This window comes from Hyperolius riggenbachi, chromosome 2, assembly GCF_040937935.1.
Source record: "Hyperolius riggenbachi isolate aHypRig1 chromosome 2, aHypRig1.pri, whole genome shotgun sequence".
Lineage (NCBI taxonomy): Eukaryota > Metazoa > Chordata > Amphibia > Anura > Hyperoliidae > Hyperolius > Hyperolius riggenbachi.
The window spans coordinates 321,188,471-321,476,828 of record NC_090647.1 but is presented as its reverse complement, the minus strand read 5'-3'; the positions used below and the strand labels follow the sequence as shown (position 1 = coordinate 321,476,828).

Genomic DNA, 288,358 nt, shown 5'->3' with positions numbered 1-288,358 from the left:
AGAATGAGGAGTAGACTACATAGGAGGTAAGTATGACCTGTGTATGGTTATTTTGACTTAATTTTCACTTCAGGTTTTCTTTAAAGGCGTACATTAATAAAGGTGGATGATAAAAAGGGGGACGAGGCAATGCCTATAGTAGAATAGTGGCAATTATACCGATATTCTAGTATCCACCTCCCCTCTGAAACCCAAGTCTTACACTAACCCTCCCCTATCTACGCCAAATATTAACATAACCTCTGTATATGCCTAACATTAACCCGGTGTCTAACCCCCTCTGCCCCTAATGCAATTACATTACCTGCCCCAGCTATACTGTAGCTGAGTGACCAAAGCTAACTTACAATACTGTGGTGCCTATAAGAAAACTGGCCACCTGAATTACCCATTTGGCACTTACCTATATTATAGCCAAGCAGCTATTTCCGCTTAATTGTGGCTCTGCCGATGGCCAGAGTTTGCCTATCCTATAGGACGAACTCCGGTTCCAAAATAGTGACCATATATTATATAGCAGCATATAGTGGTGCCCAATGTATATGGCACACCTTGTGCCCTTTTTATTTGTTTTGCCCTTGAAGAAAATCTGAGACCAAGCTAGTAAAATAATTGATACTTATCTGGGGCTTTCTCCAGCCACCTTCAGGCTGTAGGCTCCCTCACCGTCTTGTCAGCTAGCTGACTGGCTCAGAAACCTGGCTCAGACGCTCATGAACAGCATCCTTCCAAACTAGACAAACAACTGTACATCTAGGAACACCATATGGACATTGAATATGTCATTATCTATAAAAGGAGAACCGCCCTATTGAATTTACCAGTTTCATGCTGGGCCTGAATCAAACCACAACTTTAATCCTGATAAGCATGGCTGGGCACATCCAAACACAACACCTTGGTACAGGCTAAACAACAAACATGAACAATGAGCTGATACATTATAAACAGTTATTCATCAATCTAACCAAGGCCCAGTGCACACCAAAAACCTCGAGCAGATTTGCAAAACGCTAGAGGTTTTTGAAGCAGATTTCAGAGCGATTCTATGCATGTTTAGAGAGGTTTTCTAAACATGCCTAGAGTTTTTTGAGCATTTTTGTGTAGCAGATTACAAATATTGTTACAGTAAAGCTGTTACTGAACAGCTTCTGTAACAAAAAGTGCCTGGAAACCAGCTCTGATCTAGCGTTTTGCAGAGCCGTTTTCCACTTTCCTATACTTTACATTGAGGCAGAAACGCCTCAAATCTAAAAAATGCTGCCGTTCCTGAGTTTGCATTTGTGGAAAAAACGAACCTCTCTGGTGTGCACCAGCCCATTCAATTTCATTAGCCAAGCGGTTTTCCCCCTGCAAGAGTTTTAAAAAACGCTCCAGAACCGCTCTGGTGTGCACCAGCCCTAACTTCTGCTTAACCACTTGCCGACCGCACACTCATAACGTGCGTCGGCAAAGTGGCAGCTGCAGGACCAGCGACGCAGTACTGCGTCGCCAGCTGCAGCCTAATTAATCAGGAAGCAGCCGCTCGTACGAGCGGCTGCTTCCTGTCAAATCACGGCGGGGGGCTCCGTGAATAGCCTGCGGGCCGCCGATGGCGGCTCGCAGGCTAGATGTAAACACAAGCGGAAATAATCCGCTTTGTTTACATTTGTACGGCGCTGCTGCGCAGCAGCGCCGTAAGGCAGATCGGCGATCCCCGGCCAATCAGCGGCCGGGGATCGCCGCCATGTGACAGGAGACAGCCTGTCACTGGCTGCACAGGACGGATAGCGTCCTGTGCAGCCGGATCTCCAGGAGGGGGCCAGGTAGGAGAGGGAGGGGGAGGATTTCGCCGCGGAGGGGGGCTTTGAGGTGCCCCCCCCCGCCACCCACAGCAGGCAGGAGAGATCAGACCCCCCCAGCACATCATCCCCATAGGGGGGAAAAAAGGGGGGCAATCTGATCTCCCTGCCTGCACCCTGATCTGTGCTGGGGGCTGCAGAGCCCACCCAGCACAGATCACTCAAACCAGGGCTGGTCCTTAAGGGGGGGTAAAGGGTGGGTCCTCAAGTGGTTAAATAAAGTAGTTAAAAGCTAAAACCTTGAAAACACAGACAATTTGCGGCATCTTGTGGTGAAAAATAAATATTGCATTCTGAGAAGCAGTAACTTGTATCTGACAGCCTGTATGAGGAATGGTTATCCATCCTAGCAAGATCTATTGAGTTGCCAACTGGTATCTCCTCAAAGTCCAATCTGGCGAGATAATGACTTCAAATATTGCATGTGCGGCTGAGAGGGCTGTCAGAATAAATAGCCCCTCAGTTCAGACTTGTTGTGGGGCACCCAAAACAAGGATAGAGGGGTTGGTTTTAACCTGTTCTTAAAAAAAAAAAAATATGATGTGATCACTAAGCATTTAAACAGGAACTCCAGTGAAAATAATGTAATAAAAAAGTGCTTAATTTTTAGATGTATAAATGATTTAGTCAGTGTTTCCTCATTGTAAAATATTTCCTCTCCCTGACTTAAGGCTCATACACACATCAGACTATAGTCTTTGGAAAATGAAAGATGACAGACCAATCTTACCACCCTTCATGTAGTATGAGAGCCATACTCTACACAGTCTTTTCTATGGAGCTGAACTCCACATCAGAAAAAAATCTTTGCAAGATGCTGCACACACAGATGCTGTACAGACACAAAAGATCAGTATCTGCAAAAGATCTGTTCCTGCCAAATATCCATTCCTGCAAATTGCAATGATAGTCTATGAGATCTGCAGATCATCATACACACATGATTTAACTGACATTCATCTGCAGATCAAGCAATCATCCGCAGATCTGAAAATCCATCCTGGTGGATCTGATCTGCAGATGAATGTCAGTTAAATCATGTGTGTATGATGATCTGCAGATCTCATAGACTATCATTGCAATTTGCAGGAATGGATTTTTGGCAGGAACAGATCTTTTGCAGATACTGATCTTTTGTGTCAGTACAGCATCTTTGTGTGCAGCATCTTGCAAAGATTTTTTTCTGATGTGGAGTTCAGCTCCATAGAAAAGACTGTGTAGAGTATGGCTCTCATACTACATGAAGGGTGGTAAGATTGGTCTGTGATCTTCCAGTTTCCAAAGACTATAGTCTGATGTGTGTATGCACCTTTACATTCAGACATTTATCACATGGTGACATTTTTACTGCTGGCAGGTGATGTCACTGGAAGGAGGAGATGCCGCTTGATTTTTTTGGCAGTTGGAAACAGCTGTTATTTCCCACAGTGCAACAAGGCTCCAACAGTGTGATGTCAGGACCTCAGAGCTGTGAGGCGCTGACATCACACCGTGGGAGGGGTTTCACCACAAAATCAGCCATAAAGAGCCCCCTGATGATCCGTTTGAGAAAAGGAATATATTTCTAATGGGAAAGGGGACATCACCCTTGGGATGAAGTTCAATTATTGGTTACGGCTTTTCTGTAACTCCTTGACAGGAAATCCAATTGTTCCCAGGAAATACCGTAGTTTTCCTGCAAAGCAAAGAGCAGAACAGCAGTGTTCTCTTTATTACTTTAGGTTTTTACCAGTAGGATGAATATGCACATGTAAGGTGAGCCACAAGACAGTTGGCCTGGGTGTGAAAAAATAGAATCTGCCCTTAGCCAATATTTAACCACTTCACCACTGAGGGGTTTTACCCCCTGACCACCAGAGCAATTTTCACCTTTCAGCGCTCCTTCCATTCATTCGTCTATAACTTTATTATTACTTATCGCAATGAAATGAACTATATCTTGTTTTTTTCGCCACCAATTAGGCTTTCTTTAGGTGGGACATTATGCCAAGAATTTTTTTTTTCTAAATGTGTTTTAATGGGAAAATAGGAAAAATGTGGGGAAAAAAAATTATTATTTTTCAGTTTTCGGCCATTATAGTTTTTAAATAATGCATGCTACTGTAATTAAAACCCATGAAACGTATTTGCCCTTTTGTCCCGGTTATAAAACCATTTAAATTATGTCCCTATCACAATGTTTGGCGCCAATATTTTATTTGGAAATAAAGGTGCATTTTTTTCAGTTTTGCGTCCATCCCTAATTACAAGCCCATAGTTTATAAAGTAACAGTGTTATACCCTCTTGACATAAATATTTAAAAAGTTCAGTCCCTAAGGTAACTATTTATGTATTTTTTTTAATTGTAAATTTTTTAATTTTTTTTTAATTACAAAAAAAAAAAAAATGGGGAGTGTGGGAGGTAATGAGTTAATTTTATGTGTTAAAAGTCATTTATTTGTATGTTAAAAAATGTTAGGGTGTAGTTTACTATTTGGCCACAAGATGGCCACAGTAACTTTTTGTTTTAATGCGACCTCCAAGCTTCCTTCCGGAAGCTTGGAGGAAGAATAAGGAGGCTGGACACGTGAGTTTTTTCTCACAATGATCGCGCTGCCCATAGGAGAGCAGCTGATCATTGCGGGGCTTAGATCAACGAACGGGAATGGATTTTCCCATTCATTGATCTCTGGGCGAGCGGGCGGCGGCGGTTTTACTAGCGGCGGGCGGCGTGTTTACGAGCGGGAGCGCGGGCAGCGTCGGGAACGCGGAAAGTACGTGTTTCTCCGTCCCTGGTTTTTAAAGGATGGAAAAAGGGGCGGAGAAATACGTACGCGCGGGGGTAAAGTGGTTAAACAAGCTTGTTTCTTTTTGTAAAGCTAGGGATTTTTATCTTAAGTACTTTTTTCAGCTGTGACGCACAGCAATACAAAGTCTGTGCGACATTCACAGTGCACACGTTGGGTTGTGTGTAACGTGTAGAAATATTTAGAAAGTGCTGCATGCTGTGCGTTTAGCAATACATTTGCTGCATTATGTGTGTTGTACATGCTCAGTAATTTTTTTTTTTTTTTAAATGTAATGCATGCGCAGTTTTCGTTCCATCAGTATGCGACGAAAACGGTGCACCAAGAGACACATAACGTAGTACAAAATAACATCCAAATTTTATAACCTACATGCACTGCGTTAGGAGCACGTTGTGTGACTTTAACGTTGCATCAAACACAATGTCCCACTGTGAAAGAGACCTTAACCACTTTACCCCCGCCCGTACGTATTTCTCCGTCCCTTTTTCCATCCTTTAACCCCCAGGGACGGAGAAATCCGTACTTTCCACGCTCCCGCCGCTGCCCGCGCTCCCTGTAGCGCGCACTCCCGCTCGTAAACACGCCGCCCGCTCGGAGATCAATGAACGGGAAAATCCATTCCCGTTCGTTGATCTAAGCCCACAATGATCCGCTGCTTTTCCGCTAAGCAGCGCGATCATTGTGAGAGAGAAAAAAAAAAAAAAAAAAAAAAAAAAAAAAAAACTTACCCAGCCTCCTAGTACTTCCTCCAAGCGTTCCGGAAGGACGCTTGGAGGTCGCATTAAACAAAAAGTTACTGTTGCCATCTTGTGGCCAAATAGTAAAACTACACCCTAAATCATTTTTCACATACAAATTCATTACTTATACACAAAAAATTAACTCATTACCTCCCACACTCCCCTTTTTTTGTAATTAAAAAAAAAAAAAAATTAAAGACTTTACAATTAAAAAAAATACATAAATAGTTACCTTAGGGACTGAACTTTTTACATTTTTATGTCAGGAGGGTACAACACTGTTACTTTATAAACTATGGGCTTGTAATTGGGGATGGACGCAAAACTGAAAAAAATGCACCTTTATTTCCAAATAAAATATTGGCGTCAAACATTGTGATAGGGACATAATTTAAACGGTTTTATAACCGGGACAAATGGGCAAATACATTTCATGGGTTTTAATTACAGTAGCATGCATTATTTAAAAACTATAATGGCCGAAAACTGAAAAATAATTAATTTTTTCCCACATTTTTCCTATTTTTCCATTAAAACCTATTTAGAATAAAAATTCTTGGCATAATGTCCCACTTAAAGAAAGCCTAATTGGTGGCGGAAAAAACAAGATATAGTTAATTTCATTGTGATAAGTAATGATAAAGTTATAGACGAATGAATGGAAGGAGCGCTGAAAGGTGAAAATTGCTCTGGTGCTCAAGGGGTAAAACCCCTCAGTGGTGAAGTGGTTAAAGGGAACCTGAACTGAGTAAAATTATTTATAACAAACACATGAGGAAACTTCAAATGAACATTACATAGTTACCTTGCCATCAGTTCCTCTCAGAAGCTCACCATTTTCTACTGACAATGGCCTCAATTCACTAAGCTTTATCGAGCACTTTATCAAATGTTTGATAATTTACCTCATGAGTAAAATCTAAAGCAGCCCTTTATTAGAGGCAGAGCATTAAGACAGAAGTCAAGCAACTGGCATTGTTTAGAGAATAAAAATGGCTGCTTCTGTATTCCTCTCACCTCTCGTTCCCTTTAAGCAACAGGCCTAGAACACAGCAATAGTGCAGAATACATAAGCTCCACTTCGATCATATGTGACATATCTGGTCTAAACAAGAGTGTGAATCATACAACATCAACCCTAGGGTGTGTTGGGTTGTAGTTCTGTATAATGTGGACAAACTGTACTTAAAGCACACCTGAAGGGAGAGGTATACAGAGGCTGCCATATTTATTTCCTTTTAAACAATACCAGTTACCCGATATCCTGCTGATATTTCATGCATTAGTAGTGTCTGAAGCACACACCGGAAACAAATACAGACTTCAGTCAAGAAAAAAAAAAAAATTAGACTGCAGGATCTATGGCTAAAAGTATTAGAGGCTGAGGATCAGCAGGACAGCTAGGCAATTTGCATTGTTTAAAAGATGATAAATATGGCAGCCTCCATATTCCTCTCACTTCAGGTGTCCTTTAAGTGCAAAAAAATTAAATAAAAATGCAAGAGGTATGCATGGGGACACACTTTTCATCCAACCTTATTCATTTTGGATCATCCCAAATCCTCCTCTGGAATAGATCTGAATTGAACAGAGAAGGGAGGATTATGTTACATATCAGAGGCATGCCAACAGTTTGACCGTATTCTGCAGAATGGTAACCACACAAAAAAAAAGCTTGCAGGCAGCTTGTTCATTCTGGAGTTTACCTTTTTCAGTACATGTCACCAAAATACTGTTAAAAAAAACCTACTAAATAATTATTACAAAATGCATGAAATAGTTTATTTGATCAAAGTAAAGAGAAAACAACTGAATTATGTTACACATGATATAACCGCATAGGCTCCAGGTATAAAAGTGCTGTCATAAATCCATAGTTTCACTCTGTAAATAAATCCAAGAAATGCGCTTAGTTTCTTCTCCACAAAATGTTAGGGTCCTCCAACATAATGCTTTATTGTGAAGACTGAAGTCTGCTTTGCAGACTGTAAAACAAGTTCCCAGGACTTTCAAGTGTCTTGTGCATCAACACAACAGTGGTACCGAGCAGCTGTGAATGTATCAGTCACTGTGTAATACAGTGTTCTCCCATGTCCTGTGCATAATGATCACTTATGGTAGTGCGCAGATCTTCAATGTCATTCTTCAGCTGCTCCACCCCCTTCACATACCTTTCAAGAGACAGCAAGTCCATTGGTTCTTCTTGGTCTTCTGAAATTGGTGTAGCTATTAAAGAAAATAAATACTATATTATAAGAGAAATAATACAGAGGTGAAAAATATTAATATGACAGATATACAGAATGTGGAATTATACTCAAGTATAAAACAGGGGTCTTCAGTAAAAAGCCAAATCTTAATTTGTGCAAAATAGTTTGGGGTATGGAGAGAATGGAAAACATGCAGAGGCATTTATCACTTTTTTCCACATTTCCACATTTTATCTTACAACCTTATTACAAAATGGATTAGATTTTTCCTCAGAATTATTTACACAACACCCCATAATGACAACGTGAGAAAAGTTTGAGATTTTTTGCAAATTTATAAAAAAAAAAAAAAGTTGAAAAAGCACATGTATTCACAGCCTTTGCCATGAAGCTCAAAATTGAGCTCAGGCGCCTCATGTTTCCCCTGATCATCCTTGAGATGTTTCTGCAGCTTAGAGTCCAGCTGAGGTAGATTCATTTGATAGGACATGAATTAGAAAGGCACACACACCTGTCTATATAAAGATCCCACAGTTTACAGTTCATGTCAGAGCACAAACCAACCATGAAGTAAAAGGAATTGTCTGTAGACCTCTGAGACAGGATTGTCTTGAGGCAAAAATCTGGGGAAAGTTAAAAGGGAAAATTTCTGCTGCTTTGATAATCCCAATGAGCACAGTGGCCTCCAACATTCGTAAGTAGAAGAAGTTTAAAACCACCAGGACTCTTCCGAGAGCGATCATGAGATAATGGCCTTAGGGAGGTAACCAAGAATCTGATGGTCACTGTCAGAGCTCCAGAGAAAGGAGAACCTTCCAGAGAGACAACCATTTCTGCAGTAATCGACCAATCAGGCCTGTATGGTAGAGTGGCCAGACAGAATCCCCTCCTTAGTAAAAGGCATATGGCACCTGAAGGACTCCCAGACCATAAGGTTGGTTTTAATAAAATTTGCCAAAACCTCAAGTAAAAAAACTTTTTTCAAGTTGTCATTATGGGGTGTTCGGTGTAGCATTCTGAAGAAAAAATGAATTTAAATCTAATTTGGAATAAGGCTGTACCAAAAAAAAAAAAAAAAAAAAAAAAGTGGAAAAAAGTTATGCGCCATGAATATTTTCCAGATGCACTGTACATATAAAATGTTTATTTCTCCCACAGTAAAATACACTATACTTTTTCCCTATGTTGCTGTCACTTACAGTAGTTACTGAAAATCTGACAGGTTTTGCCTAGTTATCTTCAAGGGAGATTCTTATTTATTTAAAAAAAACGCACTTACTGATTCAGACACCTGAATGCCAGAAAGGTTAGCAGGTCTGCCGGGTAATTGATATTATTTGTAAGGAAATGCATATATGGCCTGCCCCCTTCTGACTCTGCTATAATGACTCAGCTATAATGATTCCTGAGCAAAGCCAGTCTGAATGCTTAGTCAGGGATTTTATCAGGGCTGATTAGAAGCAGGCTGAACAGTGAAGGATGAAACAGAGAAGGGGAGGGGTTTTCTCTGATGTTCCCACTGATATATATGGTAAAATACATGAGGGTGCTTCGTCTCTGGTTCACTTTAAAGTCCATTTTAATCTGGGAGAAAGGTGTATTTATGCATAATTTGAAATTTTACAATTTTTTTGCAAGTGCTCCTTTAAAGGGAACCTAAACTGAGAGGGATATGTATTTTTCCTTTTAAGATAATACCAGTTGCCTGACTCACCTGCTGACCCTGTGTCTCTAATACTTTCAGCCACAGCCCCTGGACAAGCATGAAGATCAGGTGCTCTGACTGAAGTCAGACTGGATTAGCTGCATGCTTGTTTCAAGTCTGTGATTCAGCCACTACTTCAGCTAAAGAGATCAGCAGGACTGCCAGGCAACTGGTATTATTTAAGAGGAAACATCCATATCCCTCTCAGTTAAGGTTCCCTTTAAGGCTAGGTTATAATGTAGTAAAAGCTGCTTGATCATGCACCAGTGACATGCAGGAGCAGAGAAGGACAGCTAGTATGGAGGTCTAGTGCAGGGTTTATACACTCAGACTTGACATGAAGCAGTTTTGAACCATGAGCAGGGCTGTGGAGTCAGTACAAAAATCATCTGACTCCTCAGTTTATGAAACCACCGTCTGACTCCAACTCCAGGTAACCTAAATGGCTCAGACTCCTCAGTCAAATACTTACCAGAGCTGTGGATTTGGTACAAAAAGCATCCGACTCAGTTTATGAAACCACCAACTCTGACTCCAGGTACCCAAAATTGCTGTGACTCCTGGACTCTACCACCCTGAACATGCGGATCTTGACTGCCAACAAATTTCAAATTGCACCGCTAATGCTAAAAAAATGTATGTGTTCATGTTCCTGCACCAGTAGGAATGCATAAAAATGTACGCAATGCGGCCTGCCGACCCAGAGGTCGTCAAAAATTAAACTAGCTGGCGGCGGTGGACTGGAGCAGCAGTGAGTGACTACGAGGACACCGGATGGCTGCATGGGGCTGGTAGAAGCCCCAGGTAAGTGAAACTTTTTTTTTTTGCCTGACAATTCCTTTAAGAAAATCTGTTTGCATCGAATAGGTAAATCACCAGTCTTTCTACTCTATTCTACAAAAAATTTCAGGGCCAGCTACTCCCTCTATTAGCCAGATAAGTGAACTCTTCCTCCCTTAACTTATACACAAACAGCCGAGCACCAATAAACTTCCTTACATGTCTCAATGGGAAAACATTTTTGAGCATCCAAACAACAACAGATTGGGGGGGGGGGGGGGGGGGGGGTAGCGACTCCCTTGAAGCACTAGCTAAAGGTAACCTAAACAATATGGCCATCAAAGTCTCCCTTCACCTGCTGTATAGGACCTACCTGACCCTGACAGACTATATCTCATGGGGAATTCAGATTTATCGCCATGCTTCAGAGATTGTGGGGCCTCACAAAATCTAGCACACATTTAGTGGTACTGCCCGCAGGTCTCCCAATTGTGGGACAGAGCTCTCTAAGATCTCCAAGGTCTTTCATAGGGCCCTCATGAAAGACCTGAAAGTCCTACTCGTAGGCCATAAAAGCCCCAGAACTAGACACCCAAACCATAGGCTAATACAACATGTAGCAAATGCTACTAAAATATAAGTTGCAACCTACTAGAAATCCAATAAGCTGTCACTTAACTACTTCAGCCCTCAGTCGTTTTCACTTTATGCATCCGAGCAATGTTCACCTCCCATTTATTAGCCTATAACTTTATCACTACTTATCACAAAGAACTGATCTATATCTTGTTTTTTCCGCCACCAATTAGGCTTTCTTTGGGGGGTACATTTTGGTAAGAGCCACTTTACTGTAAATGCATTTTAACAGGAAGAATAAGAAAAAAACTAAAAAAAATTATTATTTCTCAGTTTTTGGCCATTATAGTTTTAAAATAATACATGCCTCCATTATTAAAACCCACGTATTGTATTTGCCCATTGGTCCCGGTTATAACACCATTTAAATTATGTCCCTATCACAATGTATGGCGAAAATATTTTATTTGGAAATAAAGTGCATTTTTTTTCCATTTTGCATCCATCACTATTAACAAGCTTATAATAAAAATAAATAAATTAATCTTTACATAGATATTTAAAAAGTTTAGACCCTTAGGTAAATATTTGTGTTTTTTTTTATTGTATTTTTTTTTATTATTATTATACATTTTATTTGGGTATTTTTGGGAGGGTGGGTTATAAAAAGTAATTTTTTTGAATGTAAATATAGGTTTGTTTTATTTATTTTTTGTGTGTAGCTGTAGTTTTACTTTTTGGCCACAAGATGGCAGCCATATTTACAGGACGTCACTTCTAAGCATAACACGTACGCTTAGAGGGACGTAGGGAGACGTAAGAGTCAGAAAAAGCGAAGCTTCCGAGAGAAGCGGTCGCTTTTTCTGCGGGGCAGAGGAATCAGTGATCGGGCACCATAGCCCGATTCACTGATTGCCTGGCTAACGAACCGCGGGCCGGGAGCACGCGTGCATGCGCACAATCGGCCGCGGGAGCGCGCCACATGGCCTCCTGGACGTAGCTAGTACGTCCAGGAGGCGAAAGTAGTTAAAGAGAATCTATACTCTAAAATTCTTACAATAAAAAGCATATTATTCTATTCATTATGTTCTCCTGGGCCCCCCTGTGCTGTTTCTGCTACTCCCTGCTGCAATCCTGGCTTGTAATTGCCAGTTTTAGGCAGTGTTTACAAACAAGACATGGCATGTGATAGGCTGAGAGGAGCTCAGTCTGTGGCTCACATAGAGACTGCAGGGGGCCTGGAGAGGGTGTGTATAGCTTCTATCCTATCACAGCAGAACAGCACATTCCAGCCTGAGTGCCTGAGCCCGACAAAGCCGTCAGAGGAAAGAAGATTAGATTATATAACATAGATAATATAGCCACTGTGCAACTAGGAAAGCCTGCAGTAATCCAGACCACATTAGAACAGGTATAGGAAGTTATAGGATAGAAGAAATAAGGCTGACATTTTTGTTACAGAGTCTCTTTAAAGCCATCATTAATAAGGTAGACTCTACCATGCTCTCAGAAAAAAAATACTAGCTAAAAATTAACCCTCCCCCCACCCAATTCCATAAAACTTGGAACCAGTGGCTAGACCACAGAGGTATTCAGGTTACCAACCTCAATATATAAAATTTGTTTCCCTGTGACTGCTGTGATGCAACCACTAGACGATTTACTATTATTTTAGTAATGTGACCGGACCGCTGTTATACCTCAACAACTGTAGTTGGTTAGTATGCTCATATCTGTACCTTAGCTACTCCAGATTTGTTTATGCCTAATTTTGTGCTTGGGACTGCTCTGATGAACTTGATCCATTGTATTGTATTTTATGCATTGAATGTATGTTATGCTCATTCATTATAATGTTTTCTACTCTGTCTATTATTTCAATAAAGAGATTGTTTGAAAACTAAAATATGTGTTTGGGCTTACCTCTGAGATTTTCATACACTTCTGGTGTCATAGGAAAGGGTTTCTCAAACCTGTCCTTCTCACTCCCCAATGGTGGATGTTTTGCAGGCAACCTCACCTATGCACAAGTGAGGTAATCAGTGTCTCAGCTAGGTGGTATCCACCTAGCTGAGAATCTAAAATTACCCCCTACCTGTGCATAGGTTAAATTGCCTGCAAAACAAGCACCATTGAGGAGTGACAAGGACAGGTTTTAGAAACACTGTCATAGGCAATAGGAATGCAGGGATATCTCCAGCTGCCATAGTCCGCAGCAATAATATACCATTTGGGAATCTGCATACGTTTTCTCACTTGTTCGCAATACAATAGGGGAGGGTTAATACCTCATTCAGTGCTGCACACCAACAGTTTCAGACCATCTTAAAAATGAATACAATTCCAGGCAAATCTTTCGACCCATAAGAACACCTTTAAGGCCCCCGGCAAAATCAGATTTGTAATACCGATTTGCAATTCCAATTTTCTCTGGATGCTAAGAAAAAAAAAAAACACCCGCATAAAAATTGCAGCATGCAGTACTTATTCAAAATTGCAAATCGGAATTGCATGTAGTGTGCAAGAGGCCTAAAACAGATTTTAGCATCAACACTGTACTTGTGATATGACTGATAAAACAATGGTTTTGAAGATCAGCAAAGGGATGGTGCCATATAGAAAGCAGACACTCACAAAAAGGGAGTATTTGATAACAGAAAAATGAGGGGAAAGCAGGGAAAATGCTGATGAACACAGCATCATTTAGCTGAGCTAGCTAATGAGGAGAGCTGTGCAGCTTAAAGGGACTCCGAGCAGTGCAGAAACTATGGAAAGATATATATCATTTTAAAGCTCTCTTTCTCCTCTTTCCAATGATTTATAAACCGCCGCCCTACGCTTTTTAGTTTTCGTTATTTTCGCGATTTAAATTGCCGCGGCCATGATTTCAATCGCGAAAATAGAGAAAACTAAAAGGCGTAGGGCGACGATTTAGGTGTCGCCAGAAAGAGGAGAAAGAGAGCTTTAAAATGATATCCATCTTTCCATAGTTACATTGTATTACACAGGACGACACTTTCCCCAGTGTCAGCAGCTCCATTCAGCAGAATGGAGCTGCTGCCCTTAGGAAAAAGTTGCCCTGTGTAATACAAGTAACTATGGAAAGATGGATATCATTTTAAAGCTCTCTTTCTTTTTTCTGGCGACACCTAAATCGTTGCCCTACGCCTTTTAGTTTTCTCTATTTTCGCGATTGAAATCGCCGCCGTGGCAATTTCAATCGCGAAAATAGCGAAAACTAAATAGCGTAGGGCGGCGGTTTATATATCATTGGAAAGAGGAGAAAGAGAGCTTTAAAATTATATGCATCTTTCCATAGTTTCTGCACTGCTCGGAGTCCCTTTAACTGAGTTGGCGCACATTTCTGCTGTGCCAAATCTTTACCCAAACCAACGCATGTTCAAAGGATTCTTGCAGCATGAAAAAAGTGTTAATATTTCAACTGTTCATTCCTCAAACTTGTATGGAGAAACTGTTGCTGTGCAATGGTGGGTTTCTATGAAGATTTAACCCAATTCCTACATGCCACACCCAAACGTGAGGTGTGCAGTGGGGAGGGAGTGCAACCATGTGTGCAATTTTGTTAAAGCCCAACTTTACCTATAAAGTAACAAGGTAATTCTAATAGCAATCCGGTTGATAATTGTCTATACTGTGTACAGAAAATACCTTTTTCATGAGAAATATGCACAAATATGCACAACATGCACTGCAGCTTGTTTTCTGCCTTCTTTGGCGGGTGGATCAATCAGGAGGAGGTGACAAGTATGGAGTATGGCAATAGTTTTCACGGTTTTGTTTTTCTTATAGTATTGTACACCACCCACCTAATCCAAATTTATATTTATTCACAAGAGACAGGTGAAAGCCTGTGGCAGTTACAATTACAGTGGGTTGCAAAAGTATTCGGCCCCCTTGAAGTTTCCCACATTTTGTCACATTACTGCCACAAACATGCATCAATTTTATTGGAATTCTACGTGAAAGACCAATACAAAGTGGTGTATGTGTGAGAAGTGGATCGAAAATCATACATCATTCCAAACATTTTTTACAAATAAATAACTGTAAAGTGGGGTGTGCGTAATTATTCGGCCCCCTGAGTCAATACTTTGTAGAACCACCTTTTGCTGCTATTACAGCTGCCAGTCTTTTTAAGGTATGTGTCTACCAGCTTTGCACAATCCTTGTCCATTCTTCTTTGCAAAACAGCTCCAGCTCAGTCAGATTAGATAGACAGCGTTTGTGAACAGCAGTTTTCACATCTTGCCTCAGATTCTCGATTGGATTTAGATCTGGACTTTGACTGGGCCATTCTAACACATAGATATGTTTTGTTTTAAACCATTCCATTGTTGCCCTGGCTTTATGTTTAGGGTCATTGTCCTGCTGGAAGGTGAACCTCCGCCCCAGTCTCAAGTCTTTTGCAGACTCCAAGAGGTTTTCTTCCAAGTTTGCCATGTATTTGGCTCCATCCATCTTTCCATCAACTCTGACCAGCTTCCCTGTCCCTGCTGAAGAGATGCACCCCCCCCCCGAGCATGATGCTGCCACCACCATATTTGACAGTGGGGATGGTGTGTTCAGAGTGATGTGCAGTGTTAGTTTTCTGCCACACATAGGCTTCAATTCATCAAGCATTACTGCATTCGGTAATGCTGAAAACAGCTGAGTTAACGGAGCACTTAAGAAAATGTTAATTCATCAAAGCTGTTACCGAATAAGAAGCTGAAATCACAGAGCAATGAGATAAATTACCGACTTGTGCTCAACACATGTCAGCAAATGTCAGTAAATGTTAATTCATCAAGGTTGCCACATTCGCTAGCACATTCGGTGTTTATCTCCAGCTCTCCCCTGTCGTTACAGGCTTCGAAAGCCTTCTGTGTGAATGTTTCACGATTGCAGGAGCAGGCAGCCAATAGAAACAGCCCCTGTTCTCCTGCAAGTGCCGCTGATAGGAGCTGATAGGTCACACAGGCTTCTTCACACAAGCTTCCAGACCCCCCAGGCAGTGAGCAGAGAGAACGGGACAAAAGATATCCCCAGATGTCCTTCGGTCGTTTAACCCTTTGAGTCCCTGTTTGAATATGCAAAGATGCAAGTGGTGAAATCACCAAGCATGGCATTTGTAATGTCTCCAGGAAGTTTATCTAGGTTGTGGCAAATAAGTAAAATGTTAAGAAACACTGATGGACAGATTCAGAGCAGCAGAGGCAGTATAAGTAACAGTAAATATAACACGTTTACATAAAGGGATGTCTGGATGCCTTCTATTGTTATCAGCTTGTAACAACACAGACATTCCAAGCTGCTCTGCACCACTCTGCTGTTATCTAACAGCCTTTGATGAACTGAAGCCTAAGTACTTCGGTAACTTAACGAACCTCTACCACATATGGGAAAATATTGATGAATTAGCACAGTGAAGTGTAAAATACCGAATGCGGTATTTTAAGGACTGGGGTTTTGTTATCGAACACCCTTTGATGAATTGAAGCCAATGTGTTTTGCATTTTGGCCAAAAAGTTCCATTGTGGTCTCATCTGACCAGAGCACCTTCTTCCACACGGTTGCTGTGTCCCCCACATGGCTTGTGGCAAACTGCAAACGGGACTTCTTATGCTTTCTGTTAACAATGCCTTTCTTCTTGCCAGTCTTCCATAAAGGCCAACTTTGTGCAGTGCATGACTAATAGTTGTCCTATGGACAGAGTCTCCCACCTGAGCTGTAGATCTCTGCAGCTTGTCCAGAGTCACCATGGGCCTCTTGACTGCATTTCTGATCAGCGCTCTCCTTGTTCGGCCTGTGAGTTTAGGTGGATGGCCTTGTCTTGGTAGGTGTACAGTTGTGCCATACTCCTTCCATTTCTGAATGATCGCTTGAAAAGTGCTCCGTGGGATGTTCAAGGCTTTGGAAATCTTTGTGGCCTAAGCCTGTTTTAAATTTCTCAATAACTTGATCCCTGACCTGTCTTTGTGTGTTCTTTGGACTGCACGGTGTTGTTGCTCCCAATGTTCTCTTAGACAACCTCTGAGGCCCTCACAGAGCAGCTGTATTTGTACTGACATTAGATTACACACAGGTGCACTCTATTTAGTCATTAGCACTCATCAGGCAATGTCTATAGGCAACTGACTGCACTTAGATCAAAGGGGGCCGAATGATTATGCACACACCACTTTGCAGTTATTTGTAAAAAAATGTTTGTAATCATGTATGATTTTCGTTCCACTTCTCATGTGTACACCCCTTTGTGTTGGTCTTTCATGTGGAATTCCAAAAAATTGATTCATGTTTGTGGCAGTAATATGACAAAATGTGGAAAACTTCAAGGGAGCCGAATACTTTTGCAACCCACTGTATATCACAACATGCTGTAGACTTGGAATTCATAGGAAGTCTGAACTAAAGACCCCACTTTCTGAACAGAAAACCAGCAAACCAAAAGGATCTTGTGTCTGTAGAGATAGGTGTGTACAGCTTCAGGTAAACCCAGCAAAAAATTTTCACGCTTTGACCAAGTTACTGAAACGTACATACGGTTTACAGCTCCATCCCTGCCACAGCATGGATTTCAATCTCCCAACGCCACGCACTCCCGCCACTGAACTTTGCTTTCTGATAGCTGAGCTCAGTATGCCGTTCAGGCACCAGTTTCCTTGGCCCCTGACCCTATGATCACTGTGAGCCAATCACAGTAATTCCGCAGTTCCCATTCATTAATCTAAGTCCCTGATTCAATGAACGCCGGCGTCTATGAGATGCCTGCATTCATTGCATCTTCCTGTTACTGTGCCACACATTACCTCTGATTCACATCCTTACAGACGTGAATCAGAAATAATGACTGAGGACATCTTGTGGCCAAATAGTAAAACTACATCAAAAAACATTTTATTCAATAAAAATACCTACATTTACATCTAAAATTAACAATTTCCCTCCCACACTCCCATATAGTACCCAAACACTATTTACATAAAAAAAAAAAAAGTTGCTTTAGGGACTGAGCTTTTTTTTATGTGAAGATAGTATATAACTTTTTTTTAATTTGTGGGCTTATAATTAGTGATGGAAACAAAACTGGAAAAATGCACCTTTATTTCCAAATAAAATATTGGCGCCATACATTGTACTTAGGAAATATTTTAAAAAGTTGCAATAACAGGGACACATGGGCAAATAAAATGTGTGGATTTTATCCACAGTAGAACGTTTTATTTTAACACTATAACTGAATTATAGCAGAAAACTGAGAAATAATGATTTTTTTACCTTATTATTCCAATTAAAATGTGTTTAGAATAAAATAATTCTTAGCATAATGTACCTCCCAAAGAAAGCCTAATTGGTGGCAAAAACAACAAGATATAGATCATGTGTTTGTGATTAAGTTATTGGTGAAAGAATGGGAGGAGCGCTGACAGGTGAAAATTGCTCTGGTCCTAAAGGGGTAAAAACCCTCAGTGGTCAAGTGGTGAAGGGGCGAGAGTCTTAGCACTGAAAGGGTTAAATTAGAAAATGCAATGCTCAAAGTATTACTTATAGCAATCAAAACGCATGCTTTCACAATTTAGCAGCTTTCATTTTGGGTCAAGTTGGGCTTTAAAACGGCTCTGAAACATATCAATACTTTATAAAAAAAAATATATGACATTTTTAGTGTTACTTACAATGTACTCCTAGTAGCATGGACAGATTGGGGTCTGAGCCCTGTGTTCTTTGTCTCAGCAGACTACAGATGGTTCTTAGGTCCTTCTGGCAACGATTCATCTCTTTATAAAGTTTGAAAAGCTGGGTAGCCTCATTCTGTGTAGGCTGCTCCTTTACACAAGATAGTCGCAATTGCTCTTGCAGGGTAACATTGCGCTCCATCAAGTCTTGGTTTTGTGCTGCCAACTGAAAAAATAACCTGCTTAATCTAGTGAAAATGTACAATGTAAAATGGCGATTGCCAGTTACTCACTGGTCATATCAGCTTACTGAAACCTGACAAAATCATTACCATAGCTGTACATTATTATTTAACCATTTCACATATAGAAATGGTTTTAAAGCTATTGGCCTTTTTGAGATGGTTTCAAAGACATACCTAGGCACAGGCCCTCATTAACAGATTTGCTAGAGTTTGTAGGTTGACGCCTACTTTCTTGTGTAATACAGCTTCCTATATAGCTCGACTACATGTTGCAAAAATAATTTGTCGCTAAGGCAGCATTTTGTGCAGCTGTGAGTAAATAATGTCTGAACTGATAGAATTTTAATGTTGCCAAATTATTGATGTTTATATTATGGGCACTTCACTAGCCAAGGTACTGGTAGTGTTTTGTGTATCACGAGGTACAGTATCCAAGATTATGACTGCATACAGAAAGACTGGTAAAAATGTATCTTACATACACCATTGTGGACTGAAATGTGTGTGGAGTGACCAAAACAAAACGGACATTGAATTGGGCTGTGATGAACGCCACAAATTGGGCACTACTATAGGGACCAATGCATTTTAATTTATATTGCGCCTGTGGAGGGTAATTTGGATGCAGGCGTCGGGAGTTCAGCAATAGTATAGCCGAACCTAGGCTGTGGTCATTAGTACCAGAGATTCGACTACTAAGTATCCAAACTCCAGGAAGCAGCAATGACCGAGATGGTGGAGTTTGGCTGCTGTGTAACTCTGGGTAGCAGTGGAGACCCTGGTAAGCAACACTTGATAGTGGCAGTGTAACGGTGGTCACTAACGGTACAATCTTTTTCATTAAATCTTACCAAATCTATGTAGTAGAAGAGAAAACTGAGTGAATATATTGAATGTTTACTATAGGAATTATGTTACATTACATAGACGTAAGATTGGATGAAAAAGATAGTATTGTTAGTGGCCACCTTTAGTGGTAGGGTAAATCTTGCATTGCTATGGTAACGCATGGATTCCGGTAATAGTGCAACACCTGCTACTCTTCTGCAGTTTGTACATGTATAATTGCCTTGAATCAGGTCTCATGTCACTTCAGACACTTTAATTGATGCATTTTACGTCATTTCATAATATGGTGTTTTACTCGGCTCGCTGAAGTATTCAGAACCAACATAACGGAGATGTGCTCAAGTAAGACTTGGATTTTCTGTTCTACGGATACAGTATGGCGGCTCATTTCAATGTTCAAACTTGTAAAGTACAATAGCCTACTAGGTATTCAGCAATTATTTGTTTGAACTGAAAAAAACTTTAAGAATTGATTAAAGAGTAACTGTCAGGCTGCAAAAGCCAATTTAAACCTCTATTCTCCTGTGTTAAACAGTTTAGAAGGAAGCCAAAAAGGCAATACTGAAGTTAAAATTCTCTCTTACTTTGATGTTTGCTGAACAGCAAGGCTGTATATTCACAAGCCCCTGAGAAGAACGACAGCCCACATAACAGATACTGCAAAGCATTCTGGGGCTCCTTCTCCCCACTGAACTCCCTTGGTCCTCCCCTTAATTTACCTATCCCACCCTAAGGCTGCTTACAGTGAGAAGTTACAGGCTCATGTTACAGCAGCTTGTAACCTCGTGCAGCCAAGCTCCCAGCACTGAAAAATCAACGTGCTTTTCACAGGGCACATTCCATTAGAGTATACTGCAGGAGTCCGCTATTGTTCCTAGCCACATTGCTAATTAATATTTACTACACAGTAGTGTTGTCCAGATCATGAACCATTTTTTGTGAGTCGAATCATCAGGAAGCAAGGTGAGGGAGGATATTACATCACATTTGGCTTCATACGAGACAGACAAACATGGAACCTGCCATGAGCATCATTCTCTGCAAATACTATATAAAAATTCTGTGAAATCCAAACGTGGACAGTGAAATGCATATGTAATGCAAGTACAGCCAATATTTAGCTACTGATATATGTGTGTTTTTTCTCTGAGACCCTATACCCAACAGCTCCTCTTTAAAGCAAATAGTTGATCTTACCTCTTTTACTGCTGCTTTTAGTTGTTGTAGAGCAGCTTCCTTCTGATGGGATTCTTCCTTTAAGACCTGACCTGTACTCTCTTCATGACACAGCTGTTCTTCCAACTCCTACAGGAAAAGGATGGGATTAGTGTGCACAAGAATAGCCTTTTGCCTGTCAGTTTTCAACTTCTATAGGTTTTTTTTCTCCTCCATATGCAGCCATCACCACTGCTATGCAAACAAAAGGTCTCCTTATTTAGGATTTGGTTAGGAGACATTTAACCACTACAAACCAAGTATACTAAACCCCCCTTAGTACCAGAGCTTTTTTCAGTTTTTAATACCTTCAGGTGCAAATATCTTGCTTATTTTTTAATCTGTCTAAACAAGTTTTTTTTTTTTAATTCAGGACAAATGTGGCTTTTTGGCACAATTTTGTTGTACTGAAGTTGGAATTTTCTCGTTTGATTTTTCTGCACTTCAAAGGCTTTATGAACTAACACCACATATATCACTTGCGCTAGTTAGATGTAAGCTAGAATAACTATTTTGAAAAAGTACATTTCTATGCAACTGTTCCGTACCGAATCAAACACTGTTTTGACAAAGTCTCTAAAATGTAAATAGTTTTTACATTTTACTGAATAAAATAATTGTTCTTACCTTTACTCTTTTGCCCGTCTGCTCTAGTTTTTTCTTTTGACTTTCCACCATCTATAAACAAACATTGGTCAGCATGGGAGAGATTTCCTCCGTGACTGTCTCTCAATGAAAGTATGTACGGTACCTTTCTAAGGTATTCCTGGTCTTTTTTTTGAGTTTCTATTTCCCGCTGTAAATTTTCTGCCTCCTTTAACAACCTCTTCTCTTCCATTTTCCAGTCTGTTGTTTCCAACTTCTTCAGGTCCTTCTGTAAACTAACACAGTATGTTCCAATAATTATACATGACAGAGTGAACACTCAGGCTAGGTGACTACTGATTGTACTTGGTACCTTTCAATGGTATTTAAATGTTCCTGTTCTTTGAGTTCTTTGGCTTCCAGTTTAGCTTCATTCTCTCTGAAAGCTGCTCTTAGCTCTCCCAATTTTATCTCCAGGTGACTCACTTGCTCTGTCAGGAGGCAATTCTTCTCATGGAGGTCTTTTGCCTGTAACAAAGTGCAGATTTGCTGTTTTTTTCCCCTCTTGGGGTCCACCTTACCAATCACCCACTATGCCCAAAAGAACTTCATATACTCTACAAATCCAAAGTATGGCCCAGCAATGACAACATGTGGCACTTCAAGTTGTAATCCCAGGGCCTTCTGGAGTATCACAGCAAAACATAGTGCCTTTTGGGAGAAAGGTACATGGTACTGAGGAATCCAGCATTGGGACTTGAGGGAGAGAGAGAGAGAGAGAGAGAGAAGCAGTCTGCTGCTCAGCTTCCTTACAGTGTCAGGCTATAAAGGAAAGCGTGGCCTTGGGGACAGTATCCAGCAGGGCTGTGAAGTCTGAGTCGAAAAATTTTGGGTACCTGGAGTTGGAGTCTGATGATTGCTATACAAAATCCACAGCCCTGGTATGTATTATACTAAGGAGAAGGGGCCATTTTGGGTACCTGGAGTCTGAGTCAGTGGTTTCATAAACTGAGGATTCTGAAGATTTTTGTACCGACTCCAGAGCCCTGGTATCCAGGCAGTCTGAAAATCTGGCTGATGTAGGGAGAAGTACCATGACTGCTTAGAGGATAGAAGACATCATGGCTGGGGTAAGGGTAAGGTCTGGAGGGGACTGTGATGCGTTTGTGACTACGCAAATAGTTAGGGGGAGGAGAGAGAATATTCAAGACACGAGTCATTATTAGGAAGTGCAAGGTATAAAATAGTTTAGGAAACCGATGTCCAAGACTATTATCCGTGGATGGTTTATAGAGAAGGCCTGTAACGCAAAATGTCTAAAAGATATTCTTATGAAAAGAACACTAGCATTTCTGAGTAAAGAAATTATACATCAGCAAATTACCAAACAGTTTTAAATGTTTCAGTATAGCACCACACATCTAAAGAACTGCATCAAACATTCCTAATTTTGTCCCATTTTTATTTGTTAACTTACATGCTGATTATTATAGGTTTAATGTAAGCCATATAATACTGCTGCAACTACTGTCAATACAAAGCATTTTATGCAAATTCTATTAAAGGTCTAGTGCATTTTACTACATATAAACAGTAAATTTACACTAATTAGCCTTGCACAAAATTCTGTTTATACATAGTGAAAGTACCAGCTGGCTGAGTCCTGTAGTTCCTTTTTCCAGTAGAGAAAAATTTGTAATTTTAAAGGACAGACCAGTTCTTTCTTTGCTGCCCAAACTCTTTCCCTATATGAGGTAGTCATGAAGGGGCTGGAAGTGGGCAAGTCTTTCTGGGAAGAAGATCACCTAACACGATCGATCTCCTCTCTTTGCAGTTATAGATTACCCAGCAAGCTCATGGTGAACCAGAACTCCTAGGTGTGTGTGTAAGGGGCTACAAAGGTCCAAAAAGCCCTCCTAAAGAAGGCAAACTTTTTTTTTCTTGCTCTCTTTGCTGGTAACAGATTAACTCTCTATGAGTGTGGCTGCAATGAAATGTTATTTTCCTGTTAATTGTATAAACATGCATTGAAATAATTCCCACACTCTACCAGTGTATGTATTAAAGGTTTAAATAATAATAATAAGAAGAATAATAATAATAAGAATAATAATAAATAAAAAAAAAAAAGACATCAGTAAGAAATAGTCCCTTGTTGGAAGCAGAACAGGGCAAACAGAGGTACATGGCTTTCTGAGTAGCATGCATCATTGATAAAATGCTTATTACACACCAAGCAGACAAGAACTGGGTAGGAGGAGATTGACAAGTTACTGAGCTGCAGTGCTGGCTACAAAATGCATCTCTCAACACCAGCAGCAGCATGGTCAGGTGATGGCTCTGTTCTGGGAAGTTAGAGCGGTTTACTAGCTGTAGAATATTCACTTTCCCTAGCAGCTGCTTTTTTTCCCTCATGGACCACTAGTACATTTCTCTGGTACAGCTGCATCAAATTTCAAAATTTCAAAGCAATGTCACAATATTCAAACCTTTATTGACAATTACAAAAATACCCAGAAGAGTGAACTAAGACTTTGAAAGGAAGCCTGAGGTGAGAGGAATATGGAGGCTGCCATACCATTTCCTTGTAAACAATGCCAGTTGATCTTCTGCCACAAGTTGTGCGAGTCAAAACCTTGGAACAAGCATATGGCTAACCCAGTAAAACCTGAGTTAGAGTACCTGATCTGCTGCATGCTTGTTCAGGGTCTATGGGTAAAAGTATTAGAGACACAGGATCAGCAGGACTGCAAGGCAACTTGTATAGTTTTAAAGGAAATGAATACTGCAGGCTCCTTATCCCGCTCACCTCGGGTTCCCATTAAAAGTAAATTCCTAAGTTTTCATGAAGCCTTTCAAGTATTCTGCCTGGTATGCCAGAGAGCAAATTCAGGGAACACTGGGACACCTTGTAATGTTGTAACCCCAAAACTCATCGGCATGAGATATCAGGATGCCTGTTCTTGATCTACTTCTTGAACATTCTAGCCACATGGAACTTTAGATCCTTGACTAGGCATGAGAGCAGAAGGGGAGGAAAGGGGGGCTGGGGATGTGTTGTCTAATTTGAGAGATATCAGGAAGAGTAGAGGCATTTTTTGAGAGGGGGGGGGGGGGGGGGCACAGACCCCCATAAAAAAAAAATTATATTAATATATACAGTACATACACACACACATACTGGGATGCAAAAGTTTGGGCAACCTTGTTAATGGTCATGATTTTCCTGTATAAATCGTTGGTTGTTATGATACAAAAATGACAGTTAAATAGATCATATAGGAGACACACAGTGATATTTGAGAAGTGAAATTAAGTTTATTGGATTTATAGAAAGTGCAAATTCATTTTAAAAATAAAATTAGGCAGGTGCATACATTTGGGCACTTATTTTATTGATTCCAAAACCTTTAGAACCAATTATTGGAACTCAAATTGGCTTGGTAAGCTGACCAACATATTCAGGTGAATCTAATTATGAGAGCATATTTAATGGGGTCAATTGTAAGTTTTCCTCCTCTTAATTTTCTCTGAAGAGTAGCAACATGGGGTTCTCAAAACAACTCTCAAATGACCTGAAGGCAAAGATTGTTCACCATTATGGTTTAAGGGAAGGATACAGAAAGCTGGCTCAGAGATTTCAGCTGTCTGTTTCCACAGTTAGGAACATACTGAGGAAATGGAGCACCACAGGCTCAGTTCAAAGCTACGCACACACATGCGACAACGATCGTTCGAACTTTTCATTGATGAAAGAACGACCTAAGTAAAGTTAGTTTTAAAAGGTATGTAACGATCAGATCGTTAGAACGAACGTTACATCACGTAAAAGCAACTATTGCGCCTAAAAATGAAAAGTTCCATGGAGAAATAGTGAAATGCGCATGTCAAGTCTAGTACGAACGACCGTTTCCAATGATGTACTACTTTTGCAAATGATCGTCGTTGGAAAAAATCCGCCAAGCTAGAGCGTTCTTTTTTAACGATCTAGCTCGTCCATCGTTAGACTTAATAGTCGTTGGCTGCTTTTTTTTTAAACGATCATCGTTTGAAACGATCGGGGAACGATTGTTTCAAACGACTATAGTCGCATGTGTGTACGCACCTCAAGTTAAAGGGAAGGTTCAGGGAGGGGATTCAAAAAATAAAAATAAATTTCCACTTACCTGGGGCTTCCTCCAGCCCGTGGCAGGCAGGAGGTGCCCTCGCCGCCGCTCCGCAGGCTCCCGGTGGTCTCCGGTGCCCGACCTGGCCAGGCCGGCTGCCAGGTCAGGCTCCTCTGCGCTCCATTTCCTGGGACTTCTGCGTCCCACGACGGCGCGCTGACGTCATCGGACGTCCGCCGGGCTGTACTGCGCATGCGCAGTACAGCCCGGCGGACGTCCGATGACGTCATCGCGCCGTCGTGGGACGCAGAAGTCCCAGGAAATGGAGCGCAGAGGAGCCCGACCTGGCAGCCGGCCTGGCCAGGTCGGGTCGGGCACCGGAGACCACCGGGAGCCTGCGGAGCGGCGACGAGGGCACCTCCTGCCTGCCACGGGCTGGAGGAAGCCCCAGGTAAGTGGAAATTTATTTTTATTTTTTGAATCCCCTCCCTGAACCTTCCCTTTAAGGCTCAAAGTGGTAGACCGAGAAAAACCTAGGATAGACAGAAGCGATGAATGGTGAAAACAGTCAGAGTCGACCCACAGACTATAATTGAAAATATGTGGTGTGAGTTAAAGAGGTCCATGCTCAGAAGCCATCAAACCTGAATGAACTAGAAATGCTTTGAAAAGCAGAATGGTCCAAAATACCTTCAAACAGAATCCAGACTCATTGGAACCTACAGGAAGCTTTTAGGGCGTAATTTCTGCAAAAGGAGGATCTACTAAATACTGATTTAATTTCTTTTTTGTGGTGCCCAAATTTATGCACCTGCCTCATTTTGTTTAAACAATTATTGCACACTTTCTGTAAATCCAATAAACTTCATTTCATGTCTCAAATATCTATATGTGTCTCCTATATGATATATTTAACTGACATTTGGATTAACAAGGTTGCCCAAACTTTCGCATCCCACTGTAAGAACTAACATTAGCCATTTCTTAGGACCTCCTCAAGAGTATGTGGCTAAATGCGAATATCCGTTCTGCCACCAAAACCCTAAAGTACAACTTAAGTGAGAAGAATATGGAGGCTGTCATATTTATTTTCTTTTAGGGTTCGTTTCCACTATTGCATTGCGGAATCGCCTGGATTCCACCGCTGATGAAATCGCATGCGGATGAGATTCCCCATGCGTTTTTTACCGCGAATTCGCATAGGTGAAGGTATATGCGATTTTAACCATGTCACTGCCTGTAAAACGCATGGGAAAACCGCATGCGATTTCCCTATTAAATACATTGCATGCGATTCGCATGCATTCCACTCGCAGGCGAATTCTGCGGCTCTTTTGTGCGTTTTTTCACCGCTGAAAAAAAAAAAAAACGCACCTCAACAACGCTACAGTGGAAACAGGCCCATCCACTTGCATTACATGTGCGAATCCGCATGCGTTCAACGCATGCGGATTCGCGATAGTGGAAACGAGCCCTTAAACAATACCAGTTGCCTGGTGTCCCTACTGGTCTATTTGGCCGCCTAAGTACCTAAATAACACCTTAACCTCCTTGCCAGTTATCCCGAGCTGAGCTCAGGGTAACCTGCGCAGGAGGTTGCTCAGGCTCGCTGGGCCGATTTTCACAATTTTTTTTTATTGCACGCAGCTAGAACTTTGCTAGCTGCGTGCATAACTCGATCGCCGCCACTACCCGTCGTGCTGGGTTCCCCCGACCCCTTGCGCAGCCTGGCCAATAAGTGCCAGGCAGCGCTGAGGGGTGGATCGGGAATCTCTCTGACATCCATGACGTCATCGCGATCGTCGCCAGGGCGACGGGGAAGCCATGCAGGAAATTCCGTTCTGAACGGGATTTCCTGCTTGAGCAGAGTGGGTGGGGGGATGCAGCTGCTCAGCGGCTATCATGTAGCTAGCGCTAGGCTAGCTACATGATTTAAAAAAAAAAAAAAAAGTGCTGCGCTGCCCCCTTGCCACAATAATTGGAATGGCAAGGGGGTTAATCAAACATGCAGCTAATCTTGTAAGATCGGACAAGAATACCAGAAAGACGTGATCTGCATATGCTTGTTTAGGGTCTATGCCTTGAATACTTTTAGCTGCAGGATTTGCAGGGCTGCCAGGCCGATCTCCAGTTTTCAATGCCCCCCCCCCCCCACCTCTCCTGTAGTACAGTAGCTCCGGCTGCAAATCTCCCACCTCAATTTGAGCACTAGAAATGAGTACAAGGTGATGCGGTTAAAGTGTGCATCACTTCACATCATTTTGGCACTCCTTACAGCCGGCTCAGTGTGGGCTAAGATAACTCCACCCTGCCTTCAGGGATCTTGGAGGGGGGATTGGACAGAGCTGGGGGCTAGCAGGCCTGATGTGGCTTGTGGGCCGTCAGTTGGACAGCAATGCTCCTAACCTTCTCAGTCTACACACTTAAACCTAACCAATAGTCACCTTTGCTTTTGCAAGCTGATCCAGAACCCTGTCCAGCAGGGATCTTCATTACAAGCATTCTAGTTATGCAATGTCTGAAGAACAATGTTGAAATTGTGGCGTACCTACCATAAGGTTGCAGGTGCTCACAGCACCGGGCATAGCCACGGCTAGGGGGGCCGCAGTGGTGCGCAGTCACTGAGTTCTTCCACCTGGGACCTTTTTTCAGCAACATTCAGGAAAATAGCAGCAGGCACTGCAGGGGAGTGTACTACTTCCTGCACTAGATGTAGCTCCCCTTCCTGTCCCATGGGCAATGTGTTTCCTTGCTCTCTATACACAGCCTGCAGTGAGTGAATGTGCAAAGCAGCAGGGCGAGTAGAGAGAGAATGATTGCTGTGCTGCAGCTGGAACATTAGCAGGGAGAGGTGGCAAAATGTGTTTAGTGCTTAAGAGGTTGTCTGTCATTAGTAGCCATGTGCACTGGCTGCTGTAATACCAGAGTGCCCTAGACTATTGATTATTTATTCTGATAAGAGTAATTCATCAATAATGCAGGGCAGTCTGCTGTTGCAGAAGCCAGTGATACAGGCGCTGACAGACAACTTCTGCAGTGAGCAGAGAAGCAAGCTCCAGACAATTTATATTAGCTTGATTGCAGGTAGTCTTATCTTTTCCCAGCTCCCCCTCCCACCCTGTTGTCTTCTCCCATGACCCTTTCCTCTTTTCAGATTTTAGTGGCTTCTTTTAACAGCATGTGCCTGCAGTCCAGGCAGAGATGTCCTCCAGCCATTTCTCCTGTCACCAGGCTCTCTGTCTGATCCCACTAACTCTTTATCCCACAGCTCCTCCTATGCATCCCCCTCTTACGCATGTCCCCCCATTTCTGACTGTCCTCAGAGCAGCTCACAATCTAATTGTACCATAGTCATAGTCTAAAATATTATTATTTTGTATTTACAGTGGGTTGCAAAAGTATTCGGCCCCCTTGAAGTTTTCCACATTTTGTCACATTACTGCCACAAACATGCATCAATTTTTTGGGAATGCCACGTGAAAGACCAATACAAAGTGGTGTACATGTGAGAAGTGGAACGAAAGTCATACATCATTCCAAACAATTTTTACAAATAAATAACTGCAAAGTGGGGTGTGCGTAATTATTCGGCCCAGAGTCAATACTTTGTAAAACCACCGTTTGCTGCAATTACAGCTGCCAGTCTTTTAGGGTATATCTCTACCAGCTTTGCACATCTAGAGACTGAAATCCTTGTCCATTCTTCTTTGCAAAACAGCTCCAGCTCAGTCAGATTAGATGGACAGCGTTTGTGAACAGCAGTTTTCAGATCTTGCCACAGATTCTCGATTGAATTTAGATCTGGACTTTGACTCAGCCATTCTAACACATGGATATGTTTTGTTTTAAACCATTCCATTGTTGCCCTGGCTTTATGTTTAGGGTCATTGTCCTGCTGGAAGGTGAACCTCCGCCCCAGTCTCAAGTCTTTTGCAGTCTCCAAGAGGTTTCCTTCCAAGTTTGCCATGTATTTGGCTCCATCCATCTTCCCATCAACTCTGACCAGCTTCCCTGTCCCTGCTGAAGAGATGCACCCCCCCCCCCCCCCCCCAGCATGATGCTGCCACCACCATATTTGACAGTGGGGATGGTGTGTTCAGAGTGATGTGCAGTGTTACTTTTCCGCCACACATAGCGTTTTGCATTTTGGACAAAAAGTATAATTTTGGTCTCATCTGACCAGAGCACCTTCTTCCACATGTTTGCTGTGTGCCCCACATGGCTTGTGGCAAACTGCAAACGGGACTTCTTATGCTTTCTGTTAACAATGCCTTTCTTCTTGCCACTCTTCCATAAAGGCCAACTTTGTACAGTGCATGACTAATAGTTGTCCTATGGACAGAGTCTCCCACCTGAGCTGTAGATCTCTGCAGCTCGTCCAGAGTCACCATGGGCCTCTTGACTGCATTTCTGATCAGCGCTCTCCTTGTTCGGCCTGTAAGTTTAGGTGGATGGCCTTGTCTTGGTAGGTTTACAGTTGTGCCATACTCCTTCAATTTCTGAATGATCGCTTGAACAGTGCTTCATGGGATTTTCAAGGCTTTGGAAATCTTTTTGTAGCCTAAGCCTGCTTTAAATTTCTCAATAAATTGATCCCTGACCTGTCTGGTGTGTTCTTTGGACTTCATGGTGTTGTTGCTCCCAATATTCTCTTAGACAACTTCTGAGGCCCTCACAGAGCAGATGTATTTGTACTGACATTAGATTACACACAGGTGCACTCTATTTAGTCATTAGCACTCATCAGGCAATGTCTATAGGCAACTGACTGCACTCAGATCAAAGGGGGCCGAATAATTATGCACACACCAAATTGCAGTTATTTATTTGTAAAAAAATGTTTGGAATCATGTAGGATTTTCGTTCCACTTCTCACGTGTACACCACTTTGTGTTGGTCTTTCATGTGGAACTCCAATAAAATTGATTCATGTTTGTGGCAGTAATATGACAAAATGTGGAAAACTTCAAGGGGGCCGAATACTTTTGCAACCCACTGTATATAGCACTGACATCTTCTGCAGCTCTGTATAGAGTACAGGGTTTCATAACGGTTAGCTCCGTCCACATCCTTTTCCCAGGGGCATAACTATAAACCAAGGGGTCCCCCAGCAAAACTTATTGGACCTGCCCTAATGTTCACCCCCTTTCCCTTGCCAGTCCCTAGTTGTGACACTGACAGCCTGGGGGCCCTTTTGCAAGGGGCATGATATGAGTGCAGACAACATTTTTCACACCCATAACAAGTGTAGCCTCAAAAACACCTGATCTGAAGGATGGACTCCTTTACCAGAGGGAGTGAAGTAGTAATTGGGGCCCCCTTACAGCTCTGGGCCCCACTGCAGTCACAGGGATTGCTCCCCTCTAGTTACACCGCTGCCTTTTCCTCACCCCTGTAAAATCAGCACCAGGTGTCAAATTCCCTGGGTATGCCACCGATCCCACAGAGCCAAAAGTATGGGCATATAATTGAACATCTGCGTTCAAGTGAAGCTTTTAACTGCTTCCATACGGTAGACATTTTAAAAGGAACCTTAACTGAAAAAAAAAAGTGTCAAAGGCAAAAACGTACAGAGTCGGCACCAAATTCAGACAGGAATATAGTGTGCAGATTTCTATTCTGTGCACTTGTTAGCAACACAGTCCATAATCCACCAACAGGAAGAGTAGACAAGGCACCAATCCATTGCTACTGAGACTTTACTGTGCAAGGTACACAAGTACAGACAGTGAAGAAATGGCAACAAGCAGTTTCACAGAGGTTCTGCTTCCTCAGAGACCAAAAGTAGTAAAAGTATAAAAAGTAATACATTTGGTCTCTGAGGCGGCAGAATCTCAGTGAAAGAGTGGTCAGTCTGGTACGGTATATTGTTGCTATTGCTTCACTGTCTGCGCTTGTGTACATTATACAATAAAGTCTCCGTAGCACTGGATCGATGCCTTGTCTACTCTTCCTGTTTGTGAAAAGGGGATATAGTTTTAAAACTTTAGCGGTAGACTAAATGAGGTAATATTCACACAGAGACTTACAGTAATTTGTACAATACAGGAGGCCCCCTACTTAGAAACAGGTTCTGTTCCAGTATATGGTTTGTAAGTTGAGTCCTGTGTTAGACATGGTGAAATGTGGATAAATGATATACTTTTAGAGAACTCTGGATTAGGACAGAGAATACAAACTGTTTTTTTTATTGTTTTCAATGTGCTTTTAAACGGTTTTAAGCTTTTTATAACAGTTTATATAAAATACTGTAACATTTAACAGCACAAATATGTGATAAAAAACAAACAAACATGTACTTTGTACAAAAAGAAAACTTTGTTTGCGTCTCAGAAACATTGTAACTCAAGTTGTAAGTAGGGGATTGTCTGTGCTTTGATACACAAAAATGTAAGAAGACCTAGCTGCACTATACAGGCTGTATGCAATACTTGTTTACATGTGCATTATTTACCTTTACTATACTGATTTGATGTTTATTTCCCACTTTTGTCTACTAGTGTCACAGATGAGGGTGTGCTGCAAACTATTTTACACAAGGGTGAATCTCACCTTCTGAAGCTGTTTCTGATGGTCCTGCACAGTGGGGAGATCAGCCAGGTATCTCTCCAATGTCTCAATCTTCTGCTGCCTTTCCTTGTTCTGCTCCACCTCTTTCTGACACTTCTTTTTCAAAGAATTTATGTGCCTTTCCCTTCCTTTCACCTGAAACAAATCCAGCAAGCACAAAAAAAAAAAAAAAGTGATTCTGTCATTTTATTATTATTTTTATTTATATAGCGCCAACATCTTCCGTAGCGCTGTACATTGCACAAAAAAATATTGGTGAACATATACATGAGAAGATCAAGACACTGTACAGTCATGACATCCGGTAATGCAAGTACAAATACATACATAGTTAATGTGTGGATTGAGATATCACTAAACTTGGTACGCATTCATATGGTAAATTGCAGTAAAATAAACAATGTGAGGAGGTCCCTGGCCTTGCGAGCTACAATCTATCTTTTCACATAAAACTTATTAAAGTCAGCTTTCTGAAAAAAAAATAGATGTTTGCTTAATATGGCTACATTCATGGCACAGAAATGTATCATCAGCTGTGAAGAAATCGAGACATACGGATGGACAAGTTTTCTATAATTATGTTCAAGTAAATAAATGTTTCTATTACCCCAAAAGACCTGATAAGATAAAGCAGTAAAATGTTTATCCACATAATTATGTGGAGGAAAAGTTCTCATATCAGTGAAGGTGTAGTTTAAATTTTTTTATTCTATATTTTAAAAAAGCAATTCTACTGAAACAGAAAAACATTGGTCACAGGTACACTGAGCACTGCACAAAAAATATTCCCAAATTATAGCACATAAAAAATCCATTATTACACAAACATACCACACACAATTAGCACACTATTTCCTCTCTCTCACCCCAACCCTTGGCCTCACCTCATTGATCATGAAACGATAACTTTCACATCCAACACTACTATCTACTCTATACTGAACACTGCTATCAAACATTTAAAAAGGAACCCGAGGTACGAGACTGGAGGCTGCCAGTTATTTCCTTTTAAACAATATCAGTTGCCTGACAGTCCTGCTGATCTTTCTGGTCAGTAGAGTCTAAATCACACACCTGATGTTCAGTGTCTATGAAATAAAGTATTAGAGGCAGCAGATCAGCTGCATTGCTGGGCAATGTGCATTATTAAAAAGGAAATAGACATGTCCCTCTCACCTCGGGTTCCTTTTAAAGGAGAATTGTAGTGAGAGGTATATGGAGGCTGCCATATTGATTTCCTTTTAAGAAATACCAGTTGCCTGGCAGCCCTGCTGAGCCATTTGCCTGCAGTAGTGTGAATCACTCCAGAAACAAGTATGCAGCTAATCTTGTCAGATCTGACAAAAATGTCACAAACACCTGATCTGTTGCATGCTTGTTCAGGGTCTATGGCTAAATGTAATAAAGGCAGAGGATCTGCAGGTTAGCCAGGCAACTGGTATTGCTTAAAAGGAAATAAATATGGCAGCCTCCATATACCTCTCACTACAGTTCTCCTTTAAATGCCCAACTAACTCCCGCCACCAAGACTGCTGCCAGGGTACTAGGTGTCAAATTTTTGCTGTATTCTTATAATAAGGAAAACAAAAAAAAAAAACAGCAAAGCCAGGTGCTCTACTGCAGTGAAAGTGTGGCTATCAAGCACTTGTGTTAGGTTGCACCTGATCTAGCAGACAGAAGCTGCTGTGACCTGCAGCAGACTGGGAAATAAAAGGCTGTATATTCTATAGGGGTGGGGGGAGTAGTAGACAGCTTAAATTTTATTGTGTTTACTTAAATTTACAATTTTGTGTTTGCAATTTCCAAATGAAGGTCAAATATTTCACTTTTCACGCTGACTATATATTTTAAGGACTACAAATTACGTTCTTTACAATGGCAACCTCTTGACACTGTGGCTACTCTAGCTGGCAACTTGCTTGCGCTTTTCAAAGCATGTTGGGACTTGTAATTCATCTTTCACGGCACAATATGAGGTTTTAGAATCTAAGCCTCCTTCAGTTGCTTTAAGGTTAGTGCTGTGAGTCATTATATGGCTTATTCATATAGTTTGTTTTAGGGCCATGATGATACAGTTGCATCTGATTTAGAGTGGTCCAATTCCAAATGGTACGGAATTGTCACTCATTACCTAGCGATATTCCCCAGGAAGAAAGTGTACAGCATCTCTGGAGTTGTATCATGAGTACTCACACGTTCATCTTGCTTTTTCAGTTCATCAGAATGCTTTTGGGCTGCTGTCTTCATGGCCTCTTTCAGTTCCTTATTCTCTGCCTCTACAGCACAGAGCTTCTTCTCCAGCTCCACTTTCTCACGGGCTGAAGATTCAGTCTTCTCTGCAAACTGAGCTCTCAGGAAAGTCACTTCACGCTGAAGGTCCTAAAATCAAGCAAGACAGCCAAGTTATTGATTTACAGCTAGAGTTAAGCAGGGACAGATTTGCTGATCTAAAAAGGCATTTACCTGCAACCTGATGACGCTCATGTCATTATAAGGGTTACGTTGGCTTAACATAGTGCTGTGCGTCTGCATCTCTCTCATCCTCTGCTCCAGCTGAAAAATGTGCTGCCGCTGCCTGCAATAGTGAGCAAAGACACCTTTTACTTGCAAGCCAATCTCATCAATGAAACCGCTTTGAGCTCCAAAATATGGCGCGAGTAGAAAAATGTGGGCAGTAGATACACAACTAAAACAGCTAGAAAACAGTAAGAAAAAAGGTGCACCAGGGTTTTGAAACAAACACTGGAAAGGTTGTTAGCCTTGCAGCCGAAAGAAACACTCAGAAGAGGTAATCTCCCTTGTGGTTAAATAAAGGGTAACTAAAAACTTTAACTTGTACTAGAAGGAAATGCATGAACATTTTATCCATCTCAGTTCAGGCATACTTTATAAGCATTCAGACCCTAGGTCCAGGCTTTCAACAGGTTTTGTGCAATTCCACTAGGGTTGCCGCGATATACCGGTATTACGGTATATCACGGTTTCAATGTGCATGGTAATCATACCATGCACATGGTAATCATACCATGCACATTTGCAAAATACAGTTTTTTCCCGCTGCCTTTTCGCCGCTTCCGCATCGCCGCCGTTCACATTTCCCTGTCTACCGCCATGAAAAGCAAGCCCCCGAAGCTATTTCCTGGTTGCGGGAGGCTTGCTGATGCACTGCGCAGGTGCCGGATGGGACACGCGTCCTATGACGCACCTGGAACGCAGAGACTGCTCCCCCATCGGCTGGAGCGCGAACGAAGCAGAAGAGCGAGAGCAGTGATTGGCTCAGTAACGAGGCTCTTGTCCCGTCCATCACGGCCAATCAAGAGACAGCCTTTGAAATCTGCCTCTTCAGTATTGCGCGCTGAATGTTCTCTGATATCCCTCTGCCATTCTTCGTTATCCTGCTGCCACTCAATGCCCGGTCCAAGCTCTACAAACAGGACTGGTAAGCTGGGCATTTTATGCAGTATTACATAGCCGGCACCCTTTCCTTTCCACTTGTGCCACCTATGACTGCCTACACCCTATCCCTGGCTACCTATGCTACGGTCACCTACTACTGGCTACACCTATCCCTGGCTACCTATGCTACGGTCACCTACTACTGGCTACACCTATCCCTGGCTACCTATGCTACGGCCACCTACTACTGCGTACACCCTATCCCTGGCTACCTATGCTACGGCCACCTACTACTGGCTACACCTATCCCTGGCTACCTATGCTACCGCCATCTACTACTGCCTACACCCTTTCCCTGGCTACCTATGCTACGGCCATCTACTACTGCCTACACCCTATCCCTGGCTACCTATGCTGCGGCCACCTACTACTGGCTACACCTATCCCTGGCTACCTATGCTACGGTCACCTACTACTGGCTACACCTATCCCTGGCTACCTATGCTACCGCCATCTACTACTGCCTACACCCTTTCCCTGGCTACCTATGATACGGCCACCTACTACTGCCTACACCTATCCCTAGCTACCTATGCTACGGCCACCTACTACTGCCTACACCCTATCCCTGGCTACCTATGCTATGGCCACCTACTACTGGCTACACTTATTCCTGGCTACCTATGATATGGCCACCTACTACTGCCTACACCCTATCCCTGGCTACCTATGCTACGGCCACCTACTACTGCCTACACCCTATCCCTGGCTACCTATGCTACGGCCACCTACTACTGCCTACACCCTATCCCTGGCTACCTATGCTACGGCCACCTACTACTGGCTACACCTATCCCTGGCTACCTATGCTACCGCCATCTACTACTGCCTACACCCTTTCCCTGGCTACCTATGATACGGCCACCTACTACTACCTACACCTATCCCTAGCTACCTATGCTATGGCCACCTACTACTGGCTACACTTATTCCTGGCTACCTATGATATGGCCACCTACTACTGGCTACACCTATGTCTTACGCCAGCAGGACTTTTGCAGGAGCAGGGTGAGCCATTTTACAGTTCCAGAGGGAGTGGGGAACCCCACACTGGGGTGGACGGGCACATTAATGTAAGGGGAGGGGTCCAAATAATTGTATAATACCGTATACCTTCATACCGTGGTATTTTTTTTTGACGGTTATCATACCGTGGAATTTCATACCGTTGCAACCCTAGATTCCACTGTATACATGGCCAAACAATGCCACATTTTTAAAGAAAACTCAAATCAGAATACAATATTTTAGCCAACATGATTACTACAATGTTCTGTGTCTGTATGCAATAAACCTGAGGTTTCTTCTGTCTTTGGTATGCCTACAATTGAGCTTTAAACACTAGGTTCAACCTTGGTAATAGGATAATATTTACCACATTGCCTCAGTGGACATCACATCAGATTTCATCAGAGGTAGGATCTAATGCCACAAATTGTATACTGTATGCTGCAGTACAAAGCTACAGAGCTCATCTCTCATGCAGTTTCTGCCTGATCCCCACTCAATCTTTTTATCTACCTCAATCAATGATGCTTTTTATATCGATTGTTAATTTGAGGTTTTTAGAGAATCCAATCTATTAAGACAACCGTATAACGTATGCCAAGAGTAAACAAATTATTCCGGTTGGGATAAAGTGCGCAGTAGCATTTATCTGACAAGCAGTCACAAAGGAGGAGGAGTTGCAGTCATTGCAAATAACCATTACTTGTTTTGTGAGACAGAGTGTGAATTCTACTAGAAAACTTGAATTACCAATTTTTTATCATACGGACCACAAGCAAAGAGCTGGCTCTGCTATACATGTACCAATAATCAAGGAATTAGTGGGAAGGATTCAGTATACCACAGTCATCTTCAGACACAGCAGGTAACAAACAAGTCACAGTAAAATAAAGAAGTCTGCACAATCAACCGGCTTTGGACTGCGTATGGACTCTACAAAGTGGCTCTAAACACCTTTATTTTAGCAGCCTGATCATAAAAGGTACACAAGCAAGGGAAGTTAGGCTCATCCTTTCAAAGGCCCATGCTTCAGCATGCAAACCACTTTGGAAGTGAATATTCTCCATTTAGTGCAATTGTATACAACTTGTATTCAATTTGTTTTTAACAGAGTTCCAGCTTCTTGTGAGTGCAGAGGGTTAATGATGGTTTCTATTGATAAAGGTGTTCATCAACATGTTGATCAGATTGAGGCCTCAGACACACTATTGCATGTTGAATAATGCATGCAGTATGACAATACCTAGCCTGGTAAATTTCTATGATACCTGCAAGTTTTGCATGCAGTATCCAGATACTCTGTGAGCCTGCAGGAGTGAGGTACTGCATGCTTAAAGGGACACTGAAGTCTGTGGAAAAAAAAATGAGTTTTACTCACCTGGGGCCTCCAGCAGCCCCCTGCAGCTGTATTGTACCCACGCAGACTCCATCAGATGCTCCTGGCCCCGCCGGCAGCCACTTTCGGTTTCGGTGACAGGAGCCGACAGGCAGGGAACGTGAGCGATTCTTCGCGTTCCCAGCCACAATAGCGTCCTCTATGCTGCTATACCATAGAATATATATCATATAGCAGCATAGAGGGCGCTATTGTTGCTGAGAACGTGAAGAATCACTTGTGTTCCCTGCCTGTCGGCTCCTGTCGCCGAAACCGGAAGTGGCTGCCGGCGGGGCCAGGAGCATCTGATGGAGTCTGCGTGGGCACAATACAGCTGCAGGGGGCTGCTGGAAGCCCCAGGTGAGAAACTCATTTTTTTCCACAGACTTCAGTGTCCCTTTAAAGAGAACCCGAGGTGGGGTTCTGACAATGCAATCCACATACAGAGGCTGGGTCTGCCTATACTCTGTTGCTATCCCAATCCCCCTAAGTTTCCCCTGCGCCCTGAAACCCCTCATAAATCACAGCAGCGCTGTGCGGGCTGTGTTTACATCTGTACTGTCACTGTGCATGCTCCCCCGCCTCCTGCAGAGCTCCGGGTCCCGCCCGCGTCCCTTCCCTCCAATCAGCGGGGAGGGACGGGACTTGGGCGGGGACCGGAGCTCTGTCAGTCTGCTGCTCCCTCTGAGCAGCAGACTGACAGTACAGAGATAAACACAGCCCGCTGCGACACGCTGTGTGTCAACAGCACGGCTGTGATTTATGTGGGATAGCAGAGTGCGGGGGGGGGGGGGGGGGGGGGGAATTGAAATAGCAACAGAGGCTGGGCAGTATAGGCAGATCCAGCCTCTGTATGTGGATTGCATTGTCAGAACCCACCTCGGGTTCTCTTTAACACCACGTTATCGCTCACAATGCAACAAGGTTAAGGGCATATTCACAGTGGGACGTTGCATTTTAATGCGATGTTAAAGTCGCATTGTGTCTGCGTTTAGAGGTAACGCACTGTAAGCAGCGAGTTACCACAATGCAACATTTTTCAATGCGACGATAACGTCGCACTGTGAAGGGCCCATGGTATCATTGCAGCGCGGTAAGCTGCATTAGACTTTATAACGTAGCTTCGCAACGTGGCACTGTGAATGAAACTTAAAGAGAATCTGTATTGTTAAAATCGCTCAAAAGTAAACATACCAGTGCGATAGGGGACATCTCCTATTACCCTCTGTCACAATTTCGCCGCTCCTCGCCGCATTAAAAGTGGTTAAAAATTGTTTTAAAAAGTTTGTTTGTAAACAAACAAAATGGCCACCAAAACAGGAAGTAGGTTGATGTACAGTATGTCCACACATAGAAAAATACATCCATACACAAGCAGGCTGCATACAGCATTCCTTTTGAATCTCAAGAGATCATTTGTGTGTTTCTTTCCCCCATGCACTGAAGTTTCAGGCTGCTCTTTTCTTCCTGCAAACAGCTTTGCCCTTGTTTGTAATTCCTCAGTATGTGAAAGCCCAGCCAGCTCAGAGGACGATTTATCCAGCTTGTAAAAGATAAGAGAGAAGAGAGAAGCTGCTCTAATCTAAATAACAAACAGGCAGTGTGCAGAGAGGGACCTGGAAGAGTGAGTTCATAGCAGAACCACAACACTGAAGAACTTGGCAGCCTTCCAGACACAGGCCGACAAGTCTGACAGGGGAAAGATACATTGATTTATTACAGAGACAGTGATAGTATAAAGTGCTGCAGTTAGCCAGAACACATTAGAATAGCTTTTGGAACTTGTAGGATGATAAAAAACAGGATGCAATTTTTGTTACGGAGTCTCTTTAAAAGCCAGGAAACTGTCATAACCATGGCTAATGCTGGGAATACACGGGTCGATCCGGCGGCCGATTAGCCGCCGGATCGATTTCCGCCGGCGCTCCTTATCAGCTGCTCGATTCTCTGCCATTGTCCGCCGGCGGGAATCGAGCAGCGTGATTGGACCAACTGAATATTATCAGCTGGCCGGATCAGTTGCTCGATACACGGTACAGAAACGTACCGTGCATCCCCAGCATAAAACATCACTCACTCAAATATCAGCCACACAGATTTCCCTGTTGAACTATTACACAAAAGGTAAAGATTTTTTGTGTAGATCAATCCTGGGTTGAAGTTGTTCTTCAAGTAATTGTGTATACAGGTAATTTAACTTTGCTGCAGCTTTAACTAGAAGCAAGTGCTAAAACTCTTGTCCCCAAAAATCGAAGCCACAGTTTTGACCTAAGCCTTTAGTAGTTTGCGCACACCTTTGCAGTGACATTTATTAGATCAACCAACAAGCCACACCCCCAAGCAGTTTCTGCATCCATGTTTTGCAGGCTGAAGCCGTGATATCAATTTGTGGAAAGAGACCAATGTCACAACACAGGTACGCAACTCATACAACATTACAATTTGCAAGAGGCCTGGCCACGGAACTCTTCATGAATGTATTCTAGCAAGCTGTACAGTATTCCACATGCAAACTGGTATTCTGGAACACTTATACAAAACAGTTAAAACATTTTCAGTTTCTAATGCATTCTAAAACATTAGTGTACACTGCCACAGTGATGTCTTTTCCACGGGCAGCTGAAGGTGGTAAACTTAACTGCCTTAGTCAGCTAATCCCTGTTCACTGACTGGGCACTTGCTAGCGCTTGGCACAGGAGGCCACCCATGGAGTTGCTGCATCCGAGCATTATACCGTGGGGGTAACGCTACCACGTGTCGAACTTGATATGTGTGGTGTTACCAAATGCTGACATTCAGCTCCAAGTAGTTACAGCTGAATGGCACTTGTGGCCAGGAGGCTGAACTGCTCAATACACGAGCAGTTTAGCTGCCCGTGGAACAGAGGGTTAGGGCTGGTGCACACCAAGAGGGGTTCTGAGTGTTTTTTTTTAAACGCTTTCGGGGGGGGGGGGGGGGGGGCGGGAACCGCTTGGCTAATGTTAGTCAATGGGCTGGTGCACACCAGAGCGGCTATTTTTTTTTCCCCAAACGCAAACTCGGGTCCTGCAGCATTTTTGAGATTTCTGAGGTGTTTCTGCCTCAATGTAAAATATAGGAAAATGGAAAACCACTCTGAAAAACGCTAGATCAGAGCAGTTTTCCAAGCGTTTTTGTTACAGTAGCTGTTCAGATACAGCTGTACTGTAACAAAATACAAAAACGCTCCAAAAACACAAGGCATGTTTAGAAAATCTCTCTAAAAACATGCCTAGAATCACTCTGAAAAACCTCTCAAAAACCGCTAGCGTTTGCGGATCTGCTAGCGGTTTTTGGTGTGCACTGGCCCTTAGAGGAGCTAGCAAATCAAGCAAGAAGCAACTGCTTAACACCCACTCAGGCTGATACAAATACATTCTACAGAGGCATAAAAAAATAAATAAAAGACATACGGTACATTCTGTAAGCAGTGTTCCACAATTTATTTTTTTTTTTTTTTTTTTTTTTTTTTTTATACAAATAAGTCATATAACATCTTCCCCTACCATTCCAACATCTCTTTTTCCAGCAGATGATCATTGGCCTTCACCGCTCTCTCCCAGTCATTTGGGTTCTGGTGCAGTGCTACAGGATATGTTGGCATGGTGGAATAATCTCTAGCAAACTGAAAGGAAAGATTTTTATTTAGTGTTCTTATATACATAACAGTACACCCTATGTACACATACAGAAGACTAATTGGTGGAAAGGATGGTTTGGAATGGATTTAGCAGCCATAAACTAATTTGGGCATCATTTTCTCATGTGATATTTATCGGTTTTTACTTGCAGTGGGGAGGAATAGTCTTATCCTTCTTACCCATCATAGATCATGCCTGGCCAAACAGGCAGAAGGCTGCTGAGAGAATGCTGAATAAAAAGCATACTAATCCACAATTTTGTCCACCAAAGCCACACAGATACATCTATTTACCTGCAATTTCTCCATCTTTAGCCTTAAGTTCTCTGTGTACTGATTCTGAAGTTGGCTCCATGTATTGTATTCAGCTCCAGGAGGCTTTTTGTATGGATCTAACCCCCATGCCTGATGTGTGGCCTCCAAGTGCCCTCCTCTGCTATTAGACTTTATTCCTCCAATCTCTTTGCTCTCAGGCAGCGCTTTGTAATGATTTGCTATTGTGTTAGCCATATCCTGTCTTGGATCATTGCAGAAAGTATTCAGCAGAGCCGACTGGTTAAGAGTTGGTTCAATATTAGGCATTTCAAACCTCTTTGTGTCGTCCGCTGTAGAGGGCTCTAAAGTTGATAAATATGGATAAGCTGATAAAGCAGCATCTGCAGGAAGTGAGTTTTTGTCTAGAGTGCATACATTACTAGTGCATGATGCTAAAGTTGAAGGCACAACATGAGCTGTGGGGATAGCAACCTGGTTTCTGATTGGTTGAAAGGGAGTACTACCACTGGCATTACAGAAATCTGAAAAAGAAAAATTGTCAAATGAAATATGATAAAACAAATGGGATGTGCATAATGGGCCAATTTCACAAATGTACAAAGTTATACCAGGTAAATAAACATACGCGTTTAGATCAAAGGAACTCAGAAATCACCCTTAACCACTTAACGACCGCCCCCAGCCGATGGGCGGCGGCAAAGTCCGGGCCCAAACGACCGCAATACGCCCATCGGCGGGGGCGGCTGCGGGAGTGGCTATGCGGCGATCGCGTCATTCGTGACGCGATCAGCCGCCGGGGACTGGCTCCGCCCCCCGTTCGCCGTAACCCGCCGGCCGTTCGGAAGCGCCGGCGGGTTACTGGCATCCGGATCGCCGCTGCAACAGTGTATAATAGGCTTTGTAATGTATACAAAGCCTATTATACTGGCTGCCTCCTGCCCTGGTGGTCCCAGTGTCCGAGGGACCACCAGGGCAGGCTGCAGCCACCCTAGTCTGCACCAAACACACTGATTCCCCCCCCCCCTGCCCCCTGATCGCCCACAGCACCCCTCAGACCCCCCCCTGCCCACCCCCCAGACCACTGTTTGCACCCAGTCACCCTCCTAATCACCCATCAATCACTCCCTGTCACTATCTGTCAACGCTATTTTTTTTTTAAGTCCCTAATCTGCCCCCTACTCCCTCCTGATCACCCCCCCACCCCTCAGATTCTCCCCAGACCCCCCCCCCCCCCCGTGTACTGTATGCATCTATCCCCCCTGATCACCTGTCAATCACCCGTCAATCACCCCCTGTCACTGCCACCCATCAATCAGCCCCTGATCTGCCCCTTGCGGGCAATCTGATCACCCCCCCCACACCAATAGATCGCCCGCAGATCCGACATCAGATCACCTCCCAAATCCATTGTTTACATCTATTCTCTCCTCTAAACACCCACTAATTACCCATCAATCACCCCCTATCACCACCTGTCACTGTTACCCATCAGATTAGACCCTAATCTGCCCCTTGCGGGCACCCAATCACCTGCCCACACGCTCAGATTGCCCTCAGACCCCCCCCTTATCAATTCGCCCGTGCAATATTTACATCTGTTATTCCGGGTAATAACCCACTGATCACCTGTCAATCACCCATCAATCACCCCCTGTCACTGCCACCCATCAATCACCCCCTGTCACTGCCACCCATCAATCAGCCCCTAACCTGCCCCTTGCGGGCAATCTGATCACCCCCCCACACCAATAGATCGCCCGCAGATCCGACATCAGATCACCTCCCAAATCCATTGTTTACATCTATTCTCTCCTCTAAACACCCACTAATTACCCATCAATCACCCCCTATCACCACCTGTCACTGTTACCCATCAGATTAGACCCTAATCTGCCCCTTGCGGGCACCCAATCACCTGCCCACACGCTCAGATTGCCCTCAGACCCCCCCCTTATCAATTCGCCCGTGCAATATTTACATCTGTTATTCCGGGTAATAACCCACTGATCACCTGTCAATCACCCATCAATCACCCCCTGTCACTGCCACCCATCAATCACCCCCAGTCACTGCCACCCATCAATCAGCCCCTAACCTGCCCCTTGCGGGCAATCTGATCACCCACCCACACCAATAGATCGCCCGCAGATCCGACATCAGATCACCTCCCAAATCCATTGTTTACATCTATTCTCTCCTCTAAACACCCACTAATTACCCATCAATCACCCCCTATCACCACCTGTCACTGTTACCCATCAGATTAGACCCTAATCTGCCCCTTGCGGGCACCCAATCACCCGCCCACACGCTCAGATTGCCCTCAGACCCCCCCCCCTTATCAATTTGCCCGTGCAATATTTACATCTGTTATTCCGGGTAATAACCCACTGATCACCTGTCAATCACCCATCAATCACCCCCTGTCACTGCCACCCATCAATCACCCCCTGTCACTGCCACCCATCAATCAGCCCCTAACCTGCCCCTTGCGGGCAATCTGATCACCCACCCACACCAATAGATCGCCCGCAGATCCGACATCAGATCACCTCCCAAATCCATTGTTTACATCTATTCTCTCCTCTAAACACCCACTAATTACCCATCAATCACCCCCTATCACCACCTGTCACTGTTACCCATCAGATTAGACCCTAATCTGCCCCTTGCGGGCACCCAATCACCCGCCCACACCTCAGAACGCCCTCAGACCCCAGCCCTGATCACCTCGCCAGTGCATTGCTTGCATCTATTTCCCCCCTCTAATCACACCTTGAGACACCCATCAATCACCTCCTGTCACCCCCTAGCACACCTACCCATCAGATCAGGCCCTAATTTGCCCCGTGTGGGCTCCTGATCACTCGGCCAAACCCTCAGATCCCCCTCAGACCCCCTTCCGATCACCTCCCCAGTGCATTGATTGCATCTATTTTCCCCTCTAACCGCCCCCTGAGACACCCATCAATCACCTCCTGTCACCCCCCTAGCACTCCTATCCATCAGATCAGGCCCAATACATCCTGTCATCTAAGAGGCCACCCTGCTTATGACCGATTCCACAAAATTTGCCCCCTCATAGACCACCTGTCATCAAAATTTGCAGATGCTTATACCCCTGAACAGTCATTTTGAGAAATTTGGTTTCCAGACTACTCACAGTTTTGGGCCCGTAAAATGCCAGGGCAGTATAGGAACCCCACAAGTGACCCCATTTTAGAAAGAAGACACCCCAAGGTATTCTGTTAGGTGTATGATGGGTTCATAGAATATTTTATTTTTTGTCAAAAGTTAGCGGAAATTGGATTGTTATTGTTTTTTTCACAAAGTGTCATTTTTCACTAACTTGTGAGAAAAAATAAAATCTTCTATGAACTCACCATACCCCTAACGGAATACCTTGGGGTGTCTTCTTTCTAAAATGGGGTCACTTGTGGGGTTCCTATACTGCCCTGGCATTTTAGGGGCCCTAAACCGTGAGGAGTAGTCTAGAAAACAAATGCCTCAAAATGACCTGTGAATAGGACGTTGGGCCCCTTAGCGCACCTAGGCTGCAAAAAAGTGTCACACATGTGGTATCGCCATACTCAGGAGAAGTAGTATAATGTGTTTTGTGGTGTATTTTTACACATACCCATGCTGGGTGGGAGAAATCTCTCTGTAAATGGACAATTGTGTGTAAAACAAATAAAAAAATGTGTCATTTACAGAGATATTTCTCCCACCCAGCATGGTTATATGTAAAAATACACCACAAAACACATTATACTACTTCTTCTGAGTACGGCGATACCACATGTGTGACACTTTTTTGCAGCCTAACTGTGCTAAGGGGCCCAAAGTCCAATGAGTACCTTTAGGATTTCACAGGTCATTTTGAGACATTTGGGTTCAAGACTACTCCTCACGGTTTAGGGCCCCTAAAATGCCAGGGCAGTATAGGAACCCCACAAGTGACCCCATTTTAGAAAGAAGACACCCCAAGGTATTCTTTTAGGTGTATGATGAGTTCATAGAAGATTTTATTTTTTGTCACAAGTTAGCGGAAATTGATATGTATTGTTTTTTTTTCACAAAGTGTCATTTTCCGCTAACTTGTGACAAAAAAAAAATCTTCTATGAACTCACCATACTCCTAACAGAATACCTTGGGGTGTCTTCTTTCTAAAATGGGGTCACTTGTGGGGTTCCTATACTGCCCTGGCATTTTAGGGGCCCTAAACCGTGAGGAGTAGTCTAGAATCCAAATGCCTCAAAATGACCTGTGAATAGGACGTTAGGCCCCTTAGCGCACCTAGGTTGCAAAAAAGTGTCACACATGTGGTATCGCCGTACTCAGAAGAAGTAGTATAATGTGTTTTGGGGTGTATTTTTATACATACCCATGCTGGGTGGGAGAAATCTCTCTGTAAATGGACAATTGTGTGTAAAAAAAATCAAATAATTGTCATTTACAGAGATATTTCTCCCACCCAGCATGGGTATGTGTAAAAATACACCCCAAAACACATTATACTACTTCTCCTGAGTACGGCGGTACCACATGTGTGGCACTTTTTTGCACCCTAAGTGCGCTAAGGGGCCCAAAGTCCAATGAGTACCTTTAGGATTTCACAGGTCATTTTGCCACATTTGGTTTCAAGACTACTCCTCACGGTTTAGGGCCCCTAAAATACCAGGGCAGTATAGGAACCCCACAAATGACTCCATTTTAGAAAGAAGACACCCCAAGGTATTCCGTTAGGAGAATGGCGAGTTCATAGAAGATTTTATTTTTTGTCACAAGTTAGCGGAAAATGACACTTTGTGAAAAAAAACAATTAAAATCAATTTCCGCTAACTTGTGACAAAAAAAAAAAATCTTCTATGAACTCACCATACATCTAACGGAATACCTTGGGGTGTCTTCTTTCTAAAATTGGTTAATTTGTGGGGTTCCTATACTGTCCTGGCATTTTAGGGGCCCTAAACCGTGAGGAGTAGTCTTGAAACGAAATTTCTCAAAATGACCTGTGAAATCCTAAAGGTACTCATTGGACTTTGGGCCCCTTAGCGCAGTTAGGGTGCAAAAAAGTGCCACACATGTGGTATCGCCGTACTCAGGAGAAGTAGTATAATGTGTTTTGGGGTGTATTTTTCCACATACCCATGCTGAGTGGGAGAAATATCTCTATAAATAGACAATTGTGTGTAAAAAAAATAAAAAAATTGTCATTTACGGAGATATTTCTCCCACCCAGCATGTGTATGTGTAAAAATACACCCCAAAACACATTATACTACTTTTCCTGAGTACGGCAATACCACATGTGTGGCACTTTTTTGCGGCCTAACTGCGCTAAGGGGCCCAAAGTCCAATGAGCATCTTTAGGCTTTACAGGGGTGCTTACAATTAGGCACCCCCCAAATGCCAGGACAGTAAACACACCCCACAAATGACCCCATTCTGGAAAGTAGACACTTCAAGGTATTCAGAGAGGAGCATAGTGAGTCTGTGGCAGATTTCATTTTTTTTTGTCGCAAGTTAGAAGAAATGGAAACTTTTTTTTTTTTTTTTTTTTGTCACAAACTGTCATTTTCCGCTAACTTGTGACAAAAAATAAAATCTTCTATGAACTCACCATGCCTCTCACTGAATACTTTGGGATGTCTTCTTTCCAAAATGGGGTCATTTGGGGGGTATTTGTACTATCCTGGAATTTTAGCCCCTCATGAAACATGACAGGTGCGCAGAAAAGTCAGAGATGCTTGAAAATGGGAAAATTCACTTTTGGCACCATAGTTTGTAAACGCTATAACTTTTACCCAATCCAATAAATATACACTGAATGTTTTTTTTTTTATCAAAGACATGTAGCAGAATAACTTTCGCGCTCAAATGTATAGGAAATTTTACTTTATTTGAAAAATGTCAGCACAGAAAGTTAAAAAAGTCATTTTTTTGACAAAATTCATGTCTTTTTTGATGAATATAATAAAAAGTAAAACTCGCAGCAGCAATCAAATAGCATCAAAAGAAAGCTGTATTAGTGACAAGAAAAGGAGGTAAAATTCATTTAGGTGGTAGGTTGTATGACCGAGCAATAAACCGTGAAAGCTGCAGTGGTCTGAATGGAGAAAAAGGCTCTGGTCCTTAAGGGGCGAAAAGACTGTGGTCCTGAAGTGGTTAAGGTGGCCATACATGGTACAATTTTTCAATTAGATAATTTAGTTCGATTATTCCATTAGATCGAATATAAAGATTTTTCCAGCATGTCCGATCATTTTTCCCGAAAAAACGGGATAATCGCTCGAATTTCTTGATAAAAAAAAATAATATTTTCAACTTTCATTCAATTCGATCATTTAGATCGAATAAACGGGAAAATCGAAAGTTTTTATTGTACCGTGTATGGCCACCATTACTAAAGTAAGACCATATCCTGTACAGCCGTATCTACTTGTGGGTTTTCCCCATTGTGTAAGGCTGGGTTCATACTGTCCGGATGCACAATGGAGTGGCAACAGAGGATTCGTGCAGGTTCTGTCACATGTCCACATGCATTGTTCACATAGCCTGTGTTGTACATGTGGTTCTGCTCGCATTGCCACCCATCTGCTTCACCTGCCATCCTCTATTTAGGTCCTCTTCTTCTGCCAACCTCACTTGGGTCCTCTACACAGCAGATATGTATATAGATCCGAGTCCGATTACAATATCAGGCTCCCATTTGAGTATAAAAGACCAATGAGAATCCCAAGGCTGTGGAGGGGGTACAAAAATCTTCTAACTCCTCAGTTTATGAAACCACGACTCCGGGTACCTAAAATGCGTACATTTGAAATCGGCGCCGGTAGACTTGGGCGCAGGATACAGCGTTATATAGCTGATCCTGCTTCTGCACAAGTCCGGGCCGATTTAATTACTATTCCCCCTCCAGGCCGACATGGATAGTGGGGGAATGAAATAATTCGGCTTCCAGCGATTGCTGGAGGCCGAATTATTATGTTTTTAAGCAACTTCGGCTCTGTCTTCTGATAGTGCAGACGTTACTCACTGAGCACTTCAATAGGAATGATTCCTATTGAAGTCTATGGAGGCGCCGGCTGCGCCAAAATCTAGCAGCGCTGAAAAGCACTGCTCCGACCTAAAATGGCTCCGACTCCTCGACTCCGAAGTCTAATACTTAAAGAGAAACTCCGACCAAGAATTGAACTTTATCCCAATCAGTAGCTGATACCCACTTTTACATGAGAAAAATAATGATTTTCACAAACAGACCATCAGGGGGCGCTGTATGACTGATTTTGTGCTGAAACCCCTCCCACAAGAGGCTCTGGTACCGTACGGTACTCTGGGCAAACTGCCACAATGTAACAATGTTCAGACAGGAAATAGCTGCTTACAGCTGTCTGTTAAAGCCAGACCAGCTACATAATCTGCCCACAGTAACAATGTCACCATGTAAAACATGTCAGAATGTGAATCTGGGAGAGGAAAGATTTTACAATGAGCAAACACTGACTAAATCATGTATACATAATTATTGTAAAAATGAAGCACTTTTTTTATTACATTATTTTCACTGGAGTTCCTCTTTAACAGGGCTGTGGATTTTGTACAAAAATCATCCGACTCCTCAGTTTATGAAATGAACGACTCCGACTCCAAGTGCCCAAAATTGCCCCGACTCCACAGCCCTGGAGAATCCTTTCCGAGTACTAGGGAGTATTCTCCTTGGTTCACCACTCAGTGAACCAATGAGAATCCTTCAGGAGAAGGATTTCCATTGTTCTGCTGCAAACCAATGGGAGCCCAATGTTTCTGATGGGGTTTGGATCTTCTGTGCAGAGAATCGCAGCAGCAGAGAACCCGAATGGATGATGGCACAATGACACAGTCCATTCTCACTGGCTTTCACAGATTCCATCCGCATCTGCTTCTTGCCAATCCGGAAAGTCATGCAGGACTCATATTTGGGTTCTGCTCACTGGAACGGGCTAATGTGAATGGATCCTATCTATTCCTGTGAGCAGCAGGCACTGTTTATTAATGGCTTTTAACTACTTAAAGGAGTTATCCGGGCAAATTTAACAAAATAAGCGGTACTTACCCGGAGCTTCCTCCAGCCCCAAGCTCCCAACATGTCCCTTGCCGCAGCTCTGCCCGCAGCCGTTAGCCGCAGGTCCGTCCCGGTCCCCGGCGATGAGATCAGAGCGACCTCCAGGTCGCTCTGTACTGCGCCTGCGTGAGCAGCGCTGTCAATCACCGCCACGTGGGCCGGAGCGGACTGTGCAGGCGCAGAACTATTGCGCCGTCCGCTCTGGCCCACGTGGCGGTGATTGACAGTGCCGCTCACGCAGGCACAGTACAGAGCAATCTGGAGGTCGCTCTGACGTCATCGCCGGGGACCGGGACGGACCTGCGGCGAGGGACATGCTGGGAGCTTGGGGCTGGAGGAAGCCCCGCGTAAGTAGCGCTTATTTTGTTAAATTTTCCCGGATGACTCCTTTAAGGACCTTGCTTGAAACAATCAAACAATCTGCACAAGGATTCAAGTTAAGCACCTCAGAGGCGCTTAACTTGACTCCTTGTTCAGATTGTTTGATACTCCTCCCTATATTGCCTGATGAAGCGGGTTGAAACTGCGAAACGCGTAGCATTTCTTTTTGGAGTTCCTAATAAATGTGTGACTGTCTGAATCGCAGTCGTGTCTGCTTGAGGGAGGTAAGACCACCACTTCCTCCTTCAATTTTGCCATTTAAGTTGGTTTTTAAGCTCATTTAATCTAATCTTATAACTTTTGGCGCCTCTGTTCATTGTATACAATTTTGAGTCCACCCTTGGTGGAGGGTTGCTACCCTTTCTCCCTGTCTACAGAGAGTGACTTCTTAATCCTGAGTGGGGTCAGGACAATCTCCCCACCTGCCTTTACAGTGGTTGCCTACTGGTGACCCTGACTTGTGAGTATCTAGCAATACAAACTTATTGTCACCTTGTCCAGTACGAATTACACTATTGGGGCTCTTGGTGTTCCCTGTTTTTATCCCTAAACTATCTGCTAATGTAAATGGGACAGATTACACTAGAGCGATTGTGAGTAGGCAAATTCTAATGTATTGTATAGGAGCAAGGAAATTGCTCCCAAAATCGCTAGCAAAGAGCTGTCACAAATCACTAGCGATTGCGATTTGTGTTTTGTAGTGGGTCCCAGGCCTAACTTTCACAGACCATGTCTAAAAGCAGCCATACATGAGTCAATATTCCAGGCAGATTTAATTGCTGCGATTGAATCTGCCGGTGATCAACAGACAGAAGACAAAACGGTATATATCCATCTAATTTAAGACAGCGTATAAAACGAAGATTTCTGAGGCATAGGGGTAGCTTTTAAACAATCATAGCTTTGCATCGCTCAAGTCTTATCTGTTCTTTCTAAGAATTCGGTTAAAGCAAACCACAACTGAAAGGGATAAGAAGGCTGACATTTATTTCCTTTTAATCAATGCAAATCGCCCGGCTGTCCTGCTTATCCTCTGCCTCCAATACCTTTAGCCATAGACCCTAAGCAAGCATGCAGATAGGGTGTTTCTGACTACATTAGCTACTGTACATGCTTATTTCAGGTGTGTGATTCAGACACTACCAATGCCAGAAGAGCAACAAAACTGACTGAAACTGGTATTGTTTAAAAGGAAATAAATATGGCAGCCTCTATATCCCTCTCACCGCGAGGTGGGGACATAAAATCAAATCAAAACAAAAACTATTCCACCTGATCCAGGAGGCTGGGCAGATCAGGTAGGTGCCATCCACGCCATGCCTGTGCCCTGCACCATTTCACATTCACTTTCGTGTCCTCTGGGGTCACGATGCTGGAGGGAGAGCGAGATGCTCTCTCAGCGTGCAGGGAGGCGGGGGAGCGGCCAGGGAGAGACAGCTGCCCAATGGCGGCAGCAGTAGAAAGCCTGCAAGAACGCCCCCAATGGGCATTTTGAGCAGGGAATCCTTCTTCTTTCCCCTTGCGATCAGCAACAATTATTGTCGCCAATTTTGGGAGGTTGTAGCAGGGGCTTAGAGCGGCATGGGGACGGGGACACGGACACACACACACACACACCATGAGGCAGGGAACATGCCTCTGTGTCCCATATACCCCCCTGCCTCGGGTTCTCTTTAAAGTTGCATGTTATGAGCACTGATTACACTGCAGTAGCAAACAGATGTACACTCAAAATACATTTTCATGCAACCACTGCAGTCAATTATCTTATTTTAATGTCTTCTCCCAGATTTACAGGTACCAATATTCATTTGGCTCACCTTCTAGATTTTCAGGTATAATTTCTTTTGCAGCATCACTCCTGTGTTTACCCCCATGAAGTAAAACATTTCGACTGAGGGATTTTACTATCTGTGGCGTCTGCCATTCTGTGTAAGTACTGCAAACCTGCAGCCCTCCTGCAGTAGACAGAAACACAGCAAGTTACTCATATGTATGAATCTGTAGGCAAACAGAGGTTACTAGCAGACCTGCGATGTAGCATACGCCGCATAAGAGGGTAGCGGGCAGGAGGGGGGTATTGGGCACAGCGGGGGGGGGGTCGGACCCCCCCTCCCTCACCTGGGTCCCTCATCTGCCATCTGTGCTCCAGCTTAAGTGGCGGGGAGTAGAACCCCCCCCTCCCTCACCTGGGTCCCCCATATGCACTCCCCCTCCAGCCGTATCTATCCTATCGATCTAAGAAGTAGTGCCCTGCCCCCAGAGCCGGTGCTAGACTTTTTCGCCGCCCAGCCGTGGGTGGGGGGCGCCGAGCTGGACGGGGTATTGGGCAGAGTGGCGGGGAGGGGTCGGACCCCCCCATCTGCGCTCCCCCTCTAGCTTAACTTCAGCCGCCACTATTACTAAGAGGCAGTGGGCGGGGATGACTCACCTCTTCCGCGATCCAGTGTGCGTTCCACTGTCGTCACGTCCTGCAATGCCGCCCACTGTATTGTAAGTGGACGGCATTGCAGGAAGAGACGACAGTGGAACGCACGCCGGAACACGGAAGGTGAGTCATCCCCGCCCACTGCCTCATAGTAATAGCGGCGGCTGCAGCTGAAGTTAAGCTAGAGGGGGAGCGCAGATGGGGGACCCAAGTGAGGGAGGGGGGGGTCCGACCCCCCTACCTACCGAATACCCACTTCCTGCACGCTACCCCCTCCAACTCGGCGCCCCCCCACCCACGGCTGGGGGGGGGGGGGGGGGGCGGCGGCGAAAAGTCTAGGACGGGCCCTGGGGGCAGGGCACTACTTCTTCTTGCTGTAAGGTTGAGGCACTTAGCCTAATATATACCTAATATAGATATAAATATTGCTTACCTCTCATGCTGGGTTGTTGGGATCGTACTTCCATAAACTTATCCAGACCTTCCATACTGGGGTTTGGAGCTGCCCTGTTGAAACAAAAACAATTTAGTGGTGAAAAAAAATAAATAACTAGTGGGTGTATCTGAACATAGCAGCTATTGTACATAAATCTGTGTTATAAGCACAAAACCGCTTATCTTCTGGAGACATTTGGGGTGATAACAATGAATGCAATCAAACCCTATTAGAAGTGTCCACTTCTAAAGAATACCACTCTGGCAGCCACTTTCAGTGACTGCACTGAGAGGATAAGTAACATTCTATTGGTTGAATGGCAATACATACGCTACCCAAAAATAATGGTACCTGTCAGGTTTGTATGTTGCATTAATGCAAAAGACAAATATGAACACGTTAAATGGACATGAGTAAAGGGATCCATAAGAAAATCAGGGACCTATTCAACATGCTGTTGGTCTGCTGCAGTCAGGCAGTGGACCTGATGTGATGATTGAACCACACCTTAGCTGGCAGAAGTGTACTGATTTGAGGAACATGCCCATAAAATACAAAAAAAAAAAAAAAAAAAAAAAAAAAAAAATGTAGAACTCTAAATATCCTATCTAGAAATCAGGGGTCTCAAACTCAATTTACCTGGGGGCCGCAGGAGGCAAAGTCAGGATGAGGCTGGGCCGCATAAGTGAATCAATCAATCAATCAATCAATCAATCAATCGCTCCCGCCCCATCCCCCCCCTCCTTGCATTGATTTTTATTTCAAAATCAAATTCACACTGAAGCAAACTATTTTTCCTATTTTTCCTTATAGTTCGCTTCAGTGCTCCCATTACAAGTAATCCGCAGCTTCCCTGCCGCAAAACGAGGGCTGCAGAGCCCCCAAATCGCCCGGGGGGCAATTCGACGGCATTTCCTGGAAGGGGCAGAGCTGACATCAATCGCGGCACATCGCCGCCTCTGCCCGCCCCTCTCACTCTTCCTTCACAGAGAGGGGCAGGCAGAGGCGATTGACATCAGGAGGGGCAGAGCTGAAGCTGAAAGCTCTGCCCCTTCCAGGAAATGCCGGCGGATTGCCCCCCGGGCGATTTGGGGGCTCTGCCGCCCTTGTTTAGCGTCGGGGATGCGGCGGATTACTTGGGAGCACTGAAGCGAACTATAAGTAAGCTTTTGCCGGCGCGGGCCACAAAATATTGTACGAGGGCCGCAAATGGCCCGCGAGTTTGAGACCCCTGATCTAGATAGATGTGAATTATGTACAGAAAGCAATCGTGTGTGTGTGTGTGTGTGTGTGTGTGTGTGTGTGTGTGTGTGTGTGTGTGTGTGTGTGTGTGTGCGTGCGTGCGTGCGTGCGTGCGTGCGTGCGTGCGTGCGTGCGTGCGTGCGTGCGTGCGTCAGAGAGACAGAGAGACAGAGAGACAGAGAGACAGAGAGACAGGACAGTGCACTGTTGCCATGGGTGCAAGGGAGCACATCCAAGCTGAAGGCTTACCTGGAATTCCACTTTTAACAGGCTTAATAAAGTAGAGATGGGAAGTTCGGATCTTTTCAATGATCCGGATGATTCGAATCACACCATTGAAAAGATCTGGATCTTTGATCCGAATCTCGGATCATTTTACAAGGGAAGCATTCAGGGGTGAAATGACTAGCAGGGCAGGAGAAGGGGAGAGGGGTGGACACGCAGAGAAGGGGAGAAGATGGACAGAGAGCAGGGAGTGGACAGAGAAGGGAGGCGGGATGAGCAGAGAGCAGCAATGTTTGCACACAATACCCACATGCTGCAATCATATATGCTTTACATATATTTCACCTATATGTTCATCTGTATACCTTGAATGGAAACGTCACAGTGAAAGAAAGCATTCCCAGAAGTGAAGTGCAGCTGTTTAGAGCAGTGCAGGAGGAACATATTGCGCTGCAATCACAGTGCCTGCAAAGTTACTGAGCTGTCCTGAGCTGAGCCAAAAACTTCCAATGTGTTCACTGTTCACAACTGAGGAACAGCCAGCCTATAATCGGCAGCACGTTATAGCCAGTATGTGTGCTCTACACATATCTGGCAGTGGCACCTATGTGTTCCCTCTCTCTCATCTACCTGTCTCCCTGCAAGGCTGCCTTAGGGCTGGTTCACACGGGCGTCTGCTGAGCTTTTGCTTGGCATTGCGTTCAAACGCCAGCGTTTAAAAGCTAGCTTTTGAAAAGCGTTCAAGGCTAGCAGTTCTGGTGTCTGCTATTGTTTCCTCACGTTTACTGCCTCTGAAAGCAGCATGTTGCTTTTGAGACTAGACGCAACGCTGGGATCTACTGCCAGGCTTTCATGAAAGCCTGCAAAAGCCAGCTCTAAACGCTCCCATTCACTTGCATGGGATGGCAGTAGATCCCAAAAAACGCTGCGTTAAACGCCACAAAAACGCCCGTCTGAACCAGCCCTTACATCCAACAGAGCGATCCATCTCACTCTGCTTCCAGGACCCGCAGCCCGCCTAGAGAGGGCGTGTCACTCCTGGCCACGCCCCTTTTGCGATCCGAATCACTTATTTTGATGATTCGGATTCGACTCACAAAATAGATTCGGATCAAAGATCCGAATCGTTCATGATCCGGACAACACTATAATAAAGTATTTATGAAGGTTTTACAGAGTAAGTTCTATTTTACAGTTTGCATTCCAGTCTTTATAAATGATCTGAAACATAAAATGACTATACCAACAGAATTATTACACATTTGTGTCACTTAATTCAAACAAAATATTACATGAATTGCAGCCAAATAACGTGTGTTCAGTATGGCAACAATGACCCGTGCTGCGGAGCTCAGGGCTGCGGCCACCGGCAATGATTACCTGACAGACACTTGGGTAATGCGGACTGTGCAGACTCAGTAACCGGAAGCACGGCAATCCCGATTTCACTCAACGGAATAGACGCTGCCAGCCGGAACCTGGGCGGAGTCGCCTTCAAACCGTCTCCCCGCCGCACGTAACCAAACCCAGCTCCCCTGCCCTCCAATTGCCGTGTGCGACGCCAGCCAGCAGCCAATAACAGAGCTTAGGGCAGAAGGGGCGTGAGGTTAGGTTCTTGTTGTCAGTGAACGCTGATCTACGGCTGTGAGGCTGGTGCTAGCAGGGAGACAAGGAAGGAATTGTGAGCGCAAAGGACACAGTTATCACAATCTGGAGGAACTATCCTTTTGGAGTCAATTTCGCTCACTCTTTCTTGATCATGTCCGAGATTCATACACGCGCTCAGTTTTTTTTTATGCCACACGTTTGTTAAAGGCTGTTTTATAACAAAACAGATGATTGCAATGGAAGGGGATGCAAGCAGGAGCATAGAAATCAGTGGTCCCCTTAGAAACGTTTTTGTCTCCTCCCCCCAAAAAAACTATGGGGCATCTTTGTACTTCTAATCTGAACCATACGAATTTTAGGTAGCCAGAGGACCCCACAGCCCTTCAGTAATGGTAGCCCCCATGTAGACCACAAGATTAGCCAAAGGATCCTCTAGCCAGCATAGGTAGCCAGAGATAGTGCTAGGGTTGCCAGGTCGGCTGATGGAGAAAACCGGACAGGGGGTGGAGTTAGGGGCGGAGTCAAGCGCACTTTTATGTAGAGTGGGGCTAAGCAATGGGCTTTTTAAAAAATGTTTTTTACAGTATTTATATCGCACTGACATCTTCTGCAGCACATTACAGAGTACATAGCCATGTCACTAACTGTCCTCACCAGTACATGCACATAAGAGACCACTTTTCACCAGTAAATGCACATAATAAGAGACCGCTTTTCACCAGTAAATGCACATAATAAGAGACAGAGCAGAAAACTATTACAAAACTGGAAAACTATGCAAATAATGCAATGCATTTATGGCGTTTTTGCACAGTGAAGTGGTCGATTTCTTGCGGGAAGTTTTAAAATTTATTTTTTTTTTCCCACCAAAATTTTTTATTGAGAACAATAAAGTGGACATACATAGGCATAAAGTTAAAATATAAATCTGCGCATACATGTATGTACACATTTTGAGCAAATATAACAAATATAACAGTATAACAGTATAAATTGCGTTGTACAATAGTATGAATTCAAGTGTAAAGTATAGTAAGCAGCGAGCTCAGGCGAGATTGAATGAGATTGAAAGTCACGCCTGGACTATACGGAGGGGAGATAGAGCGGAGCCAATGCACACAAAGAGCGGAAATACAACCAGAGAATTATGGGTCACTCACTCACCATATCTCCAGACTCCTGACCTTACCTTGCTTCCTTCGCAGATGCAGAATCGCATTGCAAATGACGTGAGTGACGCACGTCATGCGTGCGTTGGCAACGCAGCGTTGGCGTTGCCGTAGCAACGTCGGGAAGCGCGGGCTCGGGGGCGGTACTTAAGCTGGCGTAACTTACGCCGCGTAAGCTGGCTGGCTGTGCCTTTGACTGACAGCCAGGCAGCGAATCAGCGGTCGCGCAGCGCTGGAGGACGGGTGGCGGCAAGTGGCAAAAGGCATAAAACCGGACATCTTAATTGTCCGGTTTAACATGCCTTTTTGGACAGGACACAGCGGCCAAAAACCGGACTGTCCGGTCTAAAACCGGACACCTGGCAACCCTAGATAGTGCCCAAGTATATTTAGCTATAAAGACCCCCCCCCAGGTATAGGTAGGCAGTGTTAACTAGAGTGACCAGATTTTTGTAGGCTCAACCTGGGACAGGGGGAATTGGGGGGGGGGCGGCCGCGTAAAAAAATAGGGGGTGCGGCGCAAAATTTGGTGTCTGCAGCGCGCGAGAAAAATGGGCGTGGTAATGACATTCTATGGGCGGAGCTAACAGAATGATGCAACAGCGAGGCATAAGAAAGCAGTGTTTACGCCGTGATGTGGTCAAACGTGGATTCACATCATAGGTGTGCAGAAACTGTGTGATGCTATTTAATAGTATGCCATAACCCCAAAGCAGCAAACACAGCCAACTATGACCATTAAATAATAAATGCAGCAACAGTTACCCCAGACACCACAAAATAAACGCAATGGGCAACATTTCAGCACAAAATAAACACATTGCGGGCAACATTTCAGCACAAAATAATCGCATTGCGGGCAACATGTCAGCATAAAATAAACGCAATGGGGGCAAACATGTCAGTACAAAATAAACGCAATGGGGGCAAACATGTCAGTACAAAATGAACGCACTGCGGGCAAACATGTCAGTACAAAATAAACGCACTGCGGGCAAACATGTCAGTACAAAATAAACGCACTGCGGGCAAACATGTCAGTACAAGATAAACGCACTGCAGGCAAACATGTCAGTACAAGATAAACGCACTGCGGGCAAACATGTCAGTACAAGATAAACGCACTGCGGGCAAACATGTCAGTACAAGATAAACGCACTGCGGGCAAACATGTCAGTACAAGATAAACGCACTGCGGGCAAACATGTCAGTACAAGATAAACGCACTGCGGGCAAACATGTCAGTACAAGATAAACGCACTGCGGGCAAACATGTCAGTACAAAATACACGCAATGCGGCCAAACATGTCAGTACAAGATAAACGCACTGCGGGCAAACATGTCAGTACAAAATACACGCAATGCGGCCAAACATGTCAGTACAAAATACACGCAATGCGGCCAAACATGTCAGTACAAGATAAATGCACTGCGGGCAAACATGTCAGTACAAAATGAACACAATGTGGGCAAACACTTCACCTGCAAGAAAAAGCATTTACTCACCTGGCAGAAGACGTCCCCTCACGCAGCCGGCCTCTGGTGCCTCAGGTGCAGCTCCCCCTGGCCTGAACGATCTTCAATCTCCCGCTCAGCCTCTCACAGGCAGAGCAGGGCTACGGCAAGATGGCGTCCGGAGGCGGAGCCCTGTACTGGAGACAAATAGTCTCCAATACAGGGCTCCGCCTCCGGACGCCATCTTCCCGTAGCCCTGCTCTGCCTGTGCCTGCCGGAGGAGAACATTGCAGGCTGGAGCGGGGCTGCGGGGAATGAACTAGCGCAGCGTCTAGTAGACGCTGCGGCTAGTTCATTGTACGGTGGCCAGAGTCCCGAGGCCGGGACGTCCCGCTGCTAAAAGCGGGACGTTTCCCGGGACCTCATGCAGCCTGGGACAGCGCCCCCCGAAGGCGGGACGCGTCCCGGGTAAAGCGGGACGTATGGTCACCGTATGTTAACCCCCCTCTGTACAGGTAGCCAGAGGGCCCCCAGTATATTGGTAGCCAGAAGGACCCCCTAGTGAAGTTAGCCAGTAGTAACCCCCTCAGTATAGGTAGCCAGAGGACCGCCAGTATAGGTATGCAGAAGTACCCTCTAGTGAAGTTATCCAGTAGTAGCACCCCCAGTATAAGTAGGCAGAAGGAACCCCTAAGTATAGGCAGGCAGAAGCACCCCTCCAAGGTAAATGCAGACAGTACCCAAATATAGGTAGGCAGAAGACCCTACCAACTATAGGTAGGCAGAAGCACCCACAAGTATTGGTTGAGAGAAGCAACCCTCAAGTATAGGTAGGCAGATGTGACCCCTGCCTACCATGCAGAGTATCGTCAGGAACACAAGACAAGTGACACACCTCTCCCGATGATCTGTCTTCTCGAGTTGTCCCTGTTTCTATGAATAGAGCATCCCGGAGGAGGGGGAGTGTCCACAAGGCCCTGCCATGCAACCCGATATAGCCGGCAGCGATGGATGGATCCTCAATGAAGGCACAGTGACCAGATTTTTGTGGGTCCATCCTGGGACGAGGGGGGGTGTGTGTTAGCAACGCGCCGAAAAATGAGCATGGGGGGCGTTCGCAGCGCACCGAAAAATGGGCGTGGACATGACCTTGTATGGGCGGAGCGTAACCGTAACCCCAAAGCAGCAAATATAGCCAACTATGACCATTAACCTCCCTGGCGGTTTATTTATTTTGCCAGGGAGGCTGCAATGTGGTTTTTTTTTAATAAAAAAAAAAATATTTCATGCAGCCAACTGAAAGTTGGCTGCATGAAAGCCCACTAGAGGGCGCTCCTGATCCGTACTTTCGATCGCCTCCGGCAATCGAAAGTAACAAGATAGGCCGCAATGAGCGGCCTATCTTGTTTCGCTTTCCTCGTCGCCATGGCGACGAGCGGAGTGACGTCATGGACGTCAGTCGGCGTCCTGACGTCAGAGCCGCCCGATCCAGCCCCTAGCGCCGGCCGGAACTGTTTGTTCCGGCTGCGCTGGGCTCGGGCGGCTGGGGGGACCCTCTTTCGCCGCTGCACGCGGCGGATCGCCGCGGAGCGGCGGCGATCGGGCAGCACACGCGGCTGGCAAAGTGCCAGCTGCGTGTGCTGCTTTTTTCAGAACTAAAATCGGCCCAGCTGGGCCTGAGCGGCGACCTCCGGCGGCATACCCCGAGCTCAGCTCGGGATTACCGCCAAGGAGGTTAAATAATAAATGCAGCAACAGTTACCCCAGACACCAGAAAATAAACGCAATGTGGGCAGCATTTCAGCAGAAAACAAACGCAATTTGGGCAACATTTCAGCAGAAAACAAACGCAATTTGGGCAACATTTCAGCAGAAAACAAACGCAATTTGGGCAACATTTCAGAAGAAAACAAACGCAATTTGGGCAACATTTCAGCAAAAAACAAACATTATTTGGGCAACATTTCAGCAAAAAACAAACGCTATTTGGGCAACATTTCAGCAGAAAAACGCAATTTGGGGAACATTTCAGCAGAAAATACACGCAATTTGGGCAACATTTCACCTGCAAAAAAAAGAATTTACTCACCTGACAGAAGGCCCTTCACCCGGCCGGCCTCTGGCGCGCAGCTCCCCCGGAGATATTGCTCCTGCAATCTCCCACGCTGAATGGAATAGCAGGGCTAAGGGAAGATGGCGCCCGAAGCCCTGTACTGATGACACAGTCTCCAGTACAGGGCTTCGAAACGCCATCTTCCCGTAGCCCTGCTCTGCCTGCCGGAAGACTGCAGGCTGGAGCGGGGCTGCGGGCTATTATCTGGCGCAGCGCCTATTAGACGCTGCGGCCAGTTCATTTAATGGACGGTGGCCAGAGTCCCGAGGCCGGGACGTCCCGCGGCTAAAAGCGGGACGTTTCCCGGGACATAGCGCAGCCTGGGACAGGGGACCCCAAATCCGGGACCTGTCCCGGGTAAAGCGGGACGTATGGTCAGCGTATTGAAGGACACTTGTGAATCTGCAGCACAAACTTTTTATTGTTCTCTCAGCTGGGGTGGAGATTGTAATAAGAGATGGGCAGACTATGCCACATGATCCTGTTTCGCCCCCTCCCCCCCTCATTAGAGCAGAAAGATATATGAAATGTCTTTAAACCAGTGGGGTACCTACCATAGGGATGCAGGTGCTCACAGCACCAGGTGTAGCCATGGCTAGGGGTGCCACTGTGGTGCTCAGCCACTGTGTTCTTCCACCTGGGACCTTTTCTCATAGTTTGGGCAAAATTCACGAAAATAGCAGCAGGCAGTGCAGATGTAACACCCCTCCCCTTTCCTGTCCCATGGGCAATGTGTCTCTTCGCTAGCTATACACTGCCTGCAGTGAGTTAATGTGCAGAGCAGCAGGGTGAGTAGAGAGAATGATTACAGTGCTGCAGCTGGGACATTAGCAGGGAGAGGTGGCAGAATGTGTTTAGTGCTTTAGAAGTTTCCTGTCATTAGTAGCCATGTGCACTGGCTGCTGTAATACCAGTGTGCCCTGGACTATTGATTATTTATCCTGATCAGAGTAATTCATCAATAATGCAGGGCAGTCTGCTGTTGCAGAAGCCAGTGATACAGGTGCTTACAGCCGATTTCTTTAGTGAGCAGAGAAGCAAGCTCCAGGCAACTTAGATTTGCTTGATTGCAGGTAATCTTATCTCTTTTCCCAGCTCCCCCTCCCACCCTGTTGTCTTCCCCATGACCCTTTCCTCTTTTCAGATTTTAGTGGCTTCTATTAACAGCATGTCCCTGCCAAACAGCACTGGTGTTGTCTGCAGTCCTGGTGAGAAGTCTTTCTGCCATTTTTCCTCTCCCACCATGCTCTCTGTCTTGTGCCTCAACCTCTTTATCTCCCCTCCTCCTATGTATCTCCCTCTTTCGTATGTCCCCCTTTTTTGACTGTTTTCAGAGGAGCTCACAATCTAATAGTATAATCGTCTAATGTCCTACCATATTATTATTGTGTATTTATATAGCACAGACATCTTCTGCAGCACTGTATAGAGTACAGAGTTTCATAATGGTTAGCTCCGTCCACATCTTGACGACTCCTTTTCCCCAAAAATCCCCCAAAATTTGCAGTGACGTGTTCACCGCCCCAACCGCTCAACCCTCCCATCCAAAAAAATTAAACATCTTATGTCAGTGGCAATACATCGGGCAGTGTAGATGCAAATGATTATGGATTAAACAGGTTCTCTGGTGTTCATAGGTATCAGACATGGGGCTTGATTCTGTAAGACAAATAGCATGCCTTATCAAAGTTAGCACGCCTTATCAAAGTTAACACTCCTTCTCAGAGTAGCATAGCGAGCGCAACGAACCGTTGGTTCAGGGCAGGAGGAGTGGAGCTCTAGTCATTGCTAATTACCAGGCATAAGTTTGCTATGCTACTTTGATAAGGCATTTTATTTGTCTTAGTGAATCAAGCCCATGGTGTAGTTATGTCTTATAACAGAGAATCACCATATGATTGCGGCAGAATGTGGGACATTCATGTTGTTTCCAGCAACAATCTCGCTAGTTTTCATATCCCTGGCATTAATCGACGTATAATAGAAATTAATATGTTTTAGTCCTAGTTTATTTAAAATTGTCATCAAATTTCCCCCTTTGTCCCCCTCTGTAGTAACTCGGAGGGAGATGTAATTCAGGGTCTGGTAACTGCTGGAGCCCCAAATTACCCTTACGCGGGACGCACAGCATAGCGCTGCTGCTATGACATCGCCCAGCTTCGGCGCTCAGTGCCAAAATGAACTGCTTTGAGTCACGTTTCTGTTTTTGCGGAGTGTGGAGAATGGCCAATACACAATGTGGCAGATGAGTGGGAGAACAAAACATTTGGAGGTTAGTTGAATGTCACTAAAGATCTGTCAGGGGACTCCTGTACACAAGACGACCCCCAAACTTTTACACTTAAAATATAGAGTTTGGGATATACTCGCCTTATAAGACTACCCCTCCTCCAACGCACACCAAATTAAGAAAAAAATAAATAAATCATGTACTGGTGCTATGTATGAACAGACACTGGTGCTGTACTGTATGTGTTACCCAGTATATAACAGTATATAGTCAATTGACTTGTTGCATTGGTCAACTCTCCTTAAGTAGACTGGTCAGCTCTTCTTGTCTACCTGTTTATCAGAGCAGTATGGAAGAATAGATTGCGCTCCCTCAGCAGAGAGATCTGAGAGGCGGTAACAAGATAGGGTGTATCACCCGGCATCAATGACACCCGGCGTATAAGACGACCCCCAACTTTTCAGAAGATTTTCAAGGGTTAAAAAGTAGTCTTATACGCAGGAATATACAGTAGATTCTCAGCCGCGGCAGTTCTTAATAGCCACCTGCACCAAATTTAATCCAGCATGTGTACGATACTTGAACTCATCTGAGATGACCCCAAATCATTATCTCAGCTGAGGATTATTTGGTGTGTGTATGTCGCTTTAGATACTACAGTACATTAAAATCTAAAATGTGCTTTTTAAATAAACTCAAATCTTTAATTACTTACTACTAACAGGTGGCGCACATTACACAGCACGGGGTAGGAGTACACGCGCCATCTCTCTGGACGTCACACGCCATCTCACCACATGCGTTCAACATGCCATGCACTTGCACCATCCAATCAGTACTGCTGCAAATCACAGTAGGGCAGGAGAGGGCACGTCATCTCTCTTGACATCATGCGCATCATGCCGTCTCATTGCATATTGCATGATTGGACAAATCAAATTGGAGCAATAGAATTGCATGATTGGGTTTATCAGATTGGACTTATCAAATTGCATGCTTGGGCCAATCAGATTGGGCCAATCAAATTGCACGATTGTGCCAGTCACATTGGGCCAATAGAATTGTATGATCGGTGTAATCAGAATGACCCAAATGAATTGCTTGATTGGACCAATCACTTTAGATTGGACATATCCCATTGCACGATTGGACCACTCACACGAAATGGACCAAAGAAACACAATCAAACATACACTGCATTGGGCCGAGAGGTGTGCAAAGTTTCATAATTGTAGACCCACAACTGTAGGAGTATAGAAAACCGCTACATTTTGATTGGCTATTTGTAGCTACGCCCACGTTTAGGCACCCTCTCAAATTTCACCTTTTTATTCTGGTTTTGTGACTGTAGCTGCAAAAATTGGAAGCGATTTGAAAATTTTCCTTTTCAAAAACAATGGAAGGACAGATAGACAGATATACAGCAACCTGCTTGGAAATTATTCATATTATAGATATTGATATCTATATAGGGTAGAGAAGCAAAGCACTGGCACCAAAATGCAGCAGGGAGGATATGAACCACAAATGGTCTTACCTGCAGCGCGCTCCACAAAATGTCCAAGTTACAGTCCAAGAAAGGATGAAAGGAGATGGGCATCAGCTGCATAAAAACCCTTTATTGTGGTGGGTAGACACAGTGGTTACAGTTTGTCTCTGAAGAAGCAGAGTTAATCTCTACTGAAACAGCAGTCAGATATTTTTTTTTCCCCCCACTGCTGTAACCACTGTGTCTACCCACCACAATAAAGGGTCAGATATTGATATCTAGGTGCACTCCCCCGTCCCACTCGTGTGCAGGCGCAGAATTCTCCAAGTGACGAAGCGTGACTCGGCCAGGATTTCGGGCAGAATTGCCAGGGACCGGAGACACCCAGGAGACAGCGAGGGAAGAGTGGCCCTAACAGGGCTTACGCCTCATCTACACAATACGATTGTGCGATTCGATTACGATTTTATTTACAATCCTATTAAATCCGACATGTCCGAATGGGGATTCGATTTGCTATTGTTTTGCAATGGCAAATCGAATTGAATTGAATCCCGATCGGACATGTCGGATTTAATCGGATCGTAAATAGAATCATAATCGAATCGCACAAAGAATGTATCGTGTAGATTGGGCTTTAAAGAGAACCATAGACGAAATAAAGAAAAGATTTTATACATACCTGGGGCTTCCTCCAGCCCCATACGCATGGATCGCTCCCACGCCGCCGTCCTCCACTGCCTGCAACTACGAGAACCGGCTCCCATCACTGACGTCATGCAGGAAAAGTGCGACCTCTACGTATCTCTCCAGCAGCTGCTGGAGAGATATGCAAAGAGCGCACTTCTCCTACACTAGACTGGCTCCGACTGACAGAAGAGCGGGGAGATGGTTCTCGTAGCTGCGGGCAGTGGTGGACGGTGGCGTGGGAGTGATCTGTGCGTAGGGGGCTGGAGGAAGCCCCAGGTATGTATAAAATCTTTTCTTTATTTCATCTCTCATTCTCTTTAACCACTTGAGGACTGCAGTGTTAAACACCCCCTCCCCCCCTAAAGACCAGGCCTTTTTTCTTAAAATTGGCCACTGCAGCTTTAAGGCCAAACTGCAGGGCTGCACAACTCAGCACACAAGTGATTCCCCCCCCTTTTCTCCCCACCAACAGAGCTCTCTGTTGGTGGGGTCTGATCGCACCCCCAGTGTTTTGTTTTTTTAAATACATATTTATTTTATTATTTTTACAATTTATTTATTTTTTTCCCCCCTCCCTCCCCTCCGCCAGCCAATCAGCGTGAACGGCTGACAGCGGATCACTTCCGCGGTGATGGAGGGGACAGCCTTGTCACACGGCTGTCCCCAGTACAGTGCTGCTGCAGATTGCAGCGCTGTACAATGTTTATAGACAGCGGTTTCACCGTCTAACAGTCTCCGAGCGGCGATCGCCGATGGGAGGCTTGAAGGCGGAGCTCTGCTCCACCTCCCAAGCAGGAGATGCGCACGAAACCTGCGAGCGATCTCCTTCTAGCCCCATAGACGGCCGTTCACGCCAATTGGCGTGGCGCGGTCCTGGGGCTGCTGCACTGCTTACGCCAATTGGCGTGGAGTAGTTGGCAAGTAGTTAAGGAAGCCCCAGGTAAATATGGAACTTGAGATGCTTCTCGTCTCAAGTTCCCCTTTAAGTGGTTGCAGCGCTGGCACTTTGAGTCTGCCAGGAGAAAAGCGTGATATAAATGTTCTGTGTCTTGTCTTATCTTCCTGCTTTTAATTGGTGTTGTATGTATGCAGTTTTAGTCGGTACAGACCTGCATGCAACATATCAGGGGCCAAAGACCTGAAGTGGTGCTACATTGGGCCACACCTGTGCACATTAGAAAAAATTAAATTTGTGTTAAAGCAGGTCTGTGCTGGCAGCAGGAGCACTGAGTAATCAATAAGAGCACGGGGTATGGACATGTCAGATTGGAGAATTCCATCATACGTACATGTGAAAAGGGCCCCCAGGAAAAGGGTGGCTAAAAAAGCCGCAATAGAATATCAATAAAATTACGTATATTCTACTAGTTAATTCTGATCATAAAATATTGTTCATCTTTATGAATATTTTGCTATAACCTAACCTTATCCTAACACTAACCCTCAGTCTCAATGCCCATCCGATGGGCTGCCCTAGGCAACTCTAACCACTGCCTAAGCCACCTAATACCATCCTACAGAAGGCACCTTGAGACATCCAAACCAGTCCTCAGGACAGTGAGGAAATGGACCGATGATGCTAAGCTGCAGCTACAGGCCTGCTTTGAATGTACCGACTGGGCGGCCCTGGAGGCACCCTGCCTGGAGCAATGGACTGAGAACGTCACCTCCTATATTAGCTTCTGCGAGGAGCTGTGCATCCCCAAAAAGACCTTTAAGGTCTCCGCTAACAACAAGCCCTGGTTCAATAACAAGCTATTCCGCCTCCGCAAAATCAAGGAAGCAGCACACAAGTCTGGCACACCAGAGGAATTCAAGGCAGCCAAATACACCCCAAAACGAGAGCTCAGCGCCGCTAAGCGGGACTACTCCAACAAGCTGAGCCTCAGCCTCAGGTCCAACAATTCACGGGAGGTCTGGAAAGCCCTCAGAGCAGCCACAAATCTCAAACAGCCACCTCAACATGCACCCCCAAGCCTCGAACTGGCCGAAAAACTCAATGAGTTCTATTACAGATTTGAGCACCAACCCAATCACCCTCAGGTCAAGGTGGTCACTCCTAGTGCACCTCACGCAGCCACCTCTCCTAAAATGGACTATGAGGGCCGCTGGCAATCCAGGAGGTTGATGTACTAAGGCACCTCCAAAAGCTGAACCCCGGGAAGGCCTCTGGTCCAAACGGTGTGTCCTCCTCCTTTTTGAGAACCTGTGCCAGCCAGCTGGCCCCTGTCCTCACCTACATATTCCAGAAATCCCTGATGCAGGGAAAAGTTCCCACCTGCCTCGAAAAGTCTACCATCATACCGGTCCCCCCAAAAAATGACGAACCTCAACTACTATAGACCTGTTGCCCTAACTTCAACCTTCATGAAGATCTTTGAAAAACTGGTCCTCACTCATCTGAAATGGGCCACTGACGCTCTCCTGGATCCACTTCAATTTGCATACAGAGCCAACAGATCCATAAAGGATGCCATCAATATTAGCCTGGCTTTCATCATGGAACATCTAGACAAACCTGACACCTACACCAGAATCCTCTTCCTGGGTTTCAGCTCTGCCTTTAATACTATCTGCCCAAACATCCTGTATGGCAACCTAGTGCAACTTGGAGTCAATCACACTCTCTGCGAGTGGATCAAGGACTTCACCAACAGAAAGCAACTAGTAAGACTTGGCGGCTGCTCCTCTCGGGAGAGAACCACTAATACTGGCGCTCCCCAAGGTTGCGTACTGTCCCGATCCTGTTTTCCCTGTATATGAACATCTGTGTCTCAACCTCTGACTGCGTTAAAGTGAACCGAGCACCTTTTTTTCACTCAGGACATTTCTATAGCACATGAAAAATATATGCCGACTATCTGTTTCATTATTAAAATAAACTTTAATTTTACCTTGTATTTTACATTCAAAGTTGTTAAATTGGCCTGTTTGAGCAGACCTGCCGACCGAACCCATCCGCAGAAAGTTCAGGAACCTCTAATTGTTTTATTGAGCTAATTACCAAGAGGTAAACCATGCCTTTCATCAGCAAAGAGGGTGAATAATTAGGAGTGTGTTTTTAAAGCCATGCTTTGAAAACACACTCCTAATTATTCACCCTCTTTGCTGATGAAAGGCATGGTTTACCTCTTGGTAATTAGCTCATTAGCTATTTGCTATGTCCAATGCCGATATGTACCACAAATAATTCTGGGTGCGGCATCCGCCACACTTAGCAAAATAAATCTGATTCTAACACTCCACCTGGTGAGCCCCCCACCCGGCCCTGACTAACACCAAAATTGCCTTGTGGTGCCTTACATTAACCCTCCATTCCTAACAATGAAGACACCCCCCTAACCCTAAAGACACTTCCCCCTCACCTAAGCCTATACGTTAATAGCAGACATTAAAGGTTATTTGGGCACTGGAGGCAGTTGATAAAATAGCATGCACTGGAGCCAAACCACTATGCAAACTGCGGTTATTTATAACCTCCAAAGCCCAAATTACCGTTAATAGCCACTAATTGCGGCTATTAAAATTTCCCTCTGGTGGCACTGTTTTTAACGGTGCTTTAACAGCTCCTCTGTTGCTAACAATGTAGTTAATCATCACCCAAGAATCACTAGTGCAAACTCTATATGGATGTTCACAGGTATTTGCATGTGCAGCAACTAAGTGGTTGTTGATCTATGGTTACAAGGTAGCTGAACTAGCCCATTTCTAGGAACTAAACCCTGTGGCTATTGCTTACAACGATCTAGTGTCTAGGAGCACAGTCTTGGCGGCCAGGGATAAAAGGGACTACTGCAGGCCTCAAAGAGACCCGTAGTGGGCCATCTGAATTGCAGAATAGTGAGTGGAGTGGTGGGAAGAAGTAAATCACCACTCCACATACCAGTGCCATGATTCACCTTCCTCATAGGTGTTCCTTCTCCATGGCTTCTCCATGGGTCCAGCAGCGCCTCTCATCATACGACTGTCTGGTTATGATGAGAGATGCCGCTCGAGCGATAGAGATTAAGCCTGTTGAAAAAGGTGGATCACATTGGTGGACTGTGGAAAGGTGAGTTAATACTCCCTTCCACTCACCACTTTGCATGTGGGGGCACTTCTGGCAACCTATACTCTCTGTACTACCTTATACTTTTTTTTGAGGGTGGAGGCAATCTTTTGCTGCAGGGCCCAGAGATTTCTAGCTTCGCTCCTGTAGATAATAGGCTGCGTTGCCCATCCTAATTCGCATGTGAGGAAATCCTAGTGGAAACAAGCCCTAAAACTACAGTGAATAGTAGTACTAACATAAAGTGTATTCAAGAAATGTGAATTTAAGCGTCCCTCTGTTTGCTGCATATAACTAATGCTGCCATTAGCTTGAAAGTCTGACGCTGCTGGGGCAAAAGACTCATACACCCCCAGCAGTTGCAAAGTTGGACAAATGTAGCTGTAAACATTTCAGGCAAGACAATAAATAGCAAAACACCTTCTATGTATTTCAAGTTGGAATTTAATTGAATGTAAAATCTGTCATGGTATAATGTCACATCATGAAATTCATTTTTACACTATTGTTATTGCGGACTAGACCATTATTTTACCACAAAATTTAAGTTATAATTAAACATTTTATATAAAACTACATTTACACAAGGATAGTAATGTTATAAATTAAAGTGGACCTGAACTCAGAGCTTCCTCTCTGCTCTAAAAGATACGCAACAGCATAATAAACTTTCCAAGAATAAATTTTCTTTGTTACAGCTTATGCAAATCCTGCAATAAATCCACACTGTTTCTACTTCCTGCTTCCATGGAAGCAGACATATTGTTAACATCCTGTATTTTCAAATGATGTTATCTGCCGTGGTAGTCAGGTGACACATGGGAGAGATCAAGTTACAACTTGTTATTAGACAGAGATGAGGGGGATTAAACAGGCTAAACTCTCTAAATACATACAGGGTGCATTTCTCTATGTTTTCCTTTCAATCCAGTGCAAGAATTCAGGTCCACTTTAAACAAAGCTTGTATTACAAGTCCATCAAACAACATCCTGGTTCCATTTATATATTCTTTGTTACTGGAACCATAGCAACAATATCTGTACTTTTTGCTTCAGATAATACATCACAGAATATTCCAAATAAGGCAGAGGCTGACTAGTCCTAGAAGTAAAAAATAAAATACAATCAGAACTCTTGATATTGGTAAAGTTATGTCTTAATACATAAGTCTATTCCACAGTGCAAGCCTTTCTCTTGTAGCATTTGGTATATGTGGCCTCAGGTGGGCCAGTCAAGTAGCCCTCCAGTATAGGTAGGTAGCCAAAGCTGCAACTCCTCAGTATAGATAGCCACTCCTGTATGGATAGCCATGGTGCTCCTGATGAGTCATCACACTACAAGACAGTCAGAAACGAGGAGATGCTGGTGACAGACATGTGGAGCTCTTTGAAGTTTATTTGGTATGCGCATTTTATCTAGAGTAGTGTGAATGGAATTCCCTTTTTCACATTTTTATTGGAATAAACGTTTAATTATCTGGTGTTGTTTTAGGCTGGTTTCACATATATTGTGGTGCTCTCATCCTGTGGCAGGAAAGCCTGGGGTAGAATGATGACATCGCACCAGGCCCCCGTCCATATTACCTTGTAGAAGAATGTGCCAAAAGGGTAATATGCATAGTGCTGCCCCCGCTCAGTGACATACTCCCTGCCGGACAGGAAGTATGTCACTTAATTACTGTCACTCTGCTCATGTGTGCCACTACCGCAATCACTCATGCACACTCACCGCATTGCCATAGACTTGCATTGCTACATAATCCATGAGGTAGGCATGGATCATGCGGCAAGGCACTGCAGAGTTTGTAGCGTGCTTTGGCGATTTTGCTGCTTCCGTCACACTGCATTGCATCGCCATAGTGTGGTGGCGAAAAAAAACAAGATATAGATCATTTTGTTGTGATAAGTAGTAGTAACGTTATTGGCAAATGAATGGAAGGAGTGCTGAAATGTGAAAACTGCTCTGGTTCTTAAGGGGAAAAACCCCTCAGTAGTAAAGTGGTTAACCACTTCAGCCTGCAAATGTTTTCACCTCAAGGATGGATGCAATTCCCCTATCAGCACTCATCCCATTAATTCGCCAATAACTTTATCACTACTGACCATACGTAAATTATTCGGTCAATAATTACAAGCACTTATTTGCTAACATAACAGTAAGATACCTTCATAACTTACACATTAAAAAAGCTGTGTCCCTAAGGCAACTATTTGTTTTTATTTGTTTTTGTTTTTTTACACTGTAAAGGGGTAAACTGAGTGAATATATTTGAATGGATACTTTAAGCAGTCCCTCAAATAAAATAGAAGTGGGAAGGTTGTACAAACAAAATTGTATCATTAGTTTCCACCTTTAGAGAAGCAACTGTTGCTGCCCTTCAGTCTAGGAAGGTTTTTAGGTCACTTCAAACTATTTGAAGTCCATCATTCTGCAACAAGAAATATTATTCTGGAAAATATTGAAGACAGCCGCCAATCTTCCAAAAACTAGATGTTCTAGTTAAAACTCCTGCTGATGTCTTACTGTCCCAATTCTCAGGGAAATTGCAAAAAAAAGTCAGTGAGCCATAAGACCCTCGGGACAAATCTAGAAGAGTCTTAATAAGGTCACCACAGGGCAGTCTTTGGTGATTAAAGGTGGCCATACTGTAACGAAACAGACCACGTACCTGCAGTATTGGAGTCTGAAGTGTGGAGGGCAGCGGCTCTTGCAAGTCACCCCACAGAACCTCTGAAGTGAGGACAGAGTCTCTGGGAGGCGAAGGGCAGAAGCGCTAACAGACCAAGCGGCGTGACCAGGATGAATCTGCAGCACTTCCGCGGGCTGAGTACGGGTGTGCAATAACTCAGCAACCGATGCAGTAGTTGGATAGTGAGGCAACAGCGTAGTCTTGATCCTTTTCCAGAGGTCAGCAACGGAGCGGGTTCTCATACAGGCCAGGGTCGATAACAGAGCAGGTAGTCGTCCAGAGCAGGAATCGGTAACAAATCGGGTAGTCAGACAAGCAGAGGTCGGTAACAAGGCGGGTAGTCGTAACAGGCAGAAGTCGGTAACCAGGCAGGCAATCATACAACAGGAATACAGGAACAAGGGCAGAGTCAAAGCTCACGTCACGGGAGAACCTCTCACTTGCTGCAATACAACAGCACTGAGGCCATGTTCTCTTTGGACTTATATAGGCCGTTTGACGCATGGCCGCGTCAACGCGTCCAAACGTACGCGTGCGCGTGCATGCGTAATTACGTCATGTACACGCGGACGTCCCTCCGCAACGCGCCTGCGCAGTACACTCAACCCGCGCCTTCCGGCGCTGAGGCCAATGCCACTGCACATGACGCGAACGGACGCAAACCGCCAAGACCCCACGCCTAATGGAGCGGCGGCCTGCCCCAGGACGCACGCGCACATCCGTTCGTGTCAGCCGCCGAGTCCGTACAGGTAGGTGACCGTGACAATGCCCCCCCTAAGGGGCAGCCTCCGGATGCCCTGAGGTGCTGGTTTATCAGGATATTTTTGATGAAAAGCTGTTATCAGTCTGTTGGCATGAATATTGGAGACAGGTTCCCATGTATTTTCTTCAATGCCATACCCTTTCCATTTGATCAAATATTGTATCTGCCTGCCTCTTCTCCTGGAATCGAGTATGGCCTCTACTTCGTATTCTTCCTCATTTTCCAACACCACAGGAGGAGGTGGTCCTATGCCACGATCAGGAAATGAATCCAGAACCACAGGTTTCAACAAGGATACGTGAAATACTGGATGTATCTTGTACGTTGCAGGTAGTGTTAATTTATATGCTACCGGACTTATCTTCTTATTTATAGGAAATGGTCCTATAAATTTTGGTCCTAATTTCCGAGAAGGACCAGGAAGTCTTAGATTAGTAGTAGATAACCACACCAGATCTCCTTCTTCCAACACCAAATCCCCTCTTCTATGCAGATCAGCCTGTTCCTTGTAGCGCTCCTGTGCTTTTGACATCGTTTCTTGTAACAGTTTATTATTCTGCGTAATCAATTTGGCCCATGAGTCTGCTGCAGGCACCAAAGTTTTGCTATTAACATCAGGTATAACTGTAGGGTGAAAACCATAATTGGCAAGGAAAGGCGATTGATTGGTTGAAGCGTGAATTGAATTGTTGTAGGCAAATTCTGCCAGAGGTAAAAGTTGAACCCAATCATCTTGAGAGTAACTAATAAAGCATCTTAAGTATTGTTCCAGAGTTTGATTCGTCCTTTCTGTTTGCCCATTAGATTGTGGATGGTAAGCGGAAGAGAAGAATAATTGGATGTTCAGAAGTTTACACAGAGCAGTCCAGAATTTTGATGTAAACTGCACACCCCTATCTAATACAATATCATTGGGTATGCCATGTAGTCGTACGATCTCTTTAACAAAAATTGTTGCTGTAGATTTGGCCGTGGGTGTCCCTTTCATCGGTAAGAAATGAGCCATTTTGGAAAGGCGATCTACCACCACAAATATGGAATTATAACCTTCAGATGGTGGAAGTTCCACTATAAAATCCATTGAGATTGAGTGCCAAGGCCTTGGAGGTACTGGTTAGGGTTTCAACAATCCCCATGGTTTAAGCTTGGATCCTTTACATCGGTTACAGGTTGGGCAGGATGCTATATACTTCTTGAAGTCGGTCCATAGTCCAGGCCACCAATAGGATCTTTGGATTAACTCTGCTGTCTTAAGACTACCAAAATGTCCCGCTAGAAGATGGTCATGGCATAGCTTAAAAACTTGCACTCTGAATTTTTCCGGAACAAAAATCTTATCTTCAAAGAACCATAATCCTTCTTTCTGAGATAACTTTGATTGGACATTATGAGGTGGAGACAGTTTTTCTAACTTAATATTTTTAACTAGATCTGATTGTAGTAACAAGAAATGCTGACTGGACAAGATGGTAGTGGGTTCCTCTTGATCATTGTCTTCAGGAAACATGCGAGACAATGCATCCGGTTTCCCATTTTTATTTCCTGGCCTGTATGTTATATGAAATGAAAATCTTGAGAAGAAAAGTGCCCATCTTGCTTGACGTGGATTTAATCTTTTTGCAGTTTTCAAGTATTCTAAATTTCGATGATCTGTAAATATCAAAACAGGATTAGCAGCTCCTTCCAACAGATATCTCCATTCTTCGAGGGCATCTTTAATGGCCAACAATTCCCGTTCACCAACATCATAATTCCTCTCTGCAGAGGATAGTTTTCTTGAGAAGAAGGCTACTGGGTGCATTAGAGACTTTGGGCCCTGTCTTTGTGAAAGTATAGCACCAATTGCTGACTCAGAGGCATCTACTTCAAGAATAAATGGTAATGTTGGATCTGCATGTTTGAGGATCGGGGCTGACGTGAACAGTTGTTTTAATTTGTCAAATGCCGTCTGAGCGTCTTGATTCCAGAAAAAATGTTTCTGTTGTTTTGTAAGTTGCGTTATAGGTAAAACGATGGAGGAAAAGTTTTTGATAAATCTCCTATAAAAATTTGCGAATCCTAGGAACCTTTGAACCGCCTTCTTATCCACAGGTGGAGGCCAATCCTTGATTGCTTGAACTTTATGTGGGTCCATAGTAAAACCTTCAGCGGAGATTACTAATCCTAAGAATTGGATTACTTCTTTGTGAAATTCACATTTTTCCAGTTTTACATATAGATTATGTTGTCTTAAACGATTTAAAACTAATTGCACCTGATTACAGTGTTGTTGTTCAGAGGCAGAAAATACCAGGATGTCATCAAGATATACAATAACAAAGTGATCAATCATATCCTTAAATATATCATTGATGAAGTGCTGAAATGTAGCTGGTGCGTTGCATAGTCCGAATGGCATAACCAGATATTCGAAATGTCCGAAGCGGGAACGGAATGCTGTCTTCCACTCATCACCAGCACGTATTCTTACTAAATTATATGCCCCACGCAGATCAAGTTTCGTAAAGATCTTTGCTTCTCTTAATCTCTGAAACAACTCTGGAACCAATGGCAGTGGATACTGATTTTTAACCGTCACTTTGTTCAATTCCCGATAGTCCACACAGGGCCTCAAGGATCCATCCTTCTTTTGCACAAAAAAGATTCCAGCTCCGGCTGGAGACCTAGATGGCCTAATAAACCCTTTTTCTAAATTTTCATGGATATATTGCTTCAGCGCCTCCTGCTCAGGGTCTGACAGTGAAAACATACGCCCAAAAGGGATTGGAGCGCCAGGTACCAGGTCAATTGGACAATCATAGGGTCGATGTGGGGGAAGTTGGTCAGCTTTCTTTTTGTCAAACACATCCAAAAATTGATGATAACATTCTGGTATACTCTCAGCATGAAGGGATACATTCAATAATGGACCAGTAGATTCCTTGTATTCCGGAGTACAACATTCCCCACAATAGTTGGATGAGAAGATAACGGATCCTGTGGCCCAGTTGATAACGGGATTGTGGGCCTTAAGCCAAGGAAGACCCAGGATAACAGGATACATAGGAGATGAGACTAAGTCCAAACGAAGAAATTCTTGATGTTGGGTTGAAATTGTGGTTAGGATTGGCGAGGTTTCCATAATAACAGGTCCTGAATTGATAGAGGATCCATCGGCGAGATGAATATGTAATGGATTCTTCCGGTTTTGTAGAGGGAATTGATGTTTAGAGGCAAACGCTATGTCCAAGAAACAGCTGCAAGCTCCTGAATCGATAATAGCCGAGGTGTTAAGGGTTTTTCCTGGAAGCTGAAAAGAAATGGGAACAACACAGTAATTAGTAGGATCGGTAAGTGTTTCCGGGATATAGGTAATGTTAGGCTTATTCTTACCCGCAGGTTTCACAGGACAGGTTCTCACAAAGTGACCGGCTGTGCCACAGTACATACACAAGTTCTCTCTTCGGCGGCGCTGTCTCTCCTCAGGACCTAATGAGGAACGAATTAGTCCGAGTTGCATGGGTTCGGGCTGATCTGAGGGATTAGGGGGTGTTGTCATTGGAGGTGGGTTCCAGAAGAAACGGGAGGTGCTACTCTTTTCCAGTTGTCGTTCCCTAAAACGACGATCAATCTGTATGGCCAGTTGAATTAATTCTTCTAGAGTCCCGGGAATGCCTACACGAGCCAGTTCATCCTTTAGACTTTCCGAAAGACCCAGACGGAATTGATGGATTAGTGCAGATTCATTCCAGGTCGTATCTGTGACCCAACGTCGGAATTCAGAGGTATATTCCTCCACAGGCCTCTTCCCCTGACGGAGGTTTCGGAGCATCGCCTCTGCAGTAGCCACCCGTTGTGGATCATCATATAGTGAAGCCATGGTTGTAAAGAATGCAGCCACAAAATTCAAAGCTGGGTCTTGTTTTTCCCGAAGGTTATGGGCCCAGGATTGTGGGTCTCCCAGTAGTAGTGAAATGACAAACCCCACCTTAGTATCTTCTGTAGCAAAGGTGCGGGGCTGTAATGAAAAATATAGTTCACAGGAGTGACGGAAAGCTCTGAATTTTGTACGATCTCCGGAGAATCTCTCAGGTATTGGTACTCGAGGTTCTGGGGCAGCTACGGCTGCAGCTGCAGGGACTACAGGCAGAGGGGCTGCATTTACAGGTCCTACAGCAGGAGGAGCAGTACTAGCAGGCAGAGTTGATAGCTCGTTTAGTCTAACTTTCAGACGGGTATAGCCAGCTTGCAAGTCTTTAAAGGCATCGGTGAGTGTCGCCATTTGTGTATATAGGGCGTTTAGTACCCTTGCTGCCTCCCCAGACTCCATTCTGTGGCTGTTGTATTTTGTAACGAAACAGACCACGTACCTGCAGTATTGGAGTCTGAAGTGTGGAGGGCAGCGGCTCTTGCAAGTCACCCCACAGAACCTCTGAAGTGAGGACAGAGTCTCTGGGAGGCGAAGGGCAGAAGCGCTAACAGACCAAGCGGCGTGACCAGGATGAATCTGCAGCACTTCCGCGGGCTGAGTACGGGTGTGCAATAACTCAGCAACCGATGCAGTAGTTGGATAGTGAGGCAACAGCGTAGTCTTGATCCTTTTCCAGAGGTCAGCAACGGAGCGGGTTCTCATACAGGCCAGGGTCGATAACAGAGCAGGTAGTCGTCCAGAGCAGGAATCGGTAACAAATCGGGTAGTCAGACAAGCAGAGGTCGGTAACAAGGCGGGTAGTCGTAACAGGCAGAAGTCGGTAACCAGGCAGGCAATCATACAACAGGAATACAGGAACAAGGGCAGAGTCAAAGCTCACGTCACGGGAGAACCTCTCACTTGCTGCAATATAACAACAGCACTGAGGCCATGTTCTCTTTGGACTTATATAGGCCGTTTGACGCATGGCCGCGTCAACGCGTCCAAACGTACGCGTGCGCGTGCATGCGTAATTACGTCATGTACACGCGGACGTCCCTCCGCAACGCGCCTGCGCAGTACACTCAACCCGCGCCTTCCGGCGCTGAGGCCAATGCCACCGCACATGACGCGAACGGACGCAAACCGCCAAGACCCCACGCCTAATGGAGCGGCGGCCTGCCCCAGGACGCACGCGGACATCCGTTCGTGTCAGCCGCCGAGTCCGTACAGGTAGGTGACCGTGACACATACACTGGTCGATGTGCCATTAGATCGACCAGCTGACAGATCCCTATCTGATCGAATCTGATCAGAGAGGGATCGTATGGCTGCCTTTACTGCAAACAGATTGTGAATCGATTTCAGCCTGAAACCGATTCACCATCTGCTGAGCTGCTCCTGCCGCCTGTCCCCCCCCGTATACATTACCTGATGCTGGCTCCGGGTCCTCTTCTCCGCATTGCACGGCTCTGTTCCGGCTCCATTACGGCGCTTCCTGTGTTACTCCGTGACCAGGAAGTTCAAATAGAGCGCCCTCTATTTGAACTTCCTGGTCACTGCAGTGACACAGGAAGCGCCGGGATGGATGGAGCCGGAACAGAGCCGTGCAATGCGGAGAAGACGCCCGGGAGCCAGCCTCAGGTAATGTATACTTGATCGGATCGGCCGCCGCTAGAGACGCGCACTTTACCCGCGGGCGATCGAGGGTAATTTCCCGCACGGCGCGATCGACGGACCGATCCGATTTCGGGAGGAAATCGGATCGGCGGCTGCGTTTACCGCGAACGATTGGCAGCAGATTCGATCCCAGAATCGAATCTGCTGTCGAAACGGCCGGGAATCGAGCCAGTGTATGGCCTGCTTAAGTGTTTTTTTATGGGGGTGTTGGTGCATTTTATCCTGCAGTTTTTGCTGAAGGTAAATACTTATTTATTTATTTTTTTTATCATACATCCATTTTGGAAAGTTCACATATGTCACATATGTAGTGCTAAATGAGAGTAACAAAACAGATTATTCAAAACTTTTTTTTGTTGTTGTGTGAACTGATTTTTTCATTTTATGCAGTTGATTGCTAAGATGTATAGTATACTGAATTCTGTTGGCGATAATGTCATTATAGGTTAAAAAATAAATAAAAACAAACTAAATCAGTTATTAACCATTACCTGTACTTGTCAGACGAACAATAGCAGCATTCATGCTTACAGGATCTGGAGGGAAAACAGAGCATTGCTTAATTAGTGTTAGGGTCACAACCATACTATTACACTATACTGCCTAGTGCCACTTTGCAACTATTAGTTTTGCCAAGATCAAAGTGATGAAATTATTTAATGTTAAGGGACCAACTGAGGTGCTTGAATTTGACTGAAAGTGAAAACCCTTCCCACTACCCAGTCAAGTCTTGTAACAAGCTTTTAAAATAAGAGGAGAGTTTTTTTTATGTTGTTGCCCATTATATTGAATGGTATCCCCTAATATTTACAAACATTACTTGATGAGAACTGGATAATAACAGAGCATAAACTATTTCCACTTTATTAAGTGAACCTGAAGTGATGTATAGCTTGAGAGTTTTCAAATCCACAGAAGAAGCCGACACCATCTGTTGATTATATGCTCTTTTAAACCAACGGATGTTGCCAGCTTCTTCTGAGGATTTGAAAACTCCCGACTGGTGTTCAAGGAAGCCGTGGCACATCCCACTGAAGTTCTGAAGTATGCACTCCATTTGCTATTGCTTATCGTGAAGTATAGCTTAAGAGATGTGAAGTATTAGCCCTAATGAGTACCCTCTTGGAATCCCATATTCTTACTGTATTTGTAAGAGTTAAAGTGAATGGGAACCTTTTTTTTTTTTTTTTTTTTTTTGTTATTTTCAATACCTGAGCATTTACCTATTACTCTCCTGTGCTGCTCAGTCCCCTTTTTGTTTCAATCACTGCAGCTTGGCACCCAAAATCTCATTTATAAAAATTTGACCAGTTTGGTCGAATATAACACTATTGGGAGGAGGCAGAGCTTATTTCCCCTGCTCTGTCTCTCCTCTGTCATTCATTGCCATCACCTCCCCTCTCCCCGCCCCTCTGAGCCGCGCTCCTGATATTGCGTGGCTCGCCCGGTCTAACTCTCAGAGCGGCGCATACTAATGCTACGCACCACAAATCGGCCAAGTGAAGGTTTATCATCCCATACCTTCACGTGTTATGTGCAGCCGGCTCTTCTTTTGCCTCACAGAATAGGCAACTGTCATCACAAATTGAGTGCGCGCACGCTCTACTGTGCGCGCACACATGTTCTCATGGCTGCGCGTCAGAAACTACTGTCTCTCGCGTGGCTTTACCGGCGATACCAGAAAGGAAGAGGCTGCTGACCCGGAAGTGAAAGCAAAGGGCAGCAGCCATCTTGGACGAGTTGGGCATCGGTAATGGGGTAAAATAAACGGATCCAGGGGCAGGGGAGCGGCAAATATACAGTAAGGTAACTGCTGTGATCATTTTGAAAAAGTGAATGTGTTTTGTTCTGGTTTTTAATTTTTGATTCTCATTGGCTTTAATAATCTACATTTACATTTTAGACATTGTTTCCAGTGGCAATGGAAAAAAAAAACAAATCACAAAAAATGGCAAGAAAAAAAAATTACAAAAAAATGGCAAAAAAAAATCGCATTTTTTCCTGCGTGCTTGCTATGAGATTTTAGAGCATTTGAAAACTGATATTCACTTTTACAGAATGGGATAGACATACTACTTTCAATTCAGGACCACTGTAAGGCAACATTGCAACTGTAGAGAACACCAATTGTAACATTGCAATTGTAGAGAACACCAACTGTAGAGAACACCAATTGGTAAGGGTACCAATTTCACACTAACACGTTGAGTTGCATTGTAACTCATATGGTTTTGCGTACTGCTAGTCAAAGTCTATGAACAGTTCACACCTCATCAAAAGGAATGCAACTGATTCTGTTGTTGAAAAAGACGCAGTGCATTCCTAGAATCGCACAAGATCGCGCACACAATTTTTGTCAATCACAGTGCACATTGGTCAGTTGCTTCTTCTAACCCCTGATGTTTTGCTGCCTTATGCGGTAATGTTAAAAAAATGTTAAAAGCTATGATTCACAGCTATAACCCTTGTGTGGTTCACCTTGTGGATGATCTGGCTCTGGCATCAAGGTATGAGATGAGTACTTCCATTAATTGGAAGATCAAGGAAATAGGGATCCCTCAGGGATGCAGCAGGATCATGTTAGGAAGCATCCAGGACAGAGATGTACAGCTGTAGCTAATGCATGCTTACTATTTTTTAATATTTTTTTAAAAGCATAATAATAATAATTATTATTTCTTTCTTTCTTAGGGTACCAACAAGTGAATTTTATTTGGGAAACTGACTTTATAATAGGTTGGGGACCAGATCATTTTGTGCCTATCAATACACTTGCAAGCTTGATCTATTAAATGCAGAATATTAATAATGACCACTAGATGTCGCTATTGACTTTAAAAAAGTGTAGTGTATTTTTACTATTGTAAAATGTGCTGTAACAAGCTAAACCTGACCAACAGATAGATCTCACTCAGATCATTACCTGATTATTACCTGATCAGAAAAAGATCTATCTGATCAAATCCCCCCACCCACTACATACAGATTTTTAATAAATTTCAGCATGAAATCTATTGAAAATCTGTGCGCACTGCCTGCCAGATCCCCAGGTCTCCCTGTCCTCCTCCGGCCATACACAGTAGTGAGCTCTCACCTATCCACCCCGCATCTTCTATCCACTCTGCTCTGTTTCTTGTCTCTTCTCTCCCAGGGGCCATGTAATGTGATAAACACTGGAGGGTAAACACCACAGGCACAATGTCATGTACTTTATGTGACCACTAGAGACCTCTAGTGTTTGACCTCTACTGTTTATCACATGTCACAGGCCTCCAGGAGAGAAGAGACAGGAGACAGCTATTACCTAAGAGAGTAACCAAGCAGCTCGGGGTGACCCAAATCACTAGCAATGTATAGGGGGATAAAAGAGACCGAAAAGCCCTCCTACTAATAAGCAATGCTTGGTGAAAGAAGGCAAATTTCACCAAGCATTGCTTATTAGTAGGAGGGCTTTTCGGTCTCTTTTATCCCCCTATACATTCCTAGTGGTTTAAGTCACCCTGAGCTGCTTGGTTACTCTGTTGTACTGGTCCAAGCCCTATCCCATACAGCCATATCAATCTCTGCCATGTACTGATGAGGGCCAAAAGCCCGAAACAGGCTATCTACATGTGGGGTTGTTGTGGCTGTGTAATATTTAAAGCTATAGGCTTGCTATACACCAGCGGTTCTGGATGCTAGCCTGGCTTACAGGGGCGAAAAGGCATAATTTGCATATTCAGTAGTGGTGCATTGTGGGTAACCACAATTGTTCACTTATAGCTGAATTATTGCAAATTTTCTTCTATTACCTAGGGTGTCCAAAAGATTGTCCTAAGATCTGAAATGGGAAAACAACAATGCTGCTATCATCAAGAAAGCCCAGCACAGGCGGCTGAAAAACTAAAGCCCACCCTAGGGAGTAATGGAGGTGGAGTTTTATTTTGCTATTATTGAATCCATGCTTTATGTACTCTTATTCATTTCTGTGCTGCCTGTCTGAATGTCATGTTGTATGTCAAATTCCATGTAAGTTTTTGTGTTTGTAAAGATTGTTCTGTGCATTTATTGTGCCAAACTATTAAATCCAAGTGTCTGTTTACTCCTGCCCTGAACCCTCACCTGCATACCCAATCCTATTATTGGCTGCTTTTTTTTCTGACTGAACTTTTTCACATTTCTTAGCATTGTTATTTTTTACATAGGCTGTCTTAGTGGGATAGAAACAAGTCATTTTTACATTTGGTGACATTTAAGGATATTTTGATTAGAAGTGTTTTGTCTCCACAGATTGTTTTGAGAAAAAATTCCCCTTACTTATATTGTCTGGATATACATCCTACAGCTGAGTTGTTTTGCTACATGATGTCCATGTAAACTGCTGAATCCAGTATTTGTGAGTCTGGACTTTCCTGACTTATCTGTTCCCAGAATAATTCCGGGATATTGTGTCTGGAATTTCACAAGCTCCACCCTCATTGCATTTCAGAGTAGCAGAATAAAAATACTCCAAACAAAAACACAGCATGACATTCACAAATGATGAGCTTTGACAAATAGTAACCTTTTCCTCCAGGTCAGAGGTCAGACATCAACTTTGCTTCGCTGACTGTAATATGAAAACCCTTCCTCTGCATTTGATGAAAACGTAGCCTGTTTTAGTCTACTGTAAACTTGTCTGCCTATAGACATAGCATGTTAACAGACTGTTACTGTAGCACCTATAGTCTCCTAGTCCTAATTATATTTCAGGGCTGGTTCTAGACATTTCTCTTCTGTATGTTCTTTTTGGTTGTTGATTTACAACAAAATTAATAAAACATATATACAAATGATTCCCAGGACACTACTTTAAATAGTTTAAACACGTAAATACTTCTTAGAGACGGGCCTGTTTTAAAGATTCTTCTTTTTTTCAGATTTCTTTTTGTTTCAAAAAAGAGAATATACAGTAAAGGAGCAATACAGACTGCCATAGCAATAAAAAACATTGCTCAATTAAAATAAACATTGCAGAATTGCTACAAAGTCCAATATCCAGCAGCATACTGTATAATCATTGAAGAAAAACAAAGGAAAAGAGAAACACAAATAAAACAGAAGATCAACCACCATCTTATGCAATAGACCGATCACTTTACTAGGTGAAGGTTAAAGAGACCACTAGTATACTTTATATGACCCTGGAGAAGTATAATGCAAATAGGAATTACAGCCAAAACTAGTAGAAGAGGAAAGCATCAATGGGACACCATTGACTCCAAGTACTAAGAAATTTATCAGACTTATTGGAGATAGAGGACGTGATGTGTTCTAGTTAGAGATGGTCCGAACCTCCGATTTTCGGTTCGCGAACCTCCCGCGAAAGTTCAGTTTGCGCGAACTTTCGCGAACCGCAATAGACTTCAATGGGGAGGCGAACTTTAAAAAATAGAAAAAAATGATGCTGGCCACAAAAGTGATGGAAAAGATGTTTCAAGGGGTCTAACACCTGCAGGGGGCATGGCGGAGTGGGATACACACCAAAAGTCCCCGGGAATAGTCAGGAATGGACGCAAAGCAGCGTTTTAAGGGCAGAAATCACATTGCATGCTAAATTGCAGGCCTAAAGTCCTTTAAAACATCTTGCATGTGTATACATCAATCAGGTAGTGTAATTAGTGTACTGCTTCACACTGACACACCAAACTCACTGTGTAACACACCGCAAACAGCTGTTTGTGTAGTGACGGCCGTGCTGGACCGTGGCCAGAGTACAGGCGATAGCGGTTTTCAAGCCCATATGGTAGTTAGGCATAGGTAGGCATCCCAGTAGTTAGCTAGGCATAGGTCGGTGTCCCAGTAGTTAGCTAGGCATAGGTAGGTGTTCCCATATAGGTAGGTAGGTGCCCCAGTAGTTATCTAGGCATAGGTAGGTGTCCCAGTATAGATAGTTAGACAGGGCCTGGCACAGTATAGCGATTACCAAGGTCCAGCCGCAACAGATAAGGCTGTATAATGCAGTCTCACTGGGCATGGCAACATAACAAAAAAAAATAGATCACAAGAACAAGATTAGCTCTCAAAAGAGCTGTTGTGGGGTGCTATTTTAGCAATAAGAATCAGCAAGGAGCAAGCTAACAAGCCTACAAGAGCCTAACTAATCTTTCCCTATGAGAGAGTCTACAGCAGCTGTCCCTTCTCTATTTACTGCAGGCACACGAGTGAGTCCAAAGCCTGACGCTGCCTGCCTTTTATAAGGGGGGGGGGGAGTGGCTCCAGGAGAGAGTGTAGCCTGATTGGCTACAATGTGTCTGCTGACTGTGATGTAGAGGAACAAAGTTCACCCTAATGTTGCATCATGGGGGCGAACCGAACTTCCGCAAAAGTTTGCGGTTCTCTGCAAACCACCGGAAGTTCACTGGGTACCGTTCGCCGGTGAACCAATCGGGCGATCTCTAGTGAGTAAATTTCCTTTATTCTAAGGATTAAGACTGATCTAGGGGGCGGGGGAGCTTTCCAGGGTTTGTGCTAAGAGAGATTGGGCTGCGTTGCAAACATGTGCAATGAATGCGTTGGAGTCTTTAGATAGGCGTGGGTTATACAGTATGTGGAATAATGCGGCCCAAGGGTCGGACAGGACATCTCTACCGAAGACATCAGATATTAGGTGAAAACACATACCCCAAAAATGCTTGATCACAGGGCAACTTAACTAGCAATGCAATTGATCAGCACTTTGTCCGCAGCCCCTAAAACATACATCGGTAGATATTAGGCCCCACTGAACCAGTTCTGAGGGAGTGGGGTACCAGTAGTAGAAGATTTTGTAAGAACGCTCCCTTAAAATACTATTAATAGAGGATCTAGCCCATTGTATAGTTTGTGCCAGACGAGAGGCTCTATGGTAATGCAATAATTTTGGGGCACCAAATCCACCTTGCAGTTTTCTTCTGGCTAGGATTTGGATTCGTCTTATTATTAAAAAATTTGGATCTCCATGACCATCTCTAGCACCGAGACATATTGCATTTGTGTGTGTAAGCACCTGAGGATCTTTTGGAGGCATTTTTCCCAGCATATGGCTGCCATGAAAAACAGCAAGGGTTTGAGAGTAATATAAATTATATGGTCTTACCATAGCAGCACTTTGTAACATTGTTAAACATGAGATCAACAGGACAACAGGTGGAGTCAGAAAGGATGCAGGTGTCATCATTCACACATGGCTCTGACCCACTACCGCTCTCATCCATGGCACAGGTACAGTTGTCTCCATTGCACTGCTTGTATGTGCAGTTAGAGCAAAGAACACCTAATGGAACAACGAAAATAACATAAACTCCATCATCTAGCTATATTGATTTGGAATGTGTTTGCTGGGGTCATATAGGCTAAAATGTAGTAGAGACTTGTAGCTACAAGTCTCTCTCTCTCTCTCACTAGCCATATTTAGAGTACAAATGCATGGAGATACAAATCACTAGAAATCAACAAACAAAATCTAATAATATACAGTGGTGTGAAAAACGATTTGCCCCCTTCCTGATTTCTTATTCTTTTGCATGTTTGTCACACTTAAATGTTTCTGCTCATCAAAAACCGTTAACTATTAGTCAAAGATAACCTAATTGAACACAAAATGCAGTTTTAAATGATGGTTTTTATTATTTAGTGAGAAAAAAACCTCAAAACCTACATGGCCCTGTGTGAAAAAGAAATTGCCCCCTGAACCTAATAACTGGTTGGGCCACCCTTAGCAGCAATAACTGCAATCAAGCATTTGCGATAACTTGCAACGAGTCTTTTACAGCGCTCTGGAGGATTTTTGGCCCACTCATCTTTACAGAATTGTTGTAATTCAGCTTTATTTGAGGGTTTTCTAGCATGAAGGTCATGCCACAACATCCCAATAGGATTCAGGTCAGGACTTTGACTAGGCCTCTCCAAAGTCTTCATTTTGTTTTTCTTCAGCCATTCAGAGATGAATTTGCTGGTGTGTTTTGGGTCATTGTCCTGCTGCAGCACCCAAGATCGCTTCAGCTTGAGTTGACGAACAGATGGCCGGACATTCTCCTTCGGGATTTTTTGACAGACAGTAGAATTCATGGTTCCATCTATCACAGCATGCCTTCCAGGTCCTGAAGCAGCAAAACAACCCCAGACCATCACACTACCACCACCATATTTTACTGTTGGTATGATGTTCTTCTGCTGAAATGCTGTGTTACTTCTACGCCAGATGTAACGGGACATGCACCTTCCAAAAAGTTCAACTTTGGTCTCGTCGGTCCACAAGGTATTTTCCCAAAAGTCTTGGCAATCATTGAGATGTTTTTTTTAGCAAAATTGAGACGAGCCTTAATGTTCTGTTTGCTTAAACGTGGTTTGCGCCTTGGATATCTTCCATGCAGGCCGTTTTTGCCCAGTCTCTTTCTTATGGTGGAGTCGTGAACACTGACCTTAATTGAGGCAAGTGAGGCCTGCAGTTCTTTAGATGTTGTCCTGGGGTCTTTTGTGGCCTCTCGGATGAGTTTTCTCTGCGCTCTTGGGGTAATTTTGATTGGCCAGCCACTCCTTGGAAGGTTCATCACTGTTCCATGTGTTTGCCATTTGTGGATAATGGCTCTCACTGTGGTTTGCTGGAGTCCCAAAGCTTTAGAAATGGCTTTATAACCTTTACCAGACTGATAGATTTCAATTACAGTACTTTTGTTCTCATTTGTTCCTGAATTTCTTTGGATCTTGGCATGATGTCTAGCTTTTGAGGTGCTTTTGGTCTACTTCTCTGTGCTAGATAGCTCATATTTAAGTGATTTCTTGATTGAAACAGGTGTGGCAGTAATCAGGCCTGGGGGTGACTACAGAAATTGAACTCAGGTGTAATAAACCACCTTTAAGTTATTTTTTAACAAGGGGGGCAATCACTTTTTCACACAGGGCCATGTAGATTTGGAGTTTTTTTTCCTTACTAAATAATAAAAACCATCATTTAAAACTGCATTTTGTGTTCAATTAGGTTATCTTTGACTAATAGTTAACGGTTTTTGATGAGCAGAAACATTTAAGTGTGCCAAACATGCAAAAGAATAAGAAATCAGGAAGGGGGCAAATAGTTTTTCACACCACTGTATGTAATAGGCAGTGTTTATTGATAGCAATTGTGTTGCAGGCAAACAAATTGGACAGAGGACTGAGGGACAGCTTCCAATCCAAAGAAACAGAGTGATCACTGACATGTACATAGGCTGACAGACCGCAGTATAAAAACAGTGACAGCTGCCATATTAAAGAGTCTGAGTCACTGTTCTCCTATTACAAGAGACTGAATAAGAGATGCAATATGATGCCACGAGGCTGTAATTGTATTTTTATAATCTGCAATATGTTAGTTAGTTAGTTAGTTAGTGTATTGAAAACATTACCTACCTTGAGGAGCTAGAAAAAAGGAAACATAACAAATTAAATTCTACTATGATTTGTGTAGGGACATAAAAAAATTATGCTGAGTATTAAAAATGTTTGAAAATAAAAAATACTAAAAAATACTAAATTATGTGCTTAAATTTGAGAGACAAGAAAGCAAAAAATACAGTCCAGCCTAGCATAATCTTAGCACAGAACTATGAATATACAGCATTTGTTACCAGTTTCAAAATGAACAATTTCTTTTCAAAACATTTTAATGTGGTTGTTCGTCAATTACATTGATACAATCCCTGTATGGAGTGCATAACATTTTGCAAAAACATGTTTTAAAAATCTATCTATCTATCTATCTATCTATCTATCTATCTATCTATCTATCTATCTATCGCACAGATATTGACATATGTAAAAAGAATTCAAACCATTGAACAGTTGGAATTGATCAATTTCAATTTTCTGACCTGTGCCCATGCAGCCAGCAAAGGCAGACTAGTATACTTTGGAGGAGAAGCAATGTAATGTGTCCATCAAGAAAGATCTGCTTAGGTTCATGATACACAGCATGCTAAGCATCCATGCCAGTGCTCTGCATCAGTCATTTGCAGAATGAAACTAGACTTTGCACAAAAACAACCTCAAAGCAAAAACTATCAATTTCATTCAGTGTGATATTGCTTATTTTTTACAATACAATTTACATAATTTAGTCAGTATTTACTCTTTGTAAAACCCTTCCTCGCCCTATCCTCACCCTGATTTACATTATTAAAGTTATTACAGGTGGCAACATTGTTAGTCTTTTAAAGGGATACTGTAGGGGGGTCGGGGGAAAATGAGTTGAAGTTAACCGGGGATTCTAATGGTCCCCCACAGACATCCTGTGCCCGTGCAGCCACTCACCAATGCTCCGGCCCCGCCTCCGGTTCACTTCCGGAATTTCAGACTTTAAAGTCTGAAAACCACTGCGCCTGCGTTGCCGAGTCCTCGCTTCCCCTGATGTCACCAGGAGCGCATGGCGCAGGCACAAACCATACTGCGCTGTACGCTCCTGGTGCCATCAGCGGGAGCGAGGACACGGCAACGCAGGCGCAGTGGTTTTCAGACCTTAAAGTCTGAAATTCCAGAAGTGAACCAGAGGCGGGGCCAGAGCATTGGGGAGTGGCTGCATGGGCACAGGATGTCTGCGGGGGACCATTAAAAGCCCCGGGTAACTTCAACTCATTTTCCCCCGACCCCCCTACAGTATCCCTTTAAGGCAATTGCTGCAGAATGTTTGTATACACAGAGTTCCGAAGCTAGTATAAATAATACCTGGACTTCCAAAATGCTCGGGGGGTTGGGGGGGGGGGGGGGTAGAATTCCGCATAACTAAACAGCCTAGACTAAACAAAGCATTACTTGGTAGTGGGGTTTCATACAATATATAGAAATAGGAAGTGCTTCCGACGCTAGAAACAGGAAGATTTACGTTAAAGTGGGTATCCTGAATAATTTACTATATTTTACTACTTGTCACTATGGTGCATCTTTAAGGAAATGTCACTGTTATGGCAACATTAGAAAGCTTAAATAATATATAGTCTTAAACAATAAAGTATATTTACCTAAACATGTAGCGATACCTGCAACAAATAAAGTAATATTTTATGTTAGCAAAAAATGATAATAATATTGTCCTTTGTTTAATTTTTTTACATCGCACCAACATTGTATACACGCAAAGGGAAAAATATGAAGCGACTACATTTGATATTGTTTTTTTTTTTTTTTAAAAGAAGTCAATAATGTTCATAGTGCACATATTTTAGATGTATTTTAATGTACAGAAAGACTTTCCCATCTACTTCTGTTCCTAAACAAACATAATATTTCTAGCACACAGACACATTCTCCATAGGCACCAGGGATTGGTACGAATGCAGATATGTTCCTACTACCACAACCCTTTAGGGCATCCACTCTGCCAGATTACACATAAACATGAGACCTCATATATTCTTGTTTGTAGAGAAGGGAATTAGTAAGGACCCTTTTTCACTGTTACGTTCGATCGCAATTTCCAGAGCGCGATAGTGTCGAGGATTGTGCAATCCGGCAATTGCATGCATGGAAAAAGTAACGCACAGTAGTGGGAAATGAGCACCGCAATTTACAATAAATTTCGGTGCTCTTGCAATCGGCAAAACGGCTGCGATCTGCTTTTTGAAGCTGATCTCAGCTAGTGGAAAAAAGGCCTAAATGAGGGAACAGTAAGCAGATACTTGCATTTCATGCTAATCATCAGAATGACAAAAGTTATGAGACAAAGGGCCATATTCTATTGATGAACTCGCCAGTGCTAAGCACTGGCGAGTTCTTAACTTAGACGATGGGAGCATCGCCTAATCTTATAAAACTTTAGACCCCCCCCCCCAGGTGGAAAAGAACTCGCTTGGGCGATATAATCGCCCAGCGAGTTCTTAACACGTTATCCAAATACCCTTATCATGCCTCCGGGAAGCGATACTTCCCGGCAGACATGAGTGTTAGCTTAGACCTGCAAAAAGCAGGTCTAAACTGGCTAACGCACGTCGCCGCCGCAGCATCTGGGGGTCTCCTTTAATAAGGAGACCCCCAGAGCTCCCCGTCGGGTCACCGCACACTGTAGAAGCCCCCCATGTAGCTGCGCCTGCTCCCCTGCATACATACCGCCGCAGATCACCCGACGCCTCTCGCCGCAAAATCCGTCGTGTAATTACAGTGTATCTGACACTGTAATTACTGTGCGCATAGATGGAGCCCGGGCAAAGCATCTTTGAATCTGCAGCCTGGGCTCCCCATTGGTCTGCTGTCTAAACCAATAAAATGGCTCACACAGCGGACCAATGGGGAGCCCAGGCTGCAGATTCAAAGATGCTTTGCCCGGGCTCCTTCTATGCGCACAGTAATTACAGTGTCAGATACACTGTAATTACACGACGGATTTTGCGGCGAGAGGCGTCGGGTGATCTGCGGCGGTATGTATGCAGGGGAGCAGGCGCAGCTACATGGGGGGCTTCTACAGTGTGCGGTGACCCGACGGGGAGCTCTGGGGGTCTCCTTATTAAAGGAGACCCCCAGATGCTGCGGCGGAAGATGTCGGCGATGTTCGGCGGGCGAGTGCGCATGTGTGGGGAGTGAGGCAGTGGTGCTGATGGACAGCACCACAGCGTAAACCTCACTCCCCATCGCCCGGTAATAGGGAGCATCGCTCAGGCTTTCGCCTGAGTAATGCTCCTTAACGGTCGGCCATCGCGCGAAGGATATGGGCAATAGGATTTGCCGGTAATCCTCGCGCGATGGCAAGGTGATAAGTAGCTCGCATCTGCAAGCTACTTATCACCTTGAATAGGATATGGCCCAAAGTTTTCAGAAATGGCTAATTATTTTCCTCTCCAATGGTGTTCAGCCACCGGTGTCTGAAGTACACCTATGGAAATGATATTATTATCATCTATTACAGGTAATATTGGCTAAATCGGATGTCTGTCATCTCATTGCTTTAACACCAAATGCACTAAATTGTATTTGTTTTAAATTGTTAAGCTTGGCATACACTATGTGGTGTCTGCTCAACCTGGGTGATGGTCAATATATCTCTCATTAAAATGTATTAAGGAATGCCACTCAATATCAATCAGATTTCAGCTGAAAGTTGTTGATAATACATTGTAACTCAGCCGGTAACTTTGTATGGCTCAATACAGAACAGAGCTATGTAGCTATGTATGGTAGCTGTTGATCATCAGCCGAACTTCACACACATGCTGCTGCCCAAAGTTACATAGTTTGGTTGAAAAGTGACATTCATCCATAAAGTCCAACCAGGCAAACAAAACAAATAAATAAATACAAACATGGTTTTCAATATCACCTCTATGCTGATGTGACACCCAAATTTATGGTTCTGCCCCAGACCTCTCCACGCTACTATCTAAAGTCCCCAACTGTCTATCCGATGTATCTACATTTGTTAGAGTCCAGGAGACTGTTGACCTTACCACTGAGATAGAACTACCCCAACGCAGAGTCTAAGTGACCACGGGTCTTCACCAACACTCCCCTAAAGGGAATGCCGGAACACCCCCCTAATGGGGATGCCGCGCTTCGCTGCCTAGTGCCCACCAGGTTGCGCTGGAAATAGCTCCACAGTGACTCGGAGAACAGGTGAATACTGATGGGTGTAGGACTGATGATAATAGGCGTAGTCCACAAGGCAAGGCCGGAGGTCAGGGCAGGCGGATATCAAGGATGGTCGGGGTCACAAGCTGAGGTCAGGGCAGGCGGCAATCCAGGTTATCGAGGTCACAAGCCAAGGGTCAGGGCGGGCAGAGATCAAGCGGAGTCAAGGTCACAAGCCGGGTCACAACAGGAAATCAGGTAATCAATAGGTACTGCACAGGAACACTAAGCCAAACTGCCAGAACAAGCAGCACTGCAGTGAAGGGCAGTGCTGCTTAACTACTGGTGGCCATTTGAATTCTGGCGCCAGAATTAACGCCTGCGCGTGCGCAGTGCGCAATGCTCCGTGCACGCGCGCACTCATGCGCAAGCGCTGTGCACAGCGGCGTGCGCGCGCACAACTCCGTGTATGCGCGCGCAGCACCCCGCGCCGCGCGCCATCTTGGATTTGAGAGGAACTACCAGGCCCAGCGTTCCTCCGCGCGTACGCGTGGAGCCCCCTGCCTGAGCAAGCTGAGAGTCCTTGACCTGGTGAGTATGACATTGCCCCCCCCCCTACGGGCAACCTCTGGGTGCCTCCAGGTCTAGGTTTCTGTGGGAATCTTTGATGAAACTGTTTGACTAATCTGGGAGCATGAACATTCTGGCCTGGTTCCCAAGAGTTCTCCTCCATCCCAAAACCCCTCCACTTTACCAAATACTGGATGGAATTTCTAACCCTTCTGCTATCAAGGATCTTCTCGACTTCAAATTCCTCCACTCCCTCAACCAGGATGGGAGCAGGAGGACAAGCAGAACGTCCAGGAAAGTCACTAACCTCAACCTTCTTCAAGCAGGAGACGTGGAACACTGGATGGACCCGTAAGGATCTTGGTAAGGATAATCTGAAAGCCACTGGATTGATCTGTTCCAGAACAGGGAAAGGCCCAATAAACTTTGGCCCAAGTTTCTTCGACGGGCAGCGCAGTTTCAGGTTAGTTGTGGAGAGCCAAACCTGATCTCCTGGTACAAGACTTGGCCCCTCCTTTCTGCGTCTATCTGCAAATCTTTTTCCCCTTTCTTGAGATGCTTTCAGAGCTTCCTGTATCTTAGTGAAGTTTTTAGTGATAAAAGATATTCTCTCCTGGACTCCGGGTAACTTAGACTCAGACTTGATATCTAGTAGGAAGGAGGGATGAAATCCATAGTTCATGAAGAATGGGGATTGGTTAGTGGCGGTATGGACCGTGTTATTGAAGGCAAATTCTGCAGTAGCCAGCAGTGAGGACCAGTCGTCTTGTGAAGCAGAGGTGAAGCACCTGAGATATTGTTCAAGAGTTTGGTTGGTCCGTTCTGTCTGACCATTCGTTTGCGGGTGGTAACCTGAAGATAATGAAGAATGAATCTTAAGTTTCCTGCAAAGTTCCTGCCAGAATTTAGAGGTGAACTGGACTCCCCGATCTGAGACAATGTTCTTGGGTAAGCCATGCAATCTGACTATTTCTTTCAGGAAGATCTCGGCAGTCTCTGCAGCCGTAGGTAACCCTTGGAGAGGGAGAAAGTGTGCCATTTTGGAGAAGCGATCAACCACCACCAGGATAGTTGTGAACCCCTTAGAAGGGGGTAGTTCAACAATGAAGTCCATGGCGATGTCCTCCCAGGGCCGTTCTGGAACTGGTAATGGGTTCAACAAACCCCATGGCTTAGTGCGGGAGCTCTTGGATCGCTCACAAGTCTCACAGGTCTTCACAAAGTGTTTACAATCCTTGGAAATTTCAGGCCACCAAAAGGTTCTCAGAAGTAGATCGAGAGTCTTGGAAACTCCAAAATTACCTGCGAGTCTATCATCGTGGCAGGCCTGCAGGACCAGAAGTCGTGACTTGCGGGGAACAAAAATCTTGTCCTGATGATAGTAAAGGCCATCTTTGAGAGGTAGGTCAGGCGGGGTATCGAGGAGAGCGGATTCTTGCTGGATAGAGGTAAGTAGGCTTGATTGGAGGAGTAGAAAATGTTGTGAGGAAAGGATCCTCTCTGGAACGGAGTTAGGGCTGGCCTCTGAATGGAACATGCGTGACAGGGCATCCGGTTTGGTATTCTTAGAGCCGGGGCGGTAGGTCAAGTGGAAATTGAATCTTGAGAAGAACAGGGACCATCTGGCCTGTCGAGGCTTTAATCTTTTGGCTGAACGAAGATACTCGAGATTCTTGTGGTCTGTGAAGATGAGGATAGGATGCTCTGCTCCTTCTAGCAAGTAGCGCCATTCTTCCAAGGCTGCCTTGATAGCAAGGAGTTCCCGGTCTGCCACATCATAGTTCTTCTCAGCACTGTTAAGCTTCCGGGAGAAGAAGGCAATGGGGTGAAGAATGTCTTTCGAATCAAACCGTTGCGACAGGATAGCTCCAATAGCTATTTCCGAGGCATCAACCTCCAGGATAAAGGGTCTAGAGGGTTCTGCATGTCTTAAAATGGGTGCTGAAGTGAAGCAAGTCTTCAGTCTCTCAAAGGCTTCTTGAGCTTCGGAAGTCCAGTGAAAGGTTTGTCGGGTACTGGTCAACCTCGTGATGGGAGCCACAACTCGGGAGAAATTCCTGATGAATCTTCTATAGAAGTTTGCAAATCCGATGAACCTTTGTACGGCTCTTCTGTCTGAAGGAACTGGCCAGTCCAGAATGGATGAGACCTTCTGTGGGTCCATCTCTAACCCCTCTGGGGAAATCCTTAGACCCAGGAACTGGATAGACCCCTTCTCGAACTCACATTTCTCGGGTTTTGCATAAAGTCCATGAGTTCTGAGTCGCGACAGTACCTTCTTAACGTGAATGCGGTGCTCCTCCAGAGATGAGGAAAATTCCAGTATGTCGTCCAGATACACAACCATGAAGTCATCGATGAAATCCCGGAAGATGTCATTCACGAAGTGTTGGAACGTGGCTGGGGCATTGCATAACCCGAAAGGCATAACTAAGTATTCAAAGTGTCCGAACCTGGAACGGAAAGCCGTCTTCCACTCGTCTCCTTCTCTTATGCGGACTAAATTGTAGGCTCCACGGAGGTCCAACTTGGAGAATATCCGGGCAGTACGAAGTCTTTGAAATAAGTCTGACATGAGTGGCAAAGGATACCGATTCTTGATCGTGATTCTATTCAACTCTCTGTAATCAATGCATGGGCGGAGTGAACCGTCCTTCTTCTCCACAAAGAAGATTCCTGCCCCGGCTGGTGAAGTGGAGGGACGGATGAACCCCTTCTTCAGGTTCTCATCAATATAGTCCTTTAACACTTGGGATTCTGGTTCAGATAATTGATAGGTCCTCCCAAAAGGGATAGCAGCTCCGGGCTGGAGATCAACAGGGCAATCGTAGATGCGATGAGGGGGTAAAACGTCTGCTCCTGACTTGTCAAACACATCCAAGAAATCATGGTAAACCGAGGGAACAGAGTCTTTCTTCTCGGAATTCAGACAGAATAGAATACCCGCCCGGGGAAAACAACTGCGAAGGCAATAGTCTGAATGGAAGGACACTTCCCCCGTTCTCCAGTTAATAGTGGGGTTGTGCATCTTCAACCAGGGCATGCCCAGGATAATCGGGAAGAGAGGAGAAGGAAGCAAGTCAAAACAGAGGTATTCCTGATGCTCCTCTTGAATGATGATTTTCAATGGAAGAGTCTCTGTTGTAATGGGGCCAGAGTTGGCGGAAGAGCCGTCGGCTAACTGAATGATGAGTGGTACCCGTTTACACCGGGTTGGAAGCTGAAGTTGAGCAGCAAGGTTGATGTCTAGGAAGCAGGAGCAGGCTCCAGAGTCGACAATAGCCTTGACTCTAACGATCTCTCCTCTGGGGTCCTGAAACGAGAGAGTGAGAGGGATATGAGAGACCGCTAGAAGTTGGATAGTCTTGTCCTTGCAGAGAAATGGATCAGGCTTACCGGCAGGCCTGACCGGGCAGTTCAAACGGAAGTGGCCGGATGCTCCACAATAGAGACACAAGTTGGCAGACCTTCGGCGTTGTCTCTCCTCTTGAGAAATGGCAGGACGAGCCAATCCCAGTTGCATGGGCTCGGGATCATCAGCAGCGGCAGAAGGAGTCGGAACGGTTGGAGAACAAGGAGTCTCAGCCATGGAAGGAACCCACAAGGGACGGGTAGGTCCTGATCTTTCCAACCGTCTTTCTCTCAGTCGTCGGTCGATCTGGACAGACAGCTGAACCAAGTCCTTCAGGGTCTCCGGTACTCCCACTCTGGCTAGTTCATCTTTTAAAACCTCAGATAACCCTTGTCGAAACTGGAACTTGAGTGCCGGCTCGTTCCAGGAAGTGTCACCTGACCAGCGACGAAAGTCCGTAACATATTCCTCCACTGGCCTTTTCCCTTGGCGTAGAGCTTGAAGGGCGGTCTCTGCAGATGCCCCTCTTCCGGGGTCATCGTACAATTCGGCCATGGCCTCAAAGAAGGAGGAGACGCTGTTCACAACTGGATCCTCACGTTCGATCAACCGGAGGGCCCAGGCCTGTGGTTCACCCTGTAGAAGCGAGATGATAGCTCCGACCTTAGTCTCTTCACGGGAGAAGGTTCTCGGCAGCAAGTTGAAGTGAAGCTGACAAGCACTCCGGAACAGACGGAACTTAGCTCGGTCCCCTGAAAACCGATCAGGAAGGGGTAATTTAGGTTCTGGTATCAAGCTCAGGGCGCCTTCCACAGGAACAGGTGCCAGGTTAGCTGCTGGAGCTTGCGCCACGGCCGCAGGAGGGACAGCTGCAGGAGCCGCTGGCTGACTTCGGAGGAATTCCCGGATCTCGGAGTTCTCTTTCTGGACTTCTGCGACCGAAAGTCTTAGTTGAGAGACCATCTCACATAAGAGGTCCATCTGAGTTGATCCTACACCAGTATTCATAATGGCTGCTTGTTACTGTTAGAGTCCAGGAGACTGTTGACCTTACCACTGAGATAGAACTACCCCAACGCAGAGTCTAAGTGACCACGGGTCTTCACCAACACTCCCCTAAAGGGAATGCCGGAACACCCCCCTAATGGGGATGCCGCGCTTCGCTGCCTAGTGCCCACCAGGTTGCGCTGGAAATAGCTCCACAGTGACTCGGAGAACAGGTGAATACTGATGGGTGTAGGACTGATGATAATAGGCGTAGTCCACAAGGCAAGGCCGGAGGTCAGGGCAGGCGGATATCAAGGATGGTCGGGGTCACAAGCTGAGGTCAGGGCAGGCGGCAATCCAGGTTATCGAGGTCACAAGCCAAGGGTCAGGGCGGGCAGAGATCAAGCGGAGTCAAGGTCACAAGCCGGGTCACAACAGGAAATCAGGTAATCAATAGGTACTGCACAGGAACACTAAGCCAAACTGCCAGAACAAGCAGCACTGCAGTGAAGGGCAGTGCTGCTTAACTACTGGTGGCCATTTGAATTCTGGCGCCAGAATTAACGCCTGCGCGTGCGCAGTGCGCAATGCTCCGTGCACGCGCGCACTCATGCGCAAGCGCTGTGCACAGCGGCGTGCGCGCGCACAACTCCGTGTATGCGCGCGCAGCACCCCGCGCCACGCGCCATCTTGGATTTGAGAGGAACTACCAGGCCCAGCGTTCCTCCGCGCGTACGCGTGGAGCCCCCTGCCTGAGCAAGCTGAGAGTCCTTGACCTGGTGAGTATGACAACATTCATGTCATCCCGCTTCCTTAAAGTGAACCAGAGACAAAGCACCCTCATGTATTTTACCATATATATATCAGTGGGAACATTAGAGAAAACACCTGGCTCTAAAAAAAGAAAGGTTGACTGTATAGGACTCCTAAAGGATGAGGGTGGGAACCCAATGGTGGATGACCAAGGTAAGGCAGAGTTATTAAATGCTTTCTTTGCTTCTGTCTTCACAAAGGAAACAGCACTGTTGCCAATTACAGAGAAGAAGAGTCTCAATCTTCTAACTGTAATATTAAATACTTAACGCAGGAAGAAGTGAAGGCAAGACTAAATAAATTAAAAATAGACAAGGCACCTGGCCCGGATGGCATGCAACCTCGGGTCCTAAGGGAATTAAGTTCAGTTATAGATAAACCCCTTTATCTTATCTTTTGTGACTCTCTTTCAACTGGCAGAGTCCCAGTGGATTGGCGTACTGCCCATGTTTTCCCATTATTTAAGAAGGGCAAAAAATCAGATCCAGGAAACTATAGACCTGTAAGCTTAACATCAGTTGTATGCAAACTATTTGAGAGGTTACTAAGAGATACTATACATGACTTCATAGTAGAAAATAATCTTATTTCTCAGCATCAACAGGGGTTTACTAAAGACAGGTCCTGTTTGACTAACATGCTCAGCTTTTATGAGGTAGTGAATGCTAATATGGATATTGGGAATGCTGTAGATGTGATATACTTGGACTTTGCAAAGGCCTTCGACACTGTTCCCCACAAAAGTCTGGTGCAAAAGTTGAGGATGCAAGGACTGGGGAAGAGTCTGTGTGTATGGATAGGGAACTGGCTAATGGACAGAAAACAAAGAGTTGTGGTCAATGGATCGTACTCAAAATGGGAGACTGTTAGCAGTGGGGTGCCACAGGGGTCTGTTCTGGGTCCAGTGCTCTTCAATTTATTTATTAATGACCTAGTAGATGCAGTAGTGAGCAATGTTGCTATTTTTGCAGATGATACAAAATTGTGCAGAATCATCAACTCTCAGGAAGATAGTGTCATATTGCAACAGGATCTGGATAGGATGGCTATATGGGCACATACATGGCAGATGAAATTCAATGTTGAAAAATGTAAAGTCATGCATTTTGGTCGTACCAATGGTCTAGCACCATACAAAATAAATGGGATACAGTTGGGGACATCAAACTTGGAGAAGGACTTAGGAGTACTCATCGACAACAAGTTAAATAATCGTACTCAATGCCAAGCCGCTGCAGCTAAAGCTAACAAAATTTTGGGATGCATTAAAAGGGAAATAAAAACTCGAGATGCTAGCATAATATTGCCCCTGTTTAACTCTCTATTAGGGCCACATCTGGAATATGGAATTCAGTTCTGGGCACCACATTACAAAAAAAGATATTGCAGTTTTAGAGCAGGTGCAGAGACGAGCAACAAAATTGATACGTGGGATGGAAGGTCTCAATTACCAAGAAAGGTTAGATAAACTGGGTTTATTTAGTCTAGAGAAAAGACGCCTTAGAAGGGATCTAATTAACATGTATAAATACATCAGAGGGCAATATAATAGCTTGGCAGATGAGCTTTTTGTCCCTAGGCCTTCTCAAAGGACTAGAGGACATGATCTGCGCATGGAGGAAAAACGTTTTAGCCATTTATTTAGGAAAGGGTTCTTCAGAGTAAGAGTGATTAAGATGTGGAATGCATTGCCACAGGAAGTCGTTATGGCAAACTCTATACCTGCATTTAAAGGGGGCTTAGATGCTTTCCTTGCGTTGAAAGACATCCATGGCTACAATTACTAGGTAATGCCTAATGATGTTGATCCAGGGATTCTATCTGATTGCCATCTGGAGTCGGGAAGGAATTTTTCCCTTTTGGGGCTAATTGGACCATGCCTTGTAAGGGTTTTTTCGCCTTACTCTGGATCAACAGGGATATGTGAGGGAGCAGGCTGGTGTTGTACTTTATACTGGTTGTACTCGATGGACGTATGTCTTTTTTCAACCAAAATAACTATGTAACTATATGTAACTATGTACCCTGCTCTCTGTTTTATTCTTCACTGTTCAGCCTGCTTCTAATCAGCCCTGATAAAATCCCCGACTGAGCAAGCATTCAGTTTGGCTTTGCTCAAGAATCATTATAGCTGAGTCTGTCTTTTCTGATGTCTTTTCAAGCCCAAGCTTGCCCTCTTCTGGCTCTGCTATAATGACTCAGCTATAATGATTCCTGAGCAAAGCCAGACTGAATGCTCAGTCGGGGATTTTATCAGGGCTGATTAGAAACTGGCTGAACAGTGAAGAATAAAACAGAGAGCAGGGTAGGTGTTTTCTCTAATGTTCCCACTGATATACTGTATATGGTAAAATACATGAGGGTGCTTTGTCTCTGGTTCGCCTTAAACTCAACATGAGCAAAATAGAGATTGTGATGTTTCCACCTTTGCTCTCTGTTCCACCTCCCAAAGTCACAATCAATGTAGATAGCACCCCAATAACATCAACTAAGCTCGTTGTTTGGGGGTAACTCTGAACTCTGAGATCTCCTTTATACCACATATCAACACATTAACTACCTCCTGCTACTTCCATCTCAAAAACATTTCCAGAATCTGTCCCTTCCTCTCACAAGAAGCAACTAAAATGCTTGTGCATACCCTAATCATCTCCCGTCTTGACTACTGTAACACCCTACTCTGTGGTCTACCAAAAAGCATACTAGCACCTCTCCAGTCCCTACTAAACTCAGCTGCCCGCCTCATCCACCTCTCTTCCAGATCCTCTGAGGCAGCTCCTCTCTGCCAATCTCTCCATTGGTGACCAGTTACCCAAAGGATCCAATTTAAACTTCTCACGCTTGCATACAAAGCTCTACACAAGCTAAGACCTCCATACATTTCCCATTTAATCTCCAGATTCCTCCCCGCCCGGATCCTTCGTTTCTCACAGGAGTCCCTTTTGTCCTCTAGCCTAGTCACCTCCTCTCACTTGCATCCAGGACTTCTCATGGGCTGTCCCTTTCCATTGGAACTCTCTCCCTCAGCCTGTTCATTATGCCCCAAGTCTGGAAACCTTCAAACGTACTCTGAAAACATACCTGTTCAGACATGCCTATAATTTGCTATAGGCAGCACTGAAGGCACACTGCCTTACCTACTAACCCCTGTTTTTCCTTCCCTCTTGTTTCCTCCCCTCTACCCTCTAGATTGTAAGCTCGCAAGGGCAGGGACCTCCTCCTAGTGTTTCTCATACTGCTGTAATTTTAACATATGCCCAGGTACCAACTACACATCAACTATGTATTTCTACTATTCAATGTCATGACTGTACAGTGTCTTGTATTTCCTATGTATATTTGTTCCCCATTATTTGTTTTGTACAATGTACAGTGCTGCGAAAGATGTTGGCGCAGATCATGTCCCCTTGTCCATTGTACACCCATAGGGACAAAAAGCTCATCTATATGGCCTCTGATGTATTTGCAAATGTTAATAAGGTCAGCCCCTAGGCACCCCCTAGCTAAAAAAAACCCATCTTGTCCAGCCTTTCTTTGTAAGTGAGAACTTCAGACCCATGTTCGACTAAAAAGAAAAGGCTTCCCTGATAAATATTTAATTGATTCATTGGTCAATACTAATTGAGAACAACTCATCTTTAATAGACTTTATTTGTTTCTACTGTATGTTTTATCAAATTGAATGTCTAATCCATTAAACATTACATGGTGTTTACGGTACCTAAATGCCTGTGTAAAAGCCTGAGTAAATACAATAGCATATCTAATGGATGCCAAAGCAAGGACTATGCTGTCAAAGTAACATAGTTAAAATTTTAGATGGACATAGGTTTATATTTATATATTAATCACTCATTGTAATCTTGTACTCTTCTATGCTCTATAGCAATTTACAGCCCAAACTGTCATACAACTAGGAATAGATTTACTTAGAAAATGAGATATGTTCATTTATAATCCTTTTGTGTCTGAAAACGGGTTAAAAACCGACTACATTTTACTTAATTGAAGCACAAAGAAACACAATAATGTTAATTTGATGCTTGAGTATTTATTTCGTAGTAATGAAGAAATGCCTGTTAACTTAGTCATACACAGCTAATATTGAGCATTGATTGGTTTAAACAAATATCTAAGAACACTCATTCTTGATCATAGTTCCATTGAATGTGGACTGTGGACCAGTCACTGTTAGTTCACATTAATAATGTTACAGTTATAAATACATGTTTTGTTCTTTTTTTTTTTTTAGCTCATATTGGTCACATTTTTCTGTTTTATGAAAAAAAATGTTTTAGACCAGAGAATATATATAAACAAGGTCAAATAATATATGTATATGAATAACATTATTTTATGTTACCGCCAATATTAGCAAAGAAATAGTACAGAGCCTACATGTATGGTGGCAGAATGGGTAAGTACCTGTATGGAAGCAGTAGCAGATGAAGAGCAATACACAAATCATCCTCATTGTCATCACTGCAGGTCTCATGCATTCATGTTTGGTCCCAATACCTGTTAATATAGTATGAGATGAATAGTAGGTGGGGTAATTTGACATTAATCTGTGTGCTATCAGGAGCCAAGATCATCTGGACAATCTGTCCTGTAAACACAAAAATGACACAATGGTTTATATACAATAAGACCATGGTAGCTATGTGTTGTAAGATCTTTTTTTCTTTTACTGTAATCTTTTCTGATAGACATACATAAGATGTTCTTTTTAGTTTGAAATGAAAACTCCAATAAGTATAAAAAGGATTTGCGAAGTGGTTTCAGTAAGGCTCTAGCAGCCTGGTGTACCACCTAGCACTCACATTTCTCATTTCATTGATTATGTTGAATAAGGTGAGCCTAACTTGTTTCCTAATTACTGTACTGTGTATAGTTCTTAGGTCATAATGCACATAATTTGAATTAACTCATTATGCATTACACTCTATGCATTAAACAGTTTTATCTAATTTTTATGTTTGTGCTGACTTTAATTTATCTCATGATTCACTAACATTAAACACCCATTTGAAAATGTGTCACTGATGGTTATCCCCCATACTACCCACCCTTGCTAATTGGAAATCCAGGGCAGGGGTTGTCTCCCATAAGAAACTAGTGTACGCCCACAGGAACTGCCCTTCTAAATGTAATAAGGTCTGGGACAGATGGTTAAATAATGCCTAGCTATGCCATTGATACCCCCAAACCTCTGATGTTCATTTTCTATTCCTTTACACTGCTACAATGTATACTTATGTTTACACCTACCTGTTTATCTGTATTCATATTTGGATTTTGTACTACGTCCTTTTATATATATTATGCTACATCTCCGAAATGTAAAACTTTGATCACTGCGTATGCCTTGTAATGTCGAACCCCTTCAATAAAACTTTTTGATTGATGAAAAAAAAAACACCAATGTGCAGGGGCAAACCCAGGATTTTCAAGGGGGGGATTCCTGAAAGGTCTCCCTCAGCCACGCACAATACAGTATAATAATATGGTAGGTCATCATGCAGGGGACACATAATGCAGTTTCCTGTCCGACTCACAGGATCTGACAATTATTATTATTAAATGTCCGATCTGCTCCCGATCAACAATGGGATAGTTAAGGAGCAGTTAGGATACAGATAATAATGAGGAAAGCTGACATTGGTAATGAAGCAGGGACACAGAAGCACATAGCAGGGGCACAGGGCTGTGCTCATACCTGGCTTTGTGCTCTGTCAAGATCCCTAGAGCTGCTCCATGCTCTGTACACACACTGCTGCTCTATGCTCTGTACACATGCTGCTGCTCCATGCTCTGTACACACACTGCTGCTCTATGCTCTGTACACATGCTGCTGCTCCATGCTTTGTACACACACTGCTGCTCCATGCTCTGTACATACGCGGCTGCTACATTCAAAGTCAACTGTAGCAGGGAAAGACAGAGGGAAGTGCTGTGAGCTGCAGGATACCTGTAGTCTCATCTTGTGCCTGTCCCCAGACACTGCACCAGCCCTGGTCTGAGGGGGGATTCTGGGCAGCTTTAATCCCCCCCGTGTTTGCCTATGATGGGAAAACATTTGTGTCTGTTTTGTACCTGATCATAACAGATATGTGAAAAATTGCATATATATCATCTTACTGGTGTTAGTCCATTATAGAATAGGGCTGGGTTGGGTTGAATGTTTCACGGTTTGAGGTTAGCCTGGTGAAAACGTAGGGTTTTCTATCTCTCATGCATGACTCAAGGAGTAACTTAAGACCTGCTTGAAGAATGGTAATGCACAGGGGAGCTTTGATTATGTTATAAAAATGTACATTTGTTCAGCTTTGACCTGTTTATTGTTTGTGTTTACAATAATATAACAAACAAAATGACAGTGTTGGGGTGCTCCATAAAAGCTATACAGGCTCCCATTCCCCCTGCATAGCAGTTGGAAAGAGACCAAGAGAGTATGTGCATCCCCTTCAGCTCTAGTTTTCAGCCCACTATATGCCACTTATTATATGCCTACATATTCCTAAAATGAAGCAGGCAGACAGAAATTAGGCCATCTCCATGTGTGAAATCTCCATCCCCAGGTATGAAAGTTGAGAAGAGTCCTTAGCTTTGCATAGAATAGGGAGTTGTGCATTGCAAAGCACCATTGCAGTGCAGACACATTGTGAGCGCCCATTCACACTTGCTAAACGCAAAACGCTAGTGCTTTTGCTAGCATTTTGCTCAGGTGTTTTTTTTTTGCGTTGAACACAAAAAAATCACCATTCACACTTGGCGAATTTTTTATCTATCGCGTATAGCGCTTCTATAGCACTGAAACGCGATCACCAGGAAATCGCCTGAAAATGGTGCAGGCTACACGTTTGTGTTTGGTGATTTGGGTTAATCGTCAGCGATTAATGCAAATCACCCAAGTGAGAATGAGCCCATAGGATATTATTGCACTAGCGCTTTAAAAAGTGCTAGTGCTTGAGTGTTTTGCCGAAATTGCCGGCAAAACGCTCTAGTGTGAATGGGCCCTGACAGTTGGGAGGTCTAACTACTTCTAGGCGAAATACTGTAGGGGGAAGGAAAAGTTGAACACAATGCCATCCTCATGTTCTAGATGTTAAAACATCAATAACAAGTCAGTCAGATTCCAAAATCTTCTGTCTAAGAAATATGTATGAGCACCATTTTTTATATAAGACTGTTGCAGCGTATACACCTAAAAAGGGCCCCTTGTAAAAAAAAAAGGTACCAGAGATAGCTGCTAGTAGAATATTTGGTAAAATAACTGATATTCTACTAGTTAATTCTGATAGTAAAATATCTGTAATCTTTACTGACCTAACCATATCCTAACTCTAGCCGTCCCTCTCGAAGGCTAACACTAACCGATCCCCTGTGGTGGTGCCTACCGCTAAAACTCCTCAGGAGGTGCCTAACACTAAGGACGCTACCTAACTATAAAATTCCCCTGGTGCTACCTAACACTAAAGAACTCCCCTGGCGTTGTAATAATTGTATTACATTTGTTCAATGATTACCAAAAGTCATTTTTCAGCTGTTTACCTTTATTGAGTAGTGCAGACAAACCTGCTGTCTGAAGAGATGTTACCCGGAGAACCATATTGTTTTAGTAAGTATCAGTTGTGTTAACCTTTTTCTTTCCCCACACTTAAAGAGAGTCTGAAACGATAATAGATCTCGCTTCAGACCTCATATATAGCAGGGGCACTTGTGCCCCTGCTAAACCGCCTCTATCCAGCGGCTTAACGGGGGTCCCTGTCCCCCCAAATCCCCTCCGTAATGCGGGGGAGCGCTTCCGCATTGGGGCAGGGCTAGCCGCCTCAGCTCTGCCCCACGCGCGTCTGTCAGACGCGTATCTCCGCCTCTCCCCCGCCCCTCTCAGTCTTCCTTCACTGAGAGAGGCGGGGGAGAGGCGGCGATGCGCGTCTGATAGACGCGACTGGAGGCAGGGCTGCAGCCGTTAGCCCTGCCTCCAGGAAGGGAAATTCTACGACCAACCTAGCGACCAACTTTTGCGGGGGGTGGGTTGGGGGTGAAGGGACCCCCGTTTAGCTGCGGGATAGCGGCGTTTTAGCAGGGGCACACGTGCCCCTGATATATATGAGAGCTGAAGCGAGATTTAGTCTCGCTTCAGTGTCTCTTTAAGGTACCCATACATCTAGCGATGTACGGGCAGATTCGACCAAGAGACAAATCTCACTCTGATCGAGACTGATTAGAGAGAGATCTGTCAGCTGCCCATACACCACTGGCCAATTCCAGATTTCAATCTGAAATCGTTCCGGAATCTGCCCTGTGCACCGCATCTACCGCCTCGCTGCCCCGACACTGAAAAATGTCTCTCCGGTACCCAGTGGAAAGTATACATTACCTGTCCGCGGCCTGCGCTTGTCCCCCGCTGGCTTCCAGGATTCCTCCATTCTGCATACACCAAGTCCCACATGGTTTCCTAGTAAGGGCGTGCATGTGTGACTTTGCACTCCCACCCTTACTAGAAAACCACGTGGGGCATGGGTGTATGGAGCAAGGAGTGCGCCCGGGGCAGTGGACAGGTAATGTATACCTTGCACGGGGAACCAGGAGGGGGGGGGGGGTGACAACATTTTTCATTGGTGGGACAGTGCCAGGGGTTTCGTCATGTTCGTCGATCGTCACAAAATTTCATGCCGTTCCTCCCGTGCACCTGATCGAGCAAATCAGCCCAACATCTTACAGCATGCGCGATTGAGTATGCGACCAATTTTCATCCCAAAATTGGTCGCATTGTCGGTCGGGCATGCACTTGGTGGCACCGATTTTCATCCAGTTCGATTATAACAATCGAATTGGACGGTCGATCAGCCGCCAAGTCACCTGATGTATGGCCACCTTTAGAACAGACAGAAGGGACCAATTTCCCTTTTTTTGTTTATATTAGAATCAGTGGTTGCAGCCTTTTACTATAAAAGTGTGCATAGCAAATTGTTATTGTGTTCATGTGTTCCCTACTGGCCTGGCGGCGTGCCTAATTTCAGATACTTCAGCTTCACATCAGTTGTATCTGACTGGATGGTCTGTGTGCTGAACAGATTGGGGGACACTAAACAGTCTGGGCAGTAGGCAGAAAGTAAAACCATTGTATTTTAGCAAACAGCTCCCTTTGCATAACAACAGGACCTAAAATAACTTATTACCTAAAGCAGGGAATTTTGACATTACTAGTTAGCTAAAAGGTTAGGCTCTACATACAAACAGGGACTGCCTAAATATTTCTGTTCAAACAACGGGATTTTTTTTTGTTTCAATAGATTTTTATTGAGTAACCAATAACAGAGAACATTACAAGTACAATAATCCATCTGGTCCATTGGTGTTATTTTAAATTTATCCTATACAGACCACCATCTAATTGCGTCCTTGAGTACACAGCAAGAATACAACTCAATAAAGCAGGTTCAGGCAAACATCAGCAAACAACAACTCTGAGATATGGAGATCACATTGCCAAGGATACTCTAGGCTACCTAAGCGCAATAAACAATAATTTACTTCTAAGTGTAAGGTATCTGTAACTTGGACTCAGAATCCCAGAGGAGATGTTACCAACTCTAAACATACATTAATAACGATAATAATTACCCACAATTGAGGTGGTCTTGGGACAGCACCAGGTAAAGGCACCAGATGGTTATTTCAACCGAGAGGAAAATTAGGCAAGAAAGAGCCAGAAAGGACAGAGAAAGGAGAAGAAAATGAAGAGGAAGAAAAGGAAGGAGAGAGAAGAGAAGGGCCCACCAGGGGCCAGAGCCCAGTTCGGCAGGTCTACAAACAACGGGATTTTAATCATGTTTATGGCAGTAACTGCATAAGCTCATTAACGTTGACTTAATATCTTTTATCTGGTGAGACCACCATACATGGAAACAATCCTAACTATCTGACAATCCATACATGTTCATGTGGAACTAATAATTCCAGCTAGTGTGCTTTGCTGGGCGCTTTGCAGGGCTGGGAGTTTTGCTGGCCTGGGGGCTTTGCTGGGCAGTTTGCATGGCTGGGAGCTTTGCTGGGCGCTATGCAGGGCTGGGGGCTGCCTGGCCTACTCACAGTCCAAACCTCAGATCAGGGTGATCGGTGAAGCGGCGAGAGGCAGAGCAGGGTGCACGCTATCTGCCTGGACCCCTACACTTCACATGCGGAAGTGACCAGTGTCATCACTTCCGCATTAAAGTGTTCGCATTCTGAGGGTAGCGTGTGCCCTGCTCTGCCTCTCGCCGCCTCTCTGGTATCCCTGATCTGAGGTCTGTGTTGCGGGGACGGAGAGGAAGTGGTGGCAGCTGGTGGCGATGGAGCAGGCGGCCGGGGAAGGGGACGGCTGTTGGCCGGGAAGGGGCTAACCCCTCTTGCCCAATGCTGCAGACGACAATGCTAGTGTGTCAAAAGGTTAAAGTCAATTGGAATCATTTTTAAAAACATCAGCCAGATATTTACAGTGGGTTGCAAAAGTATTTGGCCCCCTTGAAGTTTTCCACATTTTGTCACATTACTGCCACAAACATGCATCAATTTTATTGGAATTCCAGGTGAAATACCAATACAAAGTGGTGTACACGTGAGAAGTGGATCGAAAATCATAAATCATTCCAAACAATTTTTACAAATTAATAACTGCAAAGTGGTGTGTGCGTAATTATTCGGCCCCCCTGAGTCAATACTTTGCAGAACCACCTTTTCCTGCAATTACAGCTGCCAGTCTTTTATGGTATGTCTATACCAGCTTTGCACATCTAGAGACTGAAATCCTTGCCCATTCTTCTTTGCAAAACAGCTCCAGCTCAGTCAGAATAGATGGACAGCGTTTGTGAACAGCAGTTTTCAGATATTGCCACAGATTCTCGATTGGATTTAGATCTGGACTTTGATTGGGCCATTCTAACACATAGATATGTTTTGTTTTAAACCATTCCATTGTTGCCCTGGCTTTATGTTTAGGGTCATTGTCCTGTTGGAAGGTGAACCTCCGCCCCAGTCTCAAGTCTTTTGCAGTCTCCAAGAGGTTTTCTTCCAAGTTTGCCCTGTATTTGGCTCCATCCATCTTCCCATCAACTCTGACCACCTTCCCTGTCCCTGCTGAAGAGATGCACCCCCCGAGCATGATGCTGCCACCACCATATTTGACAGTGGGGATGGTGTGTTCAGAGTGATGTGCAGTGTTAGTTTTACGCCACACATAGCGTTTTGCATTTTGGCCAAAAAGTTCCATTTTGGTCTCATCTGACCAGAGCACCTTCTTCCACATGGTTGCTGTGTCCCCCACATGGCTTGTGGCAAACTGCAGACGGGACTTCTTATGCTTTCTGTTAACAATGCCTTTCTTTTTGCCACTCTTCCATAAAGGCCAACTTTGTACAGTGCATGACTAATAGTTGTCCTATGGACAGAGTCTCCCACCTGAGCTGTAGATCTCTGCAGCTCGTCCAGAGTCTCTTGACTGCATTTCTGATCAGCGCTCTCCTTGTTCGGCCTGTGAGTTTAGGTGGATGGCCTTGTCTTGGTAGGTTTACAGTTGTGCCATACTCCTTCCATTTCTGAATGATCGCTTGAACAGTGCTCCGTGGGATGTTCAAGGCTTTGGAAATCTTTTTGTAGCCTAATCCTGCTTTAAATTTCTTAATAACTTGATCCCTGACCTGTCTTGTGTGTTCTTTGGACTTCACGTGTTGTTGCTCCCAATATTCTCTTAGACAACCTCTGAGGCCCTCACAGAGCAGCTGTATTTATACTGACATTAGATTACACACAGGTGCACTCTATTTAGTCATTAGCACTCATTAGGCAATGTCTATAGGCAACTGACTGCACTCAGATCAAAGGGGGACGAATAATTATGCACACACCACTTTGCAGTTATTTATTTGTAAAAAATGTTTGGAATCATGTATGATTTTCGTTCCACTTCTCATGTGTACACCACTTTGCGTTGGTCTTTCATGTGGAATTCCAATAAAATTTATTCATGTTTGTGGCAGTAATATGATAAAATGTGGAAAACTTCAAGGGGGCCGAATACTTTTGCAACCCACTGTATTTAAGGAGAGGGAAGGTTCTGGGTCTTATAGAGCCTTCTAGCTCCTCTCTTGGTCCCCTTTCCAGCGCTGGCTCCCCGCTGGAAATACTCCGCTTTCCAGCGCTGGCTCCCCGCTGGTCAAATACTGCTCTCTCCGATGCCGAAGGGAGGCTTTGGAAGACTTTGGGAGCCTGAGTGGTCTTGAAGACAGGCCGCTCCATACTGCGCACACACAAGCTCCCTCTTTCGTGCAATTTTGCATGCACATTATGGAGCCACCTGTCTTCAGGAGGACTCGGCTCCCAAAGGCTTTTGAAGTCCCCTGTGGCGGGGGTATTCAAACGGGGAAGCTAGCACTGCAACAAGGGGACCGGTAGCACCCACCCGGAGCACCCAGAGCCTTCCCTCTCCTTAGGTAAGTATCTGGCTGTTTTTTTTTTTGTTTTTTTTTTCCCCAATGATTCCCATTGACTTTAAGATGGTGTTGCAGGTCTGTTCACCTTGCAAACTAAAACAAAATAGCTCGTGGTCACACCACTCCACGCATTTAATTGGACACTAAATGGGACTCTATGGGCTTGATTCAGAAAAGGGTGCTAAGTGTTAGCACGCCAGTGAAAAGCCACTTTGCATGTGCTAACATGCTTTGCATGTGCTAAGTAGTTAGCACATGCAAACTACTTAGCACCGTAGTTAGCACATGTAAACTACTTAGCACCGTAGTTAGCACATGTAAACTACTTAGCACCCTAGTTTTTAAAAGAAAATCAGTGTTTATTCAACAAAGAAAAGGAACATATGACAGAATACGCAGTGTAGCAGTGCGCCTCCTAACTTTTCCAACAGTAGCTTCAGCATCAATTATCACTGTGGAAGATGAGAGCTATCGTTAACAATAATATAATAATCGTCACATAATATATAGAGCTCAGCTCTTTTACAAGATCATAATTAGCAAGACCAGGGGTATCTAACCATGGAGCTTAGAACCCTAGTTAGCACGGTGCTAAGTAGTAGTTTGCATGTGCTAACTACGGTGCTAAGTTTGCATGTGCTAACTACGGTGCTAAGTAGTTGGTATGTGCTAACTACTTAGCACCCTAGTTAGCACTCCCAAAGCCTTTAGGTGTGCTAACTGGGTTAGCACCGTTTACTGAATCGAGCCCTATATCTTTCAATAAATAAAGAGAGCTCACATGTGCATAATCATGAGCAATAAATTCTTCAACCCATCCCATGTATAAAAAATATGGTACATAAAACCTACAGCTTGCTGCCAGGTAAGTGAAATGTCTGTTTGCATGCTGAAACACATGGATTAGAGTAGTTGCCAGTATTATGAAGAAAATGTTAATGTGATGAATAGCGGAAAAGCCGCCGCATGTTCTGACAGTAAGGCGGCTGATTCCGCGTCTGATGCGGCGGTTTGTCCGCGTCAGCATGCGTCTGGGTTGTCTGGAACTGGTGGTGCACATGGGAGGAATGGCGTGGGGGCCGCCGCATGTTCTGACGGTAGGGCGGCGGATTCCGCGTCCAGTGCGGCGGTTTGTCCGCAGCAACATGTGTCTGGGCTGTCTGGACCTGGTAGTGCACACAGATGGAGAGCTGTGCGCGCTCTGCAAGACAGGCTCTTTATGCCGGTAGGAGGAAGATCAGCTGATCAGAGCGGTCAGCTGATCCCTGATCAGTCAGGGATTGGTTGATGGGAGCTGGGCGGCGCTGTGGAGCGCTTTACTATATATATATCTCCTGCTGTTCAGTTGCTGGTTGTCTGGCGTTGCGAATGCCCATGTGTTAGCACTCAGACCTTAGTCAGATCCTTCAGTGTGGTGGAACCAGGAGGACCTGGGAATCCACACTTAGCCAGTTACTGTATATCATCTGTGCTATTCTCTATCATAGTTCCAGGGTGTTGAGATCACGGCCCTCACACCCCAGACTAGGAATACTGTATATCATCTGTGTTATTCTCTAGCATAGTTCCAGGGTGTTATGATCACGGACCTCACACCCCAGACTAGGAATACTGTATATCATCTGTGTTATTCTCTAGCATAGTCCCATCCAGGTGTTGAGATCACGGCCCTCACACCCCAGACTAGGAATACTGTATATCATCTGTGTTATTCTCTAGCATAGTTCCAGGGTGTTGAGATCACGGACCTCACACCTCAGACTAGGCCTTGTTCTGATATCTGTTATGACCCGTAGCTTTCCTGACTATTCTTCTGATCTCTGATTTGGTACTTTGCATATCTGATACTCTGTTGGCGACCCGGCCTGTCCGACCTTCTGGCTGTCACCCCCCGCAGGGTGTCCAGCCTTTCCGCAGGGGTCCCCTGCTCTACAGAGGGGACACTGCTCCTTATCAGTCAGGGACTCCCTCTCCAGGTGTCCTTGACTGCAGTAGGGTCTTCTCTACTTATTGGACCACCTGCTACCCCGGTGGTCCAAAGATTACTGTTGCACCAAAACACTTACACACTCAGGTGTCTAGAGGTTAGACATATTTGATTATTGGCGATTCTGCAGATCCCCAATAATCAGGTATATCTGTATTCTTGGGGATACTGCAGATCACCAAGAATCAGATTCTCTCTCTGGTTGCTGACACCTATCGTTACAGAATGCTAGACCAAAACAATATGGACGCACTTAGCACTCGTCTGGACACACTCACCACCTCGGTGGAAAATCTCATCAGAGTGATGGACGGTCAGCAGGCCCAGATCTCTGCTTTATCTGGGTCACTACAAGTCCTACAGACAACTGTCAATTCAGTGCGATCCCCTCCAGTCACAGACTTGAGAATGTCTGTACCGGAAAAGTTTTCTGGCCATAGATCTGACTTTCAGAATTTTAAGAATCGTGTGATGTCATATTTTGAATTGAGGCCTAATCTGTCAGGGACAGAGGTACAGAGAATTACCTTTATCAAAACCTTACTCTCAGGGGATGCTCAAACCTGGGCGTATAATTTACCAACAAGGCATGAAGCACTTAGGTCAGTTGAAGAATTCTTCAAGTCCATGGCCATAATTTATGACGACCCAGACATTGCGTCTACCTCTGAGCGGAAGCTAAAAACCTTGCGTCAAGGCAAGGATCCAGTGGAGGTCTATGCGGCTGAGTTCAGGAAGTGGTCAGTGTCGGCTAGGTGGGGGGCTTTTGCACTACTAGATTGTTTTTTATCGGGGTTGTCAGACGCAGTTTCTGGGCTGATGTTGGGATACCCTGAACCTAAGACACTTGAGGAAGCAATCTCTCTGGCAGTGCGTGCGGATCGTCGGTTACGATACCAAAAGCAAACCCGTGGTAAAGACAGGGTTAGATATGTCTCCTATGCCACGTCTCCCCCTACCTCACCACCACCTGAGCCAATGCAAATTGGTCACTCCAAATTAACTCGTTCAGAGAAGAATCGTAGGAAGACGGAGCAGCTTTGTCTATACTGTGCAGAGGAGGGTCATATAGTGCGGAACTGTCCCAAGAAGTCGGGAAACGCTGCCGCCTATGTGTAGTCAGAGGTAATACCCTGGGCGCGCAGTCTTTACCTCTACATAATGATCATCTGTTACTCCCTTGTTCGGTCACATGGGAGGGTCAGACTGCTTCTACGGAAGCCTTTATTGATTCTGGTTCAGCAGTTAATTTTATCGATTACGAGTTTGCAAAAAGATTGGGTATACCCATGCTTCCCTTGAATCAACCGATCTTGGTCACTGCGGTAGATGACTCTCCTCTGCAGAGTAACCGCCCCTTGTCCCAGACTCCTAATGTGCATCTCAAGGTGGGGGTTTTACATGGGGAGAGTCTGCAATTTCTGGTCTTGCATATGGCAACCTCTACCGTCATTCTTGGCATGCCCTGGTTACAAATCCACTCACCTCAGATAGACTGGGTTACGGGTCAGCTAACGAGCTGGTCGTCCCACTGTGATCATCATTGTTTAGCGAAAGTAACCCTGGGTAATACCAACGTTCAAGTTGAAGGTGTACCAAGACAATACGCAGAATTTGCTGATGTCTTTTGCCCAAAGTCAGCAGACAAGCTTCCCCCCCATCGTGCCTTTGATTGTCCTATCGATCTGAGATCTGGTTGTATGCCGCCCAGAGGTCATCTTTATAATCTGTCTGGGCCAGAGAAACTAGCTATGCAGGAATACATCAGGGAAAACTTGGCGAAAGGGTTCATACGTCCCTCTCGGTCACCAGCAGGGCAGGGTTTTTTCCGGGTAAGAAAAAAGACGGAGGTCTCCGCCCCTGTATTGATTACAGAGGTCTGAATAAGATCACTGTGAAAAATCGCTACCCTTTACCATTGATTGACGATTTATTCACACAGGTGACCAACGCCAAGATTTTTTCAAAGCTAGATCTCAGGGGTGCATACAATCTGGTTCGCATCAGAGATGGGGATGAATGGAAGACAGCCTTTAACACACCCGATGGGCATTACGAGTACCTGGTGATGCCCTTCGGGTTGTGCAATGCGCCAGCCGTCTTCCAGGAGTTAATCAATGAAGTTTTCAGGGAAGTGTTGGGGAAGTTTGTTCTGGTTTATTTGGACGATATACTAATCTTTTCGTCCAACCTCGCTGAACATTGCAAGCATGTCAGATGGGTATTAGAGAGGTTACGACAGAATCAGCTGTATGCCAAACTAGAGAAATGCCTCTTTGAGGTAGAGTCGGTAGCCTTCCTAGGTTACATCATCTCCACTTCTGGTCTCTCGATGGACCCAGGGAATGTTTCTGCTGTCCTGGACTGGCCTCAGCCCGTGGGGCTGAAGGCACTCCAGAGGTTCCTGGGGTTTGCCAATTACTACAGAAGGTTTATTAAGGGGTACTCTACCATCATCTCTCCTCTCACCAGTCTCACCAAGAAGGGGGCTGATACTCATCATTGGTCACCTGAGGCTCATACGGCCTTCTCGACTTTAAAGAAGCTGTTCTGTTCTGCCCCAATACTGAGGCATGTTGACGTCGCCTTTCCCTTCATTGTAGAGGTTGATGCCTCAGAGGTGGGGGTAGGAGCGGTGTTGTCACAGAGGTCAGGATTGCAGGGCAAGCTACATCCATGCGCTTACTTTTCTCGCAGATTTTAACCTGCCGAGAAAAATTATGACATCGGCAACCGGGAGCTCCTAGCCTTTAAATAGCTTTTGAGGAATGGCGACACTGGCTGGAGGGTGCAGAACATGTTATCACGGTTTACACAGACCATAAGAATTTGGAGTATATCGATGGGGCTAAGAGACTTAGCCCCTTCAGGCCCGGTGGTCCCTGTTTTTTGCTAGATTTAGATTTATAATCACGTATACTCCCGGAAGTAAGAATATCAAGGCTGATGCACTCTCTAGGTGTTTTGAGCCTGAGTCAGTGCAGTCTACTGATCCGGAGACTATCCTGCCTCCAAAGGTAGTCCTGGCAGCCACTGAGACTTGGAGAGATTGGTCAACCACTTTGAGTCCCTATCAACAGGATGTTCCAGAGGGGAAGCCAGAGGGGTTCATGTTTGTGCCACTGCCCTTTCGGTTACAAATTCTACAGTTTTTTCATTCTCACAAGAATGCCGGTCATCCTGGAGCCACCAGAACTCAGGATCTACTGGCTAGATGTGCCTGGTGGCCTAGTTTGGCGTCTGATTGTAAGGAATTTGTAAGGGAGTGCACGATCTGTGCGAGGAGTAAGCCCTCTCGTCAGGCCCCCGTGGGCACGTTACAGTCTTTGCCAGGCCCCAATGAACCTTGGACTCATATTTCCATGGATTTTGTGGGTGAACTCCCTCGGTCTGAAGGCAAGTCGGTCATTTGGGTGGTAGTAGATCGTTTCAGTAAGATGGCGCACTTTGTCCCTCTGAAAGGACTTCCCTCGGCCCAGGAACTGGCTGATCTCTTCATCCAGCACATCTTCCGGCTGCATGGCATTCCGGAAAATGTAGTGTCAGATCGGGGAGTCCAATTTGTTTCAAAATTTTGGAGGGCCTTTTGCCATCAATTAGACATGGAACTCGCATTCTCATCAGGCTACCACCCTCAGACCAACGGCCAGACCGAGAGAGTTAACCAGTCCCTGGAACAATTTCTCAAGTGCTATGTTGCTGATGCGCAAACGGATTTGGTAAAGTTTTTGCCGTTTGCAGAGTTTGCGCACAACAATCTGAAAAGCTCTCCTTCTGGGTATTCCCCTTTTCAAGTGGTGTCTGGTAGATCACCTAAGTTTGCTCCTTTGCCAGTCACATCAACTCCTTTTCCAGCTCTGGAGGACTGGCAGAGGGCCTTGAAAGAGATTTGGGGAATGGTTAAGAGGAACCTAGGGAAAGCTTTCCAAACCCAGAAGAAGCAGGCAGATAAACATCGGTCGGTAGAGTGGAGATTCTCCCCTGGAGATCTGGTGTGGGTATCCACTCGTCATTTGGCCTTGAAACAATTGTTACCCAAGCTAGGTCCTAAATTTATAGGAGCATTTCCAGTGGCCAAGAAGATTAATAATGTCACATATGCTGTTGATCTCCCACCCAGCATGAAAGGTGTGAGATCGTTCCATGTGTCCCTGTTGAAACCAGCTGTACAGGTGGACTCCTCTTCCCCCCGTGTTGGTGGATGACCAACCAGAGCATGAGATTGAAAAGATTCTGCATTCTCGCCTGGTGCAGAATTCCGTGCAGTATCTGGTCCACTGGAAAGGATATGGCATAGAGGAGAGATCTTGGGTGCCAGATTGCCGCATGCATGCGGAGGATTTGAAGAAAGAGTTCCATGATTTACATCCTGGAAAGCCTGGTGGAAAGTGTCCGGAGTCCACTCCTCGGGGGGGGGGGGGGGGGGGGGGATACTGTGATGAATAGCGGAAAAGCCGCCGCATGTTTTGACAGTAAGGTGGCTGATTCCGCGTCTGATGCGGCGGTTTGTCCGCAGCAACATGTATCTGGGCTGTCTGGACCTGGTAGTGCACACAGATGGAGAGCTGCGCGCGCGCTGCAAGACAGGCTTTTTATGCCAGTAGGAGGAAGATCAGCTGATCAGAGCGGTCAGCTGATCCCTGATCAGTCAGGGATTGGTTGATGGGAGCTGGGCGGCGCTGTGGAGCGCTTTACTATATATATATCTCCTGCTGTTCAGTTGCTGGTTGTCTGGCGTTGCGAATGCCTATGTGTTAGCACTCAGACCTTAGTCAGATCCTTCAGTGTGGTGGAACCAGGAGGACCTGGGAATCCACACTTAGCCAGTTACTGTATATCATCTGTGTTATTCTGTAGCATAGTCCAAGGGTGTTGAGATCACGGCCCTCACACCCCAGACTAGGAATACTGTATATCATCTGTGTTATTCTCTAGCATAGTTCCAGGGTGTTGAGATCACGGACCTCACACCTCAGACTAGGCCTTGTTCTGATATCTGTTATGACCCGTAGCTTTCCTGACTATTCTTCTGATCTCTGATTTGGTACTTTGCATATCTGATACTCTGTTGCCGACCCGGCCTGTCCGACCTTCTGGCTGTCACCCCCCGCAGGGTGTCCAGCCTTTCCGCAGGGGTCCCCTGCTCTACAGAGGGGACACTGCTCCTTATCAGTCAGGGACTCCCTCTCCAGGTGTCCTTGACTGCAGTAGGGACTTCTCTACTTATTGGACCACCTGCTACCCCGGTGGTCCAAAGGTTACTGTTGCACCAAAACACTTACACACTCAGGTATCTAAAGGTTAGACATATTTGATTATTGGCGATTCTGCAGATCCCCAATAATCAGGTATATCTGTATTTTTGGGGATACTGCAGATCGCCAAGAATCAGATTCTCTCTCTGGTTGCTGACACCTATCGTTACAGTTAATTTGAAAATAAATGTCCTTCATTTTAAACATAAAACTTTCATGTTTTTTATGGGCTGCTTAGTGTATGTATTTGGCCACACCCCTTTAGCACCTGCCCTTGAACCAGGTGGAAAAATGGGAAAAATTAGACAGGAAGGAAGGGGAATAGAAGTCAGCGATGTACAGCCGGGTGAAGGAAATAACCCTGTTTGCATATGGCTCAGTTCGCATCTATGCATTTTAACTGAAGACCTTTTCATAGTGCACTACACCGTAAGAACTGATCAGTTAAAACATATCAGTTTTTAGGGTATAGTCCTGAGTTCAGTCACTTCTTATACTGTATAGTTATATAAAAATGTATTTTCAATTTTAATGTGTGCGGAATCATTGTGACCTATTAGGCTTTGATTACCTAAATACAAAAAGTTTGTATTGGACCCCATTTTCTTATTTGCCACATGGGATAATATTTATCCTACAGAAAAATATAGTACATATTTCCCTATGGTAACTTATTACTCAGCAGGTTTACTATAGGTGATGCAAGATGATGTGGTTTCACCTGTTGTTTTGATATAATTTATCAGACAGAGAGTCTACTTGAAAGCCAGTGAGTCAGACAGGCAATTAGTTGGGAGGGAAATCCCTTTGTAAAACAATGCACATATCTCAGCGTTTATCTCTATCAGTATTTAGGGCTTACCCAGAATGTCGGTATCTGATATCGCTATTTGATTAGTTATAAACGTTGCCATTGGCTACCTTTCAGTTAGTCAAAATGACAAGTACAACTTGAAATGTAATCATGTTTTAGGAGATTAGCTTTCTAATAGTTAGTCTTTATGAGTCAGACACCATGTAGAAATATAAGTACAACAAAAATGTGTGCCACAATTCAGTTTGTCCATAATGTTCATGAGACGTGATCTACTATTACACACATTTGCACAAGACAAGTGCTTAGGTTAGCATTACAAAAGTGTTTTGTGTTATTTCAGGCTGGCACTGGAATAGGTAATTTTTAAACAAAATTTAAAGAAGAAAATGTACCATTTTCCTGTGAATCACCAGTCTGGAACCTTAAGGATTTGGCTTGTGGCCAGGAATAAGGAGGAACATTCAAACAAGAATGGAAAAATGCTCTGAATACTGGTCAGTCAGGTGTACAGAGCACAGATTTGTGGGATGATGGATGGAATTCTGAGCTTTGCAATTCCAAGCAGAATGTGGTGTTTTTGATCAGAACTCATAAATCTGTCATCTGCTTTCAGAGTGTCTGTTTTTCATTTCATTGTTTCAATAAAAAAAAAAACGCTTACCTTCTTAAAACAGAAGGTATTTGTGATAATTCAGGTTGGAGTGAGCATTAGATGTCTCCCATGATGCACCACTTCTGTATATGTAAATCCATGCCATGCACTGATGAGGATCAACCAATGCGAAACAGTCTGTATGCATTTTGGATTATTGTGGCTCTGGACAATTAACACAAATACACATCATCACATCATTGCATTCCAGCAGTTCTGGAGGTGTGGTAGCCTTACAGGGACAGCAAAGAATGTTTTGCATATTTAGCAGTGATGCATCGTGAGAGACATCATATGCTCACTCCAACCTGAATTATCGCATATACCTTCTGTTTTGCTTAACATTTTAGTAAGAGGGCTTTTTGGTCCTTTGTAGCTCCTTACACACTGCTAGGAGTTCTGCTTTACCATGAGCTTGCCGGGTAGTCTGTACTTGTTTCAATGACTATGACTTTATTCCAAAGCCCCGAACATGCTATTGTCCCCAAAATTACTATGGATAATGTAAAGAACATGCAAAGAAATGTCCCACATGGAAAAAATGTAAAAAGAAAAAAAAATAGTTTTTTTCATAAATTGAAGGTAAAAATGTATACCGCATTTTTCGGACTATAAGACGCTCCTGACTATAAGACACACCTAGGTTTAGAGGAAAAAAACAGAGGAAACCATATATACTAAACCTGATGCATCCATGTTGAAGAGGCATCTTGTGGAATATGCCCCCTTTGTACCTCATGCCCCCTTGTACCTTGTGTCCCCCTGTGTCCTCCGTTTGTCCCACTGTGTCCTCCTCTGCATGGCCACAGTACAGGGAGTCCTGACATTGTGATGGGTGGGAGGTTGGTATTGTCAGGCGTTCACAAGTCAGGAACTCCGTGTATTTGGACTATAAGACGCAGTGACGTTTTCCCCCCACTTTTGGGGGAGAAAAAGTGAGACTTATAGTCCAAAAAATACAGTAATCTCTTGGTAAAAGGGTCCTAGCACATATCCTCAGACTAAGTCCCTCACTGCATATGTCTGCATCATTGGGGTTTCTACAACATGTGCTTGATGATCTGATATAAGGAGAAATTTAGACACACCATACTGTGCCTCTTTCCCTACTAAATGTCCATTATGGTGAAAATCTGTAAAATGTATGTATATACATATAAAATGTACCTCTGTCTCAGAGTAAAATGCACTATAAATTATTTTTTCCCTATGTCACTTTTATAATAAGTTGTAAACACAGCTTTGAGAGATTGCGAACTAGTCCATCTCCTCATGGAGGATTCTCAGTATTTCCTTTATTCTTTACAAAAGTACTCCCTACAAAATATTCCTCAGATGCACACTATTTTGGCAATTGCACTGTGCACTGCCATCCAGGGGGTGCTTTCGCAAATAAAGGATTTTTTAGAATCTCTCATTAGGATATGGACTAGTCCAAAACTTGTAAGATTTGTGATAGTGACATAGGATGAAAATAATGATGGCGCACTTTACTCTGGAGCAAATGTACATTTGATATGTAAGCATGCACATGTATTTTGAATTTTACAATTTTTCACAACTGCAGTCCCTTGATTTTAATGAAGCTGTGTATAGCTGCAGGAGCAGTTGGCCATGGCTCTGAGTACAGAAGACAACATGGTAGTTAGCCATTTCTGTATACTGATGCTGCTCGCCTGTGCTTAGATGCTGCTCACCTCTGCTCTGTACAATGTGCAATCACTCAGCTTAGTAAGATACTGCCTCAAAGAAGAATAAACAATAGATTTTATACTGTATTTTCCAATATCCTGGCATTACAGTAAAAAACATGCAGTGGGGCTGGTGACGAAGCAATGAGTATGGAAATATCACCTATTATACCTTGATGAAACTTGCTGGAGAAATGAGCTGAGTTGTCTTTGCATGTTAGAGTGACATGTCCTAGGTTGTAGTCTATATAGATGGAGCAGATGCATGACAGGGAGAAAGGAGGATGATACGTATTGAATAGTAGAAGTTTTATTGCTGGACATGTATGAGTTCATGCAGTATTTTAATGAAGGGTCTGCACTCAGAATATACATATAATTTACAGTTGTAAACATAATCGTGTTACAAATTTGCTTTGTTCAATTTTGAGTTCGGTTTGGCTTTAATATGCATTGTTCAAAATCTTTTTTTTTTAATGCAAAACCATGCCATCTGCAATGGTTCTGACCAGTTTGTAAACAAAACAAGATTTTAGCCAATTAAGTTTTTTAAGAATCACAGGAATAATTGCATTGGAATCATGAATTCAGCTTCCAGAGGGACAGTGCTTCACCACACAGGAAGGCATGTTCTAAAAAAGCAAAACACATACCCGGTAAATGATTTATAAAATTAAGAACAAACTATTCTAGATATATAACAATGGGGAACAAAAGAATAATTTTGTTCAGCGATATGAGGTTTATTAGCCATTTCAATTCACACAATAGTTGTAATTACTGAATGTATACTAGGAAGGATTGGCTCAGGTTCTTACAATAAAGTTGTTCATTTATCTAGTGATGTATGGGCAGATCGACCAAGAAACAGATCTATCTCTGATCATATCTGATCAGAGAGAGAGAGATCTGTTGTCTTCCCATCAACCAGGCTGATTCCAGGTCGATTTCAGCATGAAGTCTCTCAGGAATCGGCCTTGTGATGCATCATCTGCAATCTCGCCACTTTCGTTGCTGCCCCCCCAAATGTTCATGTGCCCCTCGCTGCCCATGCATTCAAATCTCTCATCTGTCCTGCTGCTGTGAGTCCAGCTGCTCCTTCCTCATTCGCTTCCCACGTGGCAGCCATGTGGGACTTGAATATGTAGAAAAAGGAGTAGCTGGACTCACAGTGACCAGACAGGGGAAAGATTTAAATGCATGGGCAGCGAGGGGCACACGTTAACCAGCTCGGGACTGCAACAGTAACACTCTCTATCTTTGATGCAGTGTAAATTCTACGGTTTCCAGCGGCCAATCGCTGCTCACTACAGCCACTGATTCGGCTGTCATGTGACTGCTGAGATTCTGCCTAGTGGTAGAGTCAGTTTCATTGGCTCCTTACCAGGTGCTCACTGTGAGCCAATCAGAGAGATCACAAACAGAAAAATGAAAAAAAGGCTCTGGGCCGTAAGGGGCCAGATTCGTGTGCTGTGAAATGGGTGCGAAATTAGTTAACATTTGGGGGGACAGCAACGAAGGCAGCGGATAAACACGAATGACCATATTTTACAGCTTGCTCATTCCATACATTTAGTCAAATCGTTGATCAGGCATTCATCAACTGCCTATCAAGCTCTATGCTACCAACAAAGTGGCTACACTAAATAACCATGCTTAGTTTGTTTATAGGACAGTCTTGCAAAAGAATAATGTTGGAGCTGAAATGTATGGCCTCCAAGACCATATATTGGTGTGGGAAAAGCTACCTAGTTCATTAATAGAAAGGCTTCACTACTGTCCTGTTTGGTAAAAATTTCTTGTGCAGTAAATTACTCATGCGGTAAAAAATATTTTTTTTTTATTGAGTATTCACTTATGGCTGATACACACAATATAATTTCTGGCATGTCCGATCTGCTCTCCAGAGGCGGCCTTAGGGGAGGGCAAGTGTGGCAAGTAGGGTGATCGCCCCAGGTCCCGCACCTGAAGGGGTCCTACTGCGCTCGCAATGAGAGCCCCGTTCTTCCTGGTAAGCTTATGCTCAGGCGTTGACCCGCTGATTTACGTAATGCGCATAGTACTCCCAGCCATGGGTGTGCAAAATACCACTGACCCAGCGCCGACCACTGCGAGTCTATGATAATCAACCTCTAACAGGACTTAGGAGCATCTTATTTTGAAATTTGCTAAACAGGTAAAGACTCTACAATACCACCAACAGAATCAGAGTCAACCAGCAAAGTCAGGCCAACAAACACAACACATATCACCCTGTCCCCTGGAGGTGCTGCAGAAAAGGCATGGGGAGCTCCCCATTCAGCCAAGCGCCCATCCCCAGCCAGTCTGGTACACACCCCTAGCTCCCCACCAGCCAGTATCTATCCCAAGCTTCCCAGCTAGCGTAGTACCAATCTCCAGTTTATTGGTTGGCTTAGTGGCCTTTGACAAACGTAATTGTTTTTAAACAATAATAAGGCATACTGTATTAGAAGTGGACAAGCCAGTGAGCATGGTGGCATGGTGGATGTCCTACACTTATGGCTCTAGGCCCCACGTATCACACTCGCTCCAGGCCTCACGTACTCTAAGGCCGCCTCTGCTGCTCTCGATCATGAACAGATTCTATTTTGTGCAGTACTAATCTGAAAATCAATCCCGCTTTCGATTTGGAGCAAATCCGACATGCTGGAAATTATTGCATCGATCCATCTGCAAATTGCATTGTGTGTACCAGTCGTAAGATTTTAACAAACAACTTTATGACAATTCCCAAACATTTTTACCTCATGTGGTATTTGCTGTATTTTTGCAGTGCATGGAAAATAAAAGGCAGATGTGATACAAATAGCATTTTTGTTTATTAAACTGACATGTAAAATGCAAATCCAAGCTGCATAATGTTGACATAAAATTTGTATCAGCTCAAAACCATTATCATAACAATTTTTAATTACTACACATTAATATGGAGAATTTGTGTTACATAACACATGAAATCAGGGAAATATGTTTTATTTACTTTCTTATTTGCCTTAATAGTTTAATTAGTTTCCTCCCTTCTTTCTCGCAAATGGATCTTTGTTATTTACCAACAGCTCCAGGCTGGAAGTAACATACCATACTTCTCATTTGTTTTACTGCTTGCGCTATTCTTTGTGAATTGGCATTTATGCAGTGTTTACCTCACAAATCGGTAATTTACCTCATTAGTCAATAATTTTAATTTTCCATGAGTCAACAGCCTTAGTGAATTGACATTTCACAAAACGTTGGATAAAATCAGTTGTTATTTGCTTTACCGCATGTGGTTATGCTTTGTGAATTGAGGCCTAGAGCAAAAAAAAAAAAAAAAAACGTTCAACCACCTCATATAAAGCCTGGACTCATGAAGCAGTTTGTCAAGGCAGTCCACAAGGGTGGTGTTTGCTTTAAATATATTTGTTGAACCTTTAAAGAAAACCTGTACAGAAAAAAAGTTACTCACCTCAGTATGGGGAAGCCTCTGGACCCTATCGAGGCTTCCCCCGTCCTCCTGTGTCCCACGGCGGTCTCGCTGCAGCCCCCAGAACACACAGGCGACAAATCCGACAGCCTATGCAATATTTACCTTTTCGGGCTCCAGCGGGGGTGCTGTTGCGGCTCTTCTGATGGAGATAGGCGAAAATAGCCGATCTCCGTCGGGTCCACTCTACTGCGCAGGCGCAGGAGACTTGCACCTGCGCAGTAGAGCGGCCCGACGGAGATCAGCTATTTTCGCCTATCTCTGTGGGAAGAGCGGATACTGCACCTGCGCTGGAGCCAAAAGGTAAATATTTACATCGCCGCTGTGGGACCGAGGAGGACGGGGGAAGCCTCAATAGGATCCGGAGGCTTCCCCCACCCGAGGTGAGTACCCCCCAGGGGAGTTTTTTTATTACAGATTTTCTTTAACCTTACTGGCGGTATGATTTTCTCTTGATTTTAGTCTAAAAGAGGTACAATTTTTTCATAAGCTTTTAGACCCTAAAAGCAAGTAAAAATCATACCCCCGGAGACTTGCAGCAGCCCCTGCACTTATTCACCTCCCTGGGATTCAGCACTGCAATTCTCCCTCTGTCCTCTGGGTGGTGCTATAATCCTATAGTGAGATTGAAGGGTGTCATCGAGACGATAGATGGCAATCTCACCAGAGGGATCCAGAGCCTCCGAGGATCGGAAAGAGAATGGCTGCCAGCGTCTGGATCCCTGGGAGATGAGTCTAAACGCTTGCTGCAGGCTATGCTCTAGATTAACCTCATGGTGTCTACCTTGAATAACAGCAATCCTATACTTTGTATTGGAGAACAAAAAGCTCAAAAAGTTGCAGAACCCGCAATTGCAATTTAGGGAAATCACAATTGCTCCTGTGGAATCACCACTATTGACTTTCATTAGCCTAGGACTTTTGAAATTTCTGGTGACCACATTATTATTATTATTATTATTATTATTATTTTTTATTTATATAGCGCCAACATATTCCACAGCGCTTTACAAAGCACAATAAGATGACAAGGGAAACATAGATATACTAACAAATTGTAAAACAGAGTTCCAAGCAGCACAAATATTGTGACAAAAACAGTAAACATTAGGAGGAGGACCCTGCCCTTGCGAGCTTACAATCTAGTGGGTAGTGGGGGACACATTAGGTAAGGGGGTGGAGGATGGATGAGGCAGTGACCCTTTGCCTCTGATTACATTGTGTCAAATAAGTAAATAAGGGCTATAGAATGTTATAAGCTTGTCTGAAAAGGTGTGTTTTAAGAGTGCGTTTGAAGATATCCAGGTTTGGAGCATGACGTACAGGCTGTGGAAGAGAGTTCCAGATAAGAGATGAGGCTCGTGTAAAGTCTTGGATGCGAGCATGAGAGGAGGTGATCAGCTTAGAGGCCAGGAGAATTTCTTGGGAGGAGCGGAGGTTGCGGGAGGGACAATATCTTGAGATTAGTGATGAGATGTATAGAGGGCACAACTCATGGAGGGCTTTGTATGTTAGAGTCAGGAGTTTGAACTGGATCCTCTGGGTAATGGGTAACTAGTGGAGAGAACGGCACAGTGGGACTGCATCGGAAGAGCGTGTGGAAAGGTGAATGAGGCGGGCCGCTGAATTTAGAAGGGATTGGAGAGGTGCTAGCCTTTTTTGTGGTAGCCCACAGAGCAGGGTGTTGCAGTAGTCTAGGCGGGAGATGATTAAGGCATGTACAAGCATCTTGGTGGCCTCTTGTGTGAGGAAGGGACGGATACGGAATATATTTTTGAGCTGGAAATAGCAGGTGGTGGTTAATGAGGCAATGGGAGGTTTAAAGGAGAGCTCTGAGTCGAGTATAACCCCAAAGCAGTGGGCCTTAGTGGTTGAGGTTATTGGGGTGTTGTCTACCATTATGGTTGCAATTGGTGGGGGTGTAGATAGCGATGGTGGAAAAATCACAATTTCCGTTTTACTTATGTTGAGTTTGAGGAAGCGGGAGGACATGAATGCAGAAACGGCACGTAGAAAGTCGGGGACTCTAGATAGTAGTGGTGACAGATCAGGAGCTGAGAGATAGATTTGGGTGTCATCCGCATAGAGGTGATACTGGAAGCCAAAAGAGTTAATTAGTTGTCCCAGGCCACGGGTGTAGACTGAGAAAAGACGTGGCCCAAGAACAGAGCCTTGAGGTACACCAACAGACAGTGGGCGTGGGGAGGAATTGGTGTTAGAGAAGGACACAGTGTAAGAGCGTCCAGAGAGATGAGAGGAGATCCAGGAATGTGCTTGTCCTTTGATTCAACCACATGATTGAAACAGCCCAAAACATACTGATAAGTTAACTACCTGCAGACCGCTGCACGCCCATGGCCGTGGCTGCGGCAGCAGCCCCAGGACCGCCCAATGCCAATTGATGTCAAGTCCTGGGGCTGCACTTTGCAGGAGATCGCACGCAGGGTGCGCACACATCTTCTGCTCGGGGGGCGGAGCTCCGCCCCGCCTTTAGTCTCCGAGCGGCTACTGTGGGTCCCAGCCCACACATTTTGAGATAAAGGATAAAATGTAAGTTTACCCACATGGTTTTAACTGCATTCACAAAAATATACAACTATAGTCACTCACACAAAATGTAAGTACACAACAAGATAAAAATAAAAAGGACACAACAATCATGAGGTGTTGGACAAATACCCTAACCATTTAAATAGTGTAGATATTTTGCATGATTGATTATGAGCCAATGAAAAAATACCATTGTATAGGAGGACTACATGTTTTCATGGCTACCATAGGTACACTGTGGCATCCCTGCTGTCCTTCCCCGCCTCCTTTTTACTACCTTGGAAAACCTTCCTCTAGCCCTCCCCTGTCTGCAGCTATCCATCCGGCGGAAAGTGCATCAGTAATACTTACCATTTATGCAGCGACGACATGGACAGTATTTACACATGTAAACCTATTCTCAGCCAGTGCTATCCATCTATCCAGGGCCGGATTATACAATAATAGGTAGCCAAGCAGGGCTAGATTTCAGGAAAGGACACAGGCCCGGGCCTTGGGCAGCTACAGCCCAAGGGAGCACCTGCACATGAAATAGGGGTTGCAATGTATGAAGGAGGAAGCTGAAAATGGGGAGCAACACATGAAAAAGGAAAAATGATGCCCAAGGAAGCTGTTCATGAAAGAGAGGGGCTGCAGTACATGGATAATACACTTGGAAGAGGGGGCTGAACATGGCATGGGAGGGGCGCTGCTGCACATGGAAGGGGAACCACAACATACTTGGCCTAGGGACACAAAAAGTATAAATTTGACCTTGTAGCCAAGACAGCCTGTTGGGACCTGCCTGGATTACGTGTGTTTGGGAGAGAAGAGAATCATGGCTGCATGTTTAGTTCATCTTTCCTGCCCCAATATGTAAGTCTGTCAGTGCTGTAGCTAGTGTGTGCTGAAAGGTGGCTGGGCCCAGCGCACTCCTTGCTCCATACACGTGCCCCACGGAAGCGTGTGTGTGACGTCACACACATGCCCCATTACTCCGGCAACCATGTGGGGGGACATGTAATGTATAGTGCACTGGGCACCGGGTATGGGGGGGTCCATTACACATTGGGGGGACAGCACCGGGGGTCTTGTCTCGTTCGTTGCTCGTCCAGATATTGCTCCCCATTACCGCCATGCACATTATCAAGCAAGTCGGCTCTACATATTGCAGCATGTCCGATCGATACATGCGACCAATTTCGGCCTGAAATTGGTCGCATTGTGGATCGGGCGTGCATTGGCAGTACCAATTTTCATCTGATTACGATTTTAGTAATCAAATCGGATGGTTGATTGGCCACCAAGTCGCCTGATTAATGGCCACCTTTACAGGCCTTTATCTGATCTGAATACAGATGACATATGATCAATTTGCCTTTTTAAGATAAGGTAAAGTTGTGTTATTCATCACTTTGTAAATAATAGGCAGGCAGTAAGAAAAAAACAAGATGTAAGATTACTTCTCACAATCTCTTCCTGTGTAGTTAAGAACTTCCAGGTTGTCATTATAAGAAAAGAAGCTTCACGATGCCCGATCTGATGGTACTTTTCGGTGTAGTTATACTAACTTTACAAAAATCCAAATGAGAATCAGTACAGACGTTGTCCAAAACATGGAGAAACCTATTGACACACAAAGCCATTGTTAGAATGCAGGACCATAGGCTGTCAACCCATTGTGTAAATAGTTTTCACATTCACATATCCAGGGTAGTTTTATCCCCAGAAAGATGATCTTAGCATCAGATTCAGAATTTGTTATATCTGGTACGAGTGTAAAAGATCCAATAGGATGAAAAAACCTGTAAAATTTTATAAAACTGTTCTCGGTCATCCATTCTTACTTAAGAGTTTAGCGATAGAGTCTAGCTATTAAAAGTCAACAACCAATTTATAAATGTTGCTGCTTCTTACTCATTATAATACTGTATGGAGGATTACAAATACCGTATATCACTATGGATAACCTATCAACCTGACTTTTTTGCATTAAAATTTGGAGTGTAAAATGAGGGGTAGGCTTATCTGCGGGTGATAAACTATCACCCCACTATGCAGAATACGCAATGAGAGTGCTGCGGAAAGCATAGCTGCTGCTACTTGCTACAGCTTGCATCCTTGCTTCTCCCTGGCAGCTTCTGAACTGGCCGTTAGAACTCCAGGCTCTCTGTGGTCACATGACAGTGAGCTTGGGGCTCTAGTGGCCAGCTTGGAAGCTGGCCGGGGCTGTGGGGACCAGAGCTAGAGCAGGGAGAGGTAGATACATCTACATTGGCACGCTTCAACGTGTGCTCTGCATGGGGGCTAGTTTTATTGGTGGGTCATAACATCTGGCCTACTTTTTAGGCCAAATGTGTGTGTGTGGGAGGTGCTTATCTGCGGGTTGGCTTATGCGTGGTGATATACAGTATACAAAAATAAAAACAAAACAGGATGCTTACATTGCCCTCATCTATAATAATCTTTAAGCAGTTTTTGAAAAATGCATAGTTCTGATGCCTTGTTGAAATGTGGATGGATAAATACAATTTTAAATAATCACTTAAGTCCCAATATAGGAATATACTTACTGTTAGCAGAATTAGTGTCAAAGCTGCTACCTGTGGACAAAAATGTTTTTGTTAATTACTGGCTTAAAACAGATTGAAACACACTCATTCAGCTCAATAAACATCAAAACATAAAAGATTTGTATGCTGCTGAACAAAATGTTCCCAAATTCTATTGCTTTGGAATTCATAAGTCACCAGTTGATCCAGCACCAATATGAGTTGGCAGGAAAGCATATTTAAATCAACTGATTGCAGTGAAAGTTCGCCTGTACATCGGTAACACGGTAAAAAGTGCTTGAAGGCGTTACCCCATATTGTCTGTTTTTTCCAAAATGTTAAAGTAAAAGATAGCGTGAGGTCTGAAGCACTGTTGACCCGTTGTCCCCATGGAGCCTGGTATTTTCCAGTGAATTAAGAGCCTCTTCCCCTGAGCAATAACAACCCAAGTGGTCCATAAATTTGGGAGGTACCCAGCTTCGGAGAGAATGGTGGCAAAGCCTCTCCCCTTCACAGAACACCCATGACCAAGTAACCACTGCCACGAGCAACTTATGGTGGAATCTGAAACCCCCATTTAATATCAAGGAGCTTCCAGATGTTCACCACCCCAGGTGAAATTTTTATAAGGGTACAATAGTACCACTTACCACTTTCCACAAAGGGTTAAAGTAGAAAAAATACCCTCTTCTAGTTCACAGCCATGAACGTGGCCATATTGCGCAGGCCTAAAGCTGAGAACTCACCCCCCGATGGGTCCAGCAACATTCCCTTGACGCCAAGCGTTCGGAAACTCCTCTTCCTGGTCGCAGTGTCACACAATGTTACACGATGGGTGCGAACGGGAAGTCAAGCGATTGCGGTAATGTGTACTGAGTCAACGGGGATCTTAAAGATCCGATTCACTGTGATAATTGTTATTGGCATGCGTCGCTAAACGTTGTTTGTGTGATCGCGGGTCTGTAACCACGTCGCGAGATCGCGTAAATTGCCGGGCCTTAACGGGCCTTAAATCTGCATCTGTGCAGTAACCCAAAGCTGCAAGAACATATCTGACAAGCTCTTGTCAGATGTGTTTGGAGGGTTACCGTATAGCAACCGTGGGCTCCAAGAAGGATCCGGAAGCCTCTGGACCATCTAGAGGCTTTTCTTCACTTGGGTAAGTATCTTACATTTGTATTAATGTTATTAGTTTCCTTTAATTAAAGTGGATACAAAATAGACTTTTACTCATTGCATAATTGTGTTCCTTTCATATACTTTTTAGGGCATTCCTCAAGCCAAATACTTTTTTTGTTTTGTTTTAATACTCTAATTCCCTATAAACTAAACAAGCCTCACCCAGAGCTTCTCCAGAGAGCCTTGGCACTCTAAGCCTTAGTAGCAAGGACTTATGGGAGCTCAGTCTGGGCAGGAGGAGGTTACTAGCCAGAGATTTCAGAGGCAGATGGGAAGAGGGAGGAGGAGAGGGGAGTGAATTTTTCACAGGCTGAGGGCTGGAGATGCAGATCAGCTTGCCTGTGTAATGTGACAAACAGAACATGGCCACTCTCATTGTATCACAGGAATAAATAATCATAAACTGTTGAAGCTGTTTGCAGCTAGATTTGCTGTGAAAACTATCCAAACTTTAGATAAGATATATAGACAAGTTACTTGTTATAGTTAGTTTTACATCTTGGATCCGCTTTAAGAAAACCCCTATACCCATTTCTCTTGCGTTAATGAAACTCTGATGTCCCCCTTGCGTCTTCGGTGGCCTGGAGTGCAAACTACTTTCCAGGGTGCTATGCTGGGCACCCTCCAGTGGATGTATGTGCCCACCCCTTTTATTAGCAAAACACTCTCCTGGATGTTATCTCGCTGAGGGTTGCTGCCACGCTGTAAGTTAGCTGTTTGTGGTCAGTGAGGCAAGGGTCACACTTGAACAAATCCGCAGCATTTTGCCACAGACAACAAATGCATGCAGAATTGCATATAACTATAGCCTATGGTGTTGCTGTGTTTTCTGGAGGAATATGCAATTCTGCATAGCGTTTAAAGAAAGATACAAACTGCACTACTTTCCCACACAACACATGTGGTTTTCAATAGGAATGAATGGCTACTGTTAAAAAAACTTACTTTAAAATTAGTACATTAAAAGCTCTGAAAATCACACAGTCGATCAGCAAAATGCTTGCGGGGTGTTGTCTGCAATTCCCGCAAATGCAAGTGTGATCCCTCCCGAGTGATATTATCACAATGTCCTCCCAGCAGCAGCACTGATAAGAGAAAATGCTTTGTGACAGGAAGCTGTGCACTATGTCTGTAAGCCTACTCAGAGTTGTCATGTCAGTGTGATGTAAATTATGGTACGTTCGGCTCCCCAAATTCTAAAAAAAAATATAACTTTCATTTTAGATTTTCCACACTCTGCTGTTATCAGGATTATTTGCGGAGCCAGATAAAAGTGTTTTGGCTTCCATTTACTTTTCAGGAGAGCTGCAGCTGCAGTTTGACTGAATGTACATAGATAAAGCAGAGGGTGTATTAACTGTTGTAATTAAACAAAATAGAAAGTGAACACAGGCAAGCTGCCTAGAAGTAGGTTTTGTACTATATATACCCATGGTTACCTCATTATGTCACATGGCATTTCAGGTATGCATTAAGGGTAGGCCATGTTCCAGTAGACACCAGAGATAGTAGTCATGTTGTGGGTGGAGCTTACCCAACGTCTTAACCAGGGATCTCTGCCCCCTTAAAGAGAACCCGAGGTGTGTTTAAAGAATGTTATCTGCATACAGAGGCTGGATCTGCCTATACAGCCCAGCCTCTGTTACTATCCCAAACCCCACTAAGGTCTCCCTGCACTCTGCAATCCCTCATAAATCACAGCCGTGCTGTGAGGCTGTGTTTACATCTGTAGTGTCAGTCTCAGCTTCTCCTCCTCCTCCTGCATAGCTCCGGTCCCTGCCCCCGTCCCTTCCCTCCAATCAGCAGGGAGGGAAGGGATGCAGGCGGGGACTGGAGTTCTGCAGGAGGCGGGGAGAGCAGCAGACTGACACTATAGAGATAAACACAGCCAGCTCTGACAAGCTGTTTGTCAGCAGCGTGGCTGTGATTTATGAGGGATTGCAGAGTGCAGGGGGACCTTAGTGGGGTTTGGGATAGCAACAGAGGCTGGGCTGTATAGGCAGACCCAGCCTCTGTATGCAGATAATATTCTTCAAACCCACCTCGGGTTCTCTTTAAGGAAAAGAGGCCGCTGGTACTAGAAACCGACGAATCGCCGCACATACCCACCACAACCGCCGTCCACACTGTATGCCGGGAACCTCAGCCACTCACTCTGCTATCTCTATGAAGGGAGAGTTCCTGTTAGCCAGTCAGGAGGCACTTTCATTGGCTCTTGACCGTGTCTATCAATGTAAGCTAATGGGAGTTGCTTACATTGATAGCCAGGGTCAGGAGCCAATGAAATTGGTTCCTGACCCGCTCACAAGGCTCTGCCGTTATAGAGGCGGCAGAGCAAGTGAGCTGCGGCGGGGAGACAATGACGAGAGCGGAGCAGCATGAGCGGCGAAAATGCACAGCGTCGGCGAGTTAAAATCTACACCCTGGCAGCCAGATCAGTATCAAAACAGTGCATAGATTTCCACTAGTATCGTCCCTAACTGGTTAAAGATAATAACAAACGTATACAGATGGAAAATGACTTACTTGCCCCTAGAGACAAACTGACTGTAGCTGGCTTTCCCTGAGTCTTTGGTAGTTTTCGTTGAGAACTGCAGTCCTGAAATCAGTGAATACATATTTTATTGGAATAATGCATATAAGAAAAGTATTGTTTAATGATAAACTTTAGAGATTTGAAATGTTTGTCAGCTTCCTATATCACCTGGATAATTCACTGGCAAGAGTATTTATTTTATCATTTATTCATATGGCCATGACAAGAGGGACAGTCTGTGATCAACTCTGCTAGAGATTTAATGCCTCCAACATGTCTGATCCATCAGCTTTTGACTAATTTTGGGCAGTTTGTTGATGAAAGGAATTATCAGGTTTGAAATTGTTTTTTGATGAATTGAATGAGGTACAGCAAACCCTTAAATTTAAAATGAAATATGATCTTCGAAAATAGAGGGTTTTTTTTAGGTGTTGCTGCGGAGTTGCGTGATGGGGTTATTCTGATGGATCTTCATTGGTTGCAAATAGATGAGAATGGTTTCTTGGCTGCTAGTAGCTGTCATCCTAGACACAGCTAATAGGGTTATTAAGAGGAGTCAATAAAGCAGATTTCATTAGGAGAGGTTATGATGCAGATCTCTAAAGCTAAAGCTATGTCAGTTGCAGAGCTAGATCGTGAACAACTTAGATTTATCAAGAGGGGTGATAACATACAGCCTACAGCTGGTGTCATTTTATCTCTAACTTTCTGCAGAGCATCTTAAGTCATATGAAAACCAATGCGCAAGTTGTTGCCCATGGTAGGTTTCCCAAGTGTATTTATCAAGTCCCAGAGTCTATGTGATTTTGTGGTTAGACCTGATATTGTACGTACAGCTGTGAAGTTCCTAGAGGGTTCTGGGGAAGCCATAGACTGGTACATTCCCCTGTCTGAAATGTCGGTTCATTAGGGGGGATTGAATGAGAAGGTTTGCACTTATGATCACAAAAGCAGTATTAGGTCACTTCATGGACTCGCACCCCCCTCCCCCCCATTAAGGTATGGGTGAGACCTGGGTGAGCACTTGACAAAGGCCCCAGCGACAGAAATAATATGCTAACCTGATGGTACTCTGCTGTGTAGTTACCACCTGTAGTAGCACCTGCAACAGTTGAGCTGTATCTACTGTGTTTCTCTTGCAAGTATTGTTCTGTGGCTTTGGATTGGGGGCCCTCTTGACCATTGTAGCTCCCTATACTATTTTGACATTTTACTGACCCGTAGAGCTAGTTTATGCTGTGGAAAGGAGTTATCAGACAGTGATGAGGAGAGAATTGGAGGACTGATGGCCATATCGAATTATTCAGTGCTAGCAGTGGAATCAATTCTTCATTATATTTCTATTAAAATCTAATCAAGAACAAGTAAGATGGTAGAATTAATCACTACTACTTTACTGATTTTTTGTTTGTGCATTGATTTATCACTTGCCACACAGGGCTTTTACCAACCTGTGTATGATATGCATTAATTGCAAGTGCATGTAGCATACTTTTTATCAATTCACTTTGATTTAGACCTCTGTTTAGATCAATTTCCCCTTGCATGTAATATTGTGGTCACATTGTGGGATGTTTCTACTGAGGATAGAATTGTGTATTATTTCTCTCGAATGTTAACTCCACCTCCATCCCAACTGCTTTCATACATACAGCCATAATACATTTAGACTTACTGGAATACAACTCTCTGTGCAAATTAAAACTACAGCATAGAGTATGACACTTTCAGAGCCAGATATTTGGAAGGTTTTCATTGCAAACCGAGATTCACTGTAGTTTCCATTGCTTATCACAGTTATTAAACCGTCAGCGAGACCACTGGCTGGGCACCTGAAAATATAAACCAGTCATTCTTACATTTCTCTGGTCTGGATTCGAAAAAAAATTATTAAAAAACAATAACAATTGTTAAATATGTCTATGGACATCAAAGCACTTCATGCCGGTGACAGGTTATCTTGGCACAGCGCCAGAGGGCTAACATATTGGAAATCCTATTAGGTAAATAATGCTAGTGTCAGGAAAGGCTGTGGTATAGGGCATGTAAGTGTAATGCTGGGAATACACGGCTCGATTCTGAGCCATTTAGATGGCTCGATAGATAATTTCCGACACGTCCGATCTCCGGCCTGATCGTTTCGCTGCTTGATTCTGCATGGAGGACATTGGGAAAAGATAAGAAAAACGATTGAAAGATAAGAGAATCTCCTGCAGAATCGAGCGGGCAAAACGATCGGGCAGGGAATCCAGCGGCAAAATGGAGCCATGTATGTCCAGCATTAGGGTTTTCACTTAATTTTAACTGCAGTTTAAGGCTTATTAGAATGATTGACCAAAGTTAGCTTTATGGTTATAATCAGGATGCGAAGTACGTATCTACCAGATTCCAACAGTCTGCAGAAAAGTTTTGCTATTGATCAGGCAGTGAAGGGGAGTTTGTCTGGACTGGCTGATTAAATAATGATAAAAAAGAGCCCCTGATGAGTCATGCTTATGACGAAACGCGTAGGGCGGAGCTACGCATCACGTGACCGGCAGTAGTGAGGAGACGCAAGGAGACAAGGCGGCATACGCAGCAGCGGCTATCCGGGACCGCTCCAAGTTACCTGTTACATGCGCATGGCCTGTGGACCCTTGTGAGTGCATCCTTGTATTTTAATTTTCATATTAAATGATTTTACACTATTGGAGCCTTCTTTGAGTTATAGATTTGTAACGTGACTGGTTCACGGATCGCCGCATTACCTGTGTATACCTACTTCCGGATCGGTTGGAGGCTATTCTGATGTGCAACGTCACTGGTTCACGGATCCCCGCATTACCTGTATATCCATACCTCCGGATCGATTGGAGGCTATCTGGGTGAGTGCGGACACACAGGGGGAGTGTGTTACTGCACCAGGTGATGGGTTATCTGCACGTTAGAGGTGATGGGCATCTACTGAATTATTGGATTACGCTATGTCCTTTATTTCTCTCTTTCTATGACGTGTTGGCTGGATATTGTGGAAGTGGTCCTGTGTTCCTGGACATTTGAGAGTCTACTTCACAGTAGATTGAAGACTACTCAAGTGGTGATATTTAAGACTGAACTCTATCCTAGCCTTTGAGCGCTTATTAACATATTTTGTTTGATTAAATAATGAGGCCAGATTGAGCAGGTTCTTGTGGTTCAGGGAACTAATGCTGGGCACACACGGCGTCGAGGGAGGCTTATCAATCGAGCCAGATGGCTCGATTGATAATGTGCGACGTGTCCGATCACCGCGGGGTTCGATTCCGCGCTCGATGCCCGCGGGCGGACAATAGCGGCAAATCGAGCGGAGGATAAGAAGCTCCGGCGAGGACAAGCAGGAATAGATCCGGGCGCACGCGCGGACGAACGGGGACACGGCGGGGACGTGGCGGGAGTCGATCCAGCGACTAATCGGCCGCCGGATCAACCCATGTATGCCCAGCATTAGGCCCCGTTCACACTGGGGATCGCAAAACGCTAGCAAAATCGTTAGCGCTTTGCAGGGGGGGATATTTTTTTTGTGTTTTTTTTTTGCACACTTTCACTATACTTTTTTTGAGCAATCGTAATTCACAATTTTTTACATTTGAACTGTGATCGGTCAAAAATCATGGAAAAGCACTGCATGCACCGCATTTTCCTTTTTATCGCAAATCGCCACCGTGTGATCTTTGCCATATACTACTAATTAAACTAGCGCTTTTCAAAGTACGACTGATCGCCAGCAATTTGTGAATCTGAAGAAACCACTAGCAAATCGCCCCAGTGTGAATAGGCCTTAACTTCCATGCAGTTCAGGGACTTTGTTCTGCCCTGGAGTTTTTTAGTGTGTCTGCCTGGGGAGCACTGTGTAGTGAAACACAGACTTTGTAGCAAAAAAGGTTTTATTGCTGCAATAGTGGTTTCTAGAATACTTTTGGTATGAACTGTCCTTCCATATGTAGAGTTAGCTGGGTGCAGTGGAACACTAAGGATATTAACTAATTCTATACTCCATTTTTTTGCAATTGATTTACAGAACTTGCTTAACTGTTTTCTTGTGTTATTTGCCATTGTGTGTACTTACCCATTTACAAGCAGATCATAGTTGGTCGTGTTTGTTCCTTGACCGGTGGCATAGATTGTTGTTACTAGCAATTTATAATGGGTAACATCCAGAGCTGGTACCACCACTGAAATGTATATTGTATCGCCCAAAAACAGCAGGTCATCCTCTGACAGCAAGCTTGAAAATGCACTGTCTTTATATACTACCATGCTCAATGTAAGGTTTATATTTGTCCCAGGGACATTTATTGTTGTGGTCCTGAAAGATAAATATACAACATGAGCTAACTATTAATTCTGAACTGAAGCACTTAAAGGGACTCCGAGCAGTGCAGAAACTATGGAAAGATGCATATCATTTTAAAGCTCTCTTTCTCCTCTTTCCAATGATATATAAACCGCTGCCCTACGCCTTTTAGTTTTTTCTATTTTCGCGATTGAAATCGCGAAAATAGTGAAAACTAAAAGGCGTAGGGCGGTGGTTTATATATTATTAGAAAGAGGAGAAAGAGAGCTTTAAAATGATATGCATCTTTCCATAGTTTCTGCACTGCTCGGAGTCCCTTTAAATAAACTGATCAAGAATAATTCCTGGTAAATTATATTGGTATGAGGCTGATGATATTTAATGCCATAACTCTTTCTCAGCCTATATTGCATCCACTCTGCTTGTAGCTAAACCTGTGAACTCGGAATTAATTTACGATGCCTCTGTGACAGTCTGATGCTAGGTACACACCATACAATTTTGTGTTACATAGATGGTTCGATAAATAATTTACTTTCGATCGATTTTCTGGTCAATTTCTCATAAAAGTGAATGGAAATTGATAAGAAAAGATAAGAGAATCGTGCAGAAAAGTGAATCGAAAATCGGTCTAACAGAAAATTGACCGAAAAAACGCATCATGTGAACCTAGCATGAGTCCCAATTCTGTAAGTATTGTGTAAACAAGGAGTCTTATCACAGCTAACAACCTCTCACCCCATTTAGATGTTCTGTTTCACTTAAAGGGGAACTGAAGAGAGAGGTATATGGAGGCTGTCATGTTTATTTCCTTTTAGACAATACCAGTTGCCTGGCAGCCCTGCTGATCCTCTGCCTCTAATACTATTAGCCATAGCCCCTAAACAAGCATGCAGCAGATCAGGTGTTTAAGTGGTTCAGACTTATAAGTCTGATCTGACAAGACTAGCTGCATGCTTGTTTCTGGTTTTAATCAGATACTACTGCAGAGAAATAGACCAGCAGGGCTGCCAGGCAACTGGTATTGATTAAAAGGAAATAAACATGACAGCCTCCATATACCTCTCTCTTCAGTTCCCCTTTTAAGGCATCTGAGGGCTAGTGCACACCAAGAGCGGTTCTGAGCGGTTTTAAAAATGCTTGCGGGTTGAAACCCGCTTGGCTAATGTATTTCAATGGGATGGTGCACACCAGAGCGATGCGTTTTTTCCCCAAACGCAAACTCGGGTCCTGCAGCATTGTTGCTGATTTCTGAGGTGATTCTGCCTGAATGTTAAATATAGGGAAGTGGAAAACCGATCTGAAAAAGGCTAGGTCAGAGCAGATTTCCAAGCGTTTTTGTTACAGTAGCTGTTCAGTTACAGCTGTACTGTAACAAAATATAAAAAATGCTACACAAAAACGCTCCAAAAACCGCTAGCCATGTTTAGAAAATCACTTCAAAAGTAAAAATCCAAAACGAATCAGCACCGTCTTCAGTAGAAAATGGCTCTTTTATTGATTAAAATGGCATGATGTCAAGCATCTATCAGCGACAGCTCCGCTGTTTCGGGCGTCAAGCCCTTTCTCAAGCCAAGAAGAAAAGTCATCACACCAAAGTAAGTTGCATCACAGTTTAAAAATTAAAGCATTACCTAGTCAGCCAATCAGTTTGCTCCATGTCAGCCAATCAGAGAGAGGCAGGGACCGGCGGACCTAAAGTGGAACTAATCCCTTAACATGCAAATAGGGAAGCCCAGCTCCTCCCCCAGGCGTTGCCATGTACTCACTGCCTAATCAAGATAAAGAAAACAAACGCCATGTGGATAGATGCCCGAGATCCCCCGAAAACCAGTCCCTCCCACGGTGACTACTTCCACATCACGGGTCACATGGTCCACAAGCGGCGAATGGCATAAGCGCATCCCATATCCAATAGTATCGCGCTATGCCGCCTCGTAAAACAGCCAGGCGCATCACAGGCTACAATAGGCGAACCGCCCCCACCATCACATGACTGCCCCGGCTGTAAACATTGTAATCGCAACGCTGAACGCGCTGCGTTATCCTCTGAGCGGAAAAACTGGGCAATCGGGGACCACAGGCACCAACCCACATGGCATGTAAAGCAAACCCCTGGAAAATTTAACATACCAGCCTCCACCTGTCTCCTCCTCACCGACCAGCAACCTGTAAATACAAAAAAAGCACTGGATTAAAAATCTTTTAATCCTGTGCTTTTTTGTATTTTTTGTATGTTTGTTTTTTTGTATTTTTGTTTTTTTGTATGTATGCTTTTTTGTATTTTTTTTTTGTGTATTTTTTTTTTTTGTGTATTTTTTTTTTTTTTTGCTTTTTTGGCTTTTTTGTATTTTTGTATTTTCAGGTTGCTGGTCGGCGAGGAGGAGACAGGTGGAGGCTGGTATGTTAAATTGTCCAGGGATTTGCTTTACATGCCATGTGGGTTGGTGCCTGTGGTCCCCAATTACCCAGTTTTTCCACTCAGAGGATACCGCAACGCGTTCAGCGTTGCGGTTACCATGGTTACAATGTTTACAGCCGGGGCAGTCATGTGATGGTGGGGGGCGGTTCGCCCATTGTAGCCTGTGACGCGCCTGGCTGTTTTGTGAGGCGGCATAGCGTACGGTGACCATACGTCCCGCTTTACCCGGGACGCGTCCCGCCTTCGGGGGGCGCTGTCCCAGGCTGCATGAGGTCCCGGGAAACGTCCCGCTTTTAGCAGCGGGACGTCCCGGCCTCGGGACTCTGGCCACCGTACAGTGAACTAGCCGCAGCGTCTACTAGACGCTGCGCTAGTTCATTCCCCGCAGCCCCGCTCCACCCTGCATTGTCCTCCTCCGGCAGGCACAGGCAGAGCAGGGCTACGGGAAGATGGCGTCCGGAGGCGGAGCCCTGTACTGGAGACTATTTGTCTCCAGTACAGGGCTCCGCCTCTGGACGCCATCTTGCCGTAGCCCTGCTCTGCCTGTGAGAGGCTGAGCGGGAGATTGAAGATCGTCCAGGCCAGGGGGAGCTGCACACACCAGAGGCACCAGAGGCCGGCTGCGTGAGGGGACGTCTTCTGCCAGGTGAGTAAATGCTTTTTCTTGCAGGTGAAGTGTTTGCCCGCAGTGCGTTTATCTTGTACTGACATGTTTGCCCGCAGTGCGTTTATCTTGTACTTACATGTTTGCCCGCAGTGCGTTTATCTTGTACTGACATGTTTGCCCGCAGTGCGTTTATCTTGTACTGACATGTTTGCCCCCATTGCGTTTATCTTGTACTGACATGTTTGCCCGCAGTGCGTTTATCTTGTACTGACATGTTTGCCCGCAGTGCGTTTATCTTGTACTGACATGTATGCCCGCAGTGCGTTTATCTTGTACTGACATGTATGCCCGCAGTGCGTTTATCTTGTACTGACATGTTTGCCCGCAGTGCGTTTATTTTGTACTGACATGTTTGCCCGCAGTGCAATTAATTTTGTACTGATGTTTGCCCGCAGTGCGTTTATTTTGTGCTGAAATGTTGCCCGCAATGCGTTTATTTTGTGCTGAAATGTTGCCCGCAATGCTTTTCTTTTGTGCTGAAATGTTGCCCATTGCGTTTATTTTGTGGTGTCTGGGGTAACTGTTGCTGCATTTATTATTTAATGGTCATAGTTGGCTGTGTTTGCTGCTTTGGGGTTATGGCATACTATTAAATAGCATCACACAGTTTCTGCACACCTATGATGTAAATCCACGTTTGACCACATCACGGCGTTAACACTGCTTTCTTATGCCTCGCTGTTGCATCATTACGTTAGCTCCGCCCACAGAATGTCATGGCCACGCCCATTTTTCGCACGCGCTGCAGACACCTATTTTTCGCCGCGGCGCCCCCCCCCAAATCCCCCCGTCCCAGGTTGAGCCTACAAAAATCTGGTCACTCTACATAGCGCGATCCTATTGGATATGGGATGCGCTTATGCCATTCGCCGCTTGTGGACCATGTGACCCGTGATGTGGAAGTAGTCACCGTGGGAGGGACTGCACATGGAATGGGAGGCGGCTTCTGTACAGGGATGTTACATATGGAGGAGGGGGCTGCACATGGAATGGGAGGGTGGCTTCTGTACAAGGATGTTACACATGGAGGAGGAGGCTGCACATGGAATGGGAGGGAGGCTTCTGTACATGGATGTTACACATGGAGGAGGGAGCTGCACATGGAATGGGAGGGAGGCTTATGTACAGGGATGTTGCACATAAGGGAGGGGGCTGCACATGGAATGGGAGGGCAGCTTCTGTACAGGGATGTTACACATGGAGGAGGGGGCTGCACATGGAATGGGAGGGAGGCTTCTGTATAGTAATGTTACATATGGAGGAGGGGGCTGCACATGGAATGGGAGGGAGGCTTCTGTACAGGGATGTTACACATGGAGGACGGGGCTGCACATAGAATGGGAGGGAGCTTCTGTAAGGGGATGTTACACATGGAGGAGGGGGCTGCACATGGAATGGGAGGGTGGCGTTTGTACAGGGATGTTACACATGGAGGAGGGGGCTGCACATAGAATGGGAGGGCAGCTTCTGTACAGGGATGTTACACATGGAGGAGGGGGCTGCACATGGAATGGGAGGGAGGCTTCTGTACATGGATGTTACACATGGAGGAGGGGACTATACAATGAATAGGAGGGTGGTTTCTGTACAGGGATGTTACATATGGAGGAGGGGGCTGCACATTGAATGGGAGGGCAGCTTCTGTACAGGGATGTTACACATGGAGGAGGGGGTTGCACATGGAATGGGAGGGAGGCTTCTGTACAGGGATGTTACACATGGAGGAGGAGGCTGCACATGGAATGGGAGGGAGGCTTCTGTACAGGGATGTTACACATGGAGGAGGGGGCTGCACATGGAATGGGAGGATGGCTTCTGTACAGGGATGTTACACATGGAGGAGGAGGCTGCACATGGAATGGGAGGGAGGCTTCTGTACAGGGATGTTACACATGGAGGAGGAGGCTGTACATGGAATGGGAGGATGGCTTCTGTACAGGGATGTTACACATGGAGGAGGGGGCTGCACATGGAATGGGAGGGAGGCTTCTGTACAGGGATGTTACACATGGAGGAGGAGGCTGTACATGGAATGGGAGGATGGCTTCTGTACAGGGATGTTACACATGGAGGAGGGGGCTGCACATAGAATGGGAGGGCAGCTTCTGTACAGGGATGTTACACATAGAGGAGGGGGCTGCACATGGAATGGGAGGGTGGCGTTTGTACAGGGATGTTACACATGGAGGAGGGGGCTGCACATAGAATGGGAGGGCAGCTTCTGTACAGGGATGTTACACATGGAGGAGGGGGCTGCACATGGAATGGGAGGGAGGCTTCTTTACAGGGATGTTACACATGGAGAAGGAGGCTGCATATGGAATGGGAGGGTGGCTTCTGTACAGGGAAGTTACACATGGAGGAGGGAGCTGCACATGCAATGGGAGGAAGGCTTCTGTACAGGGATGTTACACATGGAGGAGGGGACTGTACATTGAATAGGAGGGTGGTTTCTGTACAGGGATGTTACACATGGAGGAGGGGGCTGCACATGGAATGGGAGGGTGGTTTCTGTGCAGGGATGTTATGCATCTGTACACACAGTGGAAGGGGGGCTGCAAAATATGGAAGAAACATTTTAAATCTCACCTTGATCATGTTCACCATCAGCATGTTAAGAACTACAGATAAGTGCACATTATAAAGTTAGAATCAAAGACAGCATTTTTCTATAAACAGATCTTGTTTCTATATCTTATATGATAATAGTTACCCAAGTACTGGCAACAAAACATTTAGTTGAACGCTCATACTCAGAGGGTAGGTGCAGGAAACATTCATAATAATGTTGTTTCTGGTTTGAACTGGAATTTCCTTGCCAAAAATATACAACTTGTATATGAAAGTGACATGGCTTGCATTTATCTGTGGAGAGAGACAGCACTAGTGACTAAATTGATTCAGAAATCTATTGTATTCTTTGTCAAATGATAAACATACAACTTCAGTTCCATGAAACATAAAATCATTAAAGGACAACTGTAGTGAGAAAAAAAAGGTGGCTACCATATTTAATTCCTTTTAAACAAATCAGTTGCCTGGCAGCCCTGCTGCTCTATTTAGCTTGCAGATATTATCAGCACAGCACGTATGAAGTTACAGCACACACTTTATTGTGCCAATATCCACAGTAAAGACCAACAATTGTTTCGGGGGCCGTGCAGGATCCCCCTTTATCAAGGCATGTGGTTGCATGGCAATCCCACAGACAAACACATTATATATCATTAATCCTACATACCCCACCCCTACAAGTGACCTCACACAAGCAGCTAATCTAGTCAGATCTGACAATAATGTCAGAAACACCTGATCTGCTGCATGCTTGTTCAGGGTCTATGGCTAAAAGTATTAGAGGCAGAGGATCAGCAGGATAGTCAGGCAACTGGTATTGCTTACAAGTAAATACATATGTCAGCCTCCATATCCCTCTCGCTCAGTGGCGTAGCTAAGGAGCTGTGGGCCCCGATGCAAGTTTTACAATGGGGCCCCCCAAGCACTCTATACATAACAATTGATACAGCACACCAAAACCTGCCAATGGCAACTACAGTGTCAGAGATGCATGGAGGGGATGGGGAACAGCTTGTTAATGATTACCACTGTTCAAAGTATCTATAGAAGTGATTATTATTAGCACAGGACCAATAGAGAGCTAAAACTGTAGTTGAGGGAGGGCACTTCGGGGCCCCTCTGGCCCAAGGGCCCCGATGCGGTCGCAACCTCTGCAACCCCTATTGCTACGCCCCTGCGTCTCGCTTCCGTTGTCCTTTAAACTTATCATTAATAGAGGTAAACCTTGGAGAATCCTTTGAGACACAGATGATTGATTTGTCAAGTTACTGATTTGTACCTCTCTGGCTGGTTGGCCTACACAGGAAGCCACAGTAAGCATAATCAGAGGATCGTCACTAGAGATGGTAGCGAACAGTTCGCCACCAAATCTCTATACTACTTCCGGGTCGCTATGACCCGTAGTAGTATGGCTGCGCTGGGCCGGCGGTGAGCATCTTTGATCGGCAGGCACTCACTGCGCATGAGCGTGACGTTACTCATGATGTCACGCACATGCGCAGAAAGTGCCCGGCAACAAGCGCACGATCAAGGACGCGCACCGCCGGCCCAGCGCAGCCGTACTACTACGAGTCATAGCGACTCGGAAGTGATACAGGGTGAGGGGTTCGGGAACCATTCAACGACGACATCCGTAATCGTCAACAGCCAGTCAGAGAAATACAACTGGAGCACCTGATATATTACTCATATGATTCCTAGTGGAATTATCAATAATTGCTACACAAAATTGTTGGTAAACTTTCCATTTCACTCTGCAGACATTTGTGATTTATTTAAAGTGAATCATGATTTTATAAAATAAATCAATCTTGTAATGTACTATGCTATATATCCATGTAACAAAAATATTTTCAATTTCAGTGTGCATCCAGGTATGAATTTCTTAAAGATAATGACAGAATGCAGGGAATTATTCAGGATACCTACTTTTACGGTAATTTTACTGGTTTAAGCATCAGAAACACCAATATCTGTATATTGTTGTATATTTGTATGTAACCCTGCCTTCCCAGTTATGTCACAGCCTAGGCTGTTTAGCTATGCGGAATTCTCCCCACCACCCACCAGAGCAATTTGGGAGACCAGGGCCCATATGCAATTCATATATAATGATCATTTTTTTTACTTTCAATATAAATTTACTTTTTAGCACTTTGCAATGGAAAAAGTACTAAAAAGTAGGTGAAAAATTACTGTCAAAACTATTTTAAATATTTGTTTGCTCGCTGGTGGTGTAAATAAAAGGCATTTTATTTATAAGTTGTGAAAATATCACCTAGGAGAAAACTCAGGTGAAAAAGGGAATTGCATTCGGGCCCAGGTATTATTTGCACTGGCTTCTGAACCCTCAGTATACAAATCTTCTGCATAAATGCATATAACAGGACTAAAGAGGTCTCCACCAGTGATACATTTCAGAATGTAAATCAGGGTAAGGAAAGGGTGAGGAAATATTTTACACTGGGAAAACACTGACTAAATAATTTATCAATGAATATTGTAAAAAACAAAATAAGAAATTTAAAGGGCAACTGATGTGAGAGGTATGTGGAGGCTGCCATATTTATTTCCTTTTAAGCAATACCAGTTGCCTGGTTGTCCTGCTGATCCTCTGCCTCTGAGGGCCCGTTTCCACTATTGCGGTGCGGAATCGCTGCATATCACCGCTGATAAAATCGCATGCGGATGCGATTCCGCATGCGGATTTTGATGCGATTTCGCATAGGCAGGGTATATGCGATTTTAACCATGTCACTGCCTGTGTCAATTTACATTACTTTCAATGGAAAATCACACGCGAAATCGTGGGAAAAAAAGCATGCAAAAAACGCATGCGATTTCCCTATTAAATACATTGTCTGCGATTCGCCTGCATTCCACACGCAGGCGAATTCCGCAGGGTCTACCGTGCAGAAAAATCCTGCACAGAAAACGCAAATGAAAACTGACAAGTGGAAACAGTCCCATCCACTTGTATTGCCTATGCGAATCCGCATGCGTTGTCTGCATGCGGATTCGCGCTAGTGGAAATGAGCCCTGATACTTTTAGCCCTAGACCCTGAACAAGCATGCAGCAGATCAGGTGTTTCTGACATTATTGTCAGGTCTGACAAGATTAGCTGCATGCTTGTTTCTGGTGTTATTTAGACACTACTGCAGCCAAATAGATTAGCAGGGCTATCAGGCAACTGGTATTGTTTAAGAAGAAATAAACATGGCAGCCTCCATATTCTTCTCCCTACAGTTGTCCTTTAATTCATTATGTTATTTTCTCTACAGATCCTTTTTAAGCTTTCAGGAAAGCAGATTCTCACCTGTGATCAACACCATGCTGTTTATATGTTTTGTAGAATGGGGCCCGTAAAAATAACTTTTGAACCAAACTTGACAGCAAACTCTTGCAGATTGTTCTGGTTCTCTGGAAAGTCATATGACCAGTGGAGTAGTCACCAGAAAAGGGTAGGAACATTACCTCAGAAAGTACAAGATGATTGGGTATCCATTTGCATCAATAATTAACCAATGAATGTATTACTTATCAACAAATATCTGGGTATTGGTGTTGATATATAAATGAGAAACGCATCTAATGAATTTATAAAAAATACATCTATTCTCTTTTGGTGAAGGGACTGGCAGTTTAATTTAAATAGATATTTCACTTTCATTACAAAGAAATAAAAAAGTGGCAAAAACATAGATGGATGCTGCACAACAGATATTGTAATAAATTGCTCTTCTTTTCAACCTTGGCAGCAATCCTTTGTGTACTTTGCTAGGAGTACAGTTGCTATGAGACCACTCAGAAATCTTCTCTTTGATGCAAATGTAAATAGACAAGAGACTTTGATCAAAATTTGCCCTAGTGATAACAAACTTCAAAATTCCTATTTCCCAGTTTCTGATATAATGACTGTGTACTGACTGTGTTTATTATGTACATAAAAACAAATGAATTAAGCTGAAAAAAATTTGCCATTAACACTGGTAATTCTAATATGCAGAGCCAACCAGAAAACACTGACTTTTTCTTACGAGAATTTTCCTCTAAACCAAAATCAGATGATGATAATTGGTAATACAACATGGAATAATTGTCATTATTAACATTTAGGCATCCATTATGGGTGAATGCCATTGTTTCCTTCCTTGATGCTATTCAAATGGCTGTTTTGCTGATTGTCAGACTGCTACTAATATTTTCTAAATCACTGGCCTAAAATGTGTGATCACAAGACCCACACTCAGTGGACTGCTCAGCTCTTGCTTCACATGCTCCTAACCCAGCTCTCCATTTCTATTACATCCCCTCCCCTTCCAGTGCCCCTCCCCAAAGACAAACCCTGGAGGGATTTTGACTGGAAAACCAGCCCACCCCTCCCATAGCCCACTTTGCTTCATCTTAATATTCTCTCCTCTCAAAGCAATGTCTCCTGCGAGATGCGTTGCATCTATTGGGGTACTAATAAAGTGTTTATTTATGTCAGACAAGTAGTCTAGTCTGCTTTCGGAGTTAAGTCCACCACTGCCTCCCCAGCATATTTTAAAACTTTTAATTATTGTTTTTATTCTGCTGGCGCCTCTGTTCATCAAAGTCATCAATGTCTCCTTATTGTCAACAAAGGTGAGGGGTGAGAGGAAACAAGCATGGTCAGTCCTTACCTGTGGGCGTGGCCATGAACAAGTCCTGGTCATCATCTTGAATTTTTATTTAGTTTAAAACTGTTTGGCTGTCTGAGTAATCTTGCAGACTTTACCAGCCAGCAAACTCTATACTTATTGCAATGTGAGTTAGGCACAACATAACAGCAGCTGCTTGTGGGGGGAATTTTATGAGTGGTGTTGTGCTGAAGTGAATTTGCAAGCTTTGAGGTTCAGACTTACAGTTATAGTGTTGTTGCAGTCGTTGTTTCTCAGTGGCCGGTGAAGAGCCATCTGGGCTGTATCGTTGACAATCTCCCTTGCTGCTGGGCATGTGGGACTTTGCAGCCTTATATTTGATGAGTTATATCCATTTTTTTCTAGCCAGCATTTTGCTATATATATATCAAAATATCCTCCACTGCAGTCCAAAACTGGAGCAGGATTGCTTCCTAACAAAATACAAAAAGAAAATCCATATTGGCCTCAATTCACTAAGCTTTATCAAACACTTTTTCAAACGTTTGATAATTTACCTCATGGGTAAAATCTAAATTTGAATTCACTAAGGTGTTATAGACTTATTGAACATTTTAAGATAAAACATTCGATAAATATATAACACCTTAGTGAATTCAAAATTAGATTTTACCCATGAGGTAAATTATCAAACGTTCGATAAAGTGTTTGATAAAGCTTAGTGAATTGAGGCCAATTTGTGTATAAAATGATTATTATTAATAGGCTAAGCAGATGATGTCAGTAAAATGTCAACCCATCACCACTTCTCAATATATGAGAAATGTTCTAGGAATGCCTTCTGAAGCACTTGTGCTAGAAGAGTGACCAGAGGCTGGGGTGGAAGCTGATGATAGCTGAAAAATTCAAACCTACATACTGGCAACTAGTAACCTAGCAACAGTAACAATTATAAAAAAAAGGACCTTCCCCTTGTGACAATTTTCCTACATACAATAGCCCTTATTCTGAGTATCAATTGTTTCTTGGACTAGTATGCAGCACCTGGACTCAGCTAAAAAGAGAACTTAAAGTGGGAAAACTGAGTAAGCCAGCATGTAAACATCTGTTAGTACCCACTCTCTGCCATGTGTACCTATTACAAAAAAATATCTTGTTGTAATGCCACCAGGGGCAGGTGGCATTGCTCATGAATGGCTACATTTGAGGGACCCATGAAAGTTTTGCTATAGGGCCCCATAGGCCACTGTTTCAATTCCTGTATTTTAACATTTAATACAAAGTTCATGGTATGTATGTAGATTGGGGTACAGTTTAGTATTAGTTAGGCCTATTTTTTAACATTGAGTCTCAAGCAACCAGAAAGCACGCTTATCCGGCAACAGCCGATACCTGTCGGTGTCGGATAACTGGGACTCCACTGTATCAAGAAAACTGTGTGGGGACAGCGTCGTGTGTGCAGATAGCATGCAAGGTTGCTTTGTAAGGCACTGTATGTAAGTTACTGGATGGCCTCACACTGGTTTGTTGTTGAGGATTATTTAATTATGTTGCCTGCTGAGGTAAATGGCTGTTGTCTGGAAAGGGGACATCAGCTGCAATAGACCTCTAGTGGCAATTCTCAGTTGGAAATTTTGCTTCTCTACTCTACTGCTACTACTTTATGCTATAAATAATTTAATTTTAAATAAAACACATCTCTGACCATTGCTGTGGCTGTATGCCATACCTGGATTTATTGTGTAGCTGGATGAGTTGCATTGGCAAGCAGAGTTGTCACAAATTTCATCACTAGCACATATTTCATTTCCACACTCTTCAGAGTCTAGAAAAAGAGAAAAAGGACACAAAGCAAAGCAAAAAATACAACACTATTTTTCTAGGATGTGAACCCAGTATTTGAAGTGTCCCTTTTTCTTGAGACATACACATTGAAATCAGCTTTGTGAAATGAGACATACAGTATACTGTAAATAGTCAGTAGCAGCTCTAGGGTTGGAATAGTAAGGTTCATTCGTCACCTCACAACATTTGAAAACAAACAGAAGTGCTGAGGTAAATCCGTTCCGAGTTTCGCCACTGCGCTTGCGATTCCATTTACTACAATAGATGGAGATTGCAATTCGTATTTTCACCCGCAACTATGAGTGAATCGCATTGCAAGGATGGTGGCATCACATAGTGCAGTCTATGCACTTCTGATGACCCTGCACATCTCATTGCATTGCAGTTCATTAACTTTAAAGCACTGTACTGCTGCAGGTCCAGCTAAACTTCATTCTGGCTCCATTCCGCTTGTATTAGGATGCACTTGCATACCTCATCTACTGCTTGATTTTTTTCTTTCTTTGCTTGATGGAGGGACAGTCCCTATTAACAAACCAATCTCCTTCCCTCCTGGTTCAATTTCTACCAACTTTTTCAACAGTTGTCCCTCTTTTGAGATTGAAGAACAAAACCATAAATTAACGTATTTATAGTGTGATAAAATGTAAAGTGTATCTCTGATCTCAAAAACCGGTCATTGTTACTTTTTGTGAGGTCAACTAAAATCCTGTCACTACCAGCATTGTGGTAACAGCGTTTTACCTTCATCTGACCTGCAGTCTTGTCTTTCATAGGCATCTTAGAGATACCTCTTTTTTCACCACTGTGCTTTGTCTAAACAATTCTTCATACTTTTTATCTACTGAGTCTGATAAATACTTCCTTGTTTGTTTGCCTTGGTGGGGAGTTATTTAAACTGGGGACCCCAGTCATCCATTTTGCGTAGGTGTATTCCATGAAAGTCAAGGGAAGGCCAGGAATGCATTTTTTTGTTTATTTCGATGTAGTTTTTTTTGTTCTTTTTTTGTAGAATGAATCAACTGTAAGACCCCCCTTCCCCTTATTTATCCTGTTATCCCCCATGCAGACTGGCATTACCAGGATTGCTGAGTTGGCAAGCATAATGCTTTGCCACCTGAACAATACCAGCCCTCATGGTTCTTGACATTGAGAGATACTCTTCAAGCAATTGTGAAAATTCTTGCCAAACACCTTTGTCCAATGTTAAGATCAAGGGACTAATTTTCCCTCCTGTGTCTATGAGGAAGCTGGGGAAGATTGTGGTGATGACTCAAGGTGGGAGACCAGGGTTCAAATCCTGGCTAGGTCAAGTACCTATTCAGTAAGGAGTTCAAGGCAAGACTCCCTAACACTGCATGGTGGCCTCCTGAGCGCGTCCCAGTGGCTGCAGCTCTTGAGCGCTTTGAGTCCGAAAGGAGAAAAGCACTATACAAATGTTTGGATTATTATTATTATAAGGTGGAATCTGGAAGATATCCAACTTCCCAGATGGAAAGGATATAGGCACACCATTACCCATTACTTCAAAAAGTTATTAGTAAAAACTCTTTGCTACTCATCTTGCTGCAACACTTGAATGAATTAACCTGCTTTGGTTTCTTATTTGATTTTCTTATTTGATCTGCCTAATTAGAACCCTCAACAGTAGAAATCTCATTGGTCAGATTAGTGAGCCTGTGGGAAATCCCAGTGGGAAATTTAAAGCTGCTTTTTCTGGGGTTCCGATTCAGTTTAGTGGTTCAATGAGATGGGTGCCAAGAAAAAAATGCTTCTTGGAATATTAAGGGGCTATAACTGTTAATCCACTGACCTGACCAATGAGAGTTCTTGGTAAAAAGGATGAAGAGCCCAGATCAGGATGGATTTCAGATAGTTCTGTGTCACTGCAAAATGCAATTTAAGTTCTCATGAAAGGCCCCAAAGGATCATAACAAATGGGGAAGCTCAAAAGACTGATTACATTGAAGGACCATACAAACTTTTTATAAAGGAAATATATTTATTTAAAGTTTTATTTCCCCAAGGTGTCTGTGTTTTTCTGCTATGTAAAGTTTCATTTGTGGGAATGGGTAAGGGAGGCTAATATCTAAAACCTCAGGGGAACTGGAATAATAACTCCAGTATTTTTATAGCACTTTTCTTCTGTCGGACTCAGAGCACTTGCAAGGCAGCCCTTAGAGCTCACTCAGTAGGCAGTAGCAGTGTTAGGGAGTCTTGCCCAAGAACTCCTTACTACTGGCTTACTGAATAGGAAGAGCCAAGATATGAGCCTGGGTCTTCTAAGTCAGAGACAGAGCCATTAACAATTACACTATCCAGCCACTGCACCCCTTATTCATTGCCACAAATAATTACAAAGTAAAGTATGCATTCTGCCACAGGAGAGTTCACTCATATTACACAAATTATCTAGCACTGAAAGTTTAATGCTATTTTCCCAGGAAAACATCTGAGTTTCTGAAATTTTGTGTTGATGTTAGTCTTTGGCTAGAAGATAATTGCCCTTATACAAATCAGTGTTTGCAACATTTAGAAATGCCTCACCTCCTTCAGGTAACACCACTAGAGATGGCCCCAAACATCTGATTTTCGGTTCACGAACCGGGTTTGCGAACTTCCGCAAAAGTTTGGTTCGCGCAAACTTTTGCGAACCGCAATAAACTTAAATGGGGAGGCGAACTTTGAAAACTAGAAACACTTATATTGGCCACAAAAGTGATGGAAAAGATGTTTCAAGGGGTCTAACATCTGAGTTTTTGCATGAAGCAGTGGGATAGACGCCAAAAGTCCCGGGGGAAAATCTGGATTTGACGCAAAGCAGCATTTTAAGGGCAGAAATCACATTGAATGCAGGCCTAAAGTGCTTTAAAACATCTTGCACGTGTATACATCAATCAGGGAGTGTAATTAGAGTACTGCTTCACACTGACACACCAAACTCACTGTGTAACGCACCGCAAACAGCTGTTTGTGTAGTGACGGCCGTGCTGGACTGGTGCGCACCATGGCGAGAGTGCAGGCCGTGGTGGTTTTCAAGCCCATATGGTCGCCGGGCTGTGGTAGCTCAATGATAGAACAACAGTGACTGTCCAGCTGATCAAATTTGGTCTGTCCACAATGAAGCAACGACCTTATTATCTTTGGTGTGCCATCCCCCGAGACACTCATATAGCCGGCGGTCATTGCTTGATTGTGATACGCAAGCCCCTTCACTGCGGCAAGGTAATGATCACGAAGGAGAATTGGCATGCTTTTTGTTTTGTTGTTGCAGCTTTAGTGCAGCCAGAAAAATTAGGCAGGCATGTAAACGCACCAGAAAAATTAGTATAAAAATTCAGGAATCCGTCTGGAGTCCTGGACCCTGTTGGTGGTGGCGGAGAAGGCAGTCAAGTGGCCTGCAGGCAGAGATGCTGTGTGGGGACCGACTTAGTCTTGGGGCAGGCAGCCAGTCACACGGCATGCAGAGATGCTGTGTGTGGGGACTGACTTATTCTTCGGGCGGGCAGTAGCCCTCTGGGATCCATGCCTCATTCATTTTGATAAAGGTCAGGTACTGAACACTTTTGTGACTTGGGCGACTTCTCTTCTCAGTGACTATGCCTCCAGCTGCGCTGAAGGTCCTTTCTGACCAGACGCTTGAGGCAGGGCAAGACAGAAGTTGGATGGCAAATTGGGACAGCTCTGGCCACAGGTCAAGCCTGCGCACCCAGTAATCCAAGGGTTCATCGCTGCTCACAGTGTCTACATCCAGACTTAAGGCCAGGTAGTTGGCTACCTGCCGGTCAAGGCATTGGTGGAGAGTGGATCCGGAAGCGCTAAGGCGAGGCGCTGGACTAAAGAATGTCCGCATGTCCGACATCACCATGAGATCACTGGAGCGTCCTGTCCTTGCCATCACCCTTAAACGCATTGTAAAGCATAGTTGCCAGCTTGTTCTGCAAGTGCTGCATCCTTTCTGCCTTCAGGTGAGTTGGTAACATGTCCGCAACTTTGTGCCTATACCGAGGGTCTAGTAGCGTGGCCACCCAGTACAGCTCATTCCCCTTGAGTTTTTTTATACGGAGGTCCCTCAACAGGCTGGACAGCATGAAAGACGCCATCTGCACAATGTTGGATGCAGATGTACTATCCATCTCCTCTTGCTCTTCCTCAGTGATGTCAACTAAGTTCTCCTCCTCCCCCCAGGCCACGAACAATACCATGGGAAATTTGAGCAGCACGAGCCCCCTGCAACACCTGCTGTGGTTGTTCTTCCGCCTCATCCTCCTCCTCCAAAACAACACCTTCCTCATCATCTGACTCCTCTTTCCCACACGACTCTTCCTCCTCCTCCCCCTCTGTGCTGCCAAAGGTGTTGAGGAATCATCTGCTTCTGCTGAGAATTGAATCGCCAGAACTCTTCCTCCTGTTCCTGGTCACGCTCCTCCACAGCTTGATCCACCACTCTACACACGGCATGCTCCAGGAAGAAGGCATACCGGATCAAGTCGCTGATGGCGCCTTAACTGCGACTCACCAGGTTTGTCACCTCCTCAAATGGCCGCATGAGCCTGCAGGCATTTCGCATCAATGTCCAGTACTTCGGCCAGAACATCCCCATCTCCCCAGACTGTGTCCTTTGGCTATAGTTGTATAGATACTGTTTGACGGCTTTCTCCTGTTGTAGCAGGCGGTCCAGCATCAGGAGGGTCGAATTCCAGCGAGTCGGGCTATCACAAATCAGGCGTCTCACCAGCAAGTTGTTTCTCCGTTGTATATTGGCAAAGCATGCCATGGACGTGTAAGACCGCCTGAAATGCCCACACACCTTCCTGGACTGCTTGAGGACATCCTGTAAGCCTGGGTACTTAGACACAAATCTCTGAATTACGAGATTCAGCACATGTGCCATGCAGGGTACATGTGTCAACTTTCCCAAATTCAAAGCAGAAATGAGATTGCTGCCGTTGTCACACACTACGTTGCCGATCTCCAGTTGGTGTGGGGTCAGCCACTGATCCACCTGTTTGTTCAGAGCAGCCAGGAGAACTGCTCCAGTGTGACTCTCTGCCTTGAGGCAAGACATGTCTAATATGGCGTGACACCGTCATACCTGGCATGCAGCATAGGCCCGGGGAGCTAGGGCTGTGTAGCTGGAGAGGAGATCGCAGCACCAGTAGAGTTAAACTGCCACTCCGCCGAGGAGGAGGAGGATGACAGCGAAGAGGATGTAGCAGGAGGAAAGGAGGTGGCAGCAGACCTGCCTGCAAGCCGTGTAGGTGTCACTAGGTCCACTGCACAGCCACGTACTCCCTGCTTGCCAGCGGTCACCAGGTTGACCCAATGGGCTGTGTAAGTAATGTACCTGCCCTGACTGTCCTTGGCAGACCAGGCATTCGTGGTCAGATGGAACCTTGACCCAACGCTGTGTGCCAGAGATGACACCACTTGCCTCTCAACTTCATGGTACAGTTTGGGTATCGTCCTTTTGGAGAAATAATTGCGGCCTGGTATCTTCCACTACGGTGTCCCAATGGCCACAAATTTTCAGAAGGCCTCAGAGTCCACCAGCTTGTATGGTAACAGCTGGCGAGCTAACAGTTCCGCCAAGCCAGCTGTCAGACGCCGGGCAAGGGGGTGACTGGCAGACATTGGCTTCTTCCGCTCAAAGATTTCTCTCACGGACACCTGGCTGCTGCTGTGGGCAGAGGAGCAGGAACCGCTCAAGGTGAGAGGCAGATGTTGGCTGGCTGTCAATAGGTGGTGATACATGGGAGTTGATGGGACGTGCCTTCTTCTGAGCACTTTACTTTGGGCCAGGGCCGCACGAAATCACGTCAGCACGACCTCGAACAGAACTGCCGGGTGGCCTTCCTCTGGGTCTGCCCCTGCCTCTGCCTCTACCTGTTTTGTCCATATCGGGGGGATGAAGTGAAAGGTATGCACTGACTTGACTAATACAATGTGCAGTCACACAGGTGCAGTGAAAGGTATGCAGTGACTGATATTACAATACAATGTGCAGCTGTCACACAGGTGCAGTTAACAGGTATGTTCGGAGTGGTATATTACACAGCCTGCGGTCACACAGTTAGTGTGAACAATTATGCAATGACTGGTATTACAAATGTGCACCTGTCACACACACACAGGTACCGGACAGGCACAGCGACACTGCGTGCGCTCACGTACGTAGGTGAGTGCACTGACTAAAGTGAACAACAGGTAGGTATATGCAGTGATGGGTATTACAATGTACACCTGTCACACACACAGGTAGTCGCTGAATGTGCTGGGCCTGGCAGTGGCACAGCACGAATTACTAAGGCTGTCTATGCAACACAAGTGTCTGTGGGACACACACACACAGAAAGAAAAAAATAGATCACAAGAACAAGATTAGCTCTCAAAAGAGCTGTTGAGGGGTGCTGTCTTAGCAATAAGAATCAGCAAGGAACAAGCTAAAAAGCCTACAAGAGCCTAACTAAGCTTTCCCTAATGTCTCTGCACAGCAGCTCTCTCTTCTCTAATTACTGCAGGCACACGAGTGAGTGAAATGGATGACGCTGCCTGCCCTTTATAAGGGGGGGGGGCTCCAGGAGGGAGTGTAGCCTGATTGGCTACAATGTGCCTGCTGACTGTGATGTAGAGGGTCAAAGTTGACCCTTATGATGCACTATGGGGGCGAATCGAACTTCCAGAAAAGTTTGCGGTTCTCCGCGATCGCGAACCCCGGAAGTTCGTCGCGTTCCCGTTCGGGCCATCTCTAAACACGACCTCTGCTACTTTTCTTATAGCATTATATTGCCTAATCCTGCATGCTTGATCAGCATCACTCTTGTTTTTCTGCCTTGGCTTATTCCGGCTCTGCCAGCAGTTGTGGCCCATCTCTTCTCAGATTACTTGAGATGGAGTTGTATGTATCTCTGCTGGGGCAGATACTCGATACCTGCCAGAGAACATCAGTCAGCTGCACTCTGTTGTTCTCAGCTCAGTTTCTGGCTGGCACAAGATCAGGTAACTTAGCAGAGGGAAGGGCTGGCCACCTAAGGTGGCAAATAGTATCCAATGGGTAGTGCAGTTCTAAAGCACCTATAGTCCCTCCAGTCTCTGCATAGAGCTAAAACCTGTTATAGACCAACACATGCTACCCTACAATTGTACACAGGGCCGGCCTTAGGTTTCACAGCGCCCTGAGCAGAACCAGATTTTGGTGCCCCCCCCCCCCCCAAATTCATCCTCTTCGCGTGTGAGCGCACCACACACATACACTAATGGGGGGGGGGGGGGGGATCTGCTGCCTAAATACACTAAAAGGGGATCTGCGACTGTAAGACTAGTAGCCTAAGCCTATATACACTAAAGGGGGGATCTGCCTACAGTAAAGGTTAGATAGGTAGCTGCCCCCAGTATAGATTAGATAGGTAGCTGCCCCCCCCCAGTATAGGTTAGATAGGTAGCTGCCCCCAGTATAGATTAGATAGGTAGCTGCTGCCCCCAGTTTAGATTAGATAGGTAGCTGCTGCCCCCAGTATAGATTAGATAGGTAGCTGCTGCCCCCAGTATAGATTAGATAGGTAGCTGCTGCCCCAGTATAGATTAGATAGGTAGCTGCCCCCCCCCAGTATAGATTAGATAGGTAGCTGCCCCCCCCCCCCCCCAGTATAGGTTAGATAGGTAGCTGCCCCCCCCCCCCCAGTATAGGTTAGATAGGTAGGTTCCCTCAGTATAGTATAGATAGGTAGCTGCCCCCAGTATAGGTTAGATAGGTAGCTGCCCCCAGTATAGGTTAGATAGGAAGCTGCCCCCAGTATAGGTTAGATAGGTAGCTGCCCCCAGTATAGATTAGATAAGTAGCTGCCCCCAGCATAGGTTAGATAGGTAGCTGCCCCCAGCATAGGTTAGATAGGTAGCTGCCCCCAGTATAGATTAGATAGGTAGGTGCCCCCAGTATAGGTTAGATAGGTAGCTGCCCCCAGTATGTTAGATAGGTAGCTGCCCCTCCAGTATAGGTTAGATAGGTAGGTGCCCCCAGTATAGGTTAGATAGGTAGGTGCCCCCAGTATAGATTAGATAGGTAGCTGCCCCCCCCCCAGTATAGGTTAGATAGGTAGGTGCCCCCAGTATAGATTAGATAGGTAGCTGCCCCCCCCCGTATAGGTTAGATAGGTAGGTGCCCCCAGTATAGATTAGATAGGTAGCTGCCCCCCCCAGTATAGGTTAGATAGGTAGGTGCCCCCAGTATAGATTAGATAGGTAGCTGCCTGCCCCCCAGTATAGATTAGATAGGTAGCTGCCCCCCCAGTACAGGCTAGATAGGTAGGTGCCCCCAGTATAGATTAGGTAGGTAGGTAGGTGCTCCCCTCCCCTCATACTGGAGGGGGAGCCGCGGGGAGGGCAGCCCGACCTCTCCCTCCCTTCCTCTCCGGGCCACCCTCCGTGCTCCCCCCTCCGATGCTGCTGCAGACTGCAGAGAGAACAACTCACCTCCCTGGTTCCGATCGCCGGCGCCTCTCACGGTGTATCACTTGCCGCTGGTCTCCTCTTGTACATTGACACTGATACACAGTAAACTTCCTGTTAAGCAGGAAGTTTATTGTGCATCAGTGACAATGTACAAGAGGAGACCAGCGGCAAGTGAGAGGCGCCGGCGATCGGAACCAGGGAGGTGAGTTGTTCTCACTGCTGCAGTCTGCACTCTGCAGGGGGGAGCACGGAGAGCGCCCGGAGAGGAGGGAGGGAGAGGACGGGCTGCTCTCCCCGCGGCTCCCCCCTCCATCACGGTGGCCGCACGGGGGGGGGGGGGGGGGGGCGGAGCGAGACGGACACAGCCAGCTACATGCGGCCAGGCGGCAGGAGCGCCCCCTGGAAGCCGGCGCCCTGAGCGATCGCACAGGTCGCTCAGGTCAAAGGCCGGCCCTGATTGTACAGTAGTTTTAAAGTACACCTGAAGTGGGAAGAGGGCAAAATGAGATACTCAACTTAGTAGATGGAAGTCCAGAGGCTTTCTGGATCCTTGTGGGGTTCAACATTACAGGGCAGGGACCCTCTTCATATTCTGGTCACTCTTCTGGCTATGGACGAGTGCATCTGGACTATATAAGTAAGATTGTGCATCCTCATTATAACAAAGCAATAGTGCATGGCTTTTTTTTCTCCCATGCATGAGCACTTTATTCTACTGGACATGTGCAGACCTTATGCTGGGTACACACTATGAGATTTTCTGGCCGACATTTCCAACATGTCCGATTTGCTTTCCAATCGATTTCTGAGCTTTTTCCGATCGATTTCCTATTAAAATGCACGGAAAATTCTCGGAAATCAATCGGAAAGCAAATCGGACATGTTGGAAATAATCGATCTGACAGTAAATCGGCCAGAAAATCTCATAGTGTGTACCCAGCATAATTTGGGCATGCCCAGTTCGGATGCACTAATCTATGGATGCACTCACAGCCAGAAGAAACCTATTCTATTTATGTGAATCAAATAGGTTTAGAGGGGCCCTGCACTGAAAGGGTAGGCTGTAGAAGAATCTGGGATGCCTCATCAGACTCCCCTAATGATCTATTCAAGAAAAGGTAAAGCTTTTTCATGGGAAAAGGGGTATCGGCTACAGATTAGGAAGAAGTTCAAGCCTTGGTTAAAGTTCTTCTTTAAGCTGTGAACACATGGTAAATGAAACATGTCCGAGGCGCCTGGCTGATCACTTCGGCTGAATGCGAGCCGAGAGCATTGTTCTCCCCACTCATCCAGCTCCCATGTGATGCCACACCTGTGCTGCGCCATCACCTCTTGCCCCACCCACCCGCATAACAATAGAACACCTCATTAGCCTGCAGGCTAGCGAAGCGTCTTTACAGCCTTGGTCCTGGAATATCCCCCAAGGCATCAAGTCACAATCCCTTCCGGGTGACCTACCTCATAAATGTGTATGAGGATTTAGTTCCTGACAACCATATAATAAATCAGACTAGATCTAGGTCAATTCACTTTTTTCCATAAGTTTTCTCCTTTAAGATAACTTTTCATCTTCTGTTATATTTTTTCAGCACTCTGCAATGGGAAAAACTACCAACAAGTAGGTAAAAAAGTACTGTCAAAATTATATTTTTGTTTGCTGGTGGCTTAAAATGCATTCTATTGATAAGGTGTTATCTACTTAGGAGAAAAAGTGAAACGAATAAGGGGACTTAAGCCGTAGCGGCTCAATGTTTTGTCTTACTTTTATATATGACAAATAATTTAAAAACATCATGTCATTTATATGTAATCAATCAAAAGAGAACAAATGTGCTGCTTTTCTACATCTGTTTTCTGTGCTTTAATGTAACATGACATGTAATCACTAATTTTCCTGTTACCAAAATGTTACACACTCCAGTTTTTTTGACTTTTTTTGCATATGTACAGATGGGAAATATTGCTCACCTGAGATGAAGGCACACAATGCAACTAATAGTACGAGGAAGATCTTCATGTTCAAGAGGCAACCTAATGGATTCCATATATAGATAAGTCAGCAATTTGTTCTTACTTTTGTTATATTTAGCGTGAAGACTACAGTGTTTCATTACACAAAGTTTTATAACTAAGCTTCTTTGTAACATTTCCATAAAAACTGAAAATATAAACCCCATATTTTCTATACAGTGATAAAGACAACATCGACTGTAAATATATAGTGTAAACCTAATGCATTTACAGTGGCCGCTCGATGTCGCTTAAGGATCCGGCAAGCGTGAAGTGATCCCCAATGTCCAACAATCTCTGAACGCATTGTTCTCCGCACTCACTCTGCCCGCAGTAAGGCTGCTCTGTCTTGCGATGCATGTTGTCCCTCCTTCACCTTCCATAGCAACAGATGTGTCACTACCCTGGATAGTGATGTGTCTGTACAGCAGCGGGGCCCGAACTCTCATACGAGGGATGGAACCCTGCCAGGCGACAGGCCTCATATGTGTGTGAACGAGACTTTTGAGTTTATCACCCTCATCTGGGTCATGGGTCTGTGAAGGCTATTGGACGATTAGTGAATTCGCTATGTGAATGCATTCTCATGCACACACCAGCAATGCATTCTCATGCACACACCAACAATGACATTCTTTATTACAATAAACTGAGGTCATTCTGGATTTATGAAAAAAATTGAGGCCACTTTCACACTGGGGCGTTTTCTTTGCGTTACCCTTTTTTTTTTTTACTGCAGGGTAACGCTAAAGCAATGTAAATGTATAGGGCATTTCATACCTGCTGCGGTGTGATACGAACGCTCCATCACGTTACCGCTTGACATCCGCGGCGATGTGCCGTGATCGGAAGTCATGTAAAGTCAATAGCACTGCAGGTATTTTAAACTGTTTTGCGTTCGCGTTGCTCATGTGTGGAGTCGTATTTTGCCAATACACTTCCGTGCACTTTGTATTTCCGGCACAGGAAGTGAGCGCTAGAAAGCCTCACTTATTATTTGGCTTGCTCAGAAGTGAGATTACCGTGCAATGCCTCGGTAATCTCCGGTGCATACTTTTAACATTGATGTTATCCTCTGATTGTGTATGCAATGACAATTCCACAACTATGGTCTTATAAGACTCAGGAAAGGGTTTACAACTCCTACCCCTTATAACACACAATTATTAATAAATCCAGCCAAGATTTTCAGGCTCAGCTATTGTATGTTCTCCAGTGACCCTAATACCTAAGACCCCAAAACCTAATAAATCAGTGTTAACTATCCCAAGCATTAGGTCACAGCACTGAAATATACATAAGAAACTAAAATGAAGTTATAAATACAGAGGTGTATCTGTGTAATATAGAGACTATGGCAAACACTGAAATTGCACCCCCCCTCCACGGTCAGAGCCCAATTCCCCTCGAAAAACAGCATCCTTTCTTGTGTACATGTGTTATGGTTGCCTGTGTTTTTGGGCTCAGGATTTTGCTGAAGTTACTTTTTTGGATATATCTCTTTTTATTCCTTTACTGTACTATTTTCTAACACTAAGCCTAGTGTGCACTACCTACATAAGTTAAAGAGGAACTTCAGCCTAAACAAACATACTGTCATTAAGTTACATTAGTTATGTTAATTAAAATAGATAGGTAATATAATCTCTTACCCACCCTGTTTGTGATTACATGGGGGCAGCCATCTTTTTGGTTGAAAGGAGGTGACAGGGAGCATGAGACACATTTCCAACTGTCCTGTGTCCTAATCACCCCTCCCAGCTGCGCGCGCTAGTCAACGAGAACAACAACATCAGAAATCCCATCATGCTTTGCACAGCATCAGGGGGAAAATGCCCGGGCAGATTTATTTGATGGGGCGGAGCTTAGCTTCTGTGCAGCTAAAAATAATGCTTGGGTAAGAAAAACAAAGTTCTGATGTTGTGAAACTGTTAAAGAAACACCAAGCCTTTTCAGTGCTGCTGAGTAGATTTTTAGTCTGGAGGTTTACTTTAAGTACCATCTTCCCCAGATAATAGGCCGGTACGGCAGGCATGGGGGTGCGGCACAAGGACAGGCTTGGCAGTGCAGCACAGGGGCAGGCATGGCACCTATGTTGCTGTGGCACCCATGGCACAAGCCATGCCTGTACCCCTCTAGATACGCCTCTGTAAAAATATGACACATTGTACTATAAAAAGGCTTAATGGATTATTAGTTTAATTCTAAATACAGCTGACATAACAATTAGGGAGTATTCACACTTGTCTTAGCGTTTTATGTATGCAATTTTCCACATGCATGATTCTAGATTTGTGATTTTTGTATTTGTTTTTGTATGAATGTTTGTGTCTATTTTTGCAATTTTTATATGCATTTGCATGCAACATTTTGCATTTGCCATCAATACCAGTGAAGTTAATTTGCATGACAATCTAATTAACTTCAAAGTCGTATGCACATTTTTGTGCAAAATGCTAATTTTAATGCAAATTTTCTGCGTTCCTATGGTCCTGCATTGACATAGGAATCACACACTGCACACAAAAAATAGCACACCTACAAACGCCGAAAAATCGTCAATGCAAGTTTGTATACAAATGCGAAAAAAATGCAGTGCTATTGAAATACATTACTTGCGTGGACTTCGCCTAAAGGTGTACCAGTAGGGAAAAAAGTGCCCAATTTGGGTACTCGCCTCGGTAAAGGGCTTCCCTGTCACCCTTCTCCTCACCGTTCCTGCACTGGCAACCCCTGAAACCCATCAACAACGGCTTGTGACCCGATCTTGGCTCAGTTGGCTGCACTTCACAGGTGCAGACAGCGTGTGCCTGCACAAAAGTACAGAGCTGAAGAGGCTCATCTTTTTCCGCGTGGCAGCTCCTTGCAAGTGCGGAGGCGCGAGCCATCATGAGCCTGCGCAGTGTGGCCACACTTGTTCTCATACAGGAGCATGGCTGTAAACTTTGGGTGTCCCATCGCTGGAATAGTGGGCAAGAAGGAGACGAATGCAGAGGCTTCCCTCTACTGAGCTGAGTATCTACATTTTTGGCCTAAGAATCCCACAGCTTTTGTTTCAGGTATACAATTAAGATATTTCATTCCAACAAATACCTTGTCCAAATGTCCAGAGTTTGCTGCCTTCTTCCTAGAACTGGATGTTGACAGAAGAGATCAGTCAGCTGTTAGCCAGGTTTGGTAAAAGAGACAAAGTGCAGAAGTAGTTCTCTGAATGAGCATCAGTCACATAAGTCACATAGCTGTTTGTATATCAAAGGTGCAGAAAGAATGCAGTTCAATCTATTCTCTCTCTCCACAGGTGCGGTGAACTGACCTTAAAATGTATACCATTTGCTGAACAGCTAGAGAGAGAATGTGCCCAGCCCATTACAACACTTACCCTGAAGCTGTCAGAATTGATAGGCCACTAATAATTGCGTGAAACATCTTTTTTTTTTTTTTACAAGCATAAGATTATAAGTAATATGATAATGTCAGCCTGTCTCAATTCCTTTTTTTTTTTTTTTTTTTACAATTACTCAATTGTCTCTAATTAGGTTTTACCAGATATACCAAAATTGTGACAAGGATTCCGGTTCCACACAACTAACTACTCATACAGGAAGATGGGAATTAATGAACAGTTTGTATACCAAATTGTACGAAAAAAATATATTGCTACCATAGCTACAAAAAAGTGCAACCTAGGAATTACAGCTTGATGTAAATTAAAGTGGAAAGATAACTTTCAATAACATTAAATGACCACTTTATAGACGTCTCTGTCATATGTGTATCTAGTCGATTTGTTTAAGCAAAAGTGGAATATCACTATAAATAGGCTAGTTTTTAGTCAGTCCTGCCGCCCATCAGTCCAGCCCATCAGTCAGTCTTGTCATTTGTCAGTCCTGTCAGTCCAGCTACCTGTCAGTCCCATCTTCAGTCAGTCCGGTCCTCAGTCAGTCCTGCCATCTGTCAGTCCTGTTATCAGTTATGTCCTGTCACCTATCAGTCTGGTCCTCAGTCATTCCTGTTATAAGTCAGTCCTGTCACATATGTCCAGCCAGTCCTTTTGTCAACTGTGTGGCCTGTCCTCCTAGTCCATCCTTCTTCCCTTTTGAGAGTTCACCCCTCCTGTTCTTCTCACCACTGGTGGGGCAGCCCTAGGGGTCATGACCTGGTGGCCTCCAAGCAGAAATGTAGCCTGTCGTCCGCTAGAGGTGACGGCCCATCAGCCTTTGCGGGGTGTGCTGGTGAAGATCCGTGCTTACTTAGACCCCGCACTCTCGGGGTCTAAAAGGGGAAAAGAGGTATAGTCACAAATGTCTGTCACAGTTTTTTTTTTGGCACATTGATATCACTGATAACAGTACGGTCGGTCACGCGGGTGTTGCTGTGATGCTGTGTTGGGGTAACACAGCACGCGGCATGTCACAAATGTCAGACACTAACTTACTTTTGAGCAGTGATAGTGGGCTATAAGGGTCACACAGACACACACAGCATTGTAAAGTATATGGCAGTGTTATGTTGCTACAACACACCACACAAAAGCAACAAAAAATTATAAGTACAGCAGGGTCAATGTCACCATCAGTCCTCAAAAATACTTTTGTGGTCAGGAAAAGTCCCCAAAAGGACTATTTGGGCGGTCCTTAGCTAGGTGAACTGCAAGCAGGAGAGCACCTAGGAAGCACCTACACAGCACAATAAGTCACCAAAACAGCCTATTTATCATTGTCCCTTTATATGCAGCAGCAGCCTCTCTCCCTACACTGACTAATGCGGAATGAAAATGGCCACTTACTAATGCAGAATGAAAGTGGCCACTGGGATCATACCTTTTATAGGGGGGGAGTGGCCCGGGTGGTGATCATATCTGATTGGCTAACCTGCCCATGGGACTTCAGGGTGAAGGGTCTAAAAATGGCACTATGGGAAAATATAGGGTGGGCGCCAGGGGAGGACTGGCCCAGGGGGACGGGGGGCAATTGCCCCCCGGGCTGCCCGAATCTTAAGTAATTAGGGCCAGCCACTGCTATATGCAGTGGCCGCAGACATACCACAGGTGACAGGTTCGCAGAGGGGATCGTAACCTTGCGCGATATTTCCCGGCAAGTTGAAGTATCCAATCAGAGAAGGGGCTGAGGCGGCCGGCCGTGGTGTGCCCTTGTGCGTGGCTGCGCCTGCGGTGGATGTGAGCGCCACAAGGACACAAATAGCTTAGGTCCTCTCCGGCCTGGTGGGTTGACCCTGCTTGACTCCGCACCCCGCCTGGAGCCATTGCTGCCCGCAATGTGCTGCTGTGCCTGCGGTGTCATCGGAGTGAGCTGTCTCACTCTTCAGCTTTCTGTGCTGGGGGGGCTGGGGGCCTGGAGCTGTGGCTACGAGTGGCTTGCTGGCCTGGCTGGAGGAGTCGGACACAGTCCTCCCCTGTGCTGCTGTGCCTGAGGTGTCATCGGAGTGAGCTGTCTCACTCTTCAGCTTTCTGTGCTGGGGGGGCTGGGGGCCTGGAGCTGTGGCTACGAGTGGCTGGTTGGCCTGGCTGGAGGAGTCGGACACTCGGGGGGCTGAGAGTCGGATATGCCACCTATAGCTGCTTGCTACTGTGGAGGAGGTGTAGGACTGAGGAGACAGGAGGATAGAGGAGGTCGGGTCCAGGTCGCCAGAGGAGAAGGTGGTTTTTATAAATTTTGTTTCTGTACTTCTTCTCCCTTCTTGTCACTGAGTTACTCACACTTTGCTGCCTGCCTGCTACTGCTGTCAAATTCAATTCTCTGCCCAGGCCAGTGCCCTCAGAGGTTTTTTTTGTGTGATAATCATCCCCAGTCTGACCCTGGCCTGAGGGGGAACGTTTTTTCTTCTTGTGGTGTGATTGGCGGCAGGGGAGGGGGGAGGCAGGCAACTAGGCACTGTCAAACAGGTAGTTGGAGGGGGGGGGGGGGTAGGTGTCAGAAAAGTAGTTTGTATGGTGGGTGGGCAGGAGTGGGGTTAGGCATCACCAGGTAGGTAGGTTTGTGTGTGTGTGTGTGTGTGGGGGGGGGGGGGGTTGTTTAAAGGAGTTATCAGGCATTTTTAATGAAATAAGTGCTACTTACCCGGGGCTTCCTCCAGCCCCACGCTCCCAGCATGTCCCTCGCCGCAGCTCTGCAGTCAGCCAGTCGCTGCCGTTGCCTCCCAGTCCCCGGCGATGGCACCAGTCCGACCTGGATGTCGGCCTGTACTGCGCCTGTGCGAGCAGCACTGTCAATCACCGCCACGTGGGCCGGAGTGTACTGCGCAGGCGCAGTCGTTCTGCGTCTGCACAGTACGCTCTGGTCCATGTGGCGGTGATTGACAGCGCCACTCGCACAGGCGCAGTCGGCCTGACGTCATCGCCGGGGGCTGGGAGGCAGCGAACAGCTGACTGCAGAGCTGCGGCGAGGGACATGCTGGGAGCAAGGGGCATGGACAAGCCCTGGGTAAGTAGCACTTATTTTCATAGAAAAAAAAAGCCTGATAACTCCTTTAAGGTTAGGCACCAGACAGGTAGATTGTGCGGAGAAGTGTGTGTGTGTGTGTGTGTGTGTGTGTGTGTGTGTGTGTGTGTGTGTGTGTGTGTGTGTGTGTGTGTGCGCGCGCGTTCACAGTTTGAAGATTTGCACACAAGATAGATATGGCTTTGGGCTGGGGATGCCGTGAAATGGGCCTCTAGTTTGTGTTGTCCCCCCAGGCCAAAAGGTCCCAGTCCTCCCCTGGTGGGCGTGCATGGCCAGCAACGTTTACGCTACTCATAAGCACGTGGGTAGTGCGTGTTTGCTGGGAACCATTTGCTGGTAAACGTGTTCTGCCATCCTTACAGCTGACATACTCTTGAAGGTCAGGGAAGATGGTCAAGTAAAAATGGGATTGGTTGTTATTTAATCCATTAGCTAATTGTATATTGAATAGTCAGGACTGGGTATGGACAGATGGCGCTAATTGTTGGGCTGGCGTTTATTCAAGGAGGCAACAACAAGCTCTGAAGTCTAGGATGGCTGCATAAAATTATAATAGTTATTCCTGGATCTTGTGAGGACAAAGAGAGAGACATTTGAGAAATCATAGACTACTTGGGTTCATCAGGGGGACAGGAGACTTTTATTCTTACCTTGCCACAGAGCCGGATTTACAGCTCAGGAACCTGTAGGCATAGGTGTTCTGGTGCCCTAAACTCTGCCCCTCAGCTCAGGCCACACCACCATATTAGGTAGGCATCCCTCCTCCCCTGACTAGGTAGCCAGATTTTCCCCAGTATTTTGTAACCCCAGTAATCTAGAAAGTAGATGTGACCCCCCCCCCCAAAAGTATTAGGAGCCAAATGTGCCTCCACCCCAGTATTAAGCATCCCCCCAATAGGTAAGGGGACATTTGGGGAGAGGAGCCGCCTCTCCTACATAAGGCGCCTGTAGGCACAAGCCTACAGTGCCTTATGGTAAATCCAGCCCTGCCTTGCCATGATGGGACAAATGCAAAAGTAGTGGCGAGGGGCCATGCAATAGACAGGAGACTTCCTTACCTTGCCACTACAGGACAAATATGGTTGTGGCCAGGTGCCTCACAATAGACAAGGGTTAGGGTGGCCACACACGATACAATAAAATGATCCGATTTTAAAGCAATTCGATAAATATGATCGGATCTCCCCCAAAAAATCGAAAGCTATTTTTTTCATTCGACTGAAAAATTCGATCGGATTTCCCGTTTTTTCGATTTTTATCGATCCAGAATGCTGGAAATTTTTCTTCCATTTTTCTAAAGGTTGTATGGTGTGTGTTAGATTGTAAATTTATTAATATAGACAACCTAGCAATTTTCTCAGAGTTTCCAATAATTTTTATCCCAATTGGGGAAGAATTGAACATAAGTTTTTGGTACATTGGTCATATTTTTGAAATGTTACAATATGTCAGAAAAATTGATTGCAATTCTTGAATTGAACAGGTATTTAAAAAAATTGTATAGTGTGTGGCCTCCTTAAAGGTGGCCACACACCATACAATTTTTTAAATTTCAATTTCAAGAATTGCAATTAATTTTTATGACTGATTGTAACATTTCAAAAATATGACCTATGTTCAATTTTTTCCTCAATTATGATAAAAATGATTGGAAATTTAGAGAAAATGGGTGTGTATATTAATAAATTAACAATCCAACACACTCCATACAATCTTTAGTAGAAATTGAAGAGAAATAGCTGGCATTTCGGATAGATTTAAATAGAAAAAAATGGGAAATCCGATCGGATTTTTCAGTCGAATGAAAAAAAAAGCTTTCGATTTTTTCGAGAGATACGATCATTTTTATCGAATTACTATAAATCGGATCATTTTATTGTAACGTGTGTGGCCTCCTTTAGACTGATGTTTGGTACTCCTGTGGAATGAGTGAAGGTCTAGCTAGGAAAAACTGCACAAGTTTACACTCATCAGAATTTATCAGAGCTGGAACACAAAAGGATGTTGACAGAGCTGAATGAGTCTTGGTGACTCTGTAACAGTGTGTACAGCATCCAGGAACTCAACAAAAAAGTGGAAGGATTTGCATATTTCCTGTATTTCCCTTGAAGTTTCATAAGCCGGTTCCATGCAACAAAGAAAAAATCATTCATTCCAACGCATGGGGCTTGATTCACTAAACTGTGATAACGCATAGCACGGCCGCGCCAGCGTTTTGTGCATGTTTTCGCGCACAATCGTGAATTATCATGAGCGAAAATTGGCAATTGCGCACGAAAACGTGAAAATGCGCGTGTAAACGCTAGCGCGGCTGTGCTATGAGTTATTACGGTTTAGTGAATCAAGCCCATTGTGTGCTATCATGTGTTTTACTCAGGTTACCCCTACAGAATTACATTTATTTATTAATTGTTTATTTTTTTTGGCACACTTAAAATATTCACATTAATTCTGGAACACATTTTCTTACATTTTCTACAATAACTTTTTTTTTTTTAATCAAAGGTGAATTCCTTGAACCTAATGTCTTGAAAACCAGCTGACTCTACACCCTTTTGTGCATATCTACTAATGCCTGCAATTAATGATGACATACAGTATCCTCAGGCTATGGTAAGAAGTATTTATAGTTTTCTGCTGTGTGAAAAATGCAGAAAATAAATTAATAAATATCATAGCAAAAGAACAGAGGCAATGGCTTAATAATAGTGTAATTTAATTATTGTAGAAAACACATATGGTACATATTTTTAGGCAGCCCCATATCCTGAACAGACATGGAAACATGAGGGCATATTCACAAACTGATGGTAAAATTGCCATGCTCTACTTGCCGTTTTATTCTTAGTTACACAACTGAGGTAGTGCACATTGCACAAATAGCGCAAGCCAGGTCATGTACACAACATGCATTGCTACTGTACCACACACTATGTGAATAAAGCGGTGAAGAAGAAATATTAGCACTGCAGCTTCAATGGCCCATACTCACGGGCTACAATTGTCATTTGTGAATTGTGTCAATTCTGACAGGTCGCCCGTGAGTATGCGCCGTCGCACGGGCGCTCACCCCGAACTGTCGCCCGTCGCTGATGTCGCCAGGCGATTGAAAGTTTCAATCGCCTGGCGCTAGTCGCCGCCGCACCTCCGCCGCAACTGTCGCTAGTCCGCGTGAGTACGCGGACTAGCGACAGCAACCTCCATTGAGGTATACGGAGCTTCCGGCGGGGGAGGAGGAACGTCGGCGACAGCTTCCGTCGCACCGCTGGTCTCTCTTCTGCGTGTGTACGCGGAGGGACCTGGCGAGGAGCTGTCGCCGGCCTGTCGCCCACACGCTCACGTGTGCTGGCGACAGGCCACTTTTGCAGCCCGTGAGTATGGGCCATAAGAGTATGCAGAGAATGGGAGCGGAGGGAGAAGTCAATAAATGGTAGCAATCTGGAAGTAAATGGTGGAGTATACGCAGATTAAGTGAGCCTCATATGTTAGTCATTAGCCTGATTGAGCGCACTACCTTTCTCTTGCATTGTTTGATTTGGTAAGTGAAGTAGCACAAGGTGAATTCTCCAGGTTCATCTACCCTCAATATATAACTACAAACCACACGGTTTGGGGATCATGGTCCTGCGGGCAGCCTCAGGTAAGTCAGCTCTTGGACTTTTTTGAATATGCCCATTATATGTGAATGATGTGATTTCATCCACCGTAAGCATATGTACCCCTCAATGAGATTGGCCTTGCCACTGTCTGAGGTGGTTACCCACAAGTCGGTGGATATGTGGAACTAGCAATCTCATTTTTTGAGATGTTGTGTGCATCCACTGGCTAGAGTGACTTTGAGCTGAGGTCCCTTTAAATTTAGCTCCGTCTTTTTGCTGAGCTCTTGAGCTCCTCATATGTTATATTAGTCATCAGCCTGATTGAGCAGACTACCATTTTCATGTAGGATAAGTAAACAGGCAGTAAAGGTAATATACTGTAGAAACAATTAATATTGGAAGAGCAATGACAGAGTATAGCTGGGATAAAAACCAAGAATGCAGAGAAACTCAAATATTTCAGAGTGGAAATTCTTTTGTTGTGGAATTGATGTTAAGCATATGATTTAGCGGTTGCTTTAAACAGTTATACGGCTCTCAGTGGACTGGGATGTTTCCTTAGGATTTCCTCACATTGTTCAGTTTCCTGTTTTAACGTGGAGATAGCAAACTGCATAAATACCAACACAACAGACTTCTCACTTGTTGATTGCAGGGAATTTAGGTATCGTGTGTCAAACCCTGTTACACACGAAAATGCATTTCACAAATCTCAGGGTTATATTTCAGCAGTAAGCAATGGCAATTGTACAAACCGTGCCCATAGCTAGTAATCTGGAAGTAAGTAAACTAAGTAAGAAATAGAAGGCAGACATCAAGTGATTAAAGTGATCTTTTATTTATTAATTCAGCAGATTAAAATGCATTTGTATAAAACAATATCACATTACTCCATCAGTCATGACTATTAGCTTGATTCATAGTAGAGCAAGTTAAAAGCCACCAGTGCGAGTTAAATACAGCGCGCACACGCTATGCGTGGTAGTGCTGCGCAGCATTCACTTGTAAATGATGGCTGTTCTTTCCTAGTTACGGCTGCTCCTTGCGTCTACTTGAGATTAATTAATGTAGTAGAAGCCGCACTACTGAAATATTGCGTTGCAATACTTCACATCTCGCAGTAGATGCAAGGAGCTGCTGCAACTAAGTAGGAGTGGACGTTATTTAGGAGCGTTATTTACCGTGCGTAGTGCGCGCTGTATTTAACTCACAATGGTGGCTTTGAAACTCGTGTTGCTATAGGAGCGCAGCTTGATGAATTTAGCTATAGGTGAAGAATAATATTGAGCAAAATGGTTTTGCTCCCATTTTGCATGAACTGAACTCAAAGATCTGAAACATTTTCTACATACACAAAAGACCTATTACTCTCAAATATTGTTAACACGTCTGTCTAAATCTGTGTCCTTTGCCGAGATAATCCATCCCACCTCATGCGTGTGGCATATCAAGGTGCTGATTGGACAGCATGAATCTTGCACAGGTGTGCCTTAGACTGGTCACAATAAAAGGGCACTCTGAAATGTGCAGTTTGATCACACAGCACAATGCCACAGATGTCGCAACGTTTGAAGGGGCATGCAATTGGCATGCTGACTGCAGGAATGTCTACCAGAGCTGTTGCCTGTGAAATTCATGTTCATATCTCTACCATAAGCCGTCTCCAAAGGCGTTTCAGAGTATTTGGTAGCACATCCAACCAGTCGCACAACCGCAAACTACATGTATCCACACCAGCCCAGGACCTCCACATCCAGCATGTTCACCTCCATGCATCGTCTGAGACTAGGCCCCAGACTGCAACAACAATAGGTTTATACAACCAAAGAATTTCTGCAAAACTGTCAGAAAACGTCTCAGGGAAGCTCATCTGCATACTTGTCCTCCTCATCGGGGTTGGAGAGGCGTTCTGTTCACGGATGAATCCCGGTTTTCACTGTTCAGGGCAAATGGCAGACAGGGTGTGTGATGCTACGATGGTGAGCGGTTTTCTAACGTCAACGTTGTGGATCGAGTGGCCCATGGTGGGGGCAGGGTTATGATATGGGCAGGTGTATGCTATGGACAAGGAACACAGGTGCATTTTATTGATGGCATTTTGAATGCACAGTGAGCGACCATGAGGAGATCCTGAGGCCCATTGTTGTGTCATTCATCCACGACCATCGCCTCACGTTGCAGCATGATAATGCACAGCCCCAAATTGCAAGGATCTGTACACAATTCCTGGAAGCTGAAAACATCCCAGTTCTTGCATGGCCAGCATACTCACACATTGAACATGTTTGAGATGCTCGGGATTAGCGTATATGACAGCGTGTTCCAGTTCCTGCAAATATTCAGCAACTTCGCACAGCTGTTGAAGAACAGAGGACCAACCAGGGGTTGCTTGAAAAGCTAAGGGAATGCCGCAGTCCAGTACTAGGTACTGCCTTAAAGATACAATATTTTGCCATTATTTTAAAAAAAAAATCCGGCTCCAGTTTTACGTTAAAGAGAATCTGTATTGTTAAAATCGCACAAAAGTAAACATACCAGTGCGTTAGGGGACATCTCCTATTACCCTCTGTCACAATTTCGCCGCTCCCCCCTGCATTAAAAGTAGTCAAAAACAGTTTTTAAAAGTTTGTTTATAAACAAACGAAATTGCCACCAAAACAGGAAGTAGGTTGATGTACAGTATGTCCACACATAGAAAATACATCCATACACAAGCAGGCTGTATACAGCCTTCCTTTTGAATCTTAAATTATCTTTTGTGTGTTTACCTTTTGTCCCCTGCAGCTCTCATCCACTGAATAGTGACAGCCAGGCTGATCGTTTCTTCCTGCAGACAGCTCTGCCCTGTCTGTAATTCCTCAGTATGTGTCAGCCCAGCTCCTTTCACAGCTTAAAAGAGTAGGATTTTTATCCAGCTCTCTACTCTCACTGATAAGAGAGCAGGGACGCTGCTGGCTTATGTGAATAACACACACACTGGAGTGTGCATAGAGGGGCCTGGAGAGGGGTGTGCATAACAGTTTAGCACGGAAGAGTTGGCAACCTTCCAGACAGGGCGACAAGTCCGACAGGGGAAAGATACATTGATTTAAACAGAGACGGTGATAGTAGAAAGTGCTGCAGTAACCAAGAGCACATTAGAATAGGTTTAGGAACTTGTAGGATGGTAGAAAACAGGATGAAATTTTTGTTACAGAGTCTCTTTAAAGTAAAAGTAATGATTTTGGCACCAGAGAAGTTCAGTGATTATGTGATGTAAAATTTTGCCCCAACCCCCCCTCTTAAATGTTACCACTATGAGCTCTAATCAACGCTGGGATCATTTATCTGTTGTGGCTCTCTGGGTCAAAGTTCACTTTTAGTTTTAAGAAATGATATAAAGATTATGGGCTTAATTCACTAAGACCTGTTTGGCAAAAAATGAATGTGAGATAAATAATCAAATGCGGTAAAATAAAAACTTTTAAAAGTATTTACAAAGATTTTCCTACATAGGTAATTGTTCAGTAAATTATCAAACAACTTCATAACAATTTACAAAGGTGACCTCATGCAGTATTTTATTTGGTATTTTAAAGAATCGTGGTATTTCGTTTGGTATTCTAAAGAATCATGTGGTATTTCATTTGGTATTTTAAATGATACCTGAGGTGACATGTGACATTGTGAGATAAACATGAGTATGTACATTGCCTAGCACACAAATAACTATGCTGTGTTTTTGACAGTGTAACCCTCACTGATGTAAAATTACAACTATAAAACACTTTCCTAGCAGCAAATGGTTTCTGAGAGCAGAAAAGAGATAAAAAGGGCCAATAGTTCATAGATTTTAGCTCTGGCATACTGGCATACTTCACTGAGCATAAAACAGTAACAACTTAAAAAGTAGATTTAAATATAAAATAAAACTATGTCTTAAAAAATCATTTTTAGGAGGATGATAGATATAATTGTTTATTTAATTAGTTTATTTTTACCTCAGGTGTCCTTTAAAGAATCATGTGGTAAATCATTTGGTATTTTAAATACTCATATGGTATTTAATTTAGTATTTGATGGATTATTGCAGTGCATGGAAAATGGAAGCCAGATCTGATACAGAAAGCATTTTTTTTATTATACTGACAAGTAAAAAGCAACTTCAAGCTGCAAAAAATTAACCTAAAATTTGTATCAGTTCAAAATTTAGCATTTGATTAACCATGCTTAATTACTACACCATAATATTGTAGATTTAAGTTTTACAACACGTGAAATTAGGAACAAATCATTTTCTGGTAGAGGTCTTATTAGGTTGGTGTAAGGGCATGTGTGTTTTATATAGTATTTTGATAAAATATTTTCTCTGTATAGTCGTAAAGCTTATGCAATACTATGTGAATTTGAGTCTGCATAACCACTATGATAACAGCCTAACAAAGGCATTTATAGTACTAGACACATACATAAGTGGGATGTATATAGTTGGATGTTTGGTTAGAAGCAAGAAAATAGACAGGCCACGTTGGATAATGGCTCGCAGGCAACGGAAGGCAAACCTCAAGCATGTGGACAAACAAATATATCCAACTCATGAAGACTGAATTGGAAAACCAGGAAACTCAAAATAAAAAAAGAGAAAGGATGCGGACAGCAATCAGCGAAGAGATATGTCCCAGTACACTAACATATATACATGCTAAGTATGCTAAGGTGAGAAAAAAACGTTGCAGCAAGGGAGGAAGAAAGGCTCAGTAAAGCAGCACTACTAGCTGTATATACTCAAGGGGAACTTCATTAAACAAGGATACTTCATTAAAGAGAACCTGTAAGAAAAAAAAGTTCCCCTGGGGGGTACTCACCCTGGGAGGGGAAAGCCTCAGGGTCCCAATGAGGCTTCCCCCACTCCTGTAGCTGCAGGCAGTCCAGCGCTGGCTCCCCCGGAGTGTCCCGGAATCCTCCCCGGACAAGCCTGATAAGCGCTGATTTATTTACCTTTCCTGGCTCCAGCGGGGGCGCTGTTGCTGCTCTCCGCATGGAGACAGGTGAAAATAGCCAATCTCTGTCGGGTCCGCTCTACTGCACAGGCGCAAGTCTCCTGCGCCTGCGCAGTAGAGCGGACCCGACGGAGATCGGCTATTTTTGCCTATCTCCGTGTGGAGAGCCAATACTGCGCCTGCGCTGGAGCCGGGGAGGTAAATATTTACATCGTCGCTGTTCCGAGAGGATTTTCGCCGCCGCCGTGGGACCGAGGAGGACGGGGAAGCCTCAATAGGACCCGGAGGCTTCCCCCACCCGAGGTGAGTATCCCCCAGGGGGGGGGGGGTTCTTCGTTACAGGTTTTCTTTAAACAAGGATACTTCTAATGTCTGAGGTCCAAATCACGACTGCAATCATCATCCCCAGGTCTCAACACCTGAAGTATAAGCAGAACCAGGGGGAGGGATATGTCCCCCTCCCTTGTCACTTTCATGGTTGCTGCTGGGGAGCTGCAGCCGAATGGCTATAGCTGTGCCATGCTCAGCATAGGGATTTATATGCGTGCTACCAAAAACTGCCGCATGCCATCCAGAATTGCAGCAGCATGTGATGCTGATGGCACATTATTGAAAAGAATAGGTAGCATGACACCATCCGACTGGGATGTAGGGAAACGCTGCAAATTCATTCCTAATGGAAACTGGCCCTCAACCCATGCCTGGAGTAGAGATGGCCCAAACCTCCGATTTTCGGTTTGCGAACTTCCACGAACGTTCTGTTCGCACAAACTTTCCTGAACCGCAATAGACTTTAATGTGGAGGCGAACGTTGAAAACTAGAAAAAATTATGCTGGCCACAAAAGTGATGGAAGAGATGTTTCAAGGGGTCTAACACCTGGATGGGGGCATGGCGGAGTGAGATAGATGCCAAAAGTCCCGGGGGAAAATCTGGATTGGACGCAAAGCAGCGTTTTAAGGGCAGAAATCACATTGAATGCTAAACTGCAGGCCTAAAGTGCTTTAAAACATCTTGCATGTGTATACATCAATCAGGGAGTGTAATTAGAGTACTGCTTCACACTGACACACCAAACTCACTGTGCAACGCACCGCAAACAGCTGTTTGTGTAGTGATGGCCGTGCTGGACTGGTGCGCACCATGGCGAGAGTTCAGGCCGTGGCGGTTTTCAAGCCCATATGGTCGCCGGGCTGTGATAGCTCAATGATAGAACAACAGTGACTGTCCAGCTGATCAAATTTGGTCTGTCCACAATGAAGCAACGACCTTATTATCTTTGGTGTGCCATCCCCCGAGACACTCATATAGCCGGCGGTCATTGCTTCATTGTGATACGCAAGCCCCTTCACCGCGGCAAGGTAATGATCACGAAGGGGAATTGGCACATGTACATGCCTTTTGTTTTGTTGTTGCAGCTGCACTGCAGCCAGAAAAATTAGGCAGGCATGCACACGCACCAGAAAAATTACTATAGCGGCCGCCAGGACGTTTGAGGCAGGGCAAGACAGAAGTTGGATGGCAAATTGGGACAGCTCTGGTCACAGGTCAAGCCTGCGCACCCAGTAGTCTAAGGGTTCATCGCTGCTCACAGTGTCTACATTCACACTTAAGGCCAGGTAGTTGGCTACCTGCCGGTCCAGGCGTTGTTGGAGGGTGGATCTGGAAGGGTTAAGGCGAGGCGTTGGACTAAAGAATGTCCGCATGTCCGACATCACCATGAGATCGCTGGAGCGTCCTGTCCTTGCCTGCGTGGACATGGGAGGAGGATTACTGACAGTGGTACCTTTATTGCATTGTGCTGTGACATCACCCTTAAATGCATTGTAAAGCATTGTTGCCAGCTTGTTCCGCATGTGCTGTATCCTTTCTGCCTTCAGGTGAGTTAGTAACATGTCTGCCACTTTGTGCCTATACCGAGGGTCTAGTAGCGTGGCCACCCAGTACAGCTCATTCCCCTTGAGTTTTTTTATATGGGGGTCCCTCAACAGGCAGGACAGCATGAAAGACACCATCTGCATAAAGTTGGATCCAGACGTACTATTCATCTCCTCTTGCTCTTCCTCAGTGATGTCAGGTAAGTCCTCCTCCTCCCCCCAGCCACAAACAATACCACGGGAACGTTGAGCAGCACAAGCCACCTGCGACGCCTGCTGCAGTTGTTCTTCTGCTGCCGCCGCCTCCTCCTCCTCCAAAGAAACACCTTCCTCATCATCCGAGTCTGACTCCTCTTCCCTACACGACTCTTCCTCCTCCTCCCCCCCTGTGCTGCCGCAGGTGTTGAGGAAACATCTGATTCTGATGAAAATTGCTCCCACAACTGTTCGTGCCATAACTGTTCCTGTCCACGCTCCTCCACAGCTTGATCCACCACTCTATGCACGGCACGGTCCAGGAAGTAAGCGTACAGGATCAAGTTGCTGATGGTGCCTTCACTGCGACTCACCAGGTTGGTCACCTCCTCAAATGTCCACATGAGCCTGCATGCATTTCACATCAGTGTCCAGTTGTTGGGCCAGAACATCTCCATCTTCCCAGATTGTGTCTTTTTACTGTAATTGTACAGTTACTGGGTGACGGCTTTCTTCTGTTCTAGCAAGCGAGAGAACATGACCAGGGTCGAATTCCAGCGAGTCGGGCTATCACATATCAAGCGTCTCACCGGCAAGTTGTTTCTCCGCTGAATGTTCGCAAAGCGTGCCATGGCTGTGTAAGACCGCCTGAAATGCCCACACAACTTCCTTGCCTGCTTCAGGACGTCCTCTAAGCCTGGGTAAAAATCTTTGAATGACTAGATTGAGCACATGTGCCATGCAGGGTACATGTGTCAGCTTTCCCAAATTCAATGCGGAAAGGAGATTGCTGTCGTTGTCACACATCGCGTTGCCGATCTCCAGCTGGTGCGGGGTCAGCCACTGATCCACCTGTTTGTTAAGAGCAGCCAGGAGAGCTGGTCCAGTGTGACTCTCCGCTTTGAGGCAAGACATGTCTAATATGGCGTGACACCGTTGTACCTGGCATGCAGCATAGGCCCTGGGGGAGATGGGGCTGTGTAGCTGTAGAGGAGATCGCAGCACCAGTAGAGTTGAACTGCCACTCAGCCAAGGAGGAGGAGGATGACAGCGAAGAGGATGTAGCAGGAGGAGAAGAGGTGGCAGGAGGCCTGCCTGCAAGCCGTGTAGGTGTTACAAGTTAGTCCGCTGCACAGCCACATACTCCCTGCTTGCCATAAGTCACCAGGTTGACCCAATGGGCTGTGTAAGTTAGGTACCTGCCCTGACCGTGCTTGGCAGACCAGGCATCTGTGGTCAGGTGGACCCTTGACCCAACGCTGTGTGCCAGAGATGACACCACTTGCCTCTCAACTTCACGGTACAGTTTGGGTATCACCTTTTTAGAGAAATAATTGCGGCCTGGTATCTTCCACTGCGGTGTCCCAATGGCCACAAATTTATGGAAGGCCTCAGAGTCCACCAGCTTGTATGGCAACAGCTGGCGAGCTAACAGTTCTGCCATGCCAGCTGTCAGACGCAAGGCAAGGGGGTGACTGGCAGAAATTGGCTTCTTCCGCTCTAAGATTTCCTTCACGGACACCTGCCTGCTGTGGGCAGAGGAGCAGGAACCGCTCAAGGGCAGAGGCGGAGTGGAGGAGGGTGGCTGTGAAGGTGCAAGGGAGAAAGTGGCTGAAGATGCTGCACCTGAAGGAGGAAGAGGAGAAGGAGGGTGGCTTTTCTTTTGTGTGCTGCTTTTGCTCAGGTGCTCTTCCCATTGCAGTTTGTGCCTTTTCTCCATGTGCCTTCGTAAGGCACTTGTCCCTACGTGAGTGTTGGCCTTTCCACGGCTCAATTTTTGGAGGCACAGAGAACAGATGGCATTGCTCTGATCTGAGGCAGACACATTAAAAAATTTCCAAACCGCTGAGCCCCCCTGGTATGATGGCACTATGGTGGCATCAGCAGCTGACGTTGAAGGGCATGTTGGCTGGCTGTACATAGGTGGCGATACATGGCGCTGGACACTGCCACCAGCTGTTTCTGACGACGAGCTCCCCCTGCTTCTTTCAGGAACTCGTCTCCTCCTACTCCTCTTTGACTCCCACTCTGAATCTGTCCCCTTGGTCATCTTGTCTCTTAGTAACCCATGTGGGATCCGTATCATCATAATCATCCTGCCCAGCTTCGCTTGCCTCAGACATCTCTAAAAATGCACCAACAGCAGGTACTTCATCATCCTCCTCCTCACACGTTACGTCCATAGTGTCGCCGCCTAACTTAGACATATGAGGTGGTGTAACTTGCTTAGCGCCTTCATCTGGTTGTAACAATAATGGCTGTGAATCAGTTAATTCCCCACCAATTAACTCCTGTGAAGTGTCAAATGCAGCGGATGTGGTGCTTTTAGTAGCGCTGTTGGCTGCGGAAGGTGAGGTGTTCTGTGTTAAATAGTCAACCACGTCCTGACAAACTTGGGAGTTGATGGGACTTGCCTTCTTCTGAGCACCTGTACTTTGGGCCAGGGCCGCACAAAATCACCTCAACACAACCTCGCACAGACCTGCCGGATGGCCTTCCTATGGGTCTGCCTCTGCCTCTACCGGTTTTGTCCGTTGTGTCCATATCGGGGGGGATGAAGTGAAAGGTATGCACTGACTTGACTAATACAATGTGCAGTCACACAGGTGCAGTTGACAGATATGCACGGAGTGGTAGATCACACTGCATGCACTCACTTAGGTAGGTGGGTGCACTGAACACAACAGGTAGGTATATGCAGTGATGAGGTGGGTGCACTGAACACAACAGGAAGGTATATGCAGTGATGGGTATTACAATGTGCACCTGTCACACACAGACAGGTACCGGACAGGCACAGTGACACTGCGTGCGCTCAGCTCACGTAGGTAGGTGGGTGCACTGTGAACAACAGGTAGGTATATGCAGTAATGGGTATTACAATGTGCACCTGTCACACACAGACAGGTACCGGACAGGCACAGTGACACTGCGTGCGCTCAACTCACGTAGGTAGGTGGGTGAACTGTGAACAACAGAAACTATCACACCGTGATAGAGACGATTTTAAAAAAGGAAAGATTTTCTATTGGGGTCAGGGAGGCACGCCGATTCGAGGACCAAAATCCAGGAAAGGAAAAGGTTACTGGACAACTGATTCCGGATCAGACTCCGAAGGCGAGAAACCCGTGAATAAACCCAAAGCGAAACAACTGAGGAAAAAGAAGCAGGGCAAAAATCCAGAACCTAAAGCCAAACCAACACCCTCTAAACCATGTGCCTCCATCCCTTTAGACGAAGAATCCGCCGAGGCGGAAGAAACCGACAACCAAAGAAATGTAACTTGGGATTCCCCAGTAGCTACCAAGAGCTATCATGGCAGCAACAACACCAAGAAGAGGAGAACCAGGGAATAGAGGGGGAAAGACAGACATGCCAACCATCTACTGAAGGAGAACTGCAGGTGGTCAATTTGACCAACCTGCAAATACCAGATGACTGCCTTGCACTTTTGAAAAAGGGCCTGGGGTTTTCACCTACGCAGAACTTTGACTATGTGGACTTCTTTGTGAATCTGTATAAGACCACAAGGAAGATGATGATTTGCCAATTGTTTCAAGATGATGAGGGGGTAGGGGCACTCCAAGGACGGGATGATGGAGGCCAGACATCAGTTATAGGCCCCATGTCCACATTAGGGTTCAGTCCCATTGTGGACTGGAGTGCCGTTGAGATGGAGGCACTCCGGATACTCGAGGAGTTATGGGAGGAGGGAGGTTCGTGTCTCTCGGAGGAGAATGAATCACCAATACAGGGACTCTCCTTGGGTTGTTCCAGGGACTTCCGAGCCTGTAGATCTACGAGACCGATACCCATTCCCCCCGGGTCCCCCATAGACCAGTTTTTTCACCAGGTCGCCGCAGACATGAAAGCTCTGTGTTACAACAGAGCCCCCAATAACCTCAATAGAGCAGATCGGACAGCCCTGAAGTGGTTCAGGCAACGCCGCGACCTGGTGATAAAACAGGCGGACAAGGGGGGGAATGTGGTGATCATGTCCAACGATCTGTATACCAAAGAAGCCCTCAGGCAGTTGAATAATACTGAGTATTATACCAGACTAAGTGGCAACCCCACCCACAGGTATCAATCGACACTCCGCACCTTATTGAGACGGGGAGTCGAGAGTGGGTACATGACTCAGAAATTGGCAATTGACCTATTCCCCATGGCACTACGTTATCCTGTGTGGTACCACCTTCCTAAGTTACACAAGTCCGCAGAGAACCCCCCGGGAAGGCCCATCGTCTCGGGATGCGGTTCACTCACGGAGCGTCTGTCTAGGTTCCTGGACCACCTGCTGCGTCCCTTACTCGTGGGGGTCCCAGCCCATCTAGCAGACACGGTTGATGCTATCAACCTTGTCGAGAGTGTCACATGGGAGCCGGGTGACAAGATAGCCACGATTGACGTGGAAAGCCTTTACAGTAGAATACCCCACGAGGAGGGCGTAAGGGCGGTCCGCAGGTGCCTAGACAGAACGGATAAGGATGATGGGTACAAAGATTTCCTGTGTGACTGCCTCAGATGCGTGTTGACACACAATGCATTTATGTTTGACGGAAGGTGGTACCACCAGACCTCTGGGACAGCCATGGGGACTTCTGTGGCATGTACCTACGCAGGTCTGTTTTTGGGGGCTTGGGAGTTGGACTACGTGAGGACATCAGGAAATCCCGTCAGAAATAAAATAAAGATCTGGGCTTGTTATGTGGATGACGTTCTGGTTGTATGGCAGGGAAGCACGGACGAATTCAGTGCCTTCGTGGAGTTTCTTAACGTCAATCGGGTAAATATGCGCTTTACTTACTTACTTATAAGTGACAAGTCCATCAGCTTCTTGGACCTGAATGTCAAACCTGATGGTGCCAGATTGGCATGTGAGGGTTACAGAAAGACTACCGCCGTGAACTCCCTGCTGCACCGGAACAGCTTCCACCCGGAACATGTCAAGACCTCGCTTCCTTACGGTCAGTATTTACGCCTGAGGCGGAACAATTCCTGTCTAGATACTTTTGAGACACAATCTCAGGAAATGACTGCACGTTTGGAGGCAAGAAACTATGACGGGCCCCTCCTGGAAAGATCCAGGGAAAGAGCTAGGAACAAAGACAGGGCCTCATTGCTCTCCAGGAACACTAAGAGAAAAAACCGAAAAAAACAAGAAAAGAGCCCCTTTACCTTTACATTTGACTTTACCCCAATGTCCAGAAAATTGACAGAGGTCATCAAAAAGAATTGGACAGTAATCACGAGAGATCCCGGCCTCCAAAAGGTTTTTACAAACCCTCCTATAGTGACATTCCAAAGGGCTCCCACTTTGGGAGATACTTTGATTCGAAGCGAGTATCGCTCACCAGTAGTACAAAATTGGCTCACACTGGCACGCCCGAAAGGTAACCACAAATGTGGGAGATACAAGTATTGCCCCCGTATGCAGGAAGGTACAAACTACCGTTTGGGAGGTGTCCAGTGGGAAGTTAGAGCATTCATCACATGCCAGACAAAGTTTGTCTCCTACGTGATTTTTTGCCCATGTGATTTTTATTACGTGGGCAAAACCACCAGACCCTTGAAAGAGAGAGTGAAAGAACACTTTAAATCCATTAAGTCAGGCAAGGGATGCACTAGGCTCATCAAACACGTGAGGGAGTTCCACGATGGAAGGGCCCAGTGTTTGAGATTTGCTGGCCTCCTACATGTCTCTCCATCGCGTAGGGGAGGCGACCGTGATCGAGAACTAACTAGACGGGAGTCGTGATTAATTTTACGCACTGAAGCCATGGGGCCGGTAGGCTTAAACGACAGGCTGGATTTATCCTGTTTCCTGGACCCCTAGTTCAGCCCCTCTAACTTCTAAATAAGTCTGGACTGGCAAGGCAGTCTACCCTCTACATTATTTCTTACTCACAAGGTGTGGCCCTCTGACTCCCTCTCTCTCTTCCCTGTTCCATTTCTATTTCCTTCCCTCAACTTGGGAAAAACTCCACTGGGTGATATCTTCTTCCCCATTCTGCAGCTCCAATCTTTCAAGGCCTCTGTTCAAGGGGCATCTATTGGACCTCTCAGTTCCTTCGACCCATGCTGAGGGGGATGTGTTCAGCCCCTCCCCTTCCTCAAAAAGGGTGTAATATACACCCGAGTTTGCCAATAGGCAATCTGAATTGGACCTACATACGACCTGTGTGATGAAGAGATGAGGATAAGACACATTAGTATGGATCAAATAACAGATCTTTTGCGATCCAAAAAGTCCCCCATTGACATATGGTCCCTAGTGCAAAAGGGACGTAGGAGGGCTAATTCAATGTGTTCCTTTCCCTCTCCCACCCTTCCAAACACAGTGCCCAGGGTATATACCTGGGGTCCTATAGCAAAACTAGCCATTATTATGTAGACCAAGATAGGAATAAAGTGGGCCTCGTCCCCCTCGGCATCTAGGTGGAGAAATTATTTTGGTGTCTCTTGGCCCTTGCCCTCTCTTTGTGTGGAATCTACCACGGGTGTGCTTGTCTCCTTTCCTCCACAAGCAATGAGGCCACTAAGTGACCCTTGTAGTCTCCTGTAAAGGCCCCCTCTGTTTCTGGAGCCCGGGGCCATGGGGCCCGTGTCTCCCTTCACCTTAACAAAAGGTCCCCTCCTACAATCATAAAATAAAGAAGGGCAGAGAGAATAAAGTGGCCCACACACCAGCGATTGGGGAATTATGCCCCTGCATACTCTCCTAGGTATGCAATCTAACCCCCAGTCTTTTTAATGGGGTCTCCCTCATAATGAGGTTATTAAGGGGCTTTTCATTTTCTTTGCCTCTTTTTTAATGGGGTATATTTTTAGCAAATTAACAATAAACAAATATTTTAGGAAATATGTTTTCTATATGCCTCCTGCAGGGGAAGCCATAAAAATTGGAAGAACAACAATGTCTCCTACTAATATAAGTCAGGACAGACACATATCCATTTTTACCCCACTTCAAATGACGCGATGTAAGCGCAGATGCACTGTTAGTTATGTAATGCGTTCTCACTTTCTACACATTTGGTAAATGTTTTGGTCCAGTAATGGCAAATATCCACTTAGCGTAGGCTATTCCTAGTTTAACAGCACGCAAAAATGAATTTTGATACACACAAGAGTTTTCACTTTTATGCACGTCATGCACTGAATGCCCTCTACGCACAAAGCAGTCAGAAGTATACGAGAACCAATCTCCTTCTTTGTTTACAAGCATACGGAGTGAAACCCCGCCCCATCACCCCTAACCCCACAGACCTCTCCTCCACTGGTAATGACGCACGCCGAGGGCGTGGCCTGCGTACGTATATACGGAGGCCGCGCGGCGATGCGTCATACAGGACACACACGTGAGCAAGCGCCAGTTGGTGCCGTCCTTTCTTCCCCACGGTCACCACCATCCCCAGCACCCCAGCACCAGATGTATCAGGTTTGACTGCTTCATATGGTATGGCAGATGCAATGTATTTTCCACATGAAGATAAAATGCATGTATGGCTACTGAGGCAATAAAGCGTACAAGTGACAGTGCCCGGTCTACCTTTGCTAAGGTGGATTTACAAACTACAAACCCGTAGCCCTGCAGGACTGAACGAGGAGTTAAGTTTTGCTTGCTATCTTCCTCAGTAAAAGAGAGTTTTTCATTAGGATGGCTGATGTTCCACCGTGTCTTGATGTTTTAGGTTGTTTCTGGTTGTTTTATGGTCTGAATTTTATTAACCTTCCTCTTTGTATGTCTTTAGATTTTTTGCATTTGTTCACTTTATGGTAAGTATTATTCCCTTGTGGATACTTTTTCCTGTTTACTACTTTTTCCTGTTTATTGCACTATTCACTTGCCTTGTTTGTGGTTCCTGTGGTTTTTAATATTCACTTGCAAGGTTCACTTTAAAGGAGGTGTAACACTGTAAGCGCCACTATTTGGCACAGGCTATATAGCTATGTTTACCTGAGCAGTATATAGATACTATATATATATTTTTTATTTTTGTACTGCATGCGAGCAATTGGTATTTGCCTATTGGTGATAGGGTATGGCTTGGTAGGGTCTGGGTATTTACCTTGACCACACCACTTAATTTATATATTGGTTATTTCACAGGTCTGCTCAGACTGTATGTGAGTAGCAGTCGAGAATGGCCAGATATATGTTTAGTTGCACATGTCACTTTCTTCTATTATTAATACTTTTATCTGCGTGGATTGCAAGTGAGTAGCAATTTCCATGCAGAGGTATAAAGTCACTTTGGTGTGGTGTGTGTGATAATTGACAAACGACCTGATAATCATAGTAATTACTTGTTGCTGACTTGCTGTATAAACTTATACATTTATAGATTGCACTTGGACACTTTACCTCAAGATGATATATATCCAAAGGACTGCAAACATCTGCACGAAGCACTTTTCTGTATACACTTTATCATGTCTGTCACTATTGTATACTTATGTTTATTCACTCATGTACTTTTGATGTATTTTTGATATAATCATTTATTATCACTGATTTACACTTTTTTATCACTAGGGGGTAGTGCAATACACTTTGGGCATGCATATGTGATACATGTATTCATTCCTTGATCCAATTTGCTTTATCATTGGTGCGTTCAGATGGAAATCGTTTACTACTTTCAGTTTCTTCAATGGGAACATTCCAGATTTATAGTTTTTTTTATTATCAATCTATTTTCACTATTGTAATTACTAATTTGTATACTTTTAGCCCGTAATGCGGGCAAACTTATTTCGCTTTGTCTCTTTACTATGCGTCACAGCGCCGATGCGTCCTTTGGAACGCATCGTCCGCTGTGTACGCAACATGGCATGGCGCTGGTGCGTCAGCTGAAACGCACGGCGCGATGTCATCAGGAGGCGTGGCCACGCCTACCCGGAAATAGACAGAGGGAGGGCAGCGGTATTGCACGCTGCTCATGGATCATAAAAGGAGACTTCTCCACCTTAATTTTCTAATCTCCGAAGAAGCAGAGGGGTCTGCGATACATGTGAGATCTAGCGGGGGCACAGGCGAGGTGTCAGCACTGGTTCTGGTGGTAAGCTCTTCCTTCCTTCTTTACTTCAATCTGCCTTCCCACTCGGGTGGTGTACATCTTTTCTTAGCAGCTCATGTTCAACAGAACGTTGTTGTTTTTTCATGAAGGATTGGTTTCTATCATTTGTTTACTATTATTTAGCTTGCCATTGTTTCCAGGTCACACATTAGACATTTACAGTGTACATTGTACTTATTTTGCTGTTGACCATTATTGTATGTGTCAATTCATTATGACACCTGACCTGTATCCCCAGCTATATGCTTTTATTTGCTTTTAAAGGGACAAGTCCCTAAATAAAACATTTATACCTTACGGTGCTTTTTGTATGACTTTTTGAATATTACTTTATTGCTATATGGATGCCTTTCTCTTTAGATTTAGTTTGACATTATTTATCCATGGCATTTTTGTATGATATTTGGCTCATTTGCTGTTTTTTGTTCTCAATAAATGAAATCCCTTTGGTTTCTTATAGAGCCCATCACGAATTTAACATGAATCTGGATTTGTTGGATACATTAGAATCCTGTTGGGAAGATAAACTTAAAACATTATTTGTGAAGGATACTGTGAGCAGAGTTGGCGATGGAATATCTGAGGACGCCAAACGCATCTTTCACGAATTGAAGGATGCCCATATTTCCTACATTAAGACTTGGTGGAACGTTAAGTCATTGGAGGGTTATGACACTGAGGGTATCTATCCACGGGGGCTACGGGTACAAATTTTCCCATCTTGGCAGCTCAACTCAGAGAGGAAAAAAACCTGGGAGGAGGGACTAGCCAAATGTTCACATATAATTGTTGACATGTTACTTGATTATGACAAAGAATTACTTGAACATCTGAGGAGTAAGATTTCGGAACTGAAAAGCCAGGCCATTCAGACAGGACCAAAAGACAGGATAGAGACTTTCATGGCAGACTTAAAAAAGGAGCTTGGTAAGATTGAACAAGACATTATCAACACCAAAAGGAAAAAACTAGATAGAGACAGAATGGACTATAGCTTGAAAAAAGCCTTTCTATGGAGACACTCTGGGAATCCAAAAGGAAAAGGATTCTGGAAAAGAAAGAGAAGACTCCCTAAACAGGGCCATAATCCCATAGAGGATCCACCCAATAGGGTGCCCCCTAGGTTACACGGTGCAAGTATAACTTCATACGTGTCTGACTCAAGCGAAGTAACTGGGTCTGATATAGAAGGAGCACAAAATGGAAGAGAAGAGGCCTCTGGTCCACATACCTCAGGAACTCGAGGAGATCCGAAGGTGAAAAAACGAAAATATGGACATCATAGATTGGATGATGAGGTATTACAGGTGGTGAATTTGTCATCACAGCCACTATCACCATATGAAAAGAAAGTTCTTTCTAGGGGTTTATCATTTGCCCCTAACAATCAGATGGATCATTTTGAGGTCCTAAAAGATATTTTCTTATTTTGCAGGCGTCTAACGCTTAAAAAAATGTATAGTACCAAGCCTCTACAGGATCAGGAACTTATTGATCTTGGATTTGACGCACATGACCAACAGGCATTTGACAATCTATTGGACCTATTACAAGAAAAAGATGACAGTTCGGTGAGTAATAAAGGCTTCAGGCCATCTTCTAAATTTATACCCTCTTTCACACCAGAAATTAAAATATTCTTTGAGCTAGTGTGTAAGGATTTGCAAACTATCAACATCTCTCAAAGGTTACCTAGTAACCTAGACCCCATGGAACAGAGGGCACTCCAGACACTCCGCAGCAGAACAGACATACTTATAAAAGAGGCAGACAAGGGGGGAAATGTAGTGGTATGGCCAGTGGAGATGTATTTACGGGAGGCCGGACGGCAACTTCATGACAACAGATACTATTGAATATTACCCGTCAATCCACTTGATAGATATCAAACAGAGTTTAAATCCCTCCTTGATACAGCTAAAATGGAGGGTGCAATCTCTGATAGAGAGTTACAATTTCTATGGGAAAAGAGTCCGACAATTCCAACCTTTTACATGCTCCCTAAGGTCCATAAGAACCCCACGTGCCCCCCAGGAAGACCAATTATTTCGGGGATAGGGAGCATGACTGAAAAGGCTTGCCAATTTATTGATTCCTTTTTGCAGCCTATGATAATCACGTTAGAGTCCTATATTAGGGACACAGGTGACCTTCTAAATCATCTGGAAGGTCTGGAACTGTCAGAGGACACCTTGTTGGTTACATGTGATATTGAATCACTTTATTCCAATGTGGGACACGCTGAGAGTATTAGAGCTATCAGATACTTTTTAGATATGGGAAATCTGGCCCCACACAAAAAAGAATTTCTCCTGGAGATGACAGCATTCATCCTGACGCACAATTTTTTTTACCTTTGACGCCAAATATTACCTACAGATTAGAGGTGTTGCGATGGGGGCCAAGTGTGCCCCCTCTGTGGCTAACCTGTATCTTGGCTGGTGGGAACGGGAAGTCGTATGGTCACAGAAATATAATCTGTACCACCCACACATTCTTGGGTGGTACAGGTTTATTGATGACCTGCTAATATTGTGGCAGGGGCCTCGAGATCTCTGTGAAAAGTTTTTCAAGGCATTGAATGAAAATGATCTGAATCTATTTCTTACATACCATATTTCCGGAGATCAAATTGAATTTTTGGATCTATGGATAAGGAAGGGCCCCACTGGTACCATTTCCACCAACATATACAGGAAACCAACAGCGGTGAACAGTCTATTACAATTTAGTTCACACCACACCACGAAATTGAAAAAGAACATACCTGTAGGTCAATTCATTAGAGTCAAGCGGAATTGCTCAGGAACAGCAGATTTTGAATATGAAGCTGCAGCCTTAAGGAGACGTTTTCAAGCAAGGGGTTACCCTAGAAGATGTCTTGAGACAGCACTAAGGAGAGCCAGAGCAACACCCAGATCTGAGTTATTACAACAGAGGCAAACAACTCACAGAAATAGAAATCAGAGTGGGAAGGTACGAATTACCACTCCATTCAACTGTCAGTGGAATGAATTATACAGAGTTATTTCTAAACACTGGAATATTTTATCCAATGACAAGGATTTAAAGCCTTTTCTTACTACTTACCCTAGTGTTACAGCCAAAAGAGCCCCCACCTTGAGAAATTTATTGTGCAGTAGCCATTTTCAGAGGCCTTGTCGAAGTGGAGTAACGAAGGGAAGCTTTGCATGTGGCAATTGTACAGTTTGTCCTAACATGAGAACTACAAAATATGTGATTAGCAGAACCAATGGAAAAAAACTTCTTCATCAATGAATTCATCAATTGTAAGTCTGTTGCTGTTGTATATCTACTACAATGCCCCTGTGGCTGGCAATATGTAGGTCAGACAAAGAACGCACTTAAATTGAGACTCCAGAAACATGTATCTGTAGCAAAGCTGGCAGGACGGGATAAGATGAATGGGAAAACTCTGACTATGTTAGCTACACATGCACTGAACAGCCATGGGGGTTCTTTGAGAGGCTGGTTGTTTGTTGGTTTACAACACATCAAAACCAATATTCGGGGAGGAGATGTAGTTAATAGGCTCCTCCAAGCTGAGCTAAGGTGGATTTACAAACTACAAACCCGTAGCCCTGCAGGACTGAACGAGGAGTTCAGTTTTGCTTGCTATCTTCCTCAGTAAAAGAGAGTTTTTCATTAGGATGGCTGATGTTCCACCGTGTCTTGATGTTTTAGGTTGTTTCTGGTTGTTTTATGGTCTGAATTTTATTAACCTTCCTCTTTGTATGTCTTTAGATTTTTTGCATTTGTTCACTTTATGGTAAGTATTATTCCCTTGTGGATACTTTTTCCTGTTTATTGCACTATTCACTTGCCTTGTTTGTGGTTCCTGTGGTTTTTAATATTCACTTGCAAGGTTCACTTTAAAGGAGGTGTAACACTGTAAGCGCCACTATTTGGCACAGGCTATATAGCTATGTTTACCTGAGCAGTATATAGATACTATATATATATTTTTTATTTTTGTACTGCATGCGAGCAATTGGTATTTGCCTATTGGTGATAGGGTATGGCTTGGTAGGGTCTGGGTATTTACCTTGACCACACCACTTAATTTATATATTGGTTATTTCACAGGTCTGCTCAGACTGTATGTGAGTAGCAGTCGAGAATGGCCAGATATATGTTTAGTTGCACATGTCACTTTCTTCTATTATTAATACTTTTATCTGCGTGGATTGCAAGTGAGTAGCAATTTCCATGCAGAGGTATAAAGTCACTTTGGTGTGGTGTGTGTGATAATTGACAAACATCCTGATAATCATAGTAATTACTTGTTGCTGACTTGCTGTATAAACTTATACATTTATAGATTGCACTTGGACACTTTACCTCAAGATGATATATATCCAAAGGACTGCAAACATCTGCACGAAGCACTTTTCTGTATACACTTTATCATGTCTGTCACTATTGTATACTTATGTTTATTCACTCATGTACTTTTGATGTATTTTTGATATAATCATTTATTATCACTGATTTACACTTTTTTATCACTAGGGGGTAGTGCAATACACTTTGGGCATGCATATGTGATACATGTATTCATTCCTTGATCCAATTTGCTTTATCATTGGTGCGTTCAGATGGAAATCGTTTACTACTTTCAGTTTCTTCAATGGGAACATTCCAGATTTATAGTTTTTTTTATTATCAATCTATTTTCACTATTGTAATTACTAATTTGTATACTTTTAGCCCGTAATGCGGGCAAACTTATTTCGCTTTGTCTCTTTACTATGCGTCACAGCGCCGATGCGTCCTTTGGAACGCATCGTCCGCTGTGTACGCAACATGGCATGGCGCTGGTGCGTCAGCTGAAACGCACGGCGCGATGTCATCAGGAGGCGTGGCCATGCCTACCCGGAAATAGACAGAGGGAGGGCAGCAGTATTGCACGCTGCTCATGGATCATAAAAGGAGACTTCTCCACCTTAATTTTCTAATCTCCGAAGAAGCAGAGGGGTCTGCGATACATGTGAGATCTAGCGGGGGCACAGGCGAGGTGTCAGCACTGGTTCTGGTGGTAAGCTCTTCCTTCCTTCTTTACTTCAATCTGCCTTCCCACTCGGGTGGTGTACATCTTTTCTTAGCAGCTCATGTTCAACAGAACGTTGTTGTTTTTTCATGAAGGATTGGTTTCTATCATTTGTTTACTATTATTTAGCTTGCCATTGTTTCCAGGTCACACATTAGACATTTACAGTGTACATTGTACTTATTTTGCTGTTGACCATTATTGTATGTGTCAATTCATTATGACACCTGACCTGTATCCCCAGCTATATGCTTTTATTTGCTTTTAAAGGGACAAGTCCCTAAATAAAACATTTATACCTTACGGTGCTTTTTGTATGACTTTTTGAATATTACTTTATTGCTATATGGATGCCTTTCTCTTTAGATTTAGTTTGACATTATTTATCCATGGCATTTTTGTATGATATTTGGCTCATTTGCTGTTTTTTGTCCTACTAATATGAGTCAGGACAGACACATATCCATTTTTACCCCACTTCAAATGACGCGATGTAAGCGCAGATGCACTGTTAGTTATGTAATGCGTTCTCACTTTCTACACATTTGGTAAATGTTTTGGTCCAGTAATGGCAAATATCCACTGGGTCGGCAACCCGCGGCTCCGGAGCCGCAAGCGGCTCTTTTTCCCCTTTGCCGCGGATCAGTCCCGGCTCCGGTGCTGCAGGGCTGCCCATTCTGACACTACACCGGTAGTGGGTGTCAGTGGTTGCGGCGCGCGTGTGACGTTTGCGCGTGTGACGTCACGTGTGCTGCCGCTGGCCGGCAGCCTATCAGAGAGGCCGCCAGACCAGTGCAGGGCTTCGGGCGGCCATTTTCCCGTAGCCCTGCAGTGTAGTGCAGGCAGGACGTGACGTCGGGAAGGAAGAGGAGCCGACGGAGTTGCGCGCCACATGGAGGTCGGGACCGGAGGTCGGGACAGGAGGAGATCGTGACAGGAAGTCTTCTTACTAGGTGAGTAAATGGGGTTTTCTTTTCAGATCTGCTGAAGGATTTGTGCATATTGGGGTCATTTCTGCTGAAGGATTTGTGCATATTGGGGTCATTTCTGCTGAAGGATTTGTGCATATTGGGGTCATTTCTGCTGAAGGATTTGTGCATATTGGGGTCATTTCTGCTGAAGGATTTGTGCATATTGGGGTCATATTTGCTAATGATTTGTGCATATTGGGGTCATATTTGCTAATGATTTGTGCATATTGGGGTCATATCTGCTAACGATTTGTGCATATTGGGGGTCATTTCTGCATATTGGGGACATATCTGCTAACGATTTGTGCATATTGGGGACATATCTGATAACGATTTGTGCATATTGGGGGTCATTTCTACATATTGGGGACATATCTGCTAACGATTTGTGCATATTGGGGACATATCTGATAACGATTTGTGCATATTGGGGACATATCTGCTAACGATTTGTGCTTATTGGGGTTATATCTGCATATCGGGGACATATCTGCTAACGATTTGTGCATATTGGGGACATATCTGATAACGATTTGTGCATATTGGGGACATATCTGCTAACGATTTGTGCTTATTGGGGTTATATCTGCATATTGGGGACATATCTGCTAACGATTTGTGCATATTGGGGACATATCTGATAACGATTTGTGCATATTGGGGACATATCTGCTAACGATTTGTGCTTATTGGGGTTATATCTGCATATTGGGGACATATCTGCTAACGATTTGTGCATATTGGGGACATATCTGATAACGATTTGTGCATATTGGGGACATATCTGCTAACGATTTGTGCTTATTGGGGTTATATCTGCATATTGGGGACATATCTGCTAACGATTTGTGCATATTGGGGACATATCTGATAACAATTTGTGCATATTGGGGACATATCTGCTAACGATTTGTGCATATTGGGGTCATATCTGCATATTGGGGTCATATCTGCTAACGATTTGTGCATATTGGGGACATATCTGATAACGATTTGTGCATATTGGGTGTCATTTCTGCATATTGGGGACATATCTGCTAACGATTTGTGCATATTGGGGACATATCTGCTAACGATTTGTGCATATTGGGGACATATCTGTTTTATAATGGTTTTGCGGCTCCCAGTTTTTTTTCTCTTTTCGGAAACGGGTCCAAGTGGCTCTTTCATTCTTAAAGGTTGCAGACCCCTGGCGTAGGCTATTCCTAGTTTAACAGCACGCAAAAATGAATTTTGATACACACAAGAGTTTTCACTTTTATGCACGTCATGCACTGAATGCCCTCTACGCACAAAGCAGTCAGAAGTATACGAGAACCAATCTCCTTCTTTGTTTACAAGCATACGGAGTGAAACCCCGCCCCATCACCCCTAACCCCACACACCTCTCCTCCACTGGTAATGACGCACGCCGAGGGCGCGGCCTGCGTACGTATATATACGGAGGCCGCGCGGCGATGCGTCATACAGGACACACACGTGAGCAAGCGCCAGTTGGTGCCGTCCTTTCTTCCCCACGGTCACCACCATCCCCAGCACCCCAGCACCAGATGTATCAGGTTTGACTGCTTCATATGGTATGGCAGATGCAATGTATTTTCCACATGAAGATAAAATGCATGTATGGCTACTGAGGCAATAAAGCGTACAAGTGACAGTGCCCGGTCTACCTTTGTGTACGGTGAAGTGAAAGGTATGCACTGACTTGACTAATACAATGTGCAGTCACACAGGTGCAGTTGACAGATATGCACGGAGTGGTATATCACACTGCATGCACTCACTTAGGTAGGTGGGTGCACTGAACACAACAGGTAGGTATATGCAGTGATGAGGTGGGTGCACTGAACACAACAGGTAGGTATATATGCAGTTATGGGTATTACAATGTGCACCTGTCACACACAGACAGGTACCGGACAGGCACAGTGACACTGCGTGCGCTCAGCTCACGTAGGTAGGTGGGTGCACTGTGTACAACAGGTAGGTACATGCAGTAATGGGTATTACAATGTGCACCTGTCACACATAGACAGGTACCGGACAGGCACAGTGACACTGCGTGTGCTCAACTCACGTAGGTAGGTGGGTGAACTGTGAACAACAGGTAGGTAGGCATATGCAGTGATGGGTATTAAAATGTGCACCTGTCACACACAGACAGGTAGTGGACAGCCACAGTGACACTGCGTGCGCTCAACTCATGTAGGTAGGTGGGTGCACTGTGAACAACAGGTAGGTAAGCATCTGCAGTGATGGATATTACAATGTGCACCTGTCACACACAGACAGGTAGCGGACAGGCACAGTGATACTGCGTGCGTTCAACTCACGTAGGTAGATGGGTGCACTGTGAACAACAGGTAGGTAGGTATGTGCAGTGATGGGTATTACAACGTGCACCTGTCACACACAGACAGGTAGCGGACAGGCACAGTGACACTGCGTGAGCTCATCTCACATAGGTAGGTGGGTGCACTGTGAACAACAGGTAGGTATATGCATTAATGGGTATTACAATGTGCACCTGTCACACACAGACAGGTAGCAGACAGGCACAGTGACACTGCGTGCAGAAATGGAAGGTCCGCACCAATGTCACCACTTCCAATATCTTTATTCAGGACGTATCCAGTTACAGGTGATAGCACTTGACTGACATGTTTCGGACTCCAGGTCCTTAATCATAGTCATTTCATGGCTCAATAAGTGCAGGTTAAAAAGAGAGAGGGTAGCAGGAGGCGGAACATGGCCCAGCCCATCCTAGGGAGGGAATAAATCACTCGTCACATCCCACCAAAAACTACCGACTCACTGGAAAATATATAAAAAAAATATATATGTATAAAACCGAACACTTAGACAATTAAAATACAAGAAGCCAACAAACAATACAGCTTAATGAATGAGGAGTAAAACACCAGCCATTAATAGAAAAAGACATACACCAATGAGATCAAACAGATAGTTTGCTATAGTGTTGAGCACATAAATATGGGATAATGTCCAAAATAATAAGGACATACCTCCCCTTAACCCGTGACCAGAGCCAAATCCCACCTGGCATTTAAACCCTTGGGTGACCTGGTACCAAGGCGGAAAATCCAGAGTGCCTCCCTTTTACGAATCAGGGCTTGAAGATCACCTCCCCGTTTGGGCAAAAACACCCTCTCAATTCCATGGACTTAGAGCTGCCTTTTCGCAATTGGAAAATCTTATGAGCAAGGAAACTAAAGTGTGGTGGGACTTATCCACTCTTAAACAGTACGTGGCTGAGCAGATAGTCCCCCGTGGACTACGCATTAGGAAAATTCCAACTACTGTTTATTCGGATGAGTTTGTGGTAGAATGGAACATGATACTTACAGGGTGCTCACTCAGACTCATGAAATTGATTATTAAATATGAGGAAGAGAAGCTGGTAGATATTCGCCTTAACATTACTGAATTGAGACAGAATTTAACTAGATTCAATACATTGGAGCAGTATGATGCTTTACATGATAGGTTATTACGGAAACCAAAAGGGTGAAATATTTGCGTGACACCAACGATTATAAGAGTAACCTGGTTTATGAATGGGGGAGGTGGGAAGCTCCACCCAGATCCCCGAGTGCGAACTCTAGGAGGTCGCGTTCTAGGAACAGGAGGAAGGTGAGCTTCCCTAGGGATGGTACTACATCTGAGGTGACCTTGTCTGCCACACCTGGTGCTGCTGCGTTCGGTTCTATTTCTACCGAGCGGGAGCACCAGGTGGACCAACAGGCTTCGAGTCTACGTCCTGAGTCCTCAAAAAACCCACAGAACAGATCCACCTACTTCAAACGACACAAAAAATTACATCCAAAGGGGATCATAAAAGGAGGAGGACACGCAGGGCAGGAATAAAACATCGTACCAGGGCTTATCCCCATTCTGCACGTGACTCTCCACCTGCTAATGTTGTTAATTTATCCAGCCACACATTTTCAGAGTCAGAACTTAAGCTTTTGTCCAGAGGCCTTTCCTTTTCCCCTATCTTTCATTTTGATGTTTTTGACACCCTCCTAGACTTGAACAGATTTATTAGATCCATTTTACTTAAGAAGCATTTCAGGTCAGATAGGGAGCGTGTTCCGATTGGCAGTCCCCCTAGGGCTGAGATTCCTGATATTGGAAACTTTGAGGATACACGGGCCAGATGGACTCTTGATTTTTTGATGTCCGACGGCCAGGGCCTTGTTTCCACGGATGATGTCCAGCCAGTTAGGGTGAGAAACCCGGATTTTTATCCGTTGACTGCCAGGACATCTCCCGTTGAAATCTTTCAAGATTTAGTAGAAAGGGAACTAGTCAAACTGGCAGATACTGTCGGCTCACAACACAAATCCAATTTGTCCAAGGCAGAGTCCAGGGCCATTAAAAACTTACGTGAAAACAGGGATGTGGTCATACGGAATGCAGACAAGGGGGGGGCTGTGGTCATTCTCGACAGTTCAGATTATAGGGCGGAGGCCTTGAGACAGGTCGAGGATCCCCTGACATATCTCAAGCTTCCTGGGAACCCGACTCAGGAGTATCAAAAGCAACTTTTTGATCTTCTTAGTTATGGCAGGAGCTTGGGGGTGTTGGACCATAAACTTGCGGATTACTTGGGAGTGGACTGTCCCATAGTCCCAGTTTTTCACCACCTTCCAAAGATTCATAAGCCGGGGACTCCCCCGGAGGGCAGGCCCATTGTTGCGGGCATTGGCTCTCTGGGGGAGCGCCTCAGCGAGTGGGTGGATTCCATGCTACAGCCCCTAGTTAGGAGGTTGCCGGGATATCTTAGGGACTCCAAGCACTTGCTGGCTAGCATGGAGAGCTTTGTGTGGGAGGAGAATTATAGTTGGCTCACCATAGATGTTAGGGCCCTATATTCCTGTATTCCCCATCATCTAGCTTTGACTGCCCTACAGTTCCATCTGGCTAGGTATTCGGATTACCCTTCTGATTTATGCGTCTTCATTTCTGCCGCCATTGAGTATCTCCTGACCCGCAATTATTTTATGTTCGATGGCGCCTTCTACCTCCAGAGGTGTGGGGCCTCCATGGGGGCCAAGTTTTCCCCCTCTTTGGCCAACCTCTATATGGGGTGGTGGGAGGAGTTCCACATCTTTGGGGGTGGCGGGCGCCATCTGGAGCAGATTGCGTGGTACGGGAGATTCATAGACGACATTTTGGTTGTCTGGAGGGGTGATTGGGATCAGGTGCAGCCATTCATGGATCGTCTTAACAGTAATGAGTGCAACTTAAAATTCACTCATATGTGGCAACCCAGTTCCATTGACTATTTGGACTTGAGCCTGGAAGGTGACTTTGCCTCACGGGCTGTCCATACCAGGACGTATCGGAAGCCCTGTGCGGGCAACTCCACATTACAGGCAGCCAGTTGTCACCCGGCGCATACGATCCGGGCGATTCCGATGGGCGAATTCATACGGGCGCGCCGGAATTGCTCGGATCATGCGGACACTGGACGGGAGTTTGGGGTTGTTGAGGGACGTTTGTTAGAGAGAGGCTACCCTAAATGGACTATAGAAAGGGGCAAACAGAGGGCAGCTTCTATTCCCAGGAGGCAGCTGATACGGGCCAATACCTCTGGTCACGATTTCGGAGAGAGGTCCGCTTTTGTAACCACGTTTAGCTCCGAGTACCAGGAGGTTAAACGTATCATCACCAAATATCTTCCCATTTTGGAGGGTGATGAGGATTTGCGGCCCTTTCTCTGTGATGGTGTCAGCTTCTCCAGCAGGCGGGCCCCGACACTGGGTAGTATGTTGTCCCCTAGTCTCTTCAGTTCACATGGAGAGTCTTCTACTTGGCTGTCTACTAGGGGCTCATATAAATGTGCAATTCCAACTTGTAACTATTGTGCACTACACACCAGGACCCAATTTGTGGAGTCGGTGCACAATGGCTACAAATCTACTATCAGACACTTCATTAATTGTGGTTCTAAAAATGTTATCTACTTGGTGACATGCCGAGTATGCTCTCTTCAATATGTGGGCTGCACTACCAGACCACTCAGAGCCAGAGTGTCTGAACATTTCCTGGGAGCAGGCTGGTCCACTCAGAACATCTCCAATGTTGCCAAACATTACCGGCAGGTACATGGTGGGGACATGTCGGGTTTCTCCTTCCATGGAATTGAGAGGGTGTTTTTGCCCAAACGGGGAGGTGATCTTCAAGCCCTGATTCGTAAAAGGGAGGCACTCTGGATTTTCCGCCTTGGTACCAGGTCACCCAAGGGTTTAAATGCCAGGTGGGATTTGGCTCTGGTCACGGGTTAAGGGGAGGTATGTCCTTATTATTTTGGACATTATCCCATATTTATGTGCTCAACACTATAGCAAACTATCTGTTTGATCTCATTGGTGTATGTCTTTTTCTATTAATGGCTGGTGTTTTACTCCTCATTCATTAAGCTGTATTGTTTGTTGGCTTCTTGTATTTTAATTGTCTAAGTGTTCGGTTTTATACATATATATTTTTTTTATATATTTTCCAGTGAGTCGGTAGTTTTTGGTGGGATGTGACGAGTGATTTATTCCCTCCCTAGGATGGGCTGGGCCATGTTCCGCCTCCTGCTACCATCTCTCTTTTTAACCTGCACTTATTGAGCCATGAAATGACTATGATTAAGGACCTGGAGTCCGAAACATGTCAGTCAAGTGCTATCACCTGTAACTGGATACGTCCTGAATAAAGATATTGGAAGTGGTGACATTGGTGCGGACCTTCCATTTCTACATTTGTTTACTGGGCCTGGCTGCTCGTGTTCCTGCACTGTCCCACTCAGTACAGTGAAGCGGTACCTTCTGCCTACTTCCTTCCGACACTGCGTGCACTCACGTAGGTAGGTGGGTGCACTGTGAACAACAGGTAGGTAGGTATATGCAGTGATGGGTATAACAATGTGCACCTGTCACACACAGGAAGGTAGCGGACAGGCACAGTGACACTGCGTGCACTCAACTCACGTAGGTAGGTGGGTGCACTGTGAACAGGTAGGTAGGTATATGCAGTGATAGGTATTACAATGTGCACCTGTCACACACAGACAGGTAGCGGACAGGCACGGTGACACTGCGTGTGTTCTGCTCATGTAGGTAGGTGGGTGCACTGTGAACAACAGGTAGGTAGGTATATACAGTACTGGGTAATACAATGTGTGCACCTGTCACACACAGATTGGTAGCGGGCCATCTCTACTCACTAGTAGGTAATTCTAATTTAATGTGCGGCAAGCGGTTTAGTGAATTGGAATTTAGGAAGGTGATCGCTAAAATCAGCTTTTTTCAGCATTACTGAATGTGGTAATGCTTAGTGAATACTGCCCATTGAGGTGTTAAGTACCAGCATAGCACCAATGCAAAGCTAAAAGTAATGAATGAAGGAGGCCACTAGTGGGCCCCGGTGCTGTGCCTGTGATCTACTGGATAAGGAATAAACATAAAGTGATAATGTCTTTTACTGCACTTTGATAAAGGGGACCCTGAGCAGCCCAGACACAATTGTCAGCTTTTACAGAATTGACAAACTGAGGGAAAAAAACCAAGCCTATGCAACCTGGTGTGCTAACCTACTTTAGACTTATACATAAATTGATTTGTAGGCACAGCGGATTGACTGGTCAGGGTTATCTTCACCTCTGGCTTCAATGTATTTATTTACTATGGGCTTACATTATGTTCTTGCAAGTTTTTAAATTCCATTACTTATTATGTATGGCATAGTGCTGAATAATACGCTGTTGCTTTATAAATAAAGGTCAGTAATACCAGTACTTCCTCTCTGAAATCTGTGCTCAGGTCTCCGAGACTCTCCACTTATGTGAAATTTGTACATATCCAGATTTACTGGTATTTTTGAGTGAATTCTATGTTGACAATAAAATCAGTTGTTGCGCTTTTCTTTCAGTAAATGATTGGCTGCAAAGAAAAATGTGGGTTTGCTCCACAACCACCGACAGTGAAAAATAAACAATAACATTTCTTCTGCGCCTAAGTAATACTAAAATGTATTTATTAAAAGTTATCCAATTGACACATCATACCATACACTTCACACATTCCATACCAGTCATCCATACGTCCAGGTCTAACTGCCAACCCGCACAAAAGCCAGCTATCTTGACAGCCCCTCCGGCAATCATCAGCCGCCCGTATATGAGCAGATAGACACCCAGATCTCACGCACGTAGGACTATATTTGCGGAAGTCCGTATCTGCGATAGTGCACTCTTACTTCATAAAATGTATTAAAATCAATATTCCAATATTCTTTCATAGATACAGTGTTTTTTCATTTAATTCAATGATTCCGTTTTGTAGAACAACAGTTTAATTCATTTCGCAGGTCTGCACTTGCTATTTCCACTGTGCGAGACTCCTGCTCTGTCTTTATCTATGGCACACTCACGTATCACCGTTCGATGTTTATGGAGAGGAGGGAGTCCCGTTGGTTGTTAGCAGGCTTACAACAGACTAGTCGGTCCTGGCCACGGACACTTCCTGGGTCTGGAGCCGCTCAAAGTTTCAAGAGTCTCTGGTCGTAGTCCCGGCGTAGCCGGAAGATTCTTGGTGACGTCACCACACTGTTTGACCAATCAGGGCCGACGCGTTTCGATAGGTCCGCCTATCTTCCTCAGGGCCTCTCCTGATTGGTTCTATGGCTCTTGTTTTTATTCTTAAGACTCCACCTCCTCCGCAGCTGTGTTTTACGTGGATCGTGATTGTGACATTCGTATTTAGATGTGTAAAGTTCTTGCTACATCCACTAGATGTCACTTTCCTATTTTTCAATTGAAAGCAAATAATTCCACATCGCTGTTTAACCCATTCGGGGCCAAACTATTTAAAGTATAGATCCACTGTGTTTCTTTCCTCGACATTTTTTTAATAAAGTCTCCTCCTCTCCATTCTTTTTCCACTTGACAGATTGCATAAAACTTGAATGATTTCAAACTTCCATTGTGTTTTTCAGTGAAATGCTTACTTAGTGGGAACTTGATATTGCCCCTTTGATGTTTTGTATATGTTCCCCAATTCTGGACAATAGCTTCCTCTTTGTTCTGCCCACATATTGCTTCTGGGAGGTGGAGTCTTAAGAATAAAAACAAGAGCCATAGAACCAATCAGGAGAGGCCCTGAGGAAGATAGGCGGACCTATCGAAACGCGTCGGCCCTGATTGGTCAAACAGTGTGGTGACGTCACCAAGAATCTTCCGGCTACGCCGGGACTACGACCAGAGACTCTTGAAACTTTGAGCGGCTCCAGACCCAGGAAGTGTCCGTGGCCAGGACCGACTAGTCTGTTGTAAGCCTGCTAACAACCAACGGGACTCCCTCCTCTCCATAAACATCGAACGGTGATACGGGAGTGTGCCATAGATAAAGACAGAGCAGGAGTCTCGCACAGTGGAAATAGCAAGTGCAGACCTGCGAAATGAATTGAACTGTTGTTCTACAAAACGGAATCATTGAATTAAATGAAAAAACACTGTATCTATGAAAGAATATTGGAACATTGATTTTAATACATTTTATGAAGTAAGAGTGCACTATCGCAGATACGGACTTCCGCAAATACAGTCCTACGTGCGTGAGATCTGGGTGTCTATCTGCTCATATACGGGCGGCTGATGATTGCCGGAGGGGCTGTCAAGATAGCTGGCTTTTGTGCGGGTTGGCAGTTAGACCTGGACGTATGGATGACTGGTATGGAATGTGTGAAGTGTATGGTATGATGTGTCAATTGGATAACTTTTAATAAATACATTTTAGTATTACTTAGGCGCAGAAGAAATTTTATTGTTTAGGATTCTATGTTGAAACTTTTTTTTCATTTTTAAATGGAACACGTGCAAATCTCATTAGCACACATCTGCTCACAGTCTTCTGTTACTATGTGAACATTGGCTTATGCTGTCTGCATGCCTTGCTCTCAATTTGGATGTAATGTCAGTGAAAACAGTGACTTTCTGAAAATGCTCACAGGAATAATCACCATTTATTCCACAAAGCAAACAGCAATGCATGAACCACAATACTCTGAAGAAATCATTTGTTGCTGTTCTGGCTGGAAAATTCTGAACTGAAGTTTCATTATCTGATAGGGGATGTTGCAATCTGGGCATGGATTGTACCTCTTATTAAAAAAAAAAAACCTTTTTGCCTGAAATGTGCTTAGAAGGCAAGTGGTTGTGTTGTGCATGACAACTGGCTAGAACAATTCTAATTACTATGATTTTTTGTTTTAAACTGATACTAGAAGAACGGATGAAGGAAATGATTTATAAATCATCACATTGGGCATTAAATAGGAATACCATTTTTAATTCTGAATCATGCTATTTGAAGGAGTCACTGATAAGTAGAGAATTTGACAAGGGAACAGCTTTAGAGTTAATATTATCCTTAAAGGGAATCTGAAGTGAAGGTAAACTTATGATATATTGATTTGTATGTGTAGAACAGCTAAGAAATAGAACATTAGTTGCACAGATAGGAGCCTCATATTGTTTCCAGTACTGGAAGAGTTAAGAAACTCCACTTGTTTTAAGAGCTTCTCTGAGCTCTCCGACTAATTTATTCAGGGAACAATGCTATTTTCTGAAGCACTTATACATCAAAGAAACATTAAAAAAACAGGTTCAGATAAGGTTTTACTGCAGTGAAGTTCAAAAGGTTCAAAGTTCAGAGCTTTGCTCTGTTTCATAGTTTAAAATACAGAGTGTAATTTGTAAACTGAAAATATTAGAGAAAAAAAGCTTTATAACTGAAATATGAGACTCTTTTCTTTGCTACTAATGTTTTATTAATTATCCATACTACACATGCAATTCATTATCTCAAACATTTTTTTTTCGCTTCAGTGTCACTTTAACCGGTTCAGCGCCGCAGTGCCGAAAATCTCATGCATCCGAGCAACGTTTACCTCCCATTCATTCGCCTATAACTTTATTGCTACTTATCACTAGATGTCGCGAACTGTTCGCCGGCGAACTTCAGGGGTTCGCATTTGCCTACCAAACGCGAACTTTTCCGGAAGTTCGATTCGCCCCATAAAGCAAAACTTTGACTCTTTATATTACAGCCAGCAGACAAATTATTGCCATTCACACTGCTCTCAATGCTGGAGGCCCACCCCCCCTCCTCCAAGCTAGGTCCTTTATACCATTTGACTCAGTTGTCTGCCTACACTAATTAGTTAAGGGACAGCTGCTACACACTCTGCTAGGGAGATTTTAATTAGCCTGTTTGTGGGTTCCTCCCTCCCCCCCGGAGGGTCTCATCTGCCAGGGAATTCCAGTATTTCAAAAACCAGCTTATATACCATGATAGGGATTTGAACCCAGGCCTTAGTGTATGGTAGGCAACTAACATATCCATTGTACCACCAACACTAGTAGCTGAAAGTAGCTGAAAGTAGCTGAAAGTAGCCTAGCATGTACCATTTATGCTTAATGCAAGAGAAAAATTAGACAAGACAAATAACATTTATATCACACTTTTCTCCTGGCAGACTCAAATCACCAGAAGACTCTGACACAGGAGACCAGAGTTCAAATCTTGTCTCTGTCTGTTCAGTAAGCCAGCACCTATTCAGTAGGAGACCTTAGGCAAGTCTTCCTAACACTGCTATCTTGTCAAATTTTTCTCTTGACAACTGTTGAACACAAAATACAAGGCCATGTCTGGCTACATATCTGTGCTACTGCCTATAGAGTGTGCCCTAGTGGCTGCAGCTCTGGTGCTTTGAGTCTGCCAGGAGAAAAGTGTGATATAAATGTTATTTGTCTTGTCTAATTTTTCTCTTGCATTAAGCATAAATGGTACATGCTAGGCTACTTTCAGCTACTTTCAGCTACTTTCAGCTACTTTCAGCTAGTAGTGTTGGAGGTACAATGGATATGTTAGTTGCCTACCATATACTGAGGCCTGGGTTCAAATCCCTATCATGGTATATAAGCTGGTTTTTGAAATACTGGAATTCCCTGGCAGATGAGACCCTCCGGTAGGAGGGAGGAGGCCAATTAAAATCTCCCTAGCAGAGTGTGTAGCAGCTGTCCCATAACTAATTAGTGTAGGCAGACAACTGAGTCAAATGGTATAAAGGACCTAGCTTGGAGGAGGAGGGAGGGAGGGTGGGTCCTTCAGCAGTGCATTTCACTCAATCAGGTGTGCCTCCAGGTATTAGAGCTCTTGAAACATGTTTTAAATCATTTTGCTAGCTGGTAGAATTTTTTCAAATTTTCAAAGTTCGCCTCCCCATTGAAGTCTATTGCGGTTCGCGAACTTTTTCGCGAACCGAACCTTTCGCGGAAGTTCGCGAACAGGGTTCGCGAACCGAAAATCGGAGGTTCGGGACATCTCTACTTATCACAATGAATTGATCTATATCTTGTTTTTTCCGCCACTAACTAGGCTTTCTTTGGGTAGTACATTTTGCTAAGATTTATTTTTTTCTAAATCCATTTTAACAGGAAGATTAAGAAAGAAATGAAAAAAATTCATTATTTCTCAGTTTTTGGCCATTATAGTTTGAAATTAATATACGCTACCGTAATTAAAACTCATGTATTTTATTTGCCCATCTGTCCCGGTTATTACACCGTTTAAACGATGTCCCTATCACAATTTATGGTGCCGATATTTCATTTAGAAATAAAGGTGCATTTTTTCAATTTGCGTCCATCACTATTTATAACCTTATAATTTTAAATAATATAATAACATACTCTCTTGACATGCATATACAAAAAGTTCAGACCCTTGGGTAACTATGTTGTTTTTTGTTTTTTTTTATTGTATTTTTTTTATTTATTTTTTTATAAAAAATGTATGTGGGTGCAGTTTACTATTTGGCCACAAGATGGCCACAGTGAAAAAAGTCCTGGATGCAAACGATCTCGCATCCAGGAACTAAAAATCAGAGGAGAAGTTTCCTGGGGGCAGAAATACCGCGCTCTCTGGATAGAAAGCGTTGGTATTTCTGCGGGGAAGTTAGATCGGTAAATGGGAATTATATTCCCATTCACTGATCGGGGGGCTAGCGGCGGGCGGTGGGGCAAAGCAGCAGTGCCTATATGGACGAGAAAGCTTGTTCAGATAGGCCGAACCAGTTAAAGGCAATAGAATGGCTGGGTTCTTCATAGAGGATAGGAAAGGGAGATAAATCCCCAGTCTGTACCCAGGATAAAAGGGTATTATGAGTATGGAATTGTTCTAATGTACTTCAACAATAACACACATCATCCATTTATGATGAATAAATAAAGGAGTAAATAATAAAAAGGATTATAAGCCATATATTTTTTTTCAGTGTACAGTATTTCTTCCAATTTGTACTTTTGAAATTCACATACAAATCTAGGGTATAAACGCCCAAGTAACATGTTCATTTTCTTCTGTTTGGTTTAATCTCTTGAGTCCAAACCATGTTCATTTGTTCTATTTAAAGCTGGACTTTAACCCTGCAGAAAACGAAAAAATGTTGTTGTGGAACAGTAAAATGGTTACAAGAGGCCATTGTTAGGGAGATGTTGTGCCAATGCTTACGTCTTTATGCAAAAAGGTCACATCCAAATAGTTTTGCTTTCTTTAGACTCTTTTAGTAACTTGCCAAATCTCTGAATACAATAACACCACAGTAACCATTGTAAAGGCAACGGAAATGACATAGTAGTCTTTGGAAGCAAAGTCACTTGGAAAAAAAAATACTGAGAGAGAAGAGATCAAGAGAATATTGCTTTTACAAAGAAATGTAGAAAGCTTTTCTACTGCTCGGGGAGCTTTGGATTGCTGAGGGATATACATATTTTGAGTATCTTGAATTATCTAGCTGGTTTTCTTTTTCATTCCCGTCACACATACACACACAGACATACATTGTCGCTGGTCAAGATAATCCATTTAAAGAGCATGGAGCACCACTATCATACAACCCCACCTACCTATCAGGTATCGATCAGTCAAGGCATGGAGCTAAAGATTTTATAAATCTTTCTTTTATAAATGTTGTCCCACAAAGGGATGGCTCACGGTTCTCCAGCTTCACAGTTCTATCTCTGCTGCAAAGCTGGTCAACAAATCTACCCTCCCGAAGGTTGAGAAGACTCTAGGCATCTACAGGGAAATTTTGAATGTAAGTTAAGGTACCTGAAGAGAAAATCAGCATCATGCCTAAGTTACCAGATGACACTTACTTAATGCAGGCAATAATAAAGGGAGCCATGGTATTCTGAATTTCAGCCAAATATGCAAGAATAGTTTTAGTATAACTTCTGGTGTTGATGGTGAAGATGTGCTTAAAGAGACAAACTTGTAAGCGCCGCAGAGCTGCTATATCAATTTGAAAATGCCATCTGTGTGTCTAGAGTTCTTCCTGTAACGATCGGTGAAGCACAGAGAGGATCTGATTACCGGTGATCTGCAGTATCACTGGGAATACAGATGTATACCAGATTATAAGTGATCTGCAGTATCACCGATAATCCGATATACCAACTAACCTCTGTTCACCTGAGTAGAGTGTAGTGTTTTGGTGTAACTGTAACACTTAGAGGACTAGGCCTCAGTGTAGTAAGGAGTACTACACAGCTTCCTTCCGAAGACCTGAGCTCTCCAAGGCGGGAGGAATCAGGCTGCCAAAAGTAGGAAGGTTTGTCTGAAAGTGACACTCTGGAGGAAGTGTCACTAACAGGACGGGGAACCGCCTCTAACAATAAGGTCGGTTCTCGAGGTCGGGCAAGCTAGGTCGTAACACACGGACAGATAAAGTACAGATACAGTAGGCAGAGGCGGTGTCTAAGGCACAAGCAGGGTTCGGCAACAGGGTATCAGAAATATCGAGGTACAAGATCAGGAGGCAGGAGCAGAGTCAAAGGACGAGCCGGGGTTCGGCAACAGAGTATCAGAAATATCGAGGTACAAGATCAGAGTTCAGGAGGATAGTCAGGCAGGCAAAGAGTCATAACAGATAATCACAATCAAACTAGTACTTTAGCTATCAAACAGAATCTAGCTAAGTGTAGGATTACAGCTCCAGCTGGTCCCAGCACACTTGCGGATCTGACTACGGATCTGGGTGCTTCCACATAAGTGATCGCAACGCCAGACACCAGAGAAGTGACCGGCTAGCAGTATATATACACTGGTATCCTTCCAGCACCACCCTAAGTGCTGGACCAATGAGGAGTGGAGCCAGAGTCAGCTGACCACCCTGGTCAGCGGACTCACTTCTGCCTGCCATAAAATCCCTGTCTGAGTGCGCGCGCGCGCGTCACTCTAAAGCCAGAGGGACTACGAGTCCCAGCCACAGCAGCCCCGCTCTGCGGTGTATCCGCAGCGGGACCATGCGCGCTAACCGCCGCGTCCAATGCGGCGGTTTCTCCGCGCTCCACTGAACTCTGCACGGAGACAGCCGCCTCACACTGAGAGGAGGCGGCTCCCTCTCCGTGTGCATCCCCACTATGCGCGGAAAGAGCCGCCTGCCGCTGGCTCATGGCGGCGGCTCTTCCGTGCTTTCTCACACTTCCACTGTAAGCAAGTATTAAATTGTAATTAAATTGCACGATAACACTTGAAATCCTATTGTAAACTTGTAATCGTATTTCCTTAGTTTATGTATCTAGCCCATGTACATATGGTGTGTAGTAACAGATATATCTACTATACACAATAATAGAATAGAAATGCAAGTTTGCATTGACTTAGACCAAGACCTGTATTATTGACTAGGTCTCTTAAGAATTGCATTGGGAAACAGGTTAGGGAATCCTGAAATAACGAGGCAGCATGGTGACTAAACGCCTATCTCTACCTATAGAAATTAGATGATAGTAGGTTGCATAGAACCATCTTTCAGTGTCTATAGAGTCTTGTGGTATAAACACATACTTATTTAGCTTTTTTTTTTTTCCATTAGAAGTGCTGGGTAGAGGAGATCAGTGCGTGTACAGTTGACACTACACATGTACACTTACAATAACCATCATGAGCAGAATGAGATCAATGACACCATTATGAGTTCAAAGAACAATCCTTTGTTTTTTTTCTTAAAGTGTACAAAAGGGTTAAGAGGTTAACTTTCATTTCTCCTCAGAGCCTCATGGGGCAATGTCCTGTGTCTTATGGCATCACGCTTTCAAAAATGTGTCAAACTCATTTAGAGTTACTGTTCGGGAAAGGTTGCTCACCTGTTCTGGAGATTGTTTGTTTGTTTGTTTGTTTTTTATCTCAGAATGCATGAAATAAGGTGTGATTTTAGCTAAAAGCGTTTGTGTGCAAGGTGAACTGATTTTAAGGAACACATTGCTGTTAAACTGGCTGACTATTTCCAACTGAGCTAGTTTATTATGCATTATGGCTGCCTCTAGCATTAGCTGATTACGACTAAAAGGAATTTCACACTACTTGGGAACAAATGCAGGTAGGCTAACTAAACAGGCAATAAGGAGTTGGGAGGCAATTTTTTAAACATAGGTTATGCCAGACAAGAGTTCCACTTTAAGGGCTACCTCAGTGATAGACTCAGCTCAGGTGAAAAATCCCTCAAGCAGGCCAGATTTTCTAAGCTAATAGTGTTCTTCTAAGACAGGGATGTCAAACTCCAGTCCTCAAGGACCGAGGTCCTCAATCATTTTTGGTAAAGCTCAAATTAATTGATAGGACAGATTCAGGAAAGGTATGATTCACTAAGTAGAACACATTTCTCTGTCCATCCTAAACACTGGCATGGACATGGCTCTCGAGCATAGCCGGCCTTTGACCTGAGCGACCAGAGCGGTCGCTCAGGGCGCTGGCTTCCAAGGGGGCGCCTATAGCTGGCTACCTATACTGAGGGCACCCACACCTGATTTGCTATACTGGGGGCACCTATAGCTGGTTACCTTTAATGAGGGCACCAACACTTGCCTACCTATACTGGAGGAACCTACGCCTGGCTACCTATGGGGTGAAGGAGACCTTCATCTGACTTCCTATACTGAGGGCACCTATGCTTGGCAAACTATATTGAGGGCACTAACACATGAGATCCTATACTGGGGGCACCTATACCTGGCTACCTACCTATACAGAGTCTGAGGGCATTTTTTTTGGGTGGGTGCACTGCGGCTATAACGCATAGTGCAAATTGTTGGTGCTGTATTAGTATTCTAAATGGGGGGGGGGGGGGGCAACTGTCCCACTGTTTTTATTAATATTCCTGAAAGGTTCTAGCCTTCATTTTTAAGTATATTCAGGATAATGCACTCTTTCCATCCATTCATGGTTATTAATAGTATTTTTTCAATTATACATATATGATGTATCACGGAGATCTAAGCATTTGGTGTGATGTGTCATGACGTCAAAAAGGTCGGGAACCACTGTACTAGGTGATATCTCTGGATAAAAGGTGAATTGCATATAGGCCTGTGTGTGTGTGTGCATGCATGTGTGCGCATGCGTGAAGAGGATGAAAAGGGGGGGGCACAAAAATCTGGTTTCGCCCAAGGCGCTGTGAAACCTAAGGCCGGCCCTGCCCTCGAGGACTGGAGTTTGACACCTTTGCTCTAAGACAAATGTGGTGAAGGCATCTTAGTGCAGGAGGAAAATGAAAAGCAGCAATCGGTTTATGATTCCTGACTGGTGTTTCCTGCTTGTGTGGCCACCTTGAAGATTATGCTTGCTGCTGGACTTCAGAATCAGACAACTATAGCAGCAGAGAAAGGCAGTAAGATAAGGGGAGGGGTGAAGACCCAGCATTGACAGGACAAGCCCCAGAGAAATGTAGACTTCCACACTGCCTGTGCTTGTGTCAGGAAACTGGCTGAATATTCCTGACAATCTGGAATTATGATCTAGCAGCACAACAATGAAGAGTTTTTCAAAGGAAAGGCTGTTTCCCAGAATGGGCCTATCCTCAGGAAATCACTTACGTTCTTGTGACAGCAGATGTTATTATGTTCCATTTCAGCTTCCAGCCCTCTCACTGATCATGTTCTCTCAATCTTTGGGACTGCCTTTAACTTGGAATTAAGCATCTCTGCGGAATAAAGTGTAGAGAAAAGGTACGTGCTGCAGTTTATGTGGTCTGCTGTATAACAAAATAATCCCCCCTCTTGGGTTTACTTTTTTATCACTGTACATTGTTTCAAGGGACCCATTTATTCTAGCTGTACCTATATGTTCTAGTGGTTCTTGTGCTGAGAGATTATGAAGGCTGCCATTGCTGATCTGGGTGTAAAATATGCTGCTTCCCTGAAGGATCCTCAGCAATTAATGCTTGCTGAGTCACTAACTCAGAATGAGTCTGCAGATCTGGGACTCTGATTTCACAGTTCTGACCTCTCCCTTCATTAGATGTATGCTTGATGCAGGTATGTGATTGCTGAAGCCAGGAGAGAAGCGTCATTGCAATGCCAGCTTTCATAATCTCTAAGTGAAGGTCAGCTTTCAGAATTTATCATCAGATGGACCTTTGTAGGCATTTGCATTATTTTTATTTTTACTACCATTACAACTTTATTAAGTACTAACACAGGTGGTCTACTACACAGGTTCCTTTCCCAGCAGAATGTTTGTAAGTTGAATTTGTTTGTAAGTTGAGTCATGTGTCATGCATAGTGAAATCTGGATAAATGATTTACCGTACTTTTGGACAACTCTGGATTTGGGCATATCGTATAAAGTATGTATCTTGGTTGTTTTCAATGTGCTTTTAAAATGTTCTAAACTACTTAAAACAGTGTGTACAATACTGGAACATTTAGCAACAAAAATATGTGATAAAAAAACAAAATTACAGGTAGTCCCTGTCTTACGAACGCCCGACTTACGAACGACCCGCTGATATGAACGGCATGGATTCTGTGTTTTCATTGGAACAAGTAAAAAAAAAATTTGGACTTGTAGTTTTTGAGAAAATCGATTTTAAAAAATTCAAATTAAAAATGGGTTTTAAACTTGTATAAGCAGGTACAGATGGCAGAGGTGATATGGAGGGGGGCACTGGAGGCACAGGGGAGCACAGAGGAGGTACAGGGGAGCACAGAGGAGGTACAGGGGACAGTGATGGCACAATGTTTTGACTTAAGAACAGATTCAGGTTAAGAACGAACCTACAGTCTCTATTTCGTTTGTTAACCGGGGACTACCTGTATATATTTTCTACATGAAGCCAACATTGTTTGAATTTCTGAAAGGCTGTAACTCGAGTCATTTGTAAGTAGGACTATCTGTACTACAGGATTTTGCCAATAAGAAGCAAGGGAGAATAAAAACATGATAAAATAGCGACAGTTTACAATAAAATAGTAGGTCAAGCATTTTTTAACTGGACAAATGTATGTTTTTCCCACTGTGGTACCCTGATAGTGCTTTGATATACTGTATGTGAGTTCATTTATTAAACAAAGAAGTTTTAACAAAGTCTGTCAGAGTCTAGAGTAATGGTAAAGAAGTAGTACTGTAGCATGCATGCAGAAGGAACCTGCCTTGTTCAAGAAGTTGCACTAAAAAGCAAAGAGTAAAAAATTACAACAACAAAAAAGAGTCCAATGGTCCACATACCAGTTTAATACTGGCAGCTGTGAAATGCTTTGAGTCCAGGGCAGGCTACCCCACTTGAGCCACCACTTTAAGCTTGATCTCTGCCACGCCTAGGAGACTCACAATAGTTCACGCCATAAATGCTTTTTGTCCAATGTACTGCCTACAGTGGCGTAGGTAAGAAGCTATGGGTCCTGGTGTGAGTTTTACATTGCCCCCCCCCCCCCAAGTACTCTCTACAAAAACAATATATACTGTGCACCAAACCAAAACCTGCCAAGCACCATCACAGTATTAGAGGTGCAAGAAGGGGACGGGGAACAGCTTATTAACCACTCTGCGCCCACCTAATGCAGGATGGCTCCCCCAGCACCGCCTAGCGCAGAATTGTCTTATCTCGCTCATCGTGAGTTTAGCAGGGAATGAGCGCTTGCTCAGGCACACTTTCCTTGCAGGAGGACACTGTAGATGGCCGCGAACAGCCTGCCAGCCACGATCTGAGCTGGCAGGCTGTAAATAGAAAAAAATTGTAAATAAAAAAATAATAATTTGTACAGCGCCGCGATCTACTGCAGCACTGTACGGGGACAGCTCTGTCTCTGAGCTGTCCCCAGGAGAGGCACACAATCGAGTCCCTCTCATAGGCTGATGCCTATGAGAGGTGATGTAATGGTGGATCTCAGGGGGGAGGGAAATAAAAAAAAAGTAGCTATTTTAAAAAAATACTTTTAAAATTAATAAAAAAAAAATCACAGCAGCAATCAGATCCCACCAACAGAAAGCTCTGTTGGTGGGAAGAAAAGGAGGCGGTGCTGAATTGTAGTGTCTAGTACTTTATCACTGTTGCCAATTTCTTGTGGTCCTAGTATTGATAGGTAGTGCACATTTCGAAATAAGCCTTGGGGACCATGTATATGTAACTCACATAACATACCACCAGGTCACTGATGAAATCAGCCAGTGGGGACGAAGACAGGGAGCATGTGGACTGATGGAGGAGTGCTCCAGCAGGACAGGTGAGTTTGCTCTGCTGTCAAATACTCTGCAGGAGCCTGGAAAATACTGTATAGTTAGGGTGAGTCATCCCTGAATAGCAGCATTTCAACTTTCAGCCACTGCTAGTGTGAATTCCAGCCTAGCCATGTCTTTCTCACTTCTTTGACTGTATGAAGGAGTGTTTCTTCCTTGTATTCTGCAGACCACAGTACCTCTGGACGATTCCTCTCCCCGGTTTGTTCCCTGATGGGAATGGTGCCTGGGCCCATAACCTCTAGGCGATGTGGTCTTTTTGTTGATCACATAGGGTGAAAGCACTCGGCTGATAAACTTGTGTATCACTTTAGGATAACAAAGTCTCATCAAGCATCTGACACTGTGGACGTAAAAACTAAAACAGATGTTGAGTAGTGTAAAAACCGTCCACAACACTGCGCATTCACATCAACAAAAAACATAATGCCATCCTGTGGCCCTTTAGCACACTAAGTATGTTTTACACAAAATTTTCCTTACATGCAGTTTTCCATTGACATGATAAAAGAAAGAAGTTGAGCCAATGAAACCTGGCAGCTGCTTAATTAGCTGGCTGTTGATTAATTCACCACATTTAGCTAGAGGCTAATTTATTTAATTCCCTGTGTCAGTGGAGGAGATGTGCGTGTTATATTTTTTGGGGCCTTTACTACTTAAAAAGTAATACAAACAACAACAGAATTTCTAACCATTCCACACTAAAGGTATTTTGTTGTTGCCTCTTCCTGTTCTCTGGAACACCTGTCAGTGGGACAGGAAAAGAAGCCGCACACTTTGCCAAGATTTCTTTTCCAAAGCTAAAATATGTTTGAATGTGATTTACTTTGAAGCTAATAAATTGGAGCTGCTTGTGTTCCCTGTAGAAACGGAAAACAAATGAATGAAAAATTTGCACTGCACATTATACGACCGTTGTGTTGCATACAGTAAAGCATACAGTCAATGAAAATTATGCTTTAATGCCACTGTTAATGCACACATTATGTGGTATTATACTGCATGCACTGCGTTGGCATACTGAACTCCATTGGAACGCATAGCAGTGGTGCAGAGCAGGGACAAGGTCCTCAAGCACCCAAGGCTGAGACACCAAAGTGCGCCCCTCCACCCCTCCCACCCCAGCTGTCACTCACTGATTGCTGTTAGACTAAGAGGGCCACAGGGCCCACAACCTCCCCAACACCTTAATATCTAGTTATCTGGCTTGCAGTCACTGCTATGTATCCCCTTTTCTTATTTCTTTCTGCTTCATACACAATTAGGAATGACAGCTGAATGAATTGTGCGCCTCCTCCTACACTGCGCCCTGAGGCTGGAGCCTCTCCAGCCTATGCCTCGGCCCGGCCCTGCAGTGGTCACATCGCATAGATTATTGCAGTGTGACTTTCTGAAATGCCTGCATAAAGTTGCATTGCAATGCGCCACTGCGAATGAGGCCTTAAAAAGAACCCGAACTTCAAATAAAAAGTCAAAATAACCATACACAGGTCATACTTACCTCCTGTGTAGTCTAGTCCTCAATCCCTTTCTCCTCTCCTGCGTCCTATTTTTTCACTGTGATCAATGGAATTTTCCGTCCTCCACTTTAAGAATGGCCATTACCCCCTAACAGCTGCCTGGTCAGCACACTGTTAAACTGTAATATCACCCACTTGAGCCATAGGGAAACATGGACATTACCTTGCACATTCAGTTGTAACTGACAGTTGCTGATATATAATTGACAGCTACTGGTATATTTCAGTTCTGACAAAATATTCTCAGAACTGAAAGGGATCACTGTAACAAGAAAATGGTGAGCTTCTGAGAGGAACTGACGGCGAGGTAAGTATGTAATGTTCATTTACAGCTACATCATGTGTTTATTTTAAATAATTTTACTGGCTTCAGGTTCCCTTTAAGGTTCATATTGTAGTAGACATCATCTCAGGCATTGTTATTAACAGTAGAAAGATAGAGCATTTCTAAATTTGCTTTGATGGGTCTCCGATAATTAGAAATATTTTTCTCTTTGTAATAGTGAAATGAAAAAAATGGTTACTTTTGTACAGTATATATAATATGTGTGTATGCTTTTTCTGTGTACCTACTGTGGATATAATATGTGTATTTTTTTTTTACAGAAACTAAGTGCTAGGACCTTCATGTCAAGATGACACAGCCTATGAATCCAAGTAACAACCCTCCAGGTGATGCATGGATTCCATGGTTTCTTCAGTAATGTCTAATATGTAGCGTTCCTTCTACAATGAATAATATAATAATCCAAAAAAATATATCAGCGCTCAAGTACAAATCACAATCTGAACAGCAGCTAAAATTCCAGCAATTCCAGCAATGCTTTATAAACTTCAATCAAATACTTCAGCGCTGTTCTTTAGTGAAAACCTTCCACCATCACCAATGAATTCAAAGATCACGCTTACCAGAGGGGCATAGACCTTAATTACAGGGTCTATGTGTCGTTTAAATGGGCCAGCAGCTGGTCTCTCTCCTGCTTGGCCTCCCCCACATTAGCAAGCAATGTGTCCGTCTCCACACAGCAGATTCCAGCAGTTCAAACCAAGTTAAACAAATATATAATAAAACAGTTCTAAGCGTATCTCTTTTATATGGCAATGATTTAATATTCATAAAATCCAGAAAAATGAACAAATACATATGGGCCCTTTTTACAGGGACCCAAATGAATAAACATTGTTTCAATAAGATGCAGAGTACCGTCCAACCCAGCAGCAAAGAACGCCATGCTAGACCGGTTTCACTACGTCCAGTTTCCTGGAGGGGGGCATGGCGGAGTGGGATACATGCCAAAAGTCCCGGGGAAAAATCTGGATTGGACGCGAAGCAGCGTTTTAAGGGCAGAAATCACATTGAATGCTAAATTGCAGGACTAAAGCGCTTTAAAACATCTTGCATGTGTATACATCAATCATGGAGTGTAATTAGAGTTCTGCTTCATACTGACAAACCAAACTCACTGTGTAACGCACAGCAAACAGCTGTTTGCGTAGTGACGGCCGTGCTGGACTGGTGCGCACCATGGCGAGAGTGCAGGCCATGGCGGTTTTCAAGCCCATATGGTCGGGCTGAGGTAGCTGAATCACAGAACAACAGTGACTGAGTGTCCAGCTGATCGAATTTGGTCTGTCCACAATGAAGCAACGACTGTATTATCTTCTTGTATGTAGGTAGGCATAGGTAGGTGCCTCAGTATAGGTAGGTAGGCATAGGTAGGTGTCCCCATATAGGTAAGTAGGTGCCCCAGTAGTTAGTAAGGCATAGGTAGAGGTCCCAGTATAGGTAGGTAGGCATAGGTAGGTGTCCCAGTATAGGTAGATAGGCATAGGTAGGTGCCCCAGTAGTTAGCTAGGCATAGGTAGGAGTCCCAGTTTAGGTAGGTAGGCATAGGTAGGTGTCTAGGTAGGTGTCCCAGTATTTAGCTAGGCACAGGTAGGAGTCCCAGTATAGGTAGATAGGCATAGGTAGGTGCCCTAGTAGTTAGCTAGGCATAGGTAGGAGTCCCAGTATAGGTAGGTAGCCATAGGTAGGTGTCCCAGTATAGGTAGATAGGCATAGGTAGGTGCCCAAGTAGTTAGCTAGGCATAGGTAGGAGTCCCAGTATAGGTAGGTAGGCATAGGTAGGTGTGCCAGTATAGGTAGATAGGCATAGGTAGATGCCCTAGTAGTTAGCTAGGCATAGGTAGGAGTCCCAGTATAGGTAGGTAGCCATAGGTAGGTGTCCCAGTATAGGTAGGTAGGCATAGGTAGGTGCCCCAGTAGTTAGCTAGGCATAGGTAGGAGACCCAGTATAGTTAGGTAGGCATAGGTAGGTGCCCTAGTATAGGTAGGTAGGTATAGGTAGGTGCCCTAGTATAGGTAGGTAGGCATAAGTAGGTGTCCCTGTATAGGTAAGTAGGTGCCCCAGTAGTTAGATAGGCATCGGTAGGTGTCCCAGTATAGATAGTTAGGCAGGGCCTGGCTGGCACAGTAATAGCAATTACCAAGGTCCAGCTGCAACAGATAGGGCTGTATAATGCAGTGTCAGTGGGCAACACAAAAAAAAACACATCAGGAGAACATTAGCTCTCAAAAGAGCTGTTGAGGGGTGCTATTTTAGCAATAACAATCAGCCAGGAGCAAGCTAACAAGCCTACAAGAGCCTAACTAATCTTTCCCTATAAGAGTCTGCCAGGAGCTGTCCCTTCACTAATTACTGCAGGTACACGAGTGAGCCAGCGCTGCCTGCCTTTTATAAAGGGGGGAAGTGGCTCCAGGAGAGAGTGTAGCCTAATTGGCTACAATGTGCCTGCTGACTGTGATGTAGAGGGTCAAAGTTGACCATAATGGTGCATTATGGGTGCGAACCAAACTTCCACAAAAGTTCACCTTCGCTGGCGAATGCAAACCACCGAAAGTTCGCCTGGAACTGTTCGCCGGCGAACCGTTCGGGCCATCTCTATGTAAAAGGAAATAAATATGGCAGCCTCTATACCCCATTCACTTCAGGGGCCATATGCAATTCAATTTTTCACCTGTGTTTTCTCCAAGGTGATATTTTTGCAACTTAAAATAAAATACCTTTTAAGCCACCAGCGAGCAAACAAATACTCAAACTATTTTTACAGTAATGTTTTACCTACTTTTTGGTACTTTTTTCCATTGCAAAGTGCTAAAAAGTTATTTTAAATTGAAGATTAAAAAGTATCTCCTAGGAGAAAACTCAGGTGAAATAGTGAATTGCATATGGGCCCATGTGTCCTTTAAAGACACAACTTAGACACCAAATACAAATCTAGCACATTAATTTAGTGCTTACCTAGTGAATCATTGTTGGAGTAATTTTTAAGGCCTTTATTATTGTATAATGTCTAACAGGGCTTGCTTAGTTTTAAGATACATATACAAATGTATAAATCTGTTTTCCTTCACAGATTTAGGATCTGGTTTCCTTTACTGGGACCATAATGAAAATGAGAATGCTTCCTATCGTGTGGAAACACCATATGGTTTTGAGCTGGATTTGGACTTCTTAAAATATGTCAATGACATCCAGAGTGGTCAAACTCTGAAGAAAATGTCTCTCAGCCGAAAATCAAGGGGACCACGGCGCTCTACATCATCTTTAAGAAGCTTTTCCAGCCAAACTGGGACCTGGGTTTCAACAGAGTCTTTAGATTTTAGTGAAGATGGCTCCACATCAGACTCAGTATTTCTCCCAAGAGACATTGTAGACAGTAGGTACTCTGGCACCAAGGAGGTTCTGGGCTTACGAAAGTCCAATCCAATTTCACCAACACCCTTATTTAAACTGCTCCCACCTCCACCACCAAAGTATCTTTTAAATGCTAGTGTTGATAAAACACTTGCTGAGACTAGAAAACGGCTTGAGCAGGAGCAGCTACATTTAGACTATGGAAAAAGCCAGTCTTCAAATCTTTCTAAGCTTAGTGTTGCCAGTAGAAGTTCGCCAAACTTGACCCAAGGGACATTATCAACAATGCAATACAACAAGAGTGGGGAAAGACGTCCAGTATTAAGTCCAACCTCCATAGGAGCTGTGAAAACCAGCCCTTTCAATTCTGGAATAAATACTCCATCTAATAATGTTTCTTCAGGTCATCTCCAGTATATTCGAGAACAGATGGCTGCCTCATTAAAGCAGCTGAAAGACCTTGAAGAGCAGGTGAAAGTTATTCCAGTCTTACAAAGGCAAATCTCTATTCTGGAAAGAGAGAAAAAACTGCTTCTTGGTGAAATGGGTAATCAAAATGCATCTGTCAGTTACACACTATCAAGTAATAATAATTCTTTTCTCCTCGAATCGGACTCTAAGAAAAAACTAGAGGCTATATCTGAACATGCAGTTAAATCAGAAGTTGGATTGTCTAAACCAAGTAAAATTGCAGAACTGAAAAGACTTACTGAAAAGCTGAGTGAAGCAGACAAGAAAACAAGTCTTGAAAACGTGTCAGTTGCTAAGGCATATGGTCGCTGTCCAGCAGTGAAGGAGAAGTCCAGAAAGTCTGTAGCAGTAGGAGAGAACAATAATATGGCAGATGGTGTGTTCTACTATAGGTCTCAACAAGATAAAAAAGATGTTGGTGTACAGTATACAACAGAAACAAAAGAAGCTGGTGTTTGGGTAATGGAATCCTTACTGGGACTCACATGTGAAGCTGAAAAGGAGATACAGCTTCTGGAACACACAATAGAACACCAAAGGGTGGTTATCAAGATGCTTGAAAATCATCTCAAGGCCGCGTCTGATGAAATGGAAGAGTTGAGGGTAGCAGTTGCCACTAGAACGGTTATAAATGTGCAGCCAAATTCAGTGCAAGCATCAACTGAAGCCAATGCTGCAGATGTTAGCAGACCACCAGAGGAATACTTACACATGGTAGATACGAGAGGCCTTTCTGCTTCCGAAATGTCTTTTAATGGTATCAATAGTGACACTTGGGCATACAAAGCTGAATCGTTTCCAGCTGTAAGAAGAGAGAGTAAGAACACAAACAAATGGACAGATTATGAGAAGCAGCTAACCCCTAACAACAGTTTATTTGAAACATTACATTTCCCAAGGAATATGCTAAATGTTTTGGGCAGAGATGAAGTAGATGCTGCTAATAACATCAATAAGTGTGACACTGTAAATAAAGTCATGGATTTTGGAGAATGTGTTTCACTTTCCACAGAAGCAAATGACAAACCGTTACGAAATCTACAGAGCTCAGTTGAAATGGTAGCATATAATGATGATGATGAAGATGATGATGATGATGATGAAGATGATACAGTTGGAAGCAGGACCTTAAAAACTTTAGATGAAGTCAGTAAGTAATTTAATTACTTAAGTCATGTAATCTCAGCTGTTGAGATATCCACAAGGTTTACCTAACAGTTCTACTACTAATCAAATACTGGGCCATATATACGTGTATAACCAGGGGTCTAGTCCTGGGAAAAGAGGTGAGTGGACTCACCCGAAAACCCCCTTCGCCGCGCATAGGGCAGCGCGCCAAAAAATCTGTGTGGTCAAGCATATTGTGAGCGTGGACATGGGTGGGGCCAAATATACATGACCTTAACAGTGGTTGTAAAAGGTTGCCGGGGAAGTTTGAGCTCTGCTGTAGTGTATCCCCCAAAATTAGATGTAATCTGACAGCATTTCACCAAAAAGACACGTAATCTGGCAGAAGTTTCTCCAAAATACAGATAATATGGCAGTGGTTCCCCCAAAATAGACAATATGGCAGCAGCAGTTCCCCCAACATACACACAATCTGGAAGCAGTTCCCCAAAATACGCGAAACCTGGCAGTGGATCATCCTGTGAGTTGAGTGATCCGGCTCATCACACTGAACCGAATCAGTTCAGTGGATGAGACAGGAACTGCAGCTGCACACTGTTCAGCTGCAGTTCCTGTCTCATCCACTGAACTGATTTGGTTCAGTGTGATGAGCCTGGATCACTCAACTCAAAGGAAAGAACCGGCTCAAATGAACCAGACATTACTACTTACCCAGCGCTTGGAACGAGATGGAGGTAAGTCCCAACTCCCGCCCGCTGCCAGCCGCCCGCAAATTCAAATTTTCTTTCTGGGGGGGGGAGAGTGTGGAAGGGGGAGCCCCAAGGTGTTCCCTGCTGTGCCCACCAATCTCTCTTCTCTGCGCTCTCTCTCCCTCCACACATGCTAGGGTGGACATCATCCACCCTCTGAAAAAAGCAGGTGGACGTCGTCCACCAGCGTCCACGCTCCACTCGACCCCTGTGTATAACCTTAGTATATGTTATATTCTCTCAGCGGTCAATTAGTGAACCTCTGACAGTCTCTCGGTCCTAGGAGAAAACAAGGTTGCCTCCTTAAAAAAGAAAGTAATTGCAAATATTCAGGTTGGAGTGAGTTCTGAGATGCCTCCCAGTGCATCACAGCTGAATATGCAAATCATCCTTTGTTGTCCCTGTAAGCTAAACACACCTCCACATTCACTGGCGTGCAATGAAGCGTCGGCTTGTTAAATATACAGAGCCACAATAATCCAACATGCGTACAGACTTTTTCAGACTGGTTGGTGTCAGTCATCAGTGCATGGCATGGATTAATATGGCTTTATGGGATAGGACTTAAAACACCCAGAGTTACAGAGTACCCAGAAAGCTCAGGTGAACCAGAACTCCTAGGAGTGTGTAAGGGGGCTTCAATGAACCAAAAAGCCCTGCTACAAGAGAAAAGAAAAATACAAGATGATTGTTTGCTAAAGCCTCATTCACATTATAAGCAATGATGTGCACATTTCGGCAACACCTATAATGTGCGATACAGAAGAACATCAGAAGTAAATGGACTGCACTGTGTGACGTTCTCACTTATGCACAGTGTAGCAGTGTGTTATGATACTGCGCTGCTGCACCCATTTGGTCAAACACAACACTGACCCATTCACTGTTGAGAATGGGATCAGCAGTGAAACAGACGAAAATGCAGATGGTGTGTGATCACATGTGTCATATTTCTGAATGCATGGCCATCTGCATTTCCTATTGTGGCCTAAGAGAAACAAAGAAAGTGTTCTACAATCAAACACTTCATACATGAAACCTATATGTATTTAAACAACTGCATAAATATTAAAATATTACCAGTCTTTATTCTGTAAGGATAGGTGGAGGTTAATGAGGACCTAAACCCAGGACTTCCTCTCTGCTCTAAATGAGAAGCAACAGCATAATAACCTTTACAGAAACAAAATGTATTTTCAGATCTCCTCAGAGGTGCTGCAGAACTTTTACTTCCTGGTTTGCTGCAAGCACATAAAGGGATAAACCTCCAGTGATTTATTACCAGTAGACTGTTATCTCTTAATACAATCAGGCTGAGTTTTTCTGTGTTTTACCTGTCTCCTATGCATAAGTTCAGGTCCACTTTGACCCTTTCAGGACCACCGTATGTAACTCCTACGCCGCACTTGTGGCTGCCCTAGGCTGATGCGGTCTCGGATTTATTCCACCCGCCGTTTCCGCTCCTGACGCGATCGTGCGCACCCAAGAGGGGAGGTTAAGCTGTCATATGACAGCTGACGTCTCCCCTCAGTGATCAGGGGCCATTGCGAGTGGCTCCTGATCACAATGATCGCCGGCGGATCATAGTGATCACTGTTAGTGATGCGGCTGTAGGGGGGAAAGAAGGGGATCCACTCACCTTCCTGCTGTTCCTCCGGCGATTGGCGCTTCCCTCCGCTCTGGCCGGCATCCCCACCCGCTCTGCCGTGTCGGGTCCTGGCTTGATGATGTCATCAAGCCTCGACCCAGAACTTAACGTCAGTACGAGCAGGGATGCCAGCCAGAGCAGAGGGCTCCACAGCTGCTAATTGCTGGACCCTGGGAGGTGAGTAAAGGCTGCAGGCTATACGGGGAACACCTGGCAACACAGGGGACAACATACCTACCCAGCCACACTGAGAATCCAGCTGCCTGACCCCACCAAACGCGCCCCCCATGCAAAATCGCTTGGTCCTTACCAGCTGCCTAACCCCCCACCCCCCCCGGGTTAGGCAGCCGGTCCCCAAAGGGTTAATTTTATTTTAGTTCCCATGATTTTGTCTACTTGTCCTTTACTTTCTTAGTTTAGTGTTGTTGGGACAATTCTGAAGAAAGCAATATAGAGTAAAATATCTTCCAGCCCACATCTACTTTTAGCTGGAGAGAGGACCTCTGACTCCTTGGCCCTTATTCAATTAACTTTTTTTTCACTAGTTTTCGTTAGTTTTCTCCTAAGAGATATTTTTTCATCTTCTGTTAAAAATAATGTTTCATCACTTTGCATTTGAAAAAGTACCAAAAAAATAGGGGGAAAGTACTCTCAATTTATTCTGAATATTTTCTTGCATGCTGGTGGATTAAAATGCTTTTTGTTGATAAGGTGTGAAAATGTGACCTGGAACAAAACCTAGGAGAAAAAAGTGAATTGGATTAGGCCCAAAGTGAATTGAACAAGGTCCCTACTCAGAAACATCTGGTCTCCTGGACAATCAATCAGTCTGGTCGATAACCTAGGAACTTAGAGCCTGCATGCAGCAATATTCACTCACATGATGCAGCTATCACATAAGCTTTGGGTCAGAGTAGAGGAAGGCATGGGTACTTGCTGAAGGGATTGAAGAAAGATATTGATGCTCTCTTCAACTTTGTCATTGTCATGCCAAAACTTTATTGGGGATTGGTTTATGTCAGATGGGGAGAACCTTTAACGAGGAAAGCTACAATGGAGCTCTAATGAGGGGTACAGAAATTATGGAGTGTTATTTAGACAGGAACTAATTACCAGGCTTAAAGAGAACTTGCACTGAGTAAAATTATTTAAAATAAACACATGAGGTATGAACCTTACATAGTTACCTTGCTATCAGTTCCTTTCAGAAGCTTACCATTTTCATCTTACAGTGATCCCTTCCAGTTCTGACAATATTTTGTCAGAACTGAAAGATAGCAGTTGCTGCCAGTTATATATCAGTTGCTGTCAGTTATAGCTGAGAGGAGAACTGATATGTCCATGTTTCCCTATGGCTCAAGTGGGCGATGTTACAGTTTAACAGTGTGCTGACCAGAAAGCTGTTATGGTGTAGTGGCCATTTTCAAAATGGAGGACAGAGAATTCCCTTGATCACAGTGGACAAAAAGGACGCAGGAGAGGAAAAATAGATTGAGGAGTAGACTACACAGGAGGTAAGTATGACTTGTGTATGGTTATTTTGACTTTTAATTTTCAGTTCAGGTTTTCTTTAAAACAGGAAACCAGAAGTTGGCACAATGGTCTCTTGCAACCACTTTACAAAAGATTACTAATGATATGCAGTGTAATTATTTAGAAATGCACAACAGTAACTTATATGAATCCTTTAGCTGCAAGAGTATCAATTAAAAAGAAACGAAAAGGGCTCATAACACAAAGGGCCTGATTCACAAAGCGGTGCTAACAGTTAGCACCGTGGTGAAAAGCCCTTTATCACGCCTAAACTCTGTTTAGGCATGATAAGTTTAGGTGTGATAAGTTTAGGTGTGATAAGTTTTTAGGTGTGATAAGTTTAAGCACCAACTGGGCTAGCACCGCAGTGCACAGCTGATCAAAAGTTTTGCGCTAGCAAAGTCTGGTGCACTTTGCATAGAGTTTAATGGCGCTGCTTTGCGTGCGGGACTTTGTGCGCAATCTAAACTTATCTAAACTTATCATGCCTAAACTTATCATGCCTAAACTGAGTTTAGGCATGATAAAAATGGTTATCACGCCTAAAGTCTTTAACTGGGTTATCACCGCTTTGTGAATCGAGCCCAATGCATGTGAAAGTGAATTTCTTTTCATGCTGCCTGGAATTCTTCTTTATCATATGCTTTCATAGATAGAGCATGTATTTAATTGCTTTTTCTCTTTATTGTTAGTTATAATTTGTCTCTTTTCTTTTCTTTTAGTCATGAGTTGTGCTCAAGTTCTTGCCAGCTAAGTGTCCGCTGCAACATTTGGGCTGCTCCAGTCAACAGTAGATGGGCTTGATCCTTGGTGGTTATAACCCTGCTGATGTTACTGATTTCTCAGAAACTACTTTCTAATTCATACTATGTTCCAAATTTTATTTGATTACTGTAAAAATGTGCTTATGTAGTATACTTTTATTTATTTGTGTTACTGGAATCTGAAAGTTTACTCTCTCTCCCTGCCAGATATACTGCTGCTTAAAGATAAACTTTACACAAAGAAAGTAGTAGGGAAACAAAAATAGATAGATCAAGAAATAATTGTTACTCAACGTGTAATTTGTTCATGTCGTTTGATCCAACCTACAAATCATCACCTTTACTGCTGGCAGGCATGACAAAATAGATAGTACCAGCTGCCATTATCTATAAACACACCCACTAACAGTGTGATAGACTAAAATGTTGTTTTCATATACATATATGCATAGAGAGAGATACTGCTTGCATAGCAGTTCGAAACAACTGTTATTTCCCACAATGCAACAAGGTTCACAGACAGGAAAATGTTAGGGCCATGGCCCAGACAACACCGTGGGAGGGGTTTCACCACAATATCAGCCATACAGATGTCACTAATAATCTATTCAAGAAAAGGTCAAGATTTCTTGTGAGAAAAGGCTACTGATTACTAGGATGAAGTTCAATCCAGAGATAATGTTCCTCTTTAAAGAGCTATGTCAGTAAATGAGATTTGTATACTTACTTATAAACTGGACAGTCTTGTGCCGCTAAAACCCTACAATAACTTATAAAAAGTGTTTTATTTCCTCCTTATAGCTTCTTGATTTAGCAGTGCAAATGACTTTTCAATCAAATAAAGTTGTTCCATTTTAGCCTGTTTGGTGCTCATATAGATATGATTGATGGCACTGACCTTTTTGTAACTCAGTCTAGTTTCTCCTAGGAGATGAGCTTTCTCCTAGGAGATAATTTTCATTTTCTTTTTAAAATAACTTTTAACAATTTTACAAGTTTTTCCAAAGTTACTTTAAACAGAAGATGAAAATATTTTTCGGAATATAAGACACAGTTTTTCTTCCCCAAATCTAGAGAGCGTGCGCCTATATTCTGAAAATATGGTGTTGTGGCCTCTGGAATATACTTACTAGTTCCTGCCACCATGCTCCTCTTGTCCTCCATCTCTCTCTGGTCATCCGAGGACTCATTCAGGATGAAGCATTTCAGGATCCCAGCTGCCACGCTCTTCTTTACCACAGTCTCCGTCTGTAGACTGCAGCCTTCTGCTGTACACGCGTTGCCATCCTCCCTGGTTACAGCATCTTCCTCGGCACTTCCTGGTTACAGTTCCTCTACTGTGTGACCTGCGGTGTGCCAGGGTCACCCATGATGTCGGGCACACATGGGGTGAATTGCACACAGCAGTGTGGAAGTAGAAATGAAAATGACTAGGTCGCTGTCAGCTCCTCTGAGATTCAAGTGGCTATGTACATTAAATAACTCTGATAACTGTCCTAGGCAATTGACCAGATGTACCGTAAACACATCTAGGCTTAACCACTTGAGGACCGCAGTGTTAAAACCCCCTAAAGACCAGGCCATGTTTTGATAAATTGGCCACTGCAGCTTTAAGGCCAAGCTGCAGGGCCGCACAACACAGCACACAAGTGATCCCCCCCCCCTTTTCTCCCCACCAACAGAGCTCTCTGTTGGTGGGGTCTTATCGCCCCCCAGGTGTTTGTTTTTTAAAAAATAAATAGTTATTTCTTTATTTTAACAATATTTTGTACAATTTTTTTCTTTATCTGATCAACCCCCCTCCCTCCCTCTCCCCACCAGCCAATCAGCATGATCGGCTGTCATAGGCTTCAGCCTATTACAACCGATCACCTCCATAGCAACAGAGGGGACAGCCGTGTCACACGATCGCAGCGCTTTACCAAGTAAAAAGACGTAAGTTTCGCCGTCTAACAGTCTCCCGAGCGGTGATCGCCGCTCGGAGACTGAAGGCGGGTGAAGCTCTGCCCCCCCCAAGCAGGAGATGCGCACGCAGCCTGCCCCAGGACTTGACGCCAATTGGCGTTAGGCGGTCCTGGGGCTGCAGCCGTGGCCACGCCCATTGGCGTGGGGCGGTCTTGATGTAGTTAAAATAATATGCTTACTATTCTGCTGAAAGTGCCATTAACTAAAAATTGAAAGGGAGAGTGCAGCTTTTATCTTTTGGCAAACATTGGTATTGTGGACTAATACAAGAGTGCTAAAGGAATGCATTTTATAAATTTGTTTTAACACTGACAATAAAACATGTAATTGGAAACATATAAAATGTTACTTATGAATGTTTAAGTTTATCCTTTTAATTTTTACCTACACTTCCACCTTGTACCATTTAGTGAGAAGAGTGTCACAAAACGGTGCAAACCGTTAGCACGGCTTTTTGTGCGTTGTAGCGTTTTTGTGCGAAAAAGCGTTTTTTATGCGAAAAACTATTTTTGCGTGCAAAAATCCGCATTAACGTTCGTGGTCGTTAATGCGCAAAAAATTCTGGTTAACAGGCGAACGTGAATTTTTTCGCGCGAAAACATTATCTTGCGAAATTTCGCACAAAGCACTTTTCACAGTGTGCTAACAGTTAGCACCGTTTTGTGAATCGAGCCCAATGTACCTTTACTAAGCTTGCAAGTCAAAATTAAAAAAAAACTACTTTTCTACTAAAAAATAAATACAACATAAACAAAAATAATAAATAACTATCCATCTAACTGGTTTTATAAAGTCCAATGATTATATACATAAAAGATATAGACCAATATACAGTAAAGCTGGCCATACACTAGGCCGATTACCCGCCGATCGACAGCAGATTCGATCACTGGGATCGAATCTGCTGTCTCATCGTTCACGTTAAACTCTAAATTTCGATCTATATTCGTCCCGAAATAGATCGGTCCCGTCGATCGTTCCATGCGGGAAATTACCGTCGATCGCCCGCGGGTAGGGAACGCATCGCTAGCGGCGTTCGGTCGACGCAGGTATACATTACCTGAAGCTGGCTCCCGGCATCTTCTCCGCATCACCTCCTGGCTCCCGGCTGGCATCTTCTCCGCATCACCTTCCGCATCACGGCATCCGTGTATAACTTCCTGTGTCACTGCAGTGACAGCGGAAGTACAAATAGAGGGCGCTCTATTTGAACTTCCGCTGTCACCGGAATGACAGAAAGTTATACGCGGATGTCGTGATGCGGAGAAGATGCCCGGGACAAGGCTTTAGGTAATGTATGCAGGGGGGGGGGGGGACACACGCAAAAGCGGCAGCTCAGCAGATGGTGGATCGGTTTCAGGTTGAAATCGATTCACAATCTGTTTGCAGTAAAGGCAGCCATACGATCCCTCTCTGATCAGATTTGATCAGAGAGGGATCTATCTGTTGGTCGAATCTGATGGCAAATCGACCAGTGTATGGCTACCTTAAGTGGTAGCGTATTTAAAATTAAGTGCACTTAAAGCGGAATATAACCCTGCATTTCAACTTTGCTCTAAAATATTATTTACAGCATATTATATGCAAAAAGCATTTTTTTTTACTAGACCAGCATTGGAAGGGTTAAACACAGAGGTTTAAAGTTCCGTGGAGAGATATGCAGAAGTTCAGATAGATACATTCTATTTAGTTGAATGTATCTATTGATAAATGTTACACACTCTTTGGCTGTCCTCCAAGCTCCTTCTCAGTGAGAGAGAGTGAGTCACATTCAACACTTAGATACATTTATGTAAACAAAATGTATCTATTTCAGCTTCAGATGCGTCTGCAGAAATCTTCAGGAACTTTAAAGCCCTGTGTAACCCTTCCAATGCTGGTCTAGTAAAAAAAAAAATGCTAATTGCATATAATATACTGTAAATAATGTTTTAGAGCAAAGTTGAAATGCAGGGTTATATTCCGCTTTAAGATATCATATAAGGATGCTCTGATTAATTATGCAGTTTACTTCTACCATTGATTTTGTTTCTACTCTGTCATACATGTTATCACCTGTCTGTTTTTATTTATATTTCAGAAATAACTCTGCATTACTCGGTTTACAGATTTTATCAGCACTACAACAGAGAGATAATTAAGAATGTACAACATCAATTTAATCCTGTACAGGCAATGGGGGAAGTTTCAGACATAATCAAGCAGAGACCATCACAGACTGCAGCTTGTTTACCATTGTTATATACACAGTGTAGTAGCTTCATTTAAAAAAAAAAAACAATACAAAATTAATATGTACTATTTCTATGCAATAACAGCTCCTAGCAATGTTGTTCTGTGTGCTGGGGGAACTTGCTGTTGAGCATATGTAATGTCATCTGTGTAAAAATCACTATTGCACGGGCAATAAAGAGTATGAAAAAAAGTTTGTAGGTTCATTACCATTTTAATAACACATACTTGATACCTTGTAGTTTTAAGCCTTTGTGCCATCTCTTTTGACTCATATTTTACTTTTGGCCCAATGTCTAATTTTTATCTTACCTTCAATACTAGTGTTGAGCCCAGAGCTGTTAAAAGAGCCTATTCAGTTAAAATTACACATTCGATTTATCCTCTTGCAAGAAAAAGATTTAATTGCTTCCCAGGTCTTTTTCCTCCAACTCACTCTCCAAGTCTCGTGGTGTACCCTAGGGCACAATACGATCCCCTTTGCTGTTCACCATATATTTGGAAAAATCAACCAAAAAACATGGCCTGACACACCTGCTATGTTGACAACACCAGCTATATTTATCATTCAAACCTGGCGTCACAGACCCTACTCCACAAATAAACGTGTGTTTAGCTGAGCTTTAGGTGTGGATGAATTATAACTGGCTAAAAGTAAATGCTATCGGAGGTCAGTGCCTGATGGCAAAGCAGCTCCAGTCTCAGTCAGCACAATTAAAGAGGAACTCCAGTGAAAATAATGTAATAAAAAAATCCTTCATTTTTACAATAGTTATGTATAAATGATTTAGTCAGTGTTTGCCTATTGTAAAATCTTTTAAATCCCTGATTTACATTCTGACATTTATTACATGGTGACATTTTTACTGTTGGAAGGTGATGTAGCTGCTGCATGCTTATTTGGCAGTTGGAAACAGCTGTAAACAGCTATTTCCCACAATGCAGCAAGGTTCACAGACAGGAAATTGCCAGGAGTACGTACTCAGAGTTTCTTATGGGAGGGGTTTCACCACCATATCAGCCATACAGCGCCCCCTGATTGTCTGTTTGTGAAAATTAATAGATTTCTCATGTAAAAGGGGGTATCAGCTACTGATTTGGATAAAGTTCAATACTTGGTCGGAGTTGCTCTTTATAGAGAGTCTGAAGCGAGAATAGATCTCGTTTCAGACCTCATATATAGCAGGGGCACGTGTGCCCCTGCTAAAATGCCGCTCTCCTGCGGCTTACCGGGGGTCCCTGTCCCCCCAAATCCCCTCCGTAATTCGGGGGAGCGCTTCCGCATTGGGGCAGGGCTAACCGCCGCAGCCCTGCCCCACGCGCGTCTGTCAGCGCGTTTCTCCGCCTCTCCCCCGCCCCTCTAAGTCTTCCTTCACTGAGAGGGGCGGGGGAGAGGCGGCGATGCGCGTCTGATAGACGCGCTGAGAGGCAAGCATATTCTACGACCAACCTTTGCGACCAACTTTTGCGGGGGGTGGGTTGGGGGGTCAGGGACCCTCGTTTAGCCGCGGGATAGCGGCGTTTTAGCAGGGGCACACGTGCCCCTGCTATATATGAGAGCTGAAGCGAGATTTAGTCTCGCTTCAGTGTCTCTTTAAGGATAGATAGGTAGTTCAAACTTTGGCTTTGATTCATAATGCATTACCACATTCGATAATGCAGAAAACAGCTGACTTTACTGAGCACTTGGGAAAATGTCAATTCATAAAGGTTGTTACCACATGGAAAGCTTAAAATTACCAGGCAGTGAGGTAAATTACCGATTTGTGTGGTAAATACCTCAACACGTCAGTAAATGTCAATTCATAAAGACCAGAACATGTGGTAAAGGTTGCAAAGGCTTTTCAGGAGGAACAAGCTTTTCTACCCCCCAGGCAGCGAGCAGAGAGAACGGAAGAAAAGAGGTTTCCCCTGTAGCCCTTCGGCCGTTTAACCCTTTCCTGTTTAAACATGCAGAGGAACTAGTGGAGAAATCACCAAAGCATGGCATGTGTAATGTCTCCTTGAAGTTCTTGTAAGCTGTGGTAATTAATTAAAATGTTAAGAAAGACTAATAGTCAGATTCAGAGTGAACAAAGGCAGTATAACAAACATGTACATTCCAAAGGGATGTCGGGATGGCTCTTACTATTGTAATGCTGTCACTGCACAGTCAGCATGTAACAGGTCCACACTCCACTGCAGTTACCAGTTTCTTGTCAATGGGCTTCGGTAAATTAGCAATCTTCTACCGTACCTGTGAAAATGTTTATGAATTAGCATACAAAAGCTTAAATACAGACTGCTGTATTTTAATGAACTGTTTTTTTTATCGCCCAGCCCTTTATGAATTGAGGCCTTTGAGTCCTATGGGAGAAAAGCGCTTTATAAATGTTATTGTACTGTATTGTAAGATAAATAAAATTATTGTGACTGTTTGTATGGGAGGTAAGGTACCTTTTAATCTTTCAGTTATTTTATTTATCTTAGGCACCACTAAGTTCACAATTAGTATTTAGAATGTGAAAATTTGGGTTTACCTTTTGTAAAGAGTTTCCTGTGCCTTGGAGACATTGGCCCATAATGCAATTAATTAATCTCCTAGGAGATAATTTTCATTTTCTCTTTAAACTAACTCTTCAGCATTTTACAACTGAAAAAGTACCCAAAAGTTGGTGACAAGGTACTATCAAATGTATTTTGAGTATTTTCTTGCCTGCTGGTGGCTTAAAAGGCATTTAATGACAAGTTGTGAAAATATCACTTAGGAGAAAACTCAGGAGAAAAAGGGAATTGCATATGGGCCATTATGCTTATGTTTAGCACTGATGTCAGCCCCACCCCAGGAGTCCTCACTTGCAGTACAAGTCTGACTTTATTACAAGACAAAGACCATAAATCAATACAGAACTTGTAGAGGTCACTTACTCACCAATGTTACCCCAATCCACAAGTTGTATCAGTCCATATATTCTAAGGATAACCCTCACCTCTTAATTTTCATGCAAGTTTACAAGGATAATACACAAGATGGGGCCTCTTTGGGTCATTATCCCTTTTTTTACTTGTGCATCTTACCTCCAATACATAACAACTTCAAATTTACTTGTGTTCAGTGGGCACATATTTGCTTTTCTTTTATCTAAAAAAACAAAAACCCTTGTCTTTCCTTACTCTGATTATAGCTCTCTGACACTGCAGCTGTCCTTGGTAGGTTGTGAGGCTCCATATCAATACAGTGCTTGGGGCCCCATGTAGGACTTACACTGGACTTACACTGGGGGCCCAAGCTCCTTAGTTACGCCACTGATTGGGGCCCAAACTAATAACAAAGCCATTGCATATAGAGGTGTTCATTACCAGCATAGCACCAATTACAAGCTAGATGGATGAAAGAGGGCCATTAGTAGACCCCTCTGGTCCAGGGGCCCCGTTGCAGTCACAACTTCTGTATCTCCTATTGCTACGCCACTGCTATCAACCATGTCTTCTGTCCCGGAATCCTTTAATGCTATGTGGTGCTTCTGGTTTATTTTTTTAAACAGGAGTAAAGTTAAAATAACTACATTTCTAGGTAAATACAGTCTAAAAAGGAACATAATAAAAAGCATTCTTTGTATCTATATTTGTCTCTTTTTTCTGTCCTCTTTATGTTTTTTCTTCCTTTGACATAGTTTTTCTAAATCAAAAGCTTTATGTCAAAGTCCTGATTTGACATAAATAATTAGCACGGGGAGTCTTTTCAAGAATATCATAGATACGTGAGAAGTCAGAGGAGAAGCTGACCTACATCAAAAATACACAGAGGTCATACATGAGTTTTTATACAACTTGTGGCACTACTGCTACACAAGGAAAACAATACTATCACTATGTATAGACGGCTATACTATAGGGGAACACCCATTACTGATCGCCAAACTGCTGCACCCAAACTATCTCCCGGCGCTCAGCTATATACTACGCAGCTGAACAGCATGCAGCTATACTATAGCCACTGTAACTGTACTGTAAACACTAGGGATAAAATCACCAATATGGTCTCCCCGCACTGCTAGTCAAAATTCAGCTATATAGTATAACTAAACGGCAGTTTGGGATAAAATCATCACCATGGTCTCCCTGTACCACTTGGCAGACTTCAGTTATACTATAGCCAAGTGGCCATTAGGGATAAAATCACCACTATTGTCTCCCCGCACCGCTAGCCAGAGTTCAGCTGTACTATAGCCAAGTAGCCATTAAGGACAAGATTGCCACTATGGTCTCCCCGCGCCGCTGGCTAGAGTACAGTTATACTATATCTGAGCAGCAGTTAGGAATAAAAAAATCGGTACTATGGTGTCCCCACTCAGCTAGCCAGAGTGCAGCTATACTGTTGTCGAGCGGCCAGTGGGGATAAAATTACCACTATGGTCTCGCAGCACTTCTAGCCAGAGTTCAGCTATACTGTAGCTGAGCGGCCATTAGGGAAAAAATCGCCACTATGGTCTCCCTACTCCGCTAGCCAAAGTTCACTTATACTATAGGTGAGTGGCCATTAGGTATAAAATCGCCACTATGGTCTCCCAGCACTGCTAGCCAGAGCTCAGCTATAGTATAGTCAAGTGGCCATTAGGGATAAATTCGCCACTATGGTCTCCCCACACCTCTAGCCAGAGCTCAGCTATACTATAGTCAAGCGCCCATTAGGGATAAAATCGCCACTATGGTCTCCCCACAGCGCTAGCCTGAGTGCAGCTATACTATAGTCGAACCCCGGCGCCCAAATTACACACTATGGTCTATGGTAGTGCACAAATTACCAGGTGCGCGAGGCGCCTATTTTACTTGTTCCGACTAGGACAACTTAGCTGACTTATGCTCTTCCCTTTGCTATATGTCTATGTGTAATTTAGGGTATAATTACTTTGTATTTGATCACTAAGCACTATTGGACATTGTGGAGTTTTCCTTGCATGCAGTTGGATATTTACAGATATTGTAGCACCAGTTCTTACTCTAGAATTTGTAATATGTTTATTTTTGTTCAATAAATGTCTTGATCTCAATTCACATTATTCCTATGTTTACTGTTGACTTACAGTTTTTAGTGTGACTACATTGTAATGACACACAATTAATAAGGAGATATAGTGCAGAATTTTAACTAGGGCTCATAAGTCTACTAACCCTGGTATCAGAGAATTATATTACACAAAGATGATCAGGCCTTGGCACACTATTGTATTTTTCACGTTTTCATAGCTGTAATTTTCAAAGCAATAATCATGAAATTATTAGCCCCATACATAGCCTTAAGGTCACTTCAATGACGTTTCTATTACAATAGCTACGGATCACAGAAGATACCATTACATATGAGAAATGGCATTCTAAGGAGTGTCTTTTACATATTGTTCTGTCCCTCCAGCTACCTCACCCTTTGGGTTACAGACATACTGTTGTTGACTCAGTTCAATCCCTAAAGGCAGCAGCAAGACATTAAATATAAGCCTTTTTACCTCAATGACCTTTATTCTAAAGTGTTTTACAAGGATTGTCTAGGAATCACACCAATCAAGAAAATAGCTTCTAAATTCTTATTTGTAAAAATTGCTCTTCTGGCAGTGAACCCTAAACGGTGTGGCGCTCATTGAGTGGGCAAATTCTTATTTTTAAAAATCAAGTTTAGTGAAGATTTTAAAAATCTATTTTTTATATGAATGGGTGAGTGGATCACAAACTCACAGTGAACATCCATCTAAAGTATGCTAGAAATCCCACCTTGGCAAGTTTCCGATTACATAACCCACTCTAAAAATGAAGGAACTGCATTGTACTTGATCATTAAACAGCTTTAGAGAAATGATTGCTTTCAATCTTGTTCAATCTTAAAACAGAATGAGATTAAAGTAGAAAGAAAAAAAAATATACAGTATATATATATATATATATATATATATATATATATATGCCATGTGTTTTACCTTAGGCCCCTTTCACACTACAGCTCGTTTTCAGCGTTTCAACGCAACTATGATAGTTTGCGTTGACCAAGGTAAAATGAAAGTCCATAGACTTTCATTTTACCTTTCACACCCGACGCTGCGTTTCAATGCATTGCGGTACCACGCATCCGGGAGCATTTTAATGTCGGGAATCAGCGTTTCCCCATCGGGCTAATTAATTACTACTGCCGCTACTCAGCGTCACACCGCAGATTCCCGACGACACACAGCAGCCTATTCAACGCGTGCAGGAGCTGTCCTTCTGCACGCGTTGTAATGTGAAAGAGGCCTTACGGGACTGGGCACCATTGGGGGTCTACCAGGGAGTACAGGAAGTACAGCCATCTGTTTGCTACTACTGTAGGTGTCTCCCCGGTCATGGCACCGACAGCCTCATGCCCTATAGAAAAGGCACTAGGGAGAGAAGAAACAAGATTGAGTTTTAGAAAGAATCAAACACCCACTCTGAAAAGAGAAAGAACAGAAACAATATACTGGTGTGCTGTTATGAATTGTAAAGCATGATTCAGAAAACTAAAATCTGCAACAAAAAATGTCAGTACAAGGAAATACAAAAAAGGCAAAAGAAGAAATTAAAACCACAAGGTAATTACAGGACTAAAGGTGGCCACACACGATACAATAAAATGATCCGATTTTACAGTAATTCGATAAAAACCATCGTATCTCCCGAAAAAATCGAAAGCTTTTTTTTCATTCGACTGAAAAATCCGATCGGATTTCCCGTTTTCTTCGATTTTAATCGATCCGGACTGCCAGATATTTTTCTTCAATCTTTCTAAAGATTGTATGGTGTGTGTTGGATTGTCAATTTATTAATATACACACCCTAGCAATTTTGTTAGAGTTTCCAATCATTTTTATCATAATTGGGGGAAAAATTGAACATAGGTGTGTGGTACATTGGTCATATTTTTGAAATGTTACAATCAGTCAGAAAAATTTATTGCAATTCTTAAATTTAACAGATATTTAAAAAATTGTATGGTGTGTGGCCACCTTAAGTGAGATCAGGGTTTAGAAAACCACTGGACAAGTAAACTAATGGTTTAGAAATGTATTGTTCAGAATTGCAGGTTTTAATATCTGGGTGACTGCTTGGAGACTAGATACACATGTTGGAAAATGGAGCAGATACAGTAGCATTGCTAAGGAGCGATGAGGCCCGGTGTGAGTCTTACATTGGGCCCCATCAAGCACTCTTTACTTTACAATTGAAACGGAGCACCAAAATCTGAATATGCAGTTTCCAAGAGTTGTTAAAGCGGTATCGTCACCATAAAAATCAAATTTCAACAGCAACTGGTCTGAGTGTATTAAGTGATAAAGATCCTAATCCTGCATTCAAAACTTTCAAAACGTTTTCTGCTGTTATGATTTGGAGTTATCATATACCTTAGGAGCACTGGCTCTTTAGTAGTCGGTGCCAAAGAATTGCATGCTGGGGGTCTTTTTTATCTATAATATATTCCTCCTCTTCCCTTTATTTTCCTGTCTGCTGCTTATCTGAAACCTGATCCCCTACTCACTTGTGTTTACAAGCAAGGCTGAGGTGACTCAGTGATTGGAGGAGACAAGAAAAAAAATAAAGGGCAGAAATGACATCACGAGTTAGCCTTTACTGTGGGCAAAAGACATGGCCCCCACCAGGAACAGAATTATCGTCATTTACTATATAACATTCACTGAAATCAAACGTGGACAGTACAATACATGTGTTATGTAAGTAGATCAAGTATTTATCTACTTATATATGTGTTTTTTTCCCCAGAATAGTATGGCTGATCCTACTGCTTTAATGATTATTACTATTTAAACCATGTAGAGGTGATATAATTACATGCATTACCTGCATAACATTAATAAAAAGCTAATACTGGGGTTGAAATAGAGCCTCTGATGAGCCCTTGTGATCCAGAGGCCTCGGTGCAGTCACCATCTCTGCATCCCACATTACTATGCCTCTGAGCAGATGCACAAGAAAAGACTGCAGCTGGAGACTCAGCCAGCATGTCTAACTGTTGCTGAGCGGTCACAATAGTAGCTTAGGACAGCACATTTAAAGGTCAACTAAACAAGGAAAATTCTCAATGCAATCATTTTTCTTATAAGATCTAATTTTTTTATTTTTTTTTAAAACAAGTCATGTTTATTAATCATAATATAGAGACAAAAAACAGCATACAATACAATAATATCAAAGATAACCAATCAAGAAATACAGGATTCTACATTTGCATCAGATATATAATCAACTATGTAAGATATTACGTTAACTTGACATGTTTTCATTGAAAATTTAACTCAATGAACATACTATTAAACACTATAACACACCCTCTTACGGTGATGCAATGCCTATATCTTATGTAGTTAGTAGTGAGGGCAATAGGGGGGCAACGGGGGGGGGGGGGGCACTTTAAGAGTATTATTTAAAGGAGGGTCCATTGTAGGACTAAAGCAGGAACTTGTGGAAGCATGTAAGTAGATCACCTATGGGTATGGGGAGAGTCTATCCAGGTCTTCCAGATGTTGTTAAATTTGGCTAGAGCGCCCCGTTTTTCATATATAGCTTTCCTAAGAGGAATGACTTTATTGACACAACTGATCCATTCAGAGCGAGTGGGTAGAGTAGGAAGTATCCAATATCTTGTAAGAAGCTTTCGAGCTAGATGCAAAACTTCTATAGTGAAACATTGAGTATACTTTTCAGAGAAGATCTAATTTTTAACATTGAAAAAGTGTATGTTAGCTGTGCTTGCTGCAGCTGTGCCTACTGCCTGCTTTCCTGCCTGTTTGCAGAGTTGAAGACTTACAAGTGCTCACACCTACATCCTATGATCCACAAAGTCCTGTAGATACATGGGACCTGATGCCAGGGCCGTTGCTGGGATCCTAAGAGATCCGGGGCACTTTTGGGCACTCCAGATGGAGAATAGGTGTGGCCATGCACCAGAATGTGGGTGTGGTGATGAGTGGAGCCAAATTTACATGAACTTAACAGCGGTCTAAGTAGGCCTGCCCAGAAAAATGTTGGACGAAGCCCCCTCTCCATTAATGCTAAGAAATAAATCAAAATGCAGTGTATCACATAAATAGGCAGTGTAATTTAAACATAACTAGGCAGAGTTATCTGTAGAGATGGGCCGAACGGTTCGCCGGCGAACGGTTCCACGCGAACTTCGGTAGTTCGCGTTCGCGTCCCGCTGGCGAACCTTTGCGGAAGTTCGGTTCGCCCCATAATGCACCTTGAGGGTCAACTTTGACCCTCTACATCACAGTCAGCAGGCCCAGTGTAGCCAATTAGGCTACACTAGCCCCTGGAGCCCCACCCCCCTTATATAAGGCATGCAGCAGCGGCCATTACGGTCACTCGTGTGCTGCCTGCGTTAGTGAGAGTAGGGCGAGCTGCTGCAGACTGTCTCTCAGGTAAAGATTAGTTAGGCTTAACTTGTTCCTGGCTGGCTGCATACCTGTTCTGTGAACCCACCACTGCATACCTGTACTGTGAACCCACCACTGCATACCTGTTCAGTGAACCTGCCACTGCATACCTGTTCTGTGAACCCATCACTGCATACCTGTTCAGTGAACCTGCCACTGCATACCTGTGCTGTGAACCCACCACTGCATACCTGTTCTGTGAACCCATCACTGCATACCTGTTCAGTGAACCTGCCACTGCATACCTGTGATGTGAACCCATCACTGCATACCTGTTCAGTGAACCTGCCACTGCATACCTGTGCTGTGAACCTACCACTGCATACCTGTTCTGTGAACCCGCCTCTGTATACCTGTTCTGTTCAGTGAACCCGCCACTGTATACCTGTTCAGTGAACCCGCCACTGCATACCTGTTGTGTTCAGTGAACCCGCCACTGTATACCTGTACTGTTCAGTGAACCCGCCACTGCATACCTGTTCAGTGAACCCGCCACTGCATACCTGTTGTGTTCAGTGAACCCGCCACTGCATACCTGTTGTGTTCAGTGAACCCGCCACTGCATACCTGTTGTGTTCAGTGAACCTGCCACTGTATACCTGTACTGTTCAGTGAACCCGCCACTGCATACCTGTTCAGTGAACCCGCCACTGCATACCTGTTGTGTTCAGTGAACCCGCCACTGTATACCTGTACTGTTCAGTGAACCCGCCACTGCATACCTGTTCAGTGAACCCGCCACTGCATACCTGTTGTGTTCAGTGAACCTGCCACTGCATACCTGTTGTGTTCAGTGAACCCGCCACTGCATACCTGTTCTGTTCAGTGGACCCGCCACTGTATACCTGTTTAGTGAACCCGCCACTGCATACCTGTTGTGTTCAGTGAACCTGCCACTGCATACCTGTTCTGTGAACCCGCCACTGTATACCTGTTCTGTTCAGTGAACCCGCCACTGTATACCTGTTCAGTGAACCCGCTACTGCATACCTGTTGTGTTCAGTGAACCCGCCACTGTATACCTGTACTGTTCAGTGAACCCGCCACTGCATACCTGTTCAGTGAACCCTCCACTGCATACCTGTTGTGTTCAGTGAACCCGCCACTGTATACCTGTTCTGTTCAGTGAACCCGCCACTGTATACCTGTTCAGTGAACCTGCCACTGCATACCTGTTGTGTTCAGTGAACCCGCCACTGTATACCTGTACTGTTCAGTGAACCCGCCACTGCATACCTGTTCAGTGAACCCGCCACTGCATTCCTGTTGTGTTCAGTGAACCCGCCACTGTATACCTGTTCTGTTCAGTGAACCCGCCACTGTATACCTGTTCAGTGAACCCGCCACTGCATACCTGTTGTGTTCAGTGAACCCGCCACTGCATACCTGTACTGTGAACGCACCACTGCATACCTGTTCAGTGAACCTGCCACTGCATACCTGTTCTGTGAACCCATCACTGCATACCTGTTCAGTGAACCTGCCACTGCATACCTGTGCTGTGAACCCACCACTGCATACCTGTTCTGTGAACCCATCACTGCATACCTGTTCAGTGAACCTGCCACTGCATACCTGTGATGTAAACCCATCACTGCATACCTGTTCAGTGAACCTGCCACTGCATACCTGTGCTGTGAACCCACCACTGCATACCTGTTCTGTGAACCCGCCACTGTATACCTGTTCTGTTCAGTGAACCCGCCACTGTATACCTGTTCAGTGAACCCGCCACTGCATACCTGTTGTGTTCAGTGAACCCGCCACTGTATACCTGTACTGTTCAGTGAACCCGCCACTGCATACCTGTTCAGTGAACCCGCCACTGCATACCTGTTGTGTTCAGTGAACCCGCCACTGCATACCTGTTGTGTTCAGTGAACCCGCCACTGCATACCTGTTGTGTTCAGTGAACCTGCCACTGTATACCTGTACTGTTCAGTGAACCCGCCACTGCATACCTGTTCAGTGAACCCGCCACTGCATACCTGTTGTGTTCAGTGAACCCACCACTGTATACCTGTACTGTTCAGTGAACCCGCCACTGCATACCTGTTCAGTGAACCCGCCACTGCATACCTGTTGTGTTCAGTGAACCTGCCACTGCATACCTGTTGTGTTCAGTGAACCCGCCACTGCATACCTGTTCTGTTCAGTGGACCCGCCACTGTATACCTGTTTAGTGAACCCGCCACTGCATACCTGTTGTGTTCAGTGAACCTGCCACTGCATACCTGTTCTGTGAACCCGCCACTGTATACCTGTTCTGTTCAGTGAACCCGCCACTGTATACCTGTTCAGTGAACCCGCTACTGCATACCTGTTGTGTTCAGTAAACCCGCCACTGTATACCTGTACTGTTCAGTGAACCCGCCACTGCATACCTGTTCAGTGAACCCTCCACTGCATACCTGTTGTGTTCAGTGAACCCGCCACTGTATACCTGTTCTGTTTAGTGAACCCGCCACTGTATACCTGTTCAGTGAACCCGCCACTGCATACCTGTTGTGTTCAGTGAACCCGCCACTGTATACCTGTACTGTTCAGTGAACCCACCACTGTATACCTGTACTGTTCAGTGAACCCGCCACTGCATACCTGTTCAGTGAACCCGCCACTGCATACCTGTTGTGTTCAGTGAACCCGCCACTGTATACCTGTTCTGTTCAGTGAACCCGCCACTGTATACCTGTTCAGTGAACCCGCCACTGCATACCTGTTGTGTTCATTGAACCCGCCACTGTATACCTGTACTGTTCAGTGAACCCGCCACTGCATACCTGTTCAATGAACCCGCCACTGCATACCTGTTGTGTTCAGTGAACCCGCCACTGCATACCTGTTGTGTTCAGTGAACCCTCCACTGCATACCTGTTCTGTTCAGTGGACCCGCCACTGTATACCTGTTTAGTGAACCCGCCACTGCATACCTGTTGTGTTCAGTGAACCTGCCACTGCATACCTGTTCTGTGAACCCGCCACTGTATACCTGTTCTGTTCAGTGAACCCGCCACTGTATACCTGTTCAGTGAACCCGCCACTGCATACCTGTTGTGTTCAGTGAACCCGCCACTGTATACCTGTTCTGTTCAGTGAACCCGCCACTGTATACCTGTTCAGTGAACCCGCCACTGCATACCTGTTGTGTTCAGTGAACCCGCCACTGTATACCTGTTCTGTTCAGTGAACCCGCCACTGTATACCTGTTCAGTGAACCCGCCACTGCATACCTGTTGTGTTCAGTGAACCCGCCACTGTATACCTGTACTGTTCAGTGAACCCGCCACTGCATACCTGTTCAGTGAACCCGCCACTGCATACCTGTTGTGTTCAGTGAACCCGCCACTGCATACCTGTTGTGTTCAGTGAACCCGCCACTGCATACCTGTTGTGTTCAGTGAACCTGCCACTGTATACCTGTACTGTTCAGTGAACCCGCCACTGCATACCTGTTCAGTGAACCCGCCACTGCATACCTGTTGTGTTCAGTGAACCCGCCACTGCATACCTGTTGTGTTCAGTGAACCCGCCACTGCATACCTGTTGTGTCCAGTGAACCCGCCACTGCATACCTGTTGTGTTCAGTGAACCCACCGCATCAGTGCGCATACCTGTGCAGTTAAGTGAACCCACCTACCTACGTGAGTGTACGCAGTGTGATATACCACTCCGTGCATACCCGATATGGACAAAACAGGTAGAGGAAGAGGTAGTGCCAGAGCCAGAGGAAGGCCACCCGGCAGGTCTGCGCAAGGTCGTGTAAATGTAATTTCGTGTGGACCTGGCCCACAGTACAGTGCGCGGAAGAAGGCACGTCCCATCACCTCCCAAGATTGTCAGGACGTGGTTGAGTATTTAGCGACACAGAACACCTCATCTTGCTCAGCCACCAGCGCTACTACTAGCACCACTTCCGCTGCATTTGACACTTCACAAGAATTATTTAGTGTTGAAATCACTGATGCACAGCCATTGTTGTTACAGCCAGATGAATTTTCACCAGCTCATATATTTGAGTTACCCGGCAACACTATGGATGTAACGTGTAAGGAGGATGAAGGACCTACTGATGGTGCATGTTTGGATTTTTCTGAGGCAAGCGAAGCTGGGCAGGATGATTACGATGATGACGATGATAGGGATCCTCTGTATGTTCCCAATAGAGGAGATGAAGAGGGGGACAGTTCAGAGGGGGAGTCAGAGAGTAGTAGGAGGAGAGAAGTTGCTGAAAGAAGCTGGGGCAGCTCTTCGTCAGAAACAGCTGGTGGCAGTGTCCGGCACCATGTATCGCCACCTATGTACAGCCAGCCAACTTGCCCTTCAGCATCAGCTGCTGAGGTCCCCATAGTGCCCACATCCCAGGGTGGCTCAGCGGTGTGGAAATTTTTTAATGTGTGTGCCTCAGATCGGACCAAAGCCATCTGTTCGCTCTGCCAACAAAAATTGAGCCGTGGAAAGGCCAACACTCACGTAGGGACAAGTGCCTTACGAAGGCACCTGGAGAAAAGGCACAAACAGCAATGGGATGGCCACCTGAGCAAAAGCAGCAGCAGCACACAAAAGAAAAGTCACCCTCCTTCTCCTCTTCCTCCTTCAGGTGCATCATCTGCTTCTGCCGCTTTCTCCCTTGCACCTTCACAGGCACCCTCCTCCACTCCGCCTCTGCCCTTGAGCGGTTCCTGCTCCTCTGCCCACAGCAGCAGTCAGGTGTCCGTGAAGGAAATGTTTGAGCGGAAGAAGCCAATTTCGGCCAGTCACCCTCTTGCCCGGCGTCTGACAGCTGGCGTGGCGGAACTGTTAGCTCGGCAGCTGTTACCATACCAGCTGGTGGACTCTGAGGCCTTCCGTAAATTTGTGGCCATTGGAACACCGCAGTGGAAGATGCCAGGCCGCACTTATTTTTCGAGAAAGGCCATACCCCAACTGCACCGTGAAGTTGAGAGGCAAGTGGTGTCATCTCTTGCGAAGAGCGTTGGGTCAAGGGTACACCTGACCACGGATGCCTGGTCTGCCAAGCACGGGCAGGGCCGCTACATTACGTACACAGCCCATTGGGTGAACCTGGTGGTAAACGATGGCAAGCAGGGCGCAGCGGACCAAATTGTGACACCTCCACGGCTTGCAGGCAGGCCTCCTGCCACCTCCTCTCCTCCTGCTACATGCTCTTCGCTGTCCTCCTCCTCCTTGGCTGAGTGGCAGTTCTCCTCTCCAGCTACACAGCCCCAGCTCCGCAGGGCCTATGCTGCATGCCAGGTACGACGCTGTCACGCCATCTTAGACATGTCTTGTCTCAAAGCGGAGAGTCACACTGGAGCAGCTCTCCTGGCTGCTCTTAAGAAACAGGTGGATGAGTGTCTGACCCTGCACCACCTGGAGATAGGCAACGTGGTGTGCGACAACGGCAGCAATCTGCTTGCCGCTTTGCATATGGGGAAGCTGACACACATACCCTGCATGGCACATGTCATGGATCTAGTTGTTCAAAGATTTGTGGCAAAGTACCCTGGCTTAGCGGATGTCCTGAAGCAGGCCAGGAAGTTCTGTGGGCATTTGAGGCGGTCTTACACAGCCATGGCACGCTTTGCGGAAATTCAGCGGAAAAACAACATGCCGGTGAGACGCCTGATTTGCGATAGCCCGACTCGCTGGAATTCGACCCTGCTCATGTTCTACCGCCTGCTAGAACAGAAGAAAGCCGTCACCCACTACCTCTACAACTACAGTAGAATGAAACAGTCTGGGAAGATGGGGATGTTCTGGTCCGACAACTGGACACTGATGAAAAATGCATGCAGGCTCATGCGGCCGTTTGAGGAGGTGACCAACCTGGTGAGCCGCAGTGAGGGCACCATCAGTGACTTAATTCCCTACGCTTACTTCTTGGAGCGTGCTGTGCGTAGAGTGGCGGATGAAGCTGTGAATGAGCGTGACCAGGAACCGTTACGGCAGGAACAGGCATGGGACCAATTTTCATCAGACCCAGCTGTTTCCTCAACACCTGCGGCAGCACAGAGGGGGGAGGAGGAGGAAGAAGAGAAGTCGTGTGCAGAAGACGAGTCAGACTCAGAGGATGATGAGCAAGGTGTTTCTTTGGGGGAGGAGGAGGAGGAGGGGACGGCGGCAGGAGAACAACCGCAGCAGGCGTCGCAGGGGGCTTGTGCTGCTCAACCTTCCTGTGGTATTGTTCGCGGCTGGGGGGAGGAGTTTGACTTACGTGACGTCACTGAGGAAGAGCAAGAGGAGATGGAGGGTACTGGATCCGACTTTGTGCAGATGTCGTCTTTTATGCTGTCCTGCCTGTTGAGGGACCCCCGTATAAAAAAACCTCAAGGGGAATGAGCTGTACTGGGTGGCCACACTACTAGACCCTCGGTACAGGCACAAAGTGGCGGACCTGTTACCAACTCACCTGAAGGTGGAAAGGATGCAGCACATGCAGAACAAGCTGTCAACTATGCTTTACAATGCCTTTAAGGGTGATGTGACAGCACAACGCCAGCAAGGTACCACTGCCACTAATCCTCCTCCCGTGTCCAAGCAGTCAAAGACAGGACGCTCCAGCGATCTCATGGTGATGTCGGACATGCGGACGTTCTTTAGTCCAACGCCTCGCCGTAGCCCTTCCGGATCCACCCTACACCAACGCCTGGAACGGCAGGTAGCCGACTACCTGGCCTTAAGTGTGGATGTAGACACTGCTGTGAACAGCGATGAGGAACCCTTGAACTACTGGGTGCGCAGGCTTGACCTGTGGCCAGAGCTGTCCCAATTTGCCATCCAACTTCTCTCATGCCCTGCCGCAAGCGTCCTGTCAGAAAGGACCTTCAGCGCAGCTGGAGGCATTGTCACTAAGAAGAGAAGTCGCCTAAGTCACAAAAGTGTTAAGTACCTCACCTTTATCAAAATGAATGAGGCATGGATCCCGGAGGGCTGCTGCCCGCCCCAAGACTAAGTCAGTCCCCGCACACACAGCATCTCTGCCTGCACGCCGTGTGACTGGCTGCCTGGCCTGCCCCAAGAAGACTAAGTCGCTCCCAGTCCCTCCACACAGCATGTCTGCCTGTAGGCCGCTTGACTACCTTCTCCGCCACCACCAACAGGGTCCGGGACTCCAGGCGGATTGGTGAATTTTTTAGGCCGCTGCTATCAGCGGCCGCTGTAATAATTTTTCTGGTGCATGTACATGACTGCCTAATTTTTCTGGCTGCACTGCGGGCAGCTGCAAAAACAAAAGAAAAGGCATGTACATGCGCCCATTCCCCTTCGTGATCATTACCTTGCCGTGGTGAAGGGGCTTGCGTATCACAATGAAGCAATGACCGGCGCCTAGATGAGTGTCTCGGGGGGCACACAAAAGATAATAAGGTCGTTGCTTCATTGTGGTCAGACCAAATTTGATCAGCTGGACAGTCACTGTTCTGTCATTCAGCTACATCAGCCAGGCGACCATATGGGCTGTAAAGCCACCAAAACCTGCACTCTCGCCATGGTGCGCACCAGTCCAGCACGGCCGTCACTACACAAACAGCTGTTTGCGGTGCGTTACACAGTGAGTTTGGTGTGTCAGTGTGAAGCAGTACCTTAATTACACTACCTGATTGATGTATACACATGCAAGATGTTTGAAAGCACTTTAGGCCTGTCATTTAGCATTCAATGTGATTTCTGCCCTTAAAACGCTGCTTTGCGTCAAATCCAGATTTTTCCTGGGGACTTTTGGCGTGTATCCCACTCCGCCATGCCCCCCTCCAGGTGTTAGACCCCTTGAAACATCTTTTCCATCACTTTTGTGGCCAGCATAAATTTTTTTTTTCAAAGTTCGCATCCCCATTGAAGTCTATTGCGGTTCGCGAACTTTAACGCGAACCAAACCTTCCGCGGAAGTTCGCGAACCCGGTTCGCGAACCTGAAATCGGAGGTTCGACCCAACTCTACGGGCCACTAACCATCCCAGGTCAGTACCCAACAAAACATTCGTGGGGATGGCATCAGTTACCCCCACTTTTCTCATTCCACTGCCGGCACCCCAGTCTAGGTGAACCCATGCAGTGGGTATGGCTGGGCTGACACCCCCAACTCCCTTGACAGCCATAGTCTTGCCAGGAATGTACTCCTCCTGCTGGAAGGCAGTGCGTAGGCTGCAAGCATGATCCAGGTAACTGTCATTAGGACCTCGCTGCACTGTCCTGAAATGTTTGCGATACACCTCTGGCGTCAGTTGGTATTGCGTAATGATGGCTTTCTTAATTGCCTCAAAATCTGCTTCTTCCTCCTGGGGGAGACTCACAAACACCTCCAGGGCCTTGCCTCTCAGCCCTGGTGTGAGATACCTTGCCCACTGCTCACGGGGCACCCCATACTGACGACAAGTCCTTTCAAACCCATGTAGGAAAGTGTCTATGTCAGAGTCCTTGTCCATAGCAGGAAACTTATCCAGGGGGTTTATGTGGACTGGCTCACCTTCGCGTTCTGCGGGTCCAGCAGACCGGTTCTGGTGCTGAAGTTTAGCCAGCTCCAGCTGGTGTCGATGCTCAGCACTTTCCCTCTCGGCCTGGAGCCTGTCCCTCTCAGCCTGGAGTCTGTCCCTCTCGGCCTGGAGTCGCCGTTCAGCTCTTCCCTCCTCTGCCTGATGTCGACATTCAGCACGATCCTTCTCGGCTTGTCGATGCAGTAGAATCAGGTTTAGGCGCAGTTCTGGATTAGCGGAACCAAGTAGCTGTAGGTCAGCTTCCAGAGATGCCATCTCCGTGTGCGACGGATCCTCCAGGACATCATCTCTACTTGCATTCTGTAGCAGGAGCGATTCCTCCTCTGGCGTGTCATGAGCTGCATCTGCTGGCGTTGGAGCACGGGCTTGCTCTGCCTCATCATACTCCTCGAGGGCACGAACTAACTGCTCCTTAGTTTGGCCTCTCACCGTCTTGATGCCTCTGTGCTCACACAGGTTGAGAACGTCGCTTTGATTTTGTTTCTTATAGCTGGTTGCTTTCTGTGCCATCGTATTGCCAAACAAAAAAGAAAAAAGGGGGGAGGGGAAGCAAAATGCCAAGTGTGTACCTTTGTGGAAAAAAAAAGTATATAGATTCTGCACTGAGAAGACTTCTGTAGGCTAGTCGCTTCTAGCAAGCTTCCAGCCTTTAGTACACAGAATAGAAAGCTAAACTGCGTACTAATGTACTAAACGTTCCCACCACTGCCAGCCAATTATGTCAGGAACCGGCCCCACGGCAAGCATGCAGATACGGTTCCCGACTGCGGGTTTGACCAGATCGAGAGGGGAAGCAGCCTTAGTCGAGCTAACAGAAGGCTGTAACCCCTCAGAACACTTCTCACTGCCACCACTAGCTGTTGCTAGACACTTCCACTCTGCTGTCGAGCGATCTGCACGCAATCCGCGTTTTCGTATTCGGGTCAGCTTTGCGCTTTAGGCCGAATACGGGAACGCCACGCACACACACACACAGTAAAATCGTACAGTAGCAAGGCACAATCAGGCACTGACTTTGTAACGCAAGTTACACTGCAGTCTTTTCTAGGCTATGAGCATTAGCTTAGTACAGCAGAAGTCAAACTTATTAAATAACGATTTAATACTCTAGAAAAAGTTGAACAATGCAGAAAATAATATATCCAAAAGATTTACAAAAACAAGGCAAAAGTTCCAAAATAAAGGTTACAAAGATACACAAGACAAGTTGTATAAAATAAAAGGGAAATAAAAGTTACCATAGTATACAGAGCTGTGAAAAAAAGGCGGAAAAGCCGCCGCGCGTTCTGACAGCAAGGCGGCTGATTCCGCGTCCAACGGGGCGGTTTGCACGTGGAGGCGTGCGTCTGGTAACATGGCAGAACGCGGAAAAGCCGCCGCATGTACTGACAGCGAGGTGGCTGGTTCCGCGTCCAGCGTGGCGGTTTGCACGCAGCAGCGTGCCTCTGGTGTGGCTGAGTCTGTTAGTTCACACAGGTTTAGGAATACGCGCGCGCGTGCTGAGAGGCAGAGCTTTTATGACGGCCAAGAGGGGACCAGCTGACCAGGCTGGTCAGCTGAAGCCAGAGCAAGTTTCTATTGGTCCATCACTTAGAGGTGGCGCCAGAGAGCGCTACACTATACATAGTTGCTGCTGGCCAGTCACAAGTTGTCTGCCGTTGCGAACACTACGTGGAAGCACTCAGACCTTAGTCAGATCCTGCAGTGTGTTTGAACCAGGTGGACCTGGGAATTCACACTGAGCCAGATTACTTGTATTGTATTCTGTTTATGCTTAGACCAGTTCCCGGGTGTAGAGACCACGGACCTCACACCCAGACTAGAGAACCTGTGTTATCAATCTGTTTATGCTTAGACCAGTTCCAGGGTGTAGAGACCACGGACCTCACACCCAGACTAGGGAACCTGTGTTATCAATCTGTTATACATCAGAATAGTTCCAGAATGTAGAGACCACGGACCTCACACCCAGACTAGGGAACTTGTGTTATCATTTCGTTATACATCAGACTAGTTCCAGGGTGTAGAGACCAAGCACCTCACACCCAGACTAGGCATTGTTTGATATCTGTTATGACTTATTGCTTTCCTGACTACTCCTCTGATCTCTGATTCGGTACCTCGCACATCTGATACTCTGTTGCCAAACCCTGCTTGCATTGGATACCGAATCAGCCTTCTGTCTATGTACCTTATCTGACCGTGTGTTGCCGACCTGGCTTGCCCGACCTCGAGAGCTATCTCTACTATTAAGAGATAGTTTCCAGATCACTCAGTGACATTTGTCTTTATTGTCACTCACTCTCTGGACCTTCCTTCTTCCATCCTGACTCCGCCCCTTGGGGAGTCTCAGGCTACTGGAAGGTTTCCTTATCTTTAGAGCAGTATTGCTCATACTGTCTCTAATTTCCTGTGCTATACTCAAAGTACTACCGTTACATCAAACACTCACATTATCCAGGTGTCCAGAGGTTAGCAATATATCTGTATTATCGGTGATTCTGCAGATCATCAATAATCAGGTATATATCTGTATTCTTGGTGATACTGCAGATCACCAATGATCAGATTCTCTCTGCGTGCTGACACCAATCGTTACAAGAGTGTTGTTTGTGGGAGAATGCAGCTTCCGACCAGTAGTCGGGGCAGCTCTAGCGTCTTTGCTATCTCCAAGGAGCTACCAGTTGTGACTATCCTAGGCCACTTATATAGTCCGAAGTGGGGCCCAGCGGTAATTAATGTTCAGTCCCAAAATTAATGCAATTTTCCAGATTGTTCAGTTTGTCATATCCTTTCTGTGATATGCAAACTTCAAAGCTTTCCTGTTTTAGCTTTTGATCTTTGCAGAGATTTCCTATCTCCAGGTGACAGGTGACAACTTGAGCAAGGCTTTCAACATTCCAGCAGGCTGTCATATGTAAATTCCAAAATTCCAAAATTGAGAGCGCCTCAGTCAGTGTGTGGAAACAGATCTATCCATCCACCGATGTTATTTCAGGCAACAGCCATCAATGGTACCGCTGCCAATCATGGAGGGAGCCAGAGAGATGCAGTCAGTGTGAGAAAAACAAATCAACCCACTGATAATACACATGTGTGAGTACAGTTGGAACATGCATGTTTAGCATTTTATTTAAACCATTGTTAAAATGCTTTTACAAAGCACAGATGCAGAGAGACATTAAAGGGAACCTGAAGTGAGTACAATTATTTAAAATAAACACATGACGTAGCTGCAAATTAATATTACATACTAACCTCACCATCAGTTCCTCTCAGAAGTTCACTATTTTCTTCTTACAGTGATCCCTTCCAGTTCTGACAATATTTTGTCAGAACTGAAATATACCAGTTGTTGTCAGTTATATATCAGCAGCTGTCAGTTACACCTGAATGTGCAAGGCAATGTCCATGTTTCCCTATGGCTCAAGTGGGTGATATTATAGTTTAACAGTGTGCTGACCAGGAAGCTGTTATGGGGTAATGGTCATTTTTAAAATGGAGGAAGGAGAATTCCATTGATCACAGTGCACAAATAGGACGCATGAGAAGAGAAAGAGATTGAGGAGTAGACTACACGGGAGGTAAGTATGACCTGTGTATGGTTATTTTGACTTTTTATTTTCAGTTCAGGTTCTCTTTAAACATCTCCATACCTTTTTATGTGCACATAAAATTTTTGGGTTAATTGCGAACAGCTTAGCTTTCTGTGTTGGTAATTTTCAATGGGATTTTGAAGTGTTTATGGTGTGATGTTTTGGGATCTTTTGCAGATTGTCATTAGTGGTCAGCATCCCATCAATTAAGGATCTTTTATTTTTAATATCACACTATCAAACTATGTATTATTAAACAGTGATTTTTTATAAAGCACATGAGTTATACAGATTTTCTTGTTTGACAGGAGATGAGTTCTCCTTTTCTCCTAGCAGCTGTGTTCTTTTTCACGTGATTTCTCCCTAAACACTACCACTAAACATCTCCATCTGAATGATAATTTCCCTGAGGATGTTGACTGTACTTTTAGCATTTCAAATAGCTTCACTTAATGTCAAATTATAAGTGCTGTTGGGGGTGGGGGGTGGGAAACCACAAGACGTCCGTCCCGACACCATGGTCAGGAGCGTCTTATAGTCCTAAAAATATGGTATGTTCTGTATACAAGTGCAGTTTGTTTTCCTGTACAATGTGAGACTTCATCTCGATAAAAATGATTGCTACAAAAAATACAAAGCAGTCTCCTTTTACTTGTAGACTTACCATATGACCTAACTATGTGAACGGACTTCTCATAAGTTTGCTTAAAATCTTTTGTAGTCCCCAAGATAGAAAAGATTGGGGTGCAAACTCCACTTCCTCCAATGCATGACTTGCAACCACCCATTAGAACACCACCCACTGGCCAAAAATTACACCATTTTAAAAACTATAGACTAAAATAGTGCAGCTGCTGGTACAATCACAAGCCGAGTAAGCAATATATAGGTGTTGACACTAATAATGGTGTGTACACATATCCAATTTTAATTGGAAAATGATTGGCCAATTTTACCATTTCCATGTAGCATGAGGGTTAACAAATGTTGAATACTATGAACAGATTGTGTAGGCAAGCTAGACCACCAGGTCATACTGTTAGAGGGACTCCCCATCCCACTTACAGTATGACCTAGTGCATCCCCCCCCCCCCCCCGACACACACAAACACACACACACACTGAGATCACTGGTAGCCTAGTTGTACCCCAATCAGTGCACAGCTTTCCATAGATGTTTGTTAGTTCCCCCATCCCCCTTGCAGCAATATTGTGTGAGGGATGGAAGGACCACCAGGGGATACTGTAATGAGGAGGGATACCACCATGGAATACTGTGATGATGATGGGGGGACCACTAGGGAATACTTGTAAATAAAATACATAAATGGATACACCGAGAGCCCAATATAGTGTAGTATGTACTGGCAATAATGGATATGACAAGGTAAGTATATAATTATACTCACAAACATGGGTTACCATTCAGGTAACCACTATATCAGCAGGTGGGGAGATTAGACCTGTCCCCACTCAGGATTAAAAAGTCGCTCTCTGTAGATAGGAAGTAAAGGACAACACCCCTCCACCAAGGGTGGACTCAGGAACTGTATAAGCAGACAGAGGCACCAAAAGGGTAAAATTCACTTAAAAATGTTAAAACGAGAGGAGAGAGAGGTGGACTTACCTCCTCCAAGCAGACCCAAAAACACTGTTGTGTAAATTCAACAATGATTTATTTACATACTCCAGAAAGTGCAAGTGGAGTATGTAAATAAATTGTTGTTTGTTAAATTTACACAGTGTTTTTGAGTCTTGGAGGAGATAAGTCCACCTCTGCCTCCTCTCATTTTAACATTTTTAAGTGAATTTTATCTTTCTGGCGCCTCTGTCTGCATATACATTAAGGAATACTGTAAGGCAGGGAACACACTTGAATGTTTTCGTATGCGTTTTCTGCACAGAAAAACTGAGAACTCATGTTAATCAATGGGCTAGTTCACACTTAATGCGTTTTTCATGATTCTGCACATTTTGTCATTTGTCTGTATCATTTACATCAGCTGCTGTGAAAAAACGCGTGCTTTTTCCGGCATAGAAACACACTTGGTGTGCCGAAAATGTACACAGAAAAACGTGCGTAGAAAAATGAAAGACAAGTGTGTTCCCTGCCTAAGGGATAGGCGTGAGCACTAGACTTACCAAGGGAAGCCATATTGAAAGTGTGGTCCTTTAGACTACCAGGAAAACTTTTTTTTGGGGGGAGGGGGGGGGGGGGCAAGATGTACGGTTATCTTCATATCATTCTATGGGGAGAAATCCATTTTTGGAAAGGACTCCAAGTATTTACACTGTAAGCTGCAATTTCAGAGTTACCCTGCAATGCCATCTACTGTCAATTATGATGCTGTAATTTGCTGGTTGAAGAGTAGAAGGTGGTGTAAAGTGACCCTTGCAATTTTTCACACAATGTAGTAAATGCAAATAATTAAAACGTTGTACATTTGTTTTGATTTCCCTTTATTTTCACTACAAAGCAGTATGCAGCTTCCATTGAAGCAAAGAGTTAAACGTTACTGAATAGACCTTATTGGGCATACCATTAGAAAAAAAAATAATCCTTTACATAGTTACATAGTTACATAGTTACATAGTTATTTTGGTTGAAAAAAGACATACGTCCATCGAGTTCAACCAGTATAAAGTACAACACCAGCCTGCTCCCTCCCATATCCCTGTTGATCCAAAGGAAGGCGAAAAAACCCTAACAAGGCATGGTCCAATTAGCCCTAAAGGGGAAAATTCCTTCCCGACTCCAGATGGCAATCAGATAAAATCCCTGGATCAACATCATTAGGCATTACCTAGTAATTGTAGCCATGGATGTCTTTCAACGCAAGGAAAGCATCTAAGCCCCCTTTAAACGCAGGTATAGAGTTTGCCATAACGACTTCCTGTGGCAATGCATTCCACATCTTAATCACTCTAACTGTAAAGAACCCTTTCCTAAATAAATGGCTAAAACGTTTTTCCTCCATGCGCAGATCATGTCCTCTAGTCCTTTGAGAAGGCCTAGGGACAAAAAGCTCATCCGCCAAGCTATTATATTGCCCTCTGATGTATTTATACATGTTAATTAGATCCCCTCTAAGGCGTCTTTTCTCTAGACTAAATAAACCCAGTTTATCTAACCTTTCTTGATAAGTGAGACCTTCCATCCCACGTATCAATTTTGTTGCTCGTCTCTGCACCTGCTCTAAAACTGCAATATCTTTATTGTAATGTGGTGCCCAGAATTGAATTCCATATTCCAGATGTGGCCTTACTAGAGAGTTAAACAGGGGCAATATTATGCTAGCATCTCGAGTTTTTATTTCCCTTTTAATGCATCCCAAAATTTTGTTAGCTTTAGCTGCAGCTGCTTGGCATTGAGTACGATTATTTAACTTGTTGTCAATGAGTACTCCTAAGTCCTTCTCCAAGTTTGATGTCCCCAACTTTGTTCTCTTATCATGGAGAAGTTTTTTTTTCTCCTGAACACTGTCTCACTAAATGTATCAGTATTAACTGATGTAAGACCCAAAACACAATGATGACATGCTGTGTTCTCATGTGTCATGTAGAGAAGATTATTTTTTTGCTGAGGTAATTTGTATCTCACCTCTCCCACATTTTTTTTTCACTAGTATCGTTTATTGAAGGCAAAAATAGCCATACAATATACAACATTCAGACACATGTTGCGGAAGGATAACATTAGAAATACAGGAATATCATAATACTTCAAATAGTCGAAAAAGACACTGAAAATCACATAACCAAGGTGTGAAGGATTGCGGAAAAGCCACCGCATGCTCTGATGGCGCGGCGGCTAGTTCCGCGTTCAGCCCGGCGGTTTCTGCGCGGCGACATGTGTCTGATGTGGTTCAGCCTTCCTGTGCACATAGGCTGAGGAGAGGCAGAAGCTTTATGGGAAGCAGAAAGGGGTTAGCTGACTCTACGGGTCAGCTGATCCCAGAATGAACGCCGGTTGGCTGAAGGGACTAGGATACTGTGTCAGTTCTATGTTATGCTTTAGACCAGTTCCAGGGTGTTGTGACTACGGACCTCACACCCAAGACTAGGATACTGTGTCATTCCTATGTTATGCTCTAGACTAGTTCCGGGGTGTTGTGATCACGGACCTCACACCCAAGACTAGGGTATTCGGTAGGCTAGTTCCAGGGTGTTGTGATCACGGACCTCACACCCAGAGATAGGATTGTATTATATGTGTATTTGCCTTAGCCCGGTTCCAGGGCATAGAGAATAGGCCCTCACACCTAGTTAGGGCAAGTCTGTTCATATTAGCAGCAGGGCTTCCTGCAACCCAGCCTGAGTCCCTCTCCTAGGGAGTCCTCAGGCTACAGGAATATTCCCCACAGTCAGGGGAGTATTCCTCAAGTCACTCAGGCCACCGGGGTCCCTGGTGGTCTATGCTCAGAGTTGTACTGTTACACCAAACACTCATATTATACTGGTGTCCAGAGGTTAGACATACCCGGATTATTGGTGATACTGCAGATCATCCATAATCTAGTGTATATCTGCATTGTGGGTGATTCTGCAGATCACCAGCAATCAGATTCTCTCTGCGTGTTGACACCAATCATTACAGAACGGCAGACCAAAACAATATGGATGCACTTGACAGTCATCTGCTTGCACTTACCACCTCGGTGGAGAATTGCATCAGCGTGCTGGATAGTCATCAGACCCAGATCAATGCTTTGTCTGAGTCTATACAAGCCCTTCAGACGACTGTTAATGCAGTGCGGTCCCCTCTTGTCACTGATTTACGCATGCCGGTGCCCGAGAAGTTTTCTGGTCACAAATCTGACTTTCGAAACTTTAAAGATCGAGTGTTATCATACTTTGAGTTAAGACCTAATTCATCAGGTACTGTCGCACAGAGAATTATCTTTATTAAGACTCTGTTGACAGGGGATTCTCAGACCTGGGCATATGGTCTGCAACCAGGGGATAAGGTCCTGACCTCGGTGGAGGAATTTTTTAAAGCTATGGCTATAATTTACGATGATCCGGATATTGCTTCGACCGCTGAGCGGAAGCTCAAGACTCTGCAGCAGGGCAAGGATTCGGTAGAGATTTATGCAGCTGAGTTCAGGTAGTGGGCGGTGTCGGCTAGATGGGGCTCATTCGCACTGTTAGACTGCTTCTTGTCAGGATTATCAGATGCAGTATCTAGTCTGATGTTAGGATATCCTGAACTAAAGTCCATTGATGAGGCCATTACACTAGCAGTCAGAGTGGATCGCCGTTTACGATATCAGAGGCAGACTCGGGGCAGGAATAGTGTGAGATATGTTTCCTATGCCTCGTCTCTGCCTACGTTACCTTCCCCTGAACCCATGCAGATTGGTAGGTCAAAACTGTCTCGGGTCGAGCAGAGTCGCAGGAAAGTCGAACAGCCCTGTTTGTACTGTGCAGAGGGGGTCATAAAGGGCAGAACTGTCCCAAGAAGTCGGGAAACACTGCCGCCTAGGAGTAGTCAGAGGTAATACCCTAGGCGTGCAGAATTTACCTCTTCATGATGATCATTTGACCTCCCATGTATCATTTCTTGGGAAGGTCAGACAGTTTCTACTGAGGCCTTTCTTGACTCTGGCTCTGCAGCCAATTTTATCGACTACGAATTTGCCAGAAAATTGGGAATTCCTATTCTCCCATTAGATCATAAAGTGTTGGTTACTGCGGTGGATGACTCTCCTCTGCAGAGAAAATACCCTCTGTCTCAGACTCCAGAGTTGGGGGTCACCATAGGGGTTTTATATAGAGAGAGTCTGCAGTTTTTTGTGTTACGGATGGCAACTTCCACGGTTATCCTTGGCCTGCCATGGTTACGACTTCACGCCCCTCAGATTGATTGGGCCTCTGGTCAGCTAACGAGCTGGTCTACCCGCTGCCATCATCATTGTTTGGCGAAGGTAACCATGGGTAACACCAGAATTCAGGTGGAAGGATTGCCAGAGCAGTATAAAGAATTTTCTGATGTATTTTGTCCTAAGGCAGCAGATAGACTGCCTCCTCACCGTCCCTTTGATTGTCCGATTGACTTAAGATCTGGTTGTATGCCCCCTAGGGGTCATCTATATAACTTGTCCGGGCCAGAGAAATTGGCAATGCAAGAATACATCAAAGAAAATTTAGCTAAGGGTTTTATCCGCCCCTCTCGGTCACCTGCAGGGGCCGGGTTCTTTTTTGTCGAGAAAAAAAATGGGGGCCTACGTCCCTGCATTGACTATCGGGGCCTGAACAAGATCACAGTAAAAAATCTTTACCCCCTGCCTCTGATTGACGATTTATTTTCTCAGATCACCAATGCTAAAATTTTCTCGAAATTGGACTTGAGGGGTGCATACAACCTTGTACGTATCAGGAACGGTGATGAGTGGAAGACGGCCTTTAATACACCCGATGGGCATTATGAGTATCTGGTGATGCCCTTCGGGTTGTGCAACGCTCCGGCCGTCTTCCAAGAGCTGATTAACGAGGTCTTTAGACCGATTTTGGGTAAGTTTGCCTTGGTATATCTCGGTGATATACTGATCTTTTCAGCTACTCTTTCAGAGCATCGGAGACATGTCAAGTTCGTGCTGGAAAGACTAAGACAAAATCAATTGTATGCCAAACTGGAAAAGTGTATTTTTGAGGTGACCTCTGTTGCTTTCTTGGGGTATGTAATATCCACCTCGGGCCTATCTATGGATCCTGGGAAGGTCTCTGCGGTGCTGGACTGGCCGCAGCCTCTGGGTTTGAAGGCCATCCAGAGATTCCAGGGTTTTGCAAATTACTACAGGAGATTTATAAAGGGGTACTCTACAGTGGTCGCTCCCCTCACCAGTCCTACCAAGAAAGGGGCTGGTACTTACCACTGGTCCGAGGAGGCTCTTATGGCCTTTGACACTATGAAGAAACTGTTTTGTTCTGCACCTATTTTGAGACACGTTGATGTCACCTTCCCTTTCATACTGGAGGTTGATGCCTCAGAGGTGGGGGTGGGGGCTGTGCTGTCTCAGCGTTCTGGTTTGCAGGGTAAGCTTCACCCATGTGCCTACTTCTCTCGTAGGTTTTCCCCAGCAGAGAGAAACTACAATATAGGTAACCAAGAACTCCTGGCCATCAAGTTAGCCTTTGAGGAATGGCGACATTGGCTAGAGGGAGCAGAACACATTATCACAGTTTACACGGACCATAAAAATTTAGAGTACATAGAAAACGCTAAGAGACTCAGTCCCCGACAGGCCCGGTGGTCACTGTTCTTTTCCAGATTCAGTTTTGTAATTACGTACACTCCTGGTAGTAAAAACGGTAAGGCTGATGCCTTGTCCAGGTGTTTCGAGCCCGAGACGGCACAGCCCTCAGCACCTGAGACTATTCTGCCTCAGAAGGTGGTTTTGGCAGCCACAGAAACCTGAAAGGATTGGGCTGCCACACTGGCCCCATATCAGCAGGATGTTCCTGAAGGAAAGCCTGAGGGAGTGTTGTTTGTGACCCTGCCTTTTCGCCTACAACTCTTACAGTTATTTCATTCTCATAAGAATGCTGGTCATCCAGGGGCCACCAGGACACAGGATCTCCTTGCCAGGTGTGCATGGGGGCCATCTTTAGCCACGGACTGTAAGGAGTTTGTGAGAGAGTGTGCTGTGTGTGCTAGGAGTAAACCTTCCCGTCAGGCACCAGTGGGAACTTTGCAGCCTTTGCCGGTGCCAAATGAACCGTGGACTCATCTGTCCATGGATTTTGTGGGTGAACTCCCCAGGTCAGAAGGCATGTCTGTCATTTGGGTGGTGGTAGACAGATTCAGCAAGATGGCCCATTTTGTCCCTCTGAAAGGACTCCCCTCAGCCCAGGAGCTGGCTAATCTCTTCATCCAGCACATTTTCCGGCTGCATGGCATTCCGGAGAATGTGGTGTCAGATAGGGGAGTCCAATTCGTTTCTAAGTTCTGGAGGGCATTTTGTCATCTAATGGGCATGGATCTTTCGTTTCCTTCATCGGGCTACCACCCGCAGACAAATGGCCAGACTGAAAGAGTCAACCAATCCATGGAACAGTTTCTCAGATGTTATGTGGCTGATGCGCAAAACGACTGGGTTAAGTTTTTGCCTTTTGCGTAGTTTGCGCACAACAATCTGAAAAGTTCTTCCTTTGGGTTTTCCCCATTTCAGGTAGTGTCGGGAAGGTCACCTAAGTTTGCTCCCTTGCCAGTGGCATCTACTCCTTTCCCAGCATTGGAGGATTGGCAGGGGGCGTTAAAACAGATTTGGGCTATGGTGAGAACTAATTTGGGGAAGGCATTCACGTCTCAGAAAAAACAGGCTGACAAAAGACGGTCTACTGAATGGGACTTTTTACCAGGAGATTTGGTCTGGGTGTCTACGCGACACCTGGCACTGAAACAACTGTCACCCAAATTGGGGCCTAGGTTTGTTGGGCCATTTCCAGTGACCAAAAAGATTAATGCTGTCACTTATGCTGTAGATCTTCCTACCAGTATGCGAGGTGTAAGATCTTTCCACGTGTCATTGCTCAAGCCAGCAGTACAGGTGGATTCCGCTCCCCCCCCCCCCCCCCCGTGTTGATTGATGATCAACCTGAGTATGAGGTTGAAAAGATTCTGGACTCTCGGCTAGTGCAGAACTCCGTGCAGTATCTGGTGCACTGGAAAGGTTATGGTGTGGAGGATAGGACTTGGGTGCCAGAATGTCGCATGCACGCAGAGGAGTTAAGGAAAGAGTTCCATGACTTACATCCTGGGAAGCCTGGTGGGAAGTGTTCGGAGTCCACTCCTCGGGGGGGGTACTGTGAAGGATTGCAGAAAAGCCACCGCGTGCTCTGACGGCGCGGCAGCTAGTTCCGCGTTCAGCCCGGCGGTTTCTGCGCGGCGACATGTGTCTGATGTGGTTCAGCCTTCCTGTGCACATAGGCTGAGGAATACGCGCGCGCGCGCCGAGAGGCAGGAGCTTTATGGGAAGCAGAAAGGGGTCAGCTGACTCTACGGGTCAGCTGATCCCAGAACGAATGGTGGTTGGCTGAAGGGGACTGGGCGGCGCTGATCTGCGCTGCACTATATAGCTGCTTGTCCTTCAGTCTGACGTTGTCTGCCGTTGCGAATGCTTATGTGATGGCACACATACCACAGTCAGATCCTACAGTGTGTTAAGAGCCAGCTGGACCTGGGGATTCACACTGAGCTAGATTACTCTTGTGGCTTTAATGTTATGCTTTAGACCAGTTCCAGGGTGTTGTGACTACGGACCTCACACCCAAGACTAGGATACTGTGTCAGTTCTATGTTATGCTTTAGACCAGTTCCAGGGTGTTGTGACTATGGACCACACCCAAGACTAGGATACTGTGTCAGTTCTATGTTATGCTTTAGACCAGTTCCAGGGTGTTGTGACTACGGACCTCACACCCAAGACTAGGATACTGTGTCAGTTCTATGTTATGCTTTAGACCATTTCCAGGGTGTTGTGACTACGGACCTCACACCCAAGACCAGGATACTGTGTCAGTTCTATGTTATGCTTTAGACCAGTTTCAGGGTGTTGTGACTACGGACCTCACACCCAAGACTAGGATACTGTGTCATTCCTATGTTATGCTCTAGACTAGTTCCGGGGTGTTGTGATCACGGACCTCACACCCAAGACTAGAGTATTCGGTAGGCTAGTTCCAGGGTGTTGTGGTCACGGACCTCACACCCAGAGCTAGGATTGTATTGTATGTGTTTTTGCCTTAGCCCGGTTTCAGGGCATAGAGAATAGGCCCTCACACCTAGTTAGGGCAAGTCTGTTCATATTAGCAGCAGGGCTTCCTGCAACCCAGCCTGGGTCCCTCTCCTAGGGAGTCCTCAGGCTACAGGAATATTCCCCACAGTCAGGGGAGTATTCTTCAAGTCACTCAGGCCACCGGGGTACCTCGTGGTCTATGCTCAGAGTTGTACTGTTACAACACTCATATTATACTGGTGTCCAGAGGTTAGACATACCCGGATTATTGGTGATACTGCAGATCATCCATAATCTGGTGTATATCTGCATTGCGGGTGATTCTGCAGATCACCAGTAATCAGATTCTCTCTGCGTGTTGACACCAATCATTACACAAGGGCATGGCAATAGCCATAGCAGCTGCTCTGGAGCCCTGAAGCATAGGCGGCCCAGATGGTACTTGATGTATTCACTATTAACTTTCTTGTGTTCCTCCTCCCTCTCACTTTGTCTCAGTGCTCATGCAGTGTGGCTTGCACAAGAATGTAAATTGCCAGTTAACACATATCCATAGGGTAGGGACAAATGGCATAGCTAAAGAGTGCCTACATTAGAGGGCCCCAATGCACTTAACTGTAAAACGTCAGGATAACAGAAGGCTAGCCAAGAGTTCAGAGATCATAATTACTAGGGATGGGACAAATCCACAATTTCTTCGAATCCGAATCCGGATCCGAATCTAAAAAGGTTCTCGAATATCTCGAACCTTTCGAATCCCGAATCTAACGAATCCTGCACATAAGAATTGTGCGATCCGTGGTATAGTTGCCCGCAGTAGAGGTACCCAGGCATAGGTAGCGAGGTAAAGGTGCCTTCAGTATAGCTAGCTAGGTATGGGTGCCTTCAATATTGGTAGCTTTCAGTATAGGTAGCAAGGTATAGGGGCCTGTAGTATAGGTAGCAAGTAGTGGTGCTCAGCAGAGCTCGAATATTCGAGTAGCTCGAATATTCGAGCTCTTTTTCAGCTATTCGAGCTCGGTATTCGAGCTCCGAATAGCTGTAGCTATTCGAATGGGCTATTCGAGAACACTCGAATAGCCCATTCACTATTCGAGCTATTCGAGCAAACCGGCGCTATTCGAGCTCGGTACCGAGCTCGAATAGCGTCATAGCCCAGATTGATGTGCTTAGAGCCAATCAGAGGGCTCCCAGGCCCTCTGACGGCAGCCAATCACAGAGGGGGACCCTGGCCAGCCCCTACCCTATAAATAGCGGCCGCCATGTTCGGGTTTTCCATGCTTGCCTGAGACTTGTACAGAGAGAGATCTGCTCCTTTGTGCTTTGGCTTAGCAAGTGCTCTATTGTGTTCATTTACCTAGCGTTTTTGCTCACCTACACCTGCCATATACACCTGTATTGTTGTTATTTAGATAGACATTGTATTTTAGTTAGTAGCTTGTGTGTTACATTAGAGACAGGCAGCTGCTGCAAGCTTACAGGTTTAGGCCTCAGGGGGGCCTTGCCTCTGTGGGCAGCTGTCCTCTGTTTATTTCTCTCATCATCTATACCAGTATTTCTGCTGTCCTTTACTAATAGTATTGTAGTTATACTGTACTAGGAGTAGGACACTCACTGACTGTCACTGTTTATAGGCTACTAGCTAGCTCCTGCGTGTGTGCACTCACTCACTGTCTGTGTGTACACACACTCTATTTCCTTCTGATTACTGATTGATTATTGTTAGTTGTACTTACTTACTACTTACTCTTACTGTACCCGTAGGGACACTCACTGTCACTGTTCATATAGGCTACTAGCTCCTGCGTGTGCGCACTCACTGTCTGAGTGTACACACACAACACACACTCTATTTCCTTCTGATCGCTGATTGATTATTGTAATTAGTTAGTTCTACTTACTGTTACTACTTACTCTTACTGTACTAGGAGTCTAGGACACTCAGTCACTGTGTTCATAGGCTACTAGCTCCTGCGTGCGTGCACTCACTGTCTGAGTGTACACACACCCACACTCCATTTCCTTCTGATCGCTGATTGATTATTGTTATTAGTTAGTTCTACTTACTGTTACTACTTACTTACTCTTACTGTACTAGGAGTCTAGGACACTCAGTCACTGTGTCCATAGGCTACTAGCTCCTGCGTGCGTGCACTCACTGTCTGAGTGTACACACACCACCCACACTCCATTTCCTTCTGATCGCTGATTGATTATTGTTATTAGTTAGTTCTACTACTTACTGTTACTACTTACTGTACTAGGAGTCTAGGACACTCAGTCACTGTGTCCATAGGCTACTAGCTCCTGCGTGCGTGCACTCACTGTCTGAGTGTACACACACCACCCACACTCCATTTCCTTCTGATCGCTGATTGATTATTGTTATTAGTTAGTTCTACTACTTACTGTTACTACTTACTTACTCTTACTGTACTAGGAGTCTAGGACACCCAGTCACTGTGTCCATAGGCTACTAGCTCCTGCGTGCGTGCACTCACTGTCTGAGTGTACACACACCACCCACACTCCATTTCCTTCTGATCGCTGATTGATTATTGTTATTAGTTAGTTCTACTTACTGTTACTACTTACTTACTCTTACTGTACTAGGAGTCTAGGACACTCAGTCACTGTGTCCATAGGCTACTAGCTCCTGCGTGCGTGCACTCACTGTCTGAGTGTACACACACACCACCCACACTCCATTTCCTTCTGATCGCTGATTGATTATTGTTATTAGTTAGTTCTACTACTTACTGTTACTACTTACTGTACTAGGAGTCTAGGACACTCAGTCACTGTGTCCATAGGCTACTAGCTCCTGCGTGCGTGCACTCACTGTCTGAGTGTACACACACCACCCACACTCCATTTCCTTCTGATCGCTGATTGATTATTGTTATTAGTTAGTTCTACTACTTACTGTTACTACTTACTTACTCTTACTGTACTAGGAGTCTAGGACACCCAGTCACTGTGTCCATAGGCTACTAGCTCCTGCGTGCGTGCACTCACTGTCTGAGTGTACACACACCACCCACACTCCATTTCCTTCTGATCGCTGATTGATTATTGTTATTAGTTAGTTCTACTTACTGTTACTACTTACTTACTCTTACTGTACTAGGAGTCTAGGACACTCAGTCACTGTGTCCATAGGCTACTAGCTCCTGCGTGCGTGCACTCACTGTCTGAGTGTACACACACCACCCACACTCCATTTCCTTCTGATCGCTGATTGATTATTGTTATTAGTTAGTTCTACTACTTACTGTTACTACTTACTGTACTAGGAGTCTAGGACACTCAGTCACTGTGTCCATAGGCTACTAGCTCCTGCGTGCGTGCACTCACTGTCTGAGTGTACACACACCACCCACACTCCATTTCCTTCTGATCGCTGATTGATTATTGTTATTAGTTAGTTCTACTACTTACTGTTACTACTTACTTACTCTTACTGTACTAGGAGTCTAGGACACCCAGTCACTGTGTCCATAGGCTACTAGCTCCTGCGTGCGTGCACTCACTGTCTGAGTGTACACACACCACCCACACTCCATTTCCTTCTGATCGCTGATTGATTATTGTTATTAGTTAGTTCTACTTACTGTTACTACTTACTTACTCTTACTGTACTAGGAGTCTAGGACACTCAGTCACTGTGTCCATAGGCTACTAGCTCCTGCGTGCGTGCACTCACTGTCTGAGTGTACACACACCACCCACACTCCATTTCCTTCTGATCGCTGATTGATTATTGTTATTAGTTAGTTCTACTACTTACTGTTACTACTTACTGTACTAGGAGTCTAGGACACTCAGTCACTGTGTCCATAGGCTACTAGCTCCTGCGTGCGTGCACTCACTGTCTGAGTGTACACACACCACCCACACTCCATTTCCTTCTGATCGCTGATTGATTATTGTTATTAGTTAGTTCTACTACTTACTGTTACTACTTACTTACTCTTACTGTACTAGGAGTCTAGGACACCCAGTCACTGTGTCCATAGGCTACTAGCTCCTGCGTGCGTGCACTCACTGTCTGAGTGTACACACACCACCCACACTCCATTTCCTTCTGATCGCTGATTGATTATTGTTATTAGTTAGTTCTACTTACTGTTACTACTTACTTACTCTTACTGTACTAGGAGTCTAGGACACTCAGTCACTGTGTCCATAGGCTACTAGCTCCTGCGTGCGTGCACTCACTGTCTGAGTGTACACACACACCACCCACACTCCATTTCCTTCTGATCGCTGATTGATTATTGTTATTAGTTAGTTCTACTTACTGTTACTACTTACTTACTCTTACCGTACTAGGAGTCTAGGACACTCAGTCACTGTGTCCATAGGCTACTAGCTCCTGCGTGCGTGCACTCACTGTCTGAGTGTACACACACTAAATTTACTTGTGATTACTACTACTGATTATTGTAACTGCTAGTTGTACTTCCTGACTGTTAATACTTACTTACTGTACTAGGGGACACTCACTCAGTCACCTCACCAACCAACCCACTCCATTAAAGTACCCCACTTTTCACCCGCCCTTTTACAAAACTTTTGTCTATACGCCCAAAACATTGAAGATGTCTGGAAGTGGCAGCCAGCGCGGTTTGGGCAAGGGGAAGGGCAGCAAGGGAATCAGGAAGAGAGGGAGCAGCATTGTGGCAAGCCGCGGCCGCGGGCGCGCCACCATGCACAGTTCCGCAGCAGCAGCAGCAGCGTCAGTGGCTAACATTCCTCCCATAGCCACTGGCCGTGGACGCCTTGGGCGCCGCCCAGGAGGAGCATCTGCAACTCACGCTGCAGAGACACAGCAGCAGCAGCGTGTAGCACCTGCTCCCATTTTCCTCCAGCCGGGTCGGAAACGTCCCATTGAGGAAAAGGATGCAGACACTGTGGTGCAACTCATGACGGAGGATGAGCAGCCCGCCATCAGCTCTGCATCCGAGGCCTCCACCCTCACCACCACCACCACCACCACCCCTGTTCGCAGCAGCCGCCCAGCAGGGTCTGGGGAGGAGGCCAGTTCACCGTCAGTCGCCGACCTCTCATTCAGCACTCTTTTGACCCCAGGCATGATGAGTCAATTGAATGCTGTTGTTGGCGATTTGGAGGAGGAGATGCTGATGGGCACTTTGGGGGAGGAGGGATTGGACAGCAAGACTGTGGCGACAGTCAAGCGTCCCATCCATGCATCAGCAGAGGAGTTTGGGGGGTCATCATCAGAGCAGGACATGTTTCAGGAGGGGCATGATGATGATGACCCGGTGACAGACAGAGACTGGGTGCCAACACATCCAGAGGATGTCGTCCTCAGCAGCTCTGAGGAGGAGGAGGAGGATGCGGTTGTGGGCCTTGCAAGGAGGCGCATCATTGCAAGCATTGGCAGCGTCCCACAGCCTGCTGGTGTCTCAGGCTCAGCAGCAGCAGCAGCAGCATCAGCCAGTACCACCACCAGCCGCACCCAAGACCCCCCCCCCCCCCCCAACCACCACAGGGAAACAGGCAGCAGCGCTTCCATGCCGTAGGGGGATGTTTTTGTCACCAATCTGGCGGTTTTTCACCATGCCCACAGTGTACAGCAAGTACGCCACTTGCAACCACTGTCAGCGGAAGTTGAGCAGAGGTGCAGACCCCTTGAAGTTCAGCACCAGCTCGCTGATCAACCACCTTTCTGCGAAACACTTCCACCAGCATGAGGAGTTCCAGAGGCTGAAGGCATCTGGTGCTGGCAGTGGCACCAATCCCATCACTGCACAGCCTTCAGCAGCAGCAGCAGCAACAGCAGCCACCCGCCCTCCTGCTCCTCCAGCAGCACCAGCAGGAGTGCGGAAACGCCCTGCTCCTCCCCCCTCTGCAACTCCTGCCGCCGACACTGAGGCCTGTTCTGGCAGCCAGTCCTCAGTGGCCTCCTCTGCTCCGTCTGCTGATTCCCGTGCCAGCAAAAAGGCACGCCAGAGCCTTTTGAGCGAGTCCTTCCAGGGGGTGGTTAGGGCTCTGCCTCCCAGCAGCCGTCGCGTGCGGCAGCTGAACGGCTTGCTGGCACGGGCCATGTGCTCCCAACTCCTGCCGTACACGCTCGTGCAGGAGGGGAGCGACATGCGGGCGCTGCTTGCTTGTGCAGCCCCAGACTGGCAGCTCCCCAGCAGACACTTCTTCGCCCGCAAGGCCATTCCTGCACTGCACCGCTTTGTGATGGCCAATGTGGAGCGAGGGCTGGAGCACGCGGTTGGTGAAAGGGTCCACGTCACCATGGACTCCTGGAGCAGCCGCTTCGGGACAGGCCGCTACCTGTCCTTCACTGTCCACTGGGTCAGCTTGGTGGAAGGGGGTGAGGATGGGAGAGCAGCAGCGGGCACAGCAGCAGCAGCAACACAGTGGGTGGTGCCACCCCGCAGGGTCAGGGGAACTGCAGCGGGTTCCTCCGATCCTCTGCCATCCTCCGCCACACCTGGCCAAACCCCCCGCCTCAGCAGCAGTGTGAAGGCCCGCCACTGCCAAGCGCTGCTGCACTTGGTCAGCCTTGGCAAGACCAAGCTGACGGCAGCCCACGTGTTGGCCAAACTCCAGGAGCAGGAGCGGATTTGGCTGACCCCCAGAGGCCTCAGAGTCGGAGAGGTGGTGTCCGACAATGGGGCCAATCTGGTTGCTGCCATAGACAGGGGAAACCTGACCCACATCCCCTGTCTTGCCCACGTGCTGAACCTGGTGGTGCAGAAGTTCCTGCGCACCTACCAGGGGATGGACGAGCTGCTGGAAACGGCAAGGAACGTTGTGCGTCACTTCCGGCGCTCGGCTGCAGCCTGTGCGAGCCTGGAAGACGTGCAAAAGGAGCTGGATCTGCCACGCCATCGGCTGATCATTGACGTTCCGACTCGCTGGAACTCCACCCTGGCGATGTTGGAGCGTCTGGTTGAACAGAAGCACGCTGTCAACCACTACCTTGCCCTGGCCACTGTTTCCGCAGCTCAGAGAAGGGACAAGACCAGCAACATCCCGTCCATCGTCCCCGATGATGACTGGAGGCACATGCAGCAGGTGTGCTTAGTGCTGGCTCCCTTCCTGCAGGCCACAAACATGGTGAGCAGGGACCATGCTATGGTCTGCGAGTGGGTGCCCCTGGTTTCTCTGCTGAACAGGGCACTCGATGCTTTGCTGGCACAGGGAGCGGCAGCCTTGGACCAGCAGGAGCGGCAAGCAGCTGCACAGTCCACCTCTGAGGGGGAGGAGGAGGAGGACTTGGTGGAGGTCCCTGACCTGGCTGCTGATGAGGGGGATCAGCGCAGTGCAGCTGAGTTGGTGCGGGGGTGGAGAGAGGATGAGGCAGCAGAGGAGGAGGATGAGGAGGACAGCACTGACGTCGATGTGCCAGCAGACGTGGCCCGCCTCTTCCCAATGGCAGCGCACATGCTGACGTGCCTGCGCAGGGACCCCAGGGTGATCCAGATGAAGCAGAGGGAGGACATCTGGATCAGCATGATGTTGGACCCACGCCTCAAGGGGAAGTTGAGCCAGTTCCTGCCGCCTGCAGGAGGAGACCCAGCGCAACAAATAAGGAGCTTGCAGCAGGCCCTTGTTGAGCGCTTGGAGGAAGCCTTCCCCCAGCCTTCCACCCCCACTGTCCAGCAGCCAGCACAGAGGCAGCAGCAGGTGCCTGCATCCAGCAGCAGCAAGCGCCCCACAGACCTGCTGTCTCTCAGCCACGAGCTCTACAGGACTGTAGAGGCTCCGGCAGCAGTGACTAGAGAGGAGATGCATGCAGCAGCATCCTCCTCCGGTCACAGCCAGCGCCTGACCCGCATGGTGGCTGACTACATGGGGTCCTACAGCGGGCTTGACAGCGATGCCCCTGTTGATCCCATGGAGTATTGGGTCAAGCGCATGGAGATCTGGAGCGAGCTGGCGCAGTACGCCCTGGAAGTGCTGTCCTGCCCCCCTTCCAGCGTGCTGTCCGAGCGCTGCTTCAGTGCAGCTGGTGGCGTGGTCACCGAGAAACGCTCACGTCTGTCTCACAAGTCTGTGGACAGACTGACGTTTCTCAAGATGAACCAGGCGTGGGTGGAAGGCGAGTTCCTGGCCCCTGTTGTCGGCGAGAGGGGGACATGAACTGGCTGCCGGAACTTAGTACCATCGTTAATGTGCCTTACCACCCTTTACCACCTCCTGGCTCCTGCTCACTAAGCCAGCCTGGTTCACTTTGACTATTACGTCGCCTGCAGCCACACATTTCACACCTACAGTGGGCTGCTGCTGTGTACTGCCCTTCTGCTGTCTGTCTGTGTTTCCCACTGCCAGGGTACACAGAATTACCGTCTGCTGCCACTCTGCCACCAGCTATTACGTCACAACAATAGCTGCTCACACTGCTCCTCCATTCCTCCTGCTGCTGCTGTCTGTCTGTGTTTCCCACTGCCAGGGTACACAGAATTACCTTCTGCTGCCACTCTGCCACCAGCTATTACGTCAAAACAATAGCTATATTGGTTGTAAAACCAAAACCAAAAAAAACCAATAAAAAAAAAAAAAGGTTTAATTTTTCTGAGGTGCCCGGGTTGAAAACTGTGTTGTCCCAGTTGTGTATTGGACACAATGTGGGCTGCACGACCGCTGTCTGGGACCTCCTGTTGTGTTTATTTACAGCCCTGGTATCACCGCTAGGTACCAGGGCTATTATGTCACGCTGCCTACCTGCTGCCACACTCACACTGCTCCTCCATTCCTCCTGCTGCTGCTGTCTGTCTGTGTTTCCCACTGCCAGGGTACACAGAATTACCGTCTGCTGCCACTCTGCCACCAGCTATTACGTCACAACAATAGCTGCTCACACTGCTCCTCCATTCCTCCTGCTGCTGCTGTCTGTCTGTGTTTCCCACTGCCAGGGTACACAGAATTACCTTCTGCTGCCACTCTGCCACCAGCTATTACGTCAAAACAATAGCTATATTGGTTGTAAAACCAAAACCAAAAAAAACCAATAAAAAAAAAAAAAGGTTTAATTTTTCTGAGGTGCCCGGGTTGAAAACTGTGTTGTCCCAGTTGTGTATTGGACACAATGTGGGCTGCACGACCGCTGTCTGGGACCTCCTGTTGTGTTTATTTACAGCCCTGGTATCACCGCTAGGTACCAGGGCTATTATGTCACGCTGCCTACCTGCTGCCACACTCACACTGCTCCTCCATTCCTCCTGCTGCTGCTGTCTGTCTGTGTTTCCCACTGCCAGGGTACACAGAATTACCGTCTGCTGCCACTCTGCCACCAGCTATTACGTCACAACAATAGCTGCTCACACTGCTCCTCCATTCCTCCTGCTGCTGCTGTCTGTCTGTGTTTCCCACTGCCAGGGTACACAGAATTACCTTCTGCTGCCACTCTGCCACCAGCTATTACGTCAAAACAATAGCTATATTGGTTGTAAAACCAAAACCAAAAAAAACCAATAAAAAAAAAAAAAGGTTTAATTTTTCTGAGGTGCCCGGGTTGAAAACTGTGTTGTCCCAGTTGTGTATTGGACACAATGTGGGCTGCACGACCGCTGTCTGGGACCTCCTGTTGTGTTTATTTACAGCCCTGGTATCACCGCTAGGTACCAGGGCTATTATGTCACGGCGAGCTGCCTGCCTCATTGACTGCCTGCTGCCACACACTCATCCTCCTCCTCCTGCTGCTGAATTTACCTCCTGCTGTCTTTGTGTTTCCACTGCCAGGGAGCACATACAATGGCGCTTCCAACATGCGTGCGCCCACCAGCTATTTGTTACGCTCAAAAATAGCTGCATTTCTTTAAAAAAAAATTTGAAAAGAGAAATACGTGAAGAAGAAGAAGAAGACGATATTGAAAAAGAAGGAGAAGGAGAAGATGAAGAAGAAGATGAAGAAGAAGATGAAGAAGAAGAAGATGAAGATGAAGAAGATGAAGATGAAGAAGAAGAAGAAGATGAAGAAGAAGAAGATGAAGAAGAAGATGAAGAAGATGAAGATGAAGAAGAAGAAGAAGATGATGAAGAAGATGAAGAAGAAGAAGAAGAAGATGAAGAAGAAGAAGATGAAGAAGAAGATGAAGAAGAAGATGAAGAAGATGAAGAAGAAGATGAAGAAGATGAAGATGAAGAAGAAGAAGAAGATGATGAAGAAGATGAAGAAGAAGAAGAAGAAGATGAAGAAGATGAAGAAGAAGAAGAAGAAGATGAAGAAGAAGAAGAAGAAGATGAAGAAGATGAAGAAGATGAAGAAGATGAAGAAGAAGATGAAGATGAAGAAGATGAAGATGAAGAAGATGAAGATGAAGAAGATGAAGAAGATGAAGAAGAAGAAGAAGATGAAGAAGAAGAAGAAGAAGATGAAGAAGAAGATGAAGAAGATGAAGATGAAGAAGAAGAAGAAGATGATGAAGAAGAAGAAGAAGAAGAAGAAGAAGATCTAGAAGAAGATTAAGAAAGATAAAGAAGAAGAAGAACAAGTATATACAGTAACACTACACTACTGAACCAAATTAAGGACACAACTTCTCTTTCCACATTTTTTTTTAAAGGAACATCCCCACATAATCACTTGCTGTTGTTACTTGGAAAAAAAGATGTTTCTTGCATCATTCACCCTCAAAACAAGTGTTGGAAGCTATTTTGGGCCAATTCGAATAGTCAGCTCGAATAGTGAGCTCGAATACCGACTCGAATAGTGAGCTCGAAGTCCGAGGTCGAATCGAATAGTAAAAAATATTCGACTCGAATATTCGACTGACCTCGAATAATTTACTATTCGAATTCGACCAAATTCGAATTTTTAAAAGGGGTATTTGAGCACCACTGGTAGCAAGGTATATGGGCCTTCAGTATAGGTAGCAGGGTATATGGGCCTTCAGTATAGGTAGCAGGGTATATGGGCCTTCAGTATAGGTAGCAGGGTATATGGGCCTTCAGTATAGGAAGCAGGGTATATGTGCCTTCAGTATAGGTAGGTAGCAGGGTATAGAGGCCTTCAGTAACGGTAGCAAGGTACGTCTGCCTTCAGTATCAGTAGCAAGGTACATGTGCCTTTAGTATCGGCAGCAAGGTATAGTGGCCTTCAGTATAGGTAGCACAGTACATGTGCTTTCAGTATTGGTAGGTAACTAGGTATAGGGGCCTTCAGTATAGGTAGCAGGGTATATGTGCCTTCAGTATAGGTAGGTAGCTAGGTATAGGGGCCTTCAGTATAGGTAGTAAGGTACATGTGCCTTCAGTATAGGTAGGTAGGTAGGTAAAGGGTATAGGGCCTTAATTTTAGGTAGGTATGTAGGTAGGTATAGGGGCCTTTAGGTAGGTAGGTAGGTAATGGGACCTTCAGTATAGGTAGCAGGGTATAGGGCCTTAATTATAGGTAGGTATGTAGGTAGGTATAGGGGCCTTTAGGTAGGTAGGTAAAGGGACCTTCAGTATAGGTAGCAGGGTATAGGGCCTTAAGTATAGGTAGGTATGTAGGTAGGTAGGTATAGGGACCTTTAGGTAGGTAGGTAGGTAGGTAAAGGGACCGTCAGTATAGGTAGCAGGGTATAGGGCCTTAAGTATAGGTAGGTATGTAGGTAGGTAGGTATAGGGGCCTTTAGGTAGGTAGGTAGGTAAAGGGACCTTCAGTATAGGTAGCAGGGTATAGGGCCTAAAGTATAGGTAGGTATGTAGGTAGGCAGGTATAGGTGCCTTTAGGTAGGTAGGTACGTATAGGGGGCCTGTAGGTAGGTGGGTAGGTAGGTAGGTATTGAGGCCTGTAGGTAGGTATAGTGGCCTTTAGGTAGGTAGGTAGGTATAGGGGCCTTTAGGTAGGTAGGTAGGTAGGTATAGGGGCCTTTGGGTAGGTAGGTATAGGGGCCGGTAGGTAGGTACGTATAGGGGGCCTTTAGGTAGGTATAGGGGCCTTTATGTAGGTAGGTATAGGGGGCCTTTGGGTAGGTATAGGGGCCTGTAGTTAGGTAGGTATAGCGGCCTGTAGGTAGGTAGGTAGGTAGGTATAGCGGCCTGTAGGTAGGTAGGTAGGTAGGTATAGCGGCCTGTAGGTAGGTAGGTAAGGATAGTGGCCGGTAGGTAGGTAGGTATAGTGGCCCGTAGGTAGGTATAGTGGCCTGAAGGGAAGGTAGGTAGGTATCCGATCGGTACGTAGAACCCCCCCCCCCCCCGTGCCTCCTCTGCTCACCCCCAACCCCCCACGGCTTCCTCCGTCCCCCGTGCCTCCTCCGCTCACCCCTGCATAAGAATCTACTCACCTTTCCCGTGGAGCGCAGAGCGGCAGACCTCTTCGTTACTTCCCTGTTCCCTCTAGTGGCTGGACCAGCTTTTACTGATGACGTCATTGTAAAAGCCGTCACTAGAGGGAACCAGGAAGTCAGCGAGAGGTCTGCCGCTCTGCGCTCCGCTATGGATAGGTGAGTTGATACAGTATGCGGGCGGGCGAAAGCGGCGCGGGCGGGTCGGAGGAGGTCGGAGGAGAACGAATTCGAGCAGCGGATGCGCGGCGATGCAGCGTCGGGATTCGGCGGATTCGTGTAGTGGAAAATGGCGTCGGGATTCAAATCCACGAATCTCGAATATTTCCCAATATTCGAGGGATTCGTGGATTCGCCGGATTCGTCGTCCCATCCCTAATAATTACCAGGCTAAGCAGTATGCCAGCCAATCACAAAAACAGAATAAGGGTGGTAAGCTCATACGAAAATAATAATAATAAACAAAACCCATCCCCACCCACAGCTGATGTCTAACCAACTCCAGCTGAAAGTGAAAGATAAAGGAAAGAAAGATGGGAAGAGAAAACCTCATAGAATGAGGGGAAAGAGAAGGGAGGAAAGAGACAGCAAGACAAACTAAATTAGCATTCCAAGGCCCAAAAAACCTCAGGTTATTATCCAAGGTTAAGACCCAGGAGTGATGGTATCAACCAATCATGAACCAGTGAGAGACTTATATGTATCAGAATACTGGAATTCGACTCAGACAGCCCAAATGGCAATATGCTGCTCCATCCTGTCTGCTGAACTTGCCACCATTTCCTCCACAGACTCCACAGACTCCACCTTCTTAATCCAGTCCTTGGGCTTGATTCACAAAGCCGTGCTAACTGTTTAGCAGTTCCTGGTATTCTGATGTGTACATTCTGACCATTACATGAAATTATGTTCATATAATGCACACATATTTTTTCACTATTCATGCATGCTTCGGGGACACGGATCTGAAAACCCATGTGAAAATTCTTTGCGAAAATGCAACAATTCTATGTGAAAAGGTAAAAATTCTAAGCGAAATTGTAACCTATTGTGAACATATTTTCTCAAATTCACACTACCTAATCTTATGGTTAGTGCAACAATATATGTGGCAATTCCAACCATCCCTGCTCTGCATTAAAGGCTCATTGTGTTAGGGCTGGTGCACACCAGAGCGGTTCTGGAGTGTTTTTTAAAACGCTTGCAGGGGGAAAACCGCTTGGCTAATAAAAGTGAATGGGATGGTGCACACCAGAGCGGTTTGTTTTTTTCACACACGCAAACTTGGGGGCAGCAGTATTTTTTAGATTTCTGAGGCGTTTCTGCCTCAATGTTAAAGTATAGGAAAGTGGAAAACCGCTCTGAAAAACGCTAGATCAGAGCGGGTTTCCAGGCGTTTTTGTTACAGAAGCTGTTCAGTAACAGCTTTACTGTAACAATATTTGTAATCTGCTACACAAAAGTGCTCCACAAAACGCTACATATGTTTAGAAAACCTCTCTAAACATGCCTAGAATCGCTCTGAAATCTGCTTCAAAAACCTCTAGCGTTTTGCAGATCTGCTGGAGGTTTTTGGTGTGCACTGGGCCTTACACTTGGTGTGGTTATTTTTCAAATGGCCACTAGATGGTAATGCCTGACAAGGAATTGTGCTGATACAGGGCTCCATTTCCCATTACACAAGTTATATACAGTATACTGCTTATATTGATTTATAATGTACTGTACCTCAAATGTTTGGCAAGTTGAAAGAAAATTCAATTGGAAAAGGGTCACACAAAATTATTGATTTATTTTAATTACTGTTTTTCCAGTAACATTTTCATAGTACAAGTCTTCCTCTCCGGGCCGGTGTAAGACAGAACACAGACAGCAGCGTGCTGGGACAGGTGAGTAAAGTGAGCGCCGGGACAGGTGAGCAGTCACTCTTATGAGCCAGCCTTTAGTCTCCTCTGACCTGGCCTGCCTTCCTCACATTGTTTTGCAACTATTTATTATTATAGTTAACATCCAAGCCACAGAAATCTTCAGAGACTCAGAACAGCCTTTCTATGAACCATTGTGATACAGGAAGGAGGAAGAAGCATCTTCCTGGACTACTCCCTTTGGGATTACAAAAATAAAGCTAAGCAGGCCTTTAGTGCATAAAGGCAGGGGCGTAACAATAGACCCTGCAAGGGATGCCTCCGCAGGGGGGCCCAGAAGCCACAGGGGGCCCGTGGGGGGAAAACTTTGAGAGACTGACAGCTAAGGGCATGGAGAAAAAAACGTATTCTGCTCTCACACCATTGTTATATTGACTGCATGTGTCCACCACACAGATAAGGAATCACACACACTTTGGAATTTGTACACTGTCCCTGCTCCCTAGGGTTCATAAAAAACATCTGTCTCTCACTGCTGCAAAGATCTAAAGACTTGATGTACAACCTTAGAAACAAAGGAGCACATTTTGAAAAAAGTTGTAGACTTTCCCTTTTCAGCAAAAGGATTCCTAGATTCTTATCACATGGGCTAATGACTTTATGGCCTCTGAATACTTTTACAACTCAATGGAGTGGAGATTGATGTCTTACTGTTGCTGCTTCATTGAGAGCTTCTAGTCTCACATGGAGTCCAAGATCCCATAATAACAGTATCAATCAGTGACATTCTGAATGTTTTGCCAAAGTTACATTGATACTATATCTTACCTTCAGCATGTCATTGTTGTTCCTCCATATAGCATGTGCTCTCATGTAGTAAAATAATACGGCTGTGTGTGTGTGTGTGTGTATGTATGTACTGGGAGCAGAGCTGCGATGAGGGACTTGTCGGCTGTAAGGGGCTGGAGGAAGCCCCGGGTAAGTAGATCTGGGGGTAGCATAGATTGCCTGACGTTTCCTTTAAGTCTAAAGGTGGCCACACACCATACAATTTTTTAAATATCTGTTCAATTTAAGAATTGCAATCAATTTTTCTGACTGATTGTAACATTTCAAAAATATGACCAATGTACCACACACGTATGTTCAATTTTCCCCCCAATTATGATAAAAATGATTGGAAACTCTGACAAAATTGCTTGGGTGTGTATATTAATAAAATGGCAATCCAACACACACCATACAATCTTAAGAAAGATTGAAGAAAAATATCTGGCATTCCGGATGGATTAAAATCGAAGAAAACAGGAAATCCGATCGGATTTTTCAGTCGAATGAAATAAAAGCTTTAGATTTTTTTGGGAGATACGATAGTTTTTATCGAATTACCGTAAAATCAAATCATTTTATTGTATCGTGTGTGGCCACCTTAAAGGTGGCCACACACGATACAATAAAATGATCTGATTTTAGGGCAATTTGATAAAAATGATCAGATCTCCCGAAAAAATCGAAAGCTTTTTTTTTTTTTATTCGACTGAAAAATCCGATCGGATTTCCCGTTTTCTTTGATTTTTATCGATCCGGAGTGCCAGATATTTTTCTTCAATCTTTCTAAAGATTGTATGGTGTGTGTTAGATTGGCAATTTATTAATACACACACCCTAGCAATTTTGTCAGAGTTTCCTATTATTTTTATCATAATTGGGGAAAAATTGCACATAGGTGTGTGGTACATTGGTAAGATTTTTGAAATGTTACAATCAGTCAGAAAAATTGAATGCAATTCTTAAGTTGAACAGATATTTAAAAAATTGTATGGTGTGTGGCCACCTTAAGTGTTTTTATCTGCTTGGGAAAAACACATTGGTCCTCAGTTTTCCTGTGCAGAAAGCGAGGGGGGTGGGGGGCCCCATCCAAAGTTTCGCAGGAGTGCCCAGTGATGTCTAGTTATGCCCCTGCATAAAGGCTTTGGGTGGCTGATTAAAAAAATGCAATGCACTAGTCCGGGGGTTAAGTCTTGTCTTAGAGTGACCATCTCACTTTGTAAAATTTGCAGAACAACAAGACTATTTCCTGATGATCGTATTTATTACAGAGTAGATTTTGCTTTCTTTTTTTCTCCTTGTTAACCATGGCTGGATAGTGTAATGGTTAAGGGCTCTGCCTCTGACACAGGAGACCTGGGTTCAAATCTCGGCTCTGCCTGTTCAGTAAGCCAGCACCTGTTTCAGTAAGGAGTTTCTTGGGCAAGTCTCCTTAACACTGCTACTGCCTACTGAGTGCGCTCTAGTGGCTGCCTCGCAAGCGCTTTGAGTCCGACAGGAGAAAGGCGCTATACAAATACTGCCATTATTATTATTATTAATATTTTCTTCTGCCGTGGAGACTCCTGGAAAACAGGAAGATATTTACGGTACTTTTTAATTGAAAATCTAAAATTACTTCAACTTTGGTGCTGTAGTGTCTGCTATTTATGGCAACTTGCATAGCAGAAGGCTATTTTATCGGGTGTAAACAGTGATAGCTGCTAACTGGTTCTGTCATAGATAAACCGTGAAAAGCGTAATCACAATTGGCTTTCTGCACTGATTGTGATTTACGTTACAATTAGAGATGTCGCGAACCTCCGATTTTCGGCTGTTTGCGTAGTGACGGCCGTGCTGGACTGGTGCGCACCGTGGCCAGAGTGTAGGCCGTGGCGTTTTTCAAGCCCATATGGTCACCGGGCTGTGGTAGCTCAATGATAGAACAATAGTGACTGTCCAGCTGATCAAATTTGGTCTGACCACAATGAAGCAACGACCTTATTATCTTTTGTGTGCCACCCCCACCCGAGACACTCAAATAGCCGGCGGTCATTGCTTCATTGTGATACGCAAGCCCCTTCACCGCGGCAAGGTAATGATCACGAAGGGGGATGGGCACATGTACATGCCTTTTGTTTTTTTGTTGCAGCCGCCCGCAGTGCAGCAAGAAAAATTTGGCAGGCATGTACACGCACCAGAAAAATTAGTTTAGCGGCCGCTGCTAGCAGCGGTCTTAAAAATTCAGGAATCCGCCTAGAGTCCTGGACCCTGTTGGTGGTGGCGGAGAAGGCAAGCGGCCTGCAGGCAGAGATGCTGTGTGTGGGGACTGACTTAGTCTTCGGTGGTGCAGTAGCCCTCCGTGATCCATTCCTCATTCATTTTGATAAAAGGTCAGGTACTGAACACTGTCGTGACTTAGGCGACTTCTCTTCTCAGTAACTATGCCTCCAGCTGCACTGAAGGTCCTTTCTGACAGGACGCTTGCGGCAGGGCAAGAGAGAAGTTGTATGGCAAATTGGGACAGCTCTGGCCACAGGTCAAGCCTGCGCAACCAGTAGTCCAAGGGTTCATCGTCGCTTTTTGCAGTGTCTACATCCACACTCAAGGCCAGGTAGTCGGCTACCTGCCGGTCCAGGCGTTGGTGGAGGGTGGATCCGGAAGGACTATGGCGAGGAGTTGTACTAAAGAACGTCCGCATGTCCGACATCACCCTGAGATCGCTGGAGCGTACTGTCCTTGCCTGCGTGGACTTGGGAGGAGGAGGGTTACTGCCAGTGGTACCTTGATTGCGTTGTGCAGCCACATCACCCTTAAACGCATTGTAAAGCATCATCGGCAGCTTGTTCTGCAAGTGCTGTTCACTCAACACAACAGGTAGTTAGATGCAGTGAGCTGGGTTCACTCAACACAAAGCTAGGTATATGCAGTGATGAGTTGGGTTAAGTAAACACAACATGTACTGGGTAGTTAGATGCAGTGAGCTGGGTTCACTGAACAGTAAAGGTGCTTAAGATGCAGTGAGGTGGGTTCTCACTCAACACAACTGTAGTTAGATGCAGTGAGGTGGCCAGGTGGGTTCACTCAACACAACAGGTAGTTAGATGCAGTGAGCTGGGTTCACTCAACACAAAGCTAGGTATATGCAGTGATGAGGTGGGTTAAGTAAACACAACAGGTACTGGGGTATATGCAGTACTGGGTAGTACAATGTGAAGCTCCCTGTCACACACACAGGTTGTCACTGAATGTGCTGGGCTGCTGGCAGTGGCACACACACTATCAATTAGCAAGGCTGTGCATGCAACAAAAGTGTCAGTTTGACACACAGAAAAAAAAAAATGTACAGGATGAGCTCTGAAAAGAGCTGTTGCTGTTGATGGGTGCTTTAAAAGCAATAATAATCAGTCAGGAGCAAGCAAAGCAGACTAGAACCTAACTAATCTGTCCCTAGGAGAAAAAATCTGCAGCAACTGTCCCTTTCCTCTCTCTAGTGTTAGAACCTGCTTCTATATCACCTTGCTTCGACACCAGTAACTTCTTACAGTTACGTCTCACAGACTGTGAGATCACTTGACTCTCCACACAGCAAGCAGGAGATAGACTTTCTCAGGCTTCTTCAATGTTTACGTTATTTATTCAAGTAACAGAAATACAGATAGATACAGTTTATCATCTCCTGGCAAAGCAGACTTCCATGTTGCGTTACAGCTGCGTGAGTACCTTCCTGCTGAAAGTACCAAGGTCTTCTTGTATCTACTCTATGTTACATCTAGACTACCTATGTACAGCATACATTATATCAGATTACAGAAAGGAAGCACATACTTAGAGGTCCCAGTCAGCCTTGCGAGCTATTGCGAAAGTAAAGAGCAGAATGAGCTCCCATAGCTCCCTCAGCCTTTAATACTGACTAGGAAAGAGTTAAATATGACATCATCTTCGCCACCCCCTAGATCAGACTATTGGTGGACCCACTCGTGGTGTCATCATACACACCTACTTGATTAATAATCAATGAGGCTCCTGACCTATATGCAGGAATGTGGATATTTACATAACATGGCTGATGTTTATTGTTCTAGTGGCGGTACATGCGCAGGTCAGGGAGACCTGCAGCCTTGTACTAGAACAGCTTCTTGGTATGTTCTAGTTCTGCTGACAGAACTGCAGATTTTCTCTCTCAGAGAAAATCCCCTTAAAGGGCCGATCTGCACTCCAAGCCTTTTTGACTAACTCAGTCCAAATAACTGAGGCCTACTTAAATTATAACATCTAGCAGGCACACGAGTGAGTGTAATGGCCGCCGGACCCTGCCTTATATAAGGGGGGGGTGGGGCTCCAGGGCTTAGTGTAGCCTGATTGGCTACAATGTGCCTGCTGACTGTGATGCAGAGGGTCAAAGTTGACCCTCATAGTGCATTATGGGGCGAATCGAACTTCCGCAAAAGTTTGCCTGGTGCAGGCGAACGCGAACCCCCTAAGTTCGCCTGGAACCGTTCGCCGGCGAACCGTTTGCTACATCTCTAGTTTCAATGCAGATTGCATATGTAGGGGCCAAAATGCCCTGGGGTCTGGCCATTCAAGCTAGATAGCAAAGATTCTATTCTAAGAAAAAGCAATATGGCATCTCTTTTCTGTGAGATAGCTTCCCCCAGCTTACAACTCGGTGTGAACTCTGGAATGAACAGGACCATTTGGCCTGCTGCTGGCAGAGGAAACCTCCAGCACAGCAGGAGACAGAGTAAGCAAAGGCAAGAGTCCTGGCTATATCTAATAACTGGACTTGCTTATTTTGTCCTTTAAAGAGATACTGTACTTGTGACCTATATGAAAGTATATTGTTTGTTCGCTAGTAACCTGAGAAACATTTTCATATTATGGGGCTGACATAAACCACAGCCCTGTTATTCCACTTCTCATTAATGGAATGTCCTACACTATTCATGTCTGGTATTAATGTGATCCATATTATTTGATGTTGCAAAATTTGCTATTATTATTTGTGTGCAATGCAAATTGTGGGGGATATGGGCCGGTCATATATTTGAGACTAATATTTCATCCCAAATTTAAGGGGTCAGTTAACCTCCAGAGCAGGGGTTGCCCCTGAGTTCTGCCCTCAAAGCTGGTTCCTACATAAGGAACTCTGGAGCCAACGAGAGGGCCATGGCCTCCTTTTTGACTGACTTCTGGAAAAAAGGAACTTTTCATTTTTCTTGGACTTCCACACATAGGACAGATTTCTTCCAAATCCTTAAGTATTCTTTTCCTTTGGATTTTCCCTTGTATTTTATACTGTGGCTAGTCTCCATAATTGTTACGACTACATACCTGATTTGAGCACCACAGAAAGAATCCTAGGCTAGGGTGTTTTAACAATTTTATCCGCAGGTTTAGAATAGTCAGAGCAGGCTCCCCTGTCCTTATACAGAGGTGGTGGCAGCTACCTGAAATATTGTGTATATAAGTGTTTGTGTCGCTCGCACATTCCCTCCTGGCCTGTCGCCCAATTTCAGCGGTTTCAGCACATCAATTGCATCCACTAGACTGGATTGTCTGTGGGCTAAAGTGAATTGGGAAGCACTGAGCAATCCGGCCACTAGGCGGCGTGTGACAGGGCTATTAATATAACTAGCTAAGGCGGAGGCTAGGCTATAATCCTACAACTCCCTCCAACTACCCGGCTTCAACCTCTTCCGCGCAGACCGTGACAGCGCACTCTCCGGAAAACAGAGGGGGGGTGGCATCTGCTTCTATATCAAGGCCACCTGGTGCACAAACACATCCATCATGGACAGTCACTGCTCCCCTGACATTGAGTTCCTACTCATAAATTGCAAACCTCAATATTCACCAAGAGAATTCTCCTCCTACGTTCTTGTAGGAGTATATATCCCCCCCAGTGCCAACACCAAGATCGCTCAGCGTACAATCAGCGACACCATCTCGAGGTGGGAGACATCCCTCCCGGACTCCCTCTTCATCATCTGCGGGGACTTCAACAGCGCGAACCTCCACACGGAGATGCCTCGCTACAAACAACACACTTACTTGCCCCACCAGGAATCAGAACACCCTGGACCATTGCTAAACGGTCCTCAAGAAGGCGTATAAACCTATTCGCCAGGCTCCCCTGGGCAACTCTGACCACTGCCTAATCCATCTAATTCCAACCTACAGAAGGCACCTTGAATCATCCAAGCCAGTCCTCAGGACTGTGAGAAAGTGGACAGAAGAAGCTAAGCTACAACTGCAGGCCTGCTTTGACTGCACTGACTGGGCCACCCTCGAGACAGCCTGCCTGGAGGAATGCACAGAGAACGTCATCTCCTACATCAGCTTCTGCGAGGAGCTGTGCATCCCCACAAAAACCTTCAGGGCCTATCCCAACAACAAGCCCTGGTTTAACGGCAAGTTACGCCGGCTCCGAAAAATCAAGGAAGAAGCGCACAAGTCCGGGACACCAGAGGAATTCAAGGCAGCCAGATACACCCTCAAGCGTGAACTGAGCGCAGCAAAGAGGGACTACTCCAACAAGCTGGGGCTCCGCCTACGCTCAAACAACACACGGGAGGTCTGGCAAGGTCTTAGGGCAGCCACACATTTCAAAACTTCTCCCCAACATGCACCCCCGAGCCTCGAGCTAGCAGAAAAACTCAACGATTTCTACTGCAGGTTTGAACATCAACCAACCCTGGTAGGAGATCTGAGGGCCAACCACTGGGCACCCCCCATACCCACCCCTCCTAGTACTGGTGATGCCCTCCCAGAACCACCTGTGGTCCAGGCGACAGACGTACTCAGGCACCTCCGGAAACTTAATCCTAGGAAAGCCTCTGGCCCAGACGGCGTGTCTCATTCATGTGCCTAAGATCCTGCGCTAGCCAGCTAGCCCCGGTGCTGACCTTCATTTTTCAGAATTCCCTGTCGGCTGGCAAAGTACCCTCCTGCCTAAAAAGGTCCACCATCATCCCACTCCCCAAAAAAACAGGTGTCACGGATCTCAACAACTACAGACCCGTGGCCCTTACCTCAACGGTCATGAAGATCCTTGAAAAACTAGTCCTCACCCATCTGAAAAACTCCACCAACGCCCTCCTAGACCCACTTCAATTTGCATACAGGGCAAACAGGTCCGTAGAGGATGCGATCAACATCAGTCTGGCATACACTATGGAACATCTGGACAGACCCAACACCTACGCCAGGATCCTCTTCCTGGACTTTAGCTCTGCTTTTAATACGATCTGCCCGAACATCCTGTATAACAACTTAGCGCAACTTGGGCTTGATGGTAATCTCTGCACATGGATCAAAGACTTCCTCACAAACAGGACGCAACAGGTCAGACTTGGTAGCTGCCTCTCCCAAACGAGGACCACAAATACTGGCGCCCCCCAAGGCTGTGTACTGTCTCCGATCCTGTTTTCCCTGTACACAAACAGATGCACCTCAACCGCTGACTGCGTTAAGGTAATTAAATTTGCGGACGACACCACCATCCTTGGTCTCATCAGTGAGGAGGACGAACGCACCTACCGCAGTGAGATTGAGCGAATCTGCAACTGGTGCAAGGACAACATGCTTGTCCTAAACGCTGCAAAGACAGTCTAGTTGGTTATCGATTTCAGGAAACGCCCCCCCCACTCAGCCCGGTATTCATCGAAGGCACTGAAGTCACCAGAGTATCAAGTGTTCGGTTTCTGGGCACTACCATCACCAACGACTTGAGATGGAGTGAAAACACCACTAAATGCCAAAAGAAGGCGCAGCAACGGCTGTTCTTCCTAAGACAACTCAGGAAGTTTGGCATGCCGCAGGAACTGTTATCAAGCTTCTACACTGCCACCATCGAGTCAATCCTGTGCTCATCTATCATCGTGTGGTATGGGGGTGCCACCACGAGCGACAGGTACAGACTTCAAAGAGTAATCAAGGCAACGGAAAGAATCATTGGGTCACCCCTGCCACCTCTGGACCTCCTCCATGCATCCAGATTGAAAACAAGGGCATACAGGATCACGAATGACCCGCACCATCCCGGTAGCTGCTTCTTCAACCGCATGCACTTGGACCATCGTTTCAGAGCTATTTCCACCAAAACCTCCAGGCACAGGAACTCCTTTTTCCCCCAAGCAGTGTGCCTTCTGAACTCAAGTCACACACACACAGAAAAACTAAATAGAACATCTGTGACCCAGGCCTAAATAAATATGTACTTTTCCGTGGTTCCGCACGTAGTTTTTGCACTACAATACCCTAAAGTCTTTTGTCTGCACATGTTTTGCTTGCACTAAGTTGTTTTATTGTTCTTTGTCTGTCATTGCATGCTTTGCACTACTATGTTTTATGCCGATGTGTACCACAAACAATTCCGAGTGTGGCAACTGCTGCACTTGGTGAAATAAATCTGATTCTGATTCTGATTCTGATTCTAATAAAATATCAGTAAAAATAACCCACTGAACCATAGTAGAACCATAGTAGAATAGCAGTAATTTACCGATATTCTACTAGCGCCTTTTTTACATGTAAGCCATATAGGAGCCTGCACTCTGCCTGGGTTGATGAAATGGGGGTTACCTTTCCTCCTGTGCTTGTAATTAACACATTAATAAACATAAATGGTAGCTGTTCGTGCTTCTACATTAATGAATTGTGAATTGCCACCACACAGGGTCCCATTCGTTATGCCAACAGGCTGCATCACTAAAGGTTGCATAAATAACAACACAACTAGACATTTAAACATTTTGGACATGTATCATTAGACAGGAGGAATGCATACTGTACATTGCAGCTATACTGGTATCTTATGCCTGCATTATGTGGCTATATTGAACCATTTGTACACATGCCTGAAGACTCATCTTTTACAACTATGATACACTGTAGTATAAGGCAGTAAATTATTCAGGATACGCACTTTTATGGGAATTTTCCTAGTTTTAGCATCAAAAGACTTCCTGGGTCATATGCAATTCACTTTTTCACCTTTTCACCAGTTTTCTCCTAGGTGATATTTTCACAACTTGTAAATAAAATGCTTTTTAAAACACCAGCAAGTAAACAAATACTCAAAATAATTATGATAGTACTTTTTCACCTACTTTTTGGTACTTTTTCCATTGCAAAGTGCTACAAAGCTGAATAAATATCTCCTAGGAGAGAACACAGGAGAAAAAATGAATTGCATAAGGCCCCTTATATCTATATATTGCTGTATATTGAATGTAGCCCAGTCCTCCTAGTGATGTTTAGCCTAGGTCATTGATGGCGAACCTTTTAGAGGCAGAGTACTCAAACTGCAACCCAAAATCCCCTTATTTATAACGGATATACACTCACCTAAAGGATTATTAGGAGCACCATACTAATACAGTGTTTGACACCCTTTCGCCTTCAGAACTGCCTTAATTCTAAGTGGCATTGATTCAACAAGGTGCTGAAAGCATTTTTTAGAAATGTTGGCCCATATTGACAGGATAGCATCTTGCAGTTGAGATTTTTGTGATGCACATCCAGGGCACTTCAACTGTCCAATTTTGGTGAGCTCATGCAAATTTGTAGCCTCTTTTTCTCATTTGTAGTGGAGATGAGTGGTACCCGGTGAGGTCTCCTGCTGTTGTAGCCCATCCGCCTCAAGGTTATGCATGTTGTGGCTTCACAAATGCTTTGCTGCATACCTCGGTTGTAACGAGTGGTTATTTCAGTCAACGTTGCTCTACTATCAGCTTGAATCAGTCGGCCAATTCTCCTCTGACCTCTAGCATCAACAAGGCATTTTTGTCCACAGGACTGCCGCAAACTGGATGTTTTTCCCTTTTCACACCATTCTTTGTAAACCCTAGAAATGGTTGTGTGTGAAAATCCCAGTAAATGAGCGGATTGTGAAATACTCAGACCGGCCCATCTGGCACCAACAACCATGCCACGCTCAAAATTTCTTAAATCACATTTCTTTCCTATTCTGACATTCAGTTTGGAGTTCAGGAGATTGTCTTGACCAGGACCACACCCCTAAATGCATTGAAGCAACTGCCATGTGATTGGTTGATTAGATAATTGCATTAATAAGACATTGAACAGGTGTACCTAATAATCCTTTAGGTGAGTGTATACTGGATACTGCAGTTAGTTAAGATTAAACTATAGCAATAATGAAGCCACCATTTAAAAAAAATTATGCAGTCATGAGACCCCAACATGACAAATGCAGTAACCATGTACCCCTGGACGATGAAGTTCAGCAGTCAAGAGGCCCCCAGATAAAATGTGCAATCATGATAACATACACATGACAAATGTAGTAATGGTGAGCCCCCCCCCCCCCCCCCCACATGCCAAATTCAGCAATCAAGAGGTCCCCAGGTTAATTCAGCAATCATGAGGCCTCCAAACAACAAATTGTGCAATCATGAGACCTTCATATGATAAAGGTATTAATGGTGAGGCCCCCACATGATAAAATCAAGATGCCATCACTTAAAACATTGTGCAATTATTAGACCTTCATATGATAAAATTAAGAAGCCATCACTTAAAACATTGTGCAATCATGAGACCCCACATGACAAATGCAGCAATTATGAGGCCCAAGATGATAAATTCAGCAATCACGAAGCCCCCAAATAAAATGAGCAATCACTATAACCTAAACATGACAAATGCAGTAATGGAGAGGCCCCCCTCCACATGACAAATTCAGCAATCATGAGTCCCCCAGGTTAATTCAGCAATCATGAGTCCTCCAAATAACAAATTGTGCAAGCATGATATCCCCATTTGACGAATGCAGTAATGATGAGGCCCCCACATGACAAATTCAACAGTCATGAGGCCCCCAAATTAATTTCACAATCATGAGGCCTCCAAATAACATATTGTGCAATCAGGAGGAAGACCCCCACATGTCACATGCAACAATCATGAGGCCCAAGTTCAGCAAGCAGATTATCGGTGGGACATAGTGATGGTGATGGGTGACCTTTAAATAAAATGTGCAATCATGATAACCTACACATGACAAATGCAATATCTATGAGGCGCCCTACATGAAAATCATTCAGCAATCATGAGGCCACCAGATTAATTCGCCGATCATGAGACCTCCAAATAACAAATTGTGCAGTCATGGGACCCTCACATTATGAATGTAATAATGGAGAGCATCCCACTTGACAAATTCAGCAATCATGAGGCCCAAGATGATAAATTCAGCAAGCAGATTATCGGTGGGACATAGTGATGGTGATGGGGGACACAGCATGTCTGCCCACGGAGACGGCTCTGCAAGCTGCCACAGTCACAGGGTCACCACCCACCACTGGCCTAGGCTGATTAGCTATGTAGAATTATCTCCCACCCCACAAGAATTCTGGGAAATCAGGTATATTTTATACTGGCTTCGGAACTCTCAGTAACTGAACATTCCACAAAGCTGCACCTGACAGGACTAAAAGCTAGTTCACATGGGTGATTAGCGGGATGGGTGTCAGTGGCTCATTTTTCTATTTCTGAGTGTAAAAGGGCTTGGACTCATTTCCTGGTGTTATGTTGAAGTGCTTTGAGCCCATAGGAGCACATGGAGCTGTGCGAATGCAGCCAACGCTGGATAGCACATGTAGCATCCAAGAAGAGATGAAACATTGGAATCCACTGCGATGGTTACATCAACGACACCAAAAGCTGTCACCATCATTTTAAAGACCGCTTCCATTCACTTAAATAGAACGGTGGTTATCCCTTTCGAATGACACAGCTGAAAACATCACATTTACTACCCATGTGAACAAGCCCTTAAAGTAAACCTCTAAGGGAAAAAAGTGTTCCTATGGGATACTTACCTCGAGAGGGAGAAGCCTCTGGATCTTAACGCGTCTTCTCCTGTCCTCTACAGTCTTGGGGATCCAAGCACTGGCAGCTCCCGCAAACTTGTCAGTGGGTGTGCAGATGCAGTGGGAGCTGCCAGTGTTGGATCCCCAAGGCTGAAAAGAACGTGAGAAGCCTCATCAGGGTTAGGCTTCCCCCTCCTGAGGTAAGTACCCCCTAGTGGAATTTTTTTCCCTTACAGAATTACTTTAATATGTCGTCACCTGTGATAAATTACAGAACGTACTGTAAATCAGGGTGAAGAAAGAATTTACAATGGGCAAACGCTGACTAAATCATTTATAAATCAATACTGTAAAAAAAAAATTAAAAAAAAATGTATTACATTATTTTCACTACATCTCCTCTGTAAGGGATCATACTTTGATGTTCTACTCTGGAACATGGTAGCAATATGCATGAGATATTTTTTTTTATACTTGGTTTTTGCATTTATTATTGGTATTTGCATTTGTATTTTATGTTCTGTATATGTATAGTTTTACTTTGGATACTGATAGATAAAAAAGGTTTTTGAGAAATGTATCAAGTAAAATTATACAGATTTAGGCATACCGTTTTTCATGTCATGCACACAGAGATGGGACAAGGTCCTTCAGCACCCAAGGCTGAGACACCAAAGTGCGCCCCCCCCCCCCATCCCTCCCACCCCAGCCGTCACACACTGATTGCTATTAGACTAATAGGTGCCCCAAGGCCCCCAACCTCCCCAACACCTTAATCTCTAGTTATCTGGCTTTCAGTCACTGTCATGTATCCCCTTCTCTTATTTCTTTCTGCGTCAAACACAATTGGGAATGACAGCTGAATGAATTGTGCGCCCCCTCCTACACTGCACCCTGAGGCTGGAGCCTCTCCAGCCTCTGCCTCGGCCCGGCTCTGCATGCACACCACAGCCAGTCTCCATTGACTGTTTTGTTTATCTTTGTATGTGTGCTATGCCTCCCAGTTCCATTATGAAATGCCTTCATCGTCACATAGTAAAAAATGAATAAGTGGGAGAGACTGCTGTACACAACGTTGAAAAACCCCAAGTGTGCAATTGTCTGGCTTAATACTCAGTTACACCTACAGCCCAAAAGCATTCCACAATTATAAGCGGATTCCATAATTGTACATATGTTTGACGTGATTGTTACATGTATATGAAATGTAGAAAAGCACCATATTTTATATATATATTTTGGTATCTCTCATTTGTCATAACTGAAGCTGTCAGAATCTAGTTTGCAGCCACAGACAAATTGCTGTATGTAAAACTGTATAAATGATGGGTGGATTGAGAACATTGCAGAAGCTGGTCTAGTGAGATATTTGGTGTAGGATGGGTTACGTTGCAGCAACTCTTGACCCTAGCCTAGAGGGTAGTTTCATATAGTAACAAAGGAAAAATGCTGCTTTTCAACTTAGTAATAGTCACATATTTTCAGTTATGTGCAAAGAACAAGCTACACCTGTGAAAAAGTATTCATGTTCAAATGTTCTCTGTTTAAAATCATGTTAATGATAATGATAGTGTTCATCACATATTAATTAGCTACTGCATAAGTGGCTGATGTTAATCACAAAGACATTGTGGCACACTCAGTCACACAGCACACATAGCAGAATGTACAGTATATAGTTCTCAGCTTAAAAGTACTTACGTGAAATGAACGGATGCACACAACACCTATAAAAAAAACCCATGAGACCGTTAGTTCCACATTTCCAGGTGGTTCCAGGCCACATTCCCACATTTACATGTGGGCAATGCCCTCAGTCAGCATCAAGGCCAATCTGCTTGAAGGGTCCCTACACTAGCAGTGGATACAGTCACAAACTACATATACAATATGGGTATCCACCATAGGACTTATCTAAGGTTGTCCACATGGCCATCTACAAGTCTAGGATCATCTTTTTCCTCCCTTCTCCTAACTCCTAACCCACATCCTCACAAGTTCTCAACCCATCGACTTACTTCCTATCTCCCCATCCATATTATTACCTGCCACAAAATGGTCCAACACCCACATTTGGAAGCCTTGATACTTATCATTCTCCCCTTGCTCCCCAACTTTTTTATCACTGCACATCTCCCTAATGGTGTCTATACATGGTACAATAAAAATGTTAGATTTTCCAGTTTTTTTTCCAA

The 288,358-nt window shown here is 44.7% G+C and overlaps 3 protein-coding genes and 1 long non-coding RNA gene across 14 annotated transcripts; 1 reads left to right on the top strand and 3 right to left on the bottom strand.

Moving 5' to 3' along the window:
• Positions 1-7,284: 7,284 nt before the first annotated feature.
• CEP85 (centrosomal protein 85) lies at positions 7,285-56,117 on the bottom strand. 2 transcript variants are annotated; one of them, XM_068265477.1, is made up of 14 exons: positions 55,859-56,116; positions 53,009-53,082; positions 51,968-52,105; positions 41,680-42,182; positions 41,252-41,370; positions 34,352-34,463; positions 34,082-34,267; positions 31,871-32,023; positions 21,586-21,740; positions 21,379-21,508; positions 21,255-21,305; positions 20,610-20,717; positions 18,319-18,544; positions 7,285-7,597 (listed from the first exon to the last, which is right to left on the bottom strand). In XM_068265477.1, exons 2-14 carry the CDS (start codon positions 53,061-53,063, stop codon positions 7,437-7,439), a joined length of 2,097 nt encoding a protein of 698 aa, XP_068121578.1. In that variant the 5' UTR covers positions 53,064-53,082; positions 55,859-56,116; the 3' UTR covers positions 7,285-7,436. The 2 variants fall into 2 exon arrangements, with proteins under 2 accessions (XP_068121578.1, XP_068121579.1); XM_068265478.1 differs by lacking the exon at positions 51,968-52,105 and having other exon boundaries at positions 55,859-56,117.
• Positions 56,118-69,773: 13,656 nt separating this feature from the next.
• LOC137544407 (uncharacterized) lies at positions 69,774-85,572 on the bottom strand. Its single transcript, XR_011025856.1, has 3 exons — positions 85,400-85,572; positions 78,795-78,839; positions 69,774-70,383 (listed from the first exon to the last, which is right to left on the bottom strand). It is a non-coding gene; the product is annotated as an uncharacterized lncRNA (long non-coding RNA).
• Positions 85,573-89,155: 3,583 nt separating this feature from the next.
• On the bottom strand, positions 89,156-162,831 carry LOC137546582 (uromodulin-like). Of its 3 annotated transcripts, XR_011026293.1 has the most exons (12): positions 162,702-162,831; positions 159,567-159,629; positions 149,035-149,130; positions 147,570-147,778; positions 142,822-142,973; positions 136,792-137,031; positions 134,383-134,539; positions 132,698-132,770; positions 129,014-129,043; positions 127,904-128,066; positions 101,978-102,070; positions 89,156-89,312 (listed from the first exon to the last, which is right to left on the bottom strand). XR_011026293.1 is itself a non-coding variant. In XM_068269228.1 (10 exons), exons 2-10 carry the CDS (start codon positions 159,613-159,615, stop codon positions 121,007-121,009), a joined length of 1,059 nt encoding a protein of 352 aa, XP_068125329.1. In that variant the 5' UTR covers positions 159,616-159,629; positions 162,702-162,831; the 3' UTR covers positions 120,779-121,006. The 3 variants fall into 3 exon arrangements, 1 of the variants encoding a protein (XP_068125329.1); XR_011026294.1 differs by lacking the exons at positions 89,156-89,312; positions 101,978-102,070 and adding an exon at positions 120,984-121,059; XM_068269228.1 differs by lacking the exons at positions 89,156-89,312; positions 101,978-102,070; positions 127,904-128,066 and adding an exon at positions 120,779-121,059.
• On the top strand, positions 137,637-226,689 carry LOC137546581 (KN motif and ankyrin repeat domain-containing protein 1-like). Of its 8 annotated transcripts, XM_068269220.1 has the most exons (10): positions 137,638-137,708; positions 144,546-144,618; positions 146,036-146,144; positions 159,188-159,216; positions 159,549-159,653; positions 168,572-168,679; positions 209,832-209,925; positions 214,561-214,626; positions 217,372-219,273; positions 223,904-226,689. In XM_068269220.1, exons 8-10 carry the CDS (start codon positions 214,590-214,592, stop codon positions 223,933-223,935), a joined length of 1,971 nt encoding a protein of 656 aa, XP_068125321.1. In that variant the 5' UTR covers positions 137,638-137,708; positions 144,546-144,618; positions 146,036-146,144; positions 159,188-159,216; positions 159,549-159,653; positions 168,572-168,679; positions 209,832-209,925; positions 214,561-214,589; the 3' UTR covers positions 223,936-226,689. The 8 variants fall into 8 exon arrangements, with proteins under 8 accessions (XP_068125328.1, XP_068125321.1, XP_068125320.1 ...); XM_068269219.1 differs by lacking the exon at positions 146,036-146,144; XM_068269221.1 differs by lacking the exon at positions 146,036-146,144 and having other exon boundaries at positions 159,188-159,220.
• Positions 226,690-288,358: the final 61,669 nt, after the last annotated feature.

Bases quoted from the DNA above. Each gene is read 5' to 3' on its own strand.
- CEP85 (XM_068265477.1), bottom strand. From the start codon at position 53,063: ATGGAAGGTCTGGATAAGTTTATGGAAGTACGATCCCAACAACCCAGC. The intron at 21,509-21,585 runs GTACCAAGTACA...ATACTGTGTTAG, and splicing joins CATTTAAATACCATTGAAAG to TTTACAGAAGGACCTGAAGA. The intron at 7,598-18,318 runs GTAAGTAACACT...TTTCTTTAATAG, and splicing joins CATGCTACTAGGAGTACATT to CTACACCAATTTCAGAAGAC.
- LOC137546582 (XM_068269228.1), bottom strand. From the start codon at position 159,615: ATGAAGATCTTCCTCGTACTATTAGTTGCATTGTGTGCCTTCATCTCA. The intron at 147,779-149,034 runs GTATGGCATACA...GTATTTTGTTAG, and splicing joins CAGCTACACAATAAATCCAG to GAAGCAATCCTGCTCCAGTT. The intron at 134,540-136,791 runs GTAAGTACACAC...TTATATTTTCAG, and splicing joins TATGATCTGCTTGTAAATGG to GTGCCCAGCCAGTGGTCTCG.
- LOC137546581 (XM_068269227.1), top strand. From the start codon at position 214,590: ATGACACAGCCTATGAATCCAAGTAACAACCCTCCAG. The intron at 214,627-217,371 runs GTGATGCATGGA...TTTCCTTCACAG, and splicing joins TCCAAGTAACAACCCTCCAG to ATTTAGGATCTGGTTTCCTT. The intron at 219,274-223,903 runs GTAAGTAATTTA...CTTTTCTTTTAG, and splicing joins AAAAACTTTAGATGAAGTCA to TCATGAGTTGTGCTCAAGTT.